Consider the following 288,358-nt stretch of genomic DNA (forward strand, 5'->3'; position numbering starts at 1 on the left):
TCACATTTCAAAATTTTGAGTTCCAAAAATCTTACGAATCATAGAAATCTACTTTCAAAAATTCGCCACATTTAATATTTTTGACTGTTTTAGAATTATCGTATACTTAACATCAAACTTTACAGTGTGAATTATTCTAGGAAATGATTCAGCATTTTAACTCGTTTTAACTATTTTAAATTTCAAATTTCAGAATATTATATTAAATGTTTATCAAAAGAATTCAATTTCTTTCTTAACTCTATTTCTTGGTATTTCGTATTAATATAACTATAACATTACTTCAGATAAACAAATTAAGCATGATGATTATAAAGTTTTAAACATATTTAAAAGCTCGGTTTATCAAGTACTAATGGAATTTTATTTAGAACAGATTGTCTTAAATTATATGTAAACAAACAAGGAATTTTTAAGCTAGTAGAAGCATGGGGTGTTTGGATATATAAAAACTTTTGATATTTCGGCTATTCATATAATATCACATTTTATTTTAGATCAATAAGATATTTAACATAAATTGAAATCGTTCAGAAATTATGTTTAAAATCAAGCAGTTACTTCTCTAGCTTATCTAGAATTGCTTTACGTATTTAAAATAATTAACGAAGTCTATGAATTAGTCCCCTCAAACATTATAACGATATCGCTGATTTTTCTCTCTCTTTCTTTTTGCTGAGAGCTTATGATCCTGCCTATCCCTCAATTTTGAAGAATAATCAAATTGCTTCATTGTACATTCCCTATGAAAGAAAACCTAGACAGATTTCTAGCTCCAGCCATTGTACCGATTTCTCCACTTTTCATTTTATATGACAGCTTATTATCCCTATAAATGCATGTAATGGATCCACACCGACTTCCATTTTCAAGAGAAATTGTCAAAATAAACTTTTGACCTTGTCACCAGCCTCAACATATGAACTGATTTCGCCATTTTGCAACTGTAGCTAACCAATAAGAATTCTCCGTATTTACTGTTCAAGATTAAAACAGAATTTGGCATTTGTATGTACTTTAATCAACATATAAGTAGAAAAATGCGGTAAAATGCCTATTTTAAGAAAAAGAATCTATCGTATTGTATTTATGAATCCAATATTTTTATGGTGTAATCCACACTTTCATTACAATAAAGTTTATTACAATTTGCTATTACAAAATATTTTCTGAATCAATGAATGTTAAGTTGCGTTTAGTAAATTTAATTAAATGTAAATATAACCATTATTCCTGGCAAGACATCTGATGGCAAGCCACGGCAAATGTTATTATAAACACTTTACTATAATTACTATAATGAAACACTTTATTATAAATGTCATGCTAATTGAGTTTAATATTAGATATTAATGAATTTATAAAATGCTGTTATAAGAAAATCACAAAATGACGATTGCGTGGTTCAAATCGTTACCAACTTTTTGATACAAGTAAAAATATATCAAAGCTCATGTTTATACTTGCTCAATCTATTTTCAATACTTTTAAAGTAATTACTACGCCGTTTTTACTTTCTCATAATCTCATTTTATTATTAATCAATAAACATTTTGTTATCATTTTCGTACTGATCTAAATTAAGGTTTTGACATACTAATAAAGAATGTTTATTAAGAAATGTGCTTCAAAAAATGAATTGCAAAGCTCAAAAGTATAAGTTGCTATATCATTGTACTTCTTTCACGGCAAAATTATAATGTGAAACATCATTTGTTTGTTTCTGCTGACTCCGACTTTTATTGGAAGCAAAAAAGGATGAAAAAATCATCTTTGACAAGGACTAAGGGCCAAAAGAAGAGAAATCCTCAAAAATAAGAGGGCAAGAAACAAAAATATGAAATATAGAAATATATCTATATGAAGGAAACACTTGAAAGTGAATCCACCGTTAGCACAGGCATTTTTTGCCCTAGAGTAATGATACAGCCTTGTAGTAGTAACAGGTTGAACAGTGTACATAATGATCGCCGCCTTCCCCTTCCCATCTCCTTAGATCTTCGAAGCTTTTAGAACGATTGAAAAGAACTAAATGGGGGATGGGGGCGGTGCCGAAAATCTTTTTCCGTCATTATAGCACATACGACAGATGGAGTCTTAAAAAAGGAAATGATGGGGATGCTGGAAATGAAAAAAAAAAAAGTAATAATAACAATAAAAACTTAAAAAAATAAAAGAGAAGATGCAGTTAAGTACCATAACTTTCGACAACCTTAGCTGAAAAGTGTATAAAAGAAGTACGGAATCATTAAGTAAAGTTGTCCCTCAGGTCTGCTTTGTCATTATCTTTTCGTTAAAAGGTAGGAGAGCAGTGCAAGATGTGAAAGAAAAGGATCCGAGATCAGAAAGAAAAGTTTAAATGTAATTGGGGAAGAGCTTGCCAAAGGTTGCACAGATCTCTGGTAGCATCAGAGCAATGGCACCTGCTGTCGGCAGCAGATGGAAGTGTGAAATGTTAATTTGTAACTGTAACCGTTATCGTTGCCTATCGAAAAAGGAAAAAGACATAAAGCAATATCTTCAGAACTTTCTTATACCCATTTTTTTTCTTTCTTCAATTGTAAAGTCATATGATCTCGGAAGTAAGCAAAAGAATAACTTGCATATATATTTAATATTTAGAGAATCGCTGCTTGCGTAAGATGCGAGTGCATTATGTTAATCATATTTTAAAACGGTTCTCTTTTAAAAAGATTAATTTGCTTTTGACTTCTTTGGTATACCGGCGCACCTGGTCTAGAGATAGAATGTCTTCCCCGTTATCTGGGCATCCCGGATTTGAATCCTGGTTCGGGCATGGTTGTTCTTTACCCTGTGTTCTATCCGTGAGGTTTGAAAGTGCCTCCGGTATAAAAGGGTTGTGCGAGTAATTGTCATCTTCGTATGAGCTAGAAGTCAGATTTCTGCTTTCAGGTGTTCAGGGTTCTTTACCCTCAGGAGGTACTGCATAAACTCGGCTTAAATCCCTGCCTTTGTCAGAGGGCTTGTTTATGGCAAGTGCCATACGTAACAACAACAGTATTTTTGGTATTTGGTATAAGATTTTACTGTAACCTCTCCTATTTACCAGAAAGTGTTCAGATTTCAGATGATATCTGAACAATGACGAATGTTGCCAACAGCAGATGAAAATGTAAATTTCTTACTGCGACTGAAATCCTTTCTTGTTCAATGAGGATTAAAATAAGGAGGTATCATATTCTAGGAGGAGTTTTTCTCCATTGTTCTTTTTCTTCCCAACAATTAAATCAATTTAGCACCGGATTGGGAATATACGTCACATAATGTTAACATGCACACCATGTTAACATTATATATGCCATTGATCTCATTTTGATGCAATATTTTGTTTTCAGTTCATTTCGGTATAACTAAATTCAATTCAATTTAAATAATAGATTTCAATGATTTTTTGATGATAATTTAAGATAATTTTTTAAAAAGAATAAAGATTAATTAATAAAAAAAACGAAATTCCATTTTTCTTAGAAATATTATTAAAAATTCCATAGGAAATCATTAAAAAGCTTTTTAGTGGATATTTATTAAAAGATTTTTAAAATACATTGAAATAACAAAAATATTTTTTCAAATTTTCTTCGAAAATAAATCACAGTAAAAAAAATTCAAAATGGCGACACTTTGGATATAAAATCTGACTAATCAAATTATGCCAATTAAAGGGATTTAGAAAAATGTATCGTCTTAAAGCAAATAAAGAAACAATGCTATGCTTTTATTTATTTTCGGCTGCCAAGGAACTCAAATGCAAATGTTCTATAAACAGGATAAAAGGTATTAGAGGGTTATAGAGACCAAACTTCTAGTATTATCTGATCGACTAGTATTGGTTTCGACTCTTCGCTCTGAATTTTGTAGAAATTTAAGTATAAATAAATAGTTCATATTGAAACCTTAATCAGATTATTAACACAAGTTATATTACTTAATTTTAAATAAAAGATTGAAAGAAATTCTTTGTAACCCTTGCAATACATAATAAAAAAAGTGATTAAAGGTAGCTGGAATGTCATCCCGATTTTCCTCTGTTTCTCTTAAAGAAAAGTAATCATAAGTTCAAAAAATATCCAATATATAAAGAAACATTTCAATGCCCCGTTTTATTCTAAGCTCTGAAGTAATTTATATTAAAATAATAGAATTCTTTTCATACTGAATAAAAGTAATTCATACTAAAATGAAAAAGATAGATTTATTTTTTGAGAATGTAAATTTTAATAGAATTCTCTTTCCCGCTCTTTATTCCATTAAAATTGAATAAAATGCTAGTTAAAGCTTAAAAATAGAGATAACTATAAATGGAAATAATTCAGCTGGAGGAAATATAGTTATGAAAAAAAAGAAACTTTATGTTTGCTTCTTAAAATTTTTCAGTATTTTTTTTTAAAATTCTGTTATGAACCATTTCATTATTTCTGGTTATTTTTTATTAATTTAAATGTTACTGAAGATTTTTTTCTCTAATCTTTCTTTAGACAACATCTTAGAGTGTTGGCTCCCTTTCAAAAACTCTCCGATTTGATGTTCACAAAATTGGACCTCTTTAATTAATTTTTAACACTGCTATTTTAGATGTTAAAATTTAGCATTATAGAAACATTATTTTTGCTTTGCTTTTATTTAGCTTTTTTAATGCAGCTCGTTTTCAGTGCATATTACATCAAAATATAAACGTTTTGTTTTAAAACTTCGTCATTTTCAAGCATTTAAAACATTTATTTTTTAACTTTATTAATATTTTTGCTTATGAATGAATCTTTTGAAATTACTTTATGTATAAATGATATTTAGGCTACGATTTACCATTTGAAACTCTAGCTTCATTGAACTTTGTTTAAAAAAACACTTTAACCCTACTGCACCATTTGATACCAAATAAAATATGTTAATTTTTTCATTTCAATAAATTTAAATGAATGTTTGTATTATTCATACTTGATTTCTCCTTGATTACAATAAGGCTGTCATAATGTTATGTCTCGACTCATTGCTTTTAGTATAAAAATAAATTCTCCAGTCATCTATTGAGGTACGATCGGTTTCATTTCAGCTAGATCCCAATATAGAACTCAAAAAGGAATGACAAATATTAAGTATTGCAAGACCAGCTTGAAATAGGTCATAAAGAACAAATCGTTATTAGCCGAATCAGCCTGTACATATATATATATATATATATATATATATATATATATATATATATATATATATATATATATATATATATATATATATATATATATATATATATATATATATATACAGGGTGACTAAAAAAAATGGAACAAACCTTTATTTCTTTAAATATTGTAACTAGACATACTTCCACTTACAAATTTCCTTTAAATAAGGTACCCAAACGTACAAAATATTTTTACTTTTGTAGAAAAAAATATTTAAAAAATTAAAAATTTAATATTTAATTTTTAAAATATTTAATTTATTTATTTATTTATTTTTTTTTTTTTTTTGGAAAAAGTGACAATAAGTAAAATGATATTCTTATATTCATCTATAAGCAAACTAAGTTTCATGATTCTATCTGTAAAACGTGTTGAGATATTAAAAAGAAAATTTACTGAATATCTATCATACCTTTGACCGATGTTTCTGCTAGGCGTTCATTGTATTTTCAAGGATAATGTACATACCACGATAAATTACTGAAAAAGGCAGAAAGAGAAAATAAAAACTCATTCATTAATTTTCATTAAATTTTACAAAATGGTCAGATAATGTATGAATCGAAGTTGGGTAAAAACTTGTACAAATGCATTCTACAACTATACAAAGTTACATTCTTTGAAAATACATACGCAAATGCGATCGAGTTGATCAGGTATGACTTAAAGATAAGCTTTTTAAATTCGTCGGCAAAAATCAAGAGCATATACTGGAGAAAGCAATTTATCATGTAGTTCAGACATAATGTGACTCAAAACTAACTGCAAATATCGGTCACAATTCAGCATGCAGTTGTATAAAATGGGACTAACCAAAGAATTTCTAAAAATACCACAAAATACGTTTACAGAAAATTGCCCTCTACATGAAGAATTTGTTTTTATTGTTTCAAAAGTTACAGTTTTGAAGATTAATGTTTCTATCTCGATTAAAGAAAAATTTGTCTGTCCAAATTACATTTTTCAGAAATGAAGGAATTGATTTTACTTCAATTGTAAAATTCTGGACGACGGTTGTGTAGTTCTCCATGCAGCTATTGTAACAGTTCATGGACTGTATGGATGCCAGTTATAATGTGGAAATAATCTCTACGCTGTCGGCTTTAGAATGCTTCGTTACGAAGACTGTTATCACACTTGCATGAGAATAATTTGAAAAATGAGGCAAAATTTCAATAAGGATCCTAATCCTACAGTTTGTAATCTCTAAGTCATCCTGTAAACATGCTTCCTAGAAGGTTGCTCGGAATAGGGGAAACAGTGATGATTTTCTTCTACAATTACTAAATCAGTATTGCGATTATCTATAGCATGAATCGTCAGCATATCTAAGCGCTCGTTGTTACTGAATATCTTATTTTTTTAAAAAGCACACAAGTGCGAATGAAGAATTTTATTTTTCTGCTCCACTTTCCAGCCAATTCTTAAATTTCATTAATTCAATGTTCTTTATAAAATCAAAATTGCAGTTATCAGCCAATTAAACAGAACAACCTTGTAATTGATTTCCAAATTTCTTTCTAAGACAAGATGGCTATATTATGTATTATTAAATATATATATACACGACAATTTTCCTGCCTTAAATAAATTTGCATTTCTGAAATAAATGTTTCCATCTAAATTTGTGATTAATCACCGTAAATAAAAAAATAAACATATAAAATTTCATAGACAGAAACGTGCTTGAATGGATGAATGTAAGGAAAACAGTTTACTCAGTAACACGTTTTCTCTATAGTGGACGTATAAAAATGAATTTTTTAATATATTTCTTTTATTTCCTTTTACAGAAAATGAAATGTTTTCAAACAATTACCCATCTTATTTAATGAAATTTGGCAATTGGAAGTTTATGCCTAGATGCAATTTTTAAGGTGAATATATATATATATATATATATATATATAAAATATGTTGGTAAAGTATTATTTGGAGAGGCAGGCATAGAATTCTGTAACGATGTTCGTTCTTTATAATTTCAAAAAATAGTCCGGTTTTTATCTGTTGTAAAGATATCTTTTTCCCAAGCCATGGTGCGCAGTGCAGCTTACCGAAGAGTTAAGTAAAAGACAAGAATGAGTGAGTGTGAGAAAATGTTTCGAACCTATATAGTTTTAGAAAGGAATTTGTCGACCTAGCGTTTTGCTTCCATGAAAGAGAAAAGAATAGGCTGCTGAGTTCAAAATTTCGTGTTAAGAGAAACCGGAGTTCGACCGATTAGGAAATATTTTTAATCAATAATAATTAAGCATAATCAATTTGAAATTTCACGTTTATGGTACATAACTTCCAAATAAATTATAATCAGAAAAATCCTATTACATTAGGATATTTCTTAATAAATTAAAGCATTTTTTGTTATTCTAATGATATTCGAATTGCTTTAATTATTAAATAAATATTTTATTGGATTTTATATGTTATTTGTTATATTTAATTGGATTTTTTTTTCATTTTTGATGAAAAGGTAAAAGAAAGTTTGCATATTTTTATGTTGTGCATGTTGCGATAATTACAAAAATATTTTAACTACGAAACTAATGATAATTTTTTTTTATGATTTATACATTTTAAAACCTTACTATTCTTTCCTGTGTTAAAATTATATTTATAAAAATAAATCCTTCCTTTCTAACGTAGAAGTTTTACTTTCTAATTGTACCAAGCCAACTTTTTATTGAATCGAAACATGAAATTCAATTTTTATTTTATTTCCTTTCACATATCAAATTAAGGGTGAAATTTTTGGAATAATGAGAGAGAAAAAAATTTAGAAAACAGCAAAATGAACAGAATAATTGTAAGGTTTCATAGTTCATATTAATTTAGAAATAATCATCAAAAAGCATTAGAACTTAGTAACTAAGAAAGATTTTACTATTCACTGAAATTTTTTGCGAATCAGTTAGTCGCCAAAAGGGGATGGTGTATGCATATGTATGTATGTAGTATAATTTTAGTAGATGCGTGATAGAAAGGAAGAGAAAGAAAGGAAGAGAAAATTTTGAATAGAATTCAACTTATTTTACATTAAAGGCATAATTTGTACACAAGTACGAAGACGGAATGCTCCGTTTATACCAGAAGGCAGAACAAAAGGACAGAAATTTCCCCCTTAGTGATTTTACTGAGAGATTCTGATAAGGATTCTTTTACACGAATTGACTTAGGAAAGAGTATCTTAGGTATCTTTAAAAGAATGCCGTAGAGGTTAGGAACTTTTATCTATTCTCGTGAAATTTTACCAGTCTTTTCTGAAGCACATAAAAGCTTGGTAAAATTATAAGTGCTAAAATAAACAGAAAATAAAAAATAGTGCTTGAGTGTTTCAAAATTTATATTAATTTTAATGCGTTGAATTTTTTTAAATTAAAAACAATTGAAGTAAATATTGTGCAAAAATGGAATGAAGTGGGAAAAGAATTTGAATTTTACGTGTATTAAAATCGATCTTAAAAGAGTATTTGCTCCGATAGTTACTGCAGAAAACAGTCAGCAATTTGAATACGGGATAAATTAAATAGCACTGATTGCTTGATTAATTAGAACAGCATTCCAGTGCAAAGATACGCTAAAGAAAAGACATCAAACCCAGAGATAAAATAAAATTTAACAGGTACATTTTCTATTCTAACTCTTTGCCTTGAACTGTTTCGAATATAAACAAATTTTTCTAATGGATTTTATTCTTATTTTATCAGATATATTTGAAATAAAAATAAATAAATAGATTTAATTTTTTTAACATTTTAATGTCAGTTATTTTCTCTTATGCACATTCTAAAATTAAAATTTAAGATGCATCTTAAATATGCATGTAATTTTCATTTATATTTATTAATAATGAAATTGACTTTAAAATATCGCTGCAATTATCTGAATTAGATTTAATAACTAAAATCATGAATCACTTTTTTTCTTTCAGTAATAATTCTCTGCTACATTGCTGTTCAAAGTAAAAATAATTTTCACTTTTGACCAATCGTCTTTAGAGTTGAAAGAAAGGTATTGATGGAACTGTGCATAGGATGATAAACACATAAAAACAATCAATAAGCAATATGATACGTCGTGCGTGAAACCCATCGTTGCTATTATATCTAAAAGAGATAACAACATCAAGCAAAACATATTCTAGAAAATAGTTTCTTCTTATAATTATATAACTCTCAGTATAAAATCAGACTAGAAATAAAGCATATTATGAGTCCTTTGACTGGCGGTCCCATTTCTCCTAAAACGCTCTTTACAGTTCCTGGATGGGGACTTGAGATCGCCTCCCTAGAACTTACCAAGTATGATCTGTATATGTTTAAGTGTAGTAATGTTGGAAGGCATTTCTTTTAGCAAATATCCTCAATGTGCAGAAATGCGTTGACCTTATGAGCATTGTGTTTTCTTCATAATACTGTAATATACGTTTTCTTAAATATGTAGTAACATATATCACAGTTCTGTTAATAAAAGGAGGGAGAGTTTTTTTTAAGATAATTAATCTTTTAAAATTTATATTTACTACTTACACGAATAATAGAATAAAAATTTAAATTCTCTTATTTATAACATCATAGAATTATAAAAAAGAGCATATACTTTCATATCAATTTTGCTTAAAAGATTTTTTACTCTTAAAACGAGCCTTCAGGTTGAAACAAAAGTACCATAGCGTGCTAGAGAACGTCTAGAATTGAGAAACAAAAAAGAAAAATCCCTTTCACTGATTTCTTAATGGAAACAAGCCATCCAAAACACAAGATTGCTTACATGAAGACAGGAGAAAAAATTGAAAAAATTAACAATAAAAAAACAACGTACCCCTTCCCGTGGTTAATAAATTTATACTACATCTGCTCTTAAATGAAAAATATGTCATTCTTTTTTTAGTTTTCTTCATGAATGCTTTGCTCAATTTGTTCCTGCACGCGCTCTTATTTACCACTTTCACTCAGCGCAAAAGAAGAAATAAGATTTTCGAAACAGTGCAGGGAGTTTGGGGAGGGGTGATCTTGCGTGATGAGCTCCAGAACAAGCAGCCAAATAAGTGAGATGGAACCAAAAGTTACAGTTCCACTAATAGACCATTAAAAACAACCTCAGCAAGCCACTAGAGCACTGAACTAAGTAACACCACACATAAAAATCGTAAGAACTCCCATTAAAGCTTAAACAATCACGCAGGCCTTACGCGGGATTGCATGGCCCCAAATCTCTTTTTAGCTTTTAAAACCGTCATTTCTTACAAATATCATTAACAGTGCCGCACGCTCGCGTAAAGAGCATGGATGCATTGCATTATTCATATTTGCTTAAAAGCTACATCGCTCTAGCTTTTTTTCTTCTTTTGATTTAGAGGACTAATAGCCTTTTTCTTAAACTAATTTTCCTGTTTCGTAAAACAACTGCCCGGAAAAGTAAAATATGTTGATGGGGGACTCATCCTTGTATATTAACAGCAAGGACTGCACTTCATCACGCAATTGTTAGATTAATGTCCTACCTTTGTTCATTGCTCGCCGTCGGAGGCTTTTTTATTTGTCGAGTAATAACACACGAGGGAAGAGTAATTTTATGTGTATTATAATTTGGGTGAGTAAATTATACAAGTATTTGATAATAGCGTTGCTGTTATTATATGTATGAAGTTATGGTATGATTGAAAGTGGTTAGAAAATGTATCTCTCGTGTGATTACTCGCAATATTTGCTCCATTTACGAATTGTTTTGCCATTAGCGTGCCTTATTGGCAATTTATGATATATTAATGCACTTAGGAAAAATGGGTTAATAAAGTTTTAAATGCATTATCGCTAAAGATTGCGCTGCGAATTCACTATGCATAATTAGTTTACAATCATTTTGTTGTAATGATTTTGGGTCCACTAGACTATCATAGCAAAACTACACGTCATTTTTGATAACAGTAATTGCCTTACTGAATATTATTGTCACACAATTTTTACAATCTAATAAATAATTTTGTATTATTCGCTATTTTAAAAATAAATAAGTGAAAATTGAATGAAACATTTATAGAAAACTTTTTGTAAAGGTTGCAGAAAATGTGAAACGCCTCCTTAAACAATCCAGCTGTGTTGTAGAATAGTTTTGCATATAATTAATACAAGAGAAAATATTTTACTTATCTCTTTTTTAATTTAGGCGAATAACTTATACTACTATTTCATATAATTGCCCCTGAAAAATTAATGTTTATTTATGAATTATTAATGGACTTGGTGAAAGAGGGTAAAAAGATTTTAAATTCAGTGTTTCAAAGAATTCTAATTGAATAAATTTTACATATTGGTTAGATATTTGTATTAGTTGTTAGGGCTATATATTCTTTCAATAAGTTAGCAATTTTGATTGTTTGATTGCAGTGTTCAATCTTGTTTTCATATAAGTTATTAAACCCAATATATAGATTAATCGTTTGCTAATCATTTTTTGTATTTGAATATATATCCTAATAACAATAATGTTTAATAACAGTAACGTGATGCAATTCATAATGAAATGAATAAAATAACTGAACGTGGTGTAATTCGTGATAAAATTCATAACTATTCATCTAAAATAGCTATATCTTAGATAATTATCCATTTAAGTAGGAAGATAAGCATGCTATCTTCATTGTTTAGTTTTCATATTTTTTTTGTTTTGTAATACAAATAAAACGAGTTATTTTATGTATACAAATTATTAGATAATGTGGCGAGTTACATGAAATAATCAGAGGATGTTAAATTCACATATATTTCGTAAAAACTTCGTTGATGGATACGCATTATTGATACAATTTGAGAAAATAGCGTATTTCGTTTCGTATAATTACTTATAAATTTACTACAATATGAGAATTTTATTCACTTAATTTAACTCAGCATTTCTATGGTCATTATAAATATGTTTAGTAAAAATTGGGCATGTAAAGTATAAGTATATTACTATTTAAAAACTCTTAATACTTGATCTCAATTAGATTTTGTTAACAACGTTATGGTCTCAACTTAATGATTTTATCCTTCTTTGAATACAATTCTCGTTCATCTGATTAATATCATTAGATAATTGTTTTCCCTTTATGATACTCAGAATAATAATGGTAATTCTTATTTTGTTGAATACTTTTTTGAATCCCATTGATAAATTAATCTTAAAATGTGAGAGATAGGTTAATGTATCCAAAAGAACATTTTCCGTCCCCACTTCTCATATCATAAAGCTGAAAAGTTCGATCAAATAAACAATTACTTCTTACTTTCCAGAAGGAAACTGTATGTTTAAATATGACTCCAAAATTTGTCTTTTAATAAGTGTTTGCAATATTTTCTTTATTTGAAAAGTGATTTATCTTTTTACTTTCACGTATATGATGTATATTGCGAGAAAATATTAAATTCGATATTCTAAATCAAAACTAATTCAAAATCGAGATTTTTGAAGATGTTTAAATTGTCTGGAGAATTAAATATTCTGTAAACATTTGCAAAAATAAAAGTTATTATAGAATGCAAGTTGAGTCACGCAAACAGTCTCCTAACAGGTTTCAAATTATAATTAAATCTCTTCTTGGCATAGTGATAAACAATCAGTTTTAATAAACGGCAGGGTTGTTGTTTTTTTGAAAGCATTCTTTAAGATAAGCGATAAATTTTGGGCATCCATAAGCATAAAACGTTGCAGTACTACTTTCTAAATCATATCAGAACTCCTTTCTCTTTCGAAAGAATTTGTTTTTTAGTTATATTAACATTGTTATGGCTGGGAAGCAGAGCACCTGAGTTGTTATTTACACAATACACTAGCAACAGGACATTTGGCCCATAACTTAAAATTTAACTAGCACCAAATTGGCATGCTTGTTGGAATCTTTTTAAAATCGAATTTCAAACCTGTGCCCTCTGGTACCAAAACTGGTACCTTAGAACTAGGCCAAAGCGGCTTTGATAATGTGAGAAAAAGTTCATGTGATGTAAGTATCTGATCCAAGTAAAACTCGCCAGAAACATTTCTTCATTATAATTTCAAGCATAAGTCCATATGTAAAAGTCCATCTAAGGTTGCTGGATTTTTTTAATCTATCATGCCAATTAGTGTTAACGAGTTTTTTTAAATATTATTTAAATCATCTTTTCCAAAAATAGCTATTTAATTTTGAAATGTGTATAATGCAACTCATACATTACTGTATGTATAATTCAAATAATTATTTTGACTTAAGCTCAATATAATTCGTACACTTATTAGAAAGAAAATATTAATGGGTGTAAATTTATTTAATTCTTTGTTGAACTTCAAAAATTTAATGTAAGATTATTTACATGTTTTTTCTTGCATCAGTCTTTGGCTACTTTGTTTTACCTTTGGTGGACGATTTCTTTGAAGTTGAATTCATTACATTTTCATTCCCTCAAAAGAAATTATAAGTGTGCTTTATGCATCTGCACTGTGAAGTCAAATCAATTTTTCTGTATTAAGACAACAGCTAAAAACTTTGTTTTCAATTCAAAGCTGATTTAGACGATGTGTTATCCTAAACCAGAAGGTAGAGTCTCACCAAAATGTTCTATCGTTTACTCTAATAAAGGGGTTCCTTATAACCCTCCCTTCCCCTTATAAAATTGTGGGTCTTGGACATGCCCGTGACTACCAGACTTTTTGGAGTTTCACTTTATTTGAAAGAGTTGGGTACTTTATTGTATAGTAAAGAAAACAAATATATAAATCAATTACATGAAATTGGAGACCAATAGTTATGAAAGATAAATCTTTACCAAAACTCTAATATTTGTATTGAATTTAAGATGCAATTTCAACGATTAATCGCTGGCAGGCAGTTACTACACACCACAAAATCAAATGTCCACATTGAATAATTTTTTCCGGCCGATTGAAACCAACATTGAACATTAGTACAGACTAGTACTCTGTACAAAATTTGTACAGAGTAACCATAAGATGATATGGATCTATATTTTAGATATTAAATTTGCATACAAAATTTTATCCGTCTAGCACTTCACGTTTCGTAGTTTTCGAATCCATTTGTACTCGAGTAGCTTGTCAAACAGATTTTCTCCAAATGTATTTCAATCAAAATTTGGTAGAAATATATAGAGTCCATACTTAAATCTCATCCATCTAGCTCAAAGCATTTTTGAGTAATGTTCACGCATAAAGATGCATGCATAATACCAAAAATGGGTTTTTCGAACTCAGGGAGATCTCAAGCTTGAAAATTCGTCAAAATTTAGAGTTCGAAATTTTTAACGTTTACAATACTATCTTTACATCTCACATACGAGAAAATAAAAACTCTGCATACTTTTTCATGGACTTCTCTTTGACCTCTTTGCGTCATTTTTGATGGATGAATCTGGTGACATTCTATCTGTCGCCACCAAATAAAAAATGAACGCATTTGATACATTAAGTAATGTCTGGGAAGATCAAAATTTCTGTATTAAGTCTGTGGGCAGATACTTTAGTTTTTTAACTCTTAAAACTCTTTAGAATAAAATTAGTAAAAGTAGTTTCGAATTTTCATTAACTGAAACTGATTTTCATTTAACTTTGCTCTAAGTAGATTCAAACATTGTTAGGCGTGTGCATGTTAGATCAAAACCAAAACTAAATTATGACAAATTTTGTAAACTACATTATGCCAGGTTTGTGTAAATAAATTGAAAATAATTATTCAGAATAAAAGTGTTTATAAGTTTAACTATTTTTATGATTCCTAAACGTAGATCAATACAGAAACAAACATTCCAAGGCATAATTTCCAGTATGTCAACATCAAGCTGTACCGAAGTTTAAACTGTTTGATTTAATGATAGCATTTGATGGTATTGTAATTTCCCTTCTGAACTGATTGAAGCTCACTACTACAGGCCATGTTTCTAGGAAAGAAAGATTATTGTATAAATATTTCCGAATTTTCCGCCTGAAAAAACAGTACAATCCTTTTGTAGTGCAGTGACAAATGTATTGTCTTCTTTGATTGTTTCATACTGATCTTGACGAAAAAACCCTTTTTCACCCCTAATGAAAAATCAAAAGTAATCGATAACAGTGACTGAAATGTTTACCAAAGATACTTTTTTAATAAAAAAAAATCATCAAATTTCCTTGAACTTCAATTATTATGTTCATCAAAATTGCTACAAATTAAACCTTTAAGTAATTGGATGTATTGCCTTTAACAAATTGGAGGAGCGAATTTTTTGGTAATGGTATAGTTAATAAAAGACAAAATTTTCTTACAAATAACCAAATGGCAAATGTTTTCAACAGATGAGTTCAGAACGACACATTATATCAAGTAAGGAAAGTGGTGAAATACATAAATCATCTGAAAACAATTCATTTTGTAATTTTTTTTTTGGTTTACCCACTTTTATTCCTTTAACTTAACTAAGAATTGGAAAACAGTACAACATTGTTGTGATCTTCAATTGTTAGTATTGGTCAATATTTACGAATTTCGAATCTAACATTATCACTCAAAAATCCGTGAAGATATTAGCTTTTTCAGGGAAATTGTAAGTTTTGCAAACAATATCTTGTTGGGAAAACTCTTTACAAATTAGAAAATTATTTAAACTCTAAAAATCTGCAAAAAAAATGCATTGCGTCTTTAATCCAATATAAATATAAAAATGAAACAGATAAGACTTATGAGGTATACACCTGCATTTTATAAAACGTTTTAAAGTATTTCATTTTTATTTTTGCATTTCAAATTACAAAATTCTTTATAAACAACTTGAAATTAAAGAAATATTTGACTAATACAACATTTGAAGATAATTTTATAAAAATATTGTAAAAAACAATTGTACCCGACACAAATACACATACGCACACACACACACACACAAAAAAAAAAAAAAAATTGGGGTTTGTATTTCATCGCCTTTTTCATTTATGGCCAATAAATTCATTCAGATTAATATGTTTATAATTAAACTCGTAGGTTAAATTTTAAATGAACATGTGCTGCGTTCTTGATTTCACGCATACCTGTTCACTTAACTAATTGGCAAACTTTGGCAATATACTGGGTATGAGTACTGGGTCAGCCGACTGTTAAGCGTTTACAATATTTTTAAAATTGGGTATCACGTAACATGCGAATTATATTCTGGCATCCTCTTTCTTCATGCTGAAAAAGCTAATGAATTGAAATTCACAAAAAGATCTGTGAAACTTTTCGGGCTATTTTTGAATGATGAGTCTTCGATTCTAAAGAGGTGGTTGTGAAATTTCGATGGTGGACATAAAAATGTTCGCGATAATGAAAGAAGTGGGCTGCAGTTTCTGACTGATGATGGATTTAATTACAGAGGTTGGAGAGAAGATTCAAGAGAACTAAATTCAGAATTACGGAACCATCAAAACTTTTCCCCTTCACTTCTTCATCATTGCAGGTAGCATGCTTCTATGGTGAGGGCATACAAAAGTTCATGCCCTTTAAGATAAATACAACAACAATGATGGCAACTATGCTGGGAACCCCCCCCCCCTAAACTTTGCATTTCATTATGCAATAAATTGTTTTTCTAATGATCATTATCTTTTTTTAATTACTTAACACATTAGCTGCCACGATTCCCACTTGAGGATTTTGGAATTTTACGTGCCCCAATCGGCATCAAAAATATATTTGGCAAGAATGACTGTTTAATTTGATTCTATATATCTATATTACATATTATTTATTACAATATTACATATTACATTTATTACATATTTACATACAATATTCTATATTACATATCAGTCAATATTATGTGTAGCCGAAAGTACGTATTCTGTGTATCCTTTCTTTAGAACAAGCGAACTAATTTGACATTCGTCTGTAAGTTAAACAGAACAGAATTATTACATTTGAGGCATTATTCTTTTGGTTTATTTTTAAATATAATGAAATTCCGTACATAGATATGTAATTTAGAACTTATAATAATGATCTAGAACTTATTCTTTCGTCTTTCATTGAAATGATTTTGCTGATCACTTTATAAGAATAGCCTTTTTCAAAAATGTAAAATATTTACAAAACAAAACACAGCTTGAATATAATTATATTATTGCCCAACTTTTTGTACATATCCGGTACATATATATAACTTCCGGTACATATCTATGCATACATATATATACTTCCGGTACATATATACAAATTAACTAACATACTTATATATAACATCCGGTGCATACATATATTTTGTATATATAACTTTTAGTACCTTTTGTACATATCCGTGCAATTTATTCAGCTAAAAATTTCAAAATATTTTTTTTTTGCAATTATTGAGTTAACAAAACATTCTGGATACCTCTCGTATAAAATGTTCAATTTTTATTTAAAATTAATTCGTGATTAATTTGTAAAATGAGGTGCGGCTCAAATTAACCTGACTGCTTTAAAACTTTTTTTTTAATTTTGATAATATTTTCCATGTCCCTTCCTCGACTTTCGAACCGCATTGGAAGTTTCTTCTATTTAAAGCCATGCTTGAAAGGTCTTTCATATATGTGTCCCTTTTGCTTTCTGAGTGGACCAAAAAAAAAACTACATAAAGTGAATAGGATTGATGTTATATGAAATAGGAAACCGTGTTCAGGCGAAAACTTTTTGGCAGATATTTAATTGTAAACTGCAGAACAGCCTTGGTGAAGAAACCATAATGTGTTTTATAACAGATCCATTCGCTTTCTTCGCATCCACCTGTTAACGTGAAATATCAAGAACACATGCTTTATATTGTTGATTGACTTTTTGGCTTTTAGGTACCAAATCAGAATGCAAAAAAAATATCGAACGCAGACATGAATCGCCATTATTCATTTTTATGCTCTCTTTGAATCTTTTGATCAGATATAAAAAATTAGGAACGCTGTGTACATTCACCTGGTTACAATAATGAATAAGTTTAGCCGTGGATTTTTCACGTTTAAATATGCATTTCCGAATGAAACACTGCTCCATCTGAACATTCAGCTGATAAAGCTTATCATTTTCATAAACAGTTAGAAAACTGATGCTAATTTAAGGAAACAAATTCACATATTTAAAAATAATAGTGCAATGAGTCATGATTGGTCTTATATGAGTTTGAAATCAAACATTTCAGTACCTTGTTTTATTTAATGAACAATCAAATTTAATTTTCAAATAGTACAGAATCTATATTTTAAAAAACTTATAGCAATTCGGTTATATGAGCGTTATATTGTTTAAGTATAATTTATCTACGTGTGGTTTTTTTTACATAATTTTTGAACATTAGCAATCAAGTAAGAGTAATATTTATTATTTTCTTTTTCCTTGATTATAGATAAATTTATGTTTTAGTAACTTTAAAGGCTATGCAATTTATTCATTGCGATTTTATTATTTGATTTTCTAAAGAGTTTGTTAGATTTGAATACCGAATGTTAGTTGAAATAAAAAAATAATTGATTTCATTCTAATAATAATGATTCATAAAACAAGCAAAACGGCGATATATAAGAGTTGTTTATTCAACTATTAAAATGTTTTTTTTTTAATCTACAAAATTTTTTCCTAGAATAAGTTCTTAATTTAAACTAAAAATTGAAACAACCAAAAAAATATACATTATTTTAAAGCAAAGTTCAGCTTCAATTTCTTTATTCTAAAATAGCTTTCTAATTATTTATTTTGGATATAAAAATTTTTATTTTAAAGATGAGAGAAGGGCTTGTTTTTAATCGGGACTATTTACCAATTAATTTACTAGAGCACTTTATTATGATATAAACACTTGAAAATTTAAAGCCTTTATGCTTTTATTACTTTATGGTAATTTATAAAATATTAAATGATAGATTTTTATCATTACTTTTATACTTATTAATGAACTCGTTTTTTTAATTTGCTTTTCGTTTATTATCTATGAACAAGAGTTTAAATGTCTGAAGAAAAGTTTGAATAATGTAAAAATGATTGAGATATGTTCAAACATTATTAGAAACGTATCTTTTCTTCTCTGAAAAATGGAAATCTGGCTTTTCTTTTTTATTTTTACAACAGAAAAATAATTTTTTGCCGGGCGGGAGTAAAAACTAAACGAATAAGAGTCGCTAAAATCCCTTTCAGATAAAACATGAGTAATGAAACTCTTCCATAGATGGCGCTGCTCTTCTGAGATATTTTATACCTGTAGCAGATCTAACTTCGACGTTGACCTGGATAGACAGAGAACGATTAAGTTCGTTCAAAACTATATAAATAAGTACAAAAATCTGTTTTCCAAATTAGGAATGCGTGTACTGATTGATTATGCAGTCTTACAATAGATTTGCACTTAATATAGTTTTTTAAATGCTGTTGCACTCTAACCGACAATTTTCTATTACCTATAAATTAATTTCTGACGATTAAGATTCTTAAGAAAAAATTCATTAAAAATTATTCAGATTAGAAATTAAATATTAAAATATAGAGATTATTAATTATAAGAGTAAGAAAAGATGAATTCTTCAATTTTTATATTTCATATGATAATTATACAATATTAATATTATTTGAAATGGATTTTTTTTTCAGGTTGGATAAATATTTTAGGCAAGCAGAAACAAATCCTATTTTAAATAAATTTGACTGAAATAAAAATAAAATTTTAATAGATTTTCATATTGCTGGTTTGCTAGGTGATAAAACTTTAAAATTAGTAGTATATAAAATAATCTTGTGTATGTACACAAGATAATTTTAATTTGGTCTGCTCAAAAACACATAGAATCAATCATGAACAATTTTAGACATATCTGGTTAATGAAGTTAATTTAACCTTGAATCGGTTGAAAGATGAAGGATAAAATCTTCGGATAAACATTATTGAAAATTCCGATTAATTCCTGGCGTTAAAAAAAATTACGCATTGCATCTAAATTTATTCTTTGCACTGATGGCTTTTCCTTTTTTTTTGTAATTATTTGTAAATTTCCAATATATCCAGCAATATTTTCAAAAACTTATTAAAAAAGTTGTCAAGGTTGAGTTTAAAATATTTTATTATTTTATATTAAAATAAAATATTTCCGGATGAAGTACTGGGTTTTTTTGTCTAGTTTCCATATAGGGTTTGATTATTACTTCGATAACGTAACGAAAATGAACATGTTTCATATTTTCGCAGGATAGCGCAGATACGCACGAAAATAAAGATCAGGAAACAATCCGGATTAACGTTATAAATTACTAAAAAATTTATTTTCATTCCAGAAAGTGAAATATTTATCACTTTTTAAAAAAAACAAGGTTTTTTGTAAAATCCTATCTTTTATTTTCATTTTTTACTTCTATCAGTCTATAGGTTCATCATCAGCTCATGTTCCATTTAAGTAGAGTTTTACTTTCCGCAATTGCAAATTCTTTTAACCCTTTTGCACTCCTATAAGTAATATGATTTAAAATTACACATACATGAGTATAAGTATTTTTTTAATCGTTAGGAATCTCAAAAATATACACTTGTATAATTTTTAAAAAATTAAATGTAAGAATTTTTGCTAGTATATGAATTTAATAATTATCACTATCTAAAGAATGCGGAAGCGATGCACTTTTCAGAATGGCGTGCGAAACTCAATATAGGAGTGCGTAGGATTAATGATAATTAAGAAGAATTGCTTTAGATCGAAATAGATCAGCTAATTTTATTGAAGATAAACAATTAATAAAATGCGTATAAATTACTTTATAACTTTATGCAAACGCTGAATATCAAAAATTCACTTTTCGTTATTGTTCAGGAACTGTTGATATAATTCTACTATAGATGAGAATAGTTTATTAATTCCTGGAGTGTCATTCGGATTCAATCATTTTCTATAAACTCTCATAATTTTTTAATAAAATATAGTTTTGATCAATAAATGTATTTTATATTAGTCTTCCAGAAAATTCCACCTAGTTGGATTATGTAAATGTGGCGGGTTATTTTACACTTTACCGCTTCGAAATTCCTATTTAAAACCGGCGAGATGTTTGCAATATCAGTTTTTATAATATTGATAAAAACAAAAACAAAGAGATTTCACGTGAATTAGATGCAAACCGTCCAGATACTGATTCAATTTATTAGCTTTAGTGAAGTTCAAATTATAGATAGCGTTAAGTTTAAAATATCATTTTAAAATAAGAGTTTTGACACTAAAATGTATAGTTTTGTTCCTGTGTCTTAAATTACTAGAGTATAGAACTTGTTGTAACATTTTAATTCACCTGGTTGATACCTATTCTTGTCTTAAAAATATACAATAATTATTTCTATGATATAAATAGTGATTTAGAAAGATGCGTGTTTTTTTTTTGTTTTTTTTTGCTTTTTCTTATCCGAAGTATACAGAAAAGATTATAATGAAAAAAATTTTAAACTAGAGACAACTCTCCACAGTTATTATGTCTATCCCTTTATGTAGCAGTCTTTCAGTCTGTCTATGATCACGACAACTCGAAAACGCTTTGAGCTAAACGACTGAAATTTGGTATATAGGTATATGCAAAGAGTTGACCATCCATCATCTATACTTTCGTATGCTTGCAAACGCAATAGTTCATAAATGTAATGACGTAAATACATGAAATTCAGTACGTTACCTTGCAATTACAACTTAAATTTTGATGCCAAACAGCTGGCAAAAAGATGTCCAAATACGCATTTACGCGACAGATTTCAGTAAAAATGCTAGATTCAAGCCAAAGATCTATATTTTGTAGTTATTATTCACCAATGCCATGCAAATTATTCGCAGTCTTCCTATAACCCAAAATTTTATGCAGAGGAAGGGGGATAAGGGTATGAGAGAAAGCTTCAGGGAGACCACTTCCTTTGGTATCGTATCAGCATGTTACAGTTTAGCTGAAATATTACTGAACGTGTTCACATGATATATGAAAGTTCCATAACACCAATTTAATAATTTAATGAATCAATATCCTATAAGTAATAAAGAAGTAAACTTACAGCTCGCATCTAGAAGATAAATCATGTAGATAGTTACGATTTCTATTCAATTTGAACTTCTTTATCATTTAAGATGGTTCATTCACATCGAGAAGAGAACAGGTGTAAGGCAATGAAAATAACGCTACTTGAATTTCTACTTCAACTTTTTGTCAAAAAGCTTATCTCTTACTCGTGCTTATCAAGTTATGTACAAAAGAATCAATTGAAATCAGATGCAACAAGTGCTCCAGGCATACGTACCAGCTTCTTGTCGAAGGCGGTTGGTAGGCAATTGGAATGAAATAATTTCAAAGTTTTGGAGTTTACATAAATCACTATACGACTCGAATAAAATTTATAATTTAGTTCTGTAAATTATATAATTTTATTATATGCAATATATAATTTCGTTTATTAAAACTCACAATTAAATTATTTAATTTATGTTAATTTTTACATGCTATAATCATAATATATATATAACGATATGTAATATTAAATGAATGACTTCCCCTTTTACCACAACACAAAATTTTGTTAATTTAGAATTTTACACTTTTATTCGATTATGATTTATAAAAATGATCAAAGAACTTCATTCCTTTAAACCTTCATACAAATATTCTTCCATTAACTTGCTTGAGTATCATTATTTATAAATATGTTGTCATAAGTATCCTGTTCTTCATCCTGTTGGAGAACCAGTCCATGTCCTCATCTCCCTCTTTAGGATAGGATATGTTTTTTGAGCCGCAAGAGATATACTTAGATGCACTGTGACACACATATGGTGGATATACAGACATCAAGAAAAAAAAACGAATTTCAGAAGTTCAAGGGGAGGGTAAACTTGAAGGGAGGAAAGTTCAAGGGGAATCTCGGGGTGGAGATACCCATTCCCACAAATATGAGATGAGCTCCTGAAGATCTTCCCCTAAGATTTAGAAATAGTAAAGAAAACCACTTATAATAACTCAAGTTTTCATATATCGCTATTTGAGCAGTGGCTTTATAGTTAAAAATATAATCATTAAATTATTTTTAAAAATTGAAATTGCAATGAGAGATATTTTGATATCTATCTTAGCAACTATCAGGGAGTTTCTTAAATAGATTCATTTGATTTGTAAGAAGATATTTATTTGATTGTACTTAAACCTTCTACAATTACTTTTTGTGAGCGCATACGTATGATATACGTAAGTGGATGCATATGAAACAGCAAGATATAAAATGACGTTAAATTACAACCCAAGAAACTTGTTCTTTAATTAGATATCTATTGAAAAAAGGATGATTACAGGTCCTGAAATCAACATATCAAATTAATTCCAGTAATCCCTGATAGGTGCAAATTGACAAGCATATTAATAAAACTTTCTTAAATTAAAATTATTCACGAAATCTTTAAGATAATTATTTCAAACTAATTTATAGTACGAAATATTTAACGTAATTTAAAATATAGCATTCAGAAAATAAATAAATCAATAATATAAGTTCAGTTCTCAAAAAAGGTATTTTATTTATTGTTAGATCAATAAGATATTGGAAATCGCAAGAATAATTCGATGCATAATTATTCATCTAATACAAGGATTTGCACATTGTTCCGAAGAGTAAATATATATAATTATTTTAAGATGAATGAATCTTTCTTTAAAATAAATCTACATCTTTTTGCAATAGGATTTTTAGCAATCAAAATTTAAAAAAAATAAATAAATAAAACGTCAAAATGATGCGCCGTCGTGAATGGTGTCTGAAAGGAACCATCTGAGTGCAAATGGTTTGTATACTTAGGAGTTGGGTCTTAACCTGTGCTCAATTCGTCGAGCCCTGCCGCCTAATTCTTTGAATTAGTTTATTTTAAAAAAAATTTAGTTATAAAATTACACTCACCACAAAAGCTTAGAACATGTGCTACCTCAATTGTAAATAGCTAAATACTTCTTTTTTTGAACAGATCTCTTCAAATGCTCTACGATAAACAATCTGACTGTTGTTTTGAAAGTAAACATTTTATTGAATTGCCATTACATGGTTATTAATTTCTCTTTATCCAATTCTTAAAAAAAATAGAAAAGAATGCCCAGATATTCTGTGTGCTCAGAAATCACCTTGTCTTGCAATTATTTAAAAAAGTTTAATCATCTAAAAAAAGGTTTTTCTGGTATGATTTCTAATTTAGAACAATTATCAGCTTTTATGAATATTATAATCGACTGTGATAACACTGTCTATTATTTTTAAGATAGAGGTATTATAAAAAATATACTTTTACTCCTTCGGTATCGTTTGTAAAGTGAGATTTTTATTGATGCTATTTATTAATTGATTTAACTTCAAGTAGAAGGCGTGTGACGAACCAGAAATTGTTCTTGAGTTTGTGTAAAATCTAGCTTTTAGAAGAAATTTAGCAATTTTTTTTTTTGAGAAAATATTCTAAATCACATGCTGGGAAAATGCCAAGGAAAATATTCTAAATCTTATTTCAAGGTTCTAATTAATATATCTATGATATTTATTTACTTATATAAAAAAATTCTTTATGCATATATAATGACGAAATTAGATGGATTTACTTTTACAAAATTGAAGAATACTGTAAATATTACTCCAGGTACAGACAAAATAACCAATTATTCCAATAAAATAATTAGGTGAAAATATGTAATGAACGAAAAATTACTTTTAGTTTCATAAGAACTGTTTGCAATGCATAATTAAAATCTCTCCAATACGATGTACAGGAAATGGTTACAGTTGAATAATAGATCTCATCAATGTAAAATATATCCAATGAAATTTTTCTACTTTTTTTTGGTACAACTATGTCAATTAGATGCGTACTTCAGAATTGGCTCTCTACAGCACAATGATATCCAATTCATTTTAGAACCTGTTAGATAAATAAATTGTTGTGTCTGAATCACCATGCTATAACATGTTATCTCTATAGGAATATGTACAGAATTGTATATAGCTGGAAATCTGTTTGATGTATCTCTTCAAAATGTTCATAAAAATCATTTGTCTTATTTTCCCTGAAGTCACACTTGTTCACGTTTCTATGCTGTTTGTAAAAATATGAGGCTTTGTTTTTTAAATTATTGGTAATTGAAATAATAGAATAGTCGCAATTCATGTCATACAAAAATATTTATCAGAAATTACTCAAAATCCTCTTTCCAAGTTACAATTCAATAAAAATAGTTGGTTGTCATCAATAATTAAATTGTAAATTCAATATCATCACAATGTAAGCACTTTTAAAAAATAATGGCTAATGAAATTTTGCAGTTCTATCAAAATTATGAAGGTTACATTTTTAGAATTCTTGCGTTTTGGTTTTTCAGGAGAAAAAATCTTTTGAAATATTTTTAAAGTTTAAATTTTGAAAAAATTTTGAAGTTTGAAAATTTTGAAGTTTTTTATTTCAGATTTCAGAGAAAAGATTTTTTTGCGTTCTAAAATATGTAAAAAATGCACAAGTAAATAGTAAATAAATAACGAAAGTTGTTGTAATCCCTATAGGGGGCACCTCAGGGGTGAGGTCAGTGATTGACCACTTTGTGGCTAGGGGCCAACAGCCTTGTAGAGAATATCAGTTTGGTGAATCGGCCAGTGTTATGGGTGGATTATACTAAAGGTAGCACTCGACCACTACAGATCCTGTCGAATATTGCTTGGTTCAGTGATGGCGGGGTGGTCGCTGTAAACAAGAGGACGAAGAGGGAACCTCAAATTTAGGGATTAGAAGCTTTCGGCATTGATGCTTGGTTTCCGTTACCCTGGTAAGTATAAAAATGTTATGCTGTTGGATACTTCCTCCCTACTGACTACGGTATACATACCTCCCTTAGAATGAGTTGCTCCTTGACCAGTGATGGTCCTCAAAGCTTAGCTATAGCTTCCGTCAGTGTTGTTGTTGTCTCTTGAGGTACACAGAATTTTTCTGTGTACCTCAGGGTGGGTCGGAATGGGTGATTGTGATTATCTGTTACTGTAGAAATCAAATCCACTACACATATTCATTCAATTATATTCATCATTCAAGATTTCTACCTATATCGAAATTTCTGGATGTAAGTAGAAGTCTTAAAAAATATTAGATCAAACTGACTTCTGTTCTTTCAACGTTGGACCATCGAAATAATAGAATACTTAAAACATGCGATATCCCACAAAAGCATTCGTTATAGTAGTTCTAAATTCATTTATTAAATTTTGTAATACGATAAAAAGGTACTGATAATAAACTTTATGAATTTATTAAAAAAAGGGAATAACCAAATTAATACAACATTATTTCTTAAGATATTTTTCAAAAATAGTGATTTCTGCACATGCTCCAGGGCTATTATTAGAATTTAATGGTCTACTCTCCTTCGAAATTATGTAGTTTTCGGATTCAAAGAGAAACTTTAGCTTCTTGAAAGAAGTAAAATTGAAAACATTGAATAAGATCTTCATTCAAAACATACGCACCCATATGTGTATCTCCCAACTCTTGTCCTTTGAGAATATACTTGTAACAAAAATGAAGAAAATCCTCTAACAATTGCAAAACTCAGCGCAATGCGGATTTGTCCAGAAATTTTCCTCTTCGGACAGACGCCAATTTATATGCAGATATCTTTCAATCTTGGATTTCCCGATCGTGTCCTTACCCTTCTTTTCTTGCATAGAAGGGTAGCTGCTTCTGGAAGACCTACCTCCCCAAGACTCCTACCAACCCCCCTTTTCCATGTTGTCCGTAGCGCAAATTTACATTTTTTTCAATCTTGGACTGTCGAAATAACAGAATACTCGAAACGTCCTGCTGCTTCCACAAAAATTCAGAAATGACTCCAGGAAGGAAAAAAAAAAAGACTTTGAATTTGTTTATCTCCAGACGTAAATCCGTTGCCGCTGCCCATCGCAAAAACGCAAAAATAAATATTTTCTCGTTCCACCTAAGACCATGTAGATGCTGGAGACGCTTATCCGAGGGTCCACAAAAGCCTTCGCCCACCCCTTCTCCGAAGAAATATTTCGAATATCGATCTGCATATACAAATAAACTGGACTGTACTATTTTACATTAGACATAATAAGAACAGAATGGCAAAAGCATAGGCCTAGGCCTATTTCCTTCCCTGCTCTTCTTTTTCTTATACACATACCCAATCTCCTATCGCATCTACGCTGTAGTATCTAGGATATGTCCATAAGAAGCATCCAATAGCTTGTTTGCGTAAATATCCTTTATCCTTAGGGCTGGACGTCTTATTGGAAATAAGCTTTTGAAGGGAGACCATTATAAAAGGAAGTTGGCAAAAAAAGGAAGAAATGCTGCACGGGTATGAAGCTCCGAATCATGTTATTTATGCATTTTTATTTTGGTTCGCTATTGGTCGAACCGATTGGTTACACAGACTGCAGGAGATGGAATTTGTAATATTAAATTTGCTGCTTTTTATTTTCGGAAATGGAATGTAGCTTCCGGATTAGGTAACCCCGTATGTTCAGATGGAAGAGGATTTCCATATTTGGTGACATATTAACTGATATTTTGACATTTCGAAAGAATCTTTTTAAAAATTGGGAAATATATTCTCTATATATTTAAAGCAGTCCAGAAAAAATTATTTAATTGAGATATCAAAAAAAATTCTAACAAAAATAATTGCCTTATAATTTAAGTTGAAGATGCAGTTTTAATCAATGATATACATTTTAAAATATGGTAATATGCTGGATTAAATAATATTACACTTTAGACATTTTGATGGAAAGGCATTACTTGTTAATCATTCTTCTGACAGCTATTTAACATTTCAAGATTAATTGATAAGTAGTAACTATATATAAATATATTTTAAATTTCAGTAATAAACAAAACCAAAATTGTTTTAATATTAATTAATTAAAACTCTTAATAAATCAAGTTAATAAAAATTGTTAAAAGGTATTTAATGAGATATTCAAGAAATATCTAGAAACAATATTTCCTAATCATTGAGGTATTTTTGAAAAAATTTAGTCCAATATAGAATAACGAAATCGCAATAAATCTTCTTTATTCACAATGATATGGATTTACAGTCTTTCTGGATTTCTTTTGATATTGAATGCTAAGCCTTATTTCAAGAATCTCACAAAAGTCATTTTTCAGCCTTGTTACTTCTTCGTAGCATAGAATATCCATTTCGTAGTACCATTTTCTCAAAACCTGAAAAAGAAAAAAAATAATATAATTTGAAATCTGCATCATACAGGTTTGAAATTAAGCAAGGAAATTTATAAAATTGTTCTATTATGGGCTATTTTTCCCCTGCAGTTAAAATTTTTTCACGCTGCAAAATCAAATTTCTAACATTACAAAATCAGACTTCTTGATTGAGAGAAGAATTTGTTTTTTAAATTTAAATGTTATTTATGGACTTCAAACAGAATTTTAATTAGTCATACTCTCGAAAAAATATTAACTGCAAAGAGAATTTGTAACTGCATGCATTTGCTTAACTCTTTTCACAATTTCTGGACTATGCGTCAAAATAAAAATTGTTATATTTTTCTTAATGACTGAGATTTTACCATTTGATATTATCTTTTGTTTGGCACAGCATTTCCAGAGTCAGACCTTGTGCTCTGAAACCTCAAGAACCAAGAAAGGTAACTCTCCTTTTTAACTCCATTACAAAGAATAAATGTTAAAAGTCTCAAACAGAGACATGACATATTTTCATTAATTTGATGAGGGGAGGCGTTTGATTCCCCAATATTGCCTAGTCGAATTGTATTTTGAGATATGTATATTGCATTTATATATTGATCATTAAAAACAAATACTGTATTTGTACCCATATGTGGTGACGTAATGAGTAGGGCATGAAGAAGTTACGACATTCATTTTTCGCATTTAAATAAAAAGTTATTAATTTGAGAGGAAATGATATTGTTAAAAGTACTATTAAAAAGGTATAAAATTAGTAATTAAGGGCTAAGATAGCTTAGTTATACAAGGAACCAATTACATAAACAGCGGGAATATCTCCCCACAACAACTTCGCATATTCTCTAATAAAATCATTATCCTATAGAATGCCTTGTATAGCACTGGCGTATCATAGTTACGAAATATTAACCTTTGGCGTGATTTTGGTATTTTTACTGAATCTGCCATGTTGTCCTTGGTGAGTATTTTGCCGATTAATCCTCGGCATGTAGTTGATAGTATCTGAAAATCGATACCATCAACTGAATTTGTCTAACAAATTCCCCGTGTTAGACAAATAGAATCGAATTGTTTTTGGCGCAACCGATTAAAACAAAAACTTGACTTCAGAATTGCATTTCCAGTTATAAAATCACTTAACGAATTAGATATATTAAATCATCGCTTCTTTGATTTATGCCTTTGGCATGATTCTGAAAGTATACACCGACAGACAGTCAACCCAATGTTAGCTCAAAATGTCACTGGTGTCTACAATATAGATGTTAAATCTAGGTACCAAATTTTAACTACATAGCTTTCTCCGATTTGTTGTACCTTATATTTGAAAAGCCAGACTGATAATCTGCAAATATAGTATAAAGACATATACCAAATTTCGTCTATCTAGAGTCAAAGCGTTTCTGCTTTATCACTAGTCCGCCTATCTGTTTCTGCTAGTCACAAACAGATAGGCGGACGTAATTCGAAAAAAGAGTTTTTAGACCTCAGGGAGGTCTGAAAAGTGGAGATTCTTCGAAATCTCGAATTCAAATTTTTTTGACGATTACAATACTTTTTAATATTTCGTGTGTAATAAAAAGAAAAGGAAATTTTTTGAAGTCTTAATTTGTTTAAAATTTTAGTGAAGTTTTGGTGTTTTGGAAGTTTTATTATGTATTATACAAAATAGTATATCTGATAAAAACTGAAAAGAACAATGGAAAAATGCTTGCAAACACTTTCCTATTTGATCGAATTCGTGAAGCGAAAAAGATCATTCTAAATGTGATGAGCCGCAGTCACTTGTCAAACGAATTCTAAATCATCGCTAAAATTAATTGTCATTATAATCGAAATGATCGTTAAAAGGCAAAAAAGTAAAAATTTAAATGTAAAGTAAGCATTTGGCCTCAATTATTATACCTAAACACATTCAGACATCGCGAACAATAACGCGAATTTACTAGTTTTTTGTTAATCGGGAAAATCAGATGTTCCACATTTTCTACCCTTATCCAGTCTGATATCCGTATACAAATAGAGGGACTTGGTTTTCATTATTAACAAAACATGTAAAGCAATTAAAAATGCTGTTATGTATTTTTTTCCCTATATTTGATACTTTTGATGAGAATTCGATTAGACTAAAAGTACATACTAAAGATGCTTAATCCTTATTTTTTATTTCCCCGCATAGGAAATATAGAGAAAATATTGTAATAATAAAAAAAAAAATTCGAACTTCAGATTTAAACAAGTATCCACATTTAGATTCCTCTGAATTAAAAAAAAACACCATGCATGTAATTAATTATATTTATTTAAAGTAAATTATTTATTTGATAAGTAATCTTTCCATTACGAAACAATTTTTTGCATTTCCTCCCAATTTTCATCAATCGCAGCTCATCTTCATTTCATTTTCCGTCTTTCAAGCCTCCATAAAAGTTTTCTGGCAGAAGAAGTGAAATCGCGAATGGAAAGAGGTAAAAACTCCTGATATGCATGGCACGTTCGAGGTTGATGATTATTTTCTGTTTCCATTGACATATTGTCGTGGAACATGAGAAACGGCAATATTATCACTGTCGTATTTTTAATCTAAGGACTCCATATAGAAGTGATATTTTATAACAATACTTCAATAGACGAATTCTTTCTAAGTCAGTATTTAAATAACATGTTTGTAGATAGTTCTAAATAATTTTGATCTGAAAACTTTGTAGAGAATTGTTATTTATATGTATTATGAAAGAATTATTCAATTAAATGCTATACTAGTGACGGGTAAAAACGAATACCGTTGGATGTTATAAAAAAAACAGGAAATTAAAATCTTTGAACAAGCAACTGGAAAATTAAAGAAGTTTAAAAGATACGAAAAGTAGTGAAGAAACGGGAAAATAAATCAAAAAATGAATTGGCTTAGAACTAATAAGAAATAATGGTTCGTATGAAAATAAAAGATGCAAGAAATAATGAGAAAAAAATGCAAAGTGATCAAATCAAAAATCAATGTATCCCTAATAAGAGATAATGATTCATATTAAAATGAAAAGAGGCTTAAAAATAGATAAATGCTTATTTTATAGTTAGTTATTACTAATTGAAACTTTTAGAGGGTGTCTAAAGTAGTTGATAAGTAAGATTTTGATGGCCAAAAGGTTCAGAACCTCTGTTATAAACAATGACGATGCATTTAACGCTCATTTAAAAGTATAAATGCTTCTCCTGATCGTTTCCACCATACGGAGGAAAACATTGCGCTGAATACTGAAAAGCCGAGAAGAAAAGTTAGCAAAAAATAAGTAATTCTTTTCCTTACAAACATTTCTAAGAGCAAAAAGCAGAAGAGCGTCAGAAACAAGGCAAAAATAATTTTAAAACATTACTTTTCGCTCAGCGAAATACTTTTTCGATATTTCAGATCCTAGTTTTTAGATATCCCAGAGCGCCTATAAAAATGAGAATTTATTTCATTCCTCGGTATCTAACGATAATGTGCTGGAGGGGAGGGCAAAATCTTATTTTTTTCGTACGTAAAATACTACGTATTGGCATGTCGTACAGGCTGATCTATTTCTTACAACCCGGTGCGTTTCTTTTTCTTTTACTGTTTTATTTTCGTGGCCTATTGGAGCTGCTCGTTATTTAAAAATATGAGGACTGCTGGGTTTTCTTTCTTTTTATACTTTCATTTGCTGGAATCCGGTTTATTAGGCCATATATTACGATAAAGTTTGAATCTTGTCAGAAGAGAAATGGGACTTTGAAGCGTATTCGAAAACTGATCAATGCGGTGTGTGCTTAACACCATTAAGGAATGTGGCAACTGCCCTCCCCTATCTTCGGACCGATATCCCTTAACGACATTCGATTAGTTTTTTCTATTTTGCGACTTTTAACAAAGGTCTTGTAGGTCTGACATTTTCTTTTCAAATGAAATGATTGCTTGGGGGGGATTATTTATAGAGAAATGGAAGATTTGTTCCTCGATGATAAATGCTTCAGTTTTTGTTAATGAAGAAATGTGATATTTTAGTATTATTTAAAATGAAAATTGATTTTTAGCAATTTTTTACACATTTCGATGCTATTGTTGCTTAATAAACCCTCCATTATTTTAAAAGGCAATTGTTTCAATGTTTTATGTTGCATCGGATAAAAAAAATCATTTCTGAAACAATGACAGAGCTTTTCTCTGTCCCGAGTAGATATAAAAATAACAATAAGTATAGTAAATGGCAACAAGTATAACAAATAACAACAAACATAGATAGCAGCAACAAGTATGGTAAATATCACTTTCCAAAAATCACTGTCCTATTTGTTTTCCAGATTTAGTTTTTTCCAGATAAGTCTTAACTTTTTATCAATCAAATTACAGAATCTTTTTTTTAATTCATATAATGGTATGGATAAGGGAATGATGAAATATAGATATATTACGAAGGACTCATGCAAAGAACTTTCACAATAAGGTAGACTCTTCACTTGTAATGGGCTTGTAAAACAACCACACCAGCATTACTGTGCCGCCAAAGTAAATCAAGATCCAGACCAATTATTCTACAACTACTCATCGTCAAAGGAATCTCCCAGACAAATTCTTGGTGAAGAAAAAAAATCGAAGAAACCCTCTTCATTTCAAACAGCTCATTGATGTATGAAATCTAAATATATCTAAATAAATTTATTTGTATGAATAATCGACAAATGTTTCATTTTTTTAAAATTTATACGCAGATGAACATTTTGTGAAAAACTCTTATGCAAAATGCAGAAAGTTTTGGATATTTTTCAGATGAAATTGAGTAGTTTAACCCTCCAGCTGCTTATCCCGCGATTTCCTCGGGCTGCAATCAGTCCATGTTCTATTGTATCCCGAGTTTTTTTTTTCAGTTTAGTGTGTTTACTTTCACTATTACAGATTTTTATTATATCATATTATCATCGTGTAACATATAGCATCAATTCACTTTGTTTAAAAAATATTTGAACTTATTTGCAAACATCGCATCTAAATAGTGATTTTATAAAATCACGCAGTCAGAGGGTTAACAAACAAAAATTCAATCGTTAACTCATGAAATGAGCCCACTTATTAAATACTACGGAAACATCCACATAGCAACATCCTTTCCCCCAAAAGATCAAGAAAATAAACTCATCAAAATTTACTTCTGCAGAGAAACTGAAAGTGCTCCGACTCACCCCAGTATCTGCATATTTAAATTACAAAAAACTCCGTCGAGTAGATGGCGAGTTAACTGAAGGACCCTCCCCACCTTGCCCTGTGTCGAATAAGATATCTTTTCCGTCGAGAACTCGGCAAATAATAGAGGGCTCCACCAACTCGAGAGAGAGAGCTGTTGAAATAACAAGTTATCAAAAACATCTGTCAAGAAAATACGCCTGGTAGCGGGGGCATCATTATCCTTAATGCACAGGATAGATTTAGATTTTACAGGGAGGTGGGGGTAGAATGTGCCTTGCACATCACGTGACCCATATCTCCTTTTGTAGTTTCTTACGAAAATCCTTGTGCCATCCTAAACACGCCTGAATTATGATGACTGGGAGCGCTGGCAGTTTGGGAAAAGGGGGCATATATAGGTATGGATGGACAGGAAAAGGATGCTCTGGGATCGGGTAGTCTGTATTTTGGAAATAATTTTCGCAAAGAAGGGGAGGATTTGTGAGTCATGTGGTTTGCTTTTACAAGTGGCGAGTGTTATTATTTAAATGTTAAAAAAAATTCGTGTGTATACTTTTTTGATTAAAAGATCGTGGGTGGGATATATTTTTATTGAAACATCGAAAATAGGCTTCGTAAACTATAGGCTCCATCCCAGGTAGAATAGGGATTATTTTTACAGATGTTTTAATTTGAGCTTTAAAAGAAATGGTTGATGCAATGATTTAAAAATAGTCTGAAATGATCGCCTGTGCTCAAATAAATTCCTTTAAATTTTAATATGTAATATATTTAGTAGAATATTTCCTTTCAGAAAAATAACCTTATTTATTTTGAACTTGGAATCAAAGTAAATTTTTCTAACAATTAATAATTTATTTTTCAAAAAGGATATATAAACTGGAAAAAATTAAGGAACTTTATTAAAAACAGCTGTAAACTTGCTGCAATTTCTTAACTCGCTTGAAAGTATATAGATACAGCAGGTGTATGTAATAAGGAATGATATGAGAGACAGGGAAGAGAGATATTCTATTCATGCAGCAAATAATCTTTATGCCAAAAATAATTTTCAAAAATTTCAGAAAATACTGAGTTAAAAAATAATCTGCATATAGTTTTCACATTATTTAAATATTTTTAAGTTATAAAATTAATGTGACTTTCCTGAAAATGATAAATGTCGTAAAATATTTAAAACAATGCTTCAAATAAATTTATTGACTTTTCTAAGGAGTTTCAATAATTTCATGGGAAATTAAGAGTTCACTTGAAATTTTAAAATATATTAATTTAAAGAGCACATTATTTGAAAAAAATGTTATTGATTTAAATAAATAGAATTAAATTTGAAAAAAAAATGTTCTAAATTTAAAATAATTCATAAATAAAGCTTGCTATAAATTTTCGATATATGTGCAAATTTTTCATATGGTACGGTAAATATGATTAATATGTTGATTATTTGTAATTACCACTAAACTTATTTGTGATTATGGATAATGAATGGTAATTATACACAATCAAAGTTTATTATATTTACCATAACACATATAAATGGAGATAAAAAATAGTTCGATATTAGTGAATGATAGAATGCAACCAATAAACAATTTAATAGTATTTCTTGGATAGGTTTAACATATGGATGCTTGATTTGCGATTAAGAAGAATGCTTGATTTGCGATTAACATATGGATCCTTGATTTGCGAAAGTTTCTCTGAGACCAGCGAAGGGGATGGTTTTTTATAGAGTGCCTCTCTCAGGTGTCATATAATTCATAATCACCACTAAAATTATTGATTATTATGAATAATTACCGGTAATTATACACAATCATCAGTTTATTACTTTTACCATAACACATATAAATGATAAAAAATAGCTCGATATTAGTGAATGATAAAATGAAATGATTGAATGCAATCAATAAGCAATTTAATAAATCGGTATTTTTTGCAAGTTTTAATATATGGAATCTTCATTTGTGATTATAAGTCATGACATTCTTTCTCTGAGGCCAGCGAAAGAGATTTTATGGAAGGCCCCTCTTTCATATAATTCATAATCACCACTAAACTCATTTCTGATCATGAATAATCAACGGTAATTATGCGTAATCATCAGTTTATTACAATACATATAAATGGAGATTAAAAATTGTTCAATATTCGTGAATCAAATGATAGGATATAATCCATACACATTTAATGAACTGGTATTTCTTTGGTAACTTTAACATATGGCAGCTTCGTTTATGATTATACGAGATGGCAGTGTTTCTCTGAGGCCAGCGGAGGGGATTGTTATTTTATGGAGGGCCCCTCTCTCAGCTGTCATGCGAAATGTTGTGTCGCTGCGATGATGTCTGTAGAAATGGCGTAATTTCCTGCTCGACATTTATGGCAGAGTAAATTTTCGCCTCCACAAACTCACCTTTTCCAATTTTCACACGAGCTTCCTTTTAGGCACTTTTACTTTCCTTCTGCCTCGCTGATTTACTTCTTCTGCTCCGAAAATGTGTTTCCCTGCCAGCAATCCTGTCACTGCTTCTTCCACTGGCAGCTTTTAAATATTTTTCTAACGAGAAATGTCACTTAGTGCACCTGAAGATGCACGCTCTGTTTCCTTAACTAAAACAAAAGGGGTTGGGCATAGCTGAGTGTTTTTAAAAAAGTCTTCCCCGAAACGTCAATTTCGATAAGATCAATTCTGATACTACAGAATCGCACCATGTAGAGGTGTTGGCATGACTAAGTAGATCGAAAATGATCAAAACTCATTTCGAATCAATACAGAAATTTTCTTAATTATTTAATGATTACTTTTCCAATGCTTGGACAAATACATGATTTTTGAAAATGGAGGAACTTAAAAGATAAGAACTTGCTTGCATTGTTCACTCCAAGATTTTTTTGGTTGAAATTAATATCTTTTATATGATTTCCTTAAGATTGCTGATTTTGAGTGGATTATTTAATGGAGAATTCTGTTATCTTTAGAATGCCAAATTGCCCTCGTGGACTTGACTGCTCTTGAATTTTGATTATATAGCGGTTCATAGTGCTCATTTTTTGTAAGTATCGTTGTCTCCAAATTTCCAACAGAAAGTGGAAAAATTCTATTACTTTTGAACAACAAAGAGTTAATGAAACTAGTATCAGGAGATTAATTTTCTGCCAGAAATCAATTATTCTATCGAATATGTAATTTAATAAGGAAATAAGAGATAAGATTCTGAACCTCATTGTTTTCATTTTGCGTCGATCCATTTCGTCATTTTTTTAATACTTGATGACTATACAGTTAGTTATCTAATTATCTAAGGAGATAGTTATCTAATGAGTGATATTCGCATTGTTAACTTTAAAAAGCCAATCTTAAATTTTTTATCATACTTTTAATAAATATAAATATTTCGCGATTACTTTTATTTTTATAAAAAAAAAAATAACCAATTTCAAAACAGGCAGCATAAAAAAGGCAATAATTATTTGTTTGTAAAATTATCAGGAAAATTAAAATAGAGAAGAACATTTCAGATTTTTAAAAAATTAAGTGCAGAAAATATTTTTTGGCAACACTGTTATTTTGAAAATTATGATATTTTGACAAACAAGTGTCATTTACGAATCACAACTGAGATGGTCACATTTTAATTCCAAAAATATTCAAAATTTTAAATTTTTAAAACTAAATTTTTTTTAACTTAAATCAAATTTCAAACTTAAAATTATCAGGAAAATTAAAATAGAGAAGAACATTTCAGATTTTTAAAAAATTAAGTGCAGAAAATATTTTTTGGCAACACTGCTATTTTGAAAATCATGATATTTTGACAAACAAGTGTCATTTACGGATCACAACTGAGATAGTCACATTTTAATTCCAAAAATATTCAAAATTTTAAATTTTTAAAACTAAATTTTTTTAACTTAAATCAAATTAAATTTTTCTAAATAAGTGTTTAAAAATTATCTTAGGAAAACTTCAAACAAAATCAGATTATGTTTCAATATTGATTAAAAATATGAAAGGAACATTGTTGGGAAGAGGTATTTAATTATGTCTTGCAAAATGAAAAATTTTAAACTTTGAAAATATTTTTGCGACTTTGAAAAAACTTTATTATCTCAAAAAAATTGTTTTCAAATGCATACAATGCATTTCAAAAGTACTTTTTCCACAACAACTAAATGTTTTCTCAATTTCTTGATTTTATTGAAATCAATTTTGCAATTTCCAATGTAAACAGTTTTTTAGTTAGTGGGGTTTTTTTTTCTTTTTATAATTTCATTATAATTTTTTAAAATTTTATTTCGTTTTAGACAAAGCAAAATCTGTTGAAGTCGTTAACAATCACAGACATTATCTAGATACAATTTAAATGAAGTCTTAGAAAAATATTTAGGCCAATTTAATTTTTTTTTGCTTATTTAAAGCACCGAAAAAATCATACTAGTATAATACTAAGACCAGTACCAACATTAATAAACATGATGCAGCCACTCTTTAAAGCAAATAGATAGTAGGGAAGTTTGCACTACATTTGAAAACAAAACTCCACTGTCAGCGATTTCCAAACTTACGCCAACGTCGCTCGTAAAGGACAGCACCCAACAAATACCTGAGTTTTCACGAACGAAGAAATACAAGAGCAGTGACGCAAAAGAAAAGTTAAAAAACGAACCAACTGGACCATTTGAGCAAAATGTAAAGCGTTTCTTGGAGCATGAACGCTGGATTTTCTGAAATTCACGATCCTTTTGTAAATTCAGAAAAGACGAAAGAAGAAACGAAAAAAAAAAAATGCTGGATTTGTGAGTACATAACTTGGATTCAAAACCCCACCTCCCATCCCGCGCCTGCACCTTTGCAGTTGGTTCTACATGGAGTAGCACCCTGGTTGAAACGTAACTGATGTACGAAGAGAAAGTTAGGATTTTTCACGTTGCTCCGGAGTCCCGGATTGGGGCAAAAAAACGTTTCTCTTTTCAAAAAATGCCAAGGTATCCGTTTGTCATGTAGTGTGTCATTTACACAAATGACAACTTATGCTACTATTTCACATCACAAAAGATCTAAAAATGCTGTAGAAGTTAGATATTACATATTAAGGTTTCTGCGACAGCTTTTGAGTGAAATATTTTGAGAAAATCCAAAGATTTTCTTCATCCATTACAAAATAAATCATGTTTGTAAATCGAGACACATGTTTCAATACTTTGAAGATAGTAATTTTGTTTAGAATATTCTTTAGATTATAATTTTAAATGTTATAATTTGAAAGATGATGGCTAAACTTATATAGAAATTATCACCAATATTAATGAAAATGATTCATCAGCAAGATAATTAAAAATTGCATTTCTATAATATTTGGTGTAATATTAAAGATACCTCATTCAAAAGCTTTGCTCTTACACTGTTTTAGTTTTTTTAACTTCTTGAAAACTTGCTCGGTTTAATAAGATAATTATTATGGTTACTTAGCAATTAAATAAAAGTAATTTCCTGTGGATTCAAAATTTAAAATTTTCTAAATGATAATTCTTATTTTTAAAAAAGGAGTTTGTCTAGAAATATAGTTAGAATAAAAATAATTTATAGCAACAGTAATTGCATAGCAACTTTCATATGGTGAAAAAACACCATTTTAGTCAGATTAAATTATTTTCAGTTTTTCAACTTTAAAACACTGTAACAAAAAAAATATGCATACAAGTTTCGTAGTTTTATAAAATACTTATCAATAAATTTTTATTTATTTGGTACTAAAATTAATTATTTTTACTTATTTGCTTTAATAATTTTGTAAAATACAAAAATTACGCTATGTAAAGTTTTAATTGAAAACAATAGCCATATTGTGCAAATAAAAGATTTTCCCTTTATCATTGCTACCGAAAAATATTATTATATTGCATTTATCTTTTAATAAAATTTAACTTGTATCTAAAATTGAGAATTAAATGAATCATACACACAAATTCATTTAAAATTCATAAAAGTGTTTTTATTCATAAGGCCATACGCTAAAAATATTAAAATTTAAAAAAGCTCCTTAATAATAAATCAGTGCATAGAACTTCAAGGTTTGTTTACAATAGTAAAACCACCTATAAACAATAGAAATTATTTTTTTAAATAATTTTATCAAAGATCGATGCAAAATTATAACCTTATTGTCACAAAATCCTACTCTCCCCAATATCTTTATAATTCATTTTCCCTTAAAAAAGGTTAAGAAAGATAACGATCTGTTCTCCTAGAATAGGACTCCTATTTCAACAAAAAGAGGAATATCTCCTTTCATTAGGTAATGTGGTCTTCTTAAATAAGTGCTTCCAGAAGAAACAAAAACATATTGATATTTATAGAAGGAACGAATAATTCCTACAAGCCAATTCTTAAAATAAGTCAATGGTGTCAAATTACTGCATTCTTTTCAAACCTCTCTGTTTCATTTAATTTTTTTTGGAAAACACTCTGTTATTAGATATTGAGCTGAACTAGACGCTTACATCATTGTAGGTTCACTAAATAGTGTAAATGTGCAATATGTAAATATATTCAATATTATTAAATGGCATATAGAATAAAATAAATAATTAATATTATATAATTATAGTTTTTCCTTTAATTCTTTTAATTGCTTCTCATCTGCACAAATAAATACTACCCATTTTATTATATTAGAATTTACAAGAGCAATATCTTACGTATTTTACTCGAATTTATTTATAAAATTAAATCTTTAATTTCATTTATTTTCTTATTAGAAATAAAACTTTTAATTATAATTGACTGAAAAAATAGCAGACATAGAAGTAAATTGTAAAAACTTTAAAATGTAGCAAAACTGGAAATATAGCCAAGAAATTGTCAAAACCTTAAAAAAATGGAAATATATCAGGCATAGAAATAAATTGTCAAAATATTAAAATGTAGCAAACCTGGAAATATGGCGAAAAAATTGCCAAAACTTTAAAACTGGAAATATAGCAGGCATGGAAATAAATTGTCGAAACCTTAAAATGTAAGATCTGGGCACAAATAAATTCAATGTCGAAAACGGGCGACATCAGGCATTGATGTATATTTTTTAGAAATGAATCGTTAAATTAAAGGTTATCATCTATTTTTAACAGAATATTCTGTATCTTGTTAGTTTAGGCTTTAATTAAGCAAACGTTTACGATAGCTTTTATGAAGAATATTTCAATTCTAATTTTTTTTTTATATAAAATTAAAAAAAAGGCAAGAATATGGTGCAATATCTTTGAAAGTCAAACTAAAAATGAATGCTTAGAGTCTATCATATTTCTAAAAATTCATTGTTCTTTCATATTCTAATATTTAAGATGTTTAGAATGTAATGGCATATAATACAAATGCTTTTATAAGAAGGCAACAATTATTTAAGTTTAAAGCATGCACATAAATTTTTAATTTTTGTAATTTTTTTTGGAAAAAAGAAACTAATTAAGTCTCTTCAATTATACAGATATCTACATTCATTTATACCACCGAATACAATGTATCTTTGAATATTACTATTTCTTTATATTTTATAAGAACAGATCAAAAATAAAATAACTTATTAGTAAAATCGTATGATAAAGAAAATCATTGAAATATTCAGCGCATCTTTTATTTTAAAACATGCTTGCAAAGTAACAAATGGTCCTCAGAAAAATCATGAAGACAAAAATTTGAATCTAAATTCTTTATAATAAAATATAATCAATTTTTCATGCTGATGGGAATTTACTCGCATCCTTCTACAGAAAACACTTTCTATAAATGGAATGAAAGAAATTTTTATGAATTTCATGTTTATAACTACGCAAGAATAATTTTCAAAAAAAAAAAATCTGATTCCTATGCTTTGGTAAAAATGTGAATAATAATAGGAAAAAGATTACAATTTTGATGATCATTTACATAGCAAATTGTAAATATTATCCGAGACTCACTTTATCTGTAGAAAAAGAAAGTAAAAATAACAAATCTAAAGCAATTACACATTAGTTATAATTTATCTCGTTTCCCACTTTGATGCTTTTTCAATATTCACTTTTCTAGCTAAAAACGTTCATACAATTTTATATTTATTTGCAAAATAAATAAGTGTGATTAGCTTGTAGTGTTTTTTAATTACATTTTCTTTACAAACTATCTACCAACCCACTTCATTGGAAGTCTTAAAATTTAATAACTTTCATTTCTATATGGCTGCCAGTTTTCAGATAACCTTCTAGGAAAACCGAAAGCGTCTAGAAGTTGTTTTGGAGCAACTTATGATGTAAATACTGTATTCCCTTTCCCCCCTTCATTTTGCTTATGGAAGTAAATTTATGATGATTAAGGGATCACCTGAACTTATGAAGCGATAAGGACTTTACTTGATTTACCGAGAAAAATGTAAAATAATTTTGCTATTTTACTTAAAATAACCCCTAAAAAATTAAACGAAGTTTCCTTAAAAACTTTAAGAGTTTAAAAATCAATATTAAAAGTCTAAGTTTGTTACAGAAATTTACAACTAGGTAGTTATGATACAAAGTAATAAAAACTTAAAAAAAACGATTCTTGCATTTATTTAAATTATAGTTCATTTTCCAATTAAAATTTACCAACTACCTATCTTTAAGTAAGCAATTTTTGCTCTCAAGCCCAACTCTTCGTATTAAATCTTGAACTACAGGCAATAAAACTTTAGTTCAAAGTACATTTCCGCATGAAAACATTTTTTTCCCTTCCTTTCCTTCGCGCAAAAGAGCATGACTGTATCAGGAGTAACATCAGAAGTTCGGTGTCAAGATCTCCTAATCCGTCTGGTTAGGGTGTCAAGATCAGACTTCAGAAGCGTCAAATTCCGTTTTCTTTTTCTTTCAGGAATGGGGGGCTCCGTTCAAAGTCAAGGATGTTGGGAAGAGGAGCAACGACCCCGGGTGTGGGGAGTTCACCTGGAAAGGTCTCTCTCCCACTCCCCGGAGGTGGTGGTCGTTGAACATCTGTGAATCAGGAAAAAAATGTAGGTCAGCCGCATTTAAAATCGTTTGCCTGCTCTGTTTCCACAAATCCCTACATTCGCATCGGACATTGCTGTAATCCCCCGTTTGGATTGCGTGGATTTGTATTGAGTTAATTTTGAATGTATGGACCCTTTAAAATACTGTATTCCCTTTCCAGTGTAAGTGTGGGAGAACTCCATGTTTTTTTTTATGCCCTGAAGTGTGGGGATACACGAAACTAGGCATTGTCTACCGATACGGAGCTAAAATTACGGAATATATGAAAGGTTTCCTCCTGATTTCTGTTCCATTTTAATGAGGCCATGTTTTTGTAATGATTTGGAATAGAGCAATTTGTCGTAGAATAGTTCATACTTTATACAGATGGTGTAATACCGGTGGCACTGACCTACATAAGTACTCGTGCTGAACTCGATGTTTGGAAAATCGAATCGATTTTAAAAACAATCTTTAAATTAAAGAAATATTTTGGATTGCATTGATTTCAGACAGTGACTCACAAACACCAGTTCTTCAGGTTGCACAAAATGCGTATCAATGAAAATTTTCATAGCAAAAAATTTCATTCAGATACTTTAGTATTTTAAATAATGTGAATAAAAATTTAATTTATATTTATATTTTTTTAGTTGCCTAACTTTTAACATTTTGGTAAGATAAAATAACTAGCTAAAATTGATTTTTTCCCCCTTATCATTAATTTACATTTATTTTTTCTCATATGTTAAATAAATTTAACATTTTTTTTTCAATAAAAATGGAGCAGCAAGAGTCTTCATAGCTTTAAAATATTTTAAATCGTTTGAAGTTAAAAAGGCAAAAGACATTATTTCCAATTTTTTCGACCAAAAATAAGGGGAGCGAAAGAATATATATTTCGGATGTATGCACCTTTCCTTTTCTTCGCAAATGTAAAAACCTTTAATGTAAAGACTAAAAGTAATTTTTTTCATTAGTTTTAATATAATTAAAAATAATAATAATAATAAGCATTGTCCATCTAATTAGAAGAAAAATTACGAAGTGTTTAAAATGTTTCTTTTTGATATTTGACCCTGTTTAATGAAAAAAAATTGAATATTTTTATTTAATTTGTTTCATGTTTATAAATCTGAATTTTCGTAATCGATTTTTCACTCATTTCCTGATGTACTGAAGGGTAGAAAAACTGTACAATTTTCTATATTCCCAATAAAAAAAAACGTTTAATAATTTCTGAATTTATTTATATATCTTTATACATTTATTTGTAACTAAATTTTGATTCCAAGTGCTATCTCCATCTGGTAAGGAGTATAAAAAATAATATGTATAATTATTAAAAAGAATTAAATAATTAAAATAAAAATATTCTGCTGTTGAGTGTATATAAATGTGAGTTTTTAATTTTTAAAATTTAATTTACTAAGCATTCATTTTGTCACAGTTTAACCAAGTATTATTTAATTTTTAAATGATCAGTGTACAGATTTACGTAAAAAATAAAATATCGTGAAATGCTACAAATGTTTAAAAACAGTACATCTTCCTAACTTTCCTTATTTTACATATACAGACATACACAAAAAATTTTACCGTTTTTTACAACTCGTAACCTTTTAGAACAATAAAAAAAATTACACCACTATTTTTAATTGAAAATTCTTTTCTCTGTTTCAAAAACAAGTTATAAAATGAAATAAGATTTTTATTGATGATAAGTGAAAGGAAATGTATTTGAATAATTCTACTTCGATAAAATTGATAGTCTAATGCTTCACTCCGATTTGGTCTGCTTTATTTCTTTACTACACAATATTGAAAAACATCTCTTGTAAACTTCTACGGTCAAAAATATCGCAGTCACAAAATTCTTTACCATGATCTGATTTAGTTTGTTGATTTTGGGGATTTTTTAGAGCAAGAATTTGCCGTTTTGAATGAAAATTAAAAACGGCAAATCATGTTTTTGCCATTACAAACTGCGCCTAACTTTCGTTGCATTGAAATAAACTGAAAGGAAAATAAATTTTGAAAACATCATTATCGTTGTTAATTTAAAAATTCCAGAATGAAAAAAGGGAAGGGTGCTTTTAAAAAGAAACGAATGTGAATCAAAGAAAAAAAAATAGATGAAAAAAGTATTAAATATTCATAAAAAAGCCAATTCACGTTAAAAAGTTAAAAACATTTCGATAGAGTTTCTCACCAATTCAGTCCTTCAACTTAAAAGAAGATGAGAATTAAAGGAAGGACGGTCAACCAAATATGTTTCGCTCTAAAATTGACGCGAACCTACGGGGCATATTTGTGCCCTTTAGCCAAAAATAGATGACGGTACTAGAAACGAATGTATGACGGCTGATCAACTTGAAATAAACCTCTCGTATGGGGAGAACAGGTCAAAACCTAATTAATTGTGCTTTTAATAGACTGTAACTTATTGTAGATCTGCAGATCCCATGCTTCACTGGAGACCTCAGTAAAATAATTTCATTACGAATAATTACGCAAATAATGTCTGTTGTAATTAATATTTCATTAAAATATTTAACACATAATTAGAATTTCTGATTGGCAAGACGGGCAAGCCATGTGAAATTAAGGTGACATTCAACGTGCTGAAAGACAAACAAATGATCCCGCTAATAAAATAAAAAAATGAATAAATCGTCTCCGTCAGAATTCTTTGCACATAGAACTAACTTAACCAGTTGAATACCCAAAACCACTTTATCATCCCTCACATTACTGCCACGGAACGGTTGATCATTTGAATTGCGAGAGGTAACCATGATTGAATACTGGGCCAAGTTTCCACAAAAGTCTTTCTCCCGAGATATATCCCTAATGGCCAATTTAAAACTCCTCATCTGCGAAGAAAAAGTGTGGCAGACGAAAGAAAGGGGAAAAAATCTTTAAAAATAAAATAAAAAATGAAGCAGGACTGATGATCCCCAAATCACGTTCATCTGCGGACGCCACATCAACACTTCTCAACCCCTAAGAAAGAATTTCTCCCCCCATCCTCCTGCTCTAGCCCTACCCGACCCCGTCTTACGACTTCGCCCAAACAAAAAAACCCGCATTGGCGATTTTGAAAATAAAAGAAAAAAGTAAAAAAAAAAAAATTCTGGATATTAACGACTAATGGCTATCTATCCAAAAGACATGCAGCCCATTTCAAAGCTAGGTCTGCGATCAAAAGAAGAAGGATTTGGGGACGGACGTTTTCAGGAAAAGTGGCGTGAAACGGAAAACGAGCGTTTCGAGTTTCGACATCCGATACTTCAAATTACCAAACCGTTTCCGACACCCAAGATTAAGAGGCGCGTGGGAAAACTGAGATTTGGGTTCCCGATGTGGCAAAGCTGGAAGTTTCAAGAAAGGAATAAGGAAGTAAATTTTGATTTTGAGAGTGCAAGAGAGATATTGAAAAAAAGAAAATTTTTATTATTAAAATTAATAGCAGCTCACATTGGTATGAGAAAGCCACTAAAGAAGGTTTTTAGGCATATTTAAATTTCAGAAATTGGATTATCATGTATATATCTTCAACGATTGATTTCAATAGTTTTCATAACCAAATTTGAAATTACTGTAAAAACTTACTGGTCACTGTGGACCTTACTGGAGAAACCTGTTAAGTGTTGGTGTAAACTTTAATGCATTATCAATAAATGATAAAGAATTCTATTATCCCTTTGGTATCAAGTTTTCTTACACTGGAATTGCTACTACAAAAATCAGAAAAATTATAATCGATTCAGAAGAGTCATTGTTAAAAATAAGAAATGGTGAAGGAGTTGATTATACAATGGGAAAATTTACAATAAACAAAAAGTAAGAAAAATTCTTTCTCTTTATTTAGGAGCAGATGCTTCAGCTTTATTTCTTTTTCAGGTGCTGACTACTGAGGACTAACTGGAAAATTAACTGGCGCTTCCGGGTAATACTGTTCCTCTGGTGCAAAATGGCACGAACTAAGTGATGGTTCTTAACGTTGAATAGCTCCTCATCCTACAATTTTATCGAATTTTCTGGTTAGATGGCCTATCCTGTTTATTATTATTTTAATTCCCATAATAATAAAAGGGCATATTGTAATGTTTTTAAATGATTTTTGAATTTGGAATTACTTAATACTTTCTTTTAATTGCAGACGAAATACAATTAAAAATTCGATAATTCAGCGAGCACGTGAGTGGTAAATAGAAAACGTCCTTTAAATAGGAGATTAAATACATTCACTGGTCTAGGGAATAGAATTAACTGTTATATAAAAATATAATTTAGCTTTAAATACTATATTGCGATATTTTGCGCATTGGAACTCCGTGATGAAATGAAAGTTGTTTTATTCATCATCTTTTCCCCAATCAGAGAAGCAATAAAATTGTTTAAACGTATCTGCATTGAAAAAGACTATGAAATACGGTACCCTCGAGTTTATTTCTAATAATGAATAAAGTCCTTAAACTTATTTAGATAAGTTGTTCCCAACAGAATTATTAAAACCTGCAATATCTGTGCACTGATAGGAATCCAAATAAAGTTTTATAATCTGTGACACAGAAATAGCACTACACGCTCTATTATTATAATTAAAGAAAGAGATTATAAAATATAATCCTATTGGAAAAAAAATTAATTAATTGTTAGGCACGTAGTTTTAAATTCCATTAACTAATTTCATTGAAATGAATGAACACACATTTTAAACAAAAGTTATCAAACTGCATTAAAAATGTTATATCAGTTAGGCACCTAGAAATGCTTATTAATTTAATCGCTTGTGATTTAGTCTGTGGTAGTTTTTTGCGCATTGACAACAACTATTATTAATTCCACCTTAATGATATATATACATGTAATTTTTTTCTCTTTATTTTAAGGAGTTGTTCGTAACAATATTGTTCTTTAACAATACTTTTATTTTATATAAAATACGGAAGGTGGTAAAATTTTATTAAAAAAATAATAGAATTAAAGATATAACAACAATAATAAAGTGAAAATAAACCATAGTAAATAAAAAAAGTGCCTAAAACTTATCAAAAAAGAAGGCGCACTTTCCACATTAGACTAGCATCTTAGGGGAGGACAATATCTCTCTACTTAGTTGTTCGATACTGTTTACAGAACATTTTATAATTCCTTTTCATATTAATATCATTCTCTGAGATGAGCGATTCACCCTTTATTCCCGAATTAAGATTTAGTTTTGAACCATTAGTCAAATTTTGGTACAGAATAAACCCAGAAAAACGATAAAACTTTTTTAATTAATTAAATTAATAATAATTTTTTATTATATTTTTTTTAGTTCGTATCTGCTGCTTCCTATTGGAAATGCATTCTTCGTATTCTTTCAAATACTGTTAGAAAAATAGATTGAAGATTTCAGCCGGATTTAAACGGTACTTTAAAGTATTGTCGTTAAATAAAGGATTAATTCGTGAGCCGATCGCTCTGCTTTCGGATATATACACGCACATATATATATTATAAATCAATAGTAAAATTAGTAATAAAATGCAAAGTAAAGTGTGAAGCAACGCTATTGTCTTATTAATCGCACCTCAGGATATGAAATTAATGTGGACGACAAAAGAAAGAAATTGCAGCAATTCTTTTTTTGTTCATATAGTATCAAGTAATCAAAAAGATACTATTCTCACACCATATATCCATACTATAGTAGATTAATGTGGGAAGTGTATCTCCTCTTTTCGTTTTAAGTATTTTTTTCTTTGTCCCTGTTTGCTTTTTCTTACTTTTTTGGTTATTATATTCTATCTTCTATTTTCTTCTTTGGTTTGATATTATGATATTACTATGTGTATGTATAAAATATATATTTTATTGAATTTTGATAATTAGATTCATTATCATTAAAATTTTTAACTTTTTGGATTTTTTATTTTTTTAACACATGAAAGGTGAAAAAGAATGCAAGTTATGTATACATACACATAGAAACACACACACAGACATATGTATAGATAAATTACAATTTTTATTAATAATGTAGCATTTCTATGATCACGAACATTATATGATAGTACATAAAAACTTGATTAGATTTTATCTGCATTTATTACGCTGTAATTGAAAATTAATTTTCAAAGAACCAAAATTCTAAAAAAATCGTGTCTGAGATTTAAAGTCTATGTATTAAGGAAATAAACACATCAATTAAAAGTATAACTTACGAATAAATTTTAAAGATATTAGCTCAGTAACATTTCATTCAACAAATCAAATAAAAAAAATATAATTTTCAAAATTCTCATTCACATTAAAATAACTCAGATCACTTTGTGAAGTAGATTACTTTTACTTCAGAAAAAAAAAAAAAAAAATGAGCTACAATAACAGAAATAATGCTCTGTAGCACCTCTTTTTCCCCTTGTGCAAAGAGCGCCCCCTTGTGGCGTTTTACAGAAGCCCCTTGTGGCGATTTACAGAAGCCCCTTGTGGCGATTTACAGAAGCCCCATGTGGCGATTTACAGAAGCCCCTTGTGACGTTTACATACAAGCAGTTGAACGGGAGACCTGCATCCTGAGGTCGACTTTTTCCTATGCGCAACCCTTGCGCTAACGCCAAATGTTTTCGGTTGGAAACGGTGGAATCTCTCCATCATAGTGTTTACTTTAACCTAATTGTCTATGTGTGTTTGTAAATTTTGTAGTGTAGCTGCGTTTGTGCAGACTAAAAAGATTATATTTAAAACCGGGCAGTTCATTAGAAAATCACAACACACTCATTATAGCTCTTATATTTAAGATTTTAGTATTCATAGTAATATTTTATAAAATACAAAAAAATCGGTTTTGAAACATAAAAATTTAAAAAAAAAGTTTTATATTTCACCACATTTTTTGTTTATAAAATACATATGGAAACTGTATCTTCAGTCGTATTCAAAACTTTAATTTGATGGAATATACATTTAATTATAAATATTGCTTAATATACCAGGAGAAGAAATTCCATCTTTATTTGAATGCTAATAATTTTAGAAAAAATATTTACTGATCGTATGTCGCAAAAGGAATCACCAAATCATTCGAAATGATTTACATACCTTCATATGCTTCAGGCTCTTTTAAATAATTAAATTCTGGGTTTTCCCTTTAAGCAATATTCGTAATTTTTTTTTCTCTAAATTATTATAAGAATAATATTACAGCTCTAAAGCTTGTTATTGCCTTATTGGAAATGAGATTAAATCAGTTTATAATATGTTAATAAGAGAAATTAAACGATGTTTATTACTTGTATGTGTTTTGTTGACTTGTACAATTGAGAATATCATATTTTAAGATGAAATATTGAATTAAAAACTTTTACCTGAAAATTTATTTTAGTCTATATCAATTCAATTTTTCACAACCTTTTTCTCAGCTAAAGCCTATTGTTGCCAACTGGCCAAAAGCTGTTTCTCAATTAAAACAATATATGATTTTAAAACATTTTCTTTTCTGATTTATTCCAAAATAAAAGTTTAAAAAAAAACATTTTAATCGATTTATTTTTAAAAAAACAGGTTTCTAGCTATATTGTTCCTTTTAAAGTCCTCGTTAATTTACTAATTCAAAAAATCGACCTTAGTATTCGAAAATGATGCTAATTTAAACTGATACGAAAATATAATCTTTTACGAGAGCAAATATGCAAAACTGTTAAGATGTTTCAGCTGACTATATGATTTTTTTGACATTTTTTAGTAATGTGACAGTAAAAATTTGTTTTCTTCATTGAATCTAACTGCTTAAGACGCACTTTTCATATAATTCGTATTTTAGGAGCTTAATACTTAAGGATTTTTTTATAAGCAGTATCAGACTAATTTATATGAGGTAAGAGCTCTAAAACTTTTCCGTTTTCTGATTCATCTTCGTAACATCCTCTATTGCCAAACTCCTTCTGCTTCACAAAATCATTTTTGGAATAGTTCTTCGAAAAATTGTAATCAAATTCTTGTAGTTCAAATAACTTTTAACGATTCCTATACATTGAAAATAGATATTTATATATATGAAAAATATAGTCAAACTTCGCTCAGGGAGTTTACATTTTGCTTTGCTCGTATAAAGAGCAAGACAAAATGTTAAAAAATGTCTCGCTTAATGATCGATGTTTCGCAGAACAAATGATTAAGAAGTAGAATGATGGCATATGGTGTATTAACCGTATATCTGTGTAAATACTTGTTTAAGAGAATCCTGATTTTTTCATGAAAGAAATTTTCGTCAGGTAACGTTGTCGAATGCGTCTCTGAGAGGTTTGAACAAGTGCCCGTGGAGCATTAATTGATAAGGTTTTTGTTTCTAGCCGGAATTATGGGGCTGGATGTAAATAACAACGATATGAATGAGCAGGTGGAAGAACAAAGCCAGAACAACTTCACTTACGGATCTGCATTCTATGTCACCGTAAAAACTGTTGTGTTGAAGATTTTGTCAGGAGAGAAAGAAATAATAGACATAAGACCAACAACCTTCCAGTGAAATAAGGAAGATACTGAAAGATGGCGAATAATTGCATTGTAGGTTGAGAAATCTCACCCTGATGGGGCAGTGGGTATGCAAGCTAAAAATTCATTTAATGTAAATGTTGTATCTTATTTTTACAAAATTTTGAAGCGTAGCCAAATACAAATGTTTTTAGATAATTTTATTGTAAATAAGCATGTATTATAAATATTAAATTGCATTATTATAAACCTTTTGTATGAAACTCATTGTCATAAGGATTCCTTTGAAAAAAAATTGCTTCACAGAATGAGAATTTCGTATTACGAATGAGATTTGAAAACTAATTATGCTTTTTTTTAATTATGTTAGATTACACTCTATTGTGTTAAGATCATTGGTCCATTCAAATCTATATTATAGTTAACGAAGCATCAAAAATTATTGCCTTATAGTTATCGGTCTAAATAAAAGGTAATGTATTAGAGTTAATATAAAAAAAGAAAAGAAAAAAGAAAAAAAAAATGAATGTAATGATGTTTTATAGTTTTATTTAGGATTAGCATTTCATTTCAATTAAAAACATTTAATTGGCCACAAACCTTCAATTAGGAACCAAACTCTTTACATACATTTTAATTTTTTTCGCAATATATTTCCAAAAAAAATTTTCCAGTATCCCATTTTTATGTCAAAATGAATTAATACATTATAAATCTGTGGTGCAAAGGACTGCAGTTAGTTTCCTTTTTACATATCAATTATTCATACTTAGATACATTTTAAAATAATGAAACTGATTTCCAAGAACTTTTTTATCATGTCCAATTTTAGTTCTCATTCTAACTAAGTTGAGAAAAAAAATGATGAACTAACAAAAATAAAAATAATTAATATTCCTGATTTGAAGATTTAGTATTTCCATGAAAAACACGTTAGGCACAAATTAACTGCTCAAATTAAATGTCTTTCATTATTAAATTTAATAACTTATAAAAATGAAATTATATCCACAAGAATTTGTTTTTAAATATCACATAAACTTTGCAGTTGCATCAAATATTTATACAATGATGGGAAACAAATTCTTGCTAATTTAAAGATAAATAATTCAGTTGATTATTTCTATTTAAATAAGCAATATGATAGTTAATTTTACTCGTACGCCGAATGTACGCCTAAGCATATTCTGAAAATGTACAAGTGACAGGGTTTTCAAAAAATTAATTATTAATGACATGCAAATTTTAGTTTTTTTAATACATAATGCAGACTATTTCCATTAAAATAGTCCGTAGTATGTAACTCTAAGTGATTATTTGTTTATTAATATTATTTGTGAATTGTTAAAATAACTAATTAATAATCTTACTAAAGATGATTGTGTGTGTGAGCATTGCATGTGTGTATATGCTTGCGCTCTACAGGATGGATTGTGCGACTTATTTTACTACCAAATATTATCATATTTACTACCAAATTTGATAAATGCATATCTTGCGAAATAAAAATGTGGACTTTTTTTTTTTTTTGAAATTTCTATTTACGAAAAATTAAGCTAAATTTTGACATCTTTTCGCGACAGCTACTGGAAATATTACATCACCTTAAAATTTAAAAAAGTGACTTTTTAAGGACAAGAGTTTTATAGATAATAGGAATTGTTTTTCAAATTTTGGCAATTTTTTTTTTAAATTTTTCTGTCTGGTTTTTAATAATAGATTACATTGCTGCCCTGAAATTCAAGGCGCTTTCATTATTTCATCAAATATTTAATCGTGTGATTTTCTTTCATTGTTGAAAGCTAAAGAAGAAATATCCTAAGAAATGTAGCTGACAAATGAATCGAACATTATATTTTTAATAGCGATATGATGTTATGGGACTATCTTATACAAACAGTTGAAACAACATTGCTTTAATGCTAGAAAATGTATCAAAATCCTTGAGAGAAAGTTATAAAAAACTGTTTATCTAAATTCAAATACAACCAATATTACCGGCGAACAGTTAATAACCTGAGGTGACTAATTTGTTGATAATATTCATAGTAGGTAAAATGAACTGAACAATGAGTCAGAATTGTCATTCAAAATATTCAAATCTATTATATAAAACATGCTATTAATAATAATACCCAAAACCACCTATTGTGTTGTACAATAATTAAAAAAAAATAATATTATCTTAGATTCCTAAACATTTTTTTAGTAATCTGAACATGCAAAAGAGGGGAGGGCTCTATCGCTTAAAAAAATAAGAATTCCAATTCTTTATTTTTTTTAAATATTAAATTGAATCTTCTTTTAGTTTAAAGGGGTTGTATACATTCTCTCATGGTTGAGATTTTATATGAGCCATCATGGAAACATTAATGGGGGGAGGGGGGATCATGGCCTACTTTTATACGAGGGTGTGGATATCGAGGGGGTAAAAAATCGTTTTACCATAGATCACCTCCCCTCCGAGTGGTCATAGTGGCTAAAGTGGAGACTCCTGGAGACTTAATTCACTGGTCCTTGCAATCACCCAGATAAAGAATTTAAGGGAAAGGGCCAGATGAGGGTAGAGTGAGGGGGGCTCCAAATCTTAATGCCTCCCTTCTTGAGAGTCGTCATGGAAACGATTGATGACGTCACGGGGTGGCCGTTTGTCATCCGGGTTACGGTTCGGTGACAGTAATCGCGCACGCTTGACTGCCTGATGGCCAACCGGCAAGATGCCGTGACACCTTGCGCTTTGAATAATGCTGCCCAAAGTTCTTTCGATAACTTTTGGACCGGGAAAGGGATACACTTTTTATTTCTACTTTTAGTTTTTATTTCCACTGTTTTTTTTTATTATTTTTATTTTTTAAGGGGGGACGTCTTGATGTCCAAGAAATTGATGCCAATGGTGGGCGATGGCTATTATATATTTTTTATTTTAGTTCATTCTTCTTTTTTTTTTTTCAGTTCTTACAGCTGTAATGATTCGTCGGGTTATTTATGTATCTGGCCCTACCGTGTGGCAGGGGTGTCGCGAGGAAGTGTGCAATGCATTCAAATGACGGTTGCATGAATTCCGGAATCATTACTTTCTAAGTTCTTCTGCAAGAAGAGAGATAGGGGATGGGATATATGCAGAGGCATGTCTGGGTGTTCATTCCAACCGACATCCGCAATCCATATATCACGAAATAATAACTTTTTTCGTATACTTCCTGCGCATAACACTTTCTGTAAATATGATTCAATGTAAGCATTGCCAGGATATATATGTTCCGAATTTATCTAATAACTGAAATTCTGATTCTCTTGCATGATTTATGGGCTTGCATTGGAGGATAAAGTTTGGATCACTTTAAACTCACGGCTCTTGTTCCTTTATTCTGCAGTAACAATGCATTTAACAATGTTTATTATTTTTTTTTATTTAAACTGTGATAATAATTGACATGCATATGAAGTATTAGAAGATAATTAAGAATGTTAGAAAATGCATATAAATGCACATTTTTATTTATTTTTTTGTAGCACCTGGAGAAAGACTTTCAATTGACATACGCAGTTGAAATATAAACTTTTTGCATTTCATTGTTATAATATCGATACATTAATAATATATACATGATTGCCATATAAAGGAAAAATTTCTCATTAAAAATTGATTATCCGCATCAGACAAAGATCGTGATGTATATTTAGCTACTTGAATGTTATGCGTGACCTTGAACCTAGATTCGTGAAGATTCCCAATTAGTGAGTATAAAAACAAGCAGGAGGCAAAATCAAGACAGACAAAATAATTAATTCATTGAGATAAAGTGTTCTATGACTGAAAACAGTGGTCTTCCCCAAACTTACTCTCATATTCTCTAAGAAAGAAGAATTTTAAACTTTAAACAGGTGTTTTTTTTTGTTGTTGTTGTTTTTTTTTTAACTGATTGAAACCAAAATTTGATTCTAAACTACAACAATTTTCATATTTTTTCTAAAAATAAGACTAAAGAATTTTAATATTTTCTTTCCATCAAAGTTGACCTTCAAAATATTAATAAATCAACTAAGAATAATTTCTGTGTAAGTACATATTTTGTAAAATTTGAATGAATTTTGCATATATAAAGAATTGTTTATCGACAAATTAAAAATAAAGTAATTTGAGGATCATTTAAATGTTAATTTATGGTGCTCATCACTAAAATCATTAAAAAACAATCATTAAATTAATCAAAGCAATCATTAAAAATCGTTTTATTAACTGTTCACTGATTTTTTTTTACTCTGCCAAGCAGTTTACACTACGTAGTAATCTTTGAATATAAGCTACATAATACAGATACATAATACATAATACAGAAGTTCGTAGAAGAATTAACGTATGTGTACTTTTGTTGATATACGTATTGGAACTCTAAATGAAGACTAGAGGACTTATAATTTGTAGTCTTAGAAACTTAATTTAAGAAATTTAATATAAAAACTGCTTATTTTTCCATTGATTCATTGCGTGATGGCAGAAAAAGTAAAATATAAACCATTAGAATGGATAAAACAAGATGTACAATTGATCCTGAGGCATGAATTACATAGCCAAGAAAGAGAAGAATGCATTAAATGATTACATACTATCTGTACTATATTTTCTTTTGAAGTCATAGATTCATATTGAGACAAAAAGATTTAATAATAATAATAATAAATAAAAATAATTTTTAAGTTAAACATCTAAATAAAATTTTTAAATACAACAATGACAACAACAACAAGGCAACTTCAATATATCAAGCATTCATTTTTTAATGCATATTGAGCACGCATACTATAACAAAATAAATGCTTAAATTTCTGTAAACCTTATATAAAACATAAGCGTTATTGAAAATTTTTCTTCCAAATACCTTAGAGAAATCATATATGAAATTGGAGAATATCGTACAGAATTTTGCACTGTTTGAGTTTGGTCACTGTTTAAATGAGGTGATATTCCATTCTTAGAAATTGATGGGAGAAGAAAGAAATTAATCCGAGTTCTAAATAGAATAATTTCATGTGGCATCACAGTCACAAGTGCAAAACTAATTGCACATGTTCAAACTAATGCAAAACTAATTGCACATATGACTGCAGATTTCCTTATTCTATATTGTGACTCATCTCTCGGCGTTCTTTTGCAAGGTGCACAGTGGATTCAACCGTTGAAATTTTGTGGCGTAAATAAAGCATGTCATATGAGTATGATTTTTTTATGAAATTTATGCATTAATAATTTATCGATGTTTGGAATAAATTTAGATCGCCTTAAAAGTATCGCCAAAGGAAAACAATCGAGAAAATCGATTTAAAAATTCACTAGAATGAGTAGCACAAACAATTTATAAATTACCTTTTATTTTCCAAAAATTACCATCTGCTTAAATTGCTTACAGTGAACAAAAAGGCATAATAAATGAAATATATAGCTTAAATATATGCTATGAATATTAAGAGAATAAACGTCGATATTACGTTTATATAATAAATAATGCCTGCATTTTTTTTTAAATTTAAAATTAGTTGATATAAATTTTGAAAGATAAATTTAACTAAATTTTATACATTTTTTTAAAAATAAAGATAAGAGTTTTAAGATAACAATATATTTCAAACATTAATACACCATTTTCTTTTTTTAAAATAAACTTATTTTTGATCAAAAATTGTGTCATAAAATGATTTTATATAAACGTATCAAATGCAACAAACTCCCACAAAATTACATATAGGGATTTAAGATTCTGGTGCACAATTAAAATTGTTATCTAAACTTATATTCTCCCACGAAACATGTAGATACTATTCGAAACATATATGTTCCAACCTTTTGAAGTAACATCAAACGCATTCGTTTCTCAAAAACGAAACACACAAAGTTATGATTGGTATGTTTTTAGATACAAATGCATCATTTCAATTTTAAAATATATTTATTTTTGGTCAAAAATTATGCTAAAAAATGATTTCATTTTAAGTATATCAAATGCAACTAACTCACTTAAAATTTTATATAGTGATTTAAGATTTTAGCATACAATTAAAATTGTTATCTAAACTTATATTATCTCACTAAACGTGTCTGTTTCAAACCTTTTGGAGTAACACAGCAGACGTATTTTGTTCCACAAACACGAGACACGGAAAACTACAGTAGGTCTCTTTTCTCCAGCATGTGAGCTAGAACTAAGCTTCCAGATTTTTACTGCTCGAAAATTCCCAGAGGATAAAAAATACGGCCTTCAGCGTCCGTCGAGAATAGCCACTACCGCAGAGCAAAAAAATAACAGCGCTAGAGGAAAAAATAGTCTATATATAAGTTTAGGCCAGTAGTAGACGAAAAAAGAAGGAAGGAGACAGGGATGGAAAGAAAGAAAAAAAAAAATGGTAGAAAAAGGCAGACGACTTCTCTAGGTCAAGGCCAGGTCAGTAGGAAAAAAAAAAGAGGTCAAGATGTAAGGTCAATAGCACGAAGAGAAAACGAAAGTAGGAGAAAGGCAGAGAGATAGGGACACGGTGTCGTGGGAAGAAGGGGGTCTGGCAGGCTTGTCCAGTGGGAACACGTGTCTGCTATTGATGGTCAGCCGGAAAAAGCCCTGTTGAGTGGATGTATTAGGCTGCAGTCCGTCGGCTGGACGCGCAAAAACGTTGTGGAAAAAGAATCGTAGAGGAGGATACTAGAAATGGAGTGAGAAATACAAAAGATATAGAATGTTTACTGGTAAAGAGCTTCAGTGATATTTCGAGATGGATGCTTTATTTTCTCGCAGTTTAACATCGTTTATTTTCAGCTGAGAAATGTGTTAAAAAATATCTTTTACTCTTAATAAAATGTGGTAATGCATTTGTTTATGTTATTAAAAATATACAAATTTCTTATTTGTAATTTAAAATGAGTTTAAATTTAAAAATACTTGCTGTATAAAGAATTTATTAAAAAAATTAGAAAATTCGGTTTATTCAGTTTATTTCTGGCTTTAAAATTTTTATTCCTGGAGATTTTATTATATAAAATTACTTATTTTTTCATAATTAGTGTTAACCCTCGACTTTATTAAAAGAGAAAATATTTATAATTTTTTGTATACTATGCCACATTTTCCGACAACTGTGCAAAGAAAATTTAGAACTCAGTATAGGATGAAAAGAGTAAACAGAAAATCAAATGTATACAAGCAGATGAAAAATTTTAAAGAACCCAACAAACGAAAACTGTTTATTTTTTCTTTAAATGATTGGTTAAGGAAAATAAGTAATTTCTTCAAACTTCTAATAAAATAAAATAAAAACTACATATACTCATCTTTTTAATTGCTTTAATAAATTCTATCTATCGCGTACATTTACAAAGTTACAACAATTTCAGGCTGCATATAACTTCAATGTTCACCTTGAATTTATGTCAAATCAAAGAAACATATAATGCTTATTGCATAATAATGTTAATTGTAAATAATGTTGCATTATAATGTTAATTGTAAAATAATGCTGAATAATAGTATTAATTGTATACTAACGTTATATAATAATAATACGAATTGATACATCCGGTGTTGCTTACGAGTAAAATCTTTTCATGTATATTATTTTTAACATAGAGACTATTTTTGTATGAAATTTTATATATATAATCTCTTTTCCAAAACATCTGTATTGAAATAAAAGAGAAATAAAAAAAAGTGATAGAGTACTTCAAAATCTTAATGTTGCCCAGCATAGAAGTATCTGCTAATTTCTTGTTTTCAAATATCATTAAATCAGATGATTGAAGGATATTTGAAATAAAGAAATTAAATTAAATAAATGCTTCAAATTTTCAAAGAATTAAGAATAATTTTTAAAAACTGCACAAAAATGAAATTAGTATCCTTGAAAAGGTAATTTTATTTTAAACATTCTCTGATGGTATAAATTTTTTCCCGAATAATTTAATTTTGAAGTTTCTATGGAAAAAAGACAAAATATTGATTAATTTCTCATAGATTGAAGGTTCTGCTGACATTGAATAACTGTTACATTTGCTCGCGTCAGCTTCACTTCACTTGCCTCCTCTTGAGCGATTGTCGTTTGTCTGCTTTTAGGTATTATTAAATCATTACTTTGAAACAAACAAAAATCTATCAAAAATATATATTAAAATAAACCAGTAATTAAAAAAATATTGATAAAACAGATTCGAGTTAATATTAATTTTTATGTTTGATTTTTTTAAAAAAAATTAGTGACAGTTGAAGAAATATTTTGCTAAAACGAAATTGATATAATTGAAAAGGTAAAATTTTGAATTTTAACGGGATATAAAAATATTTCTTTTGGAATAATTTTCTCTAATGTTATTAATGTGGAAAATAGATGAAACTGGGGCTAATTTCTCATTAAATGAATATCTATTTTTTTTTTTTTTAATTTTTGGAAAGTTGACAGTATTCCTTTTCTTATCCTCAATAATAAGTGAGTTGTTTAGGAAGACATGCTAAACATATGCAAATACATACTTGTATAGCCATAATGACTTTTATTTATTTTAAGATCGATATTTTAAATCATTTGTTGCCTATATATAAGAATTTGAGACCTAAGTATTTTCATATTTTAATCAAACTCGTCTTTATAAACATTTTGAAATAATGCTTTTCATGTTACTTATATTAGTATAATTTTCAGACAAATATCTTGATTCTGTTCTTAAAAATAGGCGTTTCAATTTTCCCCATGGAATTTTTGTTGTAGTTTTCAATACTTCTGTTGCACATCACATTTCAAGGCATAAAAGCAGATATGATGTGTTATTTGTGTCAAGTCACATAATTCAAGAGTATGCCCTAGAAAAAGAAAGATTTTCTTCTGAACATGTACATTGAAGGGTGGGCCTCTCTTGATATCATATTCAAGATGTAAATATATCATATAAAAGAATTAAGAACACAATAGAATAAGATAAAATATTAGTTGTATTATTTAGTCTAAAGAATTCCAAGACAATGATGCAGGATATCAAACTCTTGTCGGAACTTCATAGGAAGAAAACATCCAAGAATCGGTCATCAAAAGCATACCAAATGAATTAATTATTAACCCTAAAGAACTGAATTTTGTCAAAAAGCATCGAACATTAAAAATGTACTGAAAAATAAAATAAGAAATACCGAAGACGTTGGAACCAAGCTCTTTATTTTCTCTGAAGAATGATAATATGATCAAAACTTTAATTACAATCTTGGATACATTTTTTTCTGGTGTGTTATTTAAAATTATTCTAACAAAGCAATTAAAATATGCAAACAGAATTCACAATATTTATTAATTAACTTCTATGTTCCATCAATGAAAATAAGTTTTAAGCAAATAATCTTTCAACAAAGATCAAACTCAAAATTATATCTTAAAATCAGATAACTTCGAAGAAATTGATTGAAACTTATATAAAGTAAAACAATATTAAAGAATTTCAGAAAAGTATTCAATCTGATTGACCTTTTAGCTTTAGACATATTATTCCAGCTATAAAAATAAAGAATACATTTTAAATTTTATAAAATTTCAACTTCAACAATAATTTGGCTGAACAAAATGTTTACTAAAATCGATTTTTTATGTTTAAAAAATGGAGTGTTCCATCAATTTTTCGAGATAAATAGAATTTTTTTTTCTCAAATAGAAACCTATTGTCTTATAATTTATATGATATTTTTTCAATTTTTTCGAAAAAAATAATTGTATATTGAATAAGATAATAAAGTCTATATAATTTATTAAAAAGATGTTTTGAAATTTAAGTTTTTTGTTGTTAAAACAAATTATCTGTGTACTGAAATTTAATTTTCTTATGCAAAACTAAGACTGTCGAAAATTCAAAAAATGTTTGAACAGAATATAAAAGCCACTGTAAATAAAGATACATTTTGCTAATCTGAAAAAAAAAAAGTAAAAATATTTCTTTTTTAGAAACATGTAAATATATTCGAAAGTGATTAAATTATAAGCCCAGCAAACCAATCTTCTTTCTTGTCCATTTATAATGGATATTTAAAATAATTTTCATTGAAGATCACATTTGCCATTCGATCTAAAACGATACTGCTTTCTCATCGATCATAAAATATTGAACTTGTTTAAAAAATTTTTTTCAATAGACAATTTGTAGTTTTGGAAATGAGGTCATAGTCAATCGATCTCTTAGTTACTCCGCATGCTATGAAACTTTATATAGATTTTTGTCTTGTAATATGACTTACTTTTTCTTTTCGAGAGAAAAAAAAAACTGTATTCGAAAATTGGAACATTGCGCTTAATAGGCATTATGTGGCTAGATGAATCCACTTCATTTTTAACTGTCCATGTTTTCTTATTAGGTTGTTCTCGCAGTTAATAACTTTTGCTTTTTTCATTTTTTATACCACATACAAATGAATTTTTTAATTAATTTTTATCATTCCACGATTTATTGAAAAATCATTTGTTTAGCCTGGAAAAAGGGTCGGCGTTCTAATCTCGCTTAGCCAATTCGAGAAGTTCTGCATACCGGGTGTGCAAAGAATATCATTACAAATTAATAATTTCAAAAAAAACATCGCTCGAATGGATTAATTTAACACAAAACATGAATCAAATGGCTCATGATAAAACGAAAATACAGCTGACTAAAGTGATTTGGAGAACCCAATATATATCTAAGCTAAATTTTTGACTTATCTTTCTATGAAGAATTGTCAGAGAAATATGTAGAATTTGTTGTTCGCTCTTGAAAAAAAAATCTCTAACATTCAATCTGTTAACAGGCTATGTTTTGAAAAATACATAGCCTGAGTATATATATCATAACATTTTTTCTCCCACACATTTTATTTAGCAGTGCCATGAAGTTAAGCTATTAGATGGGAAAGACATTTAATAAGATTAGTTGACAATCAAGCCGCTAAAAAAATGTTTTTGGCTAACTAACCCTTAGGCATTCAAAAAAGAGAGTGATCAAAACTTAGGTAGACTGCATACCTAAAAAAAGACTTTAAAACTATTAAGGTGGCAAATTGGAAAACTTAAGCCAAGAACAAGATGGCATAGAATGGAATTCTGAAGAAGGGTCTTCATTCTACCTATCCGGGACAGAATGAAAACCAGGGCTCATCCGGGACTACTGAGCCAATGAAGTTGAACAAAACTTATCTTAGGACTGATTTCGTAATTGTTAGTTGAAATCAAATGCCAAAATGATTACCTATACCAGCAATCTGCTCTTCAGACTTTTACACAACGTTAATAGGAGAAGACATCTCTGACAAAGTTTAATTCAGCGCACATCAAACCCATAAACAAGACAAATCACTCATGGAATCATATCTGAAAATTTTGATCTCCCACTTCTGAAATCGAGACTTAGCTATCAGGCTGTAGCTTGTCGGGAAATTGGGAAAAACTCAAACAAAACTAGCCCGAAAACTATCTACGGGTTGCTTTTTTAACTGATATGATCAGATGGGTTTCAAATGCTGAAAGGTCGAGAACTACTGCCTCAGTAAACCATCAGTTTCAAACCTATTCCATCAAATCTACGAAACAGCATTTCACATATAAAATCCGACGAAAGTGATATGTGCTTTTTTTTTTTATCAGTAGAGAGCCTTAAAAATGCACACTTCCCGAAAGAGATCGCACCATGTATTTTATTTATTCACGCTCAACACAAACCTACATTAAATTTTTAAAATCCCAGCTTTTTCTAAAGGTACAATCCTGGAAACTTCTCTACCCTTAATGTGATACCCAAGTTAAGAGTACCGCCATTTTCAACGGAATGTCCGGACTCTTTATCCGGCGGAGCAATACACGGTTACGAAGGCGATCTCCGGTAAGTAAATTCCAGTTCTTAAAGTCCCCAAGGCTTCTAGTTCGTTACCTTTTTTTTCCCCTTCCTTTTAAAAGCACTATTTATTTGTTTGTTTATTTTATTTATTTTTTGCGACTTTTTTTTTTTCTGCTAACGGAAAAGCAATTTCTCGGATTGAAAAGTTTAAAATTTGTCTTCCTCTGCTTCGTAATCAAGCTGGTGGAATGCATTCGTCAAAGAAAGTGGATTCTATTTTATTTTTTACGCTTTTTTTATTTATTTTAACTCCCTGCAGTTGTTACTTTGAGAGCTGAGTCTCTTATGATGGCACGTGTGCACCATATAGAATGCGATGTGGACGCTAAAAACTAAAACAATATTAGTAAAAGGCGCTTTTGATAGAGAGAACTCTTGAAGGTTGGTAATTCCATCGAATAGCTTTGCTTATTTTTTTTCCCTTTGATTCCTTTTTTTTTTTTTTTTTCTTTTCATTCCTGCCTTCTTGATCTACGAGAGAGTGAAAAAAAAGTCGGTCTCAGTGCTTATTTCGCGAAATTCAATTGGATTCGGAGTCACATTTAATTTTATAGCTCTGCTAGAATTTTAAATTGACTTTTCTCTTAAATTTGGAAGAACTCATCATTGATGAAATTATTTTTCTGCATCAGAGTTTGTCATGAAATAGAGGATCTGCAAAAAAAAATAAGGAAAAATAAAATAAAAAGATCCGCTTGACATTTTAGGATCGATGTGATTGGATTGGAATAGCTTTGGGTGGTTGACTGGAATTGACAATTTTTTACATTCGGTTTTAAAATGGGAAAAAGGAATTAAAAATATAAAAAATGAAAGATGAAAAAGATCCTGTAAAAGAGCTTTGCTGTTATTCCTTGAATGTAATTTCTTGATTTGAAAGAAAGCTTTTTTAAAGTAAAAAAATAGAGCTGATAAGAATTTTATACTGGCTATGAAAAATTTTATAGAAATAGACTGAGAGATCTAGCACATTTTGATTCTGTTGATTAGTAAACAAATATGGATAAATGCGACATCGAAATTTATTAATTAATTAACGTTTCTGTTGCATTTTTATGTATAATAATTTTACATAAAGATAGATAGATGCCGTCGATAAATCTATATTTGTACAAGGCACAGAAACCGATTTAATTGCTTATTGTCGAATGGCAACAGTCAAATGTAAACAAACAATGGCACGAATTTCAGATTGCTCCATTGAACGGTTTTTACAACTGAACTGAATCGAGTGCTTCGCGTAGCTAATTAATGAAAATTCAAAAATGATGTTAGGAATTTTCTGAAAATTGTTTTTCATGTAACAAAAAAGTGTATTCAGTTATAGGAAAGAAGATATAAAAGAAATCAAGAAACAGATATCAGAGAAAAAAAGTATAATCCAGAGTGAAAATAGGAATAACCGTTGCAGATGGATAAACGTTATGACTTGCCTATGGAAATTGATATTATTTTTCTCAAAAGAAATATCTGACAAAAATGGTATCTTGAGACTAAATAAAAAGAAAAAAAAATTAACGACAACATTTTGCACAATTTCGCATTTTCGTCCGATTTTTTTCTTAATTTTAATAATACTTTTTAATTCAATTTTTAACAATTGTTTCAAATGTTATGAAAGGAAATTCATATTTATCCAACAAAACAGTAGTCGCCTGTTTTTAATTCTATCGCAGGATTTTTATTTCCGAATTTATTTCATAATATACACATCTTTTAATTTGCAATAAACTGATTCAAATAAATATATGTTTTTCAATTTTATCAAATAACAAGATTGGATTTTTTAAAAATATATTCCGTATTAATAATTTAACAGCTAAAAAATTCAATAATCTGTGCGAACAGGCTGATCACCAAAGGCAGCTAGTTGTTTGAAACAGAGCTTTAAAACAGGGAAATTCATTAAAATCTGGCGAAATAAATTGCTAATAATTGGAAATAATTGCTATGCATATTTCGTATACGGAAAAGTAAATTTACTCTGTGTTATTTGAAACGGTGACTACTGCACCACTTCTAAAGTTGCAAAACATGTTGAGGTGGAAGGAAGATCATTCATGTTTTTGTTATTATTATTTCCCGTTTTTTATCTCTGTAACTATCATGATTACATGCTTGTCAAACTGATTGTAGGATGAAGTTTGTCTGACAATAACCATTCATAAACAAACAAAATTAAACGATTTCTTCCGTGTAGTTATTTAAAACGGGTTTTTAATATTATCATTACAAAATTTTATTGAGAACTCAGGATAAAAATATTTATCAGTAATATTGACTGCGACATATTTCTGTGTTAAGTGATTTATTACACTCAAACATATTATCTACAAAATAATAATATTAATAAACAAAATAAACATACAATCTCTAAAATTTTATTTAATTTATTCAGTTAATTTTTTTTTTTTTTTTTGTCATTTGGTGTGAAACAATTTTAAAATCTTCTGCAATTAATAAGTTAATTTGCATGTTAATGATTCATATATTATCAAATATGATATACATATATGTGTTCGTTTTTATGTTTAATACATAAAGAAATATTTCGCCAAATATGAATTACTACGCATTTTTTATAGGAGTGATACAATCATTTCTGCGTATTCCGACGATTGATTAATAAGATAAACATCTTATATGGGCCAAATCTCAAGGAATCATAACCCGACTAACAAACAATTGCATATTTTAAACGTTTACATGGGAAACAATTTCACTCAACATATACAATAGCAGACGTTTCCAAAATAGGTTTTGCCCATTTCTTAAGACGCAACAAATTATTATTGGATGAGCATCCTTTTTCTGTGGGTTTATATCATATATAGGACCTAACAGTCGATTTTTAGATGTCCATATGATAAATAAGATTTAGCCAACCATTACGATTACACAGCTTCATGAATATACAATTGTTTTGACTTGTTTTTAACTAGATAGAACTGACGTTTTTCAACGAATGTATAGCTCTCACCAAGATGCCAAGAAAAGATTTGTACTTTTAAGTAAAATTGCTTTTGTTGGACAAAATTAAATTTCCGTCTATTAAAGTAAACCATCGTATATTGGTTTCTGTGTTAAATTGACTGTAGCTTATTTCCGACAACAAAAACATTATTCTGTAGGGGATGATCTTCTTAGAAAGAATGAGCAGCAGCACCAAAAAGGTAACGTGATGGAAATTATCTTTAAGTCGAAAAATACATTAAAATATTGGTTTTCTGCAGTCAGAGGCTATGTTGATAATATCATTAGTCTTGTGAGTAAATCTTTCTATTCTATAATTTATTAAAGTAGAGAAGAGAAAGAAGATTATTTATTCTTTAACTTCATATGAAAGCCGTTTAATTGCTCTAAGATGTTGTAGTACTAAGGTATCCCAATTAAGCTGGATGAAATGTATATTCATTCTTATTAACATTCCGTTAGTCGCATGGTGCATATTAGATCCGGCGTTGCCAAACATCCTCTAGCTGGTGTAGAGTGGGAGCTTGGAGAGGAGGTGCCAGCTCAAGTGTCATCCTCGTCATCTGACTTCGGTTCAAAATTATGAATTTAGCCCTAGTGTTGTTTTAAAAGCGGGATGTTAATATAACTAAACTAATGAAAATATTCATTCAAACATATGCTGACAAATGAGTGACAACTTTCTTTCAAGCTTCTATAAATGAATATGAGTATTTTTTTTAGCTCATTTTAAAATTGCATGCTTGTTGTACTTGTCACAGAGCGAAAGATCAGAGGTTCATTTTATTGCTTCTTTTCCTACGCTCGAGGCCCTTTTTTTTCATCCTTTCATCGCCTTTTTTTTTTAGTCGATAGACGGGGATCGCAATTTCTGTGCGATGACTGGCGGTTGAAACAAACAATGAAGGAGATAACTAGATGTAATTCTGAAAGCAATTTTCCTGAATCGCTCTTGTCTTCAATTTCTGGGAGGTTGATGTGTTGCGTTAAGTCAACAGCGGACGAGGGACTGTCCACGGGCTGCGGATTTCAATCTATGCCCTCCTGCTCTTCTCTTCAGGTTATAATCAACAGCTGTAACCTCGACTGATGTGGATTAATATTAATAAGCAGCTGAAGTTTTCTATTCTTTATGCTTTCAAATTAAGTTTTCAGTGAAGGATCGTTTATTATGTAATGTTTCGAAATCCTGAAAGTTTTTCTTATCTTACTAATACTGCAAACATGCATGAAAAAACTTACACTCGATATAAGGTTCTACTATAGATACAGAATCATCTTATATAAGGGACTAATGGATTGTAGTCCAGGGGCACCGTTGATCCAAGGGTAGCTATTAATTTACAATACTCGTTTCCTTTTAATTTTGATCGAAAAGAAATTTAATTAATTATTTAAAATTATATTTTAACTACGTTGAGGATTTGTAATTAAATAGCCATTGTTATTGTAGTGTTACGTAAATATATATATATATATATATATATATATATATTCAAAAAAGTATTCATAAATAAACAATCAGTAAGAAATTCCTTAAGGTTGAGCCTTAACTTGAAAAATCATTTTTTAGAACGTTTTATTTATTCAATATTATTATTTTCTGAACAATCTTCATAAAAACATCCGAATTTTGTTTATCAGATTATTCTTTGGGAAGTTGCTAAATGTTTTATATATTTATATTTGTATAAAGCATTTCTTAATATTATGTTACATCTTTAATTGTGATTTTCTCAAATTCTAAATTTTTTTCTTAAAAAATTTTCTTAAGAAAAAAATTTGCGAATCAAAATCTAATGCATGTTTGTTCTTCAAATTTGTTATAATAATTTCTCCATACACTCATCAGTTCTTAGACTAGAGAATAGGAAATTTTTTCATATAAAAATATTCTTAATTATTTTAATAACAATGCTCAAAAAAATTTGAAAATTTCGTATTATTTATCAGTATAACCCCAATACTTAGAGATTGTACGGAAGGGGAAATTCTTTTTTCAATCAAAGAAGTAGGAAATTAATTTATTAAACTACAAGAGTTTAGACTGCAATTAGCAAATAGATTGATACGCACTTTTAAATAAGATTTTTTCTGTATGTTTTCAGCCAGGAACAACACAGATATTAGCAATTTTTAAAACACTTTTGGTATTCATTTGATATACTCTGATGTTTTTGATTTTCTTTCAATAAATAAATGCGATAATCCAAAAACTTTATAATTTTGCAGCGTTTTTGAAAAAAAATCATCTTCTATGCCGTTATACACCTTAACTAAGCGTTAAAAGTTATTTTCATTAACAATGACAAAACATGTAAATACACGATGATCCCTCTCTCAATATAAATGAAGAAAATAATTAAACTTTTATGATATAATTCAAAAGAAAGAAATTAAAATACAATTTGGAAACTTAAAAAAAATACTTGGTAGCAGTGGGTAAAAAAATGAACAAAAATATATCCGAAATTTGTTTGAATATCTTCATAAGTCTCTGAACTTAATTTTTATTCAAAACCTTTTAATTCAAAATGGGCCTAAAAGAATCTACGTTGATGATAATTCTTTCTTCTGTATATATAACACTATAATAATAAATATAGTAATAATTAATTTCCTTTTCCTATAGTTAATCTAATTTTTCTTCTAGTTTATACTTCCAAACATGCAAATATTATGAAATTAAGAAAATAAATGAAAACATAAAAATATTATTTATAAAAAAATTAAAGAAAATAAAAGAAGAATGCAGTGAATTGTTTATTAGAAGAGTTCAATTAGCCTTTTTTGTTTATTTGCATTGCATTATTTGATATTATTATGTATTATCAAAAGTGTTTGTTGCTCAAACATGCATTACATGATAGATACCATTTGAATTAGTCATTTATTGTTAAGATCAGAATGCCTGAACTCAAACATCTTTCCTGATTTTGAAATAATAAGTAATCATGAAAGCAGTAATCTGATTTTAGAAATTTGTGTATTAGCGTATAGAAAATGACAGCTTAATTTCTTAATTTTTTAAAGAATATGACAATTAAATGTCATATTCTTTAGACATTTTTCTTCTAAAATATGTTTTCATGGAGTCCAAATGTTTTCTATAGAATTCAGTATAAGGAAAAGTAGCATTAATTAAACATAAAGAACTGATATTATGTGATAAGATTTTATTAAAATTTAATACGATCAAGTGAAAGTAGTTTCGCAATGGATCTTTAATTTTAATAAAGAAAAAAGAGCATGATGTCACAGGCTCAGAATTTGTAGTATTACAGTTTGGTTCAAAGCCATAAAAAATAGAAAAAATTAAAGCATCTTTTAAAAGAAATGACTATCATGACATTGCATGTTTAATCATCATTTGCACCTTTGTTTTTAAGATGAGCAAAAACATTTAACACTTAATTTCTTTTAAGTGAAAGGCACTTAAATTTCTTTTACATAAGATCATTCGATTCCTTAGGCATATAAGAATAATGTGGCAAATAAAAATAACATATATATTTTATTTTTTAAACGAGTATGAAATGAAATGTTTAAAAAGGAATTTAGACTAAAAATAATTAAAAGTTAGATTAATCTTTTAATTATTAGTTTGAAATTTGAAGGAGTTAATAAATGATATAAAACTGAGTAAATATCCTTGGTCTAAAAAATTCGCAGATATTAATAATAATCTTTACATTACAGATAACATGAATTTTACATTATATTGTTTTTTCAATTTCTTGGGATATCATATGCATTTATATATCTTTAAAGTATTTGTAGATAAAATATATTTCAGATAATCAATATCAGATAATTTAATAATTAATACGAGGTTAAAACAAACAGTGAAAACAAGATAATAATATTAGATATTTAATAAAATTTTGCTTTTTTTCTGAAAGATTATCACTTTATATATGAATTTTATCATTTAACTGTTTCAGATGTTCTTTATCTGTAAGTATAATTGAAGTTAAATATATAAAAATTGCTTGTATTTAGATGAGAAATAAGGTATTTGCATTTGAATAAATGGAATATCTATTCAAATCATGATACAACATTTAATTTCGAAACTGTTAGAGATGGGCATTTACATTTAAGTGTAAAAATATTTCAAATTTTTATTATTTGAATCAATTATATTATATTATATTATATTATATTATTTATATATTTATATATTATATTATTTGAATCAATTATATTATTTATATATTTATATATTATATTATTTGAATCAATAAATTTATTGTTAAATAATTATGATGCCTATATAATTCTCCGGTCCTGTTAATTATGATTAGAAAAATATTCTGGGCATACTACAATTTTAAACAGAAAATGTTCAACAATTTTTTGAGTATAAATGGATCGAGTAAAGAAATTTTAAATATGATTATTTTGCATGATTTTAGCTTACCTGAATAGTCCCCTCGAGGAATATCCGCAATTCAACGGCGACCTTTGATTAAGCAAAAACATTGCAATTCGAAGCCTCATAACTCGATTAGACTTAGTAACTGTAACTTCTCATTCAAAACAAAGAGCGTCTTTTTTTTAATATTAGTGTATCAAGTAAATATTTCTAAATGCGACTAAAAGGATTGGGCAGTTGTATAAAATTTTAGATTTCGAAATTGTTTTGTGCAATAGATATATTGACTTAAACAATATGAAATTTATATCTTTATTTCATATAGAACAAATTCAATCATAATTATATCTCTATCTTTAACGGATTTGAAATTAGCAATTGATTTATGATTTGAAACAGCACCCTGTATATTTATTATCATTTGCTTTTAAAAATGTAAGCTTTATTCAAACAATAAATGTAATAATTTAAGATTCCACCAATTTAACTATCCACTCATAATCAAGTTAATTTTTTCTTTTAAAAACAATTCCATTACCGTTTTGTTTGAATTTCAAATAATGCATGCAAATTCAAAATAAAATAATCAATTGAAGTAAAAATCAACAACAAGTAAATGCGATTCTATTTATTGCGGATAAATAATTATAAATAAGTTAGAATGAAAACAAAACATTATTTTGCTTACTTGAAAAATCTGAGCACAGTGTATTCTGTTCAGACATTTTTAGTTAGATTATTTTGATACAAACTGATTTAAGACTCTATATAAAATTTTTCTATATTACATACATTTTGTAGTAATTCCACAGTTATTTATCGATATATAAAGGAATATACTTCACTCATATTAATAACATTGATAAATACCTATAAGAAAAATAAGGGTCAGAAAATAAATGCCTTACATTCGATAATAATGTCACTCTTCAATAATTCGGAAAAAATTATGTTTGATAAATCTGTGAAAAATTATTTTTGTTTTAAAAAAAATCATGAGAATATTACTTTTTTCATCGTTCTCTTTTCATCAAAATTCACATCAACTTTCAGTTCCTATTTTTTTACGGTAATAAAAATGGAACTGAAATAAATATATGAATCTTGTCAAGCTCTTACTGACTTAATCAAGTTATTAATATAGATAGTATATTAAAATGAAGTCATTTAAAAAACACAGGATGCTATATAAGGTAACAACTTATGCATAACGATCTCGATAAATGGTTTACAGAAAATAACCCTCAGGTTTTATTGGATAGATCTAAAATTATATCATTGAAATCCTTTTAATTATATTTAATATCTTTTAATACTCTGAGGATATCAGATTTATTATCGTAAAATTTAACAAGAAAAATATAAATAGGAAAAATCTGAACCCGTGAGACCCCGGACCATAAAACTTCGACTGTTAAGTTCCTGTATAATAAATTCCAATCTAACATAAAAGAACTTAAAAACGACAGAATCCAAACACCCCCTCTAGGTTGACTGTAAATCAATGCTTTATAAGGTGTTAAAACCCTCTAGAAGCGGATCTAAGGTGACAACATTAGCAATTTAACTGGTTACCGATGCTAAATTTCTGTCTTTTATGTTTCGAAGGTTAGAAGTCAGAGACATTTTGTGCTCTTGTAATCAAGAAAAAGATTTATTTAGTAACTTTAGGGAGAACGGGGAAACCCATAAAAACCTTATCATGGACAACGTTTTTTTTTCGTGATAGCGAAATTGGCCGCATTGGCAAAGTAATAAAAAGTAATTTAAAAGTATAAAAATGATTGTACGGATCATTTAGTTTTCTTTTTTGTTTTTAATTTATGTTTAACATTTCTTGTATAAATTTTTTGAAGTTATGTTGTAGATTGCAGATAACGTTTCTCTTATATTTAAAATATATTGCCCAAAATTTGTTCCGATATAATAAACACAATTTATACAATAATTGCTAAGATATTATTCCCACTGTTTAATATTTTTTTTACAGCGCATATTCATCTCTACTAATAATAAAGAAGAATATGTGTGATTCTGTGAGTTTTACTTAGTGTTCTATAAGCCAGACTGTTTCATTTTTAAATCAAATTCAATAGATTCAGCCATCGAATTTGGTACATATAAACTTTTAAAGATAGAAATATGCACTACGGAGTGATTTTTTTTAAATTGTCATTATTAATTAGATTTAATTTTAAAATTATTATTAAAGTAATTAGAAATTAGAAATTTCATTAAAAACTGAGTGCGATTTGATATATTTCCGCAATGATTTCCAAAGATATTACAAAACAAAAATAATTTTTACATTATCTTACAAATGAAACAGCTATCTATTCAATAACACCAATAATTTATTCAATTTTTTAAAAAAAATTAAGCGCATTTTACAAAAATAAATTTTATCGTTGAAGTAAAGTTGAGGTCGTTTTTATTATTGCTATTAATATTTCATTCTGTTTTTTTTTTCATTGTTGATCATTATGATATTTATATTAGGTTCATTCTTTCGTTTGAAGTTGGTTCCAATTTAGGTATGATTTTAATAAAACTTTTGAAAATTCGGTGTTTTCACAATCACAATTTATTTTCAAAATTAAATAATGAACAAAAAATGTTTAAACTGCGACCCTTTTTGAATATTGCAGCAATTACTAGATGTATGAAGGTATAGACAGAAAATAATAAATGTATGGCACAATGAGCAGAACGGTGTAAAGCTTCTAAAATAGCATGATTTTTATACCCATAATAATTGGAAGCTTAAAAATACTTTTGGTGGTTAATATTAAGACAAAAATACACTTTATTTAAATGAAATTTTTTGTAACCATTATTCCCAGTAAACCGACTGGTCGCCAAAGATAACTAGTATAACGATGATGTATGCTTTTATTATTTAAAAATATGATTTTCATTTGCACTTCATTTATGATATCCTCATAAAAACAAAATTTAAATGTAATAAACAAATTGTAACTGATTATTTAAAATTTTGAATACACGCATTAGGATTGCATACATATTACTGCAAAAATTTAAAGGTTTTTTCATAAAACATAAAAGATTTTTAAATCAACCAAAATATTTTTTCATAACAATTATTCTTTGAAATTCAATATATTTTTTCTTATTAATTTCAATTTCTTTTATTTTTTTAATAAATTCTTTATTGAACAAAGCTAGAAACATAGAAATAAAATAAATAATATTCTGATGACCTTCATTTTTTTTCATCTTTTTATTATTATGCAATGTTTTATTATTTATTTGTTCGAAGCATACATTTTCAAACTGTAGCAGACTATGAAATTTTAAATTTGATTTTACATATGTTTAAAAATTCTTTGTTGTAACTAAATGACAACATTGATAAAACTTTGATTCTGGTTTCAATTAGATGAATTTTTTTTTCCTTGTAAAACATCTACAATCTTGTGATTTTATTTCTGTACACAAACTGCGTGTCTTTAGTTTTAATTTCACACTTGTGTTAACCATTAATACTTAGCCATTGGGAATTTTGGTACTGTATGATACAAAGTAATATTCTCATCTCTTATTCATCTGATAAATAAATAAAAGTCAATGATTTTTTTTAAATTCTTATAATTTCATACTTAATTATATATTTTAATATAATGATAAAACAAAGATGTTTAGACCTTTAATATGTTTAAAACTGAAAACTAAAAGTAATTTCAATTATGTTAGATAAATATTTATGAGTTTCTTTGCGCATCATTAATTTTATAATGAAGTATATTTCATACTTAATTTAATCAGAAAATATATTTTGATTAAAACTAAAATAATTTTATTTACAGTGTTAAATACTAATTATATATAGTTATTTTTGGTGAATTTTTAAATAATTTTGAAGTAATTCAAGAAAAATTTTCCACATAAGTATTCATAAAATATCACATATAAACATAGCTGTAATTAAAATTCGATAAAGAAATACGAAAAATCATGACATATTAAAATATATTAGTTTCTGATCTTTTCCCATTCCCATTTTTGACAACTTTTTTTCAACGAACAAATTTTTTTCTCTCGTCCATTCTGCCTATATTTTTATAGCTCTTGCGACAGGGTATCAAGTATTTTAGAAAAAATGGTGGAACGAAGCTTAATGGACATATTACAAAGATTCGAAAATATACGGGAATCTTTATTTTTGTTAACAAATTCACCGTGTGATGCATTATTTTTTGTCCCCAATGATGGTTGCAAATCTGTATAATTCTGGTCTTTGCCATGAAACTAACTGGGCAAAGAATAAACGTTAAAATTCGTAGCAATGAATTCATCCTACATGCTGATAATTACAGATTAGGTATTTTCTAGAGCGCGTGTCAGACATAATATATATATATGCAATATCTATTAAATCTAAAATATGCAATATCTTAATCTAAAAAAAAAGTTTTGTATTAAACATTTTTTATATAATTTCTATCCCCCATAAGTTAAGCTTGTATAACTCTACTAATATATAAAAATATGTGTTAAGTTTTCGCATTTAAAAATCGATTTTTGGATTTTCCACAGATCCATCATGTGCATGTACAATAAACGTAACCTTATACTTATTGACGCAGCTAGTGAAGAAAAAAAAATTAGAAATATGCTTCCGAATCTTTTTTCCTGATAGATTAAATTAGCATGTAACTACAATTATAATCAAAAGTTCACATAATAAACATTTATTTAAATGATTCCGTTTTTTAGTTATCGCGTTTAGAAGCTTGTGAAATTACAGAACGATAAATAGTCAACCCCCTTGATGTTTTGAATTGATGATTGGGATGAATTTAGTAGTTATCTACTCTTCAGATCTTAAATATGATATGATCAAATTTTATTCATGTGTCTCTTTCTGTTTTTAATTATGGAATTCATTCATACTCGGATAGCCAGCGAAATAGATTCCTCATTTCATTCAAAATTTAATAGAAATCTTGCAAAATCGGTGTAAAGACATTATGCTAAATTTCATCCGTGTATCTTAAAGCGTTTTTGAGACAGATAGAGAAAAGAAAGTCAGATTTAAAAAAAAAAAAAAATGTGTTTAACGAACTCAAATAGGTCTAGAAGGTGGAGAAAAAAAATGTATTTTCTGACTATTACAACATCTTGAGTTCGAATTTTCTGACTATTACAACATTTTATTTTAGTATATTATTGTACATATTGTGTTTCATATAAAAAAAAAGTAAAAAAAGGTTCTACCTTCGTTTTGTAGCAACTGTTTGGATATCATATCTTATTTTTAATTTATTAAGACGTGTGCTAAAATAAATAGATCAAAATTGTCTTGGAGACATTTTAAAACAGAATTTTGAAAGGAACATACAGTAAATATTAGAGGTTGAAAAGTGTTTGTTTGTTTTTACCTTGCATTATAAATGAACTAATTAACAAAAAAAAAATATTTCCCGGAAAAAGTTAAGCACATTTTGTTTATATTAACTAACATTTGTGCAGTTGTTTATTTAACTAAAGAAACCAATTATGTGAATTTGTGTGGATGTAGTCATCTCTATTTCTTTCTTTCTTTTTTTTTTTTTTAATTCTTAGTTTACGGATTACAAAAAATGAAATTCTTCTGACATTCAATACAAGCATCATTCCTGACAAGAAAAAAAAATTAAATTTAAAAAAATTAATGTGTCTTTTTTATTAATTATTCATAGTAATTTTTTTTTCTTGTCATTTTAGAAACCGCATCATTGTATTTCTTAGAAAGAAGTCTATATTTCGACAGTGTAGGAAATTTTATCCTCGTCACATTTTTTCAACAGTCTCATATTCCCCAAAAAGGGATAAAGCATATCAATGCAGAATCAAAAGTTTACACTCATTAAAATATAATGAAACTAAAAAGATTTATTAATGTACCATCTACAAGAAAGTACTCTTTAAGTCTCATCAAAAGGAAACATGCACCCACATGCAACTGTCGTCTTATATTTTACGATCGCCATTTCTACTTATAAGTGGAAGTACTTGATTCATGACATAAAAAAAAAAAGCATTGAATTTATAAGTAAACTGTCAATTATCTCAAATGCACTCGGACAACTTTTCTACATATTCAAATTTGAGGTATGAGAATATATCCCTCTAAATTAGACTTAATTTTACTTAAAATTAAATAGTTGAGTTTTATAGATAATTATTTATAAAATCATAATGATCTGTAATAATTTTACATTCACTAATTCAATGAATGATCAACTGGATACGTTTTGCTCGTTTAATATCTTAATTTGGTTTAAACAATCCTTCGCATCACTTCAAATCTTCCCACCCTAAAACGAAGAGCGGCGACTTTTATAACCGATCCCCTATGTAACCTTTTAAGAAAATCCGTGCTTCTTCCACTTAGTAGTGGTCGGCGTACGTGTTGGTTATAGCAATGACACCACGTATATATCCCTCTCCCACCGCACAGCGCGTTAACAGGAGGTTGCGTCAATTCTTAGCACCCTCCCCCCTCCCTTCGAAGCTTCCTCATAATTTTAGCGCCTCACCATTCCCCCTGCCTTCACTCCAAACGATTTTGAGTGCTCCCCTTTTAAGTATTTTGATGGCATGCTCTCACAGAGACATAACATCCAGGCCTGAAAAGGCTTGCCAAATGGGTTCGAGGAGAATTTTAGCGATAGATTTTTTTTTTCGGGTTGAAATCCGTGTTTCTTCAATGGCCATGTCTGGATTTTGTTAACATTGTTTTTGCGGGGTGTCATTATTTTTACAGATTTTTAACGTCCAGTCTAGAGTTAAATGTCTGTGTATGGATAATAAAGAATGAAGTAATTATTCATTAACAACAAATATAGACAATATTCAGAATTGATCTTCGTTTTCAAGCTATAAAACAAATGCTTTATTATTATTTTTTTGCATATCAAATAATTATTAATTTTCTTTTCAAATGATATTACTCCATTCTGTGAATGCGTTCATAAAAATTTATTTATTATTTGAAATGTTTATAAATTCAAAGCTGTTTTAGCATTGCATTCTAATAGCTGAGGGAGATTTAAATTTACTTTATAACTTTTGAAATACATTAATTTGATGCACATTTGTATAAATGTGAAATGAGTGAATTCCTTTTCTCAAGACAATGGTCAAACGATTAATATTAATTTGATTTTGGAATCCATTATTCATTTTACACGATGAAAATTATCTGCCGTAAAATGACACCGCATTGTCGAACAATTTTTAATTACATATCAGATAACAAGAAATAATATTTGTTAAGTGAATGTGGCCAAAAATGGATTGACGCCATTAGGAAACGTCATTTTAATTTTTCAATGCATTTTTGCAATTCAATGCAATTTTTTTTTTTTTTTTTAATTTTAGAATAAAAAAATTTTTTTTGTTGTGGGCAGTTTACTTCTAATAACATAAACGCACACACACACATATTCATTATGCTTTTACTTTCTCTCACCGAGGATTACCTCAAATATGAGTATGTAAAGCTTCGTGGCATAGTGGTTGGTTCTACACCCAGGTGGGTATTTACAGATGATGGACGTACTTATTGCTATAAAGGTTATACATGGTCGGTGGTAGTCCTTAGGGCTCAACTTTAGTTTTCGCCAATATTGTCGTGGCGATAGGGTCAGTCAAATTTATTCATATGTCTTAGTGACAGATCAGAATAGCCAATGTGTGATTATGTTTTTCATCTTCTGAATTATTGATTAAAATAAAACATATTTACTTATAAGTATATTCTCATATTTAAAATATAACTTAAATGATGTTTCAATATAGAATTGCTAAATTTATTAGATATCTGTTCTCAAAAGATTAATTAGAATTTCATATTCCCGATTGTTTTTCCATCCATAAATGCATCGTGTGAATAAGATAAGTGGTTTGATAAATTTAAAATACAGCATGAGAAAGCAATATTTCACTTTAATTATAACCTCTTTCTTCTTTTAATATAATAGTTCTATAATATTATAATGTGAAAATTATTCTTAACGAGAGGGGAAAATGGAGTTCTTGATCATCTTTAAAATATAGAGTTACTAAAACCTATCTGGACGCTTCGATATTTCCAAAAAGCAATTGTTCCGATGTCTTTCAGAAAAACAGGAAAGGCAATATGAAATTTCCAAGAAACTTTTTGGAACAGTTTTCTGAAAGGGGTTAAACTTTCTCCAAGTACAAAAGAAAATCTTCTTTATACGTAAATAAAAAAAAAAAATACCGCCAAACAGAGAGAAATAAAAGGACCTCCAATAGTTCCAACTCGACCTCTGCTTCGTTATGAAGAAAGTTTGTTCCTTTTAAAATGCAGCCGTGTGGTATAGTCACCACACAACATCGATTTTATCCCAAAAAGGCCGAACTACTTCTTTCCCCGAAATTCAGACTTCAACAAACCAGAATGGTAAATAAGGGCCCCGAAATGTCAATTCTTAGCTGCTCGGAAGTAAAGCAATGCCCTCGCAATTGGCCTTATGCAGCTGCAAGGCTTAAAAAATTCCTCTGATGAAGCAGGCTAAGGGAGACGAGGGGGTAGAAGTACTTGGGGAGGGGAATCAAAAGATGAAGAGAGGGGTGTTCAGAACGGCATCTTATGGCAATCTTCGATTTGAGATTTTCCTTCCTTTTTTTTTCAAGCAGTTTCTTTTTGAGACTCCTAGCTTGATTGTGTGGAAGGTGTGAGGTCGGTCTCCGCTTTATCGAACACCTATAACTTAAAGGTCTTAAGATTATTCCGTTATTTCTTCGTCTTTTTTTTTTTTTTTTTAGAATTTTGCACATGCGTGATAAAGATCTGAAAGATCAATACTTAACTGGATTAAGAAGATATCACTTTCGACCATAGCATTAAAATGAAGTATTGTACTTCTCAATTTGTAAAATTGTTAAATCATCCTAAGTTCGATTTTCGAACAACCAATTTTGAGTAAATTACGAAACCATTTGTATATTTCTTATATCTACCGTTAATGTTGTAAACTGTTTGAGATTCCAATATCCCTAATATTGCTCAAGAGTTAGAAAAGTTATAATAATATAGTAGTCATCAATCATATCTCCTAAGTAACAAAAGTTATTGGACAATGGAAGGCCACCACAAGAAACGAATCTAAACTAATTTATTTATCTAAATTGAAATTATGTGAATCTAATCTTTATTTTACAAATCATTTGAATGCTTATATTGAAACTGATCAGCATCTAAGTATAAAATATCGCCCAATTATCTAAATTTTCTTTTTATTCAGTACATTAAATTAATGTCCCATTTTGAAGTTACAAAAGGGCCATTTTGATGCGAATCTGTTTATTTCGAAACATAATCAGATGTCAAATACAACATCCGAGTTTGCTGTTCCTTCATCAAAATTACGACACCATACCAGTCCATAGATTTATATACATCTTAAAGAGTGTGAAATAAATTGAGCTGATGAATGGAATGAAGATTAAATCATCATACCAAAAGAGGAAGCTTGACTTTCAATTACTTAAACGTGCATCAGGCCCTATAACTCAAGATCTTGGGAAGAATAGGGTCATGAACCTACGAAATTACTTCGACATATTTATTAGCAATAAAAGCTAACCATTTTTCGATTATTTTTAAGGTGGAAATGGAATTACGGAAGAGGGAAAAAAAAAAGATAATTATAATTCACATAAACTTTGAAACAGAATAATTCGCAGCATATCGTATGGATTGTATAAAGAAATTTTTAAAAAATGTTTCATTATACATTGCGCATATTTCCTGACTAAAAAAAATAACCCCTTCTCCCAGAAGTAGAACGAAGTGGTCTGATTCAGTTAAATCAAAGAAAAGGGTGTGATAAATGAATAATTGTTAATCATTAATTTATCTTAATTTAAAAGCAAGAAAGCTTGAATAACACAATGCATTATTAATATTGACTTTTTGAAGCCAAACAGATCTTAAGTTAGTTTAATTTCTAGTTATCTTCGCGAAGTTCTTTAAAAAGTCCGAAGAATGGGGGTTAAAATTTTGGAAAATACATTGATTATCAACTTATCTTTTTTCTTTCCTGGAGAAAATATTGCCATTTTCATCGTGCTATATTTGTTTACAAAATAAAAATTAATAAGAACGGTTCATTATATTTTAATTATTATTTCATTTTTAATAAACAAAGTACTTAATGTTAATAATGGAACAATATTCTGTAGTGTTTAAATTATCGTTGATATGAGATTTGGACAATTAATTTGAATAAAGCAAAACTAAAGCGCCCTAATTGAGCTTCTATAAAATATAAACAAGATTACGTTCTGCTCTCGATGTCATATGTAATGCCCACTACGCCCAAACTCTCGGCTGATTTCTGATAAAATTGACATTCGAGCCAGAAAATATCTAATTCTTGACGAAATTAATGAGTGTTTCAGTTGGAAATATTTCAATCATATATTTTATTTTAACAGACTTTTTAAAAACTAAAAAAAAATGAAATTAGTTTTATTTTAACAATCTCCTTCATCTTAGTGGTACTTAGAAATAAACATGTTTTTCCTAAAACATGGAATAAAAAAAAATTCTATTTTTTAATATTAAAAGAATTACGGATTAGACATGCGCCTGAAAAGTATTATAATTCTCTTCCACAATAAATACGATTATCAATTATAATTTCACAAATAATGAGTCTAAGTTATTGAATGAGTCTAAGTTATTGAAAAATATTATTCACGTTACTTCTCTGTCGCCTTCTAAATTTAAGAAAAGCATAAGAAGAAAAACCTCAATAAAAATGCAAAACTCAATTTTGACTGGTAAGTCTGATATTACAATCCAATTCCACGATGTTCGAAATAAAATTGGACTACATCTTTTATAAAAGATAAGAAAAAAAAAAAAGATCCAATTCCGAACTGTTACGAAGTAGAAGGCGAAACATTTCCCATCCTTGTCTAATCTTAATATATATTTTACATAAATAACGCAAAAAGGGACGAGAAAGTAATGCTGTCTTATCTTTTCGGGGAATCGAAAACGAAAAGAATAATGGAGCAAAATCCTTCCCAGTCGCGGCACCCGGAATTAATTTCATTCCTTTTTTTAGAATCTGGATACACACACGCACGTCCTCCAAATATATCGGCTGTCTCCATATTCAACTTCGGGGCGTAAGGTGCAATAAAACACAAAAGGAAAAAATCTTAGAGAAAAAGGGACAAGTACAAAGATATTAAAAATCATGTCGCGTCGCTGGAGTGGAGTTGTCTTTCTCCTGCTTGACGGAGGAGTGTTTCTTAAGAACTTGGGTCCCCTAGGCGGGTTCTAACCAATATTCAAGAAAACTGGAGAAATAGATAGAAGGGTGCAGTATGAAAACAGGAGAAAAGAGGAAAAAATAAAAGAAGGGGGTACACGTCAACGCCATGTGTAGATCATATTTCCGCTTTGGAGGCTTAGTTTATTACATAGAAGGGCTGTCTTTCTCGTCTTGGCAGCTGAGATTTCAAATCAAATCAACATTACTCGGGCCAGGCCCTTCTATTCCTGCCCCTTTTCCTTTGCCACTTTCGCCCGGTTGTGCATTTGATTTTATTCAACATCGATGGATAAAAAAAAATAAAAAAATAGGGGTGGCGCAGGGGTGAGGATTTCTTTTTCTTTCGTCCATGTTTCTGCTGGATATCTTCCTATAGAACTATCGAATCCTTCTTGTGAATTTATTCCGTAGAACCTTGCATGTAATCCTCCCTCCCTCCAAATTTATTTTCTCTCTCTTCGATTGTAACACATCTTCTTTTTCCTAGCTTCCCATCTAATCCCAGGTGGTCAAATTGACAATTTTTAAAGTTAGGATGCAGATGCTCGTATGCATATTGGAATCTTCTGCAGATAGAGAGAGAGAGTCTAAGTTAGCAAAAACTGAAAAGTTCTATATCGCCCAGTTCCCTTTAAAATTCAATTTCAGTGATGCGAGAGTTTTATTAAAAGCTTCTTACAGCAAGCAGATTTCTATCGGGAAAGGGTTTAATATATTCTTTGAATAGTATCGCAGAAATATCTTTTAAGATACGCCGGAGTGATATTTTCCGGACATTGTCTGGGAAGGATGATTCTTCTGTTCCAGGAAAATTATTGAATATTCTTAGAAAATATATCGAAATAAAAGTTTTTAATTTTTCAAATTTCTTAATATTTATTTTAATTAAATAAATCATCAAAATGTGAAGGCAAATATATTTTGATTCATTAAAAAATCTTGAAGGACTTATTCCAATAATTTAAAAACGGACCTTGTTTGTAAAGGCGTAATATTTCAGGAAAATAACTTTAAAAAGACTTAAAGAATTAAATAATTTTAAAATATGTTTAATTCATCTGTTCTATTTCATATTTCATGCAGTATATTTTCTAACGTGAATTTTCTGATTTTAGATTGATTTTACTTATTTTGTTTAAATGTAACTATGCGTTAAATTTAGCATTTTAAAAATAAAGAGCTTTGCCAATCACATATAATTTGAATAAAATTCTAAATGTGCAAAATGCACAAGTTTAACGCTCTGCAGAGGTTTCTCTGGAGAACATTACTTTTTAGATGGTTGAAGCTGAAAGAGGGCATATACGAACAGCACAACATGCTCAACACAGGTGAATAACAAAGTCTATAGACCTTTTTGACTTAATCATAAAATTAAAATGAAATCAATATTTTAGCAATCGATTTTTTAATTAATAGAAGAGATTTTAATAGCAGATTGAGTCCTGAAAAGTATATTGAACGAAAATATAAATCAAAATGTTACCATACATTAGAAAAAAATTATATTATTAAGAAAGTTTTAAAAAGTATTGAAATCCACCTAAAATCTTCAAGAACAAATGCTAATTCAAGATCATTAGTTAAATAAATAAATGTATATTTATATTTCATTAATTTAAAATTTATTTTAATTGATTAAATTTATTTTTAATATTTAAATTTTTTTTCTAAATTTTGCAAGCAGCCTAAGAAGTGGATATTATTTTTTCTGTTAATATTTATTTGCAATTTCAGTACTGAAAGAAAAATAACACTAAAAAAATTGTTAGAATAAAACAATCAATATTTATTTTGAAAACTTATTGTTTTCAGAAGCCTTGTCGATTCCAAACACGTAAATTATGAAAAAGTTTTTTATATAATATTTTTTAGAACTAGGCAAATTTGTAAAAAATTGTAATAAAATTTGACCAAAACGGCTAATATTCTATCCTAAATCACAAAGCTTCAATCAATCTTAATTTTCTTTGCACACAAGTTATAGTGCATAATAATGTATGAAATGACCCAAAATCTAATAAACTTTTGAAATAGAGTAAATCGGGGGAATGAATATGTTTTTTTTCATTAATTTGCAACTCAATTTTGATATAAATATATATAAATAAAAAATATTTCGAAAATTGCAAAATTTGAAATCTATACTGTAGCTTTCAGTCATTTTTTTTAGGTTTTGAGTAATTATATGGTGAGAGATTATTATGAAATGCAAAGTTTTGAAAAAATAGTAGTTAAAAATTTCTTTTAATTGAATAATATGGTTCCTATGTGAAGAGGAGTTTAAAATTTCCTACAACGATATATCTGACATTCTTCATTGTTATTCTACAAACATTTTATATTTGGTGAAGGGAAAAAAAATGTTTTGATTTAATTGTTCGCTTTCGACAGAGTTTCTCTTTTGGAATCATTAATTTGCTCATTTTCAGTTTATGTCGATCTGACTTAACAAACAACATCTAATTCTCAAACTAAACCATTTAAAATCTCTAACTAACTTTAAAGCCCTAATTAAACAAAAGTTTAGGTGTAAATAATCCTAGTTTCACTGATATTCCATAATAATTTCCTTACCTGTCGTTAAACTATTCATTTGTATTTTGTATTTTTCTTTGCAGATATTTACACAATAATTGTTGAGCACACAATTTCTTAAAAATAGATGTGCTTGCTCTAACCATCAATAGCTTTTGGGTAAGACAACAATGAAGAAACATTGTAATAATTGTATATCGTATATTGTTCTTGTTGTTACAAATTAAAATTTGGTAATAATTTTGAAATTTAATTAAGTAGAGATTGGTTGGTTTTCCTCTTCCACTTAGCCCTTTCTAATAACAATTTTTTAAAAAAGTTTTCAAAGGAGAATTACAACTCTTTGCTTTATACTTACTCTTTAAAACTCTTTGCCTTATACAACTCTTTGCTTACTAATATATTTTGCTATATATTTCCAAAACATTCTAATTTTTTTTCATAAAATTTACATTATAAATGTCCTTTATATAAAAAATAACTCATTAAAAAAGAAATTTACAAGCTTAAGGCTAGTTTCTGTTTCAAAATACTGTTTCCGATTTGGTTTTGCTTCAGACAAAATTTATTATATTCGTTGTAATTTTTTCTTTCTTTTCTAATATGCTTGAGAAAAAAATATTGTAAGCGTTTATCGAAAGGAAAAAGTATTGTTGGTCCCCCCCCCTCCCCCCAAAAATGCCAAAGTTATCAGAAATCAATGTTTTCAACATAAATGGACACTTTAATAATTGAAAATAACGATCGAAATAATTTGCTTTCATTAATTAATTTAATTTAAAAATACTTAGTACTTATCAGCTTTCTGGAAATTAACTGTTCATTCTCCCCCCCCCCCCCCTTTAAATAATAAAACGAATGATAGTTTTTAATATTCCAAGTCTGGTTAAAAAATAGTGACAGATAAGAATTAGGGAACGAAAAGCAAAGTATTCTCATCTTGATCGAATTTTTGATTTACCATTTACTTAATCATCTTTAATGTCATTAATTAATTGGATTTTTAGAATACAAGGGCTTATTAACCTTTTTAAAATTTAATTCACTTTCTGAAAAGTAATTTAATAATACGAATAGTAATTCTCCATAATCTTTCAAATCTGGGCAGAAAATAACACCGGAGCAAAAATCAGGGAACGCAAAACTGACTATTCTCATCTTGATCGAATTTCCGAAGTAATCCCTGGTAAATTCCCCGTACGCTTTGCTTCTAAACCATACACGTCTTCTTACAAACTCTTTAAGAAGAACGGAGGCAGGGAAAAAAAGCAAAATAAAATAAATAAATAACCGAAAAGAAGACAGACTTAAATCCTTCGGAAACCGGTGGTAAAATAAATTTCCTTGTTACGCACGGGTTTCTCATTTCGAATTTCATTTCTTCTTCTTAAAGGATAACAATCTCTATCAAGGGGGGAGGCAGAACCATGCAAAACGGACCTTGCGCGGAGGTGGCGAGGGAGCCAGAGCTCGAGCTTAAGATTGACAGCTTCTTTTCCATTCTATTTACAATCCAGAAAAACGCAATTTTCTCGGGTCTCCTACATGCTTACGCCTAGTACTTCCTGCGTTCGCCCTGTTAAAAAGCAACGGTCGGCCTAGAAGATATTTATTCTTACTTTAATCTGTTTCCCTAGAGGTGGATTTTTTTCATTTGCTTCTTTTTTTACCCTCCCTCCACCACCACCTCGCGCTCCAGCCTTCTTTTTTTACTTCTTTGACGAGTATTATGAATAAACCAGTTTCGCCAAGAATTACGCGGGATACGGATTTAGTTCTTTTTCTTCATCTTCTTTCCTGCGTTTTGCGTCTTCAAGGGGACGGGGAAGGGGGGGGGGGTGAGGTCTTGCAGATTGTGTTGAGTCGTTACCCCCTTCCTTGTGGGCGCATGCGTGACATGCGCCCTGCTTGCTGCCATCTAGGTGAGTAGGGAAATTATTTTGCATAATTAGGAATCAACCCTTTCCTGTCCGAGTTGATGGTGTTTTTTGACGCCATTAGGCGAAAGTTAGGGTAATTTCGAATGCTATTAGCTGGGAAGTTGCTGAGGAAAATTTGGGAATTCGTTTGCAGTAATGTTTTGTAAATTTCGGACACATTTTGTAATCGGTTTGGGAGCCAAATGACTTTATGCTAATATGTTTGGTCGTATTTTCTAAATTGCTTTTTTAAATTCTAATGATGTACCATTCAAATTGAATTTTGAAATAAATGAGATTTCCGCACTGAAGTTGCATTTGTGCATATACGTACACGGTAAATTATATTTTAAAATTTAAATATAAAATTATTTAATTTGTTGTAATTCATTGAATTCTGATGCCTTAATACTTTTATTAAAAATTGAATTTCTGTTGCCTTAATACTTTCATTAAAAATTGAATTTACTATATGGTTCCAACAGGTCTTTTACCCAATTAATCGCATAATAATAAACATTTCTTATTGCCAAATTTACTGAAGCACTCGATTTTAATTAGAAAAACCCCTGTAAGTAAGCATATTTTTCTAATTTAATATAATGTTTGTATAAGTTTGATAAAGTACTGCATAGTTTTGAAGCCTGAAATACTTCTGAATTCTTTCTCTTTTCCCTGTGTGTTCTTTTCCACTTCTGTCTAGCGTTTTGTGCTTTGTTTTATATTAGAGAAGAGGAGTTTTTGTTACCGATTGAATCGACTCGTGATAGTACATGCATGAGATATCACGTATTCGCCAACTGAATTACGAGACAAATTATTTTACTTATTTTGCAATCCTTATTTTTCGAAAATATGGATAAATTTCTAATCGTAATTAAAGTTGGTTTACTTCTTTTGCTGGTTCATTTCGCACATTATTGTGTTAGGATGTAGCAGCAAGAAAAAAAAATTGGTAAGCGATTTGGGAAGATCTTTGTAAATTACATACTGTTTAATACAGCGATTCTCAACCACTGGGCCGCGGCACTTTTGTGTGCTGCCAAATTTTAGAAATATATATAGTAAAAGTTATAATTCTTTTTTTTTATTACGAGTAAAGTTTGTTTAAATTAAAGAAAAGTGCATTGTAAAAGAAAACTGTTGTTTTTACAACAGTTAACAGAGGAAGAACTAATTTCGCTTTCTAATAATCGAGATTTAATTTTAAAATATTCGGAAGAATCAATTCATTTTGGATTAACATTAGATGCGTTAATGCTCATGATAACCAAAAAAGCTTTACAAAATATTATTACAATTTTCTACATCTTATTTGTGTGAATTCGGATTTTCAGTATTAACCAACATAAAAACGAAAAAAAGGATCGACACTGTTAAATGTAGAAGACGATATGAGAGTAGCGTTGGTCATTTCTACGACCAAATATAAATGAAATTATCAAAAAACCTCAAGCTAAAATTTGTCATTAAAAGTATTTCTATTATTACCTTGTAATTAATCCATTAATAAACATATTGTTGTTTTGTAGTACATATTATATAATTTTATTTTACATTCAAAATTATTATCATAAACTATCTTACGCTGTGTATTGTAGGTAAGAAAACAACTTTTAAACTTATCTTTTTCTTTGTGTGCCACCAAATTTTGAAATCGTTGAATTTTGAAAGTTGAGAATCACTGGTTTAGTAATTACTGACAATACAAAAGAGTGTCTTGTGAATAAATAAATTTTTTAGAGATAATTTCGGCATACCGGTAAATAATTAACATTTTCAGAAATAAATTAACTAAGACTAAATAAACTCGCCCTTTTATTTCTAATCTGATACGGTTTATATAACTGATAACCCACTTCCTATTAAATTTCGATTGCTATATTTTTGTATCCATTGTTGCGACTCGAAATATTAGTAGGTTGTTCTTTTGATGTAATGCATCTATTTTTCAAACGATTTGGGTATGTTTTTGTTCACAGTTTCAAAAGTTTTCGAAATAAACTAAATAAATATTATTCTCTCGCTTCCTTTGTCTTTCCTTATTTTGAGAAATCCTTTGAATAAAACAAAAAAAAAAAAAATAATATAATCTGTAAAAATTCAAATTATTATTAATACTCTTGTAAGGTAAATTACTTTTATAACTTTATTAATTGTTAATAATTCAAGGGGTGTCCAAATGAAAAGGAACGAAACGACACTGTGGGTATAAATGAAGACTTCATGCAAGGTATACGTCATAAGCCTGAGTACAACGATCCCATTGATTAACGAGCCGAGGGATTCTTTGTTCCAAGTATTCCTGGGGCCGTGACGAGACCCAGTCCACAGCGTCCTTGAGTTCGCCATCCAAGGTCCGCTACTTGTTGCATTCCTCTAGCACAAAAGAACCAATAACTCCAATGTGTACTTCGAGACACTCCGAAGACTACGCAGGTCTATCAAGAACAAAAGACCGGGCTACTCAAGGAGGGTGTGATTCTGTTCCATGATTACGAGCGTTCACACGTCTCCAGGGTCACACACGCGGAACTGGCGAAGTTCAAGTGGGAGCAGCTCTACCATCCGTCCTACATCCCGGACATGTTGCCCTGCGATTTTCATGAGTTTGGTAATCTGAAAAAACATCTGAAAGGGAAGTGCTTCAACTCAGACGGAGAACTCAAGAAAGCTGTGAAGGATTGGGTCCCGTCACCACCACGGGAATTCTAGGAACAAGGAATCCTTTGGCTCGTTAATCAATAGACTCTTTGTGCTGTGGCTTATGGTGTATACTTTGAATAAATTCTTCATTTATACCCACAGTGTCATTTCGTACCTTTTCATTTGAACACTCCTTGTATTGTTGAACTTTTTATGATGGGAAGAATTCATTAAAAATTTTAATGGATTTTATCCATCAATCAACTTTTATAGGTTTCAGCTGTCAATCCTTCTCTTTAATTTTGTAAGTTTTGTTAAAGTGAAAATATTTAAGCTGTTTCATTCTGTACTTTTTGTTCAAAATACTTTACAATACTTAATAATATTATACTTTTTTTCCGGTTTCTTACTTTTAAAAAATTATTTAAAAATTTTCATTTTTTACTAGCATTGTAAAAGATTTTGCTCCAACTGAAGTTTAATAAAAATTTATTTGAATTAAAAACATAAAAAGGAAAAAATTAACTAAAATAGAATCCATAGCATTATTTTATTAAATAAGAATATGGAATATATTGGAATATATTTTATAAATTTGGGAAATAATAAAGTAAATTAGTTTTTACATTTTTTAAAATTTTATATATAACTGAAGTTATTCTTTTTCCTATAACTAACACTATAGGAAACATTTTCAGTACATTTGAAATTAATAGCACCTCGTTAAAAACAAGGAACAGAGGTGCACTTTTCAATTAGAAAAGAAATTATAGTGATTTTATAAACTGAATAGAATCGTCTTTTATGGCCTAGATCTGGATAAAAATTAGATCAAATTGTTTAAAAATTACACAAAAAAATTTTTTTTTTCATTTGTTACCATAAATCAGAGATCGGAAATTTTTATACTTCTACGGTTTCAAAATTTAATTTCTCAAGAAAACATTTAATAACTACTTCTATAGAAAAATCTTTTACCCATACGCAGATATAAGCTAAACAAGAAATTGAATTGGTGACTGATAAATTATTCATCAGGTATATTTTAATCATATTTTTTTCACTCTCTAACTTTTTAAGTATGTTTGATGCATAAACTTAAAAAAAAAATAACATCAGGAATTTGAGTAAACCAGTTATTGAGTTTTCTCTGGCAAAATAGAAAAAAGTATATTCATAACCATACTAACATCACTACCATATGAAAATAAAATGTCATCCCTGAAATCAGATCAATGTCAATAAAAATTTAATTTTTAATTGATAAAGCATTCCAAATCCTGAAATTTGTAGAAAGAGGAGCATGATTAAAATTTATGTGAAGAGCTCAATTGCAAATTTAAGAAATTAGAAATTCAGCTTTAAAAGCTTCATTCAAACCAAACCAAAGCATTCATTAGTTAGCCCTCGAGATATTTGGTCCATTTTAAAGAAGTAGATTTATGATTTAAGATGGAGGAGAAATACAAATACACAAAAAAAACTAGCGGTTATTTATGACATTTTATTTATTTTTTTCTGATTTCTTTTTCCGAATTTCAGGAAACATTTCCCACCATTATCCTAATTCGTTCCCTCCTCCCTTTAATGGCAGTACAAACACAAAACACCCTTCTCCTCTATTTTTGTATTCATGGTTTAAACTATGGGCAATACCAAAAGTTCCCTCGTTCATAAGACTCATTTCTCATACCTTCACACGTACTTTACATTAGCCAGCGCCAATCCGGGCTGCCCTAGCGAACCACATTACTTTATGAAAAATTTATGGTTCAGAAACGGCGTTTTACCTCGAACCCACTCTCCCCCTCCAGCTTAGCCTAAGCGGGGATAAATAAATATAAGACGCTTCGGTCACTTTAATGCAAAAATAGGTCGGCAAAATATCGCTTCTATTACTCGGCTAGCGCTTTCTTTGTTTGGAAAATATATATTTACCGGTATCTGGCAATAACGGTAAGTGCTCCAAGAGAATATCAAAACTAATGAATGTTTTGCAATGGAGGGAAGAAAAAAAAAAACTCCTTGAATGGCCTTTTGCAAGTAGGGGAGAGATTTTATCCCAAACCACCCTACTCCTCCAGATAGAATGTCTTAAATTAAATTTATAGATGTTTGAAAAGTTGAATCGAATAATGAAGTATCTTTCCATACTGGGGACGTTGTTGAATTATTCAGAAGTTTCGGCTAGGTAAATAGTCAAAGAAAGCTGCAGTTTGCCCCTCTTTATTCTTTTTTTTTTTACTGGTGCGCTTTTTTTTTGTTTTAAGCAGGAAAAAAGTCTCTAAATTTATTTGAGTTATTCTCACCAGATTCAGCAGAAAATAACGAGCCTACATAAGAGACGTGGATTTATTTTTTCTTGCTGAAAAAGTCTCAAGGCTCTCAAGAAGATGGGGTTGGAGGACCATCTCATTTGCAAGCTGTGTTTGTTTCAGTTCGATTGGACCGGGAATGACCAGTCTTGTTTCGTTTAGAGTTGTAAATGTGGAAATGAAATGTTTTAAGTCATGAAGATGGAAGTTTGATAAAAGAGTTATTTTGATAAAATATGAGATAAGAGAGGTTAATTAAGCTATGTCTACTTCACTTCAATATTCAAAATAATTTTTTCAACATTTACGAACTAAATGTTTCGAAATTGCAACCAGGAGATGCATTTATTAGAAATCTATTAAAAATATTTATCGGAAGATTATTTTTGATTGAAAGAAAGGAATGATTTGAATTGCTAGGAACCAAAGCGTGGAATTGTATTTAATAGCGCTATGAAGAATCGTTAGAAATGCGTTAATCGTTAAAAGCGTTTTAAACGTTTTGTCATTGAAAAATAGATTAATGGAATGCACTTTCTCTCATGTAATATTGGGTATAATAAAGACCATGAAAACTTGCACGAGTGTGTACGCATTACTCATTATAATTCAACGATGAATTTATACAGAATCATGTTCACACTACGATTTAGAAAAAGCAAACTCTGTTTATGGCATTTTTTTTCGTGTTAATAAATTGGTACAGAAGGGGATAAAATACAACAAACCGCGAACATTTTGCCCTGAAATAACAATAATTTTCATTAACTAGATTCTGAATATGACATTTTCTCGTTAAAATTATAGCACTGGCATAAACAATCGGTCTTTTTTATCGCTTTACTTATTTATTATATTTGTCTAACAGCAATATCAACAATAAAACAAAATTTGTTGTTTTGAGATATTTTTTGGAAGATAATTATATCTTAAAGAAGGAAAAAGTTTGATTGTGTTTTAATTTAAGTTTTGAGAAAATTCCTTCCACTTTCTCTTATTATTTATATACTAAAACAACTCTGATAACATTTTATATTTTTAAAAATTGGGTATTACATTGGGTACATAAAAGAGAAAACTAATAAATAAATTAAAAAATTTTAACCTAGTTCTCTATTCCTTCTTTTCTTTTCCTGTATTTCACGCAAATATTTGAATACACGTAACTTTTTCCATGTTTACTAACTACATCAGAACTTCGAAGAAGGGCCCACGAGTACGCAGATGAAAAGTTGCCATATAGAAAAAAGCTAATTTTCTCATGTTCTTAGTGGGCATTGTAGTAATGATTTGGACTTTTACTACTTTCACTTCAACGACCAAAGAGGGAGGGAATCGCCAGTAATGGCCCGTAGTTGCAATGTCTGTCTTTCGGAAAGCTCTAAATCCTAAAGTAAGACGACAGTAGCTCTTTTATGTAATCAGGTACTTCACACACAGCCTTCTCTATTTTTAATGTCTCATAAACAAATATATAATATGAAAATATTACAATTAGCAGAAAAAATGCGACCAAAAGAGTTTGACAATTTAGATTGCTATAATTCAAAATTTTATTATTATTTATTATATCTATCTCTTCGTATAAATGTCAACCCAATAATTCATCAACAACACAGCTGACTAGATGGAATTTGGCATGTGCCCTTGCTATCAAAAATGTTGGTCCGTGTGAAATCAAACAAATTCTTTCCTCTTAAGACCATACACGGTTTTGTTTCATTGCTCAGTTTAATTGTACAAAAAGAGAGTCAAACTTTAAAAAAAAAAGAATTCAACGTTTGGGTTTCCATTCTAGTTTAATAGAAATACTATAAACATGTTTATTATTTATCACAGCATTATCATTTAGATCGAATTAAAATAGTTCGCATATTTTTGATTTCAGGAGATCTATCGATTATTTGAATGTGAGTTTATTTTCTCTACATTGAAAAAATAAAAGAATTCGAGTTTATCATTAATAAAAGTAAATAACTTCTTTTAACATCGGGACAAGCAGAACTCATGACCATGAAATTCCAATTATACTGTTGAATGAATGGTTTCTTTAAATTTTTTAGGTGGCTCAAAATTGGATGATTTGTTCTGACAGTATAGCAGTAAAACATTACAAATATGTAATTAGAGGAACAATCCTTCAATGAAGATAATAATTCTAAATATTTTTTGAGGAATTTTGTTAATGACAATCGAGAACGGTTGATTGCATAACTTTTCAACACAATCATGCTGTGTTGAAAAGGCTTTGTCTAACTTAACTTGAATGTAAATGACTTGTAATGACTAACTTGAATAACTAGGCTTTGTAAATGAATAACTTGAAAATATAAGAAGCAGTTGAAGTAAATTTATTCCAGATAATTTTTACTGATATTCCTCTTAAATCTTAAATAATTTCAACCGAAAATAAAAGAAAAAAATTACTACAAAATAATGAAAGGATACAAATTCTTATTTCTTCGAAAACATGTTTAGTTACTCAGAAAGAACCAAAGAAATTGAAAATATAGACATATTAATATACCTCTCAGGAGGAGAAACCCTCTCGAACTTTAATGTTCTATTAGGCCCAATATAAAGAGAGCAAAAAAAGGGCCAAAATTCAGCAGCAAGATTAAGGAAGAAAAAGAAGATAAAGGCATTTTTGTTGCGGGGAGATCTGACAATGCAGGAGTTCCTGTAAAAGGTCTTCTTCAATCACAATGGGAGAAATCTCGCATCATCTCTTACAATAAAGAGACATTATTCAAGTCCGCAGACCCCGGGCGCCTCGGCTAATTACCACTCACGCTAAAATATGAATGAGGGAAATAGTGGCTCAGTGAAGAAGAGGGGAAGTTTCTTTTGTGGTCCTCGAAAGAAGACTGCCAGTTGATTAAAGGCTTTTCCGTTTCGTAAAAGACCAAGAAAGAGGCTTATTATCATCTCGAAAAAAAAAAAAAAATTACAGAATTATATTTTACAGATGAATTGATTGGTTAAAAATTGTATGCCAAATTGATACGTGTTGCTAGTAATATATGAAATATTGGCATTCTATAGAATACCTAGGGGCCTAAAGATTGCTAGATGTTTTAAGATACGAAAAGCTTTCCCTATGCATTGCACCTACTGTCTAGGTATTAAATAGAACAACAAATGCTATCCAGGCAAGAATTTTAAAAAAAGGTTGTGATAATGCTATTATTTAAACAGTTTATTAGTTCAAAATAAAGAGTGAACCAAAAGAAATAACAATTTCATCGTTTTTACTAGTTAGGCTGCAGAAGGTAGGGATGTAGTTTCTGTTAAACGCATGCAACAAATAGCAGAAGCGGTAGCCTTTTTGCTTAGCATGCCATTATCGTGCCCATCATCAGGTTAATTTAATTTACCGTCGACTATAATAACATTCACATTTTTTTGAAATAGGCTTTTCTTTTTTTGGATCGAAGATGTTTTTAGCGCTTTACCGATTTGATATTTGGCATTCTATAGAATGCCTAAGAAATGTGTAAAGTGTTGAATTGTTTCAGATATTGCCATCAGTTTTTGGCATTATATAAAAGGTCTAAATATTCTATAGAATGTCGGATTTTATCAATGACAGTAACAACAATATTTCAATACCGTCGTTGATTTTAAAGAGAGAACATGGGAATAGAAGGCGGCTTTTGGTGACTATACAAAATGATAGAATTTTTTTTCAGTTTTAAAATGATCTAAAAGTGTAAGAACACATTCCTATTTGAAAAAAAAGAAGTCATAGAATTTATTTTATTGATGGGTCGATTGATTAAACATTATACTTCAACCGATATGTAAAATCTGTATATCAGGTTTCTATTTGTATTACAGATATAATTTGAAAGAAAGCAAATAAGATCACCTATGAAGATCATACAAATTGATTGATTTCATTTTTCTGTTTCAAAGGGAAAAAACGGAAAGGACTTATTAAAACTTTCTATAAACTTACATAAGGTTTTTAATGACGGATCGATTGATTTAATACATTAAAAAATTCTTAGAAACTTCTTCTTTATCAATTGTTCAGCTCAATCATTGCATTTTAATGTTTATCATGAGAAGGCGACTACTGACTGTATCTTCTAAAGAATGTCGCAAGTTTATTGCTTTGTCGGTGTGAGGAAAGATCCGAAAGGGAATTTAATTGTATTGAGTTTGCAAACTTGATGCTTGTATAATTCTATTTCTTTAAACACTAAAGTTTAATGCTAGATCAACTGATTAAAAACGTAACGAAAAAGCGAAATGTAATTCAGATTCGCGATATTTTCTGTAATGGAACATATATCTCTTAACTATATGTTGTAGCATTATTGGCAACTATTGAAAGCGGAATGTTAACATTTTTTTTAATAAAAAGTAGTTCCTAACTAACTTTATTTACGTTGATATACATTTTTAAATGCTATTGCGAAAATTTTTGTTTCAAATATGGGGTGAATGTTGAATAATCGTTGACAGTTTCAATGGGTATTTATAGTAATAAATCTTTTTTGGTTATCGGTTTTTTTTTCGCTAAATTTTATCAATTTATAAATATTGCTCCAGGAAATTTATAGAAATTTTAGTGGAACGGATTAATTTCTGCAGATGAATAGCGAAAACATTTCAAAAAAATTAAGAATTATGTAAAACCCCCCATAATTCTATAAATGTTAAAAAAATAATGTATAAATCTTCCAAAACATATTTTCTTCCTGAACAAATAATTCAAAATTTTACATACTTCGAAATGCAGGAATATTCAGTTTTGAAAAATTCACGTATGTCAATTTATTAAGTCAGGTCAATGCCACGTCTGAAGTTCAAGCGCATGCAGAACACGTTCACTAAGAAGATTTAGTTCTCTCAATGAAATCTTCGATATCTTCTATACCCAAAAGTGCAAAAGTGTGCCGTTTCTCTTTCTATCGTTTTTTTTTTGTCCCTTCTCACCTTCTGCTAAGTTTTCCTCCCCCTTTTTTATACTTGAGATCTATAAGACCCTCTCCCCTCCCTCTTTACGTTAACTTTAGCCACGTGCAGACTGAGGCCCTTTTTTACAGGCATTTTATACCTTTTTCTTTTTCTATTTCCAAAGATGCTTCCCCTGCTAGAAAATACCATATGGGTTAGAGAGAGATAGAATGTAGCTAAAAAAAATATAATAAAGTGCTGATAAAAAAATAGGTGTCTGGAAAGAAAAACTACACGAGGACTTTTTGGCGGTTTTCATGAGTTTGGTGTTACAGAACTTCCCCTAAGCAGCACCCTTCTTAATGGTCGTTGACCCCTTGAAAAACATTATCTATCAAATGGCGTGTGTCCCACGACAAATTTTATAGCGTCTTTTCCTTTGTTACATCCCTCTCTCCTACCATAACCACTAAAAAAATTATCTTATATAGTTCTTCAGTTATGATACAAAAATGTTTTATAATTTTGTTTTGCTTTCTGACAATTAAATTACAAAAATATTTAGAAATAAAAAAAATCATTGAGAATAACGAGTATTTTGAAATTTGTTGCTACTACAAGAATTATGAAAACATTTACTGTCTTTTATGACGATTCAAAATTAAAGTATTAAACTTCATATCAATGAAAAATTTATAGATGTATCTTTCCTTCATAAGTCATTTAAAAAGTCATTCTTGGAATCTTTTATAATGTTAACTATTAACTACATGTATTCCATGAGAAATTTTTCATACATTGCTTTTCTTTTCAAGCTTCCGACAAATATTTGTAACAATTTTTCAATATGAAATTTCTAAACATTATGACAAAAGAAAATGCATGACGAACTATTTAAAAAAAATACATTACAGTAATAGAAATTAGGAAATATTTTTTTGTGCTTTTAATCTATGAATGTATATGTTATTTTAAATATACTGTTTGAAAAAATATTATTTTTGTTCAGACATGATAGTGAACAAAAATATATAATTAAAAATTTAGCTCTAAATTGCAATTAGTGTGTTTAGTTAATAAATGTAGTTGATTTACAGTATTTATAAAAAATTAACTTAAAAAATATTTTCGATATTTTTTAGAAAAATACATAGAACAGAAAATTTTAAAATATAAGTAGGCATAAATAGATAAATAAAAACCAAAAAAAAAAAACATTTCGTCGACTTTTCGCCTTAATATTCCTTTAAAAGCAATTGAATCAAGGTTATAAAGTCTCATTTATTAAGAAATTAATTCTATATATAGCAGAAATCGTACTCCTATTCACAGTGATAGTTTCAGATCAACCACGTAATTATATTAGACGAATCCTAAATTTTTTTCTCTTTTTCTTTGTGAACAAAAACTGTCATTTCATATAAAATATAATCGTAGAAAATAATAGAAAAAAATTTCAATAGAATTTGAAATTAAAAGAAGAAACAGTCAATTGATTATACACTGTAACAGAAGAATAGAGATAAAATAAAATGTTATTGAGAACTATAGTTTTGAAGTTATCGCCGTAAAATTACAAATTTGGTTAGAAAACATCAGAAATCAATGGGCGTTTTAAATAATTTAATGGATAAAGTTTTAACCCTCGAAATTTTTCTTACAAATATAGCAATCATTTCACAGATTTCTTTAAAAGGTCGCCACACAGACAATTCAATTGCTGGGGGAAAACTCATTTTCCTCTTTTTTATAAAAAATGAGTGACATTTTTCAGGCGTTAGAACTTTTTCGGGTTTTTCTCCTGAAACTTCACCCATTACATTTCAATCCAAAGAAATTAGAAATTGTTTTTACAATAAATATTTTAGAAACATACTTTGAATTCCTATTCTCCTTCAATTAAAACACTATAAAATTCTAAAATTTTTTTGAAATGAGGATTTTATTGATGCTACACTGAAGTCATCCTGAAAGGTATATTTTGTGGTTCCTTTTTCTTTTCAGAGTCCGTGATGTTATTTAATTTTGTCTTCCATCATTAACAGTAAAACTAGTCGTTATGCATAGGTTGATACAAAAGGTAGGAAGGTAAAACGTCCCTACGATGAATTAGATATTATTTTGATAAATTCAACAAAGGGAATAAAATTCTATTGAATTAAGGTACAACACCAGCACTTACCTGTTTATAGAGAGGAGAAATTCGATAGGAAGGTCTTCGTCGCCTGTAAGAAAAAGTTAATTAAGTTTCTAAATTTGTTTTATTTAAATCTTAGCATGAGCAAAAAATACTAAATATTTAATCAGAGTTGGTAGAAACTTTAAAGAGAAATGTTACAAACGTATATTTAAATAATTTTTTTTAAAAATTACGAAAAAAAATATAGTGGCTTTCACATGCATAAATATACTATATATAGATAAACTTGTACAATGTAGGAGGTGTAGAAACACGATCAAGATTATACTTTTAATAATAGAGTGCTTAAAAATCTTGTATCAGGAACAAAGTAGAAAATAAAAGCTCTAAGCATATAAAAGAAACAAGCGCAAAATATTAATTAACAGAAAAAGATTAAAATAGAAATGTATACAAGCTAACTAAAGGCAGAACTGGGAGTGAAAATGATAACAGAAAATAACATTATCTACGTATGTAACATAATGACGTAAAAAAATGCTTTGCGTTGGATAAAAGTAAACATAGGAGAAGGCTTTGGTAAAGCCACGCTGTATATTATCTCAGGTTATCTGTGAAAGAATATTTAATAAAGTTTTAATCAAATACTTGACATCGTTTTCTTAACATTAGAGTGAGAAAACAGAGAGGAAAATAGTAGATTGAAGCATTATAAATAGACTTCAACTTTCATGCCCGTTTAGAAACTAAGTAGGCTTACAATTAAGTCAAATATGGACAATTAATCCTTGTTGGACTGCGTATTACGGGATGTATAAAGTAAGTGAGTCCAATCAACCTTTAAAGATATTTTTTTTAATTTATAAGATTAGCTAATAAGCTCCAACATGGATTCCCTACCATGGAAATTGTAACTTATTATGATACTTTTAAACCATTATAAGGTTTTAAAACGATAAGGTTAAAACGATAGATTTAAAATCCATTATAAGGTTAAGATGAGGCCGATGCTTCTTTCTTTAAGGACTATTAGATTAGCGAGCTTTTCGCCGAGATATCTTATATGCAGATTGAAAACTGTTATAAAATTACAAAATTTCGGAAAAGTTATTGAAAAATGTTATAGGATTAAGAAATTTATCAAAATTTTTTAAAAATTGTGCAGGATTAAAAAATCTAAAAAAATATTTATTGTATTCCCACACCCACAAAAACTCAAAAGAGAGAGAGAGAGAGAGAAAAAAAAGAGAAGAAAAGAAAGGAAGGAAGGAAGAAAATTAAAATGCATTTTTTATATTAAAAATTAATGTTAAGTTGTTAAAACAACAAAATTCAAAATGAAATATTACCCGCTATATATTTGATCATTTGGAATATTTTGACTGGGGATAATGCTAAACTCAAGCATTTTTAAAAAGCTTTTGCATGATGAGAGCAAAACTAATAAACAGTTTTTTCACGCCTTTTCCTTTATTTACAATTCATTTTCTGAAAAAATAAATAAATTTTCTGAAAGGAGACTATTATTATTATTTATATTAAATAATAAAAGATAAATATTACTTTTAAGATAATTAATTTTATTAAGATTCCGTATCAAAAATTTACCACTGAATTTTTACATTTGTGACCTGGCTTCTCAACCTACTGAGCTAGGATGAACACAATTGTATCAATATCAAAGAACTATATTTTAATTTTATAAAAGGGATATAAATATCTGGAAAAGTAATTGAAATTTTAAAAGATAAATCAGATCTATTTTTAGGAGTAAAAATACATCCAAGAAATGTTGTAAGTAGTAAGATAAAGAAAATATCTTTTGTATGATGATTTTAAAATAGTTTAAATTATCCTATTTCCTAAAAAAATCATTAAACGTGGGATATATATGGGTTTTTATTTACTTTAATTGTAAAGGCTGTTAACTGACATCTTATGATCAGTAAATGAATGTTTCCAAATAGTTTTCACGCTCTGTGAGTTCTGAATCCTATTGTTTTATCATCGAACACTGCATATTAAACTTATGTTATGGTATATTATTTTTGAGGAAAGAAATCAAAATGTTCAAATTATAATAATTTATTTAAAATGCTTTGTTGTTTAATTTAACTTGAAAAATTTTCTTAGAAAGTTCGTTAATAATTTCTTAAAAGAAAGTTTGACTTACGTGCATAAATTTCATGCCTTTGCTAGCGATTTCTGAATATCGAGAGATATTTTAATTTTATAGTTTTTAATCAATACAATATTTATTGAAATCGTAATCAAAAGATATTATTATTCCTGATGCCTTACATATGTATACATAACAAATGTATACATAAATAGAATCATTAAAAAAAGGACCATATATATATATATATACCACACGTATATGTATATATATACACACACGCAAGTAAGTGAGATGAGGAATTGGTTACCTGTTATGTATTTTTAACGTTTTATTTTTAATTTCAAGCTATTGAATTTTTAATAGCTTTAACTTAAAGTTTACACTTAATTTAAACACGTCATTAGTTTCAAAAAGTTTAAAAGCAGCAATTGATGGAGAAAGCTCAGAATCCCATTGTTAATGTTATACAATCAGTATTCCCTAACCTCATCTTACTATAATCATTTATAATTTTTCTACCTTTGATGATAAAATATCGTATATTTTTATAATATTAGAATATTAAACACTTTTTTAATTAGAAGTCTAGCTGTTTAATTAATATATCAGCAGAGCAATTTAAACAACATTAAGTCGGAAAAACGTATTATTTCTATTATAGATACCCAAGTACGTTCCTTAGTAGTATGTTTCTGACAGCGCCCTCTATTGCAAACTAGAGAATTTAAATAATGAGAATTGCATTTTTATTTCGCTCTCCCCCAACATGAGTTGAGAATAATATTATTATTCGCAAATCGTTCTTAAATAAATAAAAACGTAGTCAAATCATAAATTTTCAAATAAAATAATTTTTTATAAATTAAGCAAAACACACACATAACAAATTATTACAATCTTACCTAAAAAAAGAGTATTTTTTAGGTGAAAAAGTACTTTTAATCCTGTAAACTATCTGGACAATTATTGATTACACATGACATGGACTTTTTAGAATGTATATAATTCCAAGATTTATTAATTTTGGAATTAGATTAAAAAAACTCAACGATTTTCTCACTTATCAAAGTATTGTTCAGATTATTTTAGTATTTTCGATTTCTCAAAATTTATTCAACGTTTGGATTTCTAAAAGGTTTCTAAATTATTTGATCGTTTCATTTAAAAGTAATAGCTATTCAACCAATACATTCTGTACTTTTAACATATTACGATTTCTGAAAAATTAAAAATTATTAGATTAGCGTTTATTTTTAATATATAAATTTTGCTTACTTCGATTATTTTAATTCATTTATTTACTTTTATTATATGTAATTTAAAATTATGATGTTTCAATTTGAAAGTAGAAATTTCAATATTTTTATACTTTAATTAAGTAGTTTATTGAGCAAAACCAGCTGATAAATTTTGATAAAACAGATATAAGAAGTATTTAAAAAAATTAATTTTAGGACATTTATGTTACATTTTTTTACTATGAATCATTGAAATGAAAATAATTATAAGAGATTATTAAAGCAATATCTTATTTCACGCAGAATACTAAAATTATTTTTTAAGAGTGAAAATAGTAAAATCATTCGATTCCTATTTTATTTTAAATTTTAAATGATTTATTCAAAATACCACATGAGAAGCTGAAACTACTGCACTAAATATCAACTTTATCAGAAAGGAAAAATAAACTCACAAAATATTTACTTTAAATTTGAAATATGTAAAGATAGCTGAAGAATATTATAAACAAACAAAATTAAAATCACGAATTATTTCATTTATTAGCTTCTTTTCATTCACATACGCATGACAATGAAAAATATTGTTTGAAATGAAATTTACAGATATTCAAATCCAAACTACTAGGTGAATATTTTCTATTATTTATTATTATCTATAAACGTATCTATATATTGTAGTCCAAAGTACTTAGCTTTAAAATAAATATTTAAAACAATTTTGAAATCGGTTAAAATTATAGACAGTCATGAAAAATCTAAATGAGTTTTAACTGAAACGTAAATATTGTCAATTTTTCTAAAGAAAAATGAAATAGATATATTTTTATTATATCTCGCTAAAATAAAATTTCTAAAACCATTTTTTTGGATTAAAATTAATAAATTAATGAAACAACTTTTATTTTGTTTAATAGTCCTAAATAAATCCATATCATTTCATTATATATATATATATATATATATATATATATATATATATATATATATATATATATATATATATATATATATATATATATATATATATATATATATATATATATATATAATCAATTGATTTAAATGAGTGGAATAAATGTTATTAATAACAATGTAAATATTATTGGCTTACAAAAATAAATTTGTGATGGTTATTCAAAAAACTTTTAGAAAGTATGTTGCATATGACAATTTCACGTGATAAAGATTTGTGATTTAAAATTTTTCTAAATTTCTTCGTGGAGAGTGATTTCTCAAACGGATTGACATGAACTCAAAACCGGAAACTTAATCTGAACCAGGAAGAGACAAGTTTACTATTTTAAGTAAAAATAAAAAATAATGCGTCGGGGTTACAAGGTGTTCCGTGATCGAGGAACGTTTAGGGGATGAAAATGTAATCTTTGAAGATCGACCTTGAAACGGGATAGAAGAAAGAAACTAAGGTGTGTCTCCGTCTCCCGAGTGCTCCCTGTTTCTTTCAATAAGAAAAGGTAAGGAACAGAATTGGGTGCACTTTTTTTATGTCAACACACACACAAAAAAAAAAAAAAAAAAAAAAAAAAGACTGTTCATCTTAAGTGAGAAGCTATAAAAAATCTATTTCCGCTTTTTCTTAGGTCCTTGACCTGTGAACTTGACACATGGATTCTAAATCGAGACACGTTTGTTTATTTACGTCATGCTATTAAAAAAACAACCTATTTTCTCTTTCTTATATCTATACATGTCCGTCATGATAATTGTGATACAACAATCTGCTATTATTTCAAAAATTATATTTATCCCTTTTTGAAATGAATCAAGAATTCAAATTAAAATAAGATGCTACACTATCGGTCATTTAAGGAATATTCTTGATGAAATTATAGATGCTATTTTATAACAGAATGGTGCAGCAGTAATTCGAACAGATTTGAGTTTATCTTTTGTTTTGATTTCGTTAATTTCGATTTTTTACTCCAATAATTTGTTACACAATGAAAATAATAAAATAAACTACAATTAAACCGCTTGAAGCAGAAGAACTATAATAGTCTTCTTAGAAATCAAATTATTGAAATATAAAATGTTGAAGATTTATATATGAACTGGAGAAATAATGTATAATTAAATCTAAAAAGATATTTCTTCGTGATTCTTGGGCGACGCCAATTCAAAGTGTTCTGATTTAAACTACTATGATCTTCGACATAAGGAAAGCATTGAAAAATATGATAGTTGAAGGTCAACATGCTGAAATAATGTGATACTTTGATTATATAAAAGACACTTGATTTGATTAATTGATATTTTGATTTATATAAAAGTACTTTTTTATAATTTTTCAATGAGACTCGGTTGAGATTTTTTTTATGTTAAATTTCTGTAATCTTTGATATAAATACAATTATGAACAAAATACGATTTGAGAATCTTGTTTATTTACCGAAGTGATAATACATAATTTGATTCTTATAGAAAAATTTCTTCATGATTCTCAATCGACAAAGATTCAAATCTTTTTAAGCTGGAGAATCCATTTATATAAGAATACGGAATATTTTATTTATTCTTTTCTTAATTTTACTGTTTTTAATGCTAATTAATTACCAAACTTTAATAGGAATTGTACTTTTATAAAGACTTGTATTTGGATTTATTATTTAGTCCTGCCTTCTTTTTTAAAAAAAAAAAATCATGTTAAAGCAATGGAAAAAATTTCAAATTTTTCTATTCATCACAAAATGAAGAAATATATAATAATATTCAATAAAAACAATTCCATTTAAAGATATCAAAATACAATATCCGAAATAAATCTCAAGAAAAATCATTTATAATTTTTTTAAAAAGCGTATGTACTTCTAAAAGGAATTTTCAAAATCGCTCTCTGATTATCTAAACTTTTGAAAGTTATATAATTACAAATTTTAATCAACATGATCAGGTGAGATTTTAGATATTTTTGTTACATTTTTTATTACTTGCTATAGGAATTCCATACAGCAGTATTTTAATGAAATCGAAACGGTTTTTCTAAAATAAATCTTAACACTCAATCTACTTAATTTCAGAAAGAAAATTTATGACACTTTTGAATTAAATTCTTTTTAAAGTTTTTTTTTTTAAATTAATTATAAACTTCCATAAATGAAAACTTTAAGTGGAATGTTACAAAATACGATGAAAGATTATTCAGAAGTTTTATTCCTTCATTTTCATTAATCTCTCCGTTCGCTACAAAATATGAAGAATTACATGAAATTTTACTTAAATGAATTTTCAACAAAACAAGAATACTGTGAAATATGTCTTAAGACACAATTGCTTAAAATTAAAAGAAAATGATGACTTTTTTAAAACAAATTTCTGAAATCACTCGAGAATTATTTTAAGCATTTTAAATGATACAAAAATTCAATTTTATTTAAAAATATAAAACTGATTTGGAATGCTTACCGGAATTTCTATTTTTATTTAAAAGAAGTTTTGAGATTTCCATATATGAGAAAGCAGAGAAACGGAGTTACAGTTAGTGGTGTTTTCTTAAAATGGTTTTAATGTTCTCTTTTATAAGTATACATTCAATTTGGAAATTCGTTAGTGTATTCTCTACCATCGGGAATGTTTTCGGCACCTAATTAGCCATTTTGATAAGATTTTTCGACATTTATTTTAGATAGCACTTCGGCCAGTCATCAACTAAAATCAAATATGTAGTAATTTTTTAACAATTATTTTATCATATAGTTATAAATCAATTTATCACAAATTGCAAAGCTTTTATGTTTAACAAACTGACATTAAATATTTGATTTAAAATTTCATTTTTGAGTTGTAGATTTATTCGAACGTTATAGTTATTTCGTATATATTTTTGAAATAAAAAAAAATGCTAGTTTTCTTCACTTACCTTCATTTCTACTTATAATAAAGTAGGCGAGAATAGCATGTCTGTTGGAGCATTACATCTTGCAGACTACAAGCTCCAAAATTAATATATATATAGTTTTGAACACGGAAACATGTACTATGAAGCTGGTTTTTTTTTCATTTTAAAAAGTATTTTAATTAATTTAAACATGGAATGAATTTTTAATTCATTTTAACATAATTTCTGAAAATATTAATACATAAATATTAGAACTTTAAACCATTTTAAAATTTGAAAGACGTGTCTTTTTTACTATATCAATTTAACTTTTCTTCAACTTTAAAATTTTTTCTTTCATTTTGAAAAAGCTGTAAAAAATTTTTTACAGATTTTTTAATTAATACCTTATATTGTTGCAATGAAATTAAGACTGTCTTCATAGTTTCGTCAAATAAATAATCACGCGATTTTTTTTATTATTATTAAATACTGAGAAAAAATTATTCTATTTATTTTTTTCGTAGATAACAAGATAAATAAGAAAGAAAGGTTACAATACCTTAAAAGATAATGTACCATTATAAGACAGATGGCCCAGTAAGTATGTTTTTAATGGAACTGTAATCTCATGGGGCTCAATTCCTTTATGGAACTTTTCATTTACATTACAACATTACTTTAACATTCATTTACTTTAATTTAGAATTTTAGCAGAATCATAGATTGAATATAAAAATAATCGGGTAATTACTTGATCACAGTTAAACGGCAAGGACATTTCGCCAGTTTGCTTTTGGATTCATTCTATTACACATTTTGCAAGCGAGGTGAAGGATGAACGTGACTTTATTAGATGGCAGATCAGATATTAGATGGCATACGCCGTAATGTTTGCCATCTGACTGCATGAACTGACATTATTAAATAACTTGATTTCAGGTAATTGTGAAAGTATTTAGATTAATTTAATTTAAAAATAATGTTATGCCGTCTTTTATTTTAATAAGAATGAAAATAAGTTTTAATTAAATGATTGGTCTGGAACTTTTATAAAAAAGAAAAAATTAAATATAACAACTGAAATTTAAATCACTTTTACTTCTTTATTTATTTTAACAAAAGAAAGAATTAATTTAATATAATTTCAAAGACTTAAAATTTTTAAGAAGAAAAAATTAATTTATTAAATTATTTTTTATTTGATAAAAGAACAAAGAATAATCGCTGATTGGATAAGTCGAAATATTTACAAAAAGAAAGAAAAAATCAATTTAATTAATTAACTTTAAAATTTTTTACGTCGCTTTTGAATTAACAGTAGAAAGACTGACTCGTAATTGATAGGATAGGTTTGAAATTTTTATGAAAAACAAATTTAGAAAAAAATTTCCTATCAGCTTCTTTGAAAATGAAAACTCACAATACTATAAACTTTTCATTCTTTAATCTTCCGCGCTTTCTACAATTCATGCCCTCCGAAACTGTGTATATCTGTTTCGGAAACCTTCCTTAGGGATTCAAACCTTTCCAGGTCTCTCGCTTAACTACGCACCCCTGACAAATTCCCAGGCCCACACGCCCCGAGCACTTTCAATCACAAAGCGACTGTAGAATAAACGGAAAAGAAACTAAAGAAGCGACTCTATAATACATATACAAAAGGAATATTTCCCAAAAAAGAACTCTTCAAAGTGCTGTCCCCGTTACTCAAGAGACCGTAAACTGCTGGAGAAAACGATTATAAATGAAAGCGATGCTGCAATTTTTATTTCTTCACTCAATTGTCTCGTGGGCCCCGGCCATGCGGAAGTGAGAAGCGACGGCAATGACCCCTGGTGGCTGCGGATGAAGATTGCAATGGTTACGGAATACATTAATGAACAAGAAAAGGGCATTAATATTGTTTGGATGAAAGCTGCCATTTCGCTTATGAAATTGCTTCCTTTCAAAGTCGAATCCATAACCACCAACACACATTCGTGTTTGCTGCATTCGACAACTTCTGATCGAAACGTATTTATTTTCATAACAGTTATGGAAAGTGTCAATGACATACTAGGTAAGCGAAAGATCACAATTCATTCGTTGTTCCTGGATTCATCAAGAATTAAATTGTCAAATATTCTAATTCCACATGTTCCATCATGAATATAATGCACCCCAGTCTACACCATTCTTATTTTCTCTTATACTAAGTATAAAAAGCGAAATTACAGCAATCATCAAAAATATTTTCACGATTTTTTTTGATAAAATTTGATATTCAATCTCGATATCAAAATTGCAGATTTTCTTCTATATTCTTCAAATTTTTGAACAAATTTTGTCTACAGTGTATTTTGTCTTTTGCATCTGTCTGTCTATCGGTGCGTCAACGTATATGAACATGACAACTCAAAAACACAGCAACAAAATTATGTATGTGGTATTGACACAAAAAATGTAAATCTATTTAAAATTTTGGAATCAACAGTGCAAGGAAAGACATCAACAGATGCATGCACGATGATATTCACTATACTAAAAGGCTAAATAAATTAATTAATTAATACAAATTATAAAAATAAAAAAGAAGACGAAGAAATATTAGATATTAGCTGTTATCCATTAGCTGCCACGATCTCCATTTTGGGATTTTGAAGTTTTACGTACCCCACTTGGCGTCCAAAAATATATTTGGTACGTCTGACAGTTTCGTTTCGTTCTATATATATCAGTCAATATTTTATGTTGAGAAACTGTATATTACAAGTGAGCTGTGAGTACAAATGAACAGATATGAAATTCGTCCTCAAATTGAATGGAACAGAATTGTCATAGTTCAAGCATCAAATTGTCGGCTTGGTTTTAATATTATATTGAATTACCATACTTTCATGTGTAATTTAGAGGTTATATAAATGATCTGCTACTAACTCAGTCTTCTATTTTTTATTGATACGATTTTATTGATTATTTTATAATTATATACCTTTTGAAAAATATCATATTTTCAAAACAAAATATAGTTTGAATATAATTGTATTTTTACATAACATTTTGTGCATATGCATGATTCATTCGCCAATTTTTTTTTTTTTTTTAATTTGGTTCAAACATTAACTTTTACTTTGATCGATAAGTTAAAGCATTGATTTCAATCAATATTTCTATACAAGATATATATAAATAATGTGTCTCAATTTAAAATGTGAATAAGGCTGAGAATAATATGTTTATCATTTCAACATCAGTAGATGCAATTAAGAACATAGGTTAAAACAAAATGGTGTGAAAATTTTATGAAAAACTGTAGAAGATGTTTTTAAATTATAGTAAATTCTATAATTCGTCACATTTTGTTATAATGAGATATAAGCACAAGAAATATTAATACATTTTGCATTTTATTAATATCGTATGTTTCCAGATATTTTACTATTTTCCTAAAGAAATTAAAATAAATACAGAAAGAGGATATTTGCAGTAGATATATCTAAGAATTGGACTAGATTTTTTTCTATGATTTTGGTGCATATCAGATTCTACTTTGGTATTATAAAGTATCTCCTGTGTCATTCCTTCATCAAATAGAGATAAATTTGATCTTATATCTTAATTCAAACTCTATTTTGGCCTATCAACTTTGTAAAATACATTCATTCAACCAGAAAATGACCAGAGAATACATTTTTCAATTTATTATAAAATCTAAAAATCCTTAGAATCTTAAAAGGCCTATTACTTGGAAGGAAAAAATAAAGGAATTATGAAAATCTTGGCTAATGTACCAAATGAGTGGGAAAAGAATATTTCAGGAATGATTTAATTTTATTTTTTGGGTATCTTAATTGCTATTTAGATACAACATTCTTAATAAGTCCAAACCATTCTAATGACTCGATATGCAGCTCTAGTGGAGTGTCATATAACGCAACTTTATGAAACTATCATTTATCCAAATCTAATGACATTATCGAAGACAACATTATTTTGAATAATTGAAGTGGAATTTGTAAATTGCTCTACAAAAGTCATTTAACGAGTGAAGAAAACGCCGGATAAAAAAAGAGACTTTGCTTCTGTATAAACTAGTAACTACCTGACGTAAAAATGGTAACTTTGAAATTTAATTAGTAGAAATAGTCTGAATGATTGATTTAAGAACTTGCTTTCAAGTTACATTATGACTAGCATTGCTTAGATTCATAAGTTTCTACGACTCATTATTTTAAATTATGAACAGACAGCGATCACGACGTCTAGCTCTAACGAAGTCTCCAAATTTCGATAGTAATATGAAGATCATTGAGCCCCTCTGTTGTGTTATTTCATGCATACCACTTCAGCATACATAACAGATATTCGAGGGCATCTGCTATAATCAAAACATACAAAGCTTTAAAAGAATTCCTCATTTCAAAATGTTTATTTTTGAGGAGATTCGGTATTTAAATTTTTTTCCCAAAATTTCTCCGAAATTTGCTTTGTTTTGATGTTGTTGAATGTAAATAGTATAAAAATTTAGATTTTAAAAATATTTATTCCTAACCAGAAATAACAGTTAAAAAGTTTTAAATTTTCCAACGAAATTACCTGTAGTTACGTTTTTTTTTAAGTTCTTTTTCTTATTTAGTTTCAATATTTTCTCGCCAAATTTTTAAAGGGTCCTCATGAGAGTAAATCAGATTTTGAATATGTAAGCTTTGGGAGAAAAAACATTTTTTTTTTCACAAATGTGTGTGATTTTTTTAAGAGATATCTGTTTTTATTCACTTTCACAATTTTCAGAATTTTTCTAATAAGTATTTTTATAAATTGATCTCTGTTTCTTTAAGTCGATACTTGTGAGTTTAAAAAAATTGAGTAAATTTAATGAAATGTATATGAATTATAGAATTTCACACAGTAAAAAAACGCATGATTTCAGAAAAAATAAATTGAGAAAAATGGATTTAAAGATCCAAACATAGAAATTTTATGATTATACTAAATCAGTAATTATTCTCAAAATAACCACACATATATTAGTAAAAAAATTAATAATATAATAAAATTGTATCATTTCTCTAAATAAAAGCTGATTTATCTTAATTTAGCAGCAAGTAGAAATTTTTTTGAAATATTAGAAAATTTGTTTTTTTAAAATTTATTAATGCTTTTATAATAAATATAGTTAAGAAATATTCTTAATTTTCTTCATAAAATATTTATTAATACTAAAAAATAATTATAAAGTATAAAATACAAGCAAGCAACATCTATCTTGAAACAAACAAAGTTGCTGGGAAAAAAAATGAACAAAATGTGGTTGTAAATTTTGACTAGTTAAAACTAAATTGTTCTAGTAAACATCCACAGTGTCATCAAATTCAATTTTTTAGCAAATTTGATAGCTTAATTGAAAACCACCTTTGAAATTGATTTGTTTGCTAAATTCATTTTATATTCTTTATATCTCTTAGTATTAATAATGAAAGAATAAGTTTAATTTGCATCATTTCCAAATCTATAAGAATTAAAATACTACTTTTCTTTTCAAAAATGTTCCAAATTGGATGGACAAAAATTAACACAGAGAGCCATTTAAAATTATCAATAACTAAGGAATAACGTTTTCGGAAAAATATTTCACTTCACTTCAAGGGAAAAAATTGTTTTAACGTGTTTGTCAAAATAACCTTCTATCTCATAAAATTTTTATTCCTATCCTTTCGAAATTTGCAGCATTTAGTAAAAAAATTTGACTATAGTTTTTCACTCAACATCCAAGAATGGACATTTTCGATGATTTTTAGACACTAAATCTCCTTAATGCTAAAAGAAAGTAAACAAACTGATGTCATTCATCTAAGACAACTACAGTAATTCTTACTTTTTCCGCTCTCAATTACGCAATTTTTGATATGTGAATTATTTACATTATCTTATGGGTCATAATGACAAATGCCGACAAAAAAGAGTAAAATACGTTGTCTATGAATATAAACAAATATTCTGTTAATTCGAAAATATTTTATATTAATTAAAATAAGTAATAACGATGGCAAATCATTTAGAGATAAAATATGACAAAACAGGAAACTGAAATAAGAAAATTTAATTGAAATGCAGAGTTCCAAAGATTTTTCATATAGTATGTGAACAATATCGTAAACTGAATCGTTGCCAACTCGGGAACAGAAACTCGACTTCGGATTAAAAAGAAAACACGTTAAAGAATGAAAATAAGTAAATAATGCAGTTTTTTTGAGTTCAAAGAAATAAATATTTTGTCTTAGACAGAAGGAGTTAAAAATAAAAACTACACATGGTTAAGTATGCTTTTTCTAAAATAGAGGTGGCCATTTTTTATGTACTAATAAAAAATATAAATAAAAAAAATACTTATAAAAATACTTAAATGTATTTTTAAAAAATGTAAATGTTACATAGTTTTTTTCATGCCGGAAAGTTTTCTTTCGGAAGGATAGTTTGCACTTAAAATATCAAAAGACTAATCTGGATGTTCTGGACATTGAATGGAAAAATGAAAGTGAAATGCCTACTTTAACATTTAAAAAACAATAAAATTCGCCGAATTCACAAATTATAAAGAAATAAATTAATTTGTAAGCATTTAAAATTTAAAGAAAACTTATATTCACTCAGCTTATTTGAATAACTGTTTATAAAATCATACATGAACTTTTTCATATTGGAATCATGCATGAGCATATCTTTTCAGAAGTGTAAAATGTATTTTTAATGATCTCAAAAATAACATCCAATTTATATGCAATTCTTCCAAAGTACAAACCTCTACTTAGTAGGATATTCACCCTACTAACTTCAGAAAAAGACATTGAACTTCACTATACTAAGATACATTCGATTAGAATTTTTTTTTTTTTTACGAAGAAAATCATTGAACTTTAAAAGTGATTTTTTTATGTAAGTTTCTAGTACAAACTACATTTTTTTTCTGCTTAAAAAAGTAGAGGAACACACTGCCACACTTCTGGAAGCCTTATTGGCTGATATTTGCACGCGAACGGCACGCGTTTAAGAAAGGGGACGAGAAGTAAAATGGAATCAAAATTTAACAAAAAAAGTGGCAACCGAAAGTGGAGGAAGGGGCCAATGAAGGGGGTTCTCCCTACCTGGACAGGTGAAGTATAGAATTCTTTGTAAGCAACATGAATACAATCGTTTTCTAAAATCTAGTCGCGTGTCAGGGAACAGAGAAGAGTAGAGAGGGTTCTTGAACTTTTAAAGTGAAATAAAAAAAGGGTCTAAAAATTAGGTGGGTTCGAAGACACAACGCACCCAACCGTCAAGAAGGGGCTAATTTTTTTTTTCATCACCTCCTCCTTTTTTTCGTCGCAACCCCCTTTGGTTCGTTACCCCTAAGCAACTTTTTTTTATCTTCTCAAAATATAGGGCAGCCGTTATATTTTGAAGAGTACCAACTATTTGATAGAGTGCAAGTATCTAAAATAATGTGTTTAGGGTTTACAGACATTGTTGAGTCTACTTTAAGAGGCAGCCACCCAGTCGTAAACTGAATTTACATAGCCTTCAGAGGTTGAGCCAGTGGGTTCAACAACACTTAAATCCGAATTTAATGTTCTTGAATATTTTAGAAGTTGCTTGAGATTAAAAGTCAAGAGAAAATATATTTAAAATCGTGATAATATAAATGATGATATTATAAGCTTTAAAGCGATTTTCATTCTTATTGATATTTTATTTGTCGATGTACAATATTTCAAATAAAATTACCACTGCATTCGAGAAAAATACCACTTATAAAATATTTATATAGATTTAAAACAATAGAAACTAAATATTTATTATACAACAGTTTTTGTATGTAATTGTTATTGGCATACATAAATGAAAAAAACTATTACACTGATAAAAGATTTCCCTCACAAAGATATCGGCAAAGGTGTTAAGAAAAAAAGTAAAATATCAAGTCTTTTGATAAAATATCTGGTTTTATTACATCATGTAATTATTGAAAAATAATTTAATAAAATATAGAAAAATTCTTTCCTTATGCAACTTTCGCCGCCATCACAGAGAATAAAATTTCTAACGCTTGATTTTAAAAACAATTTTTGATATACGATTTCGAAATTGAAATGAAAAAAATACAAATTAAAGATAGAATTAATTGCACCTCAAATTTTTAATAATTATTTCTATTTCAGAATTCAATTCTTTTACTATAGTTAGAATCTCATTTATATAATGCTATTTTTAGGAACTTCTTTCATTAGATGTAAATTAAGTTTAATTAATACTTAATTGTATTAAAGTGACTTTCTCTAATTAAAGATGGAACAAACTATACTTCAATTTTTCATTAATCGTTTTGTATTTAAAAGCTTAATGTTCTTGCTATAGTTAGAATTTCATTTATTTTAGATTCTCTTACATAATATTATTTTTATGAACTCTTTTCAATACATTTGTATAAAATGTAATTAATACATAAATTGTAAGAAAATAACTTTTATTGCTGATGTTAACATTCAGTCCATCCATTTTTATCTGCTTCATAAACACCCACATACATTCATTCATAGTACACTTAGAACAATTTTTAAGAAAAATACATGAAAAAGCTAACTGATAAAAAAAACTTGTGCATTGTTAATTTATTTATAATATCAAATATCAACCATTTACCGTTTATTATGATTCTAGTAATTATAGCGCGGAATAATGGGTCTATTATGCATCAAGGCATTTTATTGAATCTGATCTACGGGATCGTGTTTAATGACATTCAATCTTTCTTTCTTTTTTTCATCTTTTTTTTATATTGAAATTATAAGATGCTTCAATTGATAAATGCTTAATAACTTATAATTTTTAATGGGATTTTAGTTAATAAGTGTATAAGAGGAAATATAAGCATTTTAAAATAAAGAAATATAATTTCATTTAAAACCTCTTATTACTTTTTGGTAGAAACCAATCAGTTCTTTACTTGATAAATATAAAATTTAAATAGGTTATAACTTGATGCCTAAAATTCCATTAATTTTTACTTTAAAATCACAGCGAAGTCACAGATTTTTTTTGAATGAATGAATGAATAATTCTTGAAAGGTTTTTTTGTTTTTGAAATGACAACATCATACAGAACTTTCATAAGACATACATAAGAGATAATAACATACATAAGAGATTCTTTGATTCAAAGTGTTTCAAATTGAATTTATTAAAATATCTGACACTTCCTATGAAAATTTAGTTATAGAACTATAGATTATAAGACAAATCGTCCAAATAAATCATAAGTGTTTGGATTTAATATCCATAGAAGACGTTTTTTACATATAAAAAATATGAAACCTTGTAAAATTATTCGTTTCTTAGATACTATTTAAACGTTTCTAATTTGCATAATTTGGGGCTACTTTGTAGAATTCAATTTAGAATGTATGATTTTCTAAATATCGAGGGTGACAGCTTGATATTCAAACAGCCTGGTGCTAAAAACTAAGTACTAAAGAAAGTATGCTTGGTACTAAAACTTAGTACCAAGACCTAAGATTTAATACTAAACACATTTTAGGTCGAATTATTTATCTTCCAATTGCAAGATTTATCTCCTACAAGAACGAATGGGCCGTGTCTTGTGACATCCTTTAACAGTACATCTTCAGTACACCTGTGGATGTCATGGCAATTATTATTCAGATTATCCTAGATTCCAATATGTGGAGGAAGGGGGGGGGATACCTACTCACTAGTTGTCATATGCTATGCAGAGCAATACCAAAGAGGCTTCGTGCTGAAGCTTAAATACTAAAGAAAGACCACTTGATGCTAAAGACTAAATGCTAAACATGTTTGGAGTCAACTCATTTTGGTTCCAATCACCGGACTTATATCCTACGAGAACGGATGTTCCGCGTCCTATGACAGTCTTTAGAACTACATCATCAGTACATATGGGAATGAGATGACTGTTATTATTCATATCAGTCCGTATTCCAATATAAGGAGGAGGAGGAGGAGCATTTGCTCACTAGTTGTCCCTTGCTATTGCAGAGCAATACCAAAGAGGCTTCGTGCTGAAGACTAAATACTAAAGAAAGACCACTTGGTGCTAAAGACTAAATGCTAAACATGTTTGAAAAATATTAAATATTTTTGGTCCAATCACTGGACTAATCTCCTACGAGAACGAATGTTCCGCGTCGTATGACAGTCTTTAGAACTACATCATCAGCACATATGTGAGTGAGATGACTATTATTATTCATATCAGTCCTTATTCCAATATAAGGAGGAGGAGGCTCACTTGTGGTCACATGCTATGAAGAGTAATTCAAAAGAGGCTTGAGGCTTGAAAGCAAAGTGCTTTTTCTTTCAGGCCGAAATCTGTTAAGGATAATTTGTCTTTTGGGAGACATTAAATAAATAATCCCTAAATCGAATTTTGTAAATAGAGGTGATGCCAAATGTTAGAATCATTTTGAAAGAGATATTAAGACAATTAGAAACTTGACATCACATCGCATTTTATTTTTAGCGTACGCAGGCTGTCCGGTTTCGTATATGCCTAATGATGATTTATTTTTTAATAAAGCTACAAGTTGATTAATGAAAAGAGTAAAGTGCATTGCACGGTAAGAAAATCAAAATCTAAAACATACCGTCGAAGCATATGAGGAAATCTTGGGGGGGGGGGACCTCATTTTCAAGCTATACAAAATTTAAGCAGATGTCGCTGGTATTCGTACCAATCAAATTTTTGAAATTGTTCGGGGTATCTAATTGATGTTGGAATTTTTTGAATTCAAAATATTGTCGATCATAACAATAAAAAATCTTTTAGATGATTGAGGTTACAAAATAATATGGACGGCAAAGGAAATGAACTACATAATCGTACAAAAGTTTTCTCATTACATAAATTTATGAAATCGACTTATATAATTATATTGTCAACCAATTTATCAAATCAATTTGTTTCAGATTGGAATTTTCTTCATAAAGATTTCGTTTCAAGTCGACGACAGTATTTTAATTTTAAAAGTTGAGAACTCGAGAAAATCAAATAGAAACACAGGAAAATTTCAAAAATTTGATAGTCTCATCATTTTTACATCATTTCTGAACAAATGTGTCGTATTCTTGACAAAATTGTCGTATTCATGACTAGTTTCCTCTTTACTTAATAAAACATAGCTAGTTTAATATGATCATGTTTATAGGCTATAATATCACATGCTATATATTCCAGCATGTGACATATATATAATGAGAAAATCAGTACAAAATGCTGATCGTTGGACTTAGATTCACCAAATTTGGCGCAAAATTACTTCTTGGATTATAATTACTCACTAAAGCAATTGTTTTTCCAAAACTATCTTTAGAATTTTTAAATTGAAATTCAATCAAACTTTAAAAGTTGATAAATTCATAAAATATAAATTCTAAACATGCTCGAAAATTATTTTCAAACTACTTAATTTTTTTTAAAAAAAATTAGTAATAACAATTTTATTTAAATATAAAGGAACAGCAGATAGCATGGCCAACTTAAGAAAGGTTTCATATAAAATTTAAATTATTGATTCGAATTAACAATTAGCGATCAAAACCTGTTTTAATTTTTTTTTCATTTTAAATATATTAAACAAATCCATCTACATATTTTATATTGTAGCTAAAACATACGTTGTTATTTTACAAAAAAATTTAATTATATGGAGTAGCTGGACCACATTAAAAATGAAAAAAAAAAATCCCTCTAAATAAAAGCAAATAATTTCTTGGACACAAAAGTATACTGTAGTCAAATTATAATATTAAAAATAGGTTTTCGATTCAATCGTTATCACATTAATTATATTAATTCCCAAATTATTATTAATTCCCAATAATTCCCAATGCAATACTGAAATTATAAAACGTTGGTTAAAAAAATCCTTCATTTTGCAATTTTTTATATCCGGCACATCATATCAAATTTGTTGACTGGGATTCCTATAACTTATTCACGGATCTTTTCATAAAATTTGCATAAAAACCTTTATCAGCCATTTGTGTTTACTTATTAAATTTAAGTAAAATATCTGAAACAGTTGCAAAGAAATGAGAAAATTAAGAAATACGTTCTTCATAGAGGCAATAATCTTGGATCGAAATCTTTTAAATACTCTATTAATTTTACTCGCTATTTATATTAGAAACTTGTCTTGTCCCGTCTGAAATTTCATATAAGTTAGATTACAGAAAATTACTTTTTTCCTATACTTTGCAATATATTGGCTGAAGCTCTTTAAGACATTATTCCAAAAGATCGGCAATTGCAAGATTCATAACATCTTTGTTAGGCCACTTAGATTACCCTTTTTGAACAGCACTCCCATATTTCTTCTTGAGTTTCGGCACTGTTTGATAAACTGTAAACTAGATTTTAATTATGAACCATATCATCTAATTTTGCCTTAGCTCGTATGATCCGACCAACAATGAAAAATTTTATTCCATTAAAAACAACGAAATATAACTTTCACGTCTTAATATAAAGAACGTAAATTATATATCAGAGCTGACTACTTCGACCCACTTGAAGGCACACGAAAAACTCTAAATGAGCCGCGACAACATAGGGACTAAGGTTGAGCTCTAAGGTTCCGTCACCGGCCACGGTACAACTCCGCCCGTAAGAGGCAATAAACTATATAATAACATTAACAACTTTATATAATATATAGTGCATAATATATAGTTCTATATAATATCTAATAACAATACTAGTTCTATTGAAAATTATACGAGAAAATTATACCAGTCGTACGTTCACAAATGAAAAAAAAAAAATTAGCGGGGAAAAGTTATGTCAACAAACTCTCTGTAGAGGACGGTTTGAAGATTGGGATGCTACCGTCAAATCCTAGAAACGCTAGGTGATCCATACTGCCCACGTATCCCACTCCTAGAGATAATTTTTTTTTTAATTTTTAAACTTTTAAAACTATTTTTAAATATATCCTACAACATTTATCATTCTTGTAGCAACTGAGTTTATAACGATTCGCATTACAACAGTACATTTTGGTATGTTGGGCATCACAGAGACGACTGAAAGTAAATTTTAAAAATAAAGTAAAAGTAGACGAATCAACGATGTTTTGGATTAGTGATTCGAATCACCTTTATTTCTTGTGCTTAAATGCTAAATATACCTTTATATCATTATTGGAAAAAGTTATTCTTTTTACAAAAGCACCTTTACCCTTTCACCGATTTGATCCAACTTTTAACCTAAGAATTTACTTGTCTACTTGTTGTTTCTGATGACACTTGCTTTTTTATTGAAACAATGTTTTCACAAACATTTTTCTTCCGCTCAGTTTTCCTTTTATTCCCCAAAGACGAGAAAGAAACAGATTGTGATTTATAATGGCACTTGCCATGGGCAAGCACCAACTAAGACCAAGAGTACGATTTTGCTACTCACGCATCACTCATTCGCTTACAAAGGGGCACATTTACGCAATCTCACAGATAGAACAAATGAAGAACAACCATGACCGAACCGGGACTCAATGAAGAACAATCGTGCCCGAACAGGAACTCGAATCCAGGAGGCTCAGATCACGGGGGAAACGCGCTACCCCTATGCCAGGACGCCAGCTCTTGTGTTCTTAATTAGATGACACATTCTATTTGGGAAATTTATTACTACTTTAATTTCAGTAATTATATAAGGATATTTGAGATATTGAAGCATATTTGAGTGAGTTTTTTACATTTTAAATTACTTAATGCTTTCAATATATGGCAGATTTAAAATTAAAAATTCAGTCATTCGATGCTTGAGACAAACTCAGCAGTGTATGCGAAAGGTTTACTAACACTCAATAAATTTTGTAAGCATGCCATATTTTAATATATATATACATAACATTCATGCCATATTCATAACGGTTTTTAAATTATAGGGTTCAAATGCGTACGAACAGAGAGAAAGAGAAGCAATCTGGGTACTAACATATAATTTCATAGAAAATGTCAAATTTTATATATTGTTTAACCAACGAAGAAATAAACGTTACACGAAGAGGTAAACATCTTCCTGTCGACTGATTTATTGCAAAATTTGAAACACATCCAGAAGATTATTATAATGACTATAGAATGAATTTCATTCATGAAAGGTGTCCCATTTTTAATTTAGTGCATGAAGGTAGACATAATTTCTACAATATTGTTTTAAAGAGGATTCAAGAAGATGTAAACGGAAGAGATTCATCAAAATCTCTGGTCTAAACACCTACACAACGTTTTCGTGGAATATTCAAACAAAAAAAAAATGATTACAATTATTTTATAGGATTAGTCTTTCATATAAATCATTATAATAAGAACATTCATTTTCGTTTTGTTATAGCGAAATAGACTACACAGTAATTTATACAGGACATGATATTTAGCGACTGAGATTACGAACGAAATTCGAGCCACTTTGAAATTTGATTGCTCTTTTAACAATGTAGACAGAAAACCCATCATTGCGCCGAAGTTGTGTAGTGTTTACTTTCCTGGCCAGGTAAGTCATAATTCGCGGATCGAAGATCAACATCATTGTCCCCGTATTCTCTGGCCATTTAAAGAGTGACCAGAGGGGTCATCCGTCCAATCGATATCAACAAGATGGTATGGAATTAGATCTCCCAGAAAAGTTTGTCAAATACGGAATCCAAACAAAGTTTCGATACTCTTTTTAAATTACGTTAGCCGTAATCGTTTATAGACTCGGAAGAGTGGAAACCTTAAACAAGATTACCCTTCATGAATTGTATACAAACTTTTTTCACCCGAAAAAAAAACCATTTCAGATAATGCGAAATTTCCGCTAGCAAACCTTTGACAAAAAACGAAATAAAATATATATAAAAAAAAACGAATGAAACGAAATTTCTGGTTGACGTAAACATCACCATGAATTATTTATAGTCTTAGGGCCAAACCGAATGTTTATTCAAGCAAGATTCCAATTTTCCTTTTTATTTTTTTTTTATTTTCCTTGATCCCCCTTGCAGCCCTTACCCTTTATTTTTTTTCTGGTGGAGAAAGTTCCATTATTATGAAAGGCCAACAAATGGAACCTTTTTCTCATCAGTTTGGAAGAAAATGAAGATTCGGCGGACAACAGCGAAGAGGCGTTACGCCAAACGGCGCCACTTCACTTCACTTCACTTGAGAGCGAAAATAATAATGAAAAATAAAAACAAGAAATGGAAAGAAATTTTCTACCAGTCAAATTGCAAATTCTGGAGAGAACGATATTTTTTGAAAGCTCTCTGTCTTCGTGTGTGTGTGTGTGAGCGAGCCTTTGAAGATACATTTCTTGTATAAACTGGGCGATGTGATGAACGACGGAAAATTTCGTTCCGTTCGCTCATCGTTTTTTATTCCAGTAATATTTCCGCCTTCAGATACATTATTCCTATTTTGAAATATTTAGCAAATCTCCCCGCTTCTCTCTGGTTAGCAAGAATAGAAAATATTTGGAAGGAAAGAGGTTTTTTTCTTCTTCTTTTTTATTTTGAAATCTGCACCTGCTTACTAACTATCAAAAAATGGCATTTTAATAAAGAAAATGTGTTTTTAAAATAACGCGTATCTCAAATCCATGATTACAGAGTTTAGTAGTTATAGTTTCTAAGTATACGAATGATGTTGCATAAAGTTGACTAAACACAAAATATACGTTTCTAAAATATACGAATGAAAATACGTTGCATTATCGGTTAATTAGTTTTTCATTTAAAATCAATTGAACACGTGTTCATAGTTTTAATAATTTCTGTATTGAAATATTTCTGATATTTTGGAATCGTAACAAACTGTTAAGAAATAATGTTTTCCAATTTTTTCCATTTTTTTCTGATTATTTGCGATTAGGAAATTTAATATAAAACTGAGTAATAAATCTGATGATATAAAAAAACCTTTAAACAGAAAGCGTTTAGAGAAATTATGTAGGCCACAAACGAAATCATAACTCATCTCTAGAATCCATATGCACACTTGAATTGCTATTTTCTCAGTACCATAAAACCGGGTTTCATATACTCGACTAAATATATCTCTTTACATTGTGACCTATATTGTGAACCCATCTCTATATGAGTCACAATCGGTAAAGAAGTCAATCAATCCTTCTTCTATCGAATTTCATCGACAATCCGATTATTTATAAGAAGAAAATCTGCTCTCATGATACTTGTGAAAATGTTTTTATTATAAAATTAAAATATGAGAATACTGATAGCCTGAAGACAAAATGTGAAATAGTTAGAATAAGAAAATCCCTATTGGAAGTTTATTTTCAGTTTTGAGAAAAATATTCAAAAAAATTATTTTTTTGAAATTCCTCTTCGTTAAACTATAATTTCGATGTGTAAATATGTAGATGAATGCCTTGCACGTTTAAGAATAATTTTTATAGCATTGTATTTGATAGGCTTTATTTTTCCTGATTATATTTTGGAATTTCTCTAATAGCACAAAATGTCTAATAATATTGTTGCGATAAATGCACATTATTTTATGGTATTCATATTATCGATAATGAAGATACTGTACCGTATTTTGTGCTCATAAGAGGGATAAATATTTGGTTTCCTTATTTTTATACTTCAATTCAATTGATTTTAAAATTTTACTCAATACATAAAACTATAACATTGCCACACATAGCAGAAACGACAATGCCGTAATAAATATAATGGTGTAATTTAATTTAACATCATTGAGTTATAATTCTTCAAATATGTACTCAAGAAACTCCTCATTTTGTTTCTATGTTAATAAGAAGGGCATTAGTTACTTTATTCAACTATTCAACAAGTCTATTTCTTCAGTGTTTTTTTTTCATTTTGTCTCTAATAAAATAAAAGAATAAATAATACGACCATAAAATTCCTGTTGCTCTGCCGTCTATAATCCATAAACAAGAGATGTTGAGACGTTGTACAGTTGCCCAATTCAAACAAGAAAGTGGTGAAATTGTCTTGATTTCTGGATTGGATAGTCGTTATGTATGTAGAACGGGGAGATCTTAAATTCAACATTGTCAAATGTCCCTCCTGTTAACTTGATATGGAAATTTGTAGGATCTCTATATAAATTTCACCTCCATACTGTGTCAAAGATTAAAAATGTAAAGGTTTGCCTTCCATACATATTCAAAAGAAAGTACCTTCAAAAGGAAGCCTTAAAAAGAATTTTACTAAAACTTCATCATTATTTAAAATTCATCATTGTATTGTTTCATTAATAGGCTTGCGCTTATAAATGGTTTATCTGACGGAAACTTTCCTCAATTATCACTCTCACCCTTTGCAAACCGTGAAATACCATCCTATCCTCACCCACAAAATCAATTTAAAATGTTCCCTCATTCTAAAGTGATATGAAAATTAATAGTTTAAGCACTCTTGCTCAAATTTCATCCTCATCCTGTGACTAAAGCTCAAATTGTGAGGGTTCGCCCTCCAAAATTTTTCATCTATCTTCAAAAAGAAGTCTACAAATAAGTTTTACTATAATTTCAACTTAATGCAGAATTTATCACTGTATTGTTTCAGTAACAGGCCGCCGCTTATAAATGATGTATCTGACGGAAACTTTCAACAATTATCACTGTCACCGTTTAAAAACCGTGGGCTGCCAAAAAAAAATCTCTTAAAATCTAGGTCAAATGTCCCTCACACTAATGTGATATAAAAATTTGTAAATGAGGACCCTTGTTCATTCTCATCCCGTTACCAAAGTTCAAAATGTGAATATTGGTCTTCCAATAGTCTTCATCTACCTTGAAAAAAGAGATCTTCAAATTAATTTTACTAACACTTCATCATAAAGTAGAATGTATCTGCGTATTGTTTCATTAATAGGCCTGAACTTATGAATGATATATCCGATGAAATTGTTTCCTCAGTTGTCATTGTCACCATTTGCAAATCGTGAGCTGCCAGGAAAAACCAAATGTGTCTCGTTCATCAAGAAGTCTATTGGCCTTACCCGAGCAAGATTTTTCTGGCACGCAGCCACGAAGAGGGGACGATTTGATAATAAGTTACGTTCGCAAGCAGCATTAGCAGCAGCACCACGTAACATTATGGGGGTAGTCTGCCTTTTCTTTGCAACCACTTGCAGACTATTCTTCTGGGAGAGGGATGCTTGCAAACACAGGGTGACATCAAATCAAAGGAAACTGCATTCCTGCTTTTTTCCCTTGCGTATATGCCAATACTGGAGTTCTAAATTCTGGCGCTCCAAACGATTGGACGCTTAATCTAAGGGTGCTAGTACAAATAAAAAAAATCGTGCATGGGTGAATCTAATGAATTATTTGGCTCATTCAAATAAGGAAAATCAAGCTTTACAGAGAATTTTTGAAGAGATAGTAAGGAGGATAATGAAGAGATAGTGATAAGTACACGATTAAAAAAGCAATTAAATATAAATGTCACACATTTTCGGAAAAGGCCATTATGCACAATTCTATAAATGATTTTTAAAAAAATGAATTCAAATTAAAAGTTTTTATTCGCATTAATAAATTGTTTTAAAAAATAAAGAAATTTAAATTGATTAATACTTTCAGTTAATTGTAGATTTAAAACAAAAAAATTCAGTAATTTGATTGGCATGTTATACAAGTCATTGCATGCTAAAGCAGTATTAACCCTTTCGTATACAATGTCGAATTTAACTCGCGCATCTAATTACTGAATTTTTATTTTAAATCTACAATTACGTGAAAGTATTAAATAATTTAAAATCCAAAAATCACTTAGAAACACTTCAGTGTATCAAGTGCCTTTTATATCATTATAAGAATTAAATTAACAATAAATATTATAAGTAGGATATATAATCTAATTGGGAAGTTAAGTACATTCGTAGGTCAAGGGCTTAGTAGAGTTAAATTAAAGCTTTGCTTTGTAACTTCATGACCATTTTTTGGAGACAGATCTAGTAATTCACGATGGGTTGAAGAAGCTGAAACCTAATCCCGATTCTTTTTATCATAATTTCCACACCACATTAAAAGAAGAGCGTTAGATTTATTTATCATGAACAATTTCATTGTTCGGAAGGATCACAATATTCCTTCTCTGATATTTAAATAATGAATATATACATGCACTTTTTTTAGTTCAGTTTAATAATGAGCTCTTTTAAATATAATAGAGTTGGCTAAAAATAGTTCATAGAAGGATAAAGCTTGCATCGAATTTCAAAATAATCTTAATTAAAATAACTATATAATAAAATATGCCATTGAGACTTACACAGAAGAATGAGATTTATTATAAGTATGACTAGATACATTTAAATGAGCTAAATACACGAAATCTGCCTGCAAACTCTCATAGTTCCTATGGTTATAATCTCTTCCGGCGAATATTTTTTTTACAAGTGAACGTTCCCTTTCAGAATGTAAACGTTCGAACCACTTGCTGTCCGCCGTTTGGAGAGAAAAAAGACAGAAATGGTAAGAGAAAAAAGCAGTTGACTCAATTCCTGTACTTTTAGAGGTCGTAAAATTCCGCTCTCCTTTATCACGATTGGCCTCTACGTCAGTCCGTCTCAGACGGGCGGCTCACTTGATGTTGACCTCTACAAACAGTCATTCTTGTGGTTGGTATCCACAAGTTGAAAGACCCCCACCCCTCCAAAAAAAGAGAAAAGAATGTCATCAATAACTGTTAACATAATGTTGGAAATCTGATGTCAGAATATAGGTTGCCTTGTTGCTTTAACACAAAATAATATTAGAATAGATTTGTTAAGAAATTAGATAGTTAAAAAGCTTCCGAAATATTTCATTGCTGGATTCAATAACCATATTTGATATACAAAATATTTAGTGCAGTTACACTAGCAAACAGAAATTTCAAAAAAAAAAATAATTAAGTATTGCATTTAAAAGACCATTCTAATTATTTAAACACTTCATTTAAAAAAATCAAGAAAATTCCAGATTACACTAAACTTTATGTTTCTTGCCGTAATCCTGGCATAGGGGTAGCGCGTCTTCCCTTCCTGGTCGTCCTGGGTTCGAGTCCTGGTTCGGGCATGCTTGTTCTTCATTTGTTCTATCTGTGAGATATGTGAATGTGCCCCCCTGTCAAAAGGGATTGTGCAAGCGAATGTGATGCATGAGTAGCTAAAACGTATTCTTGGTCCTAGTTGGCTCTACTAAAACAATAAACACTCCTTTGGCTTAAAATCGCTGGCTTCATCAACGAGCTTGTCCATGGCAAGTGCCATTATAAACAACAACAACAGCAAAAATATGTTTCTTTCTCGTCTTTCTTATTTTTTGGGGAATAAAATAGAAATTGAGCAGGAGAAAAATGTTTGTGAAATATAATTTTCATCATGGATTATAGTATATGTTTTTTTTTAATTTAATTAACATTCAAACAGAAAGCTAAACAAGGGATACTTGTAAATACATTTCTTTGAATTGTAATCGTTGCGAGGACTTGCACCTAAGCTGTCAAAAAAAATGATAGATTATTATTTAAAAAAAAGTCGTAGAATCAAGTTTGATTCTATGACTTTCCAACTCTGAAATATTGATTCCACAACTAGATCAACATGGCTTTCAATAATATCTAGAAGTCGTTTTTTTAATTTTAATGAAAAATGCCAGCAAAATGGGTTTTTTTCTCAAAATTATAAAATGTAAATGGATGACATGAATGCCAATAAATATTTAAAAGCAATAACAAGAGCTGAAAACCATTCAAAAACACTCCGTAGAATGGTTTAGTTTTGACTAGAACTGCAATTTTCCAAAAGTCAAAAACTCTAAAGAAAGCATGAACAGACCTTTATCGTTTTCAATTTGAAGTATTCCAATATCTTATTTGAATAATCCTACTCTGCATATAGAAGGGAAAAAGTCATTGATTTATTTTTTTTTCCTTCTATAGGTAAATGCATACACCCTTATTCTATAATAAACTTCTTCCACAAACAGACAGGCCTACCCTTAGAGAATTTAAATTATAACAAAGCAAACGTTCTTGGTTTTTACCGCACACATCTCACAGCCATCCATTCAATTTCTCGGGGGCTCTTCAAAACATGCAAGCGAGATATTGGCTGTAGTCATACCTGCCTACTTTAATATGCATGTTATGCGGGTACAACGATTGCTTCTTCATTCGAAAAATGTCAAACATTTTATTGTTCTTTCAGAAGGATCTTTCTCTTATCATGCGGCCATGATGCATGATAGGCAAGCTACATTCGCTTCTCTGCCACGCCATGCAAATAGACGGGGAAAGATTGGGAGACCTTCAATAATCCGCATGCGGAGGACGTATTTTGCTAAGATGCTGATGGTTATTGCTGATAAAGTTATTTTCTAGTAAAGCTTTTTATAGTGAATCAAGATCTTTACGAACCTACGTTAGAAAAAAAGTTTTTATTATATCACATTTATGAAATTTCGGGAAAATATTTTCTTTGCTCACATGAGTGAATGATGCATAAAAAGAATGTAATCATTCATTAATAATAATTATATCCCCCGCTTCTTTATGGACCTTTTTTTATATTTCTCTCAGTATTTTAACCGATTATAATTCTTCATACTATATATTTAACAATATTTACACCTTTCTATATTTAACAGTATTTACTCCTTATTTATATAAACATTTTTCTTGATTCCTTTCATGGTTTTCTTACTGTCTATATCGTAATCAATGTTTCGCTTATTTCTAAATACATTAGGTTTTCCAAATTTTGTATAAGTAAGCCTTTCTACTGACGACACTATATTATTTGCTTAACTATCATTTAATTATAAAAATTTTCTTTCTAATTACGGATGTCATTATGTAGATATTAATTAAAAAATTCATTTAAAGATTTTATAATATTTATAATGATGAACTATAAAATATAATAAGAATTGAAAAGTTGATAAGTTTTTATAAAAAAATGAGGAATAAAACATAGAGAGTTTAAGAGTTAAGAGTTAAAAGAATATGTCAACAATGTGATATAATTTATTCTATCAGCCTCTCATGTTTACACGATCTTATTTTGACCTTCATATTTCTTTGAAAAAATAAATTATTTTCTACTTTTTAAATACTATTTATTTTCTACTTTATTTTATTGCAATTTTATTTTAATTATTTTCCACTTTTTAAATAATATGTTTCTTTGTAAAACAATACGTTTGGTGCAACATAGCTATTTATAACAAAATAATAGTACAACAAACTATACAAATTATATTTTACATAGAGTAAATTCTTAAATTGTTTTCAGCCTCAACTCTTCATCAAATGGTAAAAAAAAAACCGTCTCATACTGGCGACAAAAAATTTTCCCAGCCTCAAATTTGCAAAGTCTCTAAATAAATAAAACATTCAGCTACGAAAACTAAATTTATTTTAAAGTAATTATTTAAGAAATTTTAATGAGATCAATAAAAACATAATTATTTTTTCTTATTATATTTGCTTATCAATTTTGAAATAAAAAATATTTTGAAAGGAATTTGCTAATACATTACTATTATTTTTTGAACCATCTCGTTTAGCAACAGTTTAAATTCCGATTCCCGAATTTATTTAACCTCTCTAAACATCCCATTCACTTTTGAATGTTAATCATTATTTAATACTGTATAAGAATACAGTATTATTAATACTGTATAAGAATACAGAATATCTGTGAAGCTTAAACATGTTTAAATGGTATTTACCATTACTGTTAATCACCATTTTAATTTGTTTATGGATTTAAATACCAAAAATGTTGTAATTCGATGCATATCATTACAAAGAAGACAGAAAGAGGCATTACTATTGAATAATCCTTAAAGTACTTCAAAACGTTCCCGAAATTATCCACCACTAATTAAGCAAAATGGAGACATATTGAATCATCCAATAAGTAATGTAGTTTCATCAGTTGCTTGAATTAAAAGTTAGAGAAGGAGGGAATAAATTTTTTGCATCAATCTGTTCTAAAAGTAAGGGATATACTTACCTTCTTCTTTATGTTAAATTTGAAGAGTGTTTGTTAAAGTTTAACAGTTATCTTTTCTAAATTTCTATGGAAGCGACAAAGCAGACTATTTGGATTTATGAATTAAATAAAGACAACAATACAATTGATTAATGCATTATCTGAGGATTAGATATTGTGAACGCTGGCTCACGAAATTTCGCTTAGAAGATTATTCTCGTTCTGGAAAATATTTCAATCTAGACGAGGATGATCTGCATTATGATGGGACTAGAGGAGTAACTTTAGGTATGAACACTTGAATTTTTGGATAGGAAACTTTTAAAGCATATTAGAAAGAAGGAAAAGCATCATAAAAAATAAAGGTAAATATTTTCGATTCAAAAAAGAATTAATTTTTTAAGGTTTTGAATTAATGGCTTTCTTAACCTAAATGTTCTGCATATTTTCTATTAAGCGACACAGCAGCCCAATTTCCTCTATAAATTCAATAAAGACAACAACCCAATTGATTAATGAATTATATAGGCTCGGACATTGTCAACGCTGTTTCCCGAAATTTCGAATAGGGAAATACAATTTAGCCAGACTTCTCCTGAATGGATTTTGTTCTATTAGTGTATTATTAACCGCATTCCATTTCCGAGTGAAAAAGCCTATAATATCTCTTGAGACTCTTTTTTGGCAATTAATCCCTAGCGGTTAATACACAAGTAGTAGATAATCGAATGTGTGTTTGAGACACTTATTTAAACCATTGCTCTTTTGCATTATCGCGTTTACATGCTTGTGAAAATATAGACCGACAGACCGTCAACTTCTTGTCGGATTTGGTTTCAAATTTGATATCTACATTTTAGATTTTAAATCTTACACTAAATTTTATTTATCTGGTTCTTTTCACTTTGCAGTTATCTTGTTAATTTATACTCGGACAGCCATATTTATTCTAAATGAATTTTGTTCATAATTCGATAGAAATTTACAAATTTGGAGTAGAGGCCGTATACCAAATTTCGTCTGTCTAGCTCAAAATATTTTTGAGTTATCATATCCACAGACAGACAGACAAGAAAAGAAGCAAAATTCCAAATATATGGGAGGGAGGTAGGACTCAAAAAAAAGGAGAGAGTTCATCAAACTTTCGAGTTGGAATTTTTTGACGATTACAATATTTTTCCTTCCTATATATGAAAGAAGAAATGAAAGGAGATTATACCTGTGGGAACGATTTCTTCGAAACTTTCTCGAGTTTTCTCCAGGAAAAGTCAAAACTCCCCCTCACCCCCAATAATGAAGTTTGGGTTTTGGGATAAGGCAGCAAATTCCTTGCATGGCATTTATGAAAAGTAGTTATGAAATATAGATCTTGTGAATGTAGAATGTAGAGAATGTAGCATTTTTTTATTGATTTTATTGTGTAAATATGTACTTTAAACAGCGCTTTTCCGACAGATTAAAAATTTGGCATGAAATTACCATTTTATTCACAAGACCATATACAAAATTTCATTGATTTAATTCATTGCATTTGTAAGTTTCATTTACATACTACATGCAAAAGTACAGACCAACTGACGATCATTCCTTTAACCAATTTTGTGCAAAATTTTATAAGAATCCAGATTTTTAGGTACTAAATCTCTGAACCAAATTTTATCTATCTAATTCCTTACGTTTTGTAGGTATCTAGTACACTAATACTCGAACAACCAGATAGGTAGACCTTCTATGAATGGATTTCTTTCAAAACTTGATAGTAACCTGTAAATTTGGTCTCAAATCCATATATCAAATTTCATCCATCCAGCTTAAAACGTTTTTGAGTTATCGTTTTCACAGACAGATATAATATCCAAAATGTGTTTTTGGAACTCATAGAGGTTTGAAGCATAGAAATTCCTCAATATTTTGTGTTCGAATTTATTATTGATTACTATACTTTTTCTATATTCCATATACAGGAATGCAAAAAGTAATGAATGATTTACAGGAAACCTCAGTATAAATATTCGTAATGAAAAAAAATTCACAGAATCCAAGCTGGTAATTTAATATTGTCATCACTTTACAATAAGGCGAAATCCCAGTACAAGACAAATCTCAGGGAATGAATTAATTTACTTTAAATCCGACTGCTCCAGTTCTTTCATTCTTTCTCCACCAACTAAGAGGATTTATCACGACGAAAATTGCTACGTGTGCCTTCGCATTCTTCGTCCCTCTTTTTAAGAGAGTACGTCTTTCCTCACATGTTTATTTCTACGACTCTTTTTTTCCCCTTTTCCAATCCCCAAAAATGTGCGCAAATCCCTAAAAGGCTTATAGTTCCATTAAACATTAGGTTTTGGCCTAAAAACACGGTTGCATAAATCAGGCTCTGTCCGAATGATTTAGCAAAGACGGTGAGAGGAGGGAGAGGAGAAAGGGAGAGAGTGAGTTGATGCGAGGATAACAGTTTTTGTGTTCCTTTTGTAGTCTCAAACAAATGTGTCCGTCTGTCGATCCGGATTTGGAAACGAACGATCTTGGCCATCATTATTGATTTTTTTTTCTCAAACTGTCGCCCCCCTCCCTTTCTCACAGGTCTTCAAAATATTTTCTTTGATCCCTTTAAAAGTTCCGAATAAGAAAAACACCCCACCAAAAGAAGTTTTGAAAAATGGGAATATTTTTGGTATTTCCATGAACCTACCACATTCGAACGCTTTGAACCCCCTGAATTTTCCTACAGAAGTAATAAGCTTGTACCTTTGTGATGATGTTCCCCAGGTAAATGTCCTCTTTTAGAGGACTGTTCTTCAGGGAGGGAAGTATTTCAACGTCTTACATTGCAACATTTAGAAGTGGTAGAAAGGGTTCCTTTGATGCACCTGAAATTTCTCTCTTTTATTTTTTTCCTTGATAGTTCCTAATGCTAAACTATCGAATTTTAGAACATTATAATGCTATAGTAAAATTTGTTTTTTATGGGAATAAAAACTAAAAATATTTTATTAAAAATATTTATAAATATATCATTAAAATAAGTTTGTGCTGTATTTTTCAGAGGCTATAGTCAAAAATGTAATTTTACTTAATTTCCAAAAAAAAAGTACAATTTTTATTTGTTTGTAGAATTTAATTTAAATTTAGTAAGCAAATTGATTTGAAAATGCAGATTAGCTGAATAAATTTTGCAATTCGTTTATTTTTAAAATTAATTCCTTACTCTGAATCTAAATGAGGTCAGTAAGAGCAAGAACTTTAATTTTCAAGTTTTGTTAGACGCTTAGGATAACACCGAGATATTATAATATTTCCGAAATTCTACACCATGCCATGAGGACTGCCCCAACAATATGTATGACTCGCATAAAATATCTGTTTACAATGCATTTTCATGAAATTCTATTTCAAGCTACAAATTATTCTATTAAAAATTAAAAGTTTACTCGTTTTTGTTTTAGAGAAGTATTTATAGATGATTAATATGATAATTTTTAAACATAATTTGTCAGAACTATATGTCAGAGAATCTCTATGTATATATAAATTCATTCATCTTACTGAAAGGATCTTTAATGCTAGATAATGCAAATTTAACGGCCTTTAACATCCTTTTTAAGGCTGTATGATAGTTTTTCAGAATGGATCTTGTAGGTTTGAATCCTTCTCAAATGCCATCACATAAACTAATGTCTAAAACTGCACATTACAAGATTGTGAAGGCGTTTAGCGCTATATATTATCTAAAGTTTTGCACATATACATGTGAGATTTTTGGTGGAATGCTTGTTTCAATAGAGAAGCTGAAATAATCCCAGAATAGTATTGTAGCCTACAATAAATGTCGTCTCGTCAGTTTAGAAATGTGGCAGTAAGACAAAAAATATTTCACAATGCAATCTTAGCAAACATCTTTATCTCGATCGAGTTTGAATTCTATTTATTTGAATTGAATTTTGGAAATTTACAAACGTATACTTTTCTGTTAGGTAACTTCTGGCAAAAGAAAGCGCATGTGTGTTAAATCAGATGGATAACCTGTAAACGAAACTAGAACCTAGTAATAACTCATAAGATGAAGCGGAAAAAACTATTCAAGAGTGCAAGTTTATCTTAATTTTAATAATAATTATATTAATTTTTTCCTTTTTAGGCAACACTTGGATGGATTGTAACTTTGAGTTATGGTCAGATGACGAGAATGACACTTGAACTGGCACCTTCTCAACCAAATTTCCGCACCACTCCAGCAAGGGGTCCAACGGATTTGGCGTACATTTCGGCCACTTACACGGTAGTTATTCGAGGGAAATATGCCTCAAAATAGAAGTCTTCTAATCTTATAGCTGGAATACTACCACCATACCACCTCAGCCTTCAATAAAGAGAACAAAGTGATCTTACGTAAGAGACAGATAAAAAAAAAAGCAAAATTTAACAGTTGGCCTTGCGACAAACCTAGTCTGCGCCCACAACAGATCAGACCAGATCAAATGCAATGTGAGGGAATCTTTTATTTTCGGTTTCAGTTATTGCGTAACTGTTGTATAGTGAGTGTTTCTGCTGAAGATATTAAGATTGACAAGTGGTTATTTAATAATAATCCCCAATAATGCTTATATCATTTTTTTAAATTTTTTTTTAACTTGCGCAGTATATTCAAATCTTAGACATCCTTTCAGAAAAAAAATAAACAAAATATCATGCCAATAAAAAAAAAGAAAAAAAAATCCATGGAATAAAATAAATTTCCTCAATGAATTAGTTTCAAATAAACCAGTGAGCGTGATGATCGTGGTAACATTTAGACATGTATATATAGCCAAATTTAAATGTTTAGTATTCTGAATCAGGGAACTGTGATATTTTTACAAAATTATTTAATCTCGTATTTCTGTTTGCACTTAGATTAACATATATAGCCAAGACTACGAGTCAAGGATTTTTGTTAAAAATTATAAGTAGCAATATAACAAAGTCATTTAATCTGGAAGTTCTAATCGTAGGCTAGTATATCTAACCAAATCTATGAATCGAAAATTCTTGATAAAGGAATAAGCGGCATATTTTGTAGGCCAAAGCAACTTTGTTATGCAGTGTATCACGAGTTGGCTTCAAAACACAAGGTAATTTCCCGCTTTTGAAAAACTTTCAGCGGGAACTGGTCTGCATTTGTGTTTTATTCTAATAAAAATCTCAAGCATCCCCATTTCTTGGCTAAAATGCAAAATCTATTCCATTTTTGAATAATCTGGTTTAGAATACAGCTAAAGAATAAAACCATTCTTCTGATACTTGTTTGTCATTTATTCTAAGCCATACCTTGACCTGGGAGGTGGAAAGGTCTGGGAGGGAGGATTTTTGTTCAACCTCAAGATCTTGGATTTTCTATTATTTTTTGAGAGCAGTTGTAGTTTAGAATTAAAAGACCAGTTTTGTTTAATTATAAAATTTCTGCCAAATGATTATTTGAAATATAATGAATCTTTTAGAAATGGTTTGCTTAAAATCAAAAATAGAAGTCATTTTAATTAAAATAAAACTTTTCATGTTAATAATAAGAATAATATACAACATTGACATATTAATGTTAAATCTTCTGGTTGGACAATGAATATTCCTTTTCTATGAATCACACTTAAAACAATTAAAAGTAATTAAGTTGTTAATTAATTTTGCAATCTTGATTTGTATGATTTCAAATCCTGCAATAGTTAGGTGAAATCAACTTCTTATTTTGAAGAAAGACTTTACAACCTCATTGGTTGTTATTTATTTATTTTGAAAATTAAGTTTTTACATATATGATCTAAAAAATTCGATTTCATTTTCGAAGCCACACCAAGGTTCAATGCCTACAACAGGAGGAAACTTTTTCGACCCATGTCAGTTAATGAAAGCAATAAATCAATGGGAATTTTTACCTCTGAATTCTTAAGCCAAATTTGTCTAAAGATGCTTAGTATAAAAACTTAGAGATAGAGTGCACTGACCTAATATCGCCGAATTAAAACCAGTAAAATTTTATCGCCAACTGTTGGTCTTTCTACCTTGTAGCCAAGAATTTAAAGCTAAACCGTACTGGGCCAATTCGTGTGAAATACAGAAAAAAAAAACCTTTAAAGAAAACTATTTTAAAACGTTTGCAAAAAATGAACTTTTATATAATTTTTTGTATAAATATAGACTACATCTAATTTTATTATAATTGTGCTAAATTTAGAATTCAATAAAAAATTTTCATATGGAAAAAAAAGCAAAAGCAAAATAATTATTTTTTAAATGAATTCAAAGCAGAAAATCAGAAACCAGATTTCATAGAGAGCATATGAATTATTTTAATATAGATTTAAAACATTTCGTAAAGCTTAAATTACTTCTACTATCTATTTTTAAACCCATGTAATGATGGCAAATCGCTTGAGTAATGATTCTCAGCCTGTTAGTGAAAGCTTCATGCGCATACAAATGGCATTGTATTCCATGCATAGAGACCTGTAATTTTGAAGATTTCTGAATGAAAAAACAAAACTACTATCTTACTCTCCAAACTTCTATATTACATAAATAAGAGAACATTAACTGCGATGGATTTAATATGCGCCTCAAACAATGTTTAATGTAAATAAAGTGTTGAAGCCTTCACCCTCCAGTCCCAAAATTTAAATCCCCTCTGCCTTAAAGCCTGCACCACCAGCCCTTAAAAGACCAGAAAAAGTTCGATATTTTCTGCAAAAATTTTAAAAGACAAATTGAATACATTTGAGTCCTGATAAACATTTTTTTAAATATAGCGTAGATTGTAATTCTAAATTACCACACCATCCAATAAATAAATAATTAAATAAGTTAGTTATTGCAAAATAAAAAATTTTACAATAACCTCTTTATAAAGTAAATATTTCTAATAAAAAGCATATAAATATGTTTATTTTCTTCTAAGAATTTTTATCTTCCACAATTAATAAAATATAATTTTAAAAAATTCCTATCGTAAATGTGAATGGTTATAATCTAAACCAATAGTTTCAATTCCTTTCATTCCTTAGGAATAAACAAGAAATAAGTATTGACTTTATTGATGTCCTAAAATTTAGTCTTTATTCCAGAATGAATATTTGACCTGATATGAATTGCCACATTTTAAAAAAAAATAATTAGAATCAAACACATTTAAGAGAATTAAAATATGGGCCTCTTTTGAAATTCTCTGAAACTGGCCATTTTTACATAATGTTGCCAATAAATATTTCCGCTCTTTTATTTTTATTTCATTAATTTTCTTTAAAGCTATTAAATTTTAGCCTATATGCATTTAAGCAATTTTAAATTAATGAGAAAAAAATAAATTTAGAATTTTTTTATTACTTATTTAAATGCAGCATTACATATCATGTTATTAATAGTGGAAATTAGGGGTTGAAAATCACTTTTCAGTTTCTAATTTTTAAACAATTGCAGCTATAAAAAAACGTTTAGCACAAATTTATTGCTCTTAGTTATACCTTAATATGCCTAATTTGATGCATTTTTATATCTTCAATCTTAAAGAAGTAATGGGGAAATGAATATTTCAGTCCTCATCATTTACACCCCCACTCAGCTAGATGGCCCATTTCTGAACTCTTCCAAGATCTTCTTTCCTTTCCTTATAGTATATCCCAGGAAGATTGAAATCCAATCAAAATTACTGTAATTGCTGCTAAAACTTTCGTACGAAGGAAAGTTTTTGTAAGAAGGAAGTTTCAGTTTTAGGGAGCATGATTTGCGAAGATCTGCAAAAATTTTCCTAGTCATACGCATTAATTGTATTTTTTTTTTCATTTTAAATATAAATATATATTTACAACACAATTGTTTAAATCCAGCTTGGGAGCTTCATGAACATTTTATAGTAAAAATAATTGATTGCATAATCATTGAGCTTCATTCACATTTAATATTTTGAAAAGAATATTTCAAAATAATTTTACTAAGCGTTCTTATGCTTAAAATATGAACAAAAATATTGCATATAACTTCATTTATTTATGAAGTTTTAATTAGTCTATTAAAACAATTATTTTTTCTTTATCAATTTATTTAATTACATACATAAAAGAAATGAGGAGATATTTTTCTTTTATAAGCAATAAGCGTTAAATATTCGTAAGTAGTAATTTATATATTTGAGTAAATAATATTTATAAAGAATTATAGAAATATGTTCAAATGATTACTATCTGAAAAAGATGATTTTTTAAAGATTTTTTTTGTGAAGAAGGTATAGTAAATAAAAATCTTAGAAGAAATCATATTTTTTTTTTTTTTGCTTTACAATTTCTATTAGTTAATTTATGGAAACTATGGCAATACACCTATATAGTATAGTTTCAAAGAAGAAAGCATTTGATTCACTTCATGGAAAATAATATTTACTGTTGAATTGTTTTTTTGCTGTTGAATTTTTATATTTTTATAAACATTAAAACTTTATTAGAAACTTACAAAATGTTTGGAAGAATATTTTTCTAAATGAAAAAAAATAAAGATCTGTATGAAAATGTCTTTTTATTTTCAATAGTAATCTTTAAATTTCACATATATTCATAGCTTATGATCATTATTTTTCTTTCATGTAAAATGTATGGATAATAGATGATTCTATTCTTCTCTATTAGAAGACTTTATTTTTAGATTGATTTCAGCAATTAAGTGATTTTTAAAAATTCTTTAAAAGTCTTTATGTGGTCGAGTGTGAATCATTTTGTAATTTAGCAGTTTAGCAAAAACAGGATTTCAAAACTATGATTAATTTTGCAAAATACCTAAAAGTTTGAAGTTAACCTCAACTTTTATATGAGTTCTTCGTTTCTTATTTTTATATTTTCTTCCAGCATATACCTTACCTTATCTCATCATTTTTTACAATGTCATGTCATGTTAAGATAACCTTATTTAATATGCATTGCTTCGAAAACTGATAATATATATATATATCAATTTAATGAAGTTTTTACTTACTCTTGCTTATGCATTTAATTATATGTACCATTAAATAAGTTTTCTTGATAAAATAAATCTTTATGTTTTGTTTGAGAACACATAGCTCTAATTTTTCTGTTTTACGAATTTTTCAGAAGTGAATTGTTGCTCCTTTATATAAGTGCTGCTCATTTAAATATCTTTATCTAAATAACATCATATTTGTTTAAAGTATTTATTAAACAAAAAAAGATCCTAAATCAAAGACTGTTCTTCAGCATTTTTCCTCACCATTACGAAATGACTTTTTTCCCTTCCACTAAATATTTATCTTGAAATTCAAATTTTAAGGAGTTTTCTTCTTTCTAGTCTGTGCAGCAGAAAACAGAGAACGCATATTATTAAGACGTCCCCAACTGGTGAATGCATTAGATGTGCATGTAAGAACGGAATTTCTCTACTCCCTCCCTCCTCCCCTTCTTTTCTTTTTTCTCTTTTCTCTCTGTCTAGGAATACATTTAGAAAAGAAGTTCGAAATTCCATTTGGCGAAATCCCGAAGGTAGAATCCTGGTATACAAATGACCCCCTCTTGTGCTTCTCGAAGATAATGCCATGCACCGAAAGAAGCACACAAAAAGGAACTTTTTTCTTACTCCAAAAAAATAATGTATTCTTCCTTTCCTTCCCTTTATTCGAATCACTTAAATAACTAAAAACAAATACAAAAAAATGCTAGAGAGTGCATTGATTCATTGTTATCCATTTAAAGTAGTTTCTTCTCTGACTTTGCCTCCAGGACTACACTTTAGGGACTAATAAAACAAAAATGATGAAAAAGCCCTAAAAAGGAGCGAGCGGGTCTGAAACAATATGCATGCGATTTTTCCTCATTAGCTGTGGAGGAAAGAAAAAGGGGGTATTTTTCCACCCCCTCGAATAATTTATCCCAGGTAGCACTGCTGCAAAAAGGGGCCGTCACTGTTAAGTTGGTATGCAAATTTCTGCCTGGCTCTGCCAATCAAGGGGCGTGGTTTCCCCCGCCCTCATCCAGTGTCAGCCTATCACTGCGCCATCATTTCAACCACAGAGACTATTGATCGGTCGCTCCCTTGCATAGGAGGCACTCTTATGCATCTCCTCTTCCCCCTCATCCCCCGCATCCCCACCCCCGCTTCTCTCTAACAAGGACTTCTCCCTCTTTTCTTTAAGCATCTCCTCCACAATCCGCGACAATGGCGGGTTTTTGCTCTTGCGCTTCTTTTTACTCTGCGTCCTCTTCCTCCCTCTTAAAATCACGTCGTCCGAGCGAGACGCGGACGCCATGGAGATTTTCTTTAAGAAACTTTAAAACAGATCTTCACCCTCCGTCCATTAATCTTTGCCATTTTTGGCATTTAATTTATCTAATGAATGACTAATTCCAGTAATTAAGAACTTTTGCCCATGAAAAGGAAAAAGGAGAATATGATGCTAATGCCATTAAGAATTGTTTTGGAATGGACTTTAAAATCAATTTGATATGGTACTTATAAGATTATTCCGTTATCTTTAGAATGGCATTCATAAAATGAATAGCTAATTTCATTAATAGAGAATTAAGGATTTAGGAAATGGAGAATTTACTGTGTAACTTAATTTTACTTATATTTAAATTCTAATTTGAGCCAACAAAGGGGCATTTTAGGCAGAACTCGTAATTTTAAACCATGATCAGATGACGAGGGCAGCATCTGATCTAGCATCTTCTCTCCAAAATGCCGCACTATAAAAGAGAGAGGTATTTTTGTGTTGCAGGATTTAGCATACATCCTACCTGTTTGAAATACGATTCATCTATGAGATCAGGTTTCGAATCTAGAACTTTCTGACCTCAATGTAGAAAGCATCGCTACCAGATCGTCACGGTCAGGAAAGAATTAATGGAGATTCCATAGGAAACCTTTTTTTTATGGGTGGATGGCTTGACTTCAATGCATATTCAATCTTCTATTCATCAGTTCATTATTATTATTTCTATTTTTAATGTAATATATGAAATGAATAATTAATTTCATTAATCTAGAGCTAATAAATATGAATCTGAAAAACCATAATATAGTAATGAACAATAAATTGCAAAAGATTTTAACAAAGAAAGGTAATTTAGTTTACCTTTCTTTGTTAATTATGACAAATTCTTGATTCAATCTTACAACTTTTTAAATATATTTATTTATTTTCTATTAAATGATTGTGCTCGTGATTAATCAAACAGTTTTGCATAACAAAGAGAATCTTTGAGAAATTTATCAATAATTTAATGTGATTTAATTTAAGTGATGAATTTCAATTCCTTAGTTTTCCTTTCTTTTTATAATTTCATGGGGAAGAATTTTTATTTTAACTGTTCCTCAAACCTTCAAACTTGAATGGATTAAAATAAATAAAATAAGTTATTTAGTTTCTTTAATTCACCAATTAATTTAATCTGCAATTTATTTAAATAAAAAACTGTTGTCTTCCTACATATGATGCTCGTCTAAAATCCTTTCATAATTTTTTATTTTTTATTTTTACCGGGCCCTGTTTAAAGTTCATTTCAAATTTTACAATTAGTGAAATTAAAAAGAGCATATATATTTAATTAGAAATAATTCATGTAATATTTTATGATGAAAAAATTCATAATTATTTCCAGTATTTTCGACAGTTCTCTCATACAAATCATACGAAAGCACAAATAAAAATAAAAATAGAGAGTATTTTTTTAAATTATGATCGAAAAAAATAAGACAGATCTACTAAATCTTATTTCTAAATTTAAAAATTCATTAAAATTTTTAATTTTAATGATTTTATTCAAATGCCAGATATAATTTTCTGTAATGCATTTTATTGCATATTGCAAAACTTTTTTTTTTCGATTCAACTATTGCAATTATAAATTTGAGAATATCACTATTTAACCCTTTTTTTTGCGTTATGATAGAATTAATCGATACTGAAGCATTCTTCTTATAACTTTTTCTAAACTACATTTGTTTACTCAAAATGTTTCTTAAAAATATATTCTTTAATGCTATTAAAATTTTTCTTAAAATTTGAATAGAATTTAGTGCATAGCCGACATCTTGTTTCATCATTACTCGTGCTGTATTCTCCACCTAACTTTTTTGTCCTATATATTTCCAACACAAATTTTTATTTTATTACACTTTGTATAATTTATACGTCTTTATTTAAATACGAATATACTAAGAGACATGAAACTTAAAAATCGAAGTCGGTGTACATTATTATTATATACTTTTAGAAACTTTTTTTTAAGAGATGAAAAATATAATTTACAAAATCAATAATTTAAATAATTTCATTTTCATTCACTTTTTCTAAATTATATAAGCTTGATGAAAATAAGCAGAAGGTGGATTCAACATTTCAGGTTTCGTTAGAACATATTAAATCAGTATTGAAAATAATATTAATTATTTTTCCTTTCTCCCTTTTATAATGCAAGAAAGGGATATCTTTCATTTCCCTTTTTAACACAATAAGAAAGTAAAAATAGATTAAATGACACTTTTTTTTCTTTTAATATAAAGATAATCTAAGGGAAGAAATGGTAAAGTTAGCTAGATTTCCATGATAAAATAATATTCTCCTAAAAAAAGGGTCAATTATTTTTACTAAGACTACAGTATAATTGATATTTTTTAATCAGATGATTTTAAAAAATGAATAAGTTAATTAAAACTTCATAAATCAAAACTTTGTCAATTTGCAAAAATTTTAATTTTTTCAATTAAATTTGAATATAATTAATTGTATAAATGCAATCAAGAGTCAAAATTAATTTAAAAAAATTTTAATAAGCCTGGTGTTGCTGAAGTTCCCAGTTCTCGTAATGGGTACCTAGGTAAACTGGGCTGCTCCTTGCGAAATTTCCATTGGCTTAGAAATAAGAATGATCGTTATTTTTTTATCGAAAAAATTCACCGGTTCCGTTGGATTGATACTTTTTTAATTTTCCCCTTACAGTGGACCATTTCTAAATTCAGGTATTTTACCAAGTGAATTTATTATGTACAGGGACTGGCGCAGATGATGAGCTACTAAGCTGTTGAAATGTCATTTCCACCAATGAATTAATCTGTCTGTTCCTCTAATCGCCCTATGGATGATTTTGCATATCTCTTTCTTTTCTGCGATCTGTATGTGATGGGTAGATTTGTTGATAAAAACTGAATAAGAAAATATTTAACCTCATGTGTGTTTGAAATAGTCTATAAATGTTATCTTCAAATGAATTGGGAAGAACGAAAACTTTTACCTAAACTTCTACTGAAATTCTTATTTGGGAAGGACCATTTTGTGATATTATCTATGGTGATTCAAGATTTTTTTTAATAAAAAGGTTAAATAATCTTAGCAATTTGTTTCTTCATTGTCTGATTGCGATTCAAAATGTACTTTGTCCCAGAATAGGCCTCATGTAACTTCAAATAATATATTAATATAGCTATTAAAAGTCATTTTACTGAAGTTTATAATTACAAGATTTCTTCTGTACAGGTTCCATTGCAGTAAGAAAAATTATTTTTCCCAGATAAGTAATATGGAATAAACCCATATTGGAAAGATCTTCCTGCTTTCACATTTTAAAAATAATAATTCAGATTAAGAAATTGAAAATAAATTTTCTAACTTGCATTATAGTTTATTATTAAAGGTTAGCAAAGTTGTCCAGAGGTTTCCAGGATTATGTCTAGATGTCACTTATTCTTATGTGCTGAATAGCTTGCTGTCAAAATATTTTATATTTCTTATACTTTTTCATTCCTTCTAAAATAAAATACATTAGAAATATGGAAATCTTTTACTTTACAGAATAAGTTAATGCAGTTTCTTTTTAATAAGGTTCGTCCTTCTTTAAATGATTCACATCAAATATACTGAACTATTCAATTCTTTTTTTTAATTCATCACGCATTGCAGGGGAAAGCAGGATGCATCAACACAACCGAATATAAAGCAATATGCAGAGAATTATAATTTAACATAGCAATTTTTTTATTATATGTTTTAAAGTCTGGTAAATTTCCAAGATTTCTGGAGAATTCACTCCCACAGAGTGTCATCATTATAAAGACCATTTTAAAGACTTTTCGTTCGAAAATAATGGCTTGGAAGAAAGAAGCGAAAAATCCGACCAAGTGGACCTTCAGAAATATCTTATATGAGAAACAAAAAGAAGAGATGAAACAAAAGGGAATAATTTGTATATAATGAAGACTATTATTTTGCTTTGTTGTAAAGGATTTTTAAAGTTATTTTAATACTATCCTGTAGTTATTTAGTGATTGAAGTTCCTCACCAATGAAAAATAATTTTGTAATTGGACGTTCTTATATTTCAACAAACTTGATTATATTAAAGTTTCAATAATTGAAGGAAATTTCTTCATTGTAAATTTAAATCTGGAGAAAGTATAGTTTTTTTTTCGTGGTTATGAATGCGAATACTCTTATAAAAAACTTCTGCTTTTTTCTCTTCCCACTCCTTTTTTTTCTATCATGACAATTTGGTATAAATTTCTCATTTGGATTGAAATGATACTAAAGATTTATTTTTATTGGTGCATTCAAATGGAATGAGTATTTAGCATAGATATAAGAAATGCAAATGGAATGGGTATTTAGAATAATAAACAATTGAACTTTCATAAAATGAAGAATCATAGCACTTGGATAGAGCTACATGATAAAAGTTATGATTAAATATCAATGCTGACATCCACTGTATTTGAAGGTAACTAGAAAATGTATGTCAAAATTTATATAATATAGCTGCTATGTTTCATGCAAACTGTGGACCTTATGGTCTACTCAAATATATCACCTTTCCTTAGATGTTTCAATATTAGTAATTGTTTTCGTTGAAGATATTTTTGATACCTTTAACGAAAAATCATGCGCAGTATGATTCAGAAACCTTTAATAAGTTAACGAAAAATGCCGAAAGAGTATCTTTTGCATAGAAACAATGAAAATAAAACGGATTTTATAATTTATTGTTAGTATCGTTTAAAATGCATATCATAAAAGATGTTAGGAGTGGATGGAGTGATACATTAAAAATAAAAAACATGAATCAGACTAAAGACTTTCAAATGTTTAATACATCATCTTCCATTCACGAGCTTATTCACGGATGAGGAATTACAATTTATTAGTGCATCAAAAATCTTTTTATAATTCTAAAGCTTTATCATGCCACATGAAATAGTGCTTATTGCTTTGAAAAAGCCGGTTTGTGAACTATTAATTTATTTTTAACTGTCCCTAATTCTTGAATCACCCAATACATTCAACCTTACTAAAAAACGATAAATTCAATCTGTCATAAGTCGAAATTGTACAAGATGATACTAATATGCAAAGTACAATGGAAATATGCTGTAAGAAATAAATTCCTTTTATATGAAAACATATGCAACAGTTTAAGACATTTTAATGTAAAATCAAAGATGAAAGAACATTGTTTGGAAAGCGCCCTGTTTCAGCAATTGTTAAAAAAGAGACTAGTACACCGCATTAATTTATTTTATAGTTTTTTGATAATATAGATTTTTATATGCATTCATATTTTTTATTTATGCATCAATAACATTTAAATAATGTTACTAAAATATATAAATCATTGGATACTTGAAAACTTTTATGAATAATTGCACAGAAGCTCACTGAAATACTTACATAATTAAAAAATATAAAGTGAGTTAACCCTTTAAAAGGCCATTTTTTTTCTAGTCATGGCATATCAAAATATTTGTAAGATTTAGATTGACTTAAGAAAAGTAATTCATTTAACTTATTGGATAAATTAAATTTGATTTATCAATTGATTTGATATTGATTAATAGCTAAGCAATAAATCAAAACAATTTATTTTGAATGAGATAAAAAAAAACTGAAGCATCTAAGATTTTTCTTATTGAAAAATTTGTGAGAACTTATGACAACCTACATAGTATCACACAAAGATTGATGAATTTAGTGGTAAGCATAATTCCATGGCTTTAGAAAGGGCTAATACAAATCTAATGAAAATCAAAGGTTGTATGCCTTTCTATAACTACAATTAACCATTAGTAGCGATGATAAAATGCATGAAATATTTCAATTAGCATTCTTCTTGTTTCAATGGAACTGTTTTAGAATAAATCTAACGGATGCATTTGCACCTATGGAATGCAAAAGAACTACCTTTCACACGCAAATGATAAACAAAAGTATTTTTTAAAGGTTTTGACAATTTTCTGCTTGGTCTTACAAATTATATTTTATTGAAACAAAACATGTTTAGTAATACCTGTTATTCAAAAGAGTGATGTTTCTTAGTATCAACTGACAGACTCCAAACGGGAAGACATTACAGCAGACTGTCTTAAATATGTGTAGCAGTTTTCAGAAAAAAAAGAAAAAAAAACGTTTACCAAAATTGGTCCTAAGACCTATGCCTTCTACAAAAAAATAAACAAGCACGAATTCGAGCGAACATATTTAACAAAGAAAACGTGACTTGTTTTCGGAAAGACCGATAAATCGCCATCTTGTTTTGTCATCTGATTGCAGGTCACTGTAAACTATTCCATTGGGTAATATAATAAAAGAAAAAGCGCTACCCCGGAACCGTTTCACCAACAAATCCCAACGTCGTATGGGCTACCTACGTTATGGCGTTTCGCCAGCATCACAGCAGTTAGAAGTACCCCCCTTGCCCCCTTCTAGCCTTTCCTATTAAACTTACCGAACAGCTTGAAGACCCTGTGTGGGTCATTTCAACCCGTCGGAGTTGTCGAAAACTGGCCGATTCAATCAGTTTGAGTATTTTTTTTCTACATTTTTTTCTTTCATTTTATAGTCGATTGTATATTCTAACACCCCCCTCCTCGGAACAGCACGCACGCGTCAGGCATACGATATATATAAAAAAAGAGTTTTGACTTGACATCTGTCTAGGTAACTAATGAAGAATACTTTTGAAAAAAAGTCGTGGGTTTGATAGAAAAAAAATCAGTTCTAAATAGGTCAGCCGAGGATAAAGACCTAAACTTACATACATAGCCATATAACGAATTTCATACCACAGTGGTGCCAATGAACCCTGGGGTGGTTGTACTACCTGGGGGGTGATCAAGACGCTTCCCCACCTGTGGGGAGGGAGTTATAAAAAAACGGAGGCATAAAAGAAATTGGGGTAGTATATGCGTTGTTGCATAAAAAAAAGTAAGGCGGCCTGCATAAAAAAGACGATGGTTAACGTTCAATGACCTAGGTTGGAACACTTCCGTTACGCAATATCCGTTTCTAAATCCAACCAGGAACGGGATCTTAGAAAATTCTTGAAGAATCACCGCGAAGTTTGAAGCCCAGGAAGTGTTTGGATCTGTCCCAGGAGTGAACTTGGGGCAGTGGAATGTTTTGGGCACTGGTATGGGCATGTTTTCTTCTATATCTTACGATATGGGTTATTTCTGTAACAAAACAAATTGGTTTTGTTATTGTTTTGAAAAAAAGGGGTTTCTGTAAAAGAAATATCTGACTTTGGATTATAAATGTCGTATCTAAAGGTAAGTTATGCTTATTTGTAAACAAGTTCATTGTGAAAAGTTTTTTTTTTTTTCTCTCAGCAATACTAAATAAATTTGTATTTTTTTTCTTAATGTATTTTTATTATTATTTCATTTAGCTATTTATTTCAATATTTTGAAATATAAATATTTCAGGTTCTATTTCAGATTTAATGACAAAAATCAATTTATACATGGATTTGTAAAGATTTTCTTTTCATTGTTTTTAATGATGTTTTTTTTATTTATTTAAATTATTTCTTCAATTATTCTTGGTACTTTTATTCTAAATAAATTTAAATGACTCTTATTATATGCTAAAAATTGCTGGATATTTGAATTTGAATATTCATGTTAGATTGATATCCACAAAATTAAAATTATTTTAAAATTTTTAGCAGTTTATTCATTTCAAGTTCACATTAAAATTCTAAAAGTATTTTAAGTTAAATTTTTTTAAATTATAATTATATTTGTAGCACAAAAATTTAATTAATTTTTTTAAGTGTTTAGTGTAAGAAAAAGATCCCCATATTTGGAATATTTTTCAAATACTAATTATCCAACTTTTACACAACCATAATTTTAGATGATTTCATTTCAATGAATGCAATTTCTCATGATAATCGTTGATTATTAATACTCCTTGCATTTTCAAAGTGTAAGATTAATAATAATGATGAAGTTTTTAATTCTATTTTAGATAATAATTTTATATTGAAAATTATGAGAGAAATAAAATGTTTTTAATACTTAATAGGTTCTTAAAAATGTGCAGATAAATAATAACTTATTTGAAAAAATTAATTTAATCAAAAGATAAAGCGTTATATAGAAAAAAAAGAGATGAAAAATTCTGCGTTCTTCAAGGTCAAAACAATACTTTTATCAATATACGCCTGTTTCTTTCTTTTTCTAGAACATTTATATTAATTCATTTCAGAACTTATAAAATGAGCTTACGAAAATCTCCTGCAAATTTTAATTAATGATTAAGTTTTTGCGAAAATTACATATGAACTGGTATATTCGAATGATCGTTCAAAATTGGAATAGTTTCAGAAGTTTCTGGTTTTGCAAAATAGCTTTTACACTCTCAAAATTATATTAAAAATATTCATATAATTAGACAGTATTTTGAAGTAAATTAAATATGCAATATTTGATAAAGAATGATAAGAATGCAATATGTAATATTTGATAAAGAATGATAAATATGAATACTTGATAAAGATAAAGAATTTTGTATAAGCCTGATGAAATCATCTTTTGAAACCCAGCTCAGTCTCTGTACCAAATTTAATTTGCCTTTTGGGCGCTGAGTTATTCAAGAATTATTTACATTTGTTTACTCTTATTACGTTTATAATATTTTTCTTTCTTTAAGTCATCATAATTTTAAAAAACGAATAGAAAAAGAAGAAAAGACATATATATATATATTAATTTAGATGAACATAATAATAAAAATTAAATGCATCAAACTTTTCCATATAATATAAATTTATAAAACTTTTCTAAACTAAAAAAAAAACTAAAAATCTAAGAAGCTTTTCATTTTAATGATTTTAAGATGATTAAGATGATTTTGGATTAATATAATAAATGTCACTAAGTTGATTGTATCGATGTAAGACGTTTTTCAATCGTAATCATAGTAATGTTAATCTGAATTATAGATATAAGTTATTCTGTTTGAAGGAAATTTATTCCTATTAAATTTCTGGCCTTAAAAACAAAATTTCTTTAAATGGAGTAATTTACTGTTTTTTAAACTATTCTACTAAACAACAAAAGTAACTTTAAACATTCTTTTCAAGCAACCAAGATATTTAATCGAAGATAAAGTTTATTTTCTGATCCAATTAAATTAAATTAAATCTGATCTATTTTAAATTCTTATTTATTTTTTGAATAAATATCTTTCCCTTTATACTTATTTCTCTTTATAGAAACAATTTCCTTTCTTTGATCTTTTAACGAAAAGGTTTAAAATGTCTTGCTTAGTATTCGTCTTGAAAAATAGTTTTTAACAAATTTAATAAGAATATAATAACATAAAAATTTAAGTACTAATGCATAGTAAAATATGAGTCAAAATATACAAAAATACAAATTTTAAGTGAAAAATTATCAGTATGTATGAGAAATAATTAACTGTGTCATTAATTTTTAGCTGGTTTAAAATGCTGGATATACTTTGCATTTTAAACATAGCTGGACAAAATTACCTCTAACTGATTCTATGAACAATTTTTCAATATTTATACTATTTAAAAAAACCGCAAAATATTATAGAATAATTAATAAAATTTTAATGAAAGTATTTTAACCACACTCAAATATCTTAAGTACTACGAAGAAAATACATAAACGTATGAGTTGATTCAATGTGTAATTCAATGAGTAAATTAAATGTGTTGTAAATTACTTTAATCTATATTCTCTTTTCGACTCCTCCTCGAAAATATTTGTTCCAATTTTCTCAGAAGTATTATTGAAGTGAATTATTCTATTATTTTCTTTCTTATATTTATTCATTTTCCCATAAAAAAGTTTCAATTTTCGTTTTACTATGAAGCAATTATTACCAGCAATTTTCGTTTTACTATGAAGCTAGAGATGCGTTAAATAAGATGAAATCGTTTCATAAATGATATAACATATGATGGTCCTAACTTCCATGAAAAAATTTTCTTTGCAACAGAACTTCTTTTAAAAGTTAATTGCTTTAAAGTGTTGCAGTTTTCCTTTTTTTCCTTCTTTTTTTTCAAATCAAGCACATTTAAATACTTAACCATTAACCAATCTATATTTAATCAGAAGAATTTTCAGATATTTGGTCTTTTCAGACACTCAAGGGCCACAAACAGATTGTAACCTTATTTTCGGACTTCATTTTTGTAATATTTAATGCTTCATATTTTTCTTGAGTTGAAATATTCGGAAAATAATAATAAATTATTTGTAATGAAAGGCATGACTGATTAGTAATTTCATTTTGATGCAGGGATATATTATGGTTAAAATAACATTCAGTGTTATTAATAAATTAAAAATGACAAAATTTAGGTAGTTACCATATTTGTCAATAGAAAGTGCATTTTCATGCTTTAATTAAAGTTTAAGTTTAAATTTTAAAGAGGTGACCGGTGGCGGATATTATAATTTTCTGTCATGAAAATATATTGAGGATAAAATTTATGCTGGAGTCCCATTTCCTATATTTTCATTTCCCACTCACATTTGATTTTTGACCAGTTTTCACCAGAATTTTTTAAAAAGTTGGAGATTATGAAAGCAGATATCGGGAATCGAGCTTGGAAATATCAGACAGATGGACAAAAATATTGCCGAAAGAATATCAAAGACTTTTAAAGCAATCTTCAACAACTTTGGTTATTCTATACAATTTTACAACCATAAATCATATTCTATCAAGCAATGCTTTTCTAATGAATTCTTTTAGAAATAAATTAACATTTTATAAATATTAGTGAATTAAGTGAATTATTTTTACAAACGAATTAAAATCTCAGAAATGTTAATTCTGAATATAGGGTTATATTTCATAACTTATATTGTGAATTATTTTTACAAACGAATTAAAATCTCAGAAATGTTAATTCTGAATATAGGGTTATATTTCATAACTTATATTGTGAAACAGAAAAAATGAAGCCACTGAAAATTTCTTTCCATTTCAGTGCAAATATTAATTCATACGCAATTATTTAACCAAGAAAATACTAGTTAAGCAATCAGTCAGTGCTTGAAATGAAATTTTATTAGGTAATTGAGAAAATTAATACTGTAGCCTTTTAAGAATACGTTAATAAAAAAGCCTAACATAACCTTAAGATTCTTAAAGGTCTGCAATATTACGTTATTATAAAATAAAAATGCATAAGTAATTGAACAACTTCTAATAAACTACTTATTATGTAAAAAATTTTGAAAACAATGAGTTTATACAAAAATTTAAACACGTTTAGTAGTGTGAGGAATCAGAGAAATAAAGCCAGAATAAGCTAAAAATGCCAAAGATTGCTATATTTGCTAGATATTAACAAAATTATTCTTAAAAACTTTTCATAAATCTTCTCCAACACACGAAATTTACTAAAATATTTCTAATAGTCAAACAGGTAAAAAAACCTGTACTATATAAAAAAAAAAGTTAAAACCACAAAAATTCATGGGGAAAAGTGCCAATAAATTTTGGAAATTTAAAAAGAAAATAAATTATAAGTCCTTCTTTTAAGGTTAAATACTTTTAATTAAAAGGCAAATTCAAGATAAATTTGCTTTTAATAAAAAAATTAATTGCTTTTTCACACTATTTATCAATTACAATGAGTTTAGTGATCAGTATAGAACATCATGAAAAAATTGACGTGGGTTCACTAAATTTTTTTTTTCTGCAACAGAGTTCAACGTTCTGCAAATGTTTGTATTCTGCAATGTTTGAACTTTGAAATTCGTACTGTTTTTTGCCTTGTTCATATCATAATTCATGAATATAAGGTCAATCCAAAAATTAATGTCAATTTCTCTTATAAAACTAACTTTAATATTCAAACTGATATATAAGGGGTTTTCTTTTGTTGTTGTTGTTATTTAATTCTTTGAAAACAAGATAGAAATAAACCAAAAGGAATGTTGGGTTTTGTAAGAAAAATCGTGATCAGTTACATAACATTTTCAACCAAAACAGTTTACTTGCTGTTATTTTGCATCCAAAAATACACATTTGAAGAAGCATTTTTTTACAGACAAGAATTGTCTCCTAAGTATTTTAAGATGTTGTAAAAGCTAAAATAAAAACTAAAGATTCTTATATTTTAAATTGCATGAAGTAAAAACACTCTTCTCCCAATAAACTTCGACATCGTCATAAATTTAAACTAAGTTCAGAGTGATCATAAAAATGATAATTTTTATCAATATTTTTAAATAGTTTCAATAGTCAAGATAAATAACTTTTGATTAACTTTTGATTTGTTTTAAATGGAGGTAAAATTTATTTCAGAATTACTTTTCTTTAAATAAATTTCATTATTTAATATGCAAGTCATTTCAAACCTTTTCTAAAGCATTTGGTGTAAGTAATCCGTACATAAACTAACAGATGTTATAATTTTTGGAATTTAAGGAACAAAATAATATATGATATTAATTTTTACGAAATGTAATCAGAATTAATATTTATAGGATTTTAATTTATTTCAAAAATAATTCACTAGAAAATCATTGCTCGGTATGTAACATAACGCTTCCAATAAATAAGAACAGTTTTCTCTTCTATATTCTAATACTCAACAGAGAAAGATGATTTTTATAATAAAAAGTCTCAAATGATTGCATCTGTGTCCAAGTAATCAAACTATTTCGATTGGTAACAATAAAATTATCTTAAAAGTATTTATAATGAAGCTTTTCTCTTAGGATTTAGCACTATTGCTCTTTGGTTGTGAAATTTTGATATTTACCAATAATAATCTCAGAATCCATTATCTGAACTTTATGCCATTTTAAAATTCAAAACATTATGCTAGTTTGATTACTTTGTTCTTTTTTTATTTCTACAGGTACTTAAAAAATTCATTAATAATAACAGTTATGTTAAATTGCACTCAAATAAATGCAGATCATATTTTAACTGAAGAGAGAGTAATGACCGCAAGTAAAATGTGATAAGTAAAAATTTATTTAATATTACTAGCTCGAATATCTGCACACATGTTAAGAAAATTTATATAAATATTACTCTAGTTTAAATGTCTTCAAACTGCATTGAAAACAATCAATTTAAGAAAGTTTGATGGATTTGATCCAAAATTGGAGACATAAATATAGTTGAAAAAAGATTGTATGCTAAATTTCATTCATATAAAGTTTGTTGTCCTTAAATGATTGCATACACAAGAAAAAAAGGAAGCCTTTATATTCCGTAAGTTTCTCTTTTTCGAAATAGAACAACTTATAATGTAAGAATTCATCAAATGCTAGACTTTTAAATTACTGATTAATGCACTTGATCTATAAAAATTTCATAAAAATTGGTTGGTTTTTTAATTTACCAATCTCATTTTTGAGACTGCTTTTGCACAGTAAAAGTGAATTTGAACGTTAATATTTCATAAAGAATTTTTTCTACAAATATAAGTAATTAGTAATTTTGTATAGCTAATTGAAAAGGAAAGGGTAAAAATGAATTGAATTCGTACCATCTTTTATAACACCTTCGAAATATACATTTTTCACTTATTTCGCCGTGGGTAAAAAATTACGCAGCGAGAGTCTATAGTATACAAAATTATATAGAAATAAATCTGCAAAGGTAAATTAAAATGAAATACAGAAAAAGATTTCAAAGTAAGCTTAATATGCTAAACTCGTGATGATAGAGTATATCATTACAAAAATCCATTACATTTCTGAAAGAGAGTTGAATACATCTTATGATTTCTTCTCTCCTACTAATTTTGCTTTAATAATCATTTTGTATTCTAAAGTTTGAATCTAAAATTAATTAAAATTAAATTGCTATTATAAAACACTTTTTGCGATATATTTCTTCATATATTTCTTAGTTCGAACTGCTAAAGGAATAAAGATAATTTTTGAAAAATAAGTCCAACAGATAAGTGCAGACTTTTAAAAAGGTTATACAGTAAATTCCGCATAAAATATTTTCCTTTTACTTCCTAATTCTATTTAAAACACAATTTTCATTTACATTTACAAATGAATTAATTATAACAAAGTCATTTCTTTTCTTCAAGTCTATCTTGAAATATTACGCGATCGCAAAACAGCTTTTATTACTTTTGGTTTGAAGGTTAAAACTTAATCGCTACTAATAAAAAAGATGAATTTGTGTGCGCATTGCGTTTGACAGGCTAGTTTATTTCACCCACAGCTACCAAATTTGGTACATATATACCTTTAAGGATGGAAATGCGCACTTCGGGGCGATGTTTTTGAAATTTTAATTAATTAAATATTAAGCTTGATTTTGTCGCTTTTTATAACATTTTAAAATTTAAAAAACTAATTAATAATACCAATTTTATAATCGTGAGATTTTTATTTAATTTTGGCAATTTTTAAAACGAATTTTTGCCTAATTTAAAAAATAGATTACATAGTTGCCCTGAAATTCATACTATTTTCCTTATTTCATGAAATATTTCATCGCACAATTTTCTTCCACTGTTGAAACTAGAATTATATAGTTTGCAATACAAACAAAAAAGTTAAATTACGATATCCCGAAGATTAAATGAAAGAAACACTTTATATCTACGTTTCAATGGAGCTATGATGTTTTGAAACTAATCTCTATTACGAAAGTTCATGCCCATAATAAACAGAAAATATAAAAGAAAATCAAAATAATATGGTTTTAATATCTAGCAATTATACGGAATCCTGGACATGAAATTGCGTTTGAGTAATTTAACTGTAATTAAAAATATCCAGTATCTCTGGAGAACCACTGGTCACCAAAGATAACTAGGTTTACATAAATTGGCATTAATTTGCAATGATTAATAAATGATAATAGATGCCATTAATGAAATCTTGTTGACTTCCAAAACACTTTCGAAATATTTTCAGCCTCTTTACAAAAGAAATAAAATATTTTAACGAAGTTCAATTTCACTTAAATAATAAAACTACCTCGACATTTTAAAATTATATACGTTGATTGAATTTGAATGTTATTTGTAATGATTTATCGCTTTTTTTTCATTTTACTTAATTTTCTTTATCAAATTTTTTTTTAAAAATAAATGCAAAAACATCACATTTAGTTCAAAGATTTAAGCTCATCTTTAAATTTTCTAATTCGCGATCTCCTGAGATATAAAACAATGGCTCTGAACAAACGATAATCCAAAATATCTGCGAATGTTCATATATATTTTTATTTTAATACAAATGAAAGTTTTAATTTATTCAAAAATAGCAGATTGAAAATATTTAGTTCTATATAAATTTGAACAATTGTTTCCTTATTTTTATCATGATCTATTCCTTTTTCAAAAGAAATTTATGAAAGATAACTAACAAAATATAAAATAAAGAAAAAATAAGTGATATCATAAGAAAAAACCTTTTAAAACATTTAACAGCAATGGAAAAAGTGATTCAGCAGATCACTTCGTGAAATTTTCAAAATTTTTCTTTTCATCTTCAATTTATTTTTTTAAAAAAAGGAGAATGTAATGCGGGTGAAATTAATCGTTTTCAGTACTTGATCCAGCATATTCAGAGTCAAAATTGCTAAATGTTCCAGATTTTTAAATACCAGAAGAAATTCCAAGAGTATATAACCTGGAAATATTTTTAACAAGCATTTCATGACATGGCTTTAAAGTAACGAATCTAATAGAGCTGAAAATAACGACGTACATGAAATTAAAAATTTAAATTAAATTCTGAATATGTCGGATCGAGATTCATAAGCTATTAAATCCAGTTGTATTCAGCTTCATACCTGTAAAGCAAACTGGTATGCACAGCAGATTTTTAAAGTCTTTATGGAAAAGTACTCATTTTCGAAAAAGCTCTGTTTTATATCATTTTTCTCAAAGTTTCTAACTTAAAAAAAATGCATTATTACGCATACTTTTATAATCTGTGCTCTAGAATTTTTGAAATTAAATTAGAATTCTATATTTTCTGAAAATTTGTTTCGTCTTCAGAAAGAAACTTTATCTTAATTCATTTAAGAAGAACAATCATTCATCTTCTTCGTATAGAATATTCAAAAATATTAAAAAAAAAAAAAAAAAACATGGAAACAATAATAAGAAATTCACTCGACATGGAGCAAAAGAGAAGTTAACAAACTGATGAAAGCTCATAGCAAAAGGATTAAAAATATAAGAATGCTCAGTGAATTTCAGAAAAATTTTCATTCAAGATAAACTAGAAATCTTAATTATCACCAAACTTTGTACGTTGAATTTAATCAGCACAATATGAGAGAAAATTTTCACTAATTTCTATGCATTCAAAATATTTCCCGATTAGGCCGTTTTCCAATATTATTTAGAATTGGCTTAGTCAAAGAAAGGTTGAAATTTAAATTAAAAGTTCATTTTTAAATAAATATTTGAGGTCATTAAAAGTGACCAAGAACGAATTTTGTAGTTGTTCAATTTAAAATTCTCTGATGAGAAGAAAAATAAGTTTATAATTTATGTAAGTGCATAATCATGTTTTGAAAAGCTTAACTTTAACTTTCTTATCTTTATTGCAAATTAATTTATTAATCAATCAATCTTGGTTACAGCAATACTCATAATTACTCAGGTGCGTCTCTAATTATCACTCCTTCCCAAATATGGAATAGTTAGAAACTTGTATTTTGGCTAGTGGTCACGGCAATGAATTGATTTGAATAGGATATATTTTTAAAGATAAGAAACGACTGCTTATTATTTGATAAGTTATTTTAACGCACATTATCAGGTCCCCCAAAATACTAATCTTCATTAAAAATATATTTCATGGAATATCGCATATAAATTGTTTAACAGTAGCTTTTTAATATTTTCCTTTTCGAGTATTCGAGTATTATTTCGAGTATCTGTTCCTAAGTCTTCCAATAAATATTGAATAATGAACTTTTGTTAAAAAACAGAAACGACTAAACACTATGAGACACGAGAAGGAAACTTAAAAGATTTAGAACCTTACTTTAAAATGAATAAAAACAAATAGTTTAAATTAATAATAGAAAATACGGCTCTCTTTTCAAGTAGAACGTTTCAATTTCCAATTCAAAGGATTTTTCTTTGACGTTTAACTGCCTGAAATAATCTACTCAGCGATAGGATCTAGTAGTACAACTTTTATCCAAATCTCGGAAATTTGTTAACTGTCATTAACTTCCTAATAAATTTTAAGTTAGTCAAATTAGTATTCTTCAAAAGTGTCACATTCAGCTGACTAGACAGCTACATCAATAACAATCATTCGTTATGGTGTATTCAATATAATCGATCAAAATATACGTACTGGCTGAAAATTCAATCATGGATGATTCGAAATGTAACTTTTTCCATCTTCATTATTTCATTTTTTGATGGAAAAAAAACATTAGATTTATCTTTCAGCATCATGTTTTTTTCCCCTTCTTCTTCATTTCGTGTCTACTATTTTCTTATTTTCTTCTGTACCTGATATCAATCAGTATCAAATCAATATTAATAATTTGCTTCGACACGTGAAATGTATTATGTATATAGACCAAAAGGTAGATTCTTTTGAAATATCAGACTGAAAAAAATCTGAAAAATGCTTATCGCCTACCTCTAGAATGCCTTAACGAAAGCACATATTTCACGAATCACAAAAAATTACCAGTGCCAATTGTATTCAATTACTCTCATGGCCCTAAAAATGATGTATTTCAATTAATTAAATTTTTTAAAAGAAATCTTTTTACATAAAAGACACATTTTTGTGAAAGTGCATGTGCTCTTTTAGAGATTTAATAAAGACGAATTATGCAACACCGTTTAGTAAAAAAAGAAGTATTAAATCCATATAATCCAAAAATTAACAAATATTATAATTTATGCAAATAACGACTCAATAACCTTTTTACTTTAGAGCAGTAACCTCCAAATTTGTTCAAAAATTCTCACTTGACTACAAGAAGTATGTAAGATTCAAAAAGTTCATTTAGCAGTGCATATATTGAATATATTTAAACTATTAGTAACAATATTTTGATTGAAATAGAATAAATTTTTGTTCCGCGAATTAGTTTTATTTTTTTAAATATTTTCTTAATGTCGATGATGAAATCTAATTAATTCTTTATAAAAAATAATATTTCATCTTTACATATTTCTACTCATCTGATTGTTTAAATTATCAAACAAATTTAGCCCTAAATTTTCATAAAATCATGCGTTAAAGTAATCGGTTCAAAACAGGTAAATGATTAAAGTTACTCATGGAGATACTTCAGAAATAAGCCTTTTCAAAAGCAAATCTTGGAAATTTTTTTCTTTGCAAAAACAATGTAATCAAAAATAAATATAATTTATACCAGAAAACTAATAAAAAGTTTTACATTACTCAGTAAATTTTCGACAGATAGCTTAGAAAAAATTGCATATACAAAAAATTTCAAAATTATTTTTAACTAAAAAATAGCAAAATGACTTTTTAAAACAATAATTTGAAATGCGGATTTTTACTTAATGAGGACTTAAGTAAAAGTGCACAAATTACGAAATTTGTTTCTTTTGATTTCCCAATAAATATCCTTTGTTCTCAAAATTTTGACTATATATAATTTAAAATCAAAATTAATAGGAAAACTTATTTACGTTTCTCTAGTCATTTTAACCTTAAAGATATTTTAAAAATCAGATAATTAAAAAAAATATTTTGAAACAAGTATCAATTAACTTTTGCAACAGTATCTTCTTATTTCAATCACTATGAAAGTCTCCGCATATTAGCGGCAATATTTAATTTAAATCTGAGATAACACAGTAATTAATTGGAAGAATAAGCATATTTTTCAATAGATTCGTCATTGTTCTAAAATTTAACAAAATTTTAAAATATTTAAAAATTGCATTCTAGTCAAAAAATCAAAATCAAAATAAAACTATTTTTTAACATTTATTTATAATTTTTAACATATATCCCTTTAAACAAAAATGTAACCTTTCAGTAAATTTTATTTTAAAAGGCTTAAGGCTTTCATATTTTACATTAAATGAATAACAAAATAAAATAAGTACTTGCAAAATAATATTACAGAAAGCTATATAAAGATATATTCCTTTAATTATTTTCAAAATAGATGTTTTAATTTAAAAGGGTTGAAAATATTTTTTTAAGTACGTCTGAAAATGCATATATGTCTCATAAACAAAGCATGATAAGAAATTACCAAATTGTATAAAGTAACGTTTATAACTTATATAATGAATCTCTGGATAGATGTTACCAGGTTACTTTTAACTTTTAAATAAAATCCCTTAATTCTTTATAATTTCTGATAGAAATTAACTGTTTTTTATATGCTTTGGTTATTTTTATAATTTACAATTAATTAATCAGTAACAGTTTTTAATATTTTATTCAAGGTTTAAGGAAAATCTTATCAGATATCAAATGCTGCGAGACAACTGTACGGACGCATTATATTCCTAAGTTCATAAACAAGGCTTTCAGCTCTATATTTATTGTTGTTTCATTGGATTGAAAACCCCTACTCTCTAAATTCTTTCGGATTTTAGTTTAAAACGCAATGAAAATCGAAGAGTTTACGAAAAATTCTTAACATATCTTCAGTAGCGTAGCTTGATGAATAGACTAAAACAATCTACTACTTTCACTTGCACAAAGCTAGGGAACGAAGTAAAGAAAATAGACAAAAAAAAAAGGGAAGAATTTTTTTTTTCTTCTTTTTTTGGTTTTTAGATTTTGCTTTTTGGAATTCTTCCAAATTCTTCTCATTTCTTATTACCGGACCAAATCCAATTTCATCTCCTTTTACTTTACTCTTGGATGGCAAATTTTTACTTTTACTTTTTTTTATGCTGTTCTTTATTTTAAATAAAGGGGACTTTGAAAATAAGGGTACATGCTTTTCGAAACACTGAGCTGATCATGTTTGATCAAATTTGAGGCTCACCAGAGGATAATAATTCGCTTTTTTGGAATGCCAGTGCCACTACTAATTTTAAAACCTTTGCAGTGTTTTAATAATAACGGCTTGTGCAAGATATGAGCAGTTTGGAAATGCTGTTTTTTCAGTCTTTATTTTATTATTTTTTTGCAGCGATAGTTTAAAACAATTCTTAAAAATTAGAAATGCCTCTTCTTCAAACATTTAGGTAAAATACTTTTCTTGAAAATAAAAAAGAGAATTTGCTCTAAATAAAGCAAAAAAATCCCTCTCTATATATATTCTAGCTGTAGCAATCACTCTTACATGATAAATCTGAAATTTTCAGAACATTAGTGCGATAAAAATAAAGTTTTGTTGTGTGTATACCTTTTTATGGAAGAAGTGTTAGGAAACACAACTATTAGCATTTTAATTCACCAATTCAGCATATTTAAATATTATTTTATAGATTTTTTTTCAAAATCTGCATTGCGTCATTGCTCTGATTACATATGTTTTGTTAATTTTTCAAACTTTACTCGTTTTCGGTTCGGAATTAAATAATTAAACAAAATAGTTAGGACTGTAATCCACTCTTGTTTTCATTCTTATAATTCCATTCTTATTAACTCTTATTCCCATTCTATTTATTCCAATGATTTCCATTCTTATAAAAACAGAATTTAGAATGGTTTAGAAGTACAAAGATTTGTCAGCGTTTAAAGTTAATCAGTCGTAACCTAATCGAAACCGTAAATAATAGTCAAACAAAATTTCATTCAGGGTAGGACATATGAATCATATAAAAAAATATAAAATGTTTTCAGGAGTTTTTATAACAAGGTCAAAAGTTATTGGAAAAATTCCGATTTTTTCCCTATAAAAGCTGATCGGGAGAATATAAACAGTAAAGAGTTTTAAACGTTTGTATCTAGTAAAGTGTTTATTTGGAAAATGTAGATTATAAAGTTTTTCAATGCTGAATTATTAATTTTTTTTATTTTTGTCATTGAAAATAAAATATTAGGAGAAAATATCTAAAGTCAAGTATCTTTCCAGAATACAGTTCTGTTGTATTTTTTTTTTCACACCAAATACAAACATATCGTAAATATGCTTTACTCAAACTGAATTCGTAGGAAAAAAAGGAAGAATCGGGAAAAGTTTTTCGTAAGCATTCAAAGTCCTATTTCTATTCAGGTTTTAAAAAGCGCAAATCTCAAATTCGGCAACGGGGGAAAATCATATATATACGTATGCATTGAAATTTTATCGCATTTACGAAAACATTCCGACTTTGTTTAGAAGACAGAAACCAGTCGGGGAAACATTTTAGCGTACTGCAGCAACGAAGTCCTCACCACAATTTTCTTAAAAAATAGAAATATATATGTCTATAAAATTCTGGTTTTGAATTCTACATATACGTGTTATACCGAAGCTTTCTGTCGCTTTAGCCCCCTGAGAATCCGTAATGTTGACTCTGAAATTCAGTTTTTTAAGAAAGGGAAAAGCAAGATCAGAGAACGCTTGCCAACGAAAGAGAAAGAGGAAGAAAAAAAAAGCAGCGAATTTCTATCCCATAGTTACCATTCCGGTACCTATTATTAGATTTGTTCTGTGCTGACGGAAGTGTTTTCGAAATTTAATATTTTTAAACTTTCATATCGTCAGCGCTTTTATTTTTATTTTTTTGCATGGTTATATCGACGGATCTTTGCCTTCTCTATATTCGGAAACGAATTGTACGCTACTTAAAATGAAATTCATAAAAAATTCATTACTCTATTCCGAATTCTCCAATGGGAGGAGTAACTCTTTTTATTTCAAAATGGGATTTTTAACAAGCGGAGACATGTAGTCTCTTTAATCTTTGGTTTGAGAGAAATATTTAGAGAAATGATAAATTAAAATCCTGATGAAAACCCGAAAGAAACACAACTTTTTATCTAATCTAAGAACCTAACTTATATGGTGGCATATGTTTTTTAGCATCTTGGAATAAACCAAAAGTATTTACCAACGATGCTTGGATTTAAATAAATATGTAAAAAAATTATAAAATCAATAACGAGATCTAAATTTTAAACGAATTTTAACTTAATTGTTGAATTTGTATTGTTTGTAGTCATAAATTAGCCAAACCCTCAGATAACACAAATCATTCTAATTTAAATCATATAATCTTTATGAAAAGCTTCAATAAAAAACTATGGATTTAATATAAACAATAATAATTGAAATTTATTTACAGATATTTACAACAAAGTACGATAAACATGAAATTTGAGTGACAATTCTTTAGCTAATAATAAAGCTCTAAAGATTTTTTTGATACGAACATGAGCTACATTGAGAACTGAATATTGCCAGCTATGGAATAGAAATTCCTTCCTTGGAATAAAATTGTTTAAAGATTAAAGCTTCTGAAAAACTATATATAAAGTAATTTCTTTGGTATATACAGATGTAAAAGATTATACCTTGATATCTTATGATGTAAGGTATAATCTTGTTTCTTCACTAACTAGGAAATTGTGTGTCATGTGCAAAAATTGTAGAATTTGTTTCCCAATACAATCTTTTCTTTTTAGAAAAACGTTTATTTAATAATCAAAACTTTTTAGATGTTAAAAAAATTTGAGTCATAAAAAATAATTTTAATATTTTTATATTACACTTATGAAGACTGAAGTCGAACTTCCCATTCTTAAGTAATTTCTCTTAAAAATTGATTTTTAATCTTTCTGAATGTTGTTTGTATTATATTAAATTTTTTAATTTATTTCAGAATGCTAAAATAAATATATTGAGATTAATAAAAAAAATAAACAATTACCATTGTCGTTTTATAGAAATAAGCAAATTTGTGTGCCAACGCATGTTAAATTATTTATTTCACTGTCATGTTATAGCATAATTTTTTTTTCTCAAAAAACTGGCACTAAAAAGAATAACAGCTCCTTAACTATATTAATTAAACTTTCAAAGTTTTATATTTTCTACGGTAGAATAGAAATACTTATTCTGATTCGTAATTTATTTCCGGATTGACTGACTTATTCTGTTTCAGAGAATGTAAACCACGTCTTTGTACTGTATATATTTGTAAATTAATATGAAATTTTTAGATTTAAAAAACCAAAATGCGTCATAGCTTGAATTTAAAATCAAATGCACTAGTTCTTAAATAATTCTTTAAGGATTTCTTCAAATATAGCTATTACTGAATTTAAATTGAAAGGCAAATATGCTTTACTTTATATTTGTTTTGTATGGATATTTTGCTTTTTATGCATACATAGAATTTTGGAAAATTTTGGGAACTTAATTTGAAATGCTGTCTTTGTAAAGTTTTATATTCATTAATATGAATATCATTATATTTCTGAGGAAAAAGTCCCTAATTTCGTAATCAAATCCCCGGCTGAATGCTAATACTGTTTTAAAATTACGTATAGTTTCTTTTTTTATATGAATAAAATATCAAAAGCAAAATTCGCTAAAAAATAAAGCAATAAATTTAATGGATCATTAATATAATATTTTCTCTAGAAATTAATACATATCTTTATTAAAGACTTTAGTTTATTTCAGTTTTTTTCTTCTATTATTCTGTTTTTTAATTATTTACTCTATTATTTAAATATTTTATTTCATTCGTTCCTTGTACATCATTTATCCATTTTCTTTATCAATCTTGGCATTCGGAAATTTTCAATACTTCTTCTGATTATATGAGGAAACGAAAAAAACATCCTTATAAGTTTTAGTGTTTATGAGATTTTATGATAGATTATTTGAAATTATTCTGTTGCACTCGTGTTGAAAATAAATACGAACAGATGCAACATTATAATAAGAATTCCACTGCATTTCATAGTTTTCGACAGAATTAAGTATTCGTTCAATGAATTACACCTCTTCGTAATAAAAAAATTAAGATGCATTGGAATAAAAAAATTACCATAATAATCTGCAATAATATCCGCTATGACGCGAGTTTACTGCAAATTCACGTACAAGACAAATCTGGATAGTTGACAATCTGGAATAGTTATTTGAGTTACGGAATCCTAAGGAGAAAAACACTTCTAAAGTTATCAACAAAAAAATAAACATGATTTTTAATTAGAAACATTGTTCGAATAGCATCATTTTAAATTACTTTCTCCATTATTTATTACTTAAAATTGGGATATGAGCAAATAATTATTTTAAAATTTGTTGCCAAAAAATATTTAATAAATGACTTGAAAGAAGATTGAAGAAATAAATAAGAGGATTGAGGGATTAATAAATGGATCGGATAAAATAAGCATAATAAATATTATTGTCTAAAATGAAAAAAATTGCTGAAAATCGGAATAATTAAGTATGTTTTGTCTGAGACTGAGATACGATAGTATATAATGATATTTTTATACGAGAAGAATGGTACATGTAAGATTTGGAAAATATATTTCATTCTTCAACAAAGACAACCAAAAATAAACTAGATAATTTAGCTACATTTTAGATACTTTTTGATTATTTTTAGCTATATTTTGATACTTTTACATTACTATATTTTAATGACACATTTTAAATTCTTTTTCTTAAAGACAAAATGCATTTACCATAGGAAAGTTAATGGAATGTAAGGGATTTTTACATAAGATATTTAATAACGGTTATTGATTAAATAGCAGAACAAATTATGCAAAAAAAATCATATTTTAAAAGCAATTACGTACATTGTTACAAATCCTTCGCTTTTAAAACAATGGACAAAAGATTATTGGTTTTTCAGTCGTTTTGCCTTTGCAAAAGATTATTTCTTTTTGAGCCACGGGACTTTCATACTTTAAAATAGGAGAAATTGCAGTTTTTGAGACATTAATTATTTTGTTAGAATCTAAAAGTATATTTAAATTAATAATTATATTCACAATTTATAATATAGTCATTTAATAATTGAATTTTGGTTTTTATTGCCTCCAATACAAAGATGGAATTTTTAAAGTAAATTTGAAGCTTATGATTTTTTTTGAATAAACATAAATACGTCTTTAAAAAGTAAATTCAACTCTAAGCCTGACACTACTAAGGAAGTAAAGAAAAAATAAACCTAACATTTCCAATTGAAGTAAATTTCCATAGAAGAATCACCGTGTTCCAAATTAATCATAACTAAAACTTAGGAATTAGTTTACTATGCATAATTAATTATTTTTTTAATTTTTCCTTTATTATTAATTCATTAATTTAAGATAATTAGGATCAATTCAAATTAAATTCTACTTATTGTACTTTTTCTGAAATATGTACTTGAAATGAATAGAAATTTTCATGTTTCTTTCTTAAATGAATTGTTTCTTGAAATGAATAAAATTTTCTTGTTTCTTTCTTAAATGAATTGTTTCTTGAGATGAATAGAAAATGTTTTTGTTTCTTTCTTAAATTAATTGTTTCTTGAAATGAATAAAAATTTTTTTGCTTCTTTCCTAAAAATTGCAATCAGTATTTTATTAATGTTATTCAGTTTCTAAACAGATTATTTCTACAGTATATTTTAAAATTTTTATCTGGCAAATCGGATATTCAAGAAATTTATAGGTTGTATTTTTTCAATTATGTTAGTTACTTTCCATTTTTCAGTACATCACAAGCACAATATTTTAACAATATTATGAAGAAAATGTAGTATAAACTTATTTTAATTTGAAATACTATTTTAATAATAAACAGATTTGCAATTTTGAAGTATTTTTATAAACAGCAGATTTGAAGTTTTTTATGCATACAGTAATTGATATACAAAAATGGTATTATTAAATAAATTAACTTTTCTGCAATGCACAAATTTGCTGTTGACTAAAGAGAATATTTTGGAATATTTTATTACCCTTTAATAATCTCCTTTCGGAAAAAAGTGAAATTTCATAATTGTATGGAAAGGTTATGGTTATATATAGATTTCCTCTGAGTATTGTTTAATTTTTGATATTTTGATGTTTTAAGCGATTTCTTATCTTCCGCGTTTATATTCTTTTATTCATTTTTTAAGTGTATGATTCATCTACGTGTCGTTCTTCGACGTTATATTTGTCAGAGAAACTAAAATCGTATTTATGTCCCAAACTCTTAATAAAACAAAACCTAAGTAAAAGTGGGAATTTCTTTTTAAAAAATATCATTGCAGTTTTTAAATTTTAAATAAATGTATGTAATTTTATTTTAAACTGAAACGGCATGCTGGGAATCATTATAATAGGTGATGAAAATTTTGTGCCAAATCTTTTATGGCTAATTTTAAGAAATAAATTGAATTTTCTCTCATTGACGTAATTGAAAGGATGTTTTATTAGGATTTAAAAATGCTTCGGCTAGGCGTGATTGCAATTAATCGTGAAGCTATAAAAGCTAATAAAGAATGTTTAAAATAATTTATATTAAAAGGAAAGATATTGTTGTTGTGGTTTCAAATAGGTTAAAAAGTTTATATTTCGATTATTTAATTGCGGCAAAGCGTGCATTTACTGCAAAGGTTGTAAATAATAATTAGTTAACTTATATATCTTATAAATAATTTTTCAATCGAAATCATTAAAATATAATTTCATAAAATGTATTTGATTCTTATGATTTTTTTTTCAAAATTCTAATATGTATGAAATTTTGAAAACGTTTTTAGAAAGAATCGAAAGCATTTTACGAAATCATATTTTAATGACTTCAATTAAATTTTATGCAATTTCAGAAAATCTTAAATAAAATAATATATATTTTAAAATTTCACCTTTTCATTTAATCTCCGAAAATATGTAAGTTCTTTTAACTACTTTTTTTTATTATCATGCTTTCTATTTAAAAAATTCTATATTATCATGAAGGCAATATCAATAAGTCTAAAAATGTGTTTAGAATTTCTTACAAATCGTTGAAATTTGGCTGTAAATGTGTAGCTTTAACATTCTCGATACAGATTATTCAATCATTCTACACAATTTAGCAAGTGGGCTATAATATATAATATAGTGGGCACACAATTATCTTTATTTCAATAGGGCTTTGATTTCCTCTCAAATATTTCAAATGCAAAAATATATTCATTCTATATAAGGTATACAGAGAATGGAGAAAATATCTCTTGATATTGAAGGTTTAAGGGAATTGTTCTGAAATATTAACGCTTTTTGTTTTCCAAAGGTATATTAAAACAATCATTAACTAACAAAGCTGATTCTCTTTCAAAATACACCGTTTGATCATTTTTGAGGAATTCCGGATTCCCACACCCGGTCTGCATTCCGTGGGAGCACCGTTACGAGTGTTTACCACCGCGAAGTGTTACCAGGAAACCACACATACAAAAGAAGACAGGAAGTGCTTACTTCCGGGACGGAAAAAGCAGGAAGGACAAGTGTTTTTTCTTTTCATCCCGACCCTCTCCTTAAGCCTAACAGGTGGAAACACCTCCAAGGCGTCTGCTTTCTCACGCGGCCTCGACCTTCGAGAGGAGCGGCATACTTCCTCACAAGGTGCCGCCTTCTCAAATACCGTGTCAGGGTTAGCATCCACGCTGACAGAAATGAAGAATAGTGTGTCATCTTTGCACGCTTTTATATATATATATATATATATATATATATATATATATTCTATATGGATTGAACTGCTCACTGAAAAATTATATTTATTTCATTATAATAATATTACTAAAAAAAAGAAATACTTGATGTAAATTTATGTAACATATTACAGCATCTAGAAAATGAAAGAAAAGAAAATTCTTGGATTTAATAAGAAAAAGTTTAGATTTTGATAATATAATTTTAATTTTTTTGGGGGTGGGGGGTATAAATGGGTGAGATAGTTCTAGCACAGTATATCCTTTTAAATGGATCCGCAGCTCCACCTGCTTTTATCTGTTCTATTTATATGAACGAAAAAACATAACATGTATACTTTTAGGTCATACAGTTTTTCAATTTTTAACTCATGCCTTACCAGGAAACCACACATTATTAATTAGGATTTTCAATCCTAATTAATAATACCTTATTACTTATTAATCTAAAACTTTCCCATAAATATTTTTAATCGCATTGTTTTAGCATACATTAAGACTAAATTAAGACTGCATGCAAAATTCACCAAGAAAATACTTTAGTTCTGATATTAGCAAAAGCATACGAATTATAAATAATGATTAAACAGTGAAAAGTTTAATAATATATCATGAAATTATTATAAATTGTATATAAAGTACTTTTGAAAAATTGGTTAAAATTAGAGAAATAATTTTATAAAAAATGGAATTGTGTAACTTTTAAAAATTTAAGATGATGAAAAAAATAGTCCTTGTGATATGATATATTCCAAGATTATGCCAAAAAATGCTGCAAATTGCTGTTTAAAATTGCAGTTCACTCTCCTTTAAGGTAACTTGCAATTTTTAGATAGTGTAGTAAATTCTTAAAATGTGTAAAGAACATACGAGTCAAATTTAACTCGCATTCTCCAAGAGATGTGGAAATGTATGATGCTCAAAGAAACAAACATTGGTTTAAGTTTCATACATATATAAAATGTAATCATGTACTTTTTAATGATAAGAAATTATTGGTATCAATAAATGTAAACATCTCACAATCATTAAGGCAATAAGTATATCTTTGATTTGATAAGAAAAAATAACATTCGTTCCTTATTATAATACAGTTTTCAAATCAGAAATACCAAGAAAATGTAAAAGCACAGATGTATGACTTCTTATCAAGAAAGCAATAAGAAATTTTTTAACTGCAGATATTGATATTTCTGTTATTATTTATGATTACTTTACAATGATTTTCAGAATTATAAAATGAATAAAACTTTTGATTCCTTGTATCATTAAATGAAAATGAAACAGCAAAATTTTACTTTGACAAATTAACATTTTTTTAAAAATAATTCTGAAATTCTACTTGTACATGATTAAAAAATTATTTAATCTGAAGAAGTCATTATTTAAAGGCAATTAAATGCAATTATATCAAGGTTAAAGGCTAATAAAAAAAGGTTAAGTGTACTAAAAAGCAGTTTTCATGCCACTCTGAATAAGAAATGTTTGAATAGTACATATTTATAAATTTAAATAACCGTGCCATATTCTATAGCTAAAATTTCCGAAGTACTTTTATAGTTTTGATATCTTAATTTCTTTTTCACTTTAGGAAACACGTTCTATCAACAATTTAATTCATGAAAAAAGATGTTGCTTCGTTTAAAAATTTAAAAGAGGGAATAGCGTTTAACAATAAAGGAGAAAACAGCAGTTAACATTAAAAATAAAATCTATTTATCAAACACATGTTTTTATTTTCTTATAATTTAAACGAATAATTGATGTGCAGGATATATCGTCATTTAATGTTTAATAATTGGATAAATTATAAAAATATTGCAACTACTTTTTACTACTTTTTCTTTCTAATTATTATTTTGATTGTATCTGTTACGAAAATAATGTGTACAAAATTTTAAAAAAAGAAGCTTAAAATGTGTTTCTGTTGATTTAAAATATATAATTATAATTTGAATCCATTTCACAAAGTGAAATTTTCGAAGTACATGATATATCACAAATAGAATGTTTAATTTAAATTGCTGTCTGTTGAAATTATAATCTAATCTTTACGCAAATGAAACTTTTAACATTTTAGGTTTACATCAGTTAAACTAAAAATTTTAGAAACAAAAAGTATTTGACATTCCTTATCCGTATTCATTATTTTTAAAACCTGTATGAAAAGCTTTAAAATGTAAAAGCATAAACTTTTCTCACTTCCATATGACTTTTAGAAAAAAGTGTCTACCACACTGAAATTTCTGATAAATAAAATAAAAAAGATAAACTTCAAAATACAAATATATTTGTAAATATTTTCTAATTTTCTAATAGCAATGAAAATATTAGTTGTTTCAATATATATAATAGATAATGTTTCATTTTATGTTATTTTTCTTAAATGCGGATATTGATAATTTTCATAGTTATTCTGGCGGAAGAAATAATTTTTCTACCGTTTGCACATTTATCATTTGATCCTATATTTTTGCTGTAGGATCCATCGTAATTATATGAATGTACTGCTTTTGACTTTTAAGTGAAACTTCTTGATTGTTTTCAGATTATATTGCTCCTTTACTGATGATTACAAATTTTAAAAAATTCATTTGTTTATCTAAATAGTTTTTTTATTTTAAAAATGAGCATTTGAATTTTATTAGTATTTCAATTTTTAATAAAGCGGATTTTCAGACCCTTGATGCAAGCGTTGAGTTTTATTTTAAGATTGTTTTCACTTACTTATGATATTAATTGAATAATGACTTGTATTTAAACCTGGATTTGTATAAAAAAAACACGACACAATGAAAAATAAACATATATAACAGAAATTTATTAAAAAAATGTAAGGTTGTCTAAGATTTAATACTATATTTATGAAATTTATATAAAAAATGGAACCATCATATTCAAATTACTGACGCAAAATAAAGTATTTAATTACAAATAGTCTTTCACTTGATAGGTTGCAAAATTGATATATAATTATATTATATTTATAAAAAGGAAATATAGCATATTTATTTAATATTTTTTGGTATTCTTGCAAAATGTAGTTAACTGCAATATTGTACTTGTGAAATCTCATGTTGAAAGTTCTGAGATTTGAAACTTTGTTATGTACTGCAAGGCTGAAAGCATTTTTAAATTCTTCATAATAATTTTAAAATAATATTATATTTGATTTTTCTTTCACTAAATGCATGAAATAATAAAATTAAATCGAACTAGTTTGTTCGCGACAAAATCTTAAAAGAGTTTAAAATCTGTTGGTAAAAGATAATTGTTTTATTTAGAACTGTAAGAACTCCGAATATAAACATTTAAAATAATATAGTTATGCTAAGTCATCGACATGAAAAATATAGCAGTGGTTCAGTAAAATATAAATTTTTTTCATAAAATCGCACTTAGTGGATTCCTCACGATGGAACTTCTATCTTTTTTACTCACATGTGTTCTTTAATACTTTTTGCTAATGTAATTTTACAAACAAATATTAGCCATATAGTTAAAATATGAATATTATCCACGTTAACACTAATAAAATATAATTTGACGCAGCTATTTCATTATGAAATAGCTCTGATAAAACTTCGATAATGAAATTTTCATAAATAGTATAATAAATTTTCTAATGTTGTTATTTTCTTACGAAATTATTTACTTTCAATTTATAAAATTATGCACAGCGATTTGCATTATAGAACTCAAAAGTCATAAATTATGATTAATTTCTAATTTCGTCAAATTTCTGTCAAAACCATTGTTTGCAAGACAGATAATATTTTCGTTATAAAAAAAAAACCTCAAATTACTAATTGATTCTTGACTCCGGTTGAAAAATTGTTATTTATTTAATATAAAGAAAATAAATCTTGATTTTCTCTAATTACACCCAAATGTATTCTGATATGTAATGAAAGAGTTTTAAAATATATTTTCATTAGTCTTGAAAGTATTTATAGTTTACTTATTTTTCTAAAATATTCAGTATGAATTAAATGTTAAAATATTGATTACTCTTTTCATGCTTCCATTTTTTTTTTCACTTTCAATGCCATTTTAAATTCTGTATATTTTTTAAAAAAATACTGATATATGAGTATATCTTAAAAATGTTGCTTTATTATATGTTTGGAAAACTTAATGAATTAGGAAATATTTTCAAAATACAAAAATAGAACATCGTTACTACTTTTTATTCAATCAAAAATACATTAAATTCTTTCATTCTATTTATCTCCCCTCCCCCGAAAACATATCTGTTGCATTCCAAGATGGATGAAAAATTCCAGCAATTTATCTTTGCGATATCAACAAAAACAAGAGAAAAAAATATGAATTCCATCTATCCCATTTTACTGGTAGATAGCCAAACTTATTATCTGATACATATCGAACTACCTGGAGGTAAAATTTAGACCACAATGTATATCGTCTGCGGATCCTTCTCCACGCAGAAAAACTGAAATAAGCGCGAGGTCGGGTTTACCTCTATAGTCGCCGTATTACTTTGTATATGAACCAACCAGGAGAGCGAAAGACGAGGAAGAAACGGATATCTCCTGTTTCCTTGTAAGCATGATTAAATTTTTCCCCGCTAAGCATTAATAAGAACGCATGTTTTTCAATCCACCGAGCACCTGTTATGCGTTATCTATAGCTCCAGGCGGATTTACCCAATTTCGGAGACGATATCAATAAGCTATTACAATGCGCAGAAATATCATTCTTCAATATTATTGCATATGACCTAAAGGTTGGATTTGCGTTTCTTATTATACGTATTTGTTTTCAAGGAAAATTGTAGGTATGGGAAATAATTTTTCAGTTCTTTTTTTTTTCTTTTTGAAATATGGTTGTGAAGGCCACAGTGGAAAACCTTTATAAAAAATATTCATTCAATTTGTCATATTTATATATGGTTTTCCACTAAGGCTATGCAGCGTCTGTATTCAGCGGTTCGGAATGCTAGAGAAGGATTTTATTAAAAATATGTTTTATTTGGATCAGCAGCAGAAAACCAATTTATTATGCATTTAAATTCATTTTCGTAGGATGCGTTTGTGCATAGCAATGTGGATTTTCATTTCTTCAGAAAGCAAGGACCCACTGCGAGTTGGCTGATTTGGTGGATTTTGCGAAGATACTCCAATGTAGATTAGAATGAAGTAAAATAAATAAATAAAATAAAATAAAACATAACCAAACGGAATTATTGATTAAAAGGAAAAATCCATTCAAAGATGCATTATTATTAACATTTTGAATAAATATTATCAATTTTTTAAATACCGAGCTAAATTTAAATAATTTATTTAAAGTGTTCCTAACTATCCAAAGGAATATTTCATAAACTATTATTGCTTTCTATTTTTACTAAAAAAAACAAAATTCAGATATACTTTGTTTTCAAATTTTGCAATCTTGGAATCTTAGTCTTTCTAAATATGATTTTTTTTAAAAGCTATTTAAAAAAAAAAAAAGCTATACATTTTTGTTGTAATGGAATTTATAGATTGATAAGATTCTACGAATTTTATAGGTGTATTAGATGCTATTTGAGGACTGTAAAATATTGAAAATCTGCAGAAATCATTTTAAAAATCATTTTGGGGATTTTTTTTCATGTAATGCAGGTATATGATAGGAAACTTATATTGAATTATTGTAATAAAAGGCATGCTTTTGAGATCTATTTTCACATTCAAAAAAACTTCAGCGTAAGCATTTTTAGATTACATTTTCTTAGTAAAAATTTAACATATAATTTTGTAATTTTTGCTTACTTGGCAATATATTTCCTATATTTGTCTTAAATATCAGGCATTAAAGAAAATATTTTATTCCGATATGTGTACGAGCTAAAAAACTATCAAGTATTCCAGTAGTATACCGGTTCAGCAAACTCACTGTTATTTTTTATAAAATTTATTTCGCACATATTTGTTAGAAAATGTGCCACCTACCCTTTTGAATTTTTAAATTATTTTTTGTTATTACTTCTATATACAAAAACTGAGCTGGAATTATATCTTTGTGGTTGTTATAAAATTTACAGTTTTTATTTCTACATCTTATGCATTTTTTTTTCTGAATATAAGGGAAAATATTTCAAGCTTATCGACATAGTTTTCACAATAATTAGAAATCTTGGAACGATTTAAAAAATCTATGTAAAAGTAAAAATTTTCAATACGCATCTTTATTATTTTTTAAAAAGGAGACACGTGAAATGTATATACGAATACATTATTTTTGCTTTAATTTTTTATTCATTAAAAATGTAATTCTTGAAAATGCAATGAGAAATTTCTCATTTACATCTTAAAAGAAATAAGATCTGTTAATAATTCTACAGTTAATTTTAATACCAATTGTATTTGGAAGAAAAAGAAATGAAATGCATTAAGGGATTTCAAAATTAAATATTTTGCTGAAAGTTAAATGTCTTAAATATCAGATTGGAATGCAAATTTTAAATTTTAAATAAAGTCACGTTTAATTCTTGGAAAGAATGCATGAAGCTGTTTTTCACCTTACCAGTCCACTTATTATTTATTAACAATATAAATACATTTATGCAAATTAAAAAACGGTGAAATAGCTAGCATTAACGTCAAATCAAGAAAGGTTCGTGAAATCGTATAGGTAAATTATTTTTATCTTACACATAAGCAGGATCTTTAATTCTATCATCAATAACTGCAAAGGAACGCATTAATAGCTGATAGTCCATAAAAGTGGATTTATGGCAATATATGATTAGTAAGTCTACCCCAAGAAAGCTCTAAAGTATTTCCCCCATTCAGCAGCTTTTCAACGTTTAAAAAGTAAAAATTGAGTTGTATTTTATGTCTTTTAAACGGATCCACTCATATTCAAAAATATGTGTCTTGAACTACACCAATATCTGTCTGCATAAATTTCTGCAGCTGTTAAAAATGACTACAGCTTATTCTGGTGTTCAGCGCTACCCTTTCACTGGAGCAGTCATCGCATATTTGTGGGCAACACATATTCGAATTCTTGGCTACAAAGTGCTCTGTCATATGTTCCTACTTTATGCAGAGTTAGAGCGCAACTTGAACTCGGTCCTCTTCTTTCAAAAAAGGAAACCAAAATAAGAGACATTTTGACAGCAACATTGAAAAACGCCTTTATTCTCTCACTGTACAGCACAGTTATTCTGAAAGAAATTTTATATCTACTCCATGCTTTGCATATTTGCGCACGATGACGGACAATGATGCTCAGGATGAGCACTTTTTTCCCTTTTAAGAAATCGGTAGCTATGGATTATTACAGCGATTAATCTCATACAGTAGTGAAATTTCGTATATTTCTTTACATACTGCTAACTACACATAGGTAAAGGTATGTGACATCGTTTGGGGGTAAAAAAACATTCTAAAATAGAAATTTTTTTGTATTTTTGAATAAAAAAAATACCTATGAAACTTAAATGAAGCAGTTAAATGACAAACATTTCTTAAAAATTCGCAGAAAAGCCTATTTTTGGCTGAAAGAAGGTATAAAGCAAAAATGTTTTACTTCAGAGGTTTATTAACTGATTTGATTAAAACTTTGCATATAGTTAAGGAAATAATATTTTACCTAGTTTCTGAATTAAAAAATAATTTGTATTTGTATCCTTCCTTTAACCACTGGAGTTCGATTGATAAATAACAAGATTTTTTTTTTTTTTTGTATGTGAAACATTAAAAGAAATCTATAGAATATTTCTGAATGAATAGATTATTTTTTTTCTTTAGTTCAGGAACTGCAGAATATATTGAGAAATTAAGAAATCAAATCTGAACAAAAAATATGCATTTTATATTAATTTATAATGTTTTTCGTTCGAAAATTCTATTAAAGATTAGAATTTGGAAAAAAATAGCATTTAAAGATGTAAAATACCATGAAAACGTATGCAAATGCAAACATAAAAATAACGTAACTTCCCCAAAAAATGGACTTTGAAGCAACATTCAAACGGTTTTTATGAAGAAAACTATCCAAATGTTATTAATATTAAATAAAAAATTAAGATTTTTGCAAAAGATCTATTTTTTAATGTAGTCACCTACCTTCAGGAGTATTTGAATATTAATCATGAATTAATTTTACAAAGAATTGCTGCTTTAAAAATCTTCCAGCGATTAAAGACTTCATTATTAAAAAGCAGCTAAAACATTCATTTATTCTTACAATAACATAGCCAATGAATTCCGCTTTTATTCGAAATAGTGGCATTTGTCAAAGAATTATGAAAGTGCTTTGAAGTAACAAGGTTTTCGTTGTTTATACTTTATACTATATAAAAACCGTGCTTTAAAAATGCTCTGCTGTAAAGAAGAACTATTTTTTATCCAACAAAAAATAATAATTATATAATTAGCTTTTCATATTTTTGTACAAGATAAGTTGCAAAAATTAAATGAAATACATGATAACACATTTTAATATATTCAATTAAATAGGTTTAAAATGTCTAAGATTCTCCATTTTATACACAGCAATGGATTAAGGTTTTAGTTACCATGAATTAAAATATTAATAATATTGTAAGATTTTAATAAGATAATCATTTGCAAGAAATGTTACATTAAACATCATATAAATATTATGAAAATAATTTTTCTAAAAATTAAAATTTAAGAAGAAACACTGAAAACGTGAAAAAAATTCATCATGTTTTTTTCACTTATTTCAATACATCAATATATAAAAAGGAAAAATAATAATTTTAGAGCTACTTTTCATGAACACACTGGATTTATTTTTATTAAAAAGATTATTAGAATTTGAAATTTGGAGCAACGTGCCGATTGTATGTCAAACAGTTGTAAAGGATTCATTCATTCATTCAGTTCTGTATCTGAAACTAGTTTTTTTTTTATAAAAGTAATGCTTTTAAAATATAAATTTTCTGTTATTAACTATACAAGTTTCTTCTTTTCATGTTAAAATTAAATAAACGTAGTGCATTTATTTTATGTAAAAAATTAAATTTCAAATTCTATTTTTTACAATAAGAATTATTTATAAGAATGGTGTTATAAACGTAGAATTCTGAATTGTCAGTGAGGTATATATTCTTAAGTATATACAAGTATATTAAAAATGATATTCAAATTAATTTATAGCAATTTGGTTAGTCTAGTTTATAAATATATTTTACGTAATACTAGTAAATTTTTAAATAACTATTTCCCTTAACCAGATAGTAAGTCTTAAAATTTGTTTCTTATAATAATCTACTAAAATCTTTCTCAATTTCAATGCACTAAAATTGCTATACAAATAATATTTCACAACTATTATCTTAAATCAAATTATTAATAAATGCTAAACTTACGAAATGTTGCAAAATCTGAAATATTTGATTTAAATTAGAATGAGCTACATTTCTCCGCTATATATATATACATTAATTGATTATTTTGCTTACTGTCTTGACTGAATATTAAGCTAAAATAGAGCCTTTTTTCCTTATTAAGTAACATACTTCAGATAAAAAAAAGTCAAGTTTTTAATTAATGTACGATTACAAATATAAGCAAAGTGACATAAAAAGTTAAATAAGAATCAGAATTATCTTTGTCCAACTGATTAAACTTTTTATGGTATACAAGAATTTTGCAAGAAATATTTCAGCATCAAAGTATATCAACTATACAAAAATCTTTTGTGTTGTATATTTGTAATGACTAGGGATTGCAATACCGGTATACCGGGATACCGAATACCGGTATTTTGAGCCATTTGTACAATTTCGTAATACCGGTATTCAAAAGTTTAAATACCGGTTTTTCGGTATTTACTAGAATTTTTTAAAATTGTCTCCACTATATGTTCAGAGAGCGCCAACATAGCAAAATAGTATACGTTTTTGTTTTTATGTCTCCCTAACGGACGAAATTAATTAGCCAATTAATGGCTTAAATCTAAATTAGCGAAACATGGATTTTCCCTGAAAGAAAATTTTGTATCCATAACGACTGATGGGGCAACAATTATGAAAAAAGTTGGAAAGTTGATTGGTGCAAATCAGCAATTGTGCTATACACATGGAATTCAATTAGGAGTAATAGATGTATTATACCAAAAAAAAAAAAATAAATAAAGAACAGAAGAATCCAAATACTGTGGATATAGAAATTTCGGATTCCAACTTTGAAAAGAGTAAGAGTGACAGTGATATTGACAATGAAGATAAGGACAATGTAATTCTTGAAGAAGATATTGCTAATGAGGATGAAATATTAACCTATCAAGAATTGCTTCCTATAATTTATAAAGTTCCAGAAATTGTTAAGATATTTAAACTTTCCCCTACAAAAAAGGCCATATTAAAAAATATATACTGACTGAAAATAAAATAGAATATATGTTAATATTAGATTCTAAAACACATTGGAACAGTTTACTCCTAATGATGGAACGATTTTTGAAACTGAGAAATCCAATCCAAAAAACAATAATCGACTTAAACCTGTAAATTAATTTTTCAGATAGTGAATTCGACTTAATATCCAGAACTGTATTAGCTCTATTTCCAATAAAACTGACTATTGAAGCATTATGTCAGAGAGATTCTAATTTATTAACAGTTAATGCAACAATAAATTTCATGTTGCAGTCACTGAAAGAACAGTACACATCACTATCTGAAGAATTATATATTACATTGAAAAATCACACAGAAGATAGGCATACCGAAATAGAAAATGTCTTATAGTATTTACATAATTCTAATGATTTTAAAAATGAAAAAGAAGAAAAGAATCAATTTATTTTATTTGAAGATGAGGGATTTAGAGGTAAATACTTGCAAAAAGTATATTGCGCATTGCTAACAGTACCACCAACTAGCGTAGATGCCGAAAGAGCGTTTTCGACAGCTGGTCATTTTTACACAAAATTACTTTTCAGGCTGAATGACAGTACAATTGATGCATTATGTTTTTTAAGATCACATTTCAAAAATTTGTAATAGAATCACAGACTGAATAGTGATATTTACAATTTTTTTGTGATTTAAAGATATTTCTTTACTTTTTTGTGATTATATACTGTTATAATTTATAAGTTATAAATTATTTTTTGTGACATTTACACTCTATAATAAAACTGGCAAATAAAACAAAGAAACACCTGTGTTTTCTTTCTTTTTCTAAAATTTCTAATACCGGTATTAAAACCGGTATCCCGGTATTAAGATTTAAAAAATACCGAATACCGGTATTGAAATTTTGGTCCGGTATTGCAATCCCTAGTAATGACTGTTATTTGGCCAGATATCTTTGAGCAATTTTGTATTAATGACTCTAAAAAATTATTTGCTTTCATCATACGTGCTATAAAGGAATACAATAATAAAAAAATTTTAAAATACTAAAATTTTTAATTAATCGGGAATAACTTTCTTCGAAAGTAAATAAAACGTATTTAAGTCATATTAATATTGTTTCTTTTTCTTTTTTACTTAAAAAAACACGAAATGTTTAATGTGGAATAAAAATAATTAATATCTCAAAATATATTATTCTGATACCTAGTTATGAAATGTCCATCATGTTTTTATTCGCTTTTTATCATTTTTTGAAGCAATAGTTTTTTTGTTGAAGATAAAATATCGAAAATTAACATTATTACCAAATTATTACAGCATTAACAATTTTTGACGAATTTAATTCCCAATATAGCAACTAAATAAATTTAAAATACTATCAGAATAAAAAAGTATTGTAGATATAATTTATAGATATCCAACTTTCAGAAAGTTTCAGCTGTTCCCAAGTATTTAAATGGAAAAATTTATAACAAAAAGATTTCCTTAAACCAATAAATAATAGATTTGAATTATAATTAAAAAAAAAGGTATCTGAATTATTAAGTACTTTTTTACATTAATGAGAGTTCATAATACAATCGCATTTACTCTTTAAAATAACATTTTCAAATTATCAATATCTGATATTTTTGCTTTCATCTGTAAAATTGGTTTTCAACTTCTGTGAAGATACCTTAATTTGATTAAATATAAATTATTCTATATTAAAAAATTTCTGTAAAAGGATTTTAAAATATAATTTTACTTCTAGACGTCTATTATTATATATGTAAACTTACAGATATTTTTCAGATTTGCCAAATGTTGCCGTCAAAGATAAAGCTTTCTTATCATTGCATTTAACAATTCCCTTATCCTTTACAATTTTGTTTCTTTATATACTGAAATTAGCATTAAACTGACTTTAAATTGATGAATTTATATAGATTTTAATTTCTAAATGATGTTCTGTTTGTTGAAAACTGATATATTATTTTGTATGCAATAACTTATTTGCAAAAAGGATTGGAATATAAGAAAAAAATTCGTGAATATATAATAGAAGTTCAAGTGAATATATATAATATACTCAAGTTTGTTAAAAAGTAACAAAGATATTAAGGATTGCAAAAAGAATAAAATATTTTTCTATAAAATGAGCTGTTATACGGATGTGCTGTCTGCTTCTGGAACAAGTTCAAATTTACCCTATTTTGTACAAATTTGACAAGTAATTTCATTGAAACTTTATTTTGTTTCACATGAGAAACGCATTTATTTTATGGAAAGTATTAATATTATGTTTGTAGTAAAATATATAGTAAGAAATAATAACATTCTTTTTTATCAAAAGATATTTTTCAAATGCATCCTGGTTTGAGAATTGCAACTCTCAAAACTAACGCTGTCAGGTTTGATTTGTTGTAGACAGACTAATATTTATGGTAAAATATTTATGTATTCTTAAACCATTATAAGATTATTCCTTAGCTAAAAATATTTTCTTTCATTCACAACATGGATTTATATGCAGTTATTACATGATTTGTATGAATGCAGTTAATATTGATCCAAGCAAATCAAGTTAAATAACGTTTCAAAAATTATATAGTAGTACAAATGTTAATGCACATGAAGTTGCATGGTTAAACCATAGATAAATTTGACAAAATAAATCTAATTGTATATATTTTTATATTTATTGATACATAAAAATATTTTATATATATAATTGTATATATTTTATATTATAAATATGATTGTATATATTTTCTAATTATAAAATTATGTACATGTTTAAATACACAACTTCTAACAAGTATTAAAACGCAGAAATTAAGATATTTTAAATGGTTCCCTTTTTTTATAGAATAATGCTTTCATATTCTATTTGGGGTTTTTTCATAAATGCTTCTACCATAATTTAATATTATCTCATTTATGTGTCTCATTATCTCAGTTACTAACCGTGTTTCTGATCAATCATATTGTGAATTCATCAAATTATCACCTCTTAATGTCTAAACCCGAATTACTAAATATCGTGCTGCATTAATTAAATATTACAAATTTTTATTATGAATTTTAAAGATGAGTTACGTCTCACAATTTAAAATGTTATTATTATATAATAATATCATTAGTAGGCCATTTTTTTCTTGTGAATATTCAGCTGCTTTCCTTCTATCAATTGTAAACGAGGGATTGTCACATATTTAATATCATGAACTAGAAAACTGTCAATAAAGATAGTATAAGTTATCTGCAACTGCATAGTAGAAATTGCAGAATTTCAATAAAGAAGGTTAAAAAAAACAATAAACGTTCAATATGATAACGTTTTTAAATGTACTTTAATGTTTAAAATATCTCACTAAACTACGATTTGTTATTTGTACATTCTAAAATGTAAAACTGTCTGATGATCTTTGTAATTTTCTAAATATTTTGCAATGATGGAAAATTATTAATATTTTATATCCATCAAAGATATTGTTTTAATTTCTCCTGAATTTCCTTAATACTAAATGAATGTGTTATTTATCATCTTTTTATTATAAATATTTTTAGAAATCTCTCTTTTCTCCTTTTTGCTATTTCTTTTAGTGCGTAAATTATGAATGCATTACATAAAAATGCATAAACCAGCTGTACTTCGTGTTATTTTATACAAGCATAATATGATTCTTACCTGCGAGAGCAGATTTTATATTCTTTCAATGGAAACTGTTCTCAGATTTTTTTCAACTCAGCTAAACATTTTCAACAAAGATGATGACAGCTATCTGAAATATGAATAAAAATCATAAAAATGCGAGCAAAAACAAAAGACAAAATCAAGCAATTTTAACAGAAAACACAAAGTGAATGAATTTTTCAGTATACTAACAGAGTTTTAAAATATATGACAGCAATATGCTTTTCCATAAACCTATTTAAAATTTCAGAGCTGATATAGCATAAATATATTCAGTTATGTCAATCATTTAATAAGCCAAAGAATTATAAATTATCTTACTTATCTCACTTGCTAAAAAAAGGCATTTAACATATTTATTTTATTAGTTATCAAATTATAAGCTCATCATTGTCATTAAAAAAAATCAGTGCCAATGTCAAATGTAAATGCTTATTGCTAAAAACTCATCATTGGATTTGATTCATTTTTCAGATTATATATATAAATATGTATCAAACATTTTATATTCAACTTCGACTCAAATTATATTTGATTTGTTATTTTCTATTTTTTGAATGAGGCATAATACCTTTCTGCACTTTTCTACTTATCCATCTACGTCACTGCTTTATTTGGCATTGATTTGCTATCAAATGAATTTAAAGCTAGTTGAATTTACTTATATAGAAATGAATTTAAAAATCACGCTCGAATAATTGATTCTTGTATGATATATTTTGATTTACATTATTTACTGATATCAATTTATATTTATGTATTATGACATATATTTATATGTATTATAAATGAAAACTGATGTTATGGGATGATTATTTTGATTTTGAAAAATATTTTCAGCACTAATATTTCTTTTTTTTTTTAACTTTTATTAAAAACAAAAAATATATAAAAATCACAATTTAATAATTTATTATAAATAAGTATATGCAAATAACTACTGCCTGATTTAGGTAAGCTATTTTCCTTTGATAAATCGTTTTATTATGTTTTTTTATTCCACGGATACTGTCCTATTGCGATAAAGTTAATAAATTACATTTTTTTAATCAGCAATTTTAAATTTCTTAAATTTATATAATTTCTTAAATGTATTTCTTTTATGTATAAAGATCGTATTTAACCTACAATTAATATGACTACATTTAATATTTTGTCTATTTATTAATACAGGAAAAAAATTCATTTCAAAACATTGTAATTTATTGTTTAAAATATAATGTATATTTTTTAACTGTTTGCATTAAAATAATTGCATATGGATATTTTCCCACTCAAAATGCTTAGTTAAGATTTGAGTATTCTCATTAAGTTTAGATAAACTTATGAAGTCGGCATACTAAAAAAATACATTTTATAAAAAAAAAAATAGAGTAGAGATGACACGCTTTAAAACTTGAATAGCTTGTAATCGTAAAAAAAATTGTTTTAGAAGATAATGCTAAAAACAAAGTAAAATGGAGGTATAGTTCTAACATAAATAATTCTAAAAATATTTTTGTTGAATTCCAAATTGTTTCTGAATAAAAGAAAATATTTATCTCTTAGTGAGGTCAATTCACTCGACGCCTAATGATTTAAGTGTACGGTGTCTAACGCTATTTCTCTATCTATCTAACGCTATAGTCTATCATTTTATTTAGATTAACTTGTCTTACGTCTACAAATATGGAATGTTGAAATAAATTTTCCCCTCACTTTTCGATATTCAACTGATCTGAAATTTTTATGATCTAGTGTATTGTCGATGACAATACACTATATTAAAATTTTGAAAACGTAGTTAATAGTTATCGATAAATTTGATTCCAAACGACTGATACTTTCTACAAGTAAATTTCAATAAGATGATTTCATTCTTCCAAAATATTTGAAATAATGAATTATAATTTAAAGACCAGAAAGTAGAAAATAATTAAAATAAAAATTTTAATTATTAGTGCATTGATAAGGTTGTTATTTTAAAACCTATTTTAGATTTTTCTGCAATGTGTGAAATAGGCTTACACAGCACTTCTAATACATTCTTCTAACTTGTGGCATTTTTTTTTTGAAAAACTACAAAATAAAACGATTCTCCTTTATGCCGTTTAGAGCTTCATATTTCTTTCTCCAAGCAAAATATCACCTGTGCTTTTTTTGTCATTTGTGAATTTGAAATATCTATATAAATTATAAAGTTTAAATTTAAATATTTTGAAGCGACTTTGAAAAAGTTATTTCATTTATGAGATTCAAAAATACAAAGAAAAAGAAGGAACGGATTTTATTTCAGGCATTTTCCATACGGCAAAATGTATTAAAAAATTATGTAATCACAAAGTCTCAGCATTACAAAAGTGAAAAAACGTATGTTTGAGTGTTGATTACAGTGAATACTTTGAAAACAGTTTGAAATGTTTTTTAAACTCTAAGTCCTCTTAGAATTCTAAATTGCACTTTTGAATAAGACAAGTCAAAATAATACAGTTTGAAAAAAAGTAGGTGTATAAATAGTTTATGATTGGTTCTGTTTGAAATAAAGATTTGTTTTGAACATAGAATAAAACGTAATAATAAATGTAAGAAAATAAATTTATTTTATTGTTTTCCTTTTTCTTTCTTTCTTAAATTTGATCAAACTAATATTTTGACTGAAGTTCAGCAATAAACTATTATTCGAAAAGTAAATCCTCTTTAGCTCTCTTATTGCGAAATATTAACAATTCAGTTTGTTCAAAAAGAGGAGATAAAACATAAGTAGATAACTAATCTGCAACTTGTAAAACTGACCAGTATCGTACAAATGTTACAATCTTTATCTAAAACTCTGATGAAAAATATAGAATGGTTCTATTATCTCAACAGATTCATAATTCTGTATAATGAATGAATAATAAGCTAAATTGAATCTTAAAACTTACTTTTTAATTTATTTTAGTTGAAAATTGATATAAAACCTTCTGTAGCGTACGCGATTTGATTTAAACAACTCAACTTCAAAACGCAAACGATAATTTTACAATTTTGTCATTGAAACTTTTTTCTTACAATTGTGGACGTTATTTTGTTACCCAAACAGAATTTCCCAATTCCATATCAATCATGCTTATTTAAAAAATCTGACATTCTAGAATTTTAATAATTAGAGAAACAATATTTATTATTTTAGACGATATTAAATGCTGATGCAAGATGCATTTTGCTGAAAACTAAATAAAAATGAAGCTTTTATGTCACGGAATAAATTTAGAAAAAACAATCGTATTGCATCAATCGCTTGTAATTGAGCTTAACATACAGTTTTAAATCTTGTGTCAAGCTCCTTATCCTTCAAATTTCCATGAAAAAAATTGAATTTTCCCCTGGAATTACAGAAATTCAAGATCGTTATTTATTACAAATAATGTGATGTTGTACTTCTATTTACACATATTGTTTGGATTGTAGAAATTTAAATGAAAATAGAACTTTTCGATCATTCTCTATTACTTAACTTATTATTGGCCCTTTTAATTTATTATTGGTCATCATGGCCAAATAAGGCTTCAGTGCCATTGAACAGTCTCAAAACTTTTAAAAGTACTGCTTTATGTTTTAAAGGGCAATAACCTTCGTTCAAGAATTATATAACAATAAGATTATTATAAATTAATACATTTATATAGATTATTCAAACGTCTTATCTTGAAAATAATTAAAATTATTTAAATACGTTTTTGATTAAAACGTATATGATTCACATTAACAAACTACATAATAATGAAAAAAATAGACACCGCTTGCCTAAAAGGCAATGACTTACCTTATTTTTTTACCCCTCTTTTTTTATGCACTTCCTCATTTTCTCTACATAAAAAAAAATCTTAAAGACGTGCATGAGGGGCAGGAGGGCATCTTGAATAGGGTGGTAGGGGCACGCCTTCTGGCACGCGCACATTGTTGTTGCCACCGGTTGTCGTAAAATGTTCCTGCAAAAAAAGAGAAGAAAAAAATGGACCAAAAGATTTATAAGTCATTCAGTTGGGTCTTAAAAAATTCCCTTTGTGTTTTTATTGGGCAATAATAACTTTTAGTCTAACACGATGCACAAGCTTCCTTCCTGCATATATTTAGTTATTTATCAGTGGCAGCAACAAAATGCTGGCAGGTGTGCAATGTTTAAAAAAAAATGGCTTATTTTCTGTGTAATTTATGAATGTTCGCGAATGAAGTAATAAAAGCTATATATATCCGATAACAAGAGTTTCTTGTGCCTTTGAAATATTAGTGCTAAATTATGCTTGAAGATGAAAAAATATCAATATATTTATCTACAATAATGTAATGTATAATAAAGTATCAATTAATGTTTCAATGGTTTCTTATTTTATCTATTTAGTAGCCGCCTTTTGCAACCCTCTGTTTCCTCTAAAATATTGGCTGTATTTGATTTCAATTATCTCCTTTCCATATAACATGATATTCATAATTTTAATTCAGATGGAAATAAATGCAAAGCCAATATTTCTTCACTGATTTACACTTGTTCCGATTCTTGTGGGTATGAACCTTTTTTCAATGAAACTGAAACAAATTTTGAAATCCTATGGAAACTTTAATTGTCTTCATTATATAACATCTAATTATCTTATGCGGTTCTGCAATTTCATTCTCTTTTAATTTCACCATCAAAAGGATTCATTGCAATAGATGTGTATATGTATATTACTACATCGAAACATGTTGATTAAAATTAAATCACAGTAAATAGAGCCATTCAGCACATCAGATTTGTTTTGTAATATGCATAATTTCTTAGTTCATTATACTCATAGATTCTTTAAAAAACTGAATGAAATTAGAAAAGAAATACTCATTGTTATATTTCCAAAGAATGAATAAGTAGAATTTTTATTTCTTAACCAATAGAAGAATAATACAGGAACAAATATCTGATAAGCTATGGTAACGGTATCAATTTCGTTGTAAAAACAACCGAAAAAAAAACATTATTGCAAATATTGCATTAAAATATTTTTGAAATTTATTGATATTAGGAAAACGATGCATGAAAATATGAAAATAAAATTTGGTATCATTAAAAAGATAATGTCTGGAAATGGTGTTTTTTAATGATTTTTGGTGTTTTTTAATGTTTTTTAAAAGATAATGTAAAATGGTGTTTTTTTGCAATAATAATTTTGAAATTTAAAGAGGAAAAAATGTGAACTTTAAAAAAGGTTTTAATTAATTGAAATTTCAGTCATAAGTATCAAGGTTCACATTTCCGCATTACAAAGTATACTTGAACTAAAATTAGTAGCTCTAACTCTACTTAAAGAATGTCAAAACACACACCATATTCTCGTTTATTATTGGTACAGATTTTCTTTAATTAGTAAAATAAATAAATAAGTTCATTCTGAGCATTAAAAATCTTCATCTTCATTCTTCAGTTGCTGCTCTGAAAATGAGTCCATTTTTTGCTGCTCTCTGTGACTCCCAGTGTTTAGTGTATTTTTCTCTTTCTGTTATGAAGTTGAGCAATGTTGTACTGTTATAGGTTTGCATGAAAATAACAATTATCTTCATTTCACAGTGTTTAAATCCATTTTAAATATCTAAATATTGAGTTAAATTTTTTCAGAGGATAAAAACCAGGCTTTCTTTCATTTTTTCAAATCCCGACTCCCTTTTAAGTAGAATAGTTTTTTAGCTTCATTAGTATTTAAAAAATATTTGCTGCTACTCAAAAGATAGAAAAAAAGATAAAATTTAGTTTCTGTTATTGGTATCTAAAAGAAAATTCAGTTAAAATTAATTTTGAATTAAATTTTATTTAATTATCGGAAATCAATGTATTATCTTTATTTTTCTTATAAATACTAAAAGATTTGAAATAAATGCAACACAAAAGCTTTTGTGTGCTCAGTGTGTTTTTTGTGATCATATTTGAGAAATGAAGCACTGTTTAAGTTGATATAGTTGCAGAATTTAACTTTGCCTGCATTGTTTCTGACAAAATTTCTACTACCGAAAATTCTGTATATCATTATCCTTATATTCATTGTCATGAATGCAAATGTATTTCTTAGAAAAACTTGCAATAGTGAAGCATCCATAGATATTGAATATACTGATCAACAAATTCAAAAGCTTTCTTTTTCTCAAAAAGGAAATCTGCAATTTTTTGCTGATTTTGAATTCGAAAATGGCTTTAAAATCGCAGATAAACTGAAATTTATCATACTATTTCATTGTAATCTCAGACAGCAATTTAATTGCAATCACCAATTTGTATATTCTTTGTAAACAATTTATTATTAATTGTAAAAAAAATTATTGTAATATTTTATTCTAATCAACATCATTCTCTTGTAATAATTTCATTGTAATCATCATCATATTCATTTTTCTCTACATCCATGCATAATTTTTATGATTTAAAATTTGAACTCTTTAAAAAAACGATATAAAAAAACGATAAAAGATATATTTTCTTACTGTCTTTAAAAACAACTATCATTAAAATTAACACAATATTGAAATGATGAAAAAAATCTTTAGAATTTCTCACATAAAGAATGATTTTTTTAAATTTATATGTTTAGAGAGAATTAAATGGAAGATTACTAAATACTTCAAATGCTTATCAAAAACCTGACAAATTAACAGTACAGCTCTAAGTTCTTTTATTTTAAGAAATTCTATTATGAAACATTAAGAAAACAAAAGCAATATTTCCTTGGAAAAGATAGAAAGAGTTTGAATTTGTTTTTTATGGCACAAAAGCCATCTTTGGCTAAGCTAGCCACATTCAGAAATAGAAGGAAAATTTAGAAGTAATACGAATTTTCCGTTCATTAATTAATTATTTGTTCATTCAGCAAAAAAGAAAAATTAATATCCAGCATTACTTTTCGCAGAAACAGAGAATAATGATATATTCGAAATGAATGAAAATGGCAGTTACAAATCGAAAATTGTATTTAATTATTCTAATTTAGTTTGAGCATGATTTCATTTCATTCTAGATAATATACAGTTTAATACTTATAAGCACGCTACCGAATTTTTTTTAAAAAAAGGTTTTTCTTTTTTATATCAACAATTGATTTCAAAATATTTAGACATTTTCCTTTGAGTTATAAAGAATTTTCAAACAGATTGATGTAAAATTTTTTGCTTCTTAATAAATAATGGAAAATACAAACGTATAAATAATTATACGTTTAGTTACTTACTTAGTTAAACTAATATTCTGTTGATTTCGGTTTATTTATTTTAAAATTTATTGCAATGAGCATTCTTTATTTTACAATTCTTTTATAAATATTTGGTCATTCTTGTGAAGAAAAATGTTGAATTTTCTCTTATATTATTTTTTAACAAATATTTTTTTCGCATCTTTAACCATATTTTTGAAATATTGTGCTTTTAGCTATTTAAAGAACACATATGCAAATAGATGACATTTTCTTTACAAATTTTCTGTTGCATACCTTTGCTCGTAGAGGGCGCTGCTAGCATAGAAATCTTCAATCCGGCGATTCGGTTCCTTTATGTAAAATAACCTATGATAAAAACAAATACAACATAGAATCCTGTCTCCTCATATAATTATTGATTGATTTTTCCTATCTTAATTTTTATAGAAATATTTATCAATGATATAATTATAATAGCAAAACAAAAATAATTTAAATGCAATTAAAATCAATAGCGAATAATATCCTCAAGCTAAAACAAACTGTAAATGTTACTTTTTCTCAAAGTAATGAATGCTTTAATTATTTTCTGTTTTTATCATCTATCAAATTACATAGCTTTATAAATTCTCAACGACTAAGTAATATTTTAAGTAATTTTCCGTTACCATTTTTTTTATTATTATTTTAAAGAAATTTTATATTATCTATAAATTTTAGGAGTATCATTCTTTTGACTTCTGCGTCTGAAAATAATTAGTTAGAAATATTTTTGAATATCTTAACAAAAAAATTAAACTTATACACAATTAATTCATTATTTTATTAATTACATTCCATATCAAATAATTAATTAGTTTGTATTTTCCTTTATCAATTTTAGCAAATTAACTAATAATGAAATAGCTTTAATTTTATCTAAATATTTTACGACAGCACTTAATATTAACTTCATTTTTTTTCCTTTTATTTAAACAAATTATATTTTTTTTTCGATTTATTTATCATTATTATTTTTCTTATCGCTGTAGATATTGTCGGATTTTAAATAATTCTCTGATATTTGTTTATAAATAAAGTGATCTCGGTATTAAATTGTTCCAATTCAAAAACAGTTTCTCAAGATTTTTTTAGAGAAATAAGGCTTTGACAGATTTATCTATAATGATGTGATAAAAACAAAAATCTAATAACTTTGTTAATATTTTTATATATGTGATATTTTCTAGAAGAATTTAATATATTGACTTTATGTTAGACTTTCTGCACTAGTTGGAATAGATTATAAAAACAAACCTTTGCTTAAATGTTTCATTAAACCTTCTGAATAATTACGCGCATTTTGCTATCTTTTTGTTAAAATTAGTGAATTTTCCGTTTGCTTACATTGAAAGAACTAAGTAATAATTATGCTTAGAAATTGCTTTTTGTTTTGAAATATCTTCGTTTCTTTTGTTCAAACAAATATTATTTCATCAATAAGAACTTCCTTGTCCTTAATTCATTACATCAGATAACCCCGTCCTTTAAATAGTTAGCTGCTAATAAATTAATAGATATTTTATACTCTTTCAATATTGAGAAATTTCATTAATCTGCTTCTTGTATGCAAATGCATTTCTTTGAAAAGCTTAGGGTAATAAAGGCGATGACAAATTTTGTATACAATGATCTACAGATTTAAACGCTTTGTTTGTCTCATATGGAAAATATGCAAATTTCTGATTATTTTAATTTTGAAAATGGCTACGAACACCTCGAATAAGCAGAAATTTATCATATTTAGTAACTATTTTTGAAATAAAATTACAAACATACTTATATGTATTAACGTCAATTAACTATTCCTGAATTTGTAAGTTATTTCCTGTTTCATAATGAGAAATTCAATGCATCTTCTGAAAATAGAATAAAGTAATTAGATATTAGTTCTATACTTGAAGTATTTTTACTATCCTTTTTTATAATTTACAGGTATTTCGCCCATGTCATTTCAATGTGCTAATATTGAAGGGCTCCATTTCCCCTACCAGCATCTCTCGACTCCAAACATGTTTTGATAAAAGTATTCGCAAACTGAATCACATTTGCAAATAAATACTTTATAGGAGTATGTAGAAGTAATGGTTTGTAGCATTGTCACATATTATATTTTAGTAATGTATACAAAAGTGTAGTATTTTTAAAAATCATGACAGAAATTAAGTATTGTAGTATGCTATATTTCAGTAATTATAGTATGTAAAAATGTAGTATTTTTAAAAATCATGGAAGAGATTATAGTATTTATTGTTATAGTGAGTTATATTGTAATAATTATTGTATGTAACGATGCAGTATTTTTTAAAATTATGTTTCATAGAGTACTTTTTACAACCACTAATAAAAAAGTATTTGACCATGTTACAACAGATTCAGTGTGGGTCTCATGTTTTATCAAAATTGACAGATTTAAATGTAAGAACCATTAAAAATTATTAATAGCAAATCGAGTATTTTTAATGTATTCCGAAGCAAATGGGATTACTCCAGAAATGCAATAAAATTCTCCACAAACAGTAAACATTATTCACACTCTTTCCAGGCATTGTGTCGCAACTACACTGATTTTGAGATAAACCGAAGAAAACAATACAATAAAATCTGTCGCTTCTTTTTAATATTGAGTTTCTTCGAGAGATTTGTGTAATCGATGATTGTTATTGAAATCTAGTGGAGTTCCTTGATGTGTATAATAAATAAGAGCAGGAAAAAAAAGCGAATAAAAAATCAGATGTATATCATATATACGTAAATAATAAAGAAAAATACAAGATTATTCATAGATAGAGAACATTTTGAAAATTAGTACAAAATCGCAACTTAATTATCACATTAATTGCAAATTATTTGGTGGAATTTTTATTCTTGTCTGCCATCCTAAAATTAATTTGGTTATAAACTAGTTATATTAACGAAAAATATTTAACAAAATCATCTTTATTTTAAAAATTTCATGCATTTTGTATGCAATCATATTGAATTGAAATTATTTTCTTCGTTTTCAATATTAATATTGCTACTCTGATTCACAGTTGACAAATGAAACAGTTTTTTTTTTTGTGTAAATGATATACAAATGTTATTCTAGAAAAAAAAATTGATTTGAAAAACAAAATGGTGGATAAATAGCTCAATTGAAATCTTTAGAATAATATATCCTATTTTAAATATAGTAAATAACTTGAAGAGGAAAGTAGGTGCGCCAGATTTAAATTAAGGGGTATAGTAGGAGTAATGCTAGGTGTAAGGAGCAATGTTAAAGAGTAATTTCAAAAATATAGTAGTTTTGATCTTCCGATAAATTGCAAATATTTTTGATATTCAAAATGTTTTTCATGATTTGAAATAAGAGTTTGGAAGGTCTGTCAAATATCAGATTCTTTTGATTTTTAATTTAAGAAGGTGGTGCAACTTGTTGGCCTTGCATTTTTAGAATACGAAAAATCATGCTAAATAGGAATATAATGCTAAATTCGTAGATTTTACTCTTTTTTTAAATCTAAAATCCTAGTATTTGATTATTATTGAGCAAACATTTTCATTAACTTCTGTAATAATTTCCTTTTCCAATAGATTTTGATTTGTATATGTATTAAAAATTCATAACATGCTTGAAATAGATGTTATATTTATACTTGTTTTAAAAAATTTCTCTCCTAAAAAGTGTAGATAACTTCGGATCATGTCAACAAAAGGAATCCTCCAGCAAGTTTCGAAATCACACAAAAACTTCTATTTGGGCAAAGTAGGTTATCATTTGCAAATTTTCAAACATCACAATATTTGAAATTTTATTGCAATTTAAAATTTTGTTTAAATTATTTGAATTCACATTTTATTGTCTTTCTGATGAGCTAAATAATTTATGAATGTATTCGTTTCCACAATAGTGTAATGAATCTCATATTCTTTATAAATAGGGTCAAATATGCCAAAACATTATATTTCATCAAGTACTATTATTAAATTATATGCTGGTTACTTTTTCATATTTTTGTTAAAATGCCTGTATGTATATAAAATACATGTATTTAATTGTATATAGAATAAGTTTGTTGATAAAAATGACTCAAAATATATTTATATATTATTTGAAAGCTACATGTCTTTTAATTTGATTATTTTGTGGGATTTCATGTCAAAATCTAACAATAAAAAGCATTTCAACAAATGCATTTAATTCTCTGATATTAATGCAACATTTTAAGTAGTCAGAGTCATTTATTACATCTAAATATACTTGAGAGACTATTAAAACAAGATGAAAAATGAAATGATTGTCTAGCATTATCGTTTTTTAAAATTGTTCTGTTTATTTTTTTTCTTCACGGGAATCTCGAGTTAAATTTCTTTAAATTAACATCCCTTTTTAAAATTTATAATTACTTAATCTACAATATATATTTTTTAATTTTTATATCATCAATTAAAATTTTTAAGGATAAATGGTGTTTCTTTTTCTATATTTTGAACTGACATGCTCATGCGTGACTCAGGTTCTTTTAGTCAGTAGTTGTCCTATATTGACGGGATAAATAAAAAATTATATAAGATAAATGAATATACTTCAAATGATAACAAATTTTGTTATTAATATTATCTGTTAATATTATTTTTGATATTATGTATTTATTCTTGATATTAATATTATTGATATAATATGTTTTTATTAGAAATTTTTGTGATTAATAGGCAAATTGTGATATGCATTCAAATGTCAGGACTTACTTTTATATCAATTTCTAATTTGTTAATTCTTAAGATTCATAAATCTGCGCCCCTTTTTCAAGTTAATAAAGACATATTCAATCCATATTTAAAGTATGACATATTTAACTTACATTTAAAGCAATGCATTTGAAAATTTATTTATTTTGAAAAATCATGTATAGCTTTTTGGATTGTTTTTATTGATGTTGAGATCCTGTCTGTTGTCAACTTATTTTTGATATTGAATATTTTTTTTCAGAAATACAATACTTTCTTGTCACAAAAAAAAAAAAAAATCGTAGCACTGTTATGAATAATATTTTTTTAAAAACAAGTCTTATTGGTTTCTACTGATAAAAGAAATTTTGTTTATTATCAACACAATAGCTAAAATCATTATTGAAATTTTCACTAATGGTATATTATAGTATTGATTTGTTCATACCTTGCATTACTAAGAAGGAAAAATAATTTTAAATAACCTGTTTCACTAAAACATGTCCCATTTTAAGGATAAGTATTTTCCGATTTTCTCCTAACAGCAAATTAGAGGGCTTCCTTTTATTCCTACATGCAAATGAGCATGTATTTAAAGTTAGAAAACCAATAGAAAAAGAAAGTTATTTTTATCATTAATGGATCTGATTATCAATATTTACTTCATATAGCCCTCAACACGCGACGTTTAAACAAATGATGTTAACTGTAATTTTCCGATTAACTGCTGAAGGACTCGGTGTAATTACTGCAACTTTTTCCAGTTGTTTCTTCAGAAAAAGGTAATTACACCTGAGTTTCCCATGCATCATTACGACGACAATAAAAAGTTTCTCCAATTCTACTGCTAAATACCGATTCTGCTTCATTTTGATTGGAGAATTCAATGGGAGAAAAAAAAAAGATCTACTCAAACTTTGAACCTCATTTAAAGTATGATGTTGTCTGTCAGAACATGGAATAAAACCGATAAAAGTTGGAGTATATTGATAACCAATACATACAGGCGGAATGAAGGAGTCTTTAATGTGCTACGCAAACGAAGAAACCCGCCAATCAGACGGCTGCCTCTAACAAACTAACGGAGAAAATAATAAAATAAAAGCGTAAGGCAAAGGGGGGGATACCGTTAGAGTGCCCCAGAATCGACCTTAAGTCTTTCTCTTCCCCCCTGCCGGGGTCGAAAGGAGAACGTTGATTGGCCGAAAGCAGAGCTTGATTTCCACCAGCCAACCAGTGTTATCGAAGGACTCGGCTACATTCTCTCCTTTTTAGCTGCAGGCACTAAGTGAAATCGGATTGTAAATTCGTCGGGGTTCCCTCATTTAGATATTTATCGCCTACTTTGCAAATTGTGGCGCGGATTTTTAGGCGCCCTTTCGGTAATTTTGTCTTCTCTCGTATTCTAGAAACACAAATATATTTTTAACTGCAAATGTATTTTAATTAAAAAAGTTTAATAAATGGTTTGGTCTAAATTTATGCTTGTTTCTCTAATGAAAAGAAATTTTCGTAAATTAATTCCTTTTCGTATCTTAATCGAATCCTTGAAATCCTTTTCACGATATTCGTTTAAGTCATTACCTCTCCCAAATAACACTGTCATATTGAATTTTTCCATTTTCCTATTAATTTTCACATTTTAGTTAATTTATATGTTTTTGGTGCTCTATGTGTTTCTCAATTTTTAAGAAATGACAAAATGACAAATTGTATATACATACAAAAAGTATCCTGTGTGTGTGTGTGTGTGTGTGTGTGTGTGTGTGTGTGTGTGTGTGTGTGTGTGTGTGTGTGTGTGTGTGTGTGTGTGTGTGTGTGTGTGTGTGAGTGAGTGAGTGTGTGTGTGTGTTTAACAGCTGCACTTTATAAAGTTGCGCGCCTATTTCATATCGGTTCCCTTCCTCCCATATATCTTCAGCTAATTTTAAAGAAAATCATTAAGGGAAAATGAAATAAGGGAAAAATTAAAACAGAAAAATAAGCACTGAAAGTAAAAAATTATATTAAATATTTTCAGTTTCCTCGAAATCTTAGGTACAATTTTCTTGCTGTCTTTCATTTTAAAACAAATTCAATAATTAAAAGAATTATGCTGTCACTAATTAATTGGAATCTAACCGTAGTTATTTCTAATTCATCATTTCATATTTATATAATTATTTTAACTAAAACATTTAATTTAATCTTGAACATTTTTTATGTCTAAACTATTGTTTTAATCACTATTGAATGCGATTTATTTAGGTTTATTTTCAAAATAATAGCAAAAATGCAAAAAATATGAATATTATATTAAAATTTGGATTAAAAATTCTGAACTATGTATTGGCACTTGCTAATATTTTCATTAACATTTCAACCGAAGAAAAAAAAATTAGAAACATTCGATTTATGATGCATTTTATTGGATTTCCATGTTATTTACTCTAAATTAGACAAAGTTGAAAGTCGTATTTTTAAAAAATTTGATTTATGCAAAAATATGTCTTGTTGTAATAAATTTAAATTTTATTTTATCATTTTGAAATTTCTGACAGTTCAATTAAATTTCAATTACATTTTAATGAATTATTTACAAATAAAAAATAATTAATATGTAAAATATTATTTATTTCTTATTTAAGTATTCAGTTTCTAAGGTATAGAATTTCAATTATTGCAGAAATGGGTAAATTTAAGATGAAATGCCTTTAAAGGTCCACATATCTGCCAAAAGAGGGCACTGCTTTACAGAGGAGCTCTTTGAAGTTGCTTCCCGAAATTTTTTCAGGTTTGAAGAGTGGGGAGAAACAGATCAAGGTGTATTAAAAAGTTACTTTCGTTCCATTTTCGATTAAATAATATTTTCGCGTAATTAAATAGCTACAGTATTTTCATTTGCCTGATTGCTTAGGAGAATTCTTTTCTGATTATTGGCCTGATTATAAATTCTACGCTCTAAAAATCAAAAAGTATTAAAAAAAAAAACAGAAATAATAAAAGTATTTGTCAAACTAATAAAATGAGATGTTGTAGAGGAGTTTCAATTATAATTTAATTTTTTCAATTATAATTTAATTGAAAATATGATTTTTTTTGGGGGGGGTCTTTACTCAGCTTTATGAAAACAATCAGACTAAAACGAAACAACAAAAGCATTAAAAAAACATTCCAATCAAATGCCTTTGTGAATAAATATCCAGACAGAAATACTCACTCTGAAAGAATTAGAAAATCCACCAATTAATTCTCATACTTAAATTTTCACATTTTATGAAGATTGATATTTATTTGTTTTACATACAGTTTAAACATTTTTTTTAATAAAATTTTATTTTATCTAAAAAAAATTATGTAATATTTACGTTAAAAAGGTTAAACATTTACATAAAATGCGAACAGTTTACTGCAGGTTTTACACATAATATTAGGTAAATTCATCCATAAAACTGGCAGATAATGAATTAATCTTTATTCTTAGTTTGATAACAACATAAATAATTCTTAATAATTAAATTTATTAGAAATCAAAAATATTTTGACGCCTAATAGCATCAAATGCTACAATTATAGCATACAAAAATATATTAGGAATCTTCCAGATTTTGAAAAAAATCGAATAATTACAATAATTATTCTTAATTTTCTTGCCTATAAATTGAATGTCATTTCACGAATGAAGAACGAATACTCTGAACTTCAAAAATTATATCAGATATGAAGTAATTTTTTAAAAAAAAATTAGGCCGGAAATAAATCGGAAACAGGAGCAGAGAATTTTTTTTAAAGGATTGAATAATCAATGTTAAAAAGTTCCTCCCAAGAGGTGTTTAGAGTTATTGACACAGAAATGAATTCCTCATTGATAAATTTATATTAATTAGTCGAATTCAATTTATAAAACTCATTATATTATTAAAAACTATTTACTGTCAAAAATAAAAGAAATATTAGAAAAGGTATCTTGTGATACCAAGAACTGTCAGTTTTATTTGTTGTTAGCAATTAAAATCACAGAAACTATTGCACTTCAAATTAATTTTGTGTTTAAAATAATATTTCAAAAAATAAAAGAACACGGCTGTTCTTCAATGTCAAAGAATCACATTAATTACATAAATTCGATATAAACATAAAATTTTCGATAGATAAACTTTTTAAAAATAGGATTTGCCATTATTAAAAAAATTTAGTTAAAGATTTAATATATTTTTCAATAATTTTATTAATGATCATTTTTATAAAAGATACCATGTATGTCTAAATAGTATATGCATATTTTTAATGCTTTAGTAAAATATTTTTAAAATTTGATAAATAGCAACATAAGTTTTGGGAAACTTTAATTAGACAGTCCTCCAATCTTGAGGAGAAGTTTTGGGAAACTTTAATAAGACAGTCCTCCAATCTTGGGGGGGGGGGGGGGGTTCCCCCTAAAATCGCAATATATTTGCAATCGGCATTTATAAATATAACTGGCAAATATATTCATATAATTTTTAAATGAATCAAATTGCTGTTTTTCTGCAACGCTGTCATTGCATCTCCACCTTGCTGCCTGCCGTAATTAACATTAATTTATAAATATTGCTAATTACATTTAATTATAAATTAAAAGCCATCTTAAAAAAAGCCTTTATAACTCAAAATACATAAAATTACAACGTGTTGAACGAAAGCAAAAAGCGTAATGGTTTGTCTCCAAATATTGCACATTATTTAAAAAGAATACTTAAGAGTTGATATATATTTTTAACAAAAGTTTATTAATATCTTTCTTTGATTTACAAAATAGAAAATTCATGAAAATAATAACTGTCAATTACAATAATGATCTCAGATGTTTTATAAAATATTGAAAAATGATTACCTAATTTCTTCTAAAAAATTCTTTCTCTATATTTTACATAATATTGCTTTGTTGCTGTTAATAAAATTAATTTTGTTAATTTATTTCTTTAGTGAAATTGTCGTATCATTCTGCAAACTTCAAGCCCATATCTCTGTTAGCAACACATTTTATTGGAAAAACTGTTGTGAGAAAAAAATGTTTTTGAGAAATAAAAGCATGGGAATTTAAAGACACTGTGTAAGTATGTATCAATAAAAATTTTATAATTCATATTTTGCATGTTTTTAAAGCTGTTTTTTTAATATGCTTTTAAATCATAACAATGATTTTAAAGAATCTGTAGTTTTCATTATAAGTTACAATGTTTTATGAATATTTGTTTTTAAAATTATTATAAATATGAAAGGATAAAACTGAGGAATATTTATTTTTAGTTATTTTGGTATTGCTGGCAGAAATTAAATTTTTTACAATGAATGAAAAAAAAAATAGTAATGTATGCCTTAATAGTAATAGTGAATAATTCTTTTAAAATTTTCAAATGAAAAATCAATTACATAGATTTCGTTTTTCAAAAGCAAAATTTTCATTTCGTCTTCCTCTTCTTTTTTGTTTGTTGAATTCATAACCTGGCGACTTAACAATAATTTTTTATTCTTAAAATTGACTCTACATATTTTTTCTTTGCATAACGCATAAGATGATATCACTTTACCCCAAAAGAGGGCGCGTTAAAATGTTTCTCACCCACTACGAGGATCAAGTTAACGTTGGCGAGCATTTACTACTTTTGGCAGCCTTATTGGCTTCTATTTTGTGAACCGGGTAACCCGCGGTGCTACTTCCATCGATAAGCCTAGTTAATTGCAGGTGTCTCTCTTTTTTACTCAGTTTTAACTCCACCCTCATCCCCTGGCCATTGGCGGCCTTGGAACTGGCCTACTGGGTCCCATTCCCATCCGGCCCGACATTATCGGAGGAGATAATGGCCCAGCGCACAGGTGAATGCTAGCAGAAATCCGATATCTCGACTGTCTAATGGTCCTTCCTAGTAGACGCATATCATTTAAAAGCAGTTAGTTTTACCTTTTTTTCCCCGTACACGCAATGGTAATGGTACGAATTATAAATGATGCTGTTCCTTCTAAAAGGGGATGGATTTTGTAATGAATGTTGTAAATTTTGTGGTGTATTGGGGAAAGGGAGGGAGGGAATTGTTGTCAGAAGTTTTATTTCCCACCTATGCCGCGCAAGTCGTGTTTTATTGAGCTTTACAACTGAAATCTTTCTGGACGAATTTTCTCGTTAAAAAGGGAAACTATATGCCATTTTACTCGAATTGAAACAAAGAAAAATATTAAGTGATTCATAAATAAGATAATTTAAATAATGATAATAGCTGAAACTTTATTTCCCAATACCCTCATACCAGACCTTTTATTTTATTTATTTATTACGTTTTATAATTTAGAATTTCACAATAGATTCTTTTCTAAAATAAAAACAATACATGAAATCTAACCAAATAATGTTAAGTACATTCTTAAGTGGGTGAGTCCACAGCCATATTTTTTTTACTGGAAAATAGATCTCAGCAATAACTCTTCTTTATAAAAGAAACGATATACAAGGCTTCCGCATTGAAACATAAAAATTTTAGGCACTGAATTTTAATATGAACGATTATTTTGATGAAATTAAACAATGTTTTAATACTGAGAAGTCTCATTGTGACATATATATATATATATATATATATATATATATATATATATATATAAAGAGAGGAAAAAAGAGAGAGGATAGAGAGACAGAGAGAGAAAGATGATAGATTGATAGATAGATATAAATAGAAATATTAAAGATAAATAAATAAAATATATATACAAGCGCAAGAGAAAAGTATTAAATCATATAGAAATTAATATATACATACACACACAGAGAGAGAGAGAGAATTAAGCAATAATAAATATTTTTTAATGAGTTTACTCCTCCATCTGCAGAATTTTTAAAATCATACGAGTTGATGTTGACGGAAATATACGCTAAAACACTAAAAAATGTATAAGGCTAAATAATTTTTAAATGAAGCTCATTATTTTTGATTCGATGCTACGATAGAAATATGATATAAGAAATAATCAAATTTATGCATGTAAATGGCAGGATACTCAGTTGGAAAATTGCTCAGTTGGATCCATACCATACTACACTCAATAGCATATGTCCTTTTGTTGTTGTTGTTTCTAACGGCACTTGCCATGGACAAGCTTGCTGACGAAATCAGCGATTTTAAGTCGAGGGTGCGTCTTTTGTTTTTTAGTAGCGTCAACTATGTTCAAGAATACGTCGCAGCAACTCACGCATCACATTCGCTTGCACAACCCCTTTCTACAGAGGGGGGGGGGCACATTCACACATCTCACAGATAGAACAGAAGAAGAACAACCATGCCCGAACCGGGACTCGAACCCAAGACGACCAGACCTGGCATAGGGAAGACGCGCTACCCCTATGCTAGGACACCGGCTTCATATCTCATAATTAGCTTTATTAGAACTTCTTTAAAGTGAAGCAAAAGGATGTATTATGAGACATCCATAGTAACAAAAATAACAAAATCGAGCTCCTAATTTGGGATTAAGGAATGCAATAAGTTATTTGTATGATATATGACCAAATGCAATGTAAAAAGAAACAATTAAAAAAAAAGAAATGTAGGAAAATCTAACAATTAGATACGTTTAAAATCGCAGCTTAAAGCAAAATTACTTAGAGCTTATTTAAAATATCAAAGCGTAATAATTAAATTGGTAGTATTTATATTAACAAAGTGAAGTAATAAAATTTTAAGAAAAAGGAACCGTTAAAAATGGAATGGTGGATAAGATTTGATGTAAAAAGATTAGCAAACTTAAGAACTTGATTGACACTATTAAGAATCAGTGAGGGTAGAAGAAAAGGTAGCAGAAGGGGTAGCAGATTAATAAATTTATTTAATTAATTAATTAAGATTATTCTTAAAGCACCCTCCGCTCGTCCATTTCAATGCATTTGGCATTTTTTTAAAGAATTTTATGAATCATGAAAAAAAAAGCAAGTAGAGAAATAGAAATTAATATAAATTTTGCTAGAAACAAGAATTATAAAATAGTATCTCCGCCTTTGATAACATATTTCGCAGGATAATATAAATAAAGTTTTAAAAACTCCTAATCATTTGAAGATAAGGTTTTTTAAATTTTATTCCGAAAAATCATTTTTAAAAATTTAAAATAAAATTATTTTAATTGCAAAGTTCTAATAATCATAATAATAATCTATACTCACTTGATATTTGGTAAACAAATTTTCTCTTCTGTATAACGTCATCAAACTCTTCTGAATAACAACATCCATTCTGAAATAAAAATCAATAATGTATAGATCTGTATTTTAATAATTACATTGAAAGTAAGAAAGAATGCAAATTTATGCTAGCATCAATACATTTTATATATTGTTGCATTCAATCATTTAGACATATTATTTGGTCACATATCAGTTATATTTTTAACTTTTGGGTGTATTTAATTGATATGATAATAAATTAAGATGACTCTATGGTTTATATAGTTAACCCTTTAAAGGGCCATTTTTTTTCTTGTCATATTATGTTAAAATATTTTAGGCTTAAAATTAGAATAAGAAAAGGGATTCATTTAGCTTATTAGATAAATTTAATTTGTTTAATTAATTAATTTGGTTAATTAATAATTAAGTAACAAATCAAGACACATCATTTTGTCTGAGATAAAGAACTGAAGCATCTAAGTTTCTGACTTACTAAAAAAATTTATCAGAACTTATGCCAACCTACATAATTTCATACAAAGATTGATAAATTTGGTGGGAAGCATACTTCCCACGACCCTAGAAAGGGTTAAATAATATCTATAATCTCTTTTGATAATTTTAATTAATTAATTATAAGAATTGAATATTGATAATTTAATTAATTAAAATATCAAAATCATTTCACCATTTTAAAACTAATTAAAATTTTAAGAAATTAAGTGTACGAATTCATTCAGTTAGAAACATATTAGATTAATTAGAAATAAATTGTATTTTCAACTCTTGAAAATACTGTTAATTAATAAATATTATTAATTTTAATGACTTGATATATTAATATTCTAAACGTGGTAAGTTGAAGATTTATTTGTTTCTTAGGTTATTCATTTTAGAAGTTAAGAAATTAATAAATAATTTTAAAAAGTCTGTAATTATGAGTGAACTGATTTGATCAAATCCTAAAACCCTCAACACCAAGTGAAAACTTTATGTTTCATATATTTTTGTAATTATTTAACTTTGTGATATTCACTAAAGATAAGTTTGAAACTTAAAGATAGTAGGGGAATCATTGCTCCATTCCTTCCAAAAATTATTTGGATTTGGATTAGCTAATAGCCATATTCTGCAAAAACGAGTATAATATTTTAAGTATGACATAGAATATAAGTTACACAATTTCTAATGCTTTCTCAGAATTACATATGTATTTATATATGAAAATGTATGCATTAAATGAAATAAATGCAAAACTGGATACAGGCATGACTTTTTACATTTAAACAAATGACCAAGATGAAGAATTTTTTATATAAATTTTCATTAGCTGTTTTTACTAAAGTTTATTAATATTTTTAATGAATTATTAAAACAAAATTTAAAAAGCATTTTATTTAAATTATATCTTTTCCGGATTTAAATATTTTTAATTTTTATATACAGCATGAGAATTATGATATTGCACAAGTCATAGTTTGATAATTATACAACGTTATTTTGATACATGTCATCTTTATCAGTGTGAATTTTTCTTTTCAAATTAAATCAAAGTCATTAATTGGATATTTCAACGACTGTAACGAACAGTAACGAAAGTAACAACAACATTGGTGACATCAAAACATTTTTTGCTTCTTCAACTTTTTAAAATTATTTATCCTTATTTATAACTTCAAGAACTTCAATAAAATGTTTTTCACTGTGCCAAATATTATGGCAAAAATCAATAAATCAGATACTTTTGAATAAAGGTACTTTCTGTAAAGAACAATGCTCGATAAATCATGTTCTCACTACTTTGAAATTTCATCTGAAATGATTAAGTGAAGAAAAATCACGCCAGCAGAAGTCATCATGCTCAGAGAGAGAGAGAGGGGAAACAAAAACAGAAAACATCGCGTGAGTAAATCGAATTCACAATAATAATCTATGATAAAGAAAGAATGGTAAACTCAATATTGTGCTTTTTGATAAGTGCTCTTAATATTTGTGGCTGTTTATTGCTTGATAGGTCAATATGGAAATAGAAATAATTTTGTTCCCAAATATTGTTGGAAAAAGATTGAAAGAAGTTTAGAAGAGCATTTAAGTATAAATTATTTATTTAAGTACAATATGAATTGTTTCATTTTAGAAAAATTTAGTCTCTACTTTAGTCATGGGAATGTATCTTACCCATGACTAAAGTATGTAATATAATATGTAAAGTATAAAGTATGTAAGTTACCCATGACTAAAGTAAAGAATGTATCTTACCCATATCTTTAGTACGGAAAAATTTAATACAAAATTTAATAAAGGAAATAATACATAAGTATTATTTTAGAATGAAAATTTAAATATATATGTATTTATAAGTGTGTGTGTGTGTGTGTGTGTGTGTGTGTGTGTCTGATTCATTTTGCTTAAAATGACTGTCCGTCAATTACAGTATGTTTCAGAAAATAAAATATGGAGTATCTGTAGTAGAGCATACACCAATCGTAATTCAACCTAAACTGAACTATCAAAATTGTATGGATGATATTGGCAACATGGTAAGAAAGAATATGAAAAAAAAAATGCCATTAAAGATTAAAATTCTTTATTATCAGAGCATTAATATGCAAATGAATTTAATTTTCATAAAAGAATGTATTGAAAACTCAATTATATTCTTTATACTTTATATTTTTGTTTTAATTGTATATATATTTTAATTTATGTATATTCTTATTTTAATGAAATTAACAAATGCATTAAAGAAGTTTTCATACGTTACGAATAAATTTTAAAAGACATTTTTAAAGAAATTTTTTTAAAGTTCCTATGAGCGATTTTCCAAAGATTTTATTTCGTTTGATTTTTCCCCAGAATTGTACAAAAAATCCGTTTAAAGAGATTTCAACTCGTTAACAATCGTGAAAACTAATGACATCGTTTACATAACCACCTGTTCCTACAACTTTCTTCCTATTTATAACTGACAAAAAGCAAAACACCTGCTTTAGTGCTTTTTTAAAAGCACAGCAGTTGATATACATGATTAAATTAATCCAGTTATTTACCATGTCACTTAACAACGTTATGTTGATAAACGTTTTTATTATGTGAGCAATGTATAAGGGTCATGGGAAAACATTTGTTGAAGCATTTTTCAGTATTTCGTGCACAAGCGGTCTAGCGTGTCCATTTAGAAAAAAGGCACATGCTATACCTCTCCTTCCCCTTCCCCCCCTTTTTATTCCATTGTTCGTAAAATGACAGTACTTTTGAAAACGAATTCGCTTTGCCGTTTACATGTAATTTTAACTGTAACGAATTTTATCCTTTAATTCAAATCCATATACACTTAAATTCTGTTCGTTGGAGCTAATAGTTCTATTATTCTTATGTCGCAAATGACGCCAAAAATTGGTACAAATTGCTTTCATGTGAGCAATTTCGAATCTATGAACAGCATTTTAGATTTTGAAGGATTTAAACATTCTGAACAATATCAGATTTTATTTATTTTTTAGTGTATGGGTTTTCCCAATTCACATGATCAGTATAACGTTTCATTGATTTTTCACTCATTACCCTAGTAGAATCACCAATTTGCTTAAGGTGGATAAATTCATTTATTTAGTTTATATTATTTGACAGACTATTATCTATTCTTACGAAATGCGTTATTTTGTTGTTAAAGTTTCATTTAATTTGTGTATTAATAAAAGCTGAATAAGCTGATTATAAATATCTGTATTTTAGTTCATGTAAAAATTATAAGCTTCGGCTGCTAGAAGTTTGATTATGAAATCCAAATGGTCATTAGATAATATATCCTTTCTTTAAATAGAATAATGATTTTCTTTTATTGTTTGAAATTAGCAAGATTTTAATATCAATATCATCTTGGAATCGACTATGAAATAGAAAGACTGTGAAGCAGAAATAATGAAATAGAAGCAGAATAAAGAATGTTTATTAAGATTTGTTCAATAAATATGAAATCCTCTTAAGATATTTCAGATTCTGTTATTTAATTCGAATAGATTAATTTTGATTTTTTTTCATTTTTTTCGCAAATAACGTAATGCGTTTTATTATTATTTATTATTAATAATGAGACATATAAAAATAAGATATAAAATATCTATCAACTTATGAATAAATCAGTTCTGAATGCTTAAGACGTGCAGTTTTAAATGCACCAATGAGACTTCTATCTCACATTTAATTCAATTTTTTATGACTTTTTGGATGCATTTTTGTCCGAAGTATTGCATGCACTACCGCTGTACTTTCTTTTTATTGATATGTTTTGTGATAATACAGTAACTGTCCAAATTGTGTTATCAAAGCTGCTTGGTCGTTGTTGTTATCTAAACGGAAGAGAGGCGAAAGGAGGCAAAAATGCGCATTTCTTCCCCTCTTTCTGTGCATTTTAATGTAGATAGCTGTTTTTCAGAATACGAATTGGCCGTTAGAAGACTTCTCCTGTTGAGAAATAATCGCACTTTATCGCTGTTCGAGCGACGAGAATAAAAATAAATATTTTATCTGTTATGTTAGGGGAGGAATCTGGAAGAAGTTATTTTTGGTTCACCCCTGCATCACGCCAATTGCATTTTGAGTACTTTATTGGCAAAAAAGGGGGCTCTAGACATCTTATCTTTATAGCTACTTCCTTGTCTTTTGGCCTTGGTGGGAATGTGTATGATTGCGCGTAGCTTTTTTCATGATTTAATGAATAATAGATGATTAATTACAATTAGTTTATGGGATTTCACATACTGTTTATACATTATCAAGGAATTCCCCATACGGATGAGATTAATGAAAAACTGAGATACTGATACTGAGATACTGAGAAACTGAGATACTGAGAAAAACTGAGATACTGAGAAAAACTGATATACTGATGAGATTACTGAAAAATGATTTTGAATAGCCAAAGCTTAAATTGCTTATTTGCTTATATTAATTACTGAAAAACAATTTTTTCATAAGAAAAGCTTATAAGAGTTCCATAAATTTATGAAGACAATATTTCGAATTGATAATTTTATTATTTTGTTCCTAAATGATATATATTAAAAATAAATGTCGTTGTTTTAAATCTTTTTTTAACTTCAACAAACAGCGTGGATAACACCTTTTTATAATTGATCGAACATCCACATTTCCACACCAAATCTCTTTTCCTTACTTTCTCACCTATTATATTAAAGACCAGTTTTGAAACTATATCAAAAGAATTATAAAATTAATCCCGATCTTCATATTTGTGTTTATCAATAAAATATTCCGAATTACAGGGAATTTCAGATATAATTTTTTTTCGATATCAAGCGATCAGAAATGGTGAATTATTGAAAATCACTTGAAACATTTGCTACATTCTATAGGCATCCTTCCCCCCCCCCCCCGTCGCTCTAAAAAGAGTCTAGTTCCACCAATATAAAAACAATGGATTTGGCCAAAACCCATAAATTTATCTATGATGCTTTATAGCCTTAAAACATTTGGGACGAATATACTTTTTAAAAAAATTCTAAAAATGCATTGTTCAGTGAAGTGTAAGGATCAGTAGATACAACCCATTACATGCTGGAAACCTTTTCTTCATTAGAAACCTGAAGTGCCTTATTTCAAATTAAAATTATGGATAACTGAAGCAGCATTAAGGAGGAGGACGGGAGGGGAGGAGGAAAGGAGGGGGACGTGTTTTTAGTGTTATCCATCCTATTATTTTTTTTTCATTGTCAAATTAAATGTTTTGCAGAATAATTTATTTCGAAGGTAATTCAATCACTTTACTATTTTACACAAAAAGTCCAATTCTTCGTAATATTATTTTAATCCAGTTATTAAAAAGTGAAACAAATTTGTTGCTTTCATGAAGAGAATTAATTTATTTCTTTGTAAAATAATTTGAAGAATATTTAAAAAAAATTCAAACAGATCAAAAACTTGTTAATCTAACAAATGCTTTCAAGCAGTCAAACAGAAAAAAAAAGTTTAAAAGACAAAAAAAGCAATGAGATACTACACAAAAAAGTATTTAAACAAAAAAATTCAGGAATTTTGAAGGTAAGCTGCGTTTAGACGCTACAATCACAAGTGATCTTGTTTTTGTGCCATTAGATTTATGAAATCTCTTGTGATTCATATAAGAATCATAAATCTTTTGAAAAATTCGTCATAGATTATTGAAGAAAGTTAAAATTCTTATAAGATTCAATAACATATTAGATTTCTTTAGTTCATTAACTACACAAAAAAAGGAAACACATCATTAGAATATAAACAATTGCTCTAAAGAGCAAGTAAATGCAGATTTTTTTTTCCTTTACAAGAATTTATGTTACATTATTTTAACTCAAAACCCTGCAGAATAATTTTCTTAGTTTTCTTTCAAAATAGTAGCGTCCTTTTTTTTTTTAAATTAGTAACAATTTTAAGAAAAACTGAAAAAGCCTGAGATTAGCAGCAGTGGCCATATTCTTTAGGATGCCATACATTAATAGCAAGATTTAGAATAGTACATACATATTGCAGAATTTATTTATTTATTACCACAAAATAAAAACAAGATAATTAACAACCCTAGATGTAAAAGATCCAAACAGCATTCTGAGACATTAACCTGAAATATATTTCCATTTGATTTGGTTTTGATTAATTTAATAGAAGTGTTCTCGTGATTTATATTGTGTCAAGAATAAGAATTATTGGAAATACTGATGCCGTGCCTTTTCAATGCTTTGGATATTTTCATGAGTATGCGTTATACATAATAATAAATGCGTTCAGATCAATGCTTAAAAGCTGATGATATTTTGACAATGGAAAATTGAATTTTCGCAATGGAAGACTTGTTAAAGAAATTCAATAAAATTGAGGAAAATATTTGTAAAATCGTTGCTATTTTCAAAACAAAAGTATGCAGGGATAATCTTAATAAATGCAGGGATTCTCTGCTATCCCATTTTATGAGGAAACAAATTTACGAAAAAATGGAAAGGAATCCTCTTTCATTTTATGTACCCATTTTCTTGTATTATTTTATATATTTTTATTTCTATTTCTGTAATAATATTTTCATTTTTTTACACAAGCTTTTACATAATAATTCTATATTTTATTTAATATTTGACTCATTTGTTTCTAATTACTTCCTCGTATATGAAGTATACAGAAAATATTATAAACAACAACAAAAAAATTAATCTCGCGAATTTGATGATTCTTTATACTTCAAATCTATCTGAGTTTGAAGAACACATTTTTGGCATTATATCTGTCCGTCTCTCTGCATGTATGTCTTTAACAAAATGAACTCAAAAACTTTTTGAGCTAGGTGGGGGAAATTTCGTAAATGGACTGTAGACTAGCTGTTCGATTACAAACGAACTAGATAACTAGAACGTAAGGAACTAAGTGGATAAACTTTGGTACGCAGGAATAGGATCTAAAATGTAGATTCTTAACAAATTTTGAATCAAATCTCCCAATAGATCACATTTTCACAAGCATGCAAAATAAATAACTCATAAACGCAATGATTTAATCGGTATGAGATCATGTGATTTCATACCTAGAACTACAACTGTAATTTTGCGTCAAAAGGTGATTTCAGAAAAGAGGTCCAAAATATATAGTTGGGCGATAGATACAGTGAAAATGCTATATTCATGCCAAAGATCTAAATTTCGTGACTATTGCTCACCAATAGCCTGCACAACATTCAGGGCTTTATCTAAGGATTTTCAATTGTATGCGAGTTTAGTTATATTAATGTCCCATTTTAAAGCAACACTAGGGCTGTTTTAGGACGGACCTCGTCATTTTGAACCGCGGTCAAATGACGAGGACGACACCTGAGCTGGCATACCCCTCTCCACACCACACCACACCAACGGGAGGACGTTTGGTCCTGACGAATTTATCGTGCAACAGAGCCCCCCTTACACGGGGATTCTTCGTGGGACGGGGTCTCGAACCTGAAACCCTACTGCTTACAAGCCGAAACCTTACCACCAGGCTACCACGGCCCTCAATTTCATGCGAGATAAGGAGGATAAGGCCTTCATTGGAGAGTGCCAGAGAAACTTTCGGAGAGAACACTTTGACTGGTCTTTATTTTTCATATTATTTGTTAGTTTTGTTTCAGTGTTATTTAATTCTTTCAGTTATCAAGTGCTTTTTTGTTATTCGTACTATTCATTACATTTATTTTATGAATTTATTCTTATTAAATGCTTTTACTTAACTTCAGATGTTTCATTTCTGTATAGATGGAATTTTGCGATACATTTTCATTCGCTTCATCACTTATTTTAAATTTTATACAATTATTGATTTCCTATGATGGAAGTATATTTTAAAAAATTTAGAAATCTTAGTTACCAACTAATTAACTAAGAACTGATTTCATGTTTGACGCTATCAAGAAGTTAACTTGATATATATTGATTTTTAGATCCTATAATATTTATATTAAAGGCTAAAAATTTCAAAATAATAATTTATTATTGCGTTATAAAAAAAAACGAAGTTTCTTGGATTTCCATTGAAAGTAAAACTATATTACGTAGGTGATAAAATTTCCTATTTACGTAGGGTATTTCAATCAAAATCTAAAAATTTTTTATAGGACTGAATTAACGTAAGAATAATATAAAAATGGTAAAAAATTTTTAAAAAATTATTCTTGGAATAGGAATATTAGTAATGCAAAATAGAATATTTCCTATTCTAATAGAAGATTAAATATGTAGTTTACGTTATAAAATTAGAAATGTAGAATATTTATAGCAAGCAATTTTCTTCACGATGAAATTTCTTATGATTATAAGAAGTTTTAAAATTGAAAATTGTAAATAAAGGAACTTGAAGCATTTAGTTTTGTGGTTTGTTTACAAAACTGCAACGTAAACGTGACCGTTTCGATACCAAGATAAGGTTTAGATGTTTCACGTCTTTATATATATATATATATATATATATATATATATATATATATATATATATATATATATATATATATATATATATAAGTTACTAGAAAATAAGGCTTTTAAATTTTCGGTCCATCTAGCAAATGATTCTAAAAAAAAGGGCCCGGGCAAGGAAGACGCGCTTTCAGACGCGATGGCAATTTCGCGTAAAATGCGATATATATATGTAATGATATTTTAAACTTATAATTTCAATTTAATTAATTTCCAAGATTTTATCTTAATTTAGCTCATAGTAAGTTCATTCTCTTATTTCGTGATCCAATTCCACTTTCTCTACTTAATTAATTCAAGAGAAGCTTTATAAAATTGCTTAGTCAGCTAAACGCCGATATTTTCACACGCTCGGTGTGAAGGGGTAAAAATGTCCAGTAAGCACATTCTTTCTTAAAAGATCCCTGTGTTTCCCTTACATGTGACTGACATGCGTCAGAAATCCCTATCAGAATCTTATTAATATATTAGCACTGTGAAGAAATATTTTCCCTATCGAAATCTAAGGTTATATAAGACCAGGGATAAAATGTCCGAGAGCTCTTCCCTCATTCCTTTCTGTGTCGTTCTGTGTGCTCGTCGTTTGTACATATGCTTGCTTCTTCAAAATGAATAAAACGACGTCACGAAATTAAAAGTATCCCCATTGTCTTCAAACTGCATCATGCTTCACAACAAATAATATTACATATAAAAAAGCCGACAGGATTCGAAAAGTATTACACATATATATATATATATATATATATATATATATATATATATATATATATATATATATATTTAGAGAATGATATTAAATAATCAGAGTAAATAATTAGAACAACATAAAACAACATAAAATTACAATGAATTTCAGAAAAAAACGACACATTTTTCAGCATTTTCGTGATATAAAAATTAGAAAATATTTTAAATAGGATTACAATTTCAGTTTCCTAGAGTATTTTTCTTCACTCCTCGCTTTTGAAATTGTTGTTTTGTACTTTAAATTTTTTATTAAATTTTTCCCCTTATTAACATATTGGTAAAAAGGTTTTTAAAAGGTTTTTTTTCCAATATTTATTATAATTATTAAATTATAGAACTTGCAAGCTTTATTAACTTTCGTTACGTCAAACAAAAATAAGAAAAACATTAAAAAAGCATGAAAGGTATAACCCATGCATACAGCCTCAACTTTAAAATAAAACAACTTTAATTCCTATTTTTATACGCAACGTTATGGGCGACCATTGGACGGGGGATGGAAATTCCTTTTAAAATCCCCTCTTCCTCATTCCATTTCGAGGGGGGGGGGACGAGAGAAGAAAAAAAATCGATGGCAATAATAAGAAACGGCCAATACCGCGGCAGGGAAGAAATCCTCCATTCTCAAATCCCTGTATCCAAACACTTTTAACTGATACGATCCTACTCGAAAATCCAGGAAGCAAAACACGCATTTTACGCGAAATTGCCATCGCGCCTGATAGCGCGTCTTCCTTGCCCGGGCCCTTTTTTTTATAATCATTTGCTAGATGGACCGAGAATTTAAAAGCCTTATTTTCTAGTAACTTTTTTTTTTCTTTGTGGAAAAATTCCTGCGTGATGAGGCGATCAGGGGAGGAGTGGCTCATGTGTAATAAGGGGGAGAGATCGTAAAACCCGGCCCATTTGCCCACTGAATTTCGAATGAAGGGCCTCATTTGAGTGACCGCGGGAACGGCAAATGAGTAAATCTGGAATGAATTTAGAACTGATGTAGTTGGAATCATTTCCAAAAGAAATTCATTGAACCATCTTTTGACCTCCACTTATGGAAACTCATGTAAAGAGTTAATACAATGATTATTCTTTGTGAATATGCAAAAATTTTATTATCTAACTTTATAGAAAAATAAGTAAGAAAAACCTATTTCATTTGATTTATTAATTTTTATAAAAGACTTCAATATAATGATCGCATAAAATGTAAATTATTGAAACTAAGTTGAAATTAGGTCATTTTAGATTAAATGATGCAGTTATATATAGATAAAGAAAAAACATTATGACATTCTATAGCACAGAGCCTTCCAATTTTCAATAATTAATTCCAATTTTATTAATTCCAATTTTCAATAATTAACATTGCAATCAATATGAATGAGAATGATAAACACAGTCTTACTGAGCATGAAATTTTACTAAGCATGAATTTTTACTATTTCTCCAAAATATATACGTGCCTCTATCAAAATATGTGCCTATGCAGAATACAAAAATAAAATAAAGAAAGCATAGTTGTTCGAAACAAGCGGTGCTCAATATTTTAAGATTTTGAAAAGACTTTTTCCATATGTGAATTTTTAAATATTTTCCTGTAGGACAATCGATAAAATAATATTGCATCTTTAGAATTTTATTCCGATGAATTTTTTCCCTTTATTTATTTTTGTTGTTATTGTTGTTGTCGTCGTTCTTAGAAAATCAACTTAAACTTAAACAAGATATAGAAACATATAGATGATACAGATGGCCGAATTTACAAACTCGTCTGCGATTCATAGGAATAATAATTTCCATGTATTTCATATCCTTTTTGAAATTTTCATTAATTATTCACAGATAAGGGGAAGAAGTGTTGTAACTTAAACATTTGCCTAATTTTTTGCAAGAGCAATTTTATTTTAGAATCAAACAAATCGCTTTTGCTTGTTTTGATTTTAATAATTAGCTTTTCTTTATCCATATTTTCAAACCTTAAGTGGAGCGTTCCACAACTAGAAATTTTGTCGCCGGTTTAAAAAAAGCTGCTTATATCTGCCGCTGGAAACTACCTTTTTTTTATGAACTATATCAACTAGTCTGCATTTGTTTTGATACAATAAGAAAAACAAAAAAGTGATTAGTGCAAGCATGTAGCAATTTTCAAAATAATTAGAATTATTTTTTTATTCAATCAGTATATCTAAAATACTAAGGTACGTGTCCCAGAACTTGCTCTTATTATTTATTACTGTATGGCAACAGTTAAGAATAAACACATTTTTATACGAACTTTTCAGATTGCTTCATCGGACATTTTTATAGCTGCGCTTGATTAAAAGTTTCGCTAATTAATGAAGATGCAAAATTATTATTAGAAATGCTTTGGAGAGGGCTGACATTCTTTTGAGTCACATAAAACAAGAATTAGAAGAAATAGCGTCTAACGTAATAAGCGCTAAAATAGGCTTCGCCGTCACTGAATGGATAATCGTTATGACTTAATTACTTCATATTAATCGTTTAAAATGTCAATAAATTGGACGAACAAGCTATTTCGCAAAGGCTGCTAGTTTATAAAAAATATGCTCCTTCAGGGATGATTATTGTAGTTGCATTCTTTCCTTTTAAACCTTAGTAATTATTACAATAGTCTTTATAGATGGATGCTTTTAAGAAAATACAGATATACACTAACTCATGCTATTCAATGTTCACAATTATTCTATGCTGTTATTGATAAGGAAATGTTGATGTCATATATTGGGCATTTGTTGCGAATAAATTAATTTAACCACTTTCAGACATGCGGACGATAGTTGGGGTATGAAGAATATTGGTTAAAGATCAATGGGGAAAACATTATAAAGGTAAAATAACTCAAAAGATAAAATAACTCCATAAAGGCAAAATTAATTTAAAAGGGACAATACTTTAAAATAGATTTAATGAAAGTTATTGTGTTTATTTACTGAACAATTACCAACATGAAAACTATTTACGGAAACAAAGAAAAAACATTGTAAATGAATATTTGCGATACAAATATGATGTTGGATTTGAATATATTTGCATTACAGTTGGAAAAAATCAAAAATAAATTTAATACTTTTCCATGTCATCAATACTAAAGTTTGCCTATTTCACTCGAACAAAAAAATTTATATATTATAGAATTCATCAATTAAATAAAACAATAAATTCTTGATAATCAAAGTCGTTTCTTGACACAACATGAATTGACTCCATCTTCTTGTTGGTTGGGTTGATCGGAAAAAAAGATTCTTAACTTTTTTCCCATCGCGACTTCTTTTTGACGATAAAGGAAAAATAATAAAAATAGCCGGTAAATACCCCTATACTGTCTACAATTCTTTTGTGTCTTGATTTGGGCTATTTTATCATAAGCTGAAAAAAATCGTTTTAAAGTACTATGCAAGAATTTTAACACGTTCTTTAACATGGTTTACGCCTTGATTTGGATAATCTATCTAAATTGGAAATTCCTCATTTGCAGTAGCAAAGACGAAATCACCAGTTTGATAGAAGGTGTGAATCTCAGCAAATCACACATGTATCTAATATTTAAAGAATGAAATATTTTTTTTTTAATAATAAGGCTTATTCAATTTTTTTTTTCCTTATACGATAAATTATCAATCATTCACTCAAAAATCAACCATTTCGCGAGTTTCAGAGTTTAAGAAACATTGAATCAGAAAATAATCAAGCCATTGAATGATCTAACGATGCGATTTTCAAACGATAGCGTTATTTATTGATTATTAATTATTTGCATACATATATTAATCACAGTTCTATTTAGGTAAAAATCCTTAATTACAAAAGCATTTCACAATGTTTATTTCTTAATTCTTATTAGAAAACTTCTTCAAATGTTAAATGTCCTTAAATTTTTTTTCTCAATTTCTGTTAAGAGGAATGATTTTCTATTACAAGTAACCATTTAAAAAAACCTAATAATACGAACTTGGAAGAAAATAATTTTTATTTATAGAATACTGAGTTTATTTAATCAAAATAATTTGATGATTTCACCTTAAATTTTAACCTCCTAAGAAATTACAAATTTTTTATATTCAGTTTTAATTAAATATATTTTTGGAAAAAGGCAAGATATTTAGGGATTTCTTTCACGCATTAGATTTTATGGCTTAGTAAATAATAAATTTTATAATTAACTTTCTTGCCCATTTTTTTCTTTTAAGAATAGCATGAAGGTGGAATTATTGCATTTGTTAATCACACATAATTTTATCAATAATTTTGATAACTACAATTATTAAGAACATCAGTGAGACATTTCTAATAAACCTGGCGTCGATATAATAGTTTACCAGATGTACTTCGATGGCCCTTTAGCAAGAGCTGTGAATTTTGGCTCGATTCTACAAAGGATGAACCACGAGTGCCTTTTGTATGTTTAATGAGTTAAAACCTTCAAGCTGGTTTCGTGAAAACATTTTAGAGGACCTTCAGGCTCATGAATGTTTACATCATTTAATTAGGTTTAAAATCAGGTGTTCTGTTCCCAAGTACACCTTTTCCTTTTAAAAAACTGTCAATATAGTTATATAAAAGTGTAAGATAAAAACAACCTTGTTGAAATCAGACAAGGGGAATATATATTTAAATGGGTAAGTTTGATAGGTAAATCGCACCTTAAAAGTTTACATCAAATTGTATTTAGATTTTTAGAAATCCCCACTCTTTTAGGAATGCTTTATAAAAATTTTAGCTTCACTTAAATAATAATAATAATTACTTCAAAAACCAAGAAGTTTATGGTCCATAGATTCTATAAGATTTCTCAAGACTTTACTACTTTCCAAAGCTTTTGTGCAATGGGATGTTTTATTTTTGCATATAATCCTAAAGTATAATTTTTTTAAAAAAACTACTTTATTCATACAAGTAATAAAATATTGGAAATGTTCGCTTGTATTCCACATTTAATGCTTCCTTCTTTATATCAGATACTTTAATTCAAAAATTCGATTGTATCCAAAAGACTGACACTAGCTCTGCACCTGCAATTCGTAATGCAGAATTGTGCCTTTAGCAATATTCAGCTTTAATTTTAATAGAAAAATATCTATAAATTGTGAGTTTGACATTTCCTACTCAAAATCACTAGGGAAGAACTTTTCATGATACTGCAGTCTATGTGATGTGATTAAAAGATGTCAACTCCGACTCTTAACACATTTATATCATTTGATAGATTGCATTATGAGGATCGAAAGTCACTACCGCTATATCCTGTGATTTCATTGACACACGTCTGGAGAACGATTAATCTAAATTTAGATAATTGGTTTTAAAATATTAAACTAACAATCCAAATTTTATGAATGAAAATAAAAATCAATAACATTCTTCAGCAAAAATTTAAAACAAAAAAAAAATTAGATGATGAAAAATGGGATCGTGAATTCGGTAAAAGATAAATAAAAACGCCGATTATTGATTAAAATATATGAAACTACGAGATATCAATCAGTAGTAGCAAATATAAATGAAAACTATCTACAAGTTTTTGAATGAAAAGTTTCTTAAATCTGAATAAAAGCTGTATCATATACTTAACAGTCGGACAAATGAAACATTTCTTCATTGTAAATCGAACTAACCTTATTTAATAATCAATCAAAAGTTTTTTTTCATTGTAATAACTGGGAACTTCGAAAAATCTTGAGGGAGCAAGAATAATGCATTTCACATTAATCGAACATGCACCACTATTCTTCTCAAAGAAAAGCTGCCTAGCATATTCGTCGGGTGTTTTTCTTTTCCTTTTTCTTCTCTCTTCTTTTTTTCGTCGTAAACACTCTGAGGAACGAAGAAAAAAATTCTTTCTCTGCTCGTCCTCCTACATCTCCACCCCTAAACAAACTCTGCTCGCCTCTTACAAAGTTTGATTCTGATTACAAAAATACCGCAACGCCGATAATCGGAATATTCCCGAATTCCAAAACCTGCCCTATACCCCCCCTCCCCCTTCTTACCCATTTCGAATCTATAGAGGAATGAGTAGGCTGGGGGGGGGGGCAGAAAATATACGTTAGAAGCTTAAGCCGAGATTTTATGGGCCTGCCTTTCGATGATGCGATATTTACTTTATGAACACTCGTGCGGGAATTTAAGCATAGTTGCGATTTGTATGCTAATAGAAAAATAAAAAAAAAATGGAGAAAAAATCTGTACTCCACTCAGGAAACGTTTTGCTTTTTACCGAATATTCGCTCCCAAGTTCTAATGACCCATGTGATCTGGCAACTGGGCCTCCCACAAACTGAGGGTATTAGCGTTATTACTAGGCTACGAATCGGAACGATGTATTCGGATAGATATAGGGATATCTTTGTATCATTTGCGTATAGATTCTGAGAGTTGTTCATCTGCTTAATGTAGAGTCTGGTTTTAAAGTACCTAGAGGTTGGTTCGTATAGAAAGAGGGAATGGTTATTATTTCGGCGTGGTCTGGTTCAGAATGTAGAGTAATAGGATGCGTAAACTGCAAATCCGCCTTGTAATACATGACCGAATAAATAGAAACATATTTCAGGAGCAGCTTTTATCTCAAATTTTGAGGTTCTTTCCTGTTTGTAAAGACAGGAAATGTATGATTCTGGGAAACTAAAATTATAAGATGGATAGTGGTAAATGTTAATTAAATGCCCTTAAAAATAAAGAATTTACTTATTATCTTGGTTTAAATTATCTTGGTTTAAATCCAATTTATTTGAATTTGGAATCAAATTAATTTACTTCCTTCATCTTCACTTTCAATTAGTTAATTAAATTGACAACCTGCTAAGAAATTGCATGACAACGGTTTTGCTATGAATATGAGTTACTTTCCCATTCTCAATTGTAATCTACCATTCAATTTCCCATACTAACATAAGATGTATATAGTTATTTGTCCTGCGGCAGAAAAGTCTCCATTCATTAAATTCAAATACGCGAAGAATTTCGTCCTGCTTGTGATCATACGATACCATGGCTTTATATGAGAAAATTTTCCTATTCGGCCATTTTGAACATGTCATTTCTTTCAGATAATGAAAGTTATAAAACTTTTGACGTAGAAAGTTTATTACATTTAAAATAATCTGCTCAATAACTTTCTTATTAATATTTTTAAAAAATCCATTGATCTTCGGCACGAAATGAATACATTATTAGCTTACAGAAGAATTTACATAATTATTACTTTCTTTAATTTCGGATTGGAGATACAATTTTTGTGATGAAATTACAAATTTAGAAAAGATTCTGGGCTTCTATATTCTTTTACATTTCAGTTGTTCGAATGAATATAAAACAAAATAAAATAACCATAAATTATATTATATAAATTATGAAAAATATTATATCATACTTTTTATCAGTGTTCTACTTTAGAATAACTAAGCTGATCTGATCAATGAAACTAACTTGTGGATAATGACCAAAATTCATATTCTGTTCATCTCTCCTAATATGCATTTAAAGTCACAAAAATGCTTTCTAAGAATTTTAAAAGGTATCTTTGGAATGAATTGCCTAGTTCTCATTTAATTTCATTGGAAATTAAAAATCCTATATCTAAACTAATGATGGAAACTTTGTTAGTTCCAAAATCTTTTAATATCGAGTCATTCCTCTTTTATCATTGAAATTTTCTATCTAAAATGCTTTGCAGATTAGAAAAAAAAATAAAGAATAAAAAGAAGAAAGGGGGAGATGGTACGGGAGTTCTAACGAAATTAGCGAAATTCTTCAACGGTCGCGACTCCGTTTCTAAATTTATTCCCCCGTGAATGTAGCTTTCCCACAAGCGTACTCTTTCAAAGGAGAAAACAACTTTACAAGGTCCTACAATGAAGGGACATGCATCAACGTCTTGCGCACTGAAAAGCGAAAGATGGAAAACACTGGGGTGGGGGAAGGACAGCACTCTGAATCTTCCCCATTCTTTAATCTCAGTCACTTCTGACATCCTAAATTGTGCTAATGACATGTAGCGACGCTAGCGCCCTCGCACGGACAGCGCGCCATCGAGGGGGACACCTATTTTCATGCTTTTTTTTATTAGTCTCTCCCTTCTTCCGAATTTTTGCATTTTGTTCTTGAGCGTTGGAAAATTCAGTCATTACCATGAGATGCATGTTTTCGAATTCTCACCCTCCCCTCTCCCTGTGCTTTGCAAGAGAGGTTTCTCTCTCGGCTTTTCAATCTTTGCAGGGATCTGTTTATAAATAAGGAATTTTACTCTTTTTTTTTCCTCTAGAAGGATCAAGACAAATTCAAGGCTAGTTTTTATCGGATTTTTCTTTTCCTTTCAGAATTTTTGAGTGAATGCATTTTTAATTATTCGTGATTTAAAAAAAAATACAATAGGAAAGAATAAAGAGAAAAAAATAGAAAGAATTTTTTTTAAAAAAAATTTTAAAATTGCCATACTTATGGCATACCATTTTGATCAACATTGTCTGACATTCTACCCATGTTGATTTTCAGCTAATCTAAATAGAATGAGTACTGGTCTTCACATTTAGAATATGCCTTACATTTTACCCATTTTTTTAAAATCAGTAAATTAAATATCTTTTTCTATCATTAAATACTTCCATTTGCAGAAATTTTTCATTTGCATTCTGATTTCCTGTTTCCTTTTATTTCAATAACCATTTTTTTTTTTTGGGGGGGGGTCTTAGATTTCTGATAGATAATTATTTTCTCTTACAGATTCTCTCTCAGACATATTTTATTTCTTTCATACAGCATTGATTGGTGAACTCTTTCGTAGTAAGTTCTTATTAAAATTATCTCTGATAGGCAACATAATTTTATTTTTCTCCGATATATTTCATAAATAAAACATTTAAAAAAAGATTATTTTGTAAATATAAAAAATTATTGCTCTTTATATATGAAAGTCCTTTCGAACAAGAAACAATATTATATGGATAATAATTAAACATTTCTGTTTTAATCCTTTATAGTTCTCTGATATATATTCTTACCATCTTCCAAAGATGCTTTTTGAGGATAGAAAAGTATTTTAAAGTTATAAATAGGATAATAAGAGGTTTAAAATTCGATTGAGCTGCTTTATAGTTCTAAAATGCATTAAGTCTATAGATAAATATCATTGAAATTCAAAAGTGGTAAATATTCTTACTACCACCTGTTCACGATGTAAGTATTTTCGTAGAGACATTAAGTTGCAGGTTTTTCATTAAATTTGAACTTCTGAAAAAGTTTTCAGGTATGAAACACCACTGTGTTGTGTTTCTTATACCTAAGATATTCTTATATTTAATTATCATTATTTGTTATTGAATTTAATTAATTTAAATTGAATATTCCTTTTTAAAAATGAATTAAAACTGTCGATGCAATTGGAATTTCTTAAAATTCGGAATCTTCCTGTTAATGATTTTATGCATATTTTGACTTCATTTTTGATGTATTGATTATTTGAATACTGTAGTTTACGGCATTTTCTTATTTCTTAAACCAAAACGTAGGTAAGATGTTATTAATAAGATACGATTGCAACAGTTGTATTTTTATGCAATATTGCAATCCGCCAAGCCAGCCTGAAACGTGCAAAATGAGCTTCAATGTAAGATATTACCGAATTTAAATTCCATGATTACTAGATTTTTAAAAAAATGTATAAAGCTTTTTTAAATAATCAAAAATTGATTGATAAGTACTCTTATCTCTGAACATTTGAATATATTTTTACCCTTAACGCTCAGTAGTAAATGTGCTTACCACTTTCAGTTTTCCCTGAATGATCTCTGGTAAGTATATTTATCACTCCTAATTTTATAAATTAAATGACAAATCAACGAACTTTTGATTTTTTAGTATTCACATCATCAGTTTATCATGATATAATCCTAACAAATTTTATTTGCCAAGGCCCTGGAGTTATGCCCTATAAAGGGTTAAACGAATGGAAGATTCAGTAAAAGGCTGATAGGTAGGGATTTACTAAAATGTGAACACACACCTGTTACTACAAAGCAACCGTACGAGTAAGACTCTGCAATTTGTGCTCTCCCCCGACGAACTTGAGATCTCGCATCTTCTTGTCTATTTCACGTACTCCTGCCTTTCCCCGACGTCTTTCGCTTGGTTTTTAATCCACTATCTCCCCCCCCAACAGATTTCAACCCACCGCAGTTTCCTCCAGTTCCACCCGGGGCGAATTTGCCAGTCGGGGCAACATTAGCATAGCCGCATGTTCATTGGCGTAGGGGCGAACCCCCCTGCAAGAAAATTTGTTCCCCTGCTTTAATGTGTGGATCCAATTTTTATGCTATTTTCTCTTACCCGTCATTCTGCGAAGCGTGGTTCTTGACTTGCTATGCAATATGAAGGAAGGGTTTGTTTTAAAAATAAAAGGGTGAAAAAAAAATCTTGGGCGCAGAACCAGATTGAAGTTGGGCGGTAATCCGCAAAGGCAATGCAACCAATCCAGCATAACTTTTGTCGTTGTTTTTAAATAAGAAATTTCAAGGAAAATATATTCAGGTTGAATTGTGAGTTACAAAAAGTAATCTCTATGACTTTTTGAGTTTCTATAGACTTCTTGCATACCAAGTATTCGAAATAAATTCACTACTGAAGCAAATCATACGAGTTGTGACATTTATTTTATAGTTATGTCCATTGATTAGAAAATTTGTATTAAAATTTGATACTAAATAAAGCAGAGCATAATATAAAATGTTACCAAAAAGAGTGAAAAGATATTAAAGATCAACTACAAAAATTTGAACAAGCGTTGTTATATTTTTTTTAAGTAAGAAAGATCCCAAAAATTTTGAATAACCAAATCATTTCTTTATGTAAATTGAAATTTTGGAAAGTAAAGAAAATTAAATCTACGAATATTACAACAAATTTTAAATAAAATGAAAATAGCATAATTTTGACGTAAATTTGTTTTTATGATAACCTGCCCATTCCGAATTTTCCATATATTTTTGTGTAAGTTAGAACTAAATATCACGAATAAACAAAGCTTATATATATATATATATATATATATATATATATATATATATATATATCTCAAAATCTTCGAAATCGCCTTGGAAGTTGGATTAAATCTTCTTTTTATAAGAAAAAGGTGGATTTTTAACATTTTAAAATAATAAGAGAACCAGCCGTCCAGCCCCAAACATTGAACCGAATTCGTTAACTATTGTTGCATATGAAAGGTTGTGATCTCTATATATGTCGTCGAGAGTCGGCTATTTCTCATCATTCTCTACTTTTGAGAGAAATTGGAAAGCAAAACTTCATAACAATTCTATATAGGGAAATATCGCGACGGAATTCCTTAGCCCTAATCGCTGAACTGATTTATAAAAATTTTATTTCGTATGAAAACTCTTGACCCCTAAAAATCTGAGGAACTATCTAAGCTTTATTTTACAATATTTCTTGAAAATGTATGTGGATGGAACAAGCTTTCATTGAAAATAAAAATTTTCAAAAATGATACACTACATGTTTTATTTAATATATGTGACTGATAGGTTTCAAGTCTGTCAAGTTTTTCTGAACACTGAATGACGCAGTAAAATAATTCATTTGAAATTTCTCTCTAAAAAAAAAAAAAAAAAAAAAAAAAAAAGACGATGGTTTGCAGAAAGGAACCATTGAGTTGATATGAAATTTAAATTACCACAGTAATTTAAATGCAGTGCAGTTTAATCGGTGCAGTTTTTGTGGCTTGAAGAATAGTTTTTTTTTTAATTTCGCCAAATATTTTAAACATATAGACGGTAAACAACTGATTGGCCAAAGGTGAATAGGGAAGATTATAAATCAAGACAACAGGAAATTTTACAGACTATTATTAAAAATCTGCAAATATAAATTAATAACATCCCATACACACTAAAAGGTATGCGCTTATTAATAATAACGTATGACAATTAGTTCAAAAGAACAAAAATGTCACTATGTCACTTGCCTTTATTTTTATGCACTACATTTAGGAAGTCAAAGGAAATTTTCTTATTTATAAAATTCTACAAAGAAAAGCTATGAGGAGTTCTGTATATGCTCAGGTGAACACCTTCATTAAAAAGAATTTTCAAATTCTTCCCTAAATGGGAGAATAAATTTATTTACATACAGCTCCCTATACCACATTTACAACGATGGGCAAACAGATGTCTCGATGTCAGTCATACGTAAATCATCCAGCATTTACGTATTAATAAAATTTTACAAAAAAAAAGTTGTAAAGAGCTCCGTACATGTTCTGGTGTTTACCTTCATTATAAAGAATATTTGCATTCTACCCCAAACAGGAAATAATTTATTTACATACAGCCCCCAATACTACATTTAGAAAGCTGACCAAAGAGACGCCTCCATATCAGAGAGTACAACAAATAAATAAATAAACCAGGCACAGAAAAAAGACCGAAGGAGACAGCACCAAGTAAAAATCGTTTTCCTCACCTGCCTACAGAAGATTTCTCCCTCCCCTACCCCCAAACCGTCTTTGTTCCGAGACAACGATATTTTAAGTATTGACAACATTATTCAGATGCTTCGTGGTACACAATGGCGAATTCTTCTAATGAAGGCAGGCCTTAGGGGGATACCCGAGGGAACAGGAGGGATGCACCACAATAATCGGTAATGAGCGACAGTTGAATGGAATGTCTCCATAAGAAAAATGACTTTTTCTTTGAGTAAAGGTGCGAATATGAGTTTGCTATATAAGATAGGAAGGGGGGGGGGGGGAGAGAAGGAAAGCATAGCTTATGATGGATGCGGGATGCAAACACGATTTTTATGGAATTACCGAACAAGGTGATAGATAGTTTCCAACTTGCGGAATAATTTGCTCCACAAAGAAAAGGGGGTAAATATCGTCAGATGACATGAAATAAGTTATGATTTTAGTGAATGTACCATAAGAAATCGATGTAAGTCGAAGGCGTTTCTACAATCAGTAAGATTTCTATTACATTTACAAGTGGGAATACATTTGAGTATTTTGCATCAATGTTTAACCATGCAAATTAAAGCATTATCACATTCGCTAGATATGGCTAGAAAATGATGGCATATCACATAATAATTTTTCTAACACCAATTTTGCGATGTCTTTTAAATAGGAGAATACAATTCAATATCAATAGTAAAAAATGGTAGGAAAAAGTGAAAAATATGAGAAAGTTCAGTTAAGAGATTTAAATAAGCTTTTCTTTTTCAAATAAAACAGAATATAAAATAACGTTGTGTTAAATATTAGTCGCATTTAAGCATTTTTAGTTTTATAAAAAGAACAAAGAAACGTGCGTTTCGCTAAAAAATTAACTCTTATCATCTAATATGATAAAACTCTCAAATTGGTGCCAAAAAAAAACAAATTTCATAAAAACGTTACAGATAAAACAAATAATTTCTATATACTTAATTCCGTAATCCTGTGAATAAAGAAAGCGTTGTTAAATCGGGATAAAGATTTTACAACATTATATTTCTCATAGTAAAAACTAACCATTTTTTTTCAAGGAGAATGCACTCAAATTGTCGACCTTAGACTCCGAAGTTCATACATTCGAACCCGATTTCATTTATGTCATGTGCATGAGTCTGATCCGTTTTAAATCTGTTGGAAAAAACCTCTCCCTCTGGAGTAGTAATGCCTTGCACTTCATTTGATCACAGTTTGAAATTAAAAGATATGATTCAAAATGTATCTTATATAACTAAACATGTTAATCCAAATGAACTAATTTTTTCGCCATTATAATTTTGCACTGCATCTTTTGCAATCTATATGAAAAGACGTTATTGTTCGAGTATTAATTTCATATTTAAAAAATTTCGTTCCTTTTAAATTTAATTTTAGAGTATATTTTAAGTTTAGGTTCATTAAAGTCTTTTATAATATGATTTATAAGCATGTTATTAAAAATAATTGCTTATAAGGAGTTGCATTATGTATGTTAGTTGTAACGTATTTTAATGGTGTTTCTTTTATTCTATTTTGAATATCGCCGACATTTGGAGGCAAAGTCTCGGCTTTATATTTTTGTTATATTACCAGCCAATTTTGAGGCTGCATAAGAGTTATTGTAGTGAAAGGGCTCGTGATTTTCAACCGTAGTCAGATGATGAGAATTGCACTTGAGTTTACTCTTTAAAGCACGCACAGTGTTCTTTGGCGAATTCGGAAAATTCTAGATCTCGAATTCTAGACCCACTGGTCATGAAGACTCAAGATAATGATATTTCGTGCTCAAATGCATTGCCAATTATCTTCATACTTTCTCTCGACTTTGAAACTGGAGAAAACAAGTTCAAAAATCCTCCTACTATATGAGCCTGCAACGCCTTACATTTTTTCTGGTCAAACATCCTTCCAAAAGTGATATGTGGATGTTTAAGAGAAAAATGATCGTTTGAAGAGAACCATTCGTCATCTTATCATACTTCATAGAAGTATATTCCAGGAAAAGTTCTCATATGCTTCAAAATGTATCGTTAAGGAAATTGAAATTTTTTTTATCTCAAATCGTGCATTTATTTTTATTATAAACTAATGTTTATGTATTACGAAACTAAACATAAATATTTCAATATCTTAATATAGCCCTTAAATATGAATTTTCTTCTTGAAAATGTATCTAAATTGTACCTTTAAGACGCACTTACAGAAGCCTAAAATAAATAAATTGAGAGGCAGATTTTTACATCTCTTTCTAAGACGCTGTTGCTTCTGTTCAACATGTAAGAGAAAATAACTACAAAAATTGCCTTGCCTAAAAAAAATGGAAAAGTCATCTCAGGAACTTTTCCGAAATGTATAAAAAAATATATCACTCTTGTAAAAAAAAAAACCTTTGGAAAAGAGGAAAACTTTCTGTCTGATCCCGAACAAGATTGTATTACACCGTTGAAATTTCTCGTTTCCTCCTCCATATGCAAAACAATACCCCTGAAAACCTTCATCTTAAAGTAGATGAAAACTCGTGGACTTCCTCGCAATATTATTTTTCAATATACGAAGGGACGGTTTAGTTACCTAGTCCCATGCTTTGCATGTGTAGACGCACATATACATATTCTACTTACTACATGCTATAGGCGTCTCAGAGCACGCTAGCGATTCAATATCCTCCAACTCTTATGGTTTTCCCAGTTTTTTCCCAACTTTTCCATCGACATTCTTTTTCACAATATAGTTTATTTCTTTCCAAAGAACATCCTCATTATTCATAGTTGGTAGATCACCGATGGAAAAAAAAAGAAAAAAATATATATGTAGACTTTTTTCTGTATTTTTTTACAGAGTTCTCGTGTGATGGCCGATTTTTTCATGCTTTATTTTATTCCGGAAAGAGCCAAGTTCGTAATTTAAGATATCGGTTTCTTCGGAGACAGGAAACACTGCATTGATTGCTACGGAGCGCACACAAGGGGGGGGTGGTATGTAGTTGTTGCAACGGACTCCTTTTTTGCGCCTGCTTCGTTCAGTAACGAGTCTCAAAGACTAGAAAAGTATCTTCTTCTTTTTTTGTCTTATTTTCGGTCTTTTATTTCCTGCTGCTCCCAGCATTTTTTTTTCTTTCTCTTTAGACCCCTCACAGCCCTTTGTTCTTTTCTCGACTTGGGTTCTTTTTTGTTCCTTAAAAACAAGCTGAAGCGAAAGATTTAATGAAGTTCCTTCAGAAAACTTGTATGACGCCGATATGAGGTACGCTTTGGTAAATATGCAAGAGAAATGTTCGTTCGACCCCTTTTTGCATTTGTCACATTTTTAAAAAATGCCCCTGTCACGTTTGTTAGAAGGGAAGTTTAAGAAAACTTTTGGGAAGAAAGTTTTCTCTCAAAACTTGCTTTTTCTTTTAAAAAAAATTATCATTTCTTTTAGAGTAGATACAATGGAAAGAAGAAAGTTTTCCTCTGATATGGATCTGTCGGTATTTAAACAAAGCTGCAGATTTTCTGCTTCTCGATAAAAGAAACAAAGTTTTGGGAAAATGCGACTCTAAAAATAACTGACTATTTTTTAAAAAAAATATGAGTTAAATATATACTGCACACAAATGTTAACTGAAGTAATTTATTTAACTTTTATTGATAAATGATTATAAATATTAAAATATTTGAATATGAATTTTATTTTTTTAAAATTTATTTCAGTCTATTATTAATTTGTGCAGCAAGTTGGAACATTAAAATTTAGAATAAGATTTTATAACGAAAATTGCAAATTTCTAACAAATTTAAAGTGAAACTGTCGACTAGTTGTCTACATATTCATTTGATTATTAGTATATGAATGCATTATAATAAGATAGATAAATGATACTTGTAAAATAATTTTGAACTGACATTAAACATTCTCATTTCCTGGCTTTTCTTATAGCACATATTCGCTGCTAAATCAATGGAAGTTCTGTGATATTATTCAAATTAAAAGTTGTGGGCTAATTTAAGCTCATATTGTATTATTATTTTGTCAACACTATATGAAAATAAATATATTTCCCTATGTTTCATACTCACAACGACTGCCGATAATACGTATAAAATTACCATTTAATGAGACAGATCTAATATCTGATTATATTTTGCCAGGAAAGTTTAAAAAATGCATAAATAAAAAAAAAATATCAAAAATGTAAAGAACAATTTTTAAAAATTCAGAACAGAATTTCAGTTGGAAAGAAGTTACCAGAATAAAATTATGGGCTTAAAATTTTGCATTTGTGTGAAACTTCAGAATTATTGATGAACCTGGATTGATCTTAGATTGACCAATTCTTGAAAATCTTAACGTAATTAAACGCATGCGAATGGTTCACAAATCCTTCCATTAGGATTTTAAGATAATTAGGCAATTTTAATTAAATAAATTATTGAACATTGCAGCGCTTTCTGTCTTGATGTTCTTTCCTGAAACCTTGTTTATACTTTAATCTCAATTTTACAAAATAAATGGTTACCCATCCTTTTAACTATTAATTTAAATCATAAAGAATTTAAAAAAATACTCTTAAGTAAAGTGTGTATTTACTATAAATTATATGTATATAATTTTCAGCCTCTGTAATAAAATTATTTCACCATTTTCAAATGTAAATTGTCTTTTAATTGAAATTCAATTTTCTTTTCTTTTCAGCTTTTTGATAGATAAGTCACTGGCATAACTCTGCATCATTCAGCTAATCCAGTAGAATCATAAAAAAGCTGGATCTCTCTCTTGGTAACTTCAAAGCGGATTATGATAAAGAAAGACAGGGGTCCCTTTAAATAGACCATGAGAATTTTGAACATCTGACTTTCTTTTACAAACTGGCAAAATTTAAAAATTTCGATGGAATCATAAATTGTATCTAAGTAACAGGTTCCTCAAATGAATTTTAACAAGTGAAACCTTCTGTTTGATCAACCATTTAAAATTCTTTTTCACTCATTATTATTTCATTTGTATTGATTACATTGAGTTTCAAATAAAATGTTTTCTGAAAACACTTCAAAGAATGCTTTCATTAATTCATAATTTTTATATTCACACAAAAAACTTTATTCATTTCTTCGTAACTGCAATTCCTAAAATAATGCAATGAGGAAGAAAGGGAGTGGGAAAAACTTTTAATAAAATCTATTTTTCTCAACTTCCGACACATTCTTTTCCCTCTTAATTTCACTTGGTAAATAAAGAATTTCATCATGTCTAAGCACAAAAACAGATTCCGAAAATTTTTTAAAAAAAAAGAATCCCCCTCCTCCTTTTTAGTTTATATTCGATGTTTATTATTTATTATTATTCATTTTTATATCATATTTATTATTTGTTTAATTTTAAAGTATTAAAACAAAGGATTTTTTTAAAGTGAATTGCTTGCGTTAAAAATAAAAATTATTCTAAGAGATTTTCTGAAAGATCAGAAAGGTACTTTGATAAAAAAAAATATTCATTTAAATCTTTAATATAAATATTATATCACTTATAAAAAGAAACAAATTTCCTATTATAATGAAAATTCCTTGTACAATTTACAAGGAAATCGTTCACTGAATATTTCAAAATATATAAATATCGAAGAAAAACTGAAAACTATTATTATTAATCAACAAATCTAATTTAATTTATTTGTATTAGCATCCCGTTTTAAAACAACATTAGGGATATTTTGGGACGAACCTTGTAGTTTTGAACCACTATCAGATAACGCAGATAACACCCGAGCTGACACCCCTGTCTCCACACTTTCGCATCACACCAGTGTTTGGATATTTGGCCTTGACGTATTTAACGTGCACCCTATTAGTCATCAAATATTAAAAATCTAATATGTAAACGACTATTCTTCATAATATCTACTTGAAATATTTCAAATTTTATACTAGTTCAAAGTAATTGTATATTCGGCCACTAAAGACATGAACGGATTATCTGAATCTTTTTAAATTGTTGTGTCTTGGAAAAAATTTCTAATAGCTCTTGAAACCGAATCTAAATAATTTTATAAACGCTTGAAATATATATTCAAAGTCTTGCGGGAATCATTTTAACATCATTTTGTTTCGCATATTGCAAGAAAAATATTATTTTAGAGCTCCTCGTTATTATTCTTTTATTTTTCTTTTCTCGTCTTTTGTAAAAAGCCTCTTATATTTCCGTAAAAATTGCTATCTTATTTACACTCTCAAAATCTATCTTATTATCTAAAAAAATTTTAAAAAAAGATTATACGAAATATCCCCAAAAGAGAATTCCGAAATACATTTTATTTCATTTTTGCAAGAAAGAATTCATGTCTAGCACACATTTTAGGCGTGAATTGCAGATAGCCATCGTTGTAAAGACCTGCGAGTTATACAACATAATCTGGGGAAAAGAAGTTTCCTTTTAAAACTTCACCAGCCGCCTCTGAATAACAATGTTATTGAAAAGTGAAACGATAAAATGGATTGGAAGAGTACATAATAGATTCGCAGCAAATCGGATTGAATGGTTTGCGCCTTGAATGTAGCATTTTGACGGGATTTTACATGAAAATATTTCCGAGAAAGAGCGTAAGTCGCAATTTACAACTTATTTCAGTAAGATAGTGGGGTCTTAGATGCGCATCTTTGTCTTCAATAACTTTAAATCCATCCTTTTATCACAGCTGGAACGAAGTACTTTTCACAAAAATGAAGTTTTAAAAAAGAATGCGTATTTGAAATAATGATAATAAAAAGAAAGAAATATCATATTGAAGATGTAGACTTAAAATGAATTTTCATATTTATAGCTGAATGGAACTTATAAGTACATTTTTATTTCCTTGAGCAAATAAGCTAACAAAGCTTTCTACATGTGATTTTGCCAAAATAGCGACAAAAATTTCGATTTCAAAGTTTTGTTAAATCTCCACGTTTCTGAATTTGAGTTGAGAAATAGGTTGTCTGGAACATTTGAAAGCTAAATGTTTGGTAAGGTGATATGTCTATTACAAAGGCTCTGAATGAATCGAGTTTGTGAAAATGTCCCAAGCTAGATAGATAAGATTTGGTATTTACGCAGAAAAATTAATTATTTGAAGGGAATCTGTCAAAGAGAAAATTATCTGTAAATGGTCTTGAACATAAAAATATGATAACTCAAAATCGTTAGAAGCTAGTTAAGAATTCTATATGCAGTTTTTATTCAAAACTTTAGTTCTATATGTATTATTTCAGAATGTGCATTTAATTATTCTTTTAAATGCTACGAAGCTGAATACAAAATGTGCCATGTTTATAAACAAGAGAAAAGTGGGAATGACAACTCTAGAAATTATATGACCAATTGATTGGGGAATTAAACGAAAAATCATGTCATAATGATTATATTGTCGAACCTAAGATTCATACAGTTAATTTTTAAAACAAAATCAAAGCACAAATTTACAGGGAAGTTCTTTTTTAAAAATGAATTAAAAAAAGAACTGTGATTATATTGCTCTTAAAATTTTCAAAAATATAAATCAATAATAAAATTCAAAACAAGTGAAGTAAAAAAATATAAGGTATGTACAAATAATTCAATAACTAATCATAAATAAATAAAATTAAAGCTATATAAATAGATTTTATCTTTTACAGATTTTATAAACGTTCTGATTTATTTTATTGATTTTACGTACAAATTGAAGGACAATTTCATTACTCTTCACTAGTATTTCGGATTTTTTTAGGAAGTATTTTTTATTTTTATTTTGCAAGAATGAATTTACATCGTGAAAGACATCAAAATAAAACTTTGATTTGTCGACCATTTTCATCACGCACAACTACATTGTTGGTAGTATTTGCCTTAATGTCAAAAATGAAACACGCTTCAGTTCAATGAGCTTGCGGCATTTCGGTCAAATAGCGGTTTGTGAAACCTAGAAACCAAAAGTTGCTGAATTAACCCGAATTAAGTTAAAAAAATTGATTTCCTAATATGAAGAGGAGATATTAATTAAATTTAATAATGTTCTTTTTTTATTTAAATAGTTTATTTAAAGGACTTGAAGATAATGTTTAATATCTATACGTATGTTTGTCTAGTGTTGTAAGAAGGACTAAGTGGTATAAACCTGATGATACAAATAATAAAAAATACATATTTTCAGAAAGGGATAAGTTCGAAGAACTAGTTCCACTCATATGTTTGATGAGAAACCATTCATATGACCGTCAATTTTTATTTATGTTTCTTAAATATGCCATCAAGAGTTGCCAACCACCTAATATCTTCCTTTTACGAGAGATATTTAAAAATCAGAATTTGACAGAGTATCCAGCCTCAACAATTAAACAAATTTCTTGTTTAATTTATTTCACCCTTGCATAAGCCAAACAAAATTATTCTGTGCTCTCTACCTTAAATATTTTTCTACCAGACCGAATACTCAGGAATATCACTAAAATGACAACAAAAATAGTTCCACAAATGATGACAGAAAGTGAAGTTATATAAACTTTGCGGCAAACAATATTAAAAAAGCATGCATATACATCTCAACGTTTTATCTTATAAATGTCTTTAAAAACATGCATTATTACAAATGTATCAGATATCAGTACATCTAAAATAATATGTGGATGCTTTTTTTTATTTTGCGTTAAAGGTTATTTACTTTTTCTGCTGTAATTAAAATTCCAAAGTTCTTTTCTTTCTTCTAACTCTTAGAGACGGCAAAATAAATAAATAAATAATTTTTTTAAAAAAAAAGCAGCAGCCACATCTGAGACAAGCTTCCTTCTTGGCTCATGGATTCAACTCCCTTCTCCACTTTTTAAAAGTATTTTTTCTGCTTCGCTTCTCTTCTTCTTCTTTTTTTTTCTTTTGTACTCTTATATCATTGTGACACGAAGAATTAAAATGAATTAATGATTTTTTATTAGAATTCGTAATTCTCTTAAGAAAACTGCTGGAAAATTTTGTTATCAGTTGCCCGTTTGATGATGCTGATCTAATGATGACCTAAGTTTAATACTTTTTATAACAGTAATTGTTAGTTATACACATTACTTTATAACATTATTAATAAATCTAGTAGAATATAATTTGATATAATGTTTTAAATCAAAACATATTACGTTAATCTCCCGATTTATCCAACAAATTTTTTTGAATCATTTGCATTCAAATATATGCATTCGGTCTCTATATGCTCTCGCTAATGCTACACCTACTTCTTATCTTAAATATAAATGTGGCTTATATTCATTTATTAATATCACCTAGATTAGTGGCAAAAAAAAATTATAAAATAAATTATGAATTTGGATTAATTTAGCATGCATGATACAGACAATTTGATACTATAAATGCTTACGATTGACGAATGAACACATTTATTACAACTACCAAAAAGTGAAACTATTTTTACATTCAAACCTAATAATCAATTTCGAGTAAAAACAAAAGTGATAGACATATATTGTCTAGTTGAATCGTGTGCGTTGAATCTCGTTGAGTTAATATTTATAATCAGTTCAATAATTAAATTAGCACAAGCATTTCGTTACACGTTCATATAACATGAATTCAATTAAACAACTAAAGGAATGACAAAAGTTTATTGAACCAAACGTGTTGAAAGGCGAGAAATCGCAACACATTTATGAAAGATATCAATATGTGGGATTTGCAGCTCAAAACGAAGCAATATTATGCAAACATAGATCGTTAAAGACTCATTTCAATCTTACAGAAGCCAAGGATCTGAAGTAGGACACGAAAATTTTACTTAACCAAAGATCACTGAACTTACCCTATGCCAAACCAAAAAAAAAATTCTTAAGCTATCTCCGCTTTCCAAAGAACATGAAAAAAGGAGATGGAGGGGTTGGGGAGAACCCTAAGAAGCCACGTGGCAAGCCTTTTCTTCGCCCAAGTCGCGTGGATTCGGCACCCTTCCCTTGACTCTAAAAAAATTTCTCTTCTTTTCTCTCTCATTTTTTTATCCAAACTATGCATCTGTATTCAAATGAATAGAATTCAAATTATATTTTCTTCTTTATCCTTTATTTAACAGAGAGAAACTATTAAAAAAAAACATGAAAAATTTTAGGATTACCAAAACAATTTTCTTCAATTATATTCATTTTTAATGAAGTTCTGCTATTAATTCTGAAGTTAATTTTTTTTTAAATGATCCATACAAACAGTAAAAAGTAATCTAAAATTTAAAATTAAGTCTATATTAATAATCCATTTTTCTATTTTAAATTTTTTAATTATTAGAATTTTTAATAATATGCATTATTTATTCGAAACTTGAATCTCAATGGCATGCATTTAGTGCTACCATATATGAATTCTTTTCCTCAAAAGAGTTTTTGATTTATATTTAGCGTCAGCATATGAATTTTAAATTTGAATACTTTCATTAATGTCATTGAAATATGAACAATTTCTATTGTTTCAAAAGAAAAATAGATTTTGAATTTAAATGGATTTTAAGGAAAACATTTCGAAGCTGAATACTTGCAAATATATTTTATTAAAAAAATTTTAATGCATTTTTATTTATATAATAAACAGTAATTGTTTTAAAACATATTTTTATCAAAGTAAAACACATAAAGTAAAGTGAAACATATTTTAATTAAAGTAGTAAATTCTTACTTTAACCTTTAATTTTTTTTTATTTTTATATCTTTAGGAAACGGAATCAAAGTTTAATTTAATTAATAATCGAAAGATAATTATGTTCCAAAAGTTTCAAAATAGTTCATTATCATCAAGAATGCACGGCTATACAGAATTTGCAATTCAGAAAGTGATTGAAAAATCGGTTACAAACTTCCTTTTTAAGAAACATGCTAAGTTTAACAAAGGATCCGCTTGGTTTTATAACATTGATTTGATTGGCATTGATTGACATCAATATCTATTATATTCATATGCCATAGCATTCCATTCGCGGAAAACCTTTCACGGCTCAAAATCGTAGTAACTGCTTTAGTTTTGTATTTTTTTTCACAATAAATTTCTTAAACATTTCCTAAATGCTATCATTATTAAGAATTAACATACCTAACTGACAAAAACAAATTGCATCAAATAAAGGAAAATATTAGAAATTTAAAACTATTTTGTTTAAATATTCACATTGTCAGATTATAATTCGTTACAATTTTTTTATATTATCATTAATAATTATCATGCATGCATTAAATAAATTTTTAATGCATGGAGTTATATGCATATAGCAATATCAACGAAATAATGTAAGAAATTAATTACCTCACTTGAAGAAAATTAGTAAAATATTCAAAAAGTTGGTTTAAATTTTTTAAAAATAATTTATAAGAAATCCTTTTAAGTTGTATCTCTGCTCTTAAGATGTCAATGCCACTAAAATAAAAACCACAGGCATTGCCGAAATTATGTCATGATTTAATTGCGTTAGACGAAGATATAAATTTGAACTTACATGACATTTAATAAAATAAATATATTCAAACACCAAAAGAAAAACATGTTTCGGTTATTACAAACACATTCAAACTAGAGATAAAAAGCAAAACCTTTCAATCTCACAAACATCAAGCATTGAACTAGGACACGACAGATTTTATTCCACCAAAGATCACTAACCTATCCTACTAGAAATCCAAATCTTACAAAAAAAAAAAATCTCTAAAAGAAGCATATAGCGAGGGGAAAAAAGCATTGAAAGATCCACGTGGCAAGCTTTCCTTGAGTCGCGTGGATTCAACACCCTTCTCCTATTTCTTAAAACATTTACCCCCCTCCCCCCATTTTTTTTTTCCTTTGATGCCATCGATAAATACTGCTATTTTGACGCGCCAGCCTCCAAAGATAGCAAACATACGTATTTCAAACTATTATCTGGAAGTTCACGAACCAATGAACTCAGAAAAACCACCGAAGAAGGGAGGGAGGAGGAGGATTTAAAAGGGGGCGGGAAGAAGGATGTAGAGATAAGATGGGGGTTTTGAGATCCCTGACCTCCCTAATTCGGCGAGGGATTATGCGAAGTATGGTACACTACCCTAGTTTGTAAAATTCTGGTTCATTGACAGTGCCTCTATTGTGGGTCGTACTCCCTTCTTTGATTCGCAGAAATGTCCTAGTTCTTGATACTCCGCCTAACGGTTTTTAAACGAAAAGTGTGAATGACATTTACGATTCTAACGGTATTTTATATATTTGAATTTTGATGATTGGGTATTTGAATAACTTTTGGTGCAGTCCTATCGCTTTGACTTATGGTAGAAATTCTGTGTAATCAGCCTTTTATTTTAAACATCATTTTAGTTATTTTAGTTGCCCTCTGCAAATGTTAAAAATTATTGATACCTAATTTTTTTTAATAAAAAATTTCAAAAGATGTGATTATTTTATGTTGCTATAATAGTTTAATCAATTGCTTTTTTATTGAAATTTCTGTTACATTTTCAGAAAAAAATGAATGAAGAAAAGCTTTTCGTTTATTAAAAAAAAGTTTAATTTTTATTTTTAATGGGATACATTATTTTTTATCCCATTAAAAAGTCTTTCAATCACTTATCGGTCTTTCAATTAATCAAAATTTTTGAGAATAGAAACTAAGCAATTAATTAAATGACTATGTAACTATGTACTCTAAATTTTTGAAAAAAATTCACATTTTTATTTTGATATTATATACATATTATGAATATCAAAATATGTTTTTAGCTCTCTAATTTTTCAACAAATTGAATACACATAAAAGAAATATCATAATGCTCGTTTTAAGTAAATAAAAATCTTTTGAATCTAAAATTTAAAAAAAAATTAAATTTTACAAAAAGAAAAAAATTATAATTTTACAAAAAGAAAAAATTATAATTTTACAAAAGTCAAAAAGTATTTTTTTTAATCCTTGTATTTTAATCTATATACAGTTTTACTATTAAAATTTAAGATGTTGTTTAAATTTTATTAGGAACTTTAAAAAATATTCAGTTTTAGTTCATAACTTATAACTTTATATTTTCAGTAATGTTTTATTTTAAATTCTTGATTTTTCGTGTTTCTAAAGAAAATATTTAGAAAATAAACCCTTTATTCAGTAAAAGGCATTTTTCTTCATTCACAAATTTAGGGAGTCGTCTATGAGCTTGCATAGAATCCATGTTAATGTTAGAATGTTAAGGTTTTGATTCAATTTTATCTTTAGATAAATATTTTTCAAATAATTTATGACACACAAAATTGTCAGTTCTATGCTATCCACATGATTGCGCTATATTTTATTTTGTTTGATAAGTGCTTTGAAATTATAAATTATTGAAAGATAAAAGCAAACTATAGAATAAATATTCTGGACTTCATATTCTTATTAGAGAAAATTACTGCTGCACATTACAAAGCAATTTATTCTGAATAATAAATAATACAATGTTCACTTAACAAATAATTGTTAAGTAAACATTGCATTATCAATCAGGCATTTATTCTAAATATCAACTAAACACAGATTATTTTGAAATAAAAGAAATAAAATCTTTTAAAAATATGAGAGTGTTTCACATTATTTCAGCAAAATCAATCAGAGGCTCAAGACATAATAAGTAACACATTTACTGTTATTCTATTTGACCAATAAATTTAAATATAAATACTGCATTTAGAAATATATATCGTATCTTTCTAAATTTATAGCTTCAATTAAAGGATCGAGTGTTCTATGATGAACAAAAGTTCGTTAGAATTCAAAATATCAGCCTGTAACTTGTAATGTAAGAAATATAAAATATCGAAATATAGGAATGGCTCGCTTTGTGATTTTGGATGAATAATTTCAAATTCTACCAAGAAAAACAATTACACAATTTCAAGATTATTCAAATATCACTCTTAAATATGAAACGAATTGTCTTGTAAATCTTCAAATGGATACTGCAATACAGGAATAAAAATCATAAACCTTTTTTATAAATATGTAAGAAATATGGGTACAAAATCTTGATTGTAGTTTTTATTATTTTGATTGTTTCAAAATGAGATAAAGAACATGTTTTCTTTTCCTTTTTCCAGTTATTATTCACTTCTATATTAACTTATAAATAAAATAATTTCCTGCGAAAATTTTAAAAATTAACCCCGCTACCCAATTTAAATGGGTTAAAATAGCAGACCATCACAGACTACAATGAAAAACATTGTTTAGATACATGAAAAGAAACTGTAGTCATTTAGTCATTGTCATTGTCATTTTTCATGTTAATTCCAAAAACGATAGATAGATAAATGTTCATTTATGCATAATTAAATTGCACTTATTTTTAGAATGATTTAAAAGTCGATTCTCTTCAAATGGTCGCTTATCCAGGATCTTCTTCTATGCTCTCTTCCGTCCCTGATATCTTTAACTCTTTATCCTTTCAGCAACAAATTTAAAAAACTTTCTAATTAGATGACACTCCTATTTTGAACCTTTATTATTATTTTCTCTTATAATAATATAAGGGTATTTGAGATATTGAAGCATCTCTAAATGATTTTACATTTAAAATGATTTAATACTTTCAATTAATAGCAGATTTAAATTAAAAATTCAGTAATTCAAAGCAAGAGTAAAATTCGTCATTGTATGTGAAGAGGTTAATTTCAGAATGGAAATTATCAAAATTAAATTCACGAGAGTGATACAAAACTTATCTATTCTTTGACTGATAGCCTTATTTTAAAAAAATTAGATCACTAAATATGTACTTGAAACTAAATTACTTGCAGTTACCAGAGTAACTATTAAATAAAGAATGATCCTTGAAAGTTGGATTGATGTTACTTGAGTTCAGAATATAATAAAAACATTTATCTGGTGAATGTGTAAATTTATCGCTAACAGGACACAGTAACAATATAAACTATAATGTTCTAGTAATTTCTTTGATTATTACCATTTTATATTATAATTGTGAATTGTTGATATTTATTGCTAGCTAGAAAATTGTCCAGTGAAGTACAAAATCACATTTGTACATTCGCAAGCCATTAGATTATTTAAACTGTATTCTCCTACATTAAATAATTATATTTAAAATCTTGTGAGAATGAATAAGTATTAAATATTTAACAACGAGCATCGTTCCGAATTAATTCTTTAATTTGAAGTATTTCGCTTCATCTCGTATTATATGTGTCTTAAAAATAATTATAACTTGAAAACAGTGATTTATAATGATATGCATGTGATTGAAGTATCTTTTAATCGGTAAATGAAAAAAAAAATCAAATTATTCATAACAGTTTTTTTTATAGAATCTGAGAAAAAGAGCATAATTTTTCTAGGAAACTTAAAATTTTGAAGTATATACTATATACTTCTAATATAGCTAATCTGCGTTTCATGAACCATTATTTAAGAATTCCAGTTCTAAACATGTATTCATATTAAATGCCCAACTAAAATGTTTTTTTTTTTTTTTTGCAATCTTTTATAGTATTTATTTTCATTTTTTTTTCTCTAGCTAATTTTCAAAACTATTGGATTCTGCTTTTCTATAAAACCTTGGATTGCATTCAAAGCACAAGAAGAGTTAGAAGAACTCAATTTTCAGCAAATAGTAATGTGAAAATCCGAGTTTAAAAAAATTATTTCATGTTTGATCTCCAATAAATCTTATTATTTAAATAAATAATTGGATTCAATAAATCATTCGATGCATTAGAAAGTTCTCAAGAATTTAAGGTTCCGAGAATAATAATTAGATAACCTTAGTTTTAAACAATTATTTCCTGTTTGATTTCCAGGTAGATCTCATTTTTAGTTATAAAACTCTTTATCTCTTTTTTTTATCTTCTAATTTCCGGATTTTTTCTTCCTTTTAAATATATAATAACTTTCCCCAAATAATTTCCTTAAAAAAGGAGGTAAAATTAAACTGATTTTTTTTTCAGAAAAAGAAAGAAAGGAAGAAAGAAAAAAAGACCAAAAATATTAATCTCCTGTATTGGGATAACTTAGAATCTGATTCAGACTCCCTAAAAAATTAGAAGCTCACACCATTCCGCTGCTCAATTAAACCTGTTGTCGCAAATTTCCAAAGAAATTGTAGCAACGGTATATCTCTCACGCTTCCCTTGTTATCATTCCTTTTGTTGCTCGATTCAGTCCAAGATTTTAAAGCCAAGCTTCTTTTGAGGACACCTTTTTTTTCCTTCCCAGATCGCATCTTTCGCTTCTCTTCCAACAATCCAGAGACATATGGCACTAATAATGCGCAAGAACCGAAAATAAGGCTTCCATTCCAAGATTTCTCTCAATGAGAAAAGAGCGACTTTATTGCCGCTAACATCTTGGTCTTAGTGCTTTATCTTTCCCGTACTTCTTTTCCTCCTCTCTGCAGAAGGAGTTTGTGAAGAGTTATTGCGGTCAATAATCGATTTCGACAATTATAAGTCTCCGGGATCGTTCGGTTGTGGAGGATTTTTGAAGACCTCCCCCCTCCCTTCCTTATTTCTTCTTCACGCTGCCGCAACCTCATTCTTATCTCGCAACTTTTTAGGAACCATGGGTAATCTTTGGAAGTTTTAAGAAACTTTTTTTGAGTTGGATGAAGTAACAGATGTGTTTCGAAGTTCATTGTCATTATTTTCCCTTTGGCAATGGAACGTCGACCTTGGAATGAATGGCATCTAAAAGACACTGAAGGGGAGGGGGAGATGTATGCTTCATTTCCTTGATGTAGTTCTCAATCCAATGACTTCATGTAGCTAGCTAAGTTGCTAATTACAACTACATTTCGTTGATATAGTTCTCAATCCAATGACTTTATGTTGCTAGCTAAATTACTAATTACAACTACTAAGACACTCATTGGAATCAAAATCCTTTAACACTGGATCATAGATAAATTATAAGAAATTATGAAATAACGTATTAATGCTATGTAGCATTTATTATGTAGCATTGATGCCAAAGACTATATACAGTTAGCTAGGTTGCTAATTATAGTAAATATGTCCACTTTTAATTTTTTTTATTCGAATCGATAACCTTTTATCTTTTGTCATTGATAATTGCAAGCAAAAAAAAAATTATGTTTCAACCAGTTTATTATCACATACGGCTATTTTGAAATGGATATATATTATTTTCAACTAATTAACTCATCATGATTGCTATCAGAAATCAGCATTATTTAATAATGAATCACCTGAATTGATAAGAAACTATGAAATAATGCATTAATGCTATGTACAACTGTTTCGGTAGTGATGCAAGTTTACATTCCAAAGACTGTAGACAGGTAACTAGGTTGCTAATTATAGTAACTATGATGTTCCACTATAAGTGTTGGTTCGAATCGATATTCTTTTACCTTTTGTCATTACTAATAGCAAGCAAGAAAACAAAATATTTATGTCTCACCCAGTCGATTATCTCATATGGTTATTTTTAAATGGCTATATATTATTTCCAAAGAATTAATTCAGCACCATTTCTTTCAGAAATCAGTATTATTTTATAATGTATTATTAGAATTTTGATTACAATAACTGCGTATTAACTGTAGAAATTTAGAATGATGATATGCATTAAGATCGTGTCAAAATATACTATTGTGAAAAAAATTAATATGGATAGTTATCTCAGACGTTTTTGAATATTAATTGCAGCAACTTATGCAATTTAATCAATAATGTGAGAGTTAATGGTAATAGTGTTTTAAAAGAAGCAGAATTATGAAAGGGCATATTTATTTAGATGTGTTTTAATTGCAGTGGCTACTATTTACGGAAATTTAATTGTAACATACTTCTTCTATTCAAACATAGCTTTAAATTTGTTGTTTTTGTAATATTATCTTAGGTTCAGAAAATTTAATATTTTACGAGTTACAGAAGGTTAACTATACTCTTTAATTTCCAAAGTTCAAATGCTACATTATTTTCGTCGTAGTGGATGATAATTTCGTTAACTTTTTTGTAATTTATTTCAATACATTTAATAAAGAATGATTTCGTATCTAAATTTCTTATCTGAAGTTCATATGACTAGAGTTGAATGTTTTTTCTATGGCTTTTTGATTTTTCTGGACAAATTGTCATGAATGAATATTAATTTATATACGTAGTTTTATGAAATTGTGCATTATTAATTTTTTGAAGTTCAATACTTGCAATCATAAATAAAATCATTTGACTGAATTAAAAGTAAATTTTCTTAATAGTATCATAGTCTTCATTTAGATTTGACTATCTTTAATTAAGGAAGATTCCTGAACGGCATTTCTAAAATGAAGTGAATGAAAAAAAAAAGTAATATTTGAAAATTTGCAAAAATAACACCCATATTTAATTTAAATACCTTTTTATACTTTCAGAGATTAGAGAAAATAATTTTAAAAAAAGCATAGCACATCACCTTAAATAGGATTTTTGCGAGTTTTGAAGTTATAATAACAGTGAAATTGTAGCAGCAACTCTAAGATGAGAAGACAATTTTTAAACAGAATAAAGTGTTACAACATTTCTGTTTGAAATTTCAATTCTTTTAAATCGCTTTTTATTACATATAAAATAAAAAGTAGGGACTGAATAAATGAATTTTTCATTTCCAATTTTAATTGTTAGTGATTTATTTTATATTTTGTTTCTGTTAATGATAAAATTGTCTAGAATTAAATAATGATATTATAGAAAATGAAGGAAACTGAACTTTTCTGGTGTTAATATCATGCACGAATTTCTTTAATAGACTGCTTTACGATAGCAAGATTTTTATAAAATTAAATATTAGAAGAATAAATAATTTTATTTAAATATTTTGAAGGTATAAAAATAAGAATTCTATAACGAAAATCTTCGAAAAATATTTTTTAGAATATAAAGACTTTATTTTAGAGAACTAATATAATTTTTAAAAACTATTCTTTAAAAAATCTTATTCATATTCTATTTATTTACTTATTTATTTTTAGCATCACAAGAAATTACTTATAATCTTGCTATTAAACAGTCCAAGCTGTTTGACATTTTCTCTATCAATTTTGCTATGGTAGTGTAGGATTATGATTATTTCGATTTATTTATGGATTAAAATTGAAGTAATCAAAAGAAAGAGGATTAAGTAAAGAACTTATTAAAATGAATGTCTACAAATAGCACAAGTAAGACAAAATAAAACTAATAATTCAGAGTAAATAATTGATAAAAAAATGAAGACTAATAAAAACTTTTATTTAGCTTAAAATTATTTATACGCACACAATATCAAGCGTTGTAAGAAATGCCGATTTTTAACTTTTTAACCCAATTTTGTTAATGAGGCATTCAACTATCTTACGAAACTTAGTTATTTTTAGCAGTTATTGTTTATTTTTATTTTATAATCTAATAGTAATTAGATCCTTGATGTAACCCTTTGCAATCTTTAGTTAAAGTTTTATCAGCCAGCGTTTTTAGTTTCTATTTTCTGTTCAAGTGTAAGAATTTTCTTACGTTGTTATTTTAGAATCAGCACGGTCGTTTTTTTTTTTTTTTTTTTTTTTTTTTTTTTTTTTTTTTAACTAGAGAATAAAATGATATCTTTATTTTTAAAAAAATGTTCTCTTAAATTTAGCTAAAATAATTTCTTTCTTATTTAGTACAATTTAAAATTTTATAATTTATTTCATTTTTCTTTTTCTAGATATACTTAAAATATTGTAAACATTTGGCTGAAAAACGAATCGTGGAAGGAAAAGTTTAAGAAATGCCTCCGTAAAACTGTGCTTCATTATAATTCAAAAGTAGAAGAGATTTTCATGCGCATCTTATCATACATTAATCTTCATTAAAATTGGCGTTAACGATAGAGGAGAATTTTCTATAATTTCTTGGACTTAAACATCATAAACCCTTGCTTTGAAATGATATTTCTAAATACTTAAAGTAATTATAACAACCAAAAAAATATGTATGCTCTAATTATAACTTCAATTAGAAAGAAGCAGAGTAAGGTTTATTTCTTTAAATTAAGGGAACTCTCTGCCTTTCTTCGGAATCCAGCCTGTCTGATCCTAAAGACATCCGCATACAAAAGACATGAAAAGCGAGTTTATTTATTCATGGTTCGTTAGTCTTGGGATGAACCACAATGAAAAACTGTCTCTGACTTCTTGGTCGTTCACACCTTGAGGCATTTGAGCGGAAGAATCGGAGGCACGCTTCTTTATGTGTAAGGGGGAGGCATAATGGAGGGCCTGCCACACACCCGGCGTTTAAGAAAGGATGTGCCCAAATAAACGCAGGCGGCGCGTGCCCATTTTTTCGGGGCTTTTTAGTAATATGGGTTCACTGATCTTTCTGATACCAATATTATAACCCCGATTCAAGGCGATAATTCGAGGTTTCCGCCGGAATCTTTGAAGATCCGAGTTCGTTTTTCAAGTGAAGTGTCACAACGCATTTGGACACTGGCAATGACGCACGTCTTCGGATTTAATTTTGGTAAGTACTTTGCATGTTTAAAGTTGTTATCTTAATAATAATAATAGTTCCTTTTAATTTATATGTTAATGTGATATTATTTTGTTTTGTTCTTTATAAATTAGAATCAGTATTTCTTGGAAATATATTTTCAATGAAACAAATGTTTTTTTTTTTTTTTTTTTTACTGAATTTGTCAGTAATTTGATATTTTTCTCTGCTTATTAACAAAAGGTTGAAATGGGATTACGTATTAATAAAAGACTAAAATATAATCTACAATTTGAATTTATTTTGTTTAATATCTAAAAATAATACTTTATTTCTTAATTACTTTTATTAAATTAGTCAGGGCCTAGTATCCTTAGTGATCAAAAGTTTTAAAAAAATTATGGTTGTTGATTATTATTATAAAATATATTTAAACAAGAATTTTTGCATTTTAAATAATTTTTAAGATGTTAACCATGAATTATACTAAGGATTTTGAAGGCTTATTGTACAAATATATTTAGTGTACTGAAAGTTGTTTATTAAAAATGTTTACTTATTTATCGAAATTGATTGCAAATAATGCAAGCATTTATATTTTGTAATTATTATCTGTTTATTTTTTTAAATTTATTTATTAACTATTTATTAAAAAAATAAGATTGGAGTTACTCCATTTTTAGATCACGGTCTTTTTTTTCCCTTGCTGCTTACATTGTTAAATCTAAGTTTACTCAATTCGAATTTATAAATAAATTAAATTTTCATATTAAACCCATCGTCTTCGACTTCGAATTAGTTAACTTCTATTGTAATATACCAAATGTAGTTTATTATGCAACGATTAGGCGTAGGCATTACAATGCAAAATACACACATTTAGCTACTGTTTGCAATATAATAAACCATTCCCCGTGTTAGTTCCTATTTGCATGTTGTTTCAAATAGTTTAGTTTCTAAATATTTTTTTTTAAATAGATCGCTTTCGAAGTGAGCACTACTCCACGCTTTCAAATAGTAGAGACTCTGTTAGACTCAAATTTTCTCAATTTGCATTTATTAATAAATTAAATTGTTATATTAATCCCTCGACATCGACCTCAAATGAGTCAAATTCCATTGTGATATATCAAAAGTAGTTTATTATTGTAAAATACACACATTTAAGTACTGTTTGTTATAGTAAACCATACCCCAGTTTGGTTTCCTTTTGCATGGTTACGTCCAAATATTTCAGTTTATAAATTTAAATGCCTCTTGATTTGAGCACTACAACATGTTTGTAACAGTATTTCCACAAATTTTTGATAGCTTGCAAATTTATTAATATTTATATTCCAACAATAATTTTCATTTTTTTAATTGTTTGATTTTAATCATTTAAAATACTGAATTTAAATTAAGATGATATAATCTTTTTTTTATCCACAAATGTACATACTGAGAGTAAAAATATTAATCATTTATAATTTTTAATACATTATTTATCAGTTTTCTATTTGCTCAAATATATTTTGTAATAATTAATACTCTACAAACGATTAATTTATTCATGTTTAGTAGGAAGGACTGTCAGCATAATTATTTCTGTCTTTTTTCTTGGGGGGGGGGATTATAATGATATTAGGAATCAGATTTCTTTCCAAGCTAATATGAAAATTTTTCTCCGGCTGAAATATTAAAAAAATAATAATAATTTTATTATTTTTAAAATTATAGCTCTTTTATTTTAATAGGAATTCCCGTTTCTCTTAACTTTGAAAAAGAAAACTGAATAATTTTGTTGAATTAAAAAAACTAATATATTCTGCAATCCTTTTACATTAATCTGTATATTCTTATCTGTTTCCAACAACTTTGTCTTGTAAAAAGAAGTTAAATATTTTTTTTAAAGACTAATACTTTTAAATTGCAATAATATAATCAATAAATTAATGCATTAAAGTACATTTTTTTCCTTTTATTATTTATTTATTTTCCAAATTTTTAGAATTTAAAAGGAAGTAATTTCTTCTCTGTGTTTTTTATAAAACAAATTAAACTATACATATTTCCTAAAAAGCTTGAAAATATTTATTTAAACACGTAAATATAGTTTTGAAAACCTCTTTTTTATATGTACAATTTTCATTTAAAAAAAAGGAATATTTTCTGCTTTTTTTAAAAAAATTTAAATATTTTATCCCATTTTATAAGCAAACATAATTTCCAGAATAACAACAAAAATATATTTGTTATTATGTAGCAGAAAATAATGAAACATTTTAAAATTTAAAAAAACAGAATCGATTGGGTGGGGTAGTTAAGTATCATTCTCATGCAAACGCATGCGCAGAACATAAGATTTTTTCAAGCTACTTTTGAAGTAAAATGAAAAGTTTTAATCATGTTCAAGGTAAAAAGAAGTTAAAAAATTTCTCAACATTTTAATATTCGTCGCTTTACAATGCAGAATTGAAATTTTTCCTGAAAAAAGAGGAAATAAACATCCTCTATCAAGTTTTGTCCAATAAAATCTCAAATTTTTAAAAGAATTTTAAATAAAAAATTTGAAATTCATTAAATTTCAATTCTGTTTATTTTTTTTACCAAATATTCTCGTGAATTACCATTATATTGGGTCAAGATTCATCCAACAATATTGTGAATTTCTTACGCAAATTAAAGCTTTTATATTTAACACAAATGATATTTTTTTGCTTCCCCGCTCCATTTAATTTGCATATTTAGCTCTTTCAAAAAATTTTTATTCACATATTCTAAATTCAACTCAGCCTAACAAGTGAAATGTGAAGAAAAAAATAATTATTTTTGCAGTTAAATACATAATTCATAAATATTGTATATATTCTTGTGACAAGAAAAAATTTTGGAAGTTTTCATATTGGTAATTGTAGAAGTAAATTAATTTTAGGCCGTGCTTTCTGAAATTTTTAGATAATATTCCATTGAGTTTTGTTAGCATATGCTTAATGAAATATAACTGAATATTTCTTAAGAAATTTTTAAGCCAGCATTTAAAAATGCTTTTCAAATTTAAAATAAAAAAAAAAACGTATTACATTAAAAGGAAATTACGCAAATAATGCTCAAATTTTGTTGAATTTCGCAAATGATAAACTTAAATTGCTTTTAAATATTTAAAGTTTCCTTTTCAAAGAAACTTGGATATTTATGAAATGCATTAAAGGTTTCAGTTAAATTTCAGTAGTTAAACCACATTGCATTATTTGATTTCAAATATATAGTAAACATATTTCTAGAATTAGTAAATAAATTTCAAGTTAATATATTCTACCAACCGCATTTTTATAAAACAAGATTAATAAATATAGTAATTTATGTAATTATAAAGAAAATTTCAACATTTCTTACATGGAGTTTGTATAACCTGCTTCAAGGTCCATTTCTCGAATCTTTAATCAAAATGCATACGAAATGACTAAATGTACATAATAGGTATTAATCTAAATATTTCCCAACAAAATTTTAAAATTTATAATCTGTGAAGCATTTATATTATTCCAAAGGGCCATATTATCTTAAAAATGAAATTAATTAAAAAACAACAGTCTCTTCGAATAATCCTAACAGTACTAATTTGCATTTACTCAATGTTATACAAAAGGCGATTTTTTTTTTTTAAGAAAAAAGGAAATATTTGTACAAAAAAATCTCATTCACGCTTCACACATGTTTGAATTACGGAAAATAGCACAAATAGTGTGATACTCATCAGCATTCTTTCAATATTTTTCAAAGAAAAGTGTTTATTAAATGAAATAACTTTTAGAAATCCAATCTTGTACAAAATAGAATTCCTTCATTATTCTTTTCATATTAGCAGTCGAATGATAGAAATGGGGTTAATATATCGAGTATTTTTGTTACGTTTTTATGTTAGCATTAGTTTAATATATATTTTTTACTTGATTACTGTGGATATTAGAATTTCGATAATTAGGATATTATATTAAAATAATCAATAAAAACAATATAAATCATGAAAACCCATGGGTAACTAAATTTTTTTATAATATAAAAATATTTCTTTTAAATCTTTTCCTAGTAATTCCTTAACCATGCAAATAAAGCAATTTTATTCACTATTTCTTTCCTTTGAAAATTATTCATAGGATCAAAAGGGTTTTAATTTTTAAGAGTATATTTCAATTTGTAGATTTCATTGTCATGAGACTATAAAATAATTTTTCAGCCTGATTATATTACTTTTTCTGTTTTACTTGAGTTCTTTTAGCACTTTTGTGAAGAATATTTCTTCTTTTTCGAAACCGCTTATTGATATAAATTGTACTCTTCATTTTATAAATTTATAAAATCTCCAAAAGTTTTTAATCAAATTCGATTTTAATAAAGCTTTTATGAGCTCCCTTTATTGATTTCTTAATTGCTACTGCACATTTAGTTGCATTTTGTGAGCTTTTATTGAATACGATTATAAAATTGCATTTAAAGTTTGTACACTTATGTTCCTAATATGGTATACTGTGTATAGATGTAAGGAATTTTATAACTCCACAGTATTGTCTTTCATTTTTTTTTTTTTTTTTTGCAAATGTTTTGATAATTCACTTTTTTTACGATATATTCATAATGGTACTAAATTTTTAAAAAAATCATAAAGTTTACATTTTTGTTTGTTTGTTTGTTTGTTTGCTTTAAGAAAATTTATATTTACAATCTGTGTTGCTAGATTTTTTTTGTGATTTCAAGTACAAAATAAAAATTCTGCATTTGAATTTCCAATGGGAATCAAATTATATTTCCCCTTATAAATTATAATAGTTTTCATAGTTTATAAATTATTTGATTTTTTTCTCCATAAATATTACAGTTGGAAAGTTCTACTCTTTTTACGTAAACTATTTCCAACATTAAAAATATAAACATTCACTGCCTGATTTCTTTTATATTTGGTATAATTTGAAATGTAAATTAAATTTCATTTCCAGTTTTTTATGGCTTCAACGTTTTACAATATTATGTACATCTAATGTAAAAACAGATAATATTAATTTCAGCTCAGTTTCAAAATTCATTGGTTGGTATGTTATTTAAATGTACAATATATACCATTTTATATAAACATTTGTATGGAAATTTCATACATTTTTAAATTTTATATGATTGCTTATTTTTATATTTAAATTTAGAGGATTTCGCTCACATTCAGAGAACAAAAAATATTGATCATGATAATTTTAAAAGGTTTTTCTTTTATTACATTAATAATTTTTCAATATAAAGAAATTTATTTCTTATCTTAAATTAGGCCAACATTTATCGCAATCATGTTACTTTTACATACATTCTTCATTTTTAGCTAATCCTAATATTAGGTAGAAAATCGGAAAATTCGTTCACAAACTATTTTTTAAGAGCTTGATGTTTTGAAAGGATAAAAGACTTCCATGATTGTGAAAAATATATTTAAAAAGATTATGGTTTTAAAATCCGCTTTATGATTATTCACTTTTCTTTAAATAAAGAAGTAATTTCAATAAAATGCAAACTGACGTATCAATACATACCTATCTAAATGAATAGTTTTACTTCAATAAAAATTGCTAATCATTAAATATCTAAAATTTGAAAACTTCTTCTGATAAAATAATATAGTTTAAATTCGTTATAATAAAAACAAGAAATTTTGATTTCAAATTTTGTATAACATAAGTAAATGGTTCTTTAACCGGCAACATCATTTAAAAAAAAACTGTGCAATCACAAAGTTATAAACATTAAATAATTTTAGGCAATAAAAGGTGGATTAATGTGCATTCTACAGGAACTGATTATCATAATACAAATCATTTTACAAATGCTTATTTAATACAAATCGTTTTAGATTTAAATGCTTTACTCGATATAAAAAAAATGAAAATTTGAATTTTTGTAAAAGTAATGATGTTTAACTTTTATGCATAAATAGTCGAAAAATTAATGAAATATGTTTATATAGTTTTTAAAAGGCAAATGATGATTATTATGCTAAAGGGTTTTAAAAAATTAGCTCAAATACAGAAAAAAAAGAGATTGTCTAGTGCTAATGGGTTTAAGAAAATGTACATAAATAAGATAAGTAGTAATTATTTTTATTTTACTTTGAAATTTTAAAAATAAAATTTTAAATCAAAATTTAAAATCCATATAAAACAGCTGGAAAATAATTTATACATAGTATCTGATATGACAATCAATTCGATAACAACACTCGCAGAGAAATCATTTCAAAATCTAATCAGTTAAATATATTTAATTTTATTTTATCTTGTTTTCAATCAAATGTATAATAAATTACTAATCAATGTACAATTAAATATTTTTAAATTTGCATAATTCTAATTCGCACGAAATGTGATAAAAAATGTACACATAAATTCGAGAAAGAAAAATTAAGTCAGCCTTTCTTTTTCACATTCGAATTATAATTTTATCGCCAAAACCAAAAGTCGGTCAGAACTGCAAACTGATCTTTTGTTACATATTTAAATATACATATTTAAAAACTTCATATCTAATTAAGGGAACGAATCACTAAAGAACCAAGTTTTCTTTCGAGTTTTCAAAAAACAATCTAAGTTTTAAAAATTGCAATTTTTTTAAAAGTCAAAACTCAGTCAATTAACAAACGTGTTGCTTAAAAACTAAAATGCGCAGTCTAAACTTTATTTTTAAAGTACTACTTTTGCGCAAACTCCGTAGGTGAAAGACAAGTTCTCATTGCCGATTTTAGGGGTGCCATGTTTAAAATGGAGATCGTTACCTTTTCTTTCTTCATCTTCTTAAAGGGCACTCTTTGCATCCTCAACTTCGTCGCATTCACCATGGAAGCCATCATTGCAATCGATGACGTCACAGCTAGGCTTTACAACGCCATTTCACAATGGCTGATACTCGAAAACCGTGCTGCCATCTATTGGCTGCACGGTAATCAAACCACGCCAGGTTAATCAACATAATGGCAGAGCCGTTATTAAACTCGTTCGTCCCGCATCCCCCCCCCTCCATTTAAAGCATGTATGTAGCAAGTAAAATTTTTATAAAAGATGTTTCGAAGCCTTCTGGTGTATTTTCTGCTGCAAATAACTCCTAACGACAGCTATTTATCGATTGAAATTCATTCCAGCGTGTGTTCGGAATGTTGATATCCATACTTGTTGACAATTTTAAAGTGCTTTTTTAATGTATTCAATTTGTTTTTCCGGCTTGGATATTAAGGGAAAGGGAATAGACATTAATCTTCTTTTTCCTGCATGGAGAAGGGATTATGTTTGGCTAATGTTTCGTGTAATTTGTAGTTGTTTTATCTATGCAGGCCAGACGTTGCACGTTGGTTGTCTGCGCTTTAATTTGACGTCAAAAAAATCCGATACATTATACTCGCTGAATCGATATTTTCTCTCGTAGCTCCGCCTACTTTCGCATCTTTCAAACATTTGAGAAACGCAAGGCTGCTTTTCGCTTTGCAAGGCGCTTCCGATGGTCTTGTTTTATTTTTTTTATCAGCTTTTTTTATTTATATTTTTCACTCGTTACTATATCCTCTCTCTTGCAAAACTTTTAAAGCGTAAGAAATGGAAGATTTTTTTCCCTCTTTCGTTCTTTTTTTTAGCTTTTACTTTTTATTATAAATATATATATATATGAAATCTTAAAATAAGAACACGTATTTTTTTTTTTCCTTCCCCACCCGCTTGATTTTTTTGAAAAAAAAATTGTTCTTTTCTTCCAACGACTTTTGATTCCATAGCTAAGTTTGATAGAACTGGAATTCGCGAAATGATGACTCAACAGCGAGATAAAATGGCAAAATAAGATGTGTAAAAATAGCCAGAGATATGGATAGGTTAAACAGATGACTGCAGAAAAATAACATTTTTCTTTTCTTCGACTTTTTTTTTAACTTGACAGGGTGAAGGAAATAAAAGACCCAGTAATAAATGGAATGATAAAATGTTTCAGCAAAACTTCGAAAAAACTTTAAAATTTAGCAACAATTAATGAAATAAGCAACAATTACTATCGATTAATAATAAATTTTACTCGAATAATCACTTAATGTTGATAGTCTATCATGTAATAAGAGAAAAATATCGAAAAAACATTTTTTCATTAAAATAAAACAATTAAAATTCCTATACTGAATTAAGGGTTTCTGTTTCCACAATAAGGAATTCAATAATATGCAAAATGTAAAATTTTTAAAGAATATGTTTATTAAAATAATTTTTTGAAAATAACTTATAAGTAGATATTTTAGAGTAATTTATGGTGTGATCCATGGTTCTTTTTTTATTTTTTTATTTCCGTTGTAAATTTGGAGAAGCATATCAGATCATATCATAAAAATATCAGATGGAGAAAAAACATATCATCATCAAAAAGATGTTATGTTATTTTTATAAATGTTGTTGTTCCAAGTAAAAAATAAACTTATTACGATTTAAACATAGAATTCAAATGTTCAAGATTCAAAATTTTAAGACAGAAAATATTGCCGAAAAGATTCTAAAACATTTAAATATTACCTTGCTTCCATTCTTAATACTGCTGTTCCCAAAAATGTTCTCATTAAATAAAAATTGTGAGTATTTAAATGGAAACTTAAATTAACAAAATGAGGAAGTGGAGTTGATTGTAAATTGTCAATAATATTTCGTTAATTCAATACGACAATTAAAAATTCCTAAAGAAAATAAAACACGTCTAGTAATAAATTAAATCACTGGATGCAAAATTTTTTTTAAATGCTCAAAATTAATCAAAACTGGGGAATTAATGTTATGTATGTACATCACTCATAAATGTACCAAAATGGCAAGAATTCTAGTTCTAAAGATTTTCGTCAATTCTATTACTTTAAATAAACAATCCTCCACCTTAACGCTATCTCCTTTTTTGAAAGAATTTGTATGTGAAAATCATCACATTGAGACTTTATGATTTTTCAACATACGACGGATTATTCTAAGGCGCTTAAAATAAAGAAGGGAAAAAAGCTCCTTTAAAATTTTTTATTTATTTCATTTCTTTTTGAATTTTGAAATAGACGTAAAGCAAGGAATATGACAGTACATAAGTTTATGAATAGCTTTAGTTTTTCTTGAATTCTTTTTTATTTATTTATCGTTTGTCATTTCTCTCTCACTTTTTTTTTTTTTTTTTGATAAAATGTCTAATTTTTTCTCTTCATTTATGCGACTGCGTTGTAAGAAAAGTGAATACTTTTTCCATTTCAAATTTTTCATTTACTTAAACAATGATGCGTGAAAATAATAATTCCATATTCTTTGTGTTTCTACTAAAGTATTTTGTATTACTATTTTCTTACTTACAATCTCTTTTACATCAATTTATCAAGAGAATTTTAGCTGGTTTATCTATAATCACTTTTATTGCTATGAGCGCATGTGAAATTAAAATTCCGTATTCTAGCATTAATTAATAAAAGTGCGTAACATGCTGGAATTATTGAAGAATATGATACAGTTTGAATACATAAACCCCCAAAAGAGAAATTCGTTTAAATTTCAACCCTAATTTTTTCCTGTTTAAACGAGTTCTTCCACTAATAAAATAATAGCTTAGGGTATGGAGCAATGGTTATGAATTATATGGTAACGAATTTAAAATTAATTCTGTAGTTCCCTTTTAGATTATTAAATAACTTATAAATTATATATTATATAAAAATTGTTCATATATTTTTCTAAATAGAATAAAAAATTATTAAGTTAATAATGTTTTCGGTAACAAAATTTCAAAATGCAAATGTTGCATAGAAAGTGGAAAATGATATTAAATCATAAAGGCGTACTGAACAATTAACCTTCTGTCACGTTTGGAAAACTTGTATTCGCTACTTAAAACTAATTGAGAAATAATAAAAAAAAAATAAGCTAAATAATTTTTTTAAACATTAATCTTTTTCAATTAAAACAAATCAATTTATGACCCTATTACTAAAAATGAAAAGAATCACTACAGAAATTTAAAATAAACCACAAATAAATCAGGCATATAATGCACATAACTTTAAAATAAATCAGGCGTATAATGTACTGATTAAAATAAAATATTGTTGTTGTTTTCAGAAAAAAAATCTTCGAAAAAAATTTTGCAAATTATTTTTCAACATATTATCGTTCCGCGTGTTTTCGGGATACCCCCCCCCCCCCCAGTACAGTAGGTGCAAGGAATGTTGATTCCATACCAGAAAAGAGAGCGAAATTACATTCTATCCCTATTAGTCATAATATACAATAGCTGACGTCCTTTTTTAAAAATGTTATTAAAAGGCATGGTAAAAATATTATTATTCCAATGAAGATTGTTCGGCTGTATTATACTCTGTATTATTATGGTGAAGGAATGTTATCAAACTGATATTGAAGGGGATTACCCTGATACAAGATTGTTTAAAATATACTAACATTTAATTTATTTTATAAAATGAATAGAAATCGTTTTTTAACGACTACTTTAAAAATATTTCAACTAAAGATTTAAAAGAAAAATTTATTTCAATTTGAGAATTATTGGTGAAAAGGATAAAGTCCTTTTAATGATGAAAATTGATGAAATAATTATTAAATTCGAAGCATTTTTAGCGATAATAGAAAAATTGCGATTACAATAGAAATATCACTTCCAATTATTTTGTTGAATAATTGGAACTAGCATTTGATTTATTTCATTTGATTTAAGTTGCCGAAATATGCAGTGGTTTGCTTTAATTCTCCACAATATAATTCTTTCTTACAAAGTAACCTCTACTAAACGGTTTAAGATTAAATCGATTTCATTCTTTAAAAATCTACGCCCCCACTTTTTAATATGACTATTCATCAACTTTTTAATAATAAAAGTAGAATTTTAAAAAAAGCTCCCCATTCGTTTTTATTATTCGTGAATTCGGAGTAACTGAAGAGATTCATTATTTATAAATCTCGTCTCATATTACGTCACGTCTCTCCAGAATTACTTAACACAATACTTCAAACTTATACAAACACTCTAAAAAAAGGTAAATTAATGTAACAGCAATAATAAATTCTCAAATGAGTCTAATTTCTCTTTTAGTAAATTTTACTGATTTTAAACACTAGCATTTTCAGAATAATTGCAGCATCAGAGTTTGAGACAGAATTTTCTCATTTCATGCATTTGTGGAACGCAACCTATTTTAAAAACAATTTACACTCACCATTTTTGACGAACTTTGATATGATGCATCAATCAGAAAAAAAAATCCGGGGTCTCTCATCTTGTTTCCTTTTTATGAAACATTTCTGATACTTTCCCGCTTGCATTTATTACAAGAATGTAAAATATTTTGTAATTATGTAATTTTGTAATTTGTTGTAATAACAAAATGTCAGTAAATGCTAATTATAAAGAATCTAAATAAAAGCAGCAAAGTAACAAATTTTTGAGAAATAATTTAAATACAATTTTTTTTTTTAAATCAAACACAAGCCATTTTTTTAATCGCTATTGCTGATAAATGTTCAAGAAGCTGAAACAAGACGGCCTTAATGTATTCGCTACCGATAGATATTTATATAGGATTTGGGGTTGCGATTTAAAATTTTAAAAACTGTATACTGTCGCAAAGATTTTCTGCCATTCATAATTAAGAACCCTTATTTTCCGTATTAGCTATAATCCTACTCAAATTATTAATCGACGGTAACTACTCCTTTACGGCCATTTTAAATTATTAGTAATAATGGTTTCTTCCTTGGTGCTAATGTGTGTTTACTGAATTCTAAAGCTGCTCTTTCATTACTACATTTTCAGAATGTTCCTAGTTATTTAAAAAAAATATTTTTTTTTTCGTTTTTCTCACCCAGTACTTAACATGTTTTTATTAACTCGCTTTCTTGTCTGTCTGTTTGTTTGTCTGTTCGATGCAAATTTTGCAATCAATTTTAAAATAATTTAATGATATGTAATTTCCCATTAAGCTAGAAACTTTAAACATAGCTCAGAGCTGGATGGCAACACTTTATTGGCCATTCGGTAAAAATTTTGTCATCCGGTGTATCTCATCTGGAAGTTAATTTAAAATCGATTGCAAAATTTCTCACATGCAAGGCTAAAAAGCAAAAAATAATTGTTGAAGTGAAAAAGAGGAAGATAGAAAAGAAGAAAATGTATGGCCATCTCCTTTAAAAAGATTTGATAATGAAGATCTTATTATTACAAATAAATATAAGATTTCATAAATTAAATGAATTGCTAAAAAATAAAATAATATTAAATCATTTAAAATATTTCGAATAGAATTCATCTCGATTCTTTTTTCTTAAATAAAAGGAATAAATAGTGATAATTGTATCACAAAATAAGAGATTCTAACTTTACGAAGAGAAAAAAAAAATTATTATTTAAATTTAGAAATTAATATATTTCATTTTTAAAAAGAACTGAAAGGTATAAAATGACTTGTTCTAGGCTCATACAGATATATCTTATAGAAATATTTGTATCACAAATTAAGAGATTCTAGTTTTAAGAAGAGCGAAAATAATTATATAAATTAAAAAAAATAATAATATACCACATTTTTAAAACGGACTGAAAAGTATAAAATAAATTCACTTAGGCTCATACACTTTTATTTTATAAAAATACTTAAAATATTTCAGTATAATTTTATTTTTTTGGTAATTCATTTAGTTTACGAAATCTTGTAATATTTATTTACCATGATAAGTTTTTCATTATCAAATATTTTTGATAGTAGTAATATATATTTTTCGTAAAAGCAATTAATTCATTTTTAGTATTTACTTTTATTATGAAATTGTTTGCTTCTTTATGATAAATTTAAAATTTCAGCCATTTTTTTATAACTTCAAATATAAAGTTTCTTCTTATTCCGTGCAATCCATGAATGACAATTCATAAACGACATGATAGATTTCTTTCATAAGTTGAAAGTTTGATAATGTAATTAATTGTTCATGTAAAAAAATATGAAGAATTAAGTACTGAAGGTAGAAGTTTTAAGTGCGAAAAGTTAAAGTGTTGTGAAATCCCCAAAAAATTTCACACTAGTCATTGGGATGTTAATTCTAACAGTCTATTTGCACGCTCTTTTGAAATGCTTAAATAACTATAAAGGAATTTCCCGTTTATAATGGTGAAAAATATTGTTCATTTATCACTTTAACGTGAACTAATGTGTTTGAACTTTTTCTAGTATTTCCATCATTTTCCACTTTTAGTGCTCGATTATCCGAGCAATGCAATAATATAATTAAAAACAAGTCAAATGCGATGCATTGATTTGAAATTTCATCAATCTCTATTAAAAATATGCAATTTCTTTCAGAATCGTGCATTTTTTTATTTTCATATTTGAGGGGCTATACAATTTATTCTAAAAAGCAATAAGGTCTCTAATGTTAAAAGAAATCTCTAATTCTAATATAATAAATGAAGCTATGATTGCATTTCTAAAAATTCCGTCAGCAGCTATATATTGATAATTCTATCATTTTAAATAACTATTATACTATTAATTCAATCTGGGACCTAGTTTAGCAATACCTCCGCCATACAAATCTTCAAATGTAAGTTATTTCTAATTTGACTTTAAAAATATAGATACTAAAAGTTTTCCGTGCTTATTGAATTATGGTTTTATGTCCTAATAATTTGTTTCAATTTTAAAATTATCTTTTTGATGACATTATATGCATTATTCCAATAATTAAGTTTTAATAGAGAAATTCAAAAGAAAGAAATAGATAAATACGAATCAAAAAAGCAGCTGATTATTAACAACCGTTCTTTGGTAGAGAAATTATACATTCTAAAAATTATTGAAACAAGAAGCAACGACAAAAAAAAAAAAATACAACAAAAGAATAACTCTCAAATTTAACAAAATTATCAGACAAAAACATAATTTGCTTTATAATTTAATAATTATAAAGCAATCAATTCATATTTATATGAAAAATACGAAATACAAATCACTAGCTTAGCTTTGGAATCTATTTTCCATTTTATGAGATCGAAAACTATATTATTTGGATCCAACACGTGATACAAAGTACTAATAATTGTCATGGCATAAGCGTAATACGTCATCATGTAATTGAGCATTAGAAGAATTTTTAGCTAAGCGTAATGAACATCTCCAAATCAGTTCTTCTAAAAAAATAGCGAAGAACTTAAGCTTACATATTTCAGCAATAAATATGTAAGCCTATCATGGAATAAAATAAATTGTGAGGTATGTTCTCAGAAATTTATTAAATTAATATTTGAAATTAATGATTTGACAAATATCTATTTATTTATACTTAAAGAAGGCACTTACGGTGCGTCAATTTTTAAAAATAATAATAATAAATTTCAACAAATGGATTTTGAAGACAATAATCTAATAATGATATATCCTATTCGATTCATTTCCTTAGATGAAGTGTAGAGATATAAAAGCTACAAAAGATAAGTAAAAAAAATAGCAGCTTATGAGTTACGATTATGTATCGTGTAGTCTAAAAGAAGAAAAAGGTAAAAATTTTCGTTTTTTCTTTCAAATATATTGAAATTTTAATTGATTTTATCTTTTAAAAAAGAAAATAAACACCTTGTACAAAAGAATGCTCGAATAAATCTTTTAACTAAATACGTTAAATGGTAACTTCAAAGTTAAAGTTCCTTAGAAGAACAATTTTAAATCTAATTTTCTTCTGCCTTCCATTAGAGTTCAAAATAATATACATATATATTAGCTTCCATCCGAAAAGAAAATAAGAGTTTCCAGTTTTAGAATTTCCAATTACACACGCAATGTAATTACCTACCGGAAAGTACCGCGTCTTTTGAAAAATTGAAAGTAAATAAACCAACAACAACAAAATTGGAAGAGGGAGAAAAGAAACTCTTTTTCTCTCAAAAACTTTGTTGCATGGGAAGAAAGTTACTTTAAAAGCCCAAAATAAACAACCGCTTTTAAAAGGCATTTGATCAAAAGTAACTGAAACGAAGGTTTAAAATCCTTCCGGCTAAAGGCAGAGCAGAGGAGAGCGCTACGGGGGAGCAAAAACTAAAAGCAAAAAAATGCAGATGTCAAGTAAGAAACTAAGATGATTTAGTACAGAGGGCACGAGAAACCATTATGAAACACGATAACGTCTAATGGTCTTTTCTTCCCAAGAACTAGCGAAGGAGGGGGGGGGGGGAGTTTTCTAGAATTTTCTTGATGGAAGCAGATTTCATGCTCTACCCCGAGGCTTATTTTGCATGTTCTTTAATCTCCAGGACCCCCTTTACCCTGAAGAAGAACAATTACTGGTCAATCGATGGCAACAGTCTCGAGTGGTACTACGAGCGCGACATCTGGGGACGGCCATTGAAGTTTTTTTTTTTTTCTTTCTTCTTTTCTCCCTTATTATTCTTTTCTCTTACTTCTCTCTTTTTTACATTTCTGACGGTATTTCATTCGACGCAGTTCCTCGACTCCGTGCTCCCGACTTTTCTTTAAATAACGGCGTTTCATCTTCTCGTCCAATCTCAGTCTCTTGCTTCCAACTGCCCCCCCCCATTCTCAGCCCCCTTTTTCTTATTCCTTCATTTTTTTTAAGGGTGGACAAATGAGAACGCGTTCGAAAATTGCATTTCTTTCATTTTCCCGTTTTTCATTTCATTTCTTAGATTCTTTCGTTTTTTTTATTGTATTAATTTTATTACAACGTTTTTCATTACGTAGTGCTTTTTTATTTTAATGCTGGATTTTTCTTTCCCTCAGTTTTCTTTCCCTACATTTCGTCTATTCCTCATCCACCCACAGTCATTTGTTTTTGTTATTCAGATTTTTAAGAATAAAAATTGCTCAATTTTATGAGATAGCTTAATGATCCTAATATGGATGTTGTCTATGGATCCTCTCTCTCCTCCACCGCCCCCCCTCTTTCCCATTCTTTCATAGTACTCATAAATGGAATTGTTTTTCATGCTCCCAATATGGGGAATATTTCGAATTTCAAAAGAGCATACTTTGCATAATAAGAGTAGCCAAATCAGAGAAATATTCTCGAAATCTTTTCTATTCGAAAAAAATCTGCATTTTTGAAGAGCAATTTGTTTTCCAATTGCTGCGACATATTTTGTTTATGCCTAATCTCAGAGAAGTTGAACTTTTTTTTTTTTCATATATGAATAGTTCAACATTGAAAAAAGGCATCATCATCAAAAGCTCATTCAAAACTTTAATTGGTCATACATTTACCAATTTAAATGATATTTTGAAATGAATATTTTCCCCTCCGACCCCTTTTAAAAATAGATGATATTTTCAAGAAAACTTCTTGCAGAATTTGAATATACTTTTTATTTTATATAAAATTATTCATTCATTCACTTATTTACTTTATTCATTTATTTGTAAGAATTATTTATTTATTACTGACGTGGTAGATATGTTTTTGTATAAAAAAACACTTCTACGTGCTTTTTTTTTTCTGCAAAAGCAAAAACCACTTTTGACTCATCTGCGCCGATTTCAATTTCTACTAGAATATAGGATAATGTACATATATTTATTGAGGCTGTATAGGCCAGACCGTTGGATCTACAGCTATCAAATTTGACACAGATATATTTCGGAAAATTCGGAGTAAGAAACTCTAAGAGATTATTTTACAATTTAGGTATTTGCTCAAGAATATTTTTTCTACAAATTTCAACAGTCGATTTCATTGTAAATTGAAATTGAAATCACTTTCTTTGTTTCATGAAATAGTTATTCGCTCGATTTTCTTTCATTGTCGAAAGTTTTCGAAAAAAAGATTCCCTTTTATATCTTTGTAGTTTATGTGAGGAATAAGAAAGTGAAATTATGATTGAGAAGGATCAGAACATTAATGAATGGAACTGTTCTTTTTTAATAGCCCTAACATGATGTGAAATTTGACTCCACTAGGATGGTTCATACATGTAATAAACAGGATAGATGTGAGATTATAGAAATAACAAGGCTTTAATGTCTTTCAGAATGTGATGTTATTTAAGCAATACTTTGCTCAGGAAAACATGAACATCAAGTTATGCATAAGAGTTCAATTGAAATTAAACAAAATCAATATTCTTGGCTTACTAGCTGGTTGTCAACGACAGCTAGATAATTAGTAATGCATTAGAATATTAAAACATGAATATCTCTGACAATTCATGAACGATGCATCTGGACGTATCCTCTTATAAGCTGTTATCAAGGATTGAAGATGTAAAATATACTAAAGAGTTTTATGGAAAGGAAATACTGAAAGGCATTTGAATGCCCATGACGTTACTTTCAGAGATGAATTCGATTGAAGACTATATTGTTAGGCATTCATAGTATTTTGTAAGTTCATTCGGCTAATTAATTTTAAAATATTACACTAAATGAAAGTTTTTCAGAAAAATATCATATAAAGTGAATGAAATCTTTACATAAATCGTTCATGTTTGTGAAATGAACCAAAACATTGCTCACTTTTTTAACAATTCACAACGAGATTAATTGATCCTGTTTATCATCAAAGGCAGTTTTGAGGAAAATGAATTAAAATGAATCCAATTTGACGTACTTAAAAAGTATCGCAAGTTAAATATATAAAAAGACAACAATCTAGTTTAGTAATTGGCAGCAAGATAATACGCGTATGTAAAAAACAGAATAAAGATGAAATGAACCATCTTTATCTATAATGTTTTAGCAGCTTTCAAATATTATAAAATTTAAAATATAATGATAAATAAAAATAAAATTCTGAAAACACATAAATACTTTTGTAGTTTTCAGATTTATATTAGATCAATTAAAGCTATTCAGAGAGTTATCAGTATTTGATATATTTATGTTTGCAATTCTTTAAATGGATATTGGGTTTAATCTTTAATCTTACAAGTAGATTTTTTTATTATTCTTTTTGAAATTTCTTTTCTATTTGCATTCGTGTGTAAAAGCTTTATATTTGATGAAACATTAATGCATCAAGTCTTTTTTTAAAGTGATAATTGTCATCACATTAAGTACCATTTATGCAATTATTTCCAAATTTGAATTTTTGATATTTTGTGTAATATCTTTGTGTTTCATTTATAAACAATATTGTCGCTTTATTGATTTTAATTTATTGAATGACATGATCCATGTTTTTTATATAATGTGATGTTTTTTTTACTCTATTTTATATTCTGAGTTGTCTTTGTATCCCGTATATGGTCCTTTTATAATTTTGCACTTAATAAAATTGCTCTTGTTTCATAAAAAATATGCATATGATGGACAATATATGTGTGTTTTTTTTATTTTGAGCTGTTTATTAAATATGCATTTTTTAAAATTAAATTATATTGAAATGAGGGATTTTTTTAAATGTAATCTGATATATCCACAATATCCGTAAATAAGAGAACAGCAGTCTTGTGATATCTAGAGATGAAGATATATGATGCTTAAATGTTAAACTGGTAAGTTAAAAAAAATGATTTCTGAAAAACAAAAAGCAAAAAAACGTCAGTTTAACAGGCCTTGACTTCGATAAATATTTTCAAATTTAGATGCTAGAACCATGCAATACCTTTGATTATTTAGTGTATAATTATGTTAATTTTTAATACTTGACAACACTCTTAAAAAAGAACTTGAATTTTCCAATATCCCTAAACACTTTGCCCAAAAAATGATCCTGCATTGAAAATTTTGATTTTTGATTTATTTTTGATTGATCCTGCATTTTGATTTTTGAAATTCCAATTGCCTCATTCATAAATTTTGTTATTAAAGTTTGGTATATCTATCGATAATATATTTCTATATAATTATATGTTCAAGTCCTGCCAAAATATAAAAATTCTGGCTAATTTTAGTTAAGCAAATCTATAAATAATGGACAAATATAAAGAAAAAAATCTAATTACCAGATTATTTACATATTTATTAAAAATGCGCTGATAGATTTTTTTTAAATCATCAATTAATTATAATGTGTATTTTGATTAAGTTACATCTTTGAACTTAAGTAATTTTTTCAGGGGCACTACATTTTTATTATTATTATTATTAAAACTACATGGAAAACAATTTGGAGGTGTAGGTTTTCAAAGTGTGAGCCTTTAGAGATAATGCAGTAACGCATTCTACATAAAACGTTGTCGAATAGAGATTCAATGGGGGTTTTTTTCCCTGTCTGGAAATTTATCAGTTAAGGTATTCATGAAGTTATTAAAGTATTAAGGCAGCGGTTTCTTATTAAAAAATTTTCTTAACAAATCTCGGACCATTGTTCATGAAAGCCAAAGTAAGTTTTTAAATACTTAAGACCATTAATGTGGTCATAGTGCTGTTTTTTTACCTCTAAAATACCACTTCTCAACAAAAAAAAAAAAATAGTAACTCAGCTGAACATAATGGATTCAATGTTATGTGATATAATTTCTTTTTGTTTCTTCATTCATAAATTCAGAGTGAAGCCTAGTAAGATTCTGTGAAGCTATTTCACATAAAAGTTGTAGATTAATCAAACCTTACGCTATATAACTAAAAGCTTTATGTTAATTAAGATGTTTATTAATACTGTAATGCTTATTATACCAAAATTGACTTAGGACAAAAATTCTATTATCTAGGATCTTAGATACTATATTTATACTGATAAAATTAAAGAAAACCATAAAATATGTAAAATTTGCAAGAAAAAGTTTTTTTTTAAATTTTATTTTATTTTACACAATAAATTCTCTTAAGATAAATGTTATTCAAAAATCTAATTTTTTATTCAAAAATTAAAAAAAAATCTATATTATTGAATAAAACATTGTATTAAAGAAAACTGTAAATTTTTCAGTATCTTTAACCAATTTAGAAATAAAAACGCAAATAAATCTCTCTTTCACACTTTTTTTTATAAATAAATGTACATCATATTTGCTTCCTCTCATTGTAATGGATATTTAAAAACTGCTAGATTTACACATAAGAATTTTAAAACATTTAACATTTCAATTCCACTGAAAATTAAAAAGCCAATTTTAAACAACTTCTGTATTCAGTTAAGAATGTTCTAAATGTAAGTTCTTTGAAAAATATTCGCAAAGCATATGCGGAATCTAAGTATCCATTTAGAATTGCGTTTTTTTCTGTCTCGAGCATTCTATTATTTTATTCCGTTTCATCTAAATCTTATTATGTATTGAAATAGCAATCTCTGGTAGAAAATCTACTGACTTCTGCATTTCCCCAAATAAGACTGCATTTATTTACTATGCCTTACCTTAAACCTACAAATAAAGCGAAAATAAATTTAAAACATCTCATTCTTTACTACGACGACGGTTTGTTTTCTTATCTTTTTTTTTTTTTCTTCTTTCTTCTTTTTAACGTTTTATCTGTACCTTATTATTTATTGAAATAGTAAAATTTCTTTATTTTTTTGTTGTGGAAAGCCAGAAAAAAAATGCATAAATCCGAAATCTCTTCTTTTCCTCAGAAAATGCATTTCAGGCGGAAAACTGCGTTTCACGAAACTGCACAAAAATCTTTTCCGCTGATGCATAAACAATGCATCTGGGGAACTGCCTTAACAAGATCCCTATCTCACAGCCAGAGGAATTTTACTTGCGCGTACATATCTGCATTATTTGCATTAGGGCAAACCAGTTCCATGGCGTCCCATGTCAATTTAGCACATCGAGACGCCGGGTAATGTATAAATAGAAACCACTTCTTGTTAGGAGGCAAAGAGGCAAAACCGACAGAGAGTGAGTGAGAAAGGGAAGCAAAAATGGCACAGACAGACGGACAGACAGGCAAATGAAAGACATAGACTTGTACACCGTTATGAGCGCAAGCGCATGCAAATTCAAATTCAACTCTCCATTTTTTTCTCTCCTTTCAGTAGAGGAACCCGCGTCCAATCCGCGTCAGGTGAAAAAATCAAGGAGAAGGAAGAAAAGGGTGGGGGGAGGAAGTATAAAGAAGAAACGCCAAAGAGCCTAGAGTAAAAAATAAAAAATAAGGTGAATAATAAGGCAGAGAAAAGTCGAAGAGCGTTGTCAGGATGAAGACTCATTCCATTTGCAAATACAAATGGGGTTGCTCCTAGGCGCGTCGTGCGTTCCGGCACAACCACTTTGGAACCTTCATCCACCACCCCCTTCCTAACCCCCCTCCCACCTACAACCTTACACTCGGGCCTTCTACTTTTCTTTCAAGGGATAGAAGTCGAAATAGGAAGAAGTAGGGGAACGAAAAGAAGGAGAAGAGGGGACGGTTAAGGGTGGGGTGGAGAGTGAAAGCGAACAATAAATACATAAAAAATATAAAAAATAAAGAACGAATGCAACAAAATGGTTGCTTGGCGAATGCATGCCCGAAAACGCGCCTGGAGTGAAAAATCAGAAATAAAGGAAAAATAAGAATAAAAAAGAAAGAAAATCGACATTGAAATAAATGCAATGATTTCCCTCCCCCTCGTCCCAGCGGTGACCATGGTAACAATGCAGTGAGTGGAAGGCTCTAACATCCCTTAGTGTCATTTTTTAACGTGACAAATTTCTCGGAACGCTAGATGAAACTTTGACTTTTATGGAAGGTCCGTCCGTCTCCTTTGAGTGAAATAAATCCGAATGATGAGAAGCGATGAAATTTCGTTTCCATCTCGGTTTTGCGTTTCGTCTGCGCTCGAAATTCGTTTTGAATAAAATATAGGATTGTTTGAAATATAAAGAAATTTCTAAGCTTTTCCAGTAGCTTATCCGGATCTCACTAATATATCCATGAGTTAATCACTGAAAAAGTGATAATAATTCTCTTATTGCACTACAAGGAACATAACCAGCCAATCAATGAGAGAGAAAAAAAAGAGTTATTTTTATCAAATGCTGACATTGTAAATATATTTACATTTTTATCGATTAACACAATCAATTGAACAGAGCACTAATATTTCCAAAAATAAAAAACAATACCATGGAATAAATCTTAGAAATTATTCATCAATTTATATAATATTCTTTTCTTTGCAAAAGATACAGTTAGTATTCTAGAAATTTGCCCCTTGAATATAGATTGATGAAAGCACTGTAGATTGCCATCCTGCACTTTATGTAGCTAATTTGTCTGCTTTTTTATCACTATGTACACCAGTTAATTCTTTCGTCTAACTGTATCAGAGCATGTGATATGAACTAATAATTATAGAGGGAAGAAAAGATAAGATTGATTCATAAGCAATCAAAAGAGGCCACAGATTTTTTATCCTCCGGTGATTTGAAGCGGTGGAAGTAGCTTACCTGTTTCTTCATAATTATTCCCGTTTTTAAAGACTATTTCGTGATTTTGTTCTTTTGAAACTTAAACTATAACATCAAATTCACATAATTTGCAATTTCTCTCTATCCCAGAAGAATTTTTAATCACTTTTTATACATAATACTTCCGTATAAACTTGCCTATTTTGGGAATTAAGTAAATTTCTTTATATGCAAATTATTTTTTATATGCAATATATTTTTTACATGCTGCAATAAATAAATATGAAATAAATTATAAATAAATTTTTGATTGACGCTCTTAGTTGGATTTGAAAAAAGGGCTTTTAATCTGTTTAAGTTGATGAAATCGTAATATATAATTTATATATGCGTAATATTTAATACATTTAGTATGTTTTTTTACTCATAATTATTCGGTTAAAATCTTGAATGTCAGAAAACAAGCAATTTTTTAAAATAATCACGAATAGAAATTAAATAATTTTCAATATTATTTCATTGCTTTTAAAATATAATAAACGATAAATATTCTTTAATTTATTCCAGTATTTAAATATAACAAGAAGATAATTTTTGAATAAATTTCGAAAGTTTCAAAAAAGTTATATCTGTTGATAGTTAATCTAATATTAAATATTACAGAAATTCAAAATAGGGTCGATTTTATTTCATTTTAATTTCAGTGTGACTAATTCTAAATTGTTTCCACATTTTTAAACAGCTTTGGAGCAATTAATGAAAATAAAATCCTTTGAGATGCAAAGAGCCGTGTATGAGTCTACTTTTGATAAATACATCCAAAAGCAGTGTTATGTTTTAACCACATTTTAAATGTTTTTTTTTACTTAAATTAGGAATAATTTCTATATTTTAAACATGATTCTGGATATAAAGGAATAATAAAAATACATTGAATTTATGGCGATCTAAAATAAACAGTGTGTTTTCAAATTGAAATCGGTTCAAGCAGTTAAGCACATTGAAATCATAATAATAACTTATTTATGGCAGCTGTTTCAAAAATAGATCTGTGTTTTTGAACTTTTTTAGCCTATCGATCTTTGAGAAGAGTATATACAAATGCAAATTTATATACCAATTGATATTTTAACGAGATTTCGGCTTCTATCGTTATGAATTTTCGTCGAACTTAATGACTCATAAATAGTGACGGTTCCTTCAATGGGGCTGCAGATTTGCAGCTTTTCTTTATTATAAGGGTTAATTTATTCTTTACACACAGTTTATAGATATTTCCTCACCGATATTATTATCTTGATTATCTTATGCATATAAAAGTAAATTTTGTTACAGCCTTTAACAATTGAAAAAAACCTATTGTATTTCTATGGAATTTCAACTCAAATCGAAAAAGCGGATAGAATTGTCTTTTGATTGCAACTCATTGTCAAAATGTATAGATAAGAAGAAAAAAAAAGGAATGTTTAAGTAAATAAACTAATGCAGTCGCAAAGTTTAAAAAAAATCATAAGAAATATAAGTGATTAAATATTTCTGCTCAATTTTTTTATCTGCACCTTTTCTTCTAAATGATTTTATTTTTGTATTTATATTTTAATCACCTTATAATTCATCTATAAATAAAACGTGAAACTTATAATGATGTAACTAATTTTTAATCGTACTTATAAAAACCTATCTGAGTTGTTAGATACCAAAATAAAAGTTGGGATTTTGTATAGGAGGGAATATACTTAAATTTTGTTCAACGTTACAGACGATGAGGGACAACTATGTATACTAATAAGTCCATAGAAATGGCTGGATTATTATATGATTAAGAATAGAAGTGAAGATCTGACTATTTTTATTTTCTTTCTTGCGTCATTAATTACTTAAAAGATGATTACTGATTTTCTCTAAATAGAACTTGGAACAAGGAATCTTAATGTTCACCATCCTGCATATTAAGTTAATTTAGCAAACTTGCTATTTTACAAAATGCTTAACAAAAAAAATTTTATAAATTTCCACTTCTCTAAAGCGGGGTTCTAAGAAAAGTCTAAAGTTCTCCCCCTGGTGCACATTCCATGCCAAAAACCAAAGCACTCTTTCAATAAATTCCCTAGCTCCTTAGCTTCCAAATCTAAAGTGAGAGGCCCTCTTATATCTAAATCTAGCAGAGATCAACCCAAATCATCTTTAGGCGAAGTCATCTCTGGGGGGCGTCCATCAAAATCTCGCTAGAGAAGTGATGACTAGGGGACTTCCCATGAGGACCCCGCGCCGAACGGCATTTTTAAGCAAATAGCTAAAGAGCTGGAATGGATTCATGAGTAATGGCTTGGAAATGTAGCCTTTCATTCAAAAGGAAGTCATAATACAATTTGGCGGAGCGCTTTTCAATGCTGCCTTTCGGGCTGAAGAAAGCAATATTTCGATTGAATGTCTCAGAGAATTACTTTTGATTACGATGACATCGATTGAGAAACAAAGGGAGCATCGATGAATGGCTCATCTTTGAAGAAACCTGGCTTCTTACAATGCATAAGTGACATTGGTCCATTATTTCCAAAATATCGAAAATAACAAAAAGATGATTTGTGAGGTTGTATGGGATGAGGTAGGGTGATCGCTATTTCTATTTTAAAATTTTTTTTAGAATTGTCATAGAGTAAGAATTCTCCATAATCTCAACAGTGCCAGAATATTTATGCACATGTATGATGTAAACACATACTTCAGACAATTCCAATAGTGAAATAAAAAAAGGCATAATTATTTTGAAAATTGTTAATAATTCATTATTATTCCTTGGTACTGGTTCGAAAGGCCCTTTCTCTTTTGGCATCTCGCCATTTCAAAATACTCTTTAAATTCTTAGAGAAGGTGAAATGAAGTTCTGCGTTCACATCCTGCTTTGCTAACTAAACACGTTGGCCGTAAAGACATTTTGTTGTACACAGAATGTTTTCATTTAACTCTTTAAATGTAAAATTAGGAAGTGAAGTATAAACAATTATTAAAGATGTTGAAGAATTTCAGTAAGTTGTCCCTCATTCAACAAATTGTTACTTAAATTCTTTTTAAAATTTTTAGAGTGATTTTTTGTTTACCCTAGAGAATTTTAAACTACTTCAAAATTTTAAAAATTCATAATATTTGTATGATGCATTAAGCTATATATGGGCAATAACGGTAATTCTTTGATCCTCCTTCAGTGGCAACTGAAATATGCAATAAGGAGAAAGAGCAACACTATGTATCATTAGAGTAATTCTGTGATCTTCCATCAGTGGCATCCAAAATATGCAATCAGGGGAAAGAGCAACCCTATGCATCATTAAAGTAATTCTGTGATCTTTCTTCAGTGGCATCCAAAATTTGCAATAAGGAGAAAGAGCAACACTATGTATCATTACAGAAATTCAATGATCTTTCTTTAGTGGCAGTTAAATATATGGAGTAAGGAGAAAGAGCAACATTCTGTATAATTACAGGTAATGAGGTAGTCCTAAATATGAGTTTAAATTTAAATATTACAATTTAAATACTCGATGATATTCCATATTTGAAGAAAATTATTCGATTTCACAGATCTCTTTTTATAATAATAAGCCACAGTGAAATACATACTATTAAGCCATACAAAGATGCCTTTTGATTGTTGTTAACTATAGAATGAATTGTCCTGGAATTCAACCATTTTATACTGTTACTGTTCTAGTTAATGAATATTTTACTGCAACAATATAAAAAAAGCCATCCTATTTCTTCTGTAGAAGGATGAAAACAACAAAAATAAAGTTTCATCAGAAATGATATGTTATATAAAAACTTTCTTCCATATTATCTTGATTGAATTGTTAAAGATTGCAATGTTTAAGCTACAGGAAAGAAGACAAAAGGTGTTTTTTCTTTTATATTTTAAATTAAATTTCAAACATATTTTTCATGTAATCAATTATTTATTTTACATATATTATGTAGCCTTTCACACTTCTGCAATCTAACAATCCTCCATTTTCTTAGTAACTTGGAAATGTCAAGAATTACAAACTTTGTATACTTATTCATATAGCTTCTTTGAAAATGATTGAAAATTTTTGATTTGAAAAAGATTGAACCATTTTGCATGCCCTTAGAAGTCTCAATGTGTTCAAATCTCTTCAATTTTATCAAGTTCAATTATCGAAAATCTAAAAAGGCTCGAGATAATAATTTCGAATGCCTAATTGTTTTTATTGTTAACTAGTCGCCTTTGGCGACCAGCCGGTTCGACAATCTTAATGCTCATTAAAATTTTAATAATTAAATATTTTATGTAATTCCTACTTTAATAGCTTCTTCATTAAAATATTTTAAAACTTCAAATTTCAATTCACTCATAATATTATAAAGGCCTTCAGTCATAACGTAATCTGTATCTCTCTAATTTTCTGTTAGCTCTCGTAGAATTTAGGCTTTAAATTAAAGTGGAAATGATTAATCTGCAATTAATATAATAATACTTTTTACTGAAACAAAGCATTTTTTTATAATATGATTACTGAAAACAGAGTCACTGAGCGTTTAAACTTTATGGGCACTAAAGAATATCTTTCTTAATTTATGTAATATTTCAAGAATTTGTCAACAAAATTTTCTCGGATTCATCATGACCGGATCGATTCATTAACAATGTTTAATTTTAAATGCATCAAACACTAAGAAAATAAGCAGAATCTTTTAAAATAATCGGTCGAAAACATGTAAAAAAATTACTTAAAAAACGATGAACTTAAACTAAATACAATTTAATTACAAAAGCATACAACTAACCTAAAAATGATTCCGCTTCCGTTGAAAATAGATGTAAACAATCAGAACACAATGCGCATGCGTGAATTTTCAACACCAGTTACGGTAACGCAAATGCGTGAATTTTTCTACGCCAGTTGGGGTAACGCTATGCAGATTAGAAATTTTTAATTTCTTTTATTCTGTTTTACTTTAATTCAAAAGTACTTCAGAATGAATCTGAAAGATCGATTAATTAACGACGTTTAATTTTAAATGCATCAAACATTAAGAAAATAAACAGAATCGTTTGAAATAATCGGCCGAAAAATGTTAAGCCTAAGCCTCATTAGCGTGGGGAAAAAAATGCTGAAGCCTTACTCGTTTGGTGGAGGGGAAATGAAGATTTTTTTTTAGCTGGAAAGTTAGTTTCTAATTAATAATTAAAATTCTAATTAAAAATTCAAAAAAAGGGACCCCAGGTGCACATTCCCGACCTCCAAGGTATACACGTACCAAATTTGGTAGTTGTAGGTCAAATGGTCTTTTCTGTAGAGCGCCAACACACACACACATTCAGCTTTATATAAGTATAGATAAATAAATTAATGCTTTGATTTAATTTTTAAATCAACGAATAAATAAAAATATGAAGAAAAAATATGATATGGTCAATTAAAATATTTGCTTGACTAGACATGAAAAAGCAATGCAAGAAAGTTCCATAGCGAAACTGATCAGAATATAATTATTTCATGCTCAAACAAGAGACATTTAATCAGTCTTTCAATTTTAATCGAATATTTTGAAAGAAGAAAAACTGACGCTGCATAACATCACAGATTAAAAAATAGTACTTAACTATTAAAATTTTAGATTAGGCGCAGCATTAGCAGTTGAATTTTAATTGTTATTCACGATCGTTACTTTAATGTGACTATGATGACATGCTAATTGATTCGATTTATAAAAGAAGCTTATAAATTTATGCGTATAAGGAAAAAGAAACCAGGTTTATCTTTTGAGCTTTTATGTAGGTTGAGTTTTTAAATGGTAAGAATGCCAAAGACATGCTCAATCTTTGCATTCATCAATCAAGTCGTATCAAAATCGATTTAGTTAGTAAGAAAAATGATCCAAAAGGGAAAAAAACACTTTTAAAGCTTTAACTCCTTACTTTTATAATGGAAAGACGGCAATGCTCTTGTTTTAGGATCCAAGTTAATTTCAAAGGCATTTTATCTTATCCAAATTTTACATTGAGAAAAGTCAAAATGTTGCATTAATCAATCAAATTATAAACCAATATTGACGTGCTTAGTTAAAAAGAAAGAGAAAGGATAAGAAACTCTTTTAGTGGACTGTCACAACGCTAATTCTATGTTCTAAAACCTGAAAACTAAATCACTCAAAACCTTCTCTTCCCATAAAGGACGATGAATAAATGATAATGCGATACAGATCCTACGCTAAAGGAGATATCAAACCCATAAGCATCCCAAAATACAAAAGACACCTGAAAAATTCCCGGGCCATTATCCATCGTCCGATTTTTCACTTACTCCCCCCCTTCTCCAGCCGTTATGCAACACAACTCCACCCCCACGCCACCGGCCATCAAGCACAAGTTTTTGTTTAATGCTCCCATCCTGGCAAAAAGCATTAAACATTCCGCTATGTACGGATATTTTCGATGGCTGAGTCGATGCAAACTATGGCAGGGAGGGTCCTCCAATGGGTTGCGAGTGCAAAGTGGGACTAAATCTCCACCCCACCCCCTCACCCTCTCTCTCTCCTAGCATCTTAAATTCAAGCAGCACACGCGCGCAGGTGTAAAGCATAGAGGCAAGGGCAAAAAGCTTATTGTAATCTCCGCTTATGCAAGGCCGGCAAAAAAGAAGGGATCAGTTGCGGATCCTTCGACTGGTTGTAAATCAAGGGGAGGTCTCGGTCTGCCTTATGACCCCCTAAGGTGCCATTCCTCACCATTCGTCTGCTGCTTGCAGAGAAAGTTTTTTGGGGAAGGAAATGTATGATGGCTTTTGATAATCCGTTCATAACTCAAGCTTAAGAGGAGGTCCAAAGTTTACTTTTAATAAAAAGTTTGATGCGATGAAAACGTGGAGGATAATTTTTGCCATCGGATGCAGGAAAGGAAGCAAATATTTGCCTCATTTCTTGGAGGTGAGGGTTTTTGATGTACCGCATGGTTAGTTCGACTTGAGTGGCATCGAATAAAACGGTAGAGGGGGTGTAGTAAATATAATAACGCTCTCTGTTATATTACTTGAGACATTAAGTTTATATATTTCTTCTCAATCTAATTAATCAGATTCATGACAGTACTTCAGTAATAAATTCATTAGAGTACCTTATGGAGAATAACATCAAATATTAAAAGTAATAGGGTAAAACACCGGGTGTCATCACGCTCATTATATCAATTAAATTAATTTTAACGGATATATACCAATTGGTACAGAAGCATACATTTTAAATATGAATTTTGATTCTGATATAATAAACTTGATATTTAAACCACAAAGTTTAATTATCACAAAACAGTTTTATTGGCTGGCTAGTAGTTTGCTTTTCTTGAAATATTGTTAATCATTTGAAAAAAATATTATGTATAATTTTAAAAATTATTCAATATTTAAATTTTTTTAAATCTGTTTCATTTCTTTTGATGATACCCCTGGCGGGCACTTCCTAATTGAGGAGGAGAAGCTTCCGGCATGGTGGTTGATTCTCGCCACCCTAGTGGGTACAGAAAAAGAAGGGGATCTGGCTCCTCCCATCGATGACGAGACGTACTTCCCAAGGGAAGGGTTGCACCGTGGCTGGTGATGGCCCCTAGGATTCAACCACAGTTTCCGCCAGTGTTGATGTTGCGGCCGTTCGGTCATTCAGATTTTTCTGAGTGGCTCAGAGCGGGTTGGAGAAACCGGTTTAAGGTGACTTATTTTGATGATGTAAATTGTATTTTATCGATTTCGTTTGGCTTATTTATATTAATATCTCGTTTTAAAGATACGAGAAGATGTTCAGGGAACAATCTTCATAATTTTAAACAAATGTCTAAAAAAATAATTTTCAGTATTTGATACGAATCTTTCAGCAATATAAAATTTTTAAACAGTAGTGTAAATAATTTATACAGTTCATGCCCTGTATTACAAAATGCAATCCATAAATTTATTACTGGGAAATATAATTTTGGGCATTTTAGAATTTCATAAATATTTTTAATCTCTTACTCTGCAATATATTTCGAATATTACAGATAATATTAAACTCTGGATTATTTCGTGAATGGAAAAGAGCCCAAAACTTTGTTTTTTTTATGCTGCCGTAATTTCAATGAATGTAGACAAATCCACTGGCTGAATTAGTTCGACAGCAATTTTCCATCTTCGAGAAAAGTAGCTTTTCAGAAACAAAAGTTTCTTTCGTTATTCATTAAAAGTATAAAATCTGTGAAAGGCATTATGCATGTTTTTCTTCATTCAGTTGGACGGGTTGGAAATAAAATGGTACAAGTCCTTTTTTTAAGGTAATCTTGAAATTACCGCGAAAGTACAAAGAGATAGACGAATCAAACATTAAATCTTTAATTGTGTTATGATATTTATAGAATTGGTCTCCATTAGTAAGGTTCATGTACACAATGAACAAAATACATGCATGTTAAAATAACGCGCTTTAATTTAAACGATTGATGATTAAAAACGATGATCTTAAACGATTTAACTGAAATTAAATATAACAAATATGCCTAGGAAATCGTCTGGTTGCCAAAGATGACTAGTTCTCCAGTAAAATGATTTCACATATAAAAGCTTTTCTTTTATTGCTCTTCCTTTATGTTATTTTTTGTATTTTTTTGACAGTTTTTTTATTCATTTTAATATCTATTTATGTATTTATTAACAAAAAATAATTATTAGTTTCATTACATTTTGTCATTTGCTGAGAATTTTATTTAATAATTATCTACGCAATTTTCCACTCATTTCAAGAAAAAAATAAAGCAATCGTAACACCAAACCATTACATTTAATCATACTGAAAAAGTGGCATGAAAAAGTAAAGTATATTCAAAATGAAATGAAAAATATAAAGGAGAGATGAAAAAATAAGGGAGATTCGAAGTATTAAAACATGATATTATTCTATGAGAAATTCATCTATCAGCATATTACTTTTTAAAATTTACATTTAATTATTGTTACAATAACACACACATACAAAAAATTTAATTATTACCATAGCAACATGTATATTTATAAACCCAATTTTTTAAACAATGAAAAGTGCAGTTAAATATAATTGTACATTTTTTTTTTAATTTAATGAAGTTTGAAAAAAAATATTGTATGGATACAAAATTAATATCAATGAAAAAATAATTTCTTAAATTTTGAGATTCTGGAAAAATAGTTTTTATGTGATAATATGTTATGAAATTACTGAGAAAAATTTAAAATTTTAATTAATTTTGAATTAAAAATTAAATTAATATTTTAAATAACTTATTCATAATGAATGTCGATAAACTAAAAAATTAATTTGGAAGTTCTAAACTTTGTTTTTTAATCAACAGAGCATTTAACGCAATTTTTCATTATGCATGTTGCATTGTGCATATACTGATGTGATTTAGAAATTAAATTAGTACACCAGCCGTTTGCCAATATCGTGTTATAAATATTTTTTTCTCAAAATGATTATGAGAGAAATATTTTTAAACAGGTCTTGATGTTCTAGCCTAGAGAAGCAGTGCCACGAGGATTTTATTTCATCCATTATTTGATTTTTTAAAGTAATCCATTAAAATATTTTTAAAAGAATTTACTAAATGTACTGAAGGATTACTCTTTCTAGATATCTCGTTTCTAACAATTATGTAATGTGTTAAAATACCCACATTATTTTCTCAAATTCTTGTATTGTTTTCACTTGATGCATTTGTTTGTGTACTTGAGAGTAGCCTATTGAAACCATTTCGTAAAGCGAAAGAGCAATACTCACCTCATTGTTCCATTTCTACATAGATTTAACTCTATTTATTCTGAAAAGCCCTAATGTCGTTTAATAAAACTAAGGCGGTCGCTCGAGACGCCTAAATATTAGTGTGAAATTAGCTCCCTTTCATTAAATGTGATTGATTGAATATCCAAGGCAAGTGCTTTGTTAGTTAGAAACGCTCTCCTAGGTGGGAGAGAGAAGCAGACATATTTAATGAGAACTCTCAAAAGATGTTCGATTATACATTTACTTATTAGCTATCCTTTTAATGGAGCCCTCTTTAGTATATCAATCCCTTAAGAACATGAGCTGTCAAACACCGTTTAACAAGAATAAAGATATTGGGAATTTTTTCTTATCTTTGAAAGAGAACTTTGAGTTTTCCCAGTATTATGATGTACATGCACTCGAATGAACTTGAGAATGATAGTTTAAACTTACTATTTGCAAACAGTAATATAATTTTTTCAAAAAAACACTCATTTGTATATAAAAATACAGATATTTACCCAGTAAGATCTGTTCTTGCTCTTTAATAATGACCAAATGATCATATCCAATTGGATTTTGGAATCCATAATAAAAAAAATTCTTGAAACGAAAGAAACTGACCAATGGCCTTGCTCAATTTCGTTTTTCATGTGAATGTGGTGTCATACGTATTAAATCATTTACACCTTGTAATCGGTACATTCAAAATGCTTTTGACACAATCACATGAGATTCTGCTATTATCTATAAGAGTTCCTGAAATTTCTATTTCTAAAGAAATTGATCTAATTCTAAGAAATTTTTTAGAGAAATTAATCTTTAGCACTTTCTTTCAACATATTGATACATGTTGAAGGAAATAATATTATTCAACATAATAATATTATAGGATACTTTATATTGTTAATTGATAAAGCAGTTTTATTTCCAATTAAAAATTCCAACCAATGAGAATTGTCAGTTTAATTCACAAAACAACTTTCCAAAACATTCAAAACAAAGAAAGAACAACAACAAGAAAAAAAAAACTAATAAAATGTTAGAATCTTTAGCAACGGTTGCTAGCATCTTATTTTGACATGTTCTAATTTCTTGAAATACAGCTTTTATTACATTATTGTAGTATGCTTATAACATCACAGGAAATCTTCATACCCTATTACTTTGATTGAGTTCTATTCCTTATTATGTGCTTCAACCAAACCTGACTTATTAGATAAGCACGCAAAACGACCTTCTCTTTTTCAAAAATAAAAAAAAAAAATAGAGAGAGGGAGAGAGGACTTAACAAAAACACCAAGGAAACAAGGAGAGCGAAACGAACGCTGTCATTTCTAATCGAAGGCGGGAGGGCGAGTGTGACTGTAGTGTTTTATAGTTCAATTTTGTACATGGGAGCATTTTTACGCGCTTCTACTATTGCTCGCCATATATTTTCTCTATCAATTGGCTCGCTTTTCTTATTGGAATTCTTCGTGTTTGAGGCCGTTAGTGAATGGATATCCTTAGAATAAAGTCGGGCACGAATTGAAGAGGGATGCTGATGAAACGGGAGACCCTCCCTCCTTAATTTCTCGATTTTTGTTTCCCGGCCGCACTGCAAGGGGGCATCTAGAAAATGAGAATTTTTTTTTATTATTCTCTTTGAATCGTTAGAAACCGCCAGGCATTATTAAGTGATGTTTTATTTTGTAAAGACGGCTTGATTTTTGTCCATCATTCAGTTGCAAATATTTTTTTTTTAATTTTTAGAAAAGGTATTACTTTTTCTTGACAATATATCAATGTGTTACTTTTTCTTGACAATATATCAATGTGTTACTTTTTCCTGACAATATTTTACGTAATTAATGGTACACATTTTTTAATAATCGTAAAATCTTAATATGGTGGAATTAGTTAGAATTGAAAGAAGGCTTCTAGCTACGTTTAGCTATGCATATGAGAATAGCTTAAATCTGCACTCAAAATCGGCTGCACGTAGGATGATGTTTAAATAGTGTAAAAAACAATTGTCTTTGTCTGTTTTCAGAGTTTTCAACCCATCCCACACCATTTGAAATTTAAGAAATTTTTAAATAATTTGAAATTACATTCTCTCAATCATTAATAGTCACTATTATTTGTCATTATTTTATCCTCCGACTTTTCTTTGAATTAATTTTAAGATTATTTCTTTCCTTATATTTGAGAAGGAAGAAAACGCTTTTTGCTGCGTGTGTTTTATATATATTCTTCAGCAATATATATAAAACACAAAAGTTTTATATTTATTCTTCTTTATCCAGCTCAATACAGCTGTTATTCAAAAATATAAATAAACATATCATTGCAACATATAATAGTTCAGGTTCTTTTACTGGGCTTAGTGGAATAATACTGGTTGGGAAAAACAACTCGTGAATATCCCTAATGGGTCAGCAAAGATCCCAATCCTTGTCAGAGGAGAAAGGCAAAAATCAAGAGTTCAATAAAATTGGAAAGTTTAAATTTTTTCATGCCTTTCATAATCTGTTTTCATTTGTTTCAGTTTTTAATCGTAATTTTGAAATTTAATTTGTTTGAACATTCCTACAACAACAACAAAAAATTGTTGCTTCCGAATAAGCTTTTTAAACTTCTTTTCTTTCTTTCACAACATTTTTAACATTCATTTCTTTCTTTTCACAATCTTTCTTTCATTTATTGGAAATAGAATTGATTTACCTTAAATTAAATCCCATTCATTTGATTTTAAGACATGGACGACTTAGGAAACGATAGGAAATGAAATGATATTAAATCGTAGTGTAAAAAGGTCTTTGAAAATTTTCTTCTTCGCTACGAAGTGCCATGAGAAAATTAGAAACATTCTTAAATAAAATAATCACAACAATGGGATATCTTTTCTGGCATATCATATAACTTCTACCTGTTCACTAATCGATTATAAAATTTGTACTGAAAAGGAGTTAATAAAAAAGTGTTAATTTGATTGAACGCAGTTTAGAAGTCACATTAAATCCTTAGAATCCATTATTATCTTTAGAATAAATAGTAATATTAAATCTTTAAGTATTAATGCTTAGCATAACAGGATACTAACAAATAAATACAAATGTTTACACCCCCTTTTTTTGCTTCTGAATTTCTTATTCATTTAAATATACTTATTAGTTTCATTTCACATGATGAAGCTTCGATTGATGTAATAAAAATGTTACTGATGCTTTTTTTATTACGAATTATAAATACTTTTTTTTATAACAAACGTCGATTATCAGATCTTTTGTCGTAGTTCTAAAGAGTTCATGAAAAAAAAAGAAACTATTTTAACGTTTTTCTTATAGAAATACAGCAACACAAGGTAAAAATAACAGTATTTGAAATATAGGGAAATGCTTTCAAAAAATTAGTCGAGCAACTTTCATAAACTTTAAACACTTTATAATATTTTTTGAAGCCTTACTTATTATTTTATGTTTAAAATTTGAGACTCATTTAATTCGAATTTTATGGAAATTCGATTTTATCAGAATTTAAATCGAAATTGAATCAACTTAATTGAACAGAAAAAACGGCATTCTAAATACATATTCAGTGTTCTAATTATTGTCTAATAAATGCATTGTAACAAGCTGAATTTATACCAAGAACTGCGTGTAAACGTAAATACTTTTTGACATAACTGCGTCAAGATTCAGATATTTGTCATATAGCAGGATCAGATTTTCCATTATATTTTCGAAGAACGTTGCCACATTAATGCGACATGAGCTTTTACTTACCTTTTAAGTTTTCCATTGTCTGTAAGTTCTTAGAATTTTCTTTTAAGGAAATAATATGGTGCAAGACTGTGTAAACATTCACCATATAAAGTCGCAGTTTTGGCACGTTGGTCTCCAGCTCGCATTGTCCATTTCCTTCTATTGTGACATCCTTCTATCTTGCCCCATTGTCCCTCTTCATGGAGAAATCGGCTTAGAGCCGAGTGATTTTTATCTCTTCCCTAAAAAGAAGAATAACATTCATTGAATAATAATTAGGATATCAAAGTAATAATTGCAGACTAATGAGGATCTTAAATGAACGTTAAGGCACATCTAGCATCAATGGTGGAAAGATTTTCAAAAAGGAGATGGAAATCTGAGCCATGGATAAGATAAATGCCCGAATCTTTAAGGCGATTGGTCCAAAACATTGCCATGTTTTTTAAATAATTCTTAGTAATAAATTCAATTTGTTCTCTACATATGATTTTTTAAATGCTTCATTCGCTTTTGAAATAAAAATGGCTTTTTTATTTACTACTTGTCATTAATGAAGTCACTTTTTATACACTTTTATTTAAATTGTCTTGTCCCGTATTCGCAAAGTTTGAATTGTGTAATCATTTTTTTTATTAATTACCTAATGTACAGAGTTTTGAAGTTTTGTGAATTTATGTATTCATGTTTATAATGCCCTATTTTTACATTTTCTGAAATAACTATCAGCAAATAGATTTATTCAAATGAATTTTGATTACTTTCTGCGGCACTTCTGCTGGTAAATATGATAACAAATTCAGGATTACATATTCTTTATAACAATTTACTATAAATTAAAACTGGATAGTAAAAAAATAATTAAAATTTAAAAATCTACTTTCAGCACATTAATAAAATTTAGTCTTTACAAAATTCATTCACTCAAAAATAATTTCAAAAGAAAAGTTTGGTTTTTTTTAATATAATAACCATTATTTTATCGAGAAAACGAATTTGTAGTCTTTTTTCACTCTTTTCAAATTGGGAAACAATGAGAAATCCTTTTAAAATCTTTAATTTTAATAGAAAAGTCAATAGTTTCAGAGAATTCCGACAAATTTTGAAAAGTGCATATTAAACTTTTATTTACCATTGATCAATACAATATTTTTCTATTTTTGATTTCCTAATATGCAAAATTTGACAGCAAAGTACTGGCCAATCAGTCGAAATTCATTTGTTAGGGTTAAGTCTCTTTCTTATCTTTTGCAGAATTTTCTCACACATCGTTATTATCTGTACTTTAGTCTGAACTATTTCTGCTCCTAATATAAAACTATTTTGCTCAATATTATAAATACTTTTGCGTTTTAAATTTATTTTCTTCTCTCTCTTTTCTTTTATATATATTTTCCTATTTTTATTAATTTTTTGCCATTTTCAGTTTATACCAAAATAGAATTAGAAATAAATATATATAGAGATGTATAGTTTCCCATTGTTGAAAGATTTTTTCTTTATATTTATGTTTATTTCCTTAATATGGTGTTTATAAAAGTAAACTTTTGACTTCCAATTCCCTTTGAAATTACATATGTAATATTATATTTGTTTATTTATTAATTTATATCTCTCTATATATGTTAAAATGTATCATGTTTGAATTGTTTTTTATATATTTATTTACATGTACTTTTATTTATCAAAATCTGTGCTATGCATTAGCCTTTCAAAAATAGATATTTTTTACTTTTAACCAAACAATATGAAAATTCTGAACTGTAAAATTTTTTTCCTTCTTAAATAAGAGAAAAAAATTTCAAAAAATTTATTCTCAGTCAGAATTATATAATGCATCAGCATGAAATATTGAATACTTAATTAACCAAAATATTATCATTTGTATTTAAAGAATTCAAAATAAAAGAAAACAAATCTCTCCACTATTATCAAACAAAAAAAAATTAAGAGGTAAAAAATACATGAACTAAAAATTACTAGCTCGGAATATATTGAAAAACACAAGAATTGCGAAATACAAATGAATGGTTCGTTGCAATTTGGCAAATACAAACTCCATTCGTGTGAACATTTAGACAAATATTCAAAGGGGGGATGGACTGATGGTAAAAACTAACATATGATTTTAACATTTTAATACATGTCAATAAAAATTATTTGTCAAATGTGTCGATAAAATGATACTCTGCTTTTTTCTGTGTATTTGTGGAAGAAATAGTTCAAAGTAGGAAAAGTAAAAAAAAAAAAAAAAAAAAAAGCCCTAGCAAAATTAAATTTTGTATTTGTATTAAAATTGCTGATCTGTATCTTAAACCAGCTGATCCAAGATATTTGCTAGATTTTCTTCACTATAAGACGAATATAAAATACGCCTCAATGTAGAAGTATATAAAAAAAATCGAAGGAAGAAAATTATCAATTCATCCGCATACCATCGCAAGTTATTTTTAACCGCTATTTATTTGGAAGAATTGGGAATCTAAATTCTTTTGGAAAAAAAACCGAATAATCTTTTTTATTTAAAATTATAACAACACAAGTTGCCAACTCGAATGCAATAATAGAGAAGGGATTTCTACTTCGCCCAAGAAAACTAAGTAATACTACAACTTTAAGCAAAGCATTATTTCACTTATGAAAAACACCATTTCGGACTTTTAAAATACACGAAAATACAATTTGCATCTATAAATAGCCCCTTTTCGTGCAGCACAACGATCCCTCATGTTGCAAGGGTCCAGCTGTGCCTGAAGCATTTCCATAGATTCAGAAACTGTATGTATCTCTAAAACGCAGGGATTGGGGCGACCGAGGACAATAAAAACTAAATGCCCCCAGTGACCAGGTCCACATATTGAGGCCGAAAGGGGGGACGGGGAGTGTTGAAGTATGCACAAGAGTATGTTTGAAGGGGGCAGAAAGAGGGGAAGGAATATCCTAGGGAAAGCCAATTCAACATCAGCACGAAACAATCAGCGAGCGATCGAAAACACTGAGACCCATCTGTAAAAGAATTTATAGGTCCACGTGTTCCACGAGTTTAATGTGAAATAAGAGTGAATACAAGATGGAAATGAAAAAAAAAATGTGTTTCGTTAAAAGTAGTCTGACTTTAAAAGAATAACTATGTGATGTGGAGTCTTTTTTTTTTTTCTTGTTGTTGCATGATGTTATTTTCTGGTGCAATATGTATATGTGATTATATTTAATAAAATTTAATAATATTCAGAAAACAAATAATGATTAACACAGAATGAATTCGATTAATAAAAAGATGCAAAAAAGGATTCGAAATATTTTTGTTAGATAATCTAGACTTTATAGTTGGTTTTTGAGAAAATTCAATTTTTTTAAAATAAATAAGCAAATATTTGTTTTCATACTATTGAGTGTAATAAAAACGCTATTTAAATATACAATTTAGTATTTTCATTTCTATTTTAGAATGTAACACTCAATTTTGATGGTATAGTTTTTGAATCACCATTTTATATTTACGTGCTATATCTAAAGTGCTATAATTTTTTTCCAACAATTTCAATATTGTCCATGAGGACTCTGTTTATAGCAATATATTTTGTATCTAAAAGAACTGTACAAACCGCTCAATACTGAATGCTTTTAATAATGCGTGTGTTAAAATGTTCATGCACAGGACACGAGCTTATTGACAGAATGCAAAACATTTTTGCTATCTATACTTTAGTATATAATTAATAACTTCCATTAATTTAATATCCATTACGGGATTCTTTAGCTATCAATCAAAATTGAATAATTCTATAAATGTCAGTGTAAAAGATAAATGAAAAAGGGTTTTTAAACTTAATTCAATTTTCAATTAAAATTGATAGATTAAAAACTTAAATTATTCATTTTAAATTTCTTTTCCTGAAAGATTCGTTTTTTAAAGTCAAGTATGAAATAAATAAAAATTATATTAATACATTTCCAAATTATGTTCAAAAAAGGTAAAATGAAAAGATGTACAAAAATACGTATTAATTACTGCATAATATAGAGTTAATAATCAAACTTAGCAATTAAATTTGATGTAGTATAATAAACAAAAAAATAATTTCTCTAAATTTGCTAATTTAATAAGAAGAATGTTATTCAATTGTTTGATTATTTAAAATTAAAAAAAATAGGCAGTGTATTCCTTTTTTGTGTAAGCAATGCACATAAAATACGTTAAAGTAATAACACATTTTAAATAAGCCAGTATATTTTTATATATTCTCAAATAGGCTATTTTAAGAGATTTTTTATATATTTTAATATTTAATTTTACTCCTTTTTTAGCATTAATTTTAATTATCATTTTTATACTTAGGTTTAAACTAGATATTTTAAACCTTAACACATGTGCGATTAGCTCATAAAAAGTTACGATATTTCTCTGTCTATTTTAATACATCAAATATCTATTTCATGCTCAGTTAGATTATATTATTTATCTGCATTTTCAAAACTTATTTCATTCAATAATAATTATATGAGGAAGAAAATATTTATTTTTAAATTTTTAATGAAAAAAATTAGGGAATTTTTATTTATTTTCTAAAAAGAAAATTTGTTTTGAATTAAGATCAAAATTAAAAGGAATTCAAAATATTCCATAAACCTCTAATCTTTATAAAATTATTTTTGAATATGTTTTATTATTTTAAGATATTTAATAAATTTGACAAATTTAGCGATCACATTGATAGATAGCGTGCATTCACCGTGCTACTATACAGATTAATAATAATGAATGTTAATACACGATTACTATTTATTTTAAATCATAACATATTTTATGTTATAACATAAACATATTTTCATTGAATGCTCTCATCATTAAATTTAACTGGGATTAATATTCAAATTTTTTAATTTTTATTTTCCCTTTAAGTTTGTAAAAAACAAATCAGAATCGTGATTGAGTATTTTGATATTAAAATGAGTTTCCTTGCAATCACGTTTTAATAATTAATTTTTATTTAAATATATTTAATAGCGTAAAATAATCTGATGGCTGCTTACTAAATAATTTTTTGAAAGAATTCATGAAAGTTATAAATTATATTTATATCTCTACACACAAAATTTTATAAGATAATAAAATTATTAACATAAAAAAACACGCTGAAAAAATAATAACTCAATAGATTAAGCCGAATAAACCAAGAAAAATCTAAATTTCTTTTCTTTCAAACTTCAATCTTTATTATTTTTTCATTAAATAATAAAATTTTCTAAATTGAAGTCTTTTGTACTTAAAAATAATTGAATTATGTTTAGTACAATTTATGAATAAATATATTTACATTTCTTATTACGAACTCATAAATTGAAACGAAAAGATATACTCTGGTTTGTTCCTGGAAAAAAGTAAAAATCATATTTTACAAAAATCATTCTTCACCTTAAATAAAAATCAAGTTTTAATCCTGTTTTAAAACAATCTTAATTATGATTGGAGATGAAAAATATGAAAACGGTTATACTGTGGAAGGAAATAACTTTCTTTAGTTTTTTTTCTTCCTATCTTTTTTTAATGTACACAATTATAGATTTTGCAATAAAATATTAGCTTTCCCTAAAATAATTATTTTTAGCCCAAGGGGGAAAATAAACGTTAGAGAAAGTAAAAGTAAGAAAGAATGTAGAAAATGATACTTCAAATGAAAACTAAACAAATTGAGATACACATGTTATTACAAAAAAAAAAAAAAAAAACACATTTTGCTAGAAGTAGATAATCAGGATAAGTTTTGATTCGTTGGAAATAGTACTACAAACTCATTTTTATAGAAAAGAACTTGGAAAAGAAATGTAATAGATAATAATTTCGAAGGGGAAACTTCCAGAGATAACACAATAGAGCAACCTAGTAAAAAAAATGTAATGTAATCATTCATTTCAATTTTTTAAGAGAAAGAGCTTTTAGACCTGTTCTAGACATCTTAAGTCATTTTTTAGTTTTTTAAATTGAAGTTCATTTCTGTAGAAGTAATTTTATATTTTCAGCACATAAATATCAGTTTTCCCCAATGAAATATTGTGTTCGGTTGAATATAATGATTTGAAAAGGAATGGAGCAACAGAAACAATTTTTGTCTTAAATCCTTTCTCATTGCACACGTTCATAAAAAGAAGATATTAGTTAAAAAAATTTAATTAATTAAAGCTCACATTATTATCTACTAGTTCAAAGGTCTTTAAAATGTTTATTTGCTCAAAGGTCAATCATGATTTCTTTAGCAAAATTAAATTGAAATTAAATCAACTAAATAAATATATTTTATTCGCTTAAATATTAAATATCCATGTAAATTAAGTAAATATATAAATACATTTTTTATTTTAAATATAATCATATACTGATAAGAAGATAAAGAATCATTTTAAATATAATAATATCATTAATTATAATATTACTATATTTACACTCAGAAATATAAAGAACATGTTAAAAAAATGCAAGAAAACAATTTTTAATTTCATTTTTTAGTAGCCATTTCTCTTAAAGTAAAATATATTTAAAATATAACTTCATAAAAAAAATACATCGATTGAGAACCTGAGAAATTTTAGTTCAAAACTCTTGAATAGTTATATATGGCATGAGCCGACAAATAAACTTATTCAGAATCCCGGACAATGGAAAACGATGTGAAAAAAATATAGGTCTGAAATAGAAAAATACTCTTGTATAGTATGGATTAAAATTTGAATAGCCTTATTAATTGAAATTTCTTTCAATACAACTTAAAGTATAAAAAGGTAGATGTAATTCCAATATATAATTTTAAAATAAAATATGATAAAATTTATCAAACGAATACGTTTCTGCTATATATTGAGATATAAAATAAATTTGTGATGTAATTTAACTAAAATTAATTTGTAATTAATTAAACTAAAATTGTAATTTCATTTAACTACCTCCAAATCTTTTTTAATTCTCCTATTTCAGATTAAAATTGTTATTCCAATAACTTTTATTTAACAAAGCAACTGTTGCTTCTTCCTGAATATGGAAATACTTCCTAATATCTTTTAATTACTTTAAGTTAATTCTCATCACTAAAATACAAATGATTATTCGCTCTCCATTTTTTTTTTCATGCCAGTCCCCTGATTACGATTTTATTAAATTTAAATGCATTTGAATTAGATAATAAGTTATTTTGAATTAATTAGGGGTGTAAAACATTTCATAATTAATTTATCAAACAATAATACTTGTTAATCGAAATAGTTGGAGAGCGATCTCTGAAAAAGAATCTTGATCGAATTGTAGTTTGCAGACACAATTCCAGTGGAGATCCGCATGCATATGTATCTGCAATGATTGATTCTAAAATTGTCGGCGTCAATCACACATCCTAATTTTTGTAAAATTTGAAAATTTTGAAAGAGAATCATTAATTAGCACTGCCATCCAAAGAAAATATCAGGTTCGCCTTCTCCAAACAATGGCGGACTCTTAATAGGGACAAAAACAAATAAAAGTACTTAATCTCCAAATCTTTATTCCTGCGATGCTTATACGAATATCGATCATTTATTCAACAGTTACAGTTTTAATTTTTTTCATTCACTATTTAAAAGTTTAATAAAACTGATTCATCAAAATTGAGAGAGCTTCAATATACATAGTAGAAGATTGCACATTTTTGTAATAGGAGATTCATCGAATTCAAACGGCTGATCATCAATTCCAACTTTCTGTTACAACTGTTCAACCCAAACTTCTACTCAATTAATAGTTTATTTTTCATTTTATTCCATCCATCCTTCGCTTAAATGTTTTACGTATCTGATGTATCAAAGTCTAAAGAACTTTAATATTTCGAATATGTTTCAAGTGTTTGGCAACTTTTTAATAAAATTTTTAATACTTATCAAAATGATATGTCGAGCGTTCCAAACAAAACATCAACAATCGCTTTTATCAAGTGTCAGAATCTGATGCCTGTTCTGTTTTCTTTGTCATTTTGTTCTATGACAATGTCATATTAAACTGCATTCAAGCTTTTTTTGGCCTCTTTCACACGGCATTTACCCCAAATATTTCCCTACGCATCGGAAACAGGGATCACAGCCAAATATAAATACGTTTTTGAATGGACGATAGCGAAGTCAATGTATCGGAATTTATTTCCGCATTCAGTCACAGTTAAACGCGCCTAAAATGCCGATAAACTTTCGCCATTTTAAACCACTTCACTTCACTTTTATCGAGCTCTCCTGTCGTCGGAATAAAATTGATATCGCATGAAGGGAAAAAAATATAAAAGTTTGAGAAAAATAAACTAAATAAAAAACGCGACACACTGTTTGAAAAAAAAACTACTACTACTACTCCTATTTCGGCATAAAGAACGGAACAAGCAGGCAGTACAATGGCGGACCAGCAATAAAAAAGTCTTCTATCTCCGTAAAGCTTTTGAAAGTCAGGTTAAACAAGATGTTCTGTCAGTGCACGTTTCAGTTTGATAGAGCACCAGCCAACGCTGATTTGCATGTGGTTGAGCATATGCAAGCCGGGTCTCGGAACCTGCAATGATTGATGGGATTTTTCCTTAACCCTAGACGTCTCAAGCAGAAAAGACCGCCATTGTAACATTCGCGGTTTGGCCGATAGGAGGCGCTGGTGGGAGATAAGGCGGGAAAAGGCCACTTCTTCCAAAAAGGAATGCTTTTATGAGCTATGGAAATGGAAAAAGCCTCATACTTTACTTTTAAGTCATCCAAAATATTCTACATTCGAAGAAAAGAAAACATTTGCGGAGAATGCAAAGAAAGAATTCCCAAATACCTTCCTTCTAAACAAAAGGCTATAAAATGCCTGATGTAGCGAAAAGGTAGTGTAATTCGAAAGTTTCGTTATACGACATATATTCCTTATACAATACTCAGTCGCATGGCAAAGAGAACGGTACTCAAAAATTGACTTATTTTTGGCCGTTCCCTTTTGAATATTTGGCTAAAAAAATTTCATAAATTTATTTCGTCGTCAAGTCATCACATATTGTCCGTATCATCTACAGCCTTTTCCCGCCATTTGCATCTGCTACAATATATCAAATGTCCATAAAAACATTAGTAATCAACCAAGTATTGTCACTATGAGAACATTTTGCAGTGTACAAAAAATTCTAATTGACAAGTGTACAAACTGAGTTTTTCCTCAGTTTTGTTTCAGTACAACACATTTTTAAACCTTAAAAGAATTCGAATGCTATACATGGTTGATATTTTTTATTGGTTTAAGGTAAAAGATTATTTCTAGAATGAAAATCCAACAAAAGAGTTATCTCAATGTATACTTCCTTACATAGTATATAAATCATTCCAAGCTAAGGACAATTTAATTATCAGCGCTCTAATGTAAAATCACCCTTTTCACTGTTTTATGTTAAAGAGTATGAGTTCGAAAGTAATTTAGATGTTTTCGAAAATGTATCAGCAAAAATGGGGAATTAAACATTGAAAATGTTACAAATAAGCATTTCAATATTTTCCAATTAAATATGAATTTGAGTTGACAAACCAAGATCGAAATCACTTAAAAAGCCTATAAACATGAATAATT

General features: G+C 28.1%; 1 long non-coding RNA gene across 1 annotated transcript; it reads right to left on the reverse strand.

Annotated features, from left to right (window-relative positions):
• Positions 1 to 28,243: 28,243 nt before the first annotated feature.
• On the reverse strand, positions 28,244 to 200,359 carry LOC129964077 (uncharacterized). Its single transcript, XR_008784064.1, has 6 exons — positions 200,288 to 200,359; positions 187,666 to 187,737; positions 183,987 to 184,152; positions 180,197 to 180,290; positions 98,158 to 98,200; positions 28,244 to 28,412 (listed from the first exon to the last, which is right to left on the reverse strand). It is a non-coding gene; the product is annotated as an uncharacterized LOC129964077 (long non-coding RNA).
• Positions 200,360 to 288,358: the final 87,999 nt, after the last annotated feature.

This window comes from Argiope bruennichi, chromosome 3 (genome assembly GCF_947563725.1).
Source record: "Argiope bruennichi chromosome 3, qqArgBrue1.1, whole genome shotgun sequence".
Lineage (NCBI taxonomy): Eukaryota > Metazoa > Arthropoda > Arachnida > Araneae > Araneidae > Argiope > Argiope bruennichi.